At 40.7% G+C, this 280,051-nt stretch overlaps 2 protein-coding genes and 1 non-coding gene across 11 annotated transcripts; 1 reads left to right on the top strand and 2 right to left on the bottom strand.

Annotated features, from left to right (window-relative positions):
• Positions 1–320: 320 nt before the first annotated feature.
• GNE (glucosamine (UDP-N-acetyl)-2-epimerase/N-acetylmannosamine kinase) lies at positions 321–60,562 on the bottom strand. Of its 2 annotated transcripts, none has more exons than XM_027549652.1 (12): positions 60,460–60,562; positions 34,577–34,779; positions 26,884–27,335; positions 19,566–19,718; positions 18,945–19,157; positions 16,595–16,682; positions 15,652–15,862; positions 11,381–11,510; positions 10,826–11,047; positions 8,784–8,966; positions 6,071–6,187; positions 321–4,492 (listed from the first exon to the last, which is right to left on the bottom strand). In XM_027549652.1, exons 1-12 carry the CDS (start codon positions 60,508–60,510, stop codon positions 4,257–4,259), a joined length of 2,259 nt encoding a protein of 752 aa, XP_027405453.1. In that variant the 5' UTR covers positions 60,511–60,562; the 3' UTR covers positions 321–4,256. The 2 variants fall into 2 exon arrangements, with proteins under 2 accessions (XP_027405453.1, XP_027405454.1); XM_027549653.1 differs by lacking the exon at positions 60,460–60,562 and adding an exon at positions 43,140–43,357.
• LOC113897950 lies at positions 56,835–56,966 on the top strand. Its single transcript, XR_003512466.1, has one exon. It is a non-coding gene; the product is annotated as a small nucleolar RNA SNORA70 (small nucleolar RNA).
• Positions 60,563–98,841: 38,279 nt separating the features above from the next.
• RNF38 (ring finger protein 38) lies at positions 98,842–220,253 on the bottom strand. Of its 8 annotated transcripts, XM_027549661.1 has the most exons (13): positions 220,172–220,253; positions 167,554–167,624; positions 145,383–145,532; positions 133,527–133,720; positions 122,499–122,712; positions 117,782–117,949; positions 116,390–116,560; positions 114,010–114,171; positions 113,581–113,687; positions 112,192–112,276; positions 107,095–107,216; positions 103,556–103,655; positions 98,842–102,273 (listed from the first exon to the last, which is right to left on the bottom strand). In XM_027549661.1, the coding sequence occupies exons 4-13, from the start codon at positions 133,631–133,633 to the stop codon at positions 102,211–102,213; spliced, it is 1,299 nt and encodes a 432-aa protein (XP_027405462.1). In that variant the 5' UTR covers positions 133,634–133,720; positions 145,383–145,532; positions 167,554–167,624; positions 220,172–220,253; the 3' UTR covers positions 98,842–102,210. The 8 variants fall into 8 exon arrangements, with proteins under 8 accessions (XP_027405462.1, XP_027405463.1, XP_027405466.1 ...); XM_027549662.1 differs by lacking the exon at positions 145,383–145,532; XM_027549665.1 differs by lacking the exons at positions 167,554–167,624; positions 220,172–220,253 and adding an exon at positions 153,305–153,462.
• Between the last annotated feature and the right edge of the window lie 59,798 nt (positions 220,254–280,051).

Below are 280,051 nucleotides of genomic sequence, written 5' to 3' on the forward strand. Positions count from 1 at the left end.
CCCAGCCACTGCCTAACTGCAAGCACATCAGATGCCCTGAGTCAGAATTGCCAGGTAGAGCCTTTCCAAAATTCCTGACCCACAGAACCATGAGCGAAAATGATTACTGTTTAAGCCTCTTAAGCTTTGAGGTGGTTTGTTACACAGCAGTGGTAACTCTGAATTGTCTCCAATGCCTACATTACCCACGTGGGGCTTCATAAAAAGGAAGGGGTTGGTCCAAGAACTCAGTGAGTGCTCAGCATTTAGTGTCTGCACTTAAGCAAGAAAAAAAAAAAAAAAAAATGCCCACATTGGAAAGGAAGAAATAAAACTGTCACTATTTGCAGATGACATGACTTTATATACAAAAAACTCTAAAAACTGTTACCAATAACAACTAATAATTAAGTTGTAGGGTATAAAAACAATTATAGAAATTTGTTGCATTTCTGTATACTAATAACATTGTCAGGAAGAGAAATTAAAACAGTCCCATTTACAACTGCATCAAAAAATAAAATACCTAAGAATATAACCAACACTAAAAACTATCAGACACCAATGAAAGAAATTTAAACAGACTTCATGCTCATAGACTGGAAGAATTAATACTGTTAAAATGTCCGTACCACCAAAAGCAATCTACAGATTCAGTGTAGCCTATCAAAATTCCAATGGCATTTTGTTCACAAAAATGAAAGTCCTAAAATTTGTGTGGAAATAGAAAAGACCTCAGTAGCCAAAGCAATCTTGAGAAAGAACAAAGCTGATAGCATTACTCTCCCTGATTTCAAATTGTATTACACAGCTTTAGTAATCAAAACAATAATTGGCATAAAAACAGACACATGGGTCAACGGAACAGAGTAAAAAGTCCAGAAATAAACTCACGTATATGGTCAGTTAGCAGGACCACAGCAAACAAACAAGCTTCTGCAAAATGAAAGCTAGCAACAAAAAGACAACTTACGGAAAGGGTGAAAATATTTACAAATCATACATACAATAAGGGGTTCGTATCCAGAATATATGAACTCATACACTCAATAGCATAAAAACAATTTAAAAATGAGCAGACGATTTGAATAGACATTTATCCAAAGAAGAGATACAGCTGGCCACTGGGGAAATGAAAAAGGTGCTCAGTATCACTAATCATGAAAGTGAAAACCACAGTGAGATACCACCTCACATTTCTTAGGATGGCTGTTATCAAAAAGGCAAGAAATAACAAGTGCTGGAGAGGAGGAGGAGAAAGGGAACCCTTGTGCACTGTTGGCGAGACTGCAAACTGGTGCAGCCACCATGGAAAGCAGTATGGGGGGACCTCAAAAACTGAAAGTGGAACTCCCATATGATGCAGCAATTCCAATTCTGGGTATTTATCTAAAGAAAACAAAAGCACTCAACTCCAAGAGGTACATGCAGCCTTACACACACAGTCAAGATAACGGAAACAACCTAAGTGTCCATTGACAGATGAGTGGATAAAATGTGGTGTGAATATATATGACAGAATAGTATTCAGCCATTAAAAAAAATGAAATCCTCCCATTTGTGAACGATGGATAGACCTTGAGGGCATTATACTAAATAAGTAAATAGCAGACCAAGAAAGACAAATACCATTATGATCTAAGTGTTATGTGGAATCTTAACAAAACCCAGCTCACAGAGAACAGATTAGTGGTTGCCACAGACGGGGTTGGGAAGTGGGGAATGGGTGTAGAGGGTCAGGTACAAACTTTCAGTTACAAAAGTCACAGGGATGTAATATACAGCATGGCGACTATAGTTGATAACACCATAAGGCATATTTGAAAGTTGCTACTAAAATCAATCTTAAAAGTCCTCATCACAAGGAAAAAAACTTTTAACTATGGATTGTGATGATGTTAGGTAAACAGTGTGGTAATCATTTTGCAATATATGTATTTTTAAAGTTACATAACAATGCTTTCTATTAAGGTTTTTTTGGGGGGATTGTTAAGTCAATATTAAATACCTTAAAGACCTTCAAATAGTAAGCAGTATAACAAATCTCTTGGGGAGGGAAATGTTTTTAGCTAATGAGCTAATTAAGAACAAAACAAAATAGAAAAATGTCAGGATTTCCACAAGGAAATAATTTATTTTTTTCTTTAGAATTTGGCTCAGAACAGTAACATAAAAATATTTACATTAAAATAAGTTATGTGATTTTAGCTAGTTGTAATAATTATGTTGGAATATATTAGCCTTTCCATGAATTTAATAAAAACTGAGTTCTGATTTTATAGATTCAGTACCATTCTTCCAAATATTTGGTATGAAACTTGATAGCAATGCAACTGTCTGGTATATACAGTGGTTGCAGATTTCACCAAGGAACAATGGATGCCCCTTCACAGTACACTGACTGGCCCCAGACACTGATGGCCAAGCCAACAAGCTTCCTTCCCAGGAGTCAACATGGAATGTTTCAACCAGGACCTGGAGATTATTTCAGAGCTGACAGACTTCTAGGAATCAGCCAACCCACATTTGCTTAATGTGGGTTTCACATTAACCCACAAGGAAGGAAGGAATTCAAATACAATCTTGATTCTTTTACATGGGAACAAGTGAAATAATATGTTGTAGAAACCTTTAGGTTTCCCTAAAATAATAAATCTGAAAAACATATGCTAATTTTTAGATTGTCTAAAAGTACCCATAAAAACCTGTCACTAGATGAATACTATATTGGCAAAATTTCCATAGCATACAAGAATATTTTATTAAATTCACCACTGAGAGATAGTGTCAAGGATAAATCAATTCATTTGCTACTGAGATATTCTTGTGAAAGCTTTCGGTAGCCTGGAGTAAATCAGAATATATTTGCACTTTGGAAGATTTTGATATGACTAGAGGTTGTGTAGCTTAGCAGAAAAAGCACAGAGGGACCCGCCTCAAACCTTATCTTTAAGACTTATTAGCCATGTGGTTCTAGGCACACCACTTAAGACTTAGTTTGGGGTTCTATAAAATGGAAATTAAAACACCTACCTTACTGGTTGTGAGAATTTAGAATAATGTATATGAAGCACCAAGTTCAGAGCCTGGCACACAGTAGGCACTTAATAAGTGGTGGCTATTAGTATTTCTTCCAGGTTGAAATTGATAGCAAGAACCTTGGCCTCTGCATCTTGACACTAATACAAACATGGAATCTTACTTAGCCAGAATCCAGATTCACGGATGTGGGCTCTAGGCAAAAGTGAAGTCGCTGAGTCGTGTCTGACTCTTCACGACCCCATGGACCGTAGCCTCCCAGGCTCCTCCGTCCATGGGATTTTCTAGGCAAGAATACTGGAGTGGGTTGCCATTTCCTTCTCCAGGAGATCTCCCCGACCCAGGGATTGAATCTGGGTCTACTGCTTTGTAGGCAGACGCATTGTAGGCAGATGGTAAGTCTGAGCCACCAGGGCTCTAGGTATATAACACACAATAAACACTGCCTTTATCAGTACTCCAGTCATATTCAACACAATATGAAAAGCTACTGAAGAGAGACATGTCTGTTCTCAGTAGCAAAGATCCTTCTGGGACGGTTAATCTCCTTTCAGAGACTGTAAGTCCTAGTGGCTTCTCAGCGGTCCTTAAGAAGATAAGGACAAGGTCACTAAGGCCACTGTAACTCAGACCTCTGATCTACAGTTGCTCAAGATTCTGAGAGAGTAATAGCAAACGACGTCTTTCAGCAAGTAACGTACAGCAGTGAGAGATACACCTGATGTCTTGATTGTGGCCATGATTTCATATAGATGTCAAAACTTATCAAATTGTGCACTTAAAAAAATACCTCAATAAAACTGCTTTTTAAGAGTTTACTTAAGCCTTTCGTGGTGAGATTTCCTTCCATTCCCTGACTGGATCCCTTTCTGTGTTCTGAATTTAGGGTCAGAGGAGGAAGGATTAATAACCAAAACTCCAGTATCAAGGTCCCACCCCAAGCAAGGCCTGCAGGTCTGAGTGGTACATCTAGTAAACGGAGTCCTAAGGCGTCCTTGGCTACTGTTGTAGCTCCTTTTGGCACAGAAGAGTATGACAAGGTTTGAGCTGAAATAACCCCAGGAGGAACAGCATCTACAAAATCAGGTTGGGAAAACTGACTTTGGAAGAGGAGACTAAAAGCAAAAACTTCTCTGCCATAGTCACCTGCCAGATTGCCTAATAAATGCTCATCTAGAAGACAACCTGATTCCACCAAGGAGCTCTCGAGTCTCTGTCCTCGTGCATTCCTGGGAGGCCTAGTAGATCCTGCGAGTCGTGTAGTCCAGGACCATGCTGGCGGCGCCGAGCAGAGCAGGTTCCACCAAATCGGAAACCACCACGTCCACATCCTGAACCGAGGACAAGGCTTGCTGGCGGATGACGTCTTTGACAGTGTGGATGTAGTGACTGGCTAGGATTCCAGAGAGGATCACAAGGGAAGGATTCATAGTGTGGAGGATGTTCACAACCCCAAGACCTAAAGCTGTTCCAGCTACAGGAAAACAAAAATTAAAATAAGTTTTGGGGAGAGAGCTCTATCCAAAGTCAAAGAGGAATGTGAAAAAGGGCACTAGCCAGGAATAGTTCACCTATACGGCCTCATGGGAAGTAGTGCTTTTAAAGCTGTTTATGGACTTTCCCGGTGATCTGGTGGTTAAGAATCCGCCTGCCAGTGCAGGGGACACAAGTTCGATCCCTGATCTGGGAAAATTCCACATGCCACGGGGCAGCTAGGCCCATGCGCCCCAACTACTGAACCTGTGCTCTAGAGCCCATAAGCCGCAACTCCTAAGACATGCACTGTGACTACTGAAGCCTGTGTGCCCTAGAGCCCGCACTGTGCCCCAAGAGAAGCCACTGCAGCGAAAAGCCTGCAGCTATAGAGAGCCTGAGCAGCAATGGAGACCCGACACAGACAAAAGGAAGCGGGAGACGATACTACAAATGACCCAATCAGACAAAGGGCAGGAGACCTAGACAGACATTTCTCCAAAGAAAACATACATATGGACAATGAGCACACGAAAAAATGCTCAGCATCACTCATTATTACAGAATGCAAATCAAAACTACAATGAGGTATCACCTCACACCAGTCAGAATGGCCATCATCGAAAAGTCTACAAAAAATAAATGCTGGAGAGGGTGTGGAGAAAAGGAAATCTTCTTGCACTGTTGATGGGAATATAAATTGATACAACCATTACAGTACAGTACAATCAGGACAGTAAGGAAGGTCTTTAAAAAATTAAATATGGAGAACAGAGCAGTTCCTTAAAAAACTGAAAATAAAACTACCACATGACCCAGCAGTCCCACTACTGGGCACATACCCTGAGAAAACCATAATCGAAAAGACACATGCACCCCACTGTTCACTGCAGCACTGTTTACAACAGCCAGGACATGGAAGCAACCTAGATGTCCATCAGCGGATGAATGGATAGAGAAATTGTGGCACATAAATATAATGGAATATTACTCAGCCATAAAAAGGAACTAAATTGAGTCAGTTGTAGTGATGTGGATGAACCTAGAGTCTGTCATACAGAGTGAGGTCAGAAAGAGAAAAACATCATGTATTAACGCATACATATGGAATCTAGAAGAATGGTGGTGATGAACCTATTTGCAGGGCAAGAATAGAAGTGCAGACAGAGTATGGATCTGTGGCCACAAGGGGTGGGGGAGGGGAGAGGGTGGGACGAATTGACATGTATACACTACCACGTGTAAAATAGACAGCTGGTGGGACGCTCAGCTCGGTGCTCTGTGACGACCTAGAGGGGAAGCACAGGGGAAGTGGGAGGGAGGGGATACACTCACACACACACACTTAGAGCTGATTTACACTGGTGTACAGCAGGAAATAATGCAACACTGTAAAGCATTTATACTCCAATTAAAAAAAGGCAATGCTACCAAATACCTTGAATGCAATTCCTTGTCTCAGTGAGCAGAAAAACTACCTCTTCACAGACATGACAGAGCACTGATCCTGCGGCCAGCTGGGCGCCTGCGGGAGCTCCAGGCTCCCCCCAGGCAGAGCTGCCCAGAGCTGTGTGCTCACCTGTTCTCAAGATGCTCTGGGCCTTTGCGTTGCCAAGTTTTGCAGCCTGGATGAGATGGAGTGCGCCCACAGCTTCATCTTTTGGCACTGACATCCCTTCCACCAAGAGCTGGTCTTCTGTTTGGGCAGAGGCGAGAAGGAGCAGCAGTCATTCACAAGCTGCAGCAGCCCCGTGGGAAGGCCACACTTAGAACTGTATCTGTGGGCAGCAGGCCCCCAAGTGGGAAGTTGATCATCTTTTTTTGCACTTGAAAAGCTTTGCAATCATCATAAATATCCATATACTACATCTGCCAAAGAGGCCTTTGCAGCCTGGTTATACATCATCCAAAACTTCTCTAACTAGAAATCCTCCCTTGCTTCTCCATTCCGTATTAAACAGTCATGAAGTGTTTTTTCCTGCAAATTACCAGCACTTCTCTGCATTCATCTCCTTCCTTGTCTAGCTGAGATGCAAGGCTGCTGCCAGTGCCCCACAGCAGCAGGAAGGCCCAGCGCCTCCGAAGCTGACGGACCTGGGTTCAGCTGTCAGCTCCACTCCCACTGGCCGCACGCTACCCTGCCCACATGCGTCACCTCCACGCGTTTCTCTTCTAAGGCTAGGGTAACAGTACCTACCCTAGCAGGATTCCAGGTGCTGGCCAGAGGAAATGCTAAATGTATATATTTCTGTTGTTATCTACAGTCCCTGTCCTCTGCCCCGACGCTGCCAAGTCACCAACCTAGATCACTCTCCCTCCTCATCTGCTATTACTCCATCTCTGATGGGAGAAAATCCCAACCAAGAAGACGGTTATCTAGACAAAAGCTGGGGGCTTCCTGTCTTCAGGGGCCCTCACAGCTGCCCTGTCCACTCTGCCAGTCCCCTTCAGGGCCCTTCTCAGCCTTCATCTCCTCAGACTGTCTATCACTGCCCCCACTGTCAATATCTCTGGCCTCTTAGGGAGAGGACACCTCCAGGCAGGAACTCCCTTTACTCTTCTGCCCCTGCCTATAAACAGGGCTGTGTTCTCACGACCTGGCTCCTCTCCTTCTCGCACCCCCACCTGGGCTTCGCAGCCCACTCCTCCCTGCCTCCCCAGGGCCTGTATGGGCTCCTCCCCAGATCCTCTCCTGTGTTCTCAACCCCCACTTCCGCTCCCACTGTCTCCTTACACCCTCGCTGGCTCCTCTCCGCCCGTGTGGGCACCCAGATGGCTCGTGCTCAAGGCATTCTTCTTCCCTCCTACTCAGGGTAGTTAGTTTTCTGCTCTCACTACCTGAACAAACTTCTTTCTTTAAGATAAGCATTTATCCCCATGGGGGCAAAAACTGATTCTTAGGGGCAAAAAAATTTTCTTTTTATACAGAGAGTACATAAACAAACAACGTATCTGTGGTATTCAAGTTTCATGGGGTGGAATGACTAGGAAAAAGTGTCTAAGCATTTAGACTTCTTAGTGGGGGTGATGATAAAAATGAGGTAGAAAATCAACACTGTTTTCAGGGCTTCAGATGGTGTCCTTCCTCAGGGTCAAACCAATGAACTTTCCGGTTTCCTTCTGCTCAGCACTTGACACTACCCACCACTCTCTCCCTGAAACACTCCCTCTTTGGTTCCTGTGGCTTTACCCTTTCCTGGTTTTCCTCTCTGCCTACAAGTACTCGTGTTTCACAGGATTCCACCCTCAGTTCATCTCACTCCAAGTCTCATTCACAGGCGTAATACCCACCTCAGTGCCAGGGATTCCAAGTCCAGCCCCGTCACCTATCCTGAGCATCGGATCCCTGTGGCCAGCTGCCTTCTGCGCATTGCTCCTGCACATCCCACTGGTTCCCAACCATCATCATCTGCCAGACTCTATTCCTTCCCTACATTCCCAACCACAGTTACCCAACCAGAAAACTGCAAGTCATACAGAACACTGTCCCCCTTAAAGCCATCCTCCATTCAACTATCATTGTCTTCCTAGAAAACAAGTTTTGTGAACAACCTAAAATTCAGATCTGTCTTTTCCCTAAACTTTTTTAGTGGCTTCTCCATTAGCTGCTGGTCCTGGCAAACCTCTGGCTACACTATACCCTGCCTTGCCCTTATGCACCAACACCTCTGTTTCCTATGCTTGGAAGTGCTGCCTGGCTCATCCAAACTTGCCTCAGTAATTCTGTTTACCCTCTGACTCAACTAGACAGCCTAATGCTCCCTTCACTGTTTGGAGAGGGAAGGGAAGGGACACTGGTGTCCTTCCTATATGCGTCTATGTTCCTTGGCCATCATTCTCATTGCACTTGACACACCATATTATAATGATATTAAATGATTCCCTCTTATATTAGACTGGAAACCATCTTGATTTTTATAACATGTCCAGAAACAGCTGTAATTCAAATGACCGCTCAGACTTGAAAAATTGTGTGTTTATCCATTTACTTCTCCATTACATCTGTAATAAGATACCCAACCTGTGCTAGGGGTTGAGAAGACAAAAATGACAGAAATCTCCCCTGCTCTCCTGGAGCTCAAGACCCTAGTCCCTGTCCACTGCTGGAGAGGAAGAGTGTTAATAGGGGTCAGGACCAGGGGGGCTTTGCGCTTCAGTATGCGGAGTCCTGATTTTCCTCTAGAGAGTAAAAAGCTTGAAAGTTCTGGCTTCCAGCATTTAGCTCTTTCTGGAATATCTATTTTGAAAATACTACCACTTGGCTATTTATCCCTCAGATGAAAGAAACCCACCATCATGTAGCTTTTTTGCTTCCCTCTGCAAGGCCATTCCAGAGGCATATGCTTCAATGCACCCGTGGCTTCCACAGGAACAATCAGGCCCATCCAGGGACACCACAATGTGGCCAAGCTCTGCAGCACAGAAGGAGCTGCCGTGGATCAGTTCATGCTGGTGGACGATCCCCCCGCCGATCCCTATAGTGAGAGATGACAATCACTGAAGTGGCTCTGAAAACAGAAACCTGAGCTAATGGCGATGCCTCCTCTGTTAGCAGACTTCGGAATGTGAGGTCCTGTATGGTGCCTACTTCCTTAAATAGCTAAAACTTTACTAAGTATCAAAACTTCACCTGGAATCCTTTTGGATGGAAATGTTTAGCTGGTCCTCTGATGCCCTCTGTTGCATCTGCTTGGAATCACTGTGATTTCAACTTGGTTCTCACCAAGGTCTTCTCTAGCACTCAAGTAAGAGCCAGCAGCCATGGAAGCACATTGCCCAGAGGCAACCTTCAACAAGGAGCGACAGGAGCCAGCAGATGTAGTGGACAGCTCTGGGTGGATTCTACAGGCTTCCAAGGTAGCTTTGATAATGCATCTTCTAACGGTTCTCCTGCTCTGCTCTACTCTTTCCACCGCCTCATTCCTGTGTCTCAGAATCACCTCCAAAATAAAATACCCACACCAAACTCCTTGCCTCAGGCTCTGCTTTGGGGAAAATCCAAGATAAGATAATCTTTTTAAAAGGTTTCATACACCACCTGTTTTTTTTTTAAACACCTGCTTTCTTAAACAGAATATTAAATAGTTTTGGCTCTTCTTAATGCCACCTTGTCTAAAAATGTATGATTCAATAATTATGAATATCAGTGAATTTTGTCATGGAGCTAAGGAGTTAGAAAGGGCATTTTGCCTTAATAGGTGTTGCATTTTAGAACTGCCCTCTCTTACTTTCTGTGGCACCTACTCCTCAATCCGCACTCCTCTAATTTGCAGGTTATTACTGGAGAAGGGAATGGCAACCCACTCCAGTATTCTTGCCTGGAGAATCCCATGGACAGAGGAGCCTGGCAGGCCATGGCCCATAGGGTCGCAGAATTGGACATGACTGAAGTGACTTAAGCATGTACTCCTCTGAACTAGGAAATGATATCCAAGCTGTTAAAACTGTGTCCGAGACTAAGTGCATGCTCCATTTAGGGAGGGAGTCTGACGTGGAGCTGAAGAGCACACAGGGTTTGAAGGGAGAAACATGTGAGACCAAGTGTTGCCTCCAACACTGACTAGCTGAATCTGTTTCCTCGTGTAAAAAACGAATTGGAACATCAGCAGAAGTGAAGAAGTAGGAACTCCAAAAGTCCACCCCTCCACTAAAGCAATGATAAACTAGTAAAAACTGTCAGAATCAACTTTTTTTGGAACTCTGGAAACTAACCAAACGTTTACAGCAAACAGGGGAATTGAGAGAAAACAAGCTGAATCTTAGAGATTTCTGGCATTTTCTGGTCCCATCACCCCCACCCTTTACTTCCCAGCTTGGCGATGGCCATGAGTAACAGCCTATATTCCCAGTATGTAGTATTGCCCAGGATGGCAATACTGGAGGGAGGAGAATGAACTATTCTCAAGACACTGTGGTGCTTTGTTTAGACCTGCTTGGTGGCTCCTGGTGGACTAGCTCAAAGGGCTGGTCTTTATCTCACCCTCCTCAGAACTCTCCCAGGGCTGAGAGGCTACCCAGGGGGCACTTGTCAAAGACATGTAAAGGAAGACATACTTACTAGTTTCTACTGCTGAGGGCAATAGATGGTAGTTGTGACAAACAATACACTAACCAAAGAGTGGGAAGAAAGGCTGGGGAACTAGCAATGAGAAGCTCTGCGGAATAAGGGCTTAGAAGAGCTCTGACAGTTCCTGGCAATTTAGAAGGTCACATTCGTGCCCAGGGCCTGGCACATGCTCAGGAAAGACCTGGGTATTCTCAGCTCTCACCTTCAGGCTTTACAGGAAGGGAAGGTGAAAATTGCCTGAACCGAAGCAGCCTTCTCTACTCTTACCTGTGCCTGTGATAAGTGTCACAAAGTTTTCAAGGCCTTTTCCTTGGCCAAATTTCCTTTCTGCCAGGGCAGCACAGTTGCCATCATTGTCTACCCACACGGGGAGATGCAAAGTGTCAGACAGGGGGCTTCTGAGGTCCACGGAGTTCCATTCTTGAATCAGTTTGGTTGAATGCAGCACAATTCCTTCCCGAGGATTTACACGGCCACCTGTAGAAATGCCTGAGCTCCACAACAAACACAAGGAAAATAATTTTGTTGAGCAATCTCAGAAGACTATGCTGGCTTTCTGGGCTTAGAACACAAATTATTCACCCAAGATCTCCTAAAACAAACATTACCAAGGACTGCAAGGTAATGTAAGGCTAAACCTGTGCCTCCCCATAGACTGCGAGTTCCATCAGTGCTTTTCACAATGTTTGCTGAGGGCCCATAGACAGGACTGGAGCCATCTACACATACGACAGTGAGCTGATGCTCCGCGTCGTGCATCAGAACTTGGCAAAATTTGTATATGGGAGTGAACATGCTTGGATATGTAATTCACAATCTCACCTACTCCCAAAATTCTGCAGTTCAGTTTTACAGCTTCTGCTGCGGCTTCTACACACATCTGTAGGATTAAATTAATCCTCTCTTCATACGTTTTAGGATTGAACTGAGTATACTTCTTAACTATTTCACCCTGAAAGAGAAAAACCAGATCTGTCTCACTGGTCTTAGCCGAGGAGTATACAGTGAATCTCTGACCTTTCTCATGATAAATCAGACATTGCTTTAGCACAGTACTGCAGACTCAGATGACTGCCTGGGAAGAGAGCCCCTGCTGGCTTGGGCCAGCCCTTGGTTACACCCAACTAGTTTCCAGAAAGCCAACCTGGCATATGGCCACTGCAGCAATGACAACTCCACAGCCAACCAGAGGGGCCCTCACTTCTGGCTAATCTGCCTCTTCACTAAAAGGTCATATTTTACTCTTTCAGGTTGACAAAATTCCCTTGTTTAAATACTGAGGCAACTAAATAAAAATGCTAAGTAAACTTTAATCATCTTCTATAACTGAAGCCAATAATGGTATCAAACCGTGATGTTTATTAAATTACTGTGCTTGGTGACATGTTTCAGTACCAATCAGGCATAGTCCCTTGCCGGGAGCCGGTGAGGCATTCCACTTGTGACAAAGGTCATGAGGAAGGAGGCTCGGCATACGCAAAGGCGGGATCGAGCCTCAGGAGTCCCCCTGGATATTCTCGAGCATCTACCCCCAAAAAACCGGAGTCTGCCTACTTTATTGCTTTGTGCTCTTACCTCTGATTTTACTGGGGGCTGTCCCCCACCACCATCTCACTCTCTCTGTCAAAGAGTTAACTTACAGCTCCAATTAATAAAGTTCCTGGGCAATTAGGAGTGTTTAAATCCAAACCCCTCAGATAGCTCTCTAACTCGCCTGACAAGTTTACCCCGACTCCTACAGCTATGCATACGATTGTTTACAGTCTCCCAGCCTCGAGAGGCATGGGAAGCTTAAGATATTCAAATAGCTTAGAGCCTCTCAGAGAGTTAGAAACTGTCAGAATAAAACTAGTAAAAGATTTCATTGATGAGCCAATGCTTGCTGCCAAGTTTTCACATCCCCTGTATTGTATCCTTGAATGTGTATTAATTAATATAGTTGGTATGTAGAATAAATAAGTAGTGGCCTTAGTGTTAGCAACTTTAGACCCTTAAGGTAATAAATTCTTTCCTTTGTTGTAAACCCATTACACGTCCGCCCTATAGGAATGAAATTTTATCTAACACCTTCGGAAGATGGCGCCAAACCTTAAAATAATTACTCTTAGAGAAAATAAGTCTTTGTCAAGAGTCATAAAATGTTAATAGGCCTTCTGGCCAGAAGATGATGTAAATCACCTAAACCATTTGTATACAATAAATTTGCAGGAAAGAAACCCTGGTTTTTGATAAGGATCAAAGACTGCTGACTTTGCATCCCCTATTATCCTCTATGTGTAACTTAGGGTATAAAAGCCCCTGTTGAAAATAAAGCTACGGGCCTTGCTCACCAAAGCTTGGTCTCCCCATGTCATTTTTCTCCTTAACTTCCAGCTGAGTCTCCATCTGGAGCGCGGAAATCCTCTGCGACCATTTATTTGCCTGGACTTCTAAGACCCACTCGAGAAGGTATCTAAGGTGGGGCACCTTCCGCTATTCGAGAGGGCACCTGCGGCCTCCGTGGTCAGAGCTAACCTGGTGTCACAGGTTATATTGATTTTCTGCGTAAACCAAGCTACTCAGCCTCTTTCCTCCACTGAATTTTCCTACTGAGCTATCCTCATTCTATTACTCTTTATATCTTTGATAAATAAATAAATAAATAGGTCGCAGAAGCCGTCTCTCCTTCGAATACCCTGGATCAGCCGGGGCTGGACCTCAGCAGTCCCTCCTAATTATTCTTGTTTTTAATTTTTTTTTCTGTGCTCTTCCCACTTGTGTATTCTAAGGAAATTTCAGAATGATGTTGTTAAACTTTAAAAAGCCTCACTGAAATGTTGACTAAAATTATGTTAAACTCAATTTAATTTGGGAACTCCTGGCATTTAAAAAATACTCAGCACTCCCATCCAGGAGATTTTTAAGGCTTTCTATTTTATAGTTTTTAGATGTTCTTTATATAGGTCACATAGTTTTCTGGTTTAGATTTTTCTTAGAAGTTATGTTGTTCTAAATATGATCTCTTTTTCCATTCTTCTGTTACTAATGACTTAAAAAATTTCTTTTTTTTATTTTTAGCTGTGCTGGGTCTTCATTGCTGTGTGGGCTTTTTCTCTAGTTGTGATCTGAGCTACTCTCTAGTTGTGGGGCATGGGCTTCTCATTGCGGTGGCTCGTTGCGGAACACAGGCTCTAGGGCTTCGGTAGTTGCAGCTCCCGGGCTCTAGAGCACAGTCTCAATAGTTGTGGTGCACAGGCTTAGCTGGTCTGGCATATGGGATCTTCCCAGATCAGGGATCAAACCCATGTCTCCTGCATCGCCAGGTGGATTCTTATCCACTGAGCAACCAGGGAAGCCCATTAATGGCTTTTTATCCATTTACAAGGGTTAAAACTGTCACTAACGATTGTCATTAAAAGTAAACCTCATTGTGCTTCTTGACCTTCACTGTGCATCAGAATCACCTGGACAGCTTTGAACAAATATTGATGCCTGGTTCCTACCCCCAGAGACTGGCATCTGTCTAGTCTAGTGTGGGGGCCAGGCATCCATATAATTTTTTAAAGCTTCCATGTAACACTAATAATGTGCAATCAGGGTTGACAAATACTCACCTACAGAAAAACTCAAATCTTTATCTGCAATTTCATATAAGTTATTGATACTTACATATTTATCATAATATCTAACCATTTTACTCAATTGTGTTATTCTACAAGCTTGTTGGTTTATTCATATTATCTATAAGTAAATTTTTTTTTTTATCCTGTGCACAATTGCCATTTTTGCTGTTCATTCCTTGCTTTACTCCCTTCCTAACTCTGAGAATTATGTTAAATAACATTGCAGAAAATATCCTTCTTTTCCACTTGATTTTAATAAGTGTATCTTTGGACCTGCCACTATTGAGGGTGTTGGTCATTGATATGGAATATATGTTAAGAACCCTGGAGAAGGAAATGGCAACCCACTCCAGTACTCTTGCCTGGAAAATCCCACGGACGGAGGAACCTGGTAGGCTATAGTCCATGGGGTCACAAAGAGTCAGACACGACTGAGCGACTTCACATCATCATCATCATATGTTAAAGAAAACATTTTTCTAGTAATATTTTTAAAATTAGTTTATTTAGTTTTTGGCTGCTCTGGGTCTTTGTTGCTGTGGCACTTGGGCTCAGCAGTTGTGGTGCACAGGCTTAGCTGCTCCTAAGGCATGTGGAATTTTCCTCGAGCAGGGACTGAACCCATGTCCCCTGCATTGGCAGGCATATTCTTGGAAGGAATCACCAAGGAAGTTCCCTAATAATACTTTTATAGGGAGTTCCCTGGCAGTTCAGTGATTAGGATTCCACACTCTTACTGCCAAGGTCCTGGGTTCAATTCCTGGTCAGGGAACTGGGATCCCACAAGCCACGCAGTGTGGCCCCCCGCAAAAAATTTTATAAAGGAGGCCCTTTGGCTTCACTAGATAAAATCATGTTTTGTTTTGCTTTTTTTTTTAATTGATCTAAACAACTTTGTGTTTAAAGTCCTTTATATTTCTCATGGACTCCTGAAACGTCATACACCTATAATGTTTCAAAGATTTTTCTGGTAACTTTATTCTTCCTTGTTACATCATCAAAGATTATTTTATCATGGACGTTTTGGTGTTTTATAAAGGCACTGTCAACATTATGGTGCTGGTTTGCTTAAGAGATTGAAGGTATGCTGAACTCAACTAAAATCGTGATTCAGAGGAGAAGCAATTCCCCTCACCATCTGAAGATACCCTCCCCAGGGCAGTGAGAGTAATCAACATGCTTCATGCTCCAAGCTGTTACTGAATATAGAATTTCAGGTCTCCTGCATGGTAGGTGCCCTCTCTGGTGTCTAATGGGTCTCCCATTGTCAGCTCAAATCTACAAACTTGAATTCCTTGAGAATTTTACCTCTTTAAAATGTTAGTGATTAGTAAATAGTAAGACAAGCATTGTAATGGACCTATAAGTCAATACTATTGGCAAATGAGTCCAAGCTCTTATGTATGTTTATAGTCCTACCTTCCAACCATATTTTAAGAAAATCAACTACTCATGTGGGATGTAAAGTTATAACCTTAGGGGTTATTTTACCTTCATGCTGACTATTGCAACTCGGAGGTTCGTCCCGCCAAGATCAACAGCCAAGGCACTTAGAGTTTCAAGAATATGGTCAATATCTTGAGAGATGTTATCCTTCACAGGAGGAAAACAAAATTTCTTTTGTAGTGGCTCTTGAAGATCAATAGATTTGAGAAACTTCAAAATCCTTGGAACAGCATTTCCATCCCCATATATCTTTGAACTGCAATGTCCAAAAAGTCAACTAAATTAAGTGTTTCCTTGCACATATTAAATTATATGGAGGACACGGTATTATTGGAATCTGAAACTTCAGGTAATTAATAGTTTGGGCTTTTTCCCTTTAAACTATAAAACAACACCTGGATCTCTTCAGCAACACTTAATTAAGGACCTTCATATTATCAATGGAATATCTAAAACTGCTGTTGATTGAAATACAGCTACTTCCAGCCTGAGATATCATTAACAAAATCCCAGTAAGATCAAAGGAAAATTACCTCTTTTAAGCCAATATATCATAGTTTGGGATAATAAAAAAGTTTTTTTTTTGCTTTTTATCTTTACTTTTATGGGGAAAAAGTTATTTTCAGAAAAAAAGGTTCAAGTAAAGGAAAACATCTTTAATTTGAAACAGAAAGGATAGTCTAAATTAAAATGCTGAAGTGTATTATTTTTAAAGAAAATCAGTTACATTATTTTCTAATACTTACAGAAATTCAAAATAGGCTAAAGCAATATTTCCTGGTAGAAGTGCTACATTAATTAACTAAGACAAATAAATTATTCTCCACTGGAACCCTTGGTAGAGTCATAGCGGGTATTAACAAGCCCTATCTCACCAGCAGACAGGGACCCCTCAGAATGCAGAGTGAGAATGCTGTTAGGATAAACAGCTTGAACATGGTGCCCAAGGCAACTCCCCTTTTAAATCACTTTAAAAGTATACACTCACCAAGGGTACTGTTTACCAAACTGAAGGTGCAACGCTTGCAATATTTTGTCTTGGGTATCAGCATCCCGGACATGAAGGACATTCTCCCCTAGGTAAGTCCAGTGACGTCATGGTGATTCAGAAGTGGGAGAAACCAGAGAAGACAGAAATGAGCAGTGTGTCGTGCTCATAATTAGTCCTGAAACCCAGAAGGCTTCAAACAAGTCGTCTTCTATTAGAGAAATGCACTTTTCTACTTTATACCTTTGCAAGCACTCGCAGAAATATGTCCATATATCAAATACTTGAGGGCCATAGATTCCTTTATTCCCAAAGACAATAAATCAAACTTTGGTTTCTTTATTGAAATAAATAAAGTAATTAATCCAGTATCCACTTGTCATTCATAAAGTCATCCAGCACATCCACTCTCTTCATCTGCCCTGACTTCCATCTACTCAGCCAGTTGCTGGATCAGCTGGTCAGGCCAGGGTATCAGTCAGATAAGCCAGTCAGCTGTTGATACAGTCACATTCTCTCCATACATTTTCTGACCAATTTGAGGGAGTAAATACAGTGACAATGACATGTTTTTAACGGACTTGGCTATGAAGAAGAGCAGAGCAGAAGGGTGGTGGCTGGGGAGAGTTGTTGGGTGAGAGAAGGGGTTGTTTTATAGTTTTAACATACCAGAGGCCCAGGCATGTTTAAATGCTAAGGAAGCAACATGGAAGAAAAAGGATGACTGATAGTCCTTGAGAAGCAGGAGGGTGGGGATCTAGAACACAGAAGGCTGAGCAATGGACACGCAGGGGTGACCCCATACCCCACACCCTCCCATGTAAAGAAGGCAAGAAGGAAAGGATGGAGGGCATGTGTTTTTAAGTGTGGTAGCAGAAAGGACACACTGCTTTTGCTAGACAACCCTGGTGCCAAATCCAGTGTTCAATTCTCTGTTCATGTCTTACTTGAACTCTCAGCATCATTCAACACCATCTCCTTGAAACCCTTTCTTTTCTGGGCTTTAATATCACACTCCAGATTTTCTGGTAGTTCCTTTTCAGTCTTTCTTCCTGGCTCTTCCCTCCTCATCAGAAAGACTCCAGAGGTTGGTCTTGGGCTCCATTCTTTTCCCTATTTACATGATCCCCTCTGGGTAATCTCATTTCACCCTTGGTTTTAAATGTCAGTATCATTCCTGGCAGAGTGTGGCATTATCCTCAATATCCTTTGTATCAGTAGCAGAATTTTTAGTTTGACATCTGATCACCCAGTTAAAGATTATACATAAATTTCAGCTTCCCTTGGATGTGGCCACGTGACAACATTCTATAGGATGTAGGAAGAAATACTTGCAACTTCCAAGTTGTGCTTTTAGAGGGAAGGGTATCTTCCCCTCTCCTCCTTTCCCAATGGCTAAAATGTGCCAATGTGTCAAGTGACAGCAAGAGCTGGAGCAACCATCAAGAAGACAGAAAAAAAAAAAGATAGATGGAAGCTAAGTCTCTGATGACTTACCAGTGAGAAACAAAGAAAATCTATTTGAGGCACTATTTTCTTGTGTCTGTTACAGCAGCTGAACTGATATCCTAACTAACACCACCCATTTGCCAGTCACTCTCAAATTTTTATCTTCAATTTCAGCTCTTCCTGGAACAATAAAGGTGCTAACCCACCATCTCCACTCTAATATCTAAAAGGCATTTCAGACTTAACATGGCCATCAGAGAACTCTTGGGCTTGCCTGGTGGTTTAGCTGGTAAAGAATCCTCCTGTAATGCAGGAGACCCTGGTTCAATTCCTGGGTCAGGGAGTTGCCCTGGAGAAGGAAAAAGCAACCCACTCCAGTATTCTTGGAGAGTCCCCATGGACAGAGGAGCCTGGAGGGCTGCAGGCCATGGGGTCACAAAGAGTCGGACACAACTAAGCACAGCGCAGAGAACTCTTAATTCTACCCCCTCCCAAACTGTCCTTCCTCAGGGTCCTCCGTATCAGGAAAGAGAACCCCCCACTGCTCAAACCAGGAGTGTGAGGGTATTGTTGATTCCCTTCATTTTACTGGACCCAGGAAGATGAAAGGCTAGCATTCATATACTTAAACAATTCAATCACATTCTCAAACACAACTATTAAAGACCATAATTAACTAAGAAACTTTTAGCTCTGCTATTACAAAGACAATAAAAATACAAGAAGGGCCCTAAAAACGTTGGTAATATGTGTGCTATCTACAGGTTTCAGGCTACAGTTGGTCATTAACCTCATTTACTCATTTATTCATAAACACATATGACAGCACTGATACATGCATACCTGTAATAATGCAAACAAATGTAGTAAGCCTAGTCAGTTGAAAGATAAAGGTAAATACCTGTTTCTCTTCCAATCTGACGTGTTCCTAAGTTGATCACAGGTGTTCCAAAAGCTCCAACTTCTCGTACCCCACAGCTGCTGTTCCCAATCATACAACCAGCATGGGCAACCAGCTGTATAAACTGGTCAAATGGGACATGTTTAACTGCACGAAAATTGGGATGATGCTCAATGCCCTTCTTCCGCATCACTCGAACCATCTCTTTGCTTCCTATGGAAAGAACCAACTGTTAAATGGTTTACAAGATAAAGGAAAAATTTTCACAAGAAATACCTAATGGCTATTCTACTGTGGTCAACTCAACTTCTAAGGTTTATATCTCTTGGCTACTGCATTTTCTCATGAGTGGAAACTGGAGGGAAGAGACTAAACATGAAAATATAGAGTGGAGATTTAGAAGTATTTCTTTCCTACTAAGTTTCTACTAGATTTGACAATAATATTGCAAACTCTTCAACCTACTGAAAAATTGGTCATGACCCTTTGAAAATCAGAATACATTTCAGAATAGAATGGCCTTCAATGATAAGATGAGCAGGACAGGAATGTCAGTCAAAAGAAGACATGATAGAAGCAAAAAACTGGAAAGGTAGGTGGAATATTTTCAAGTTCAATTACCTGCATCAATATTTGGAAACAGAACTAGGGTCCGCTTGTTAAATGAGATAAGTGCATCCAATGTTAATTCAAACATTTTTATAGAATGCTTAATGTCAGTGGTCACAGGGTGCTGAAGTGCGACAATGTAATCTTTAGGTTTTACATCATCACCTGTTTAAAGAAAATCAAATCACATGGCTTCATTAATTAAGAATCTTACAGGAGGAAGAAGCAATTTCTGAAGAGCAAGACCCCCAGGTCTATGCTTTTAAAAATTCTAAGGAAAAAACAGTTTGTCACAATCTAAGCAGGGCATCCAAATTAGGATCTAACAATAAGAACTTTTAGCAACAAGTCCAAGGATTCTTCAGCAAACTTAACATTTTACAAAGGTGCTTGCTACCACAAACAAAATATAAAACTTTAAATAGCAGACACTAGACTTCATTGTTTTAAAATCCAAAATATTTCAAAGTGTTAGAAAAATGCGATTCTTTCCAGTTTCTAACTGGTGTTTCTAATGACTTATCGTCAATGAGTAATAATGTGTTGCAAATCAGAGGGTTCAGAGACTGACTGAACATTAAATAAATTTCATATAATGCACAGGAGCTTCCCCACTCTCACTCACCAGATTCAATAGAATGCCAGTGTTTCTAACTCTGTTCAAAAGACTAGAAAGGCTTCACTCATCCCCAGGGATCTCAAGGACAGTTCCTCAGCAAAAATGTGAACTGTAAAAATTTGGATGAAGAGTGCTATGTCAAATAATACAAACCATTTTGCAACAGTGCCTATATTATCCCATAGAACTGGAAATTAGTTCTACTTGCTAATTTTTAAAAATTATTTATTTTTGGCTGTGCTGGGCAGCAACTGCTATTGCTTCATGCAGGCTTTCTCTTGTTGCAGTGAGTGGGGACTACTCTTCATTGTGGTGCTCAGGCTTCTCCTGTTGCAGAGCACAGGCTCTAGGGCACCCGGGTTTCAATCGTTGCAGCTCCTGGGCTCTACAGCACAGGCTCAGTAGCTGCGGTGCAGAGGTGGTCCGTGGGATGTGGGCTCTTCCCAGACCTGGGATCAAACCTGTTTCTCCTGCATTGGCAGGCCGATTCTTTACCATTAAGCCGCCAGGGAAGTTCCTACTCACTAAGTTTTAATGAAAGAAAATATTTCTTTGTGATATTAATTTTAATGAACAACTTTATCATGAACTATGATTATCATTAATCCAAATTCAACCAGTAGCAGTTATTTTTTATGATGTAATAGTAACACAGAGTTGTTACTAAGAATCTTCAGTATTATTCAAAAGACTACAGGCTCCAAAATTTTATTTAAAAAAATTATTGGACCCATCATGTTCTAAACTGGGGGTGGCATGGGGATATCATCATTACATTTTGGTACAAAGCAGAAAAAAGGTCTAAAGGCCTAAGAGACTCTATCAAAAACATAAAGATGCCGTCAACACAAACTCAGGCCATCTGTTAGATATAGATCAGGGCCATTAGAAAGAAACTAGTGCAAAGAGAATTAAAAACTTGGGGAGAAGAAAACCAACTAAAGAGGTGTCTGCTGTAACAGATATGGAAACATCATGTGTATGCTGCAATCTGGCCGCAGGTACAAGTTAGTCCCACTATGATGTGTTGCTTCTACAATGTGAATTAGCTCATCTGTGACTGGCAAACAGAAGAATGATGTCAACCTTTAATGCAGTAGTTGAGTTATTCATTCATGATTCCCCAAGGCTGACTGCTAAGAACCTTAAAGGAAATGTATACAACAAGCTGTAGTGAAATAGTGTGTTTGTCACAAGCCCCCCTCAGCCCATGGTTTTTCTTGGAGTTCAGTCTGCCGATTTACTCTGTCTTGAGAACACTTACTGGATGAGTCTCTTTGATCTTTGTGCCTTTTTTGGTAGCAGTTGTTCTTTGAGAGTGGGGATGAATGGAGCTTTTGTGGTCCCACGCAGAGGATCATTCTACACAACTTACTGCTAAGGAGCAAGTGGAAGGTGAAGAGGAAGAAAAATTCCAGCAGTTTACCCCATGAGAGCTTTTCTTTATCTTCTACTTTAAGTGTGATTGAGAAATATTTGTAGTATACAGAAAATAACCCTATAATGCAGAATGAAGCAGGACTGCACTTTGTAACTTAAGGCTCTATATGGAAACATTTAAGCAGTTTCTTTATTAAAAAAGGAAAACAGAAGAGCAAAAACTAGACATCTTAAAAAAAAAAAGGAAAAAGGAAACACAGGACAATGAGCTGCGGCTACCCATCCCTAGCAATAACATATTCTGTGCAAATCCCACACTGGTTCCTTAATGTGATGTAGGACTTTGACATTATCTGCCTTTGTCTCCAGAACTCAGCAGCTTCAGTCCTTCCACACATTTAAAGCATTTATTTAAAGCCTTTCTATTATGGTACCATTACTTGGTTTTGTGTCAAAGTTCTACATTTACTATGGTATTTCTTTCATTATTAGAAATGTTAACATGTCTTTTTAACTTTTCTAATATTTTTATTAGGGCTGTTATTTATTAATATTCTGGTTACAAAGCTGCATGTTTGAGTGGCTTACCCAATGCTATTTTTCCTATAAGGAGAAGGATGACATCAGAAATTGTAGGTCAAGAAGCAGGTAAAAGCTTTGCAGAAAATGTCTTCTTTTCCCCCACTGGCTTAAAAAAAAAAAAAAAAAATCCGGTTTTGGCTATTTTGTCATTCTTCTTTTCACAGAGAAACTGCTTTAGTTCAGTCACTCAGTCGTGTCCGACTCTTTGTGACCCCATGAACTGCAGCATGCCAGGCCTCCCTGTCCATCACCAGCTCCTGGAGTCTACCCAAACTCATGTCCATTGAGTCGGTGATGCTATCCAACCATCTCATCCTCTGTCGTCCCCTTCTCCTCCTGCCCTCAATCCTTCCCAGCATCAGGGTCTTTTCAAAAGAGTCAGCTCTTCACATCAGGTAGCCAAAGTATTGGAGTTTCAGCTTCAACATCAGTTCTTCCAATGAACAGTCAGGACTGATCTCCTTGCACTCCAAAAGACTCTCAAGAGTCTTCTCCAACACCACAATTCAAAAGCATCAATTCTTCTACGCTCAGCTTTCTTTATACTCCAACTCTCACATCCAAACATGACTACTGGAAAAACCACAGGCGGACCTTTGTTGACAAAGTAATGTCTCTTCTTTTTAATATGCTGTCTAGGTTGGTCATAACTTTCCTTCCAAGGAGTAAGCCTCTTTTAATTTCATGGCTACAATCACTACCCACAGTTATTTTGGAGCTCCAAAAAATAAAGTCAGCCACTGTTTCCACTGTTTCCCCATCTATTTGCCAGGAAGTGATGAGACCAGATGCCATGATCTTAGTTTTCTGAATGTTGCACTTTAAGCCAACTTTTTCACTCTTCTCTTTCACTTTCATCAAGAAGCTCCTTAGTTCTTCTTCACTTTCTGCCATAAGGGTGGTGTCATCGGCATATCTGAGGTTATTGATATTTCTCCCAGCGATCTTGATTCCAGCTTGAGTTTCTTCCAGTCCAGCGTTTCTCATGATGTACTCTGCATATAAGTTAAATAAGCAGGGTGACAATATACAGCCTTGACACTCCTTTTCCTATTTGGAACCAATCTGTTGTTCCATGTCCAGTTCTAACTGTTGCTTCCTGACCTGCATACAGGTTTCTCAGGAAGCAGGTCAGGTACTCTGGTATTCCCATCTCTTTCAGAATTTTCCACAGTTTATTGTGATCCACACAGTCAAAGGCTTTGGGATAGTCAATAAAGCAGAAATAGATGTTTTTCTGGAACTCTCTTGCTTTTTCAATGATCCAGCAGATGTTGGCAATTTGATCTCTGTTCTTCTGCCTTTTCTAAAACTAGCTTGAACATCTGGAAGCTCATGGTTCACGTATTCCTGAAGCCTGGCTTGGAGAATTTTGAGCATTACTTTACTAGCGTGTGAGATGAGTGCAATTGTGCGGTAGTTTGAGCATTCTTTGGCACTGCCTTTCTTTGGCATTGGAATGAAAACTGACCTTTTCCAGTCCTGTGGCCACTGTGGAGTTTTCCAAATTTGCTGGCATATTGAGTGCAGCACTTTCACAGCATCATCTTTTAGGATTTGAAATAGCTCAACTGGAATTCCATCACCTCCATTAGCTTTGTTCGTAGTGATGTTTCCTAAGGCCCACTTGACTTCACATTCCAGGATGTCTGGCTCTACATGAGTGATCACACCCTCTGGGTGTGATTATCTGGGTCATGAAGATCTTTTTTGTACAGTTCTTCTGTGTTTTCTTGCCACCTCTTCTTAAAATCTTCTGCTTCTGTAGAAGAAACTGCTTAAATGGTTCCAAATAGAACCTGAAGCCCTGCAATTACAAATTTGTTGTATTCTGCTTTATAAGGGTTATTTTCTTTCATTAACAAGTTTTTCAGAAAACATAGAAAGCTAACAGAATAACCAGAACACAGTGCAAGAATGCTTACTTAGAAGCACGCAGAAAGGGGAGACTGATAATGAGTGATGTTGAACATCTTTTCATGTGTTTGTTAGCCATCTGTATTTCTTCTTTGGAGAAATGTCTGTTTAGGTCTTTGGCCCATTTTTTGATTGGGTCGTTTATTTTTCTGGAATTGAGCTGCAGGAGTTGTTTGTATATTCTTGAGATTAATTCTTTGTCAGTTGCTTCATTTGCTATCATTTTATCCCATTCTGAAGGCTGTCTTTTCACCTTGCTTATAGTTTCCTTTGTTGTGCAGAAGCTTTTAATTTTAACCAGGTCCCATTTGTTTATTTTTGCTTTTTTCCCCAATATTCTGGGAGGTGGGTCACAGAGGATCCTGCTATGATTTATGTCAGAGAGTGTTTTGCCTATGTTCTCCTCTAGGAGTTTTATAGTTTCTCATCTTATGTTTAGATCTTTAATCCATTTTGAGTTTATTTTTGTGTATGGTGTTAGAAAGTGTTCTAGTTTCATTCTTTTACAAGTGGTTGACCAGTTTTCCCAGCACCACTTGTTAAAGAGATTGTCTTTTCTCCATTGTATATTCTTGCCTCCTTTGTCAACGATAAGGTGTCCGTAGGTGCGTGGATTTATCTCTGGGCTTTATATTTTGTTCCATTGATCTATATTTCTGTCTTTGTGCCAGTACCATACTGTCTTGATGACTGTGGCTTTGTAGTAGAGCCTGAAGGCAGGCAAGTTAGTTCCTCCAGTTCCATTCTTCTTTCTCAAGATTGCTTTGGCTATTTGAGGTTTTTTGTATTTCCTTACAAATTGTGAAATTATTTGTTCTAGCTCTGTGAAAAATACCACTGGTAGCTTGATAGGGATTGGATTGAATCTATAGATTGCTTTGGGTAGTATACTCATTTTCACTATAGTGATTCTTCCGATCCATGAACTCATTATCAGAGAAATGCACATCAAAACCACAATGAGATACCATTTCACGCCAGTCAGAATGGCTGCGATCCAAAAGTCTACAAGCAATAAATGCTGGAGAGGGTGTAGAGAAAAGGGAACCCTCTTACACTCTTGGTGGGAATGCAAACTAGTACAGCTACTATGGAGAACAGTGTGGAGATTCCTTAAAAAACTGGAAATAGAACTACCATACGACCCAGCAATCCCACTGCTGGGCATACACACTGAGGAAACCAGAATTGAAAGAGACACATGTACCCCAATGTTCATTGCAGCACTGTATATAATAGCAAGGACCTAGATGTCCATCAGCAGACAAATGGATAAGAAAGCTGTGGTACATATACACAATGGAGTATTACTCAGCCATTAAAAAGAATACATTTGAATCAGTTCTAATGAGGTGGATGAAACTGGAGCCTATTATACAGAGTGAAGTAAGCCAGAAACAAAAACACCAATACAGTATACTAACGCATATATATGGAATTTAGAAAGATGGTAACGATAACCCTGTATGAGAGATAGCAAAAGAAACACAGATGTATAGAATAGTCTTTTGGACTCTGTGGGAGAGGGAGAGGGTGGGAAGATTTGGGAGAATGGCATTGAAACATGTATATTATCACATGTGAAACAAATCTCCAGTCCAGGCTCGATGCATGATACAGGATGCTCAGGGCTGGTGCACTGGGATGACCCAGAGGGATGGTATTGGGAGGGAGGTGGGAGGGGGGGTTCAGGATGGGAAACATGTGTACACTCGTGGCGGATTCATGTTGATACATGACAAAACCAATACAATACTGTAAAGTAATTAGCCTCCAATAAAATAAATAAATTTATATTTAAAAAATTAAAAAAGAAAGGGGAGACTGAGAGATGGAAGTCTGTTACATCAGCATTATCTCAACAGGTTCCCTTACAGCTATGAATCTGTCCAGGGGTAAGAAATACACAGAATGGGCTAAACTATAGAGTAAAAAAAAATCCAATTTCATTCCTGTTCTAATGTGATCTGGATTTAAAATCTTAAATTATACAACCACTAGATCAATTTATTATCATTATTCAACTGATCTACCTTTTCACAGAGTCCTAAATACCTAAACAGACAATTAGTTCTGATTTAGCCTCAAGATAGTACACTCATTATAAATTAACCAACTGACATTGTTTGCAAACCTTTTTTCTTTGCCTCTGATTAGCAAAAAGTAACTTCCAGGAATCTAGATCATTGATCTGAAGATAAATGAACAACCTTCCTTAAGGCTTATTTACAGGGCTAACAAACTCTAATCGTAGAACTATGACTTCTGCTTTTTAACAATAATCATAATCCCTTATAAGTACTTATGGCTTACTGCTTTCAACATTATCTGAGTATTTCAACAAGCCTGTAAGAAAGGCATTAAAATTAATTTTTTTCATTGTGCTAAAAAAACAAAGGAAAAAAGATACCCATAATTCTACTAACCAGAAGTAAATATTATAAATGATTTGGTGTACTTACCAACTTTTCTATTATGCTATTATTTTTTATAAAAATAGCATCACATTATACAATTTGTAGCTTCCTTTTTTTCCCTTTTTGATATGTCAGGATCTGTCCCTGCAACTAAATATTCACCTGTAATGTTGTATTTAACAGATGAAAAGCATTCTGTTATATAAAAATAGCATAGATTTCAAAAATTCAGTCCATTAAGCCTATCTTTTAGAAAAGATGAGTCTCAGAGAGGTGAAGTCATACTACAGGGCAAGATTTATGAATAAAATTTTAGCCTTCCGACTGCTAATGTACAACAGTTACCAAAAGGACTGAAACATAACCAAACTGTGGGACAAAAGCACCATTAGACTGAATACAGTCTGACACATACCTAACCACATCCGAATGATGCTCATGTAGTCTTTGTTCTTGGCGGAGAGCAGCTTGTCGTAGGAAGGGCAGCCTGCCAGCAGGATGCGGTCATGGTCCTCACACATGGATATCAGGTGTTGCTCTGCACTTCGGGTGCAGCACACGTGATAATGAGCCAGTTTTGTTATGGCGTGTCTGATAGAGTCATCAATGGTCCCACTGACTTCCCCGCCTTCAATGTGAAGGATTCGGATGTTCATCAAGGCAGCAGATGTAGCCAGAGCCAGGGCATCAAACCTGTCTCCATGAACAATCATGATATCAGGTTTCAGGCGATTAAGGACATCTGGTAGCTTCACAAGGGCCAGGCCTACTGACTCCACCATGGCTGCCTCATCTTCCCCTCTGACAATCGTGTGTAACCTGGTGTTAATGTCAAAGTCATCTTGTTCAATCATGCGATACGTGTTTCTAAAGCAGGGAGAAATAAAAATGTGAGAGCATGTTCTTAAATATAGGGCTATAAAAACATAGCCCTATTTTAACTATTTATTTTAATAAAACATTAACTCTGAAGGGAGAAATATTTCACGAAATTTCCTTGTTAAAATAAACTGAAGTATAACTTACACACAAAAATTAAAAGCATAGGCCATAAATATACAGATCACTTGATTACTTTTTCTACACAAACACCCCTATAGTCACCACCTAGACCAATACCTCCCACACCTTGCAGGTCTCACCTGTGCCCCGCTTCAGTGAGCACCTGGGGGGAGAATGTTTTTATTAGGAAAAAAGAGACTAAATTTTACAGTGATCACGACTTTTTCTTTCCTTTTAAAAATATTATATGCCAACAAAGGTCTGTCTAGTCAAGGCTATGGGTTCTTCCAGTAGTCATGTATGGATGTGAGTTGGACTGTAAAGAAAGCTGAGCACCCAAGAATTGATGCTTTTGAACTGTGGTGTTGGAGAAGACTCTTGAGAGTCCCTTGGACTGCAAGCAGATCAAACCAGTCAATCCTAAAGGAAATCAGTCCTGAATATTCATTGGAAGGACTGATGCTAAAGCTAAAGCTCCAATACTTTGGCCACCTGATGCGAAGAACAGACTCATTAGAAAAGACCCTGATGCTGGGAAAGATTGGGGGCAGGAGGAGAAGGGGACAACAGAGGACGAGATGGTTGGATGGCATCACCGACTCAATGGACATGAGTAAACTCATGAGTCTACTCATGAGACATGAGTTTACTCATTTGAGTAAACTCCAGGAGTTGGCGATGGACAGGGAGGCCTGGCATGCTGCAGTCCACGGTGTCGCAAAGAGTCGGACACGACTGAGCGACTGAACTGAACTGAAAAATATATATAAATTTTTTAAAAGAAATCATGCTACTTAATAGAAAAAAATGTTACTTATAAATGCTCCTAAAAAAGTAGTATGGAACTGGGATACCTGATACAGTACTATATTATAAATTTCTGAATGATGAAAATTATCTCCTGAATTCTTTTCATATGGTACCACTCATGCAGCATAATTCTGACTGGGGTGAAAATGTAGGCTTAAATTGGCTGTAAAATGCAGTTTCAAGTCTGTTTCATGCTTAACAGCAATAGCAATTCTCAATGCTTTAAAGTTTCCTGTTTGTTATGACTAGATTTTAAAAGATCTGATTTTTTCTGGAAATATATAAAACATTACTTAAAAATTAGAAAAATACAGCAAATTATCATGCATAAACCTACCACTCAGCACCATCAGTATTACCATGATGTCTTTTTTTTGTTGCCACACCATGTGGCATGTGGGATCTTGGTTCCCTAACCAGGAATCAAACTGCACCCTCTACATGGGAGCATGGAGTCTTAACCACTGCACCACCAGGGAAGTCCCTCTTTCTAACCACTTTATACATAATTTTTCCCATAATATTTTAAAATGATTGAGAATACATCATAGTACAATTTTGTAATCTATTTAACCCATATAATACTATGATATTTTCTCAGATTATGAAGGATTTTTTACATACATCATATAGATGGCTTAGCAGTCATTATAGATTTCTTTGATTTTCCTACAAAAGCTATGACATTGTAAATAAAGAAAATCCTGTGAGAATTCCCATAGGAATTTAATGGGATCTTAAATGTTTGATAGGATTCAAAAGTGAAGGTCTCTCTGTAGGAAGTTATTTTTATAGGGTTTGATAATGAACCAAATTTCTTTAATATAAAGCTATTGAGATTTTCTATCTTTTCTGTAGAAAAAAATACTGTAAGCTGTGTTTTTCAAAAGCTTGTCCATTTCGTCTAAATTGATTGTCAATTTACAGGCCTAATATCCTCCTTTTATTCTTTTAATGGCTGAGATCAGTAGTGACATCCTCTTTGTTATCCTATGTTGGTAATTTCTGTGTTACCCCTTCCTTGTTCTGCAGAAGCTTGTTGATTTTATTATTTTAAACAAATAACTTTTAGCTCAATTAACTTTCTTTATTGTTTAGTCTACTTTTACATTTCATTGATTTTGACTCTATTGGCCCTTGGTCCTCCCTTCTACTTACTTTGGGCTTCATTTTCTTTCTTGTTTATTAAAGTGGAAATGGATCCTTGACTCTTACCTCTTTTTTCACATAAGTATTAATATTTAAAATGATAAATTTCCCCATAAGCCCTGATTAACCTATACCCACAAATTTTGATACACTGTAATATTTATTTAGGTCAAAATATTTTCTAATTTCCCTTAGGATTTCTTGTTTGGCCCCTGAGCTTAAAACTCAACAATAAACAACCCAATTTAAAAATGGGTTAAACCAAAGATGATACAAAGATGGCAAATAAGCATATGAAAAGATGCTCCACATTATGTGTCATCAAGGAAATGCAAATTAAAAAGAGATACTGCTACACACCTATTAGAATGGACAAAATCCAGAACACTGACAACACTAAATTCTGGCAATGATATGGATCAACAGGAATTCTCATTTACTGTTGGGGGAATACAAAATGATACAGCCATTTTGGAAGATAGTTTGTCAGTTTCTTGCAAAACTAAACATACATTTTTACAAGGAGCAATCATGCTCCTTGATCTACCTAAAGGAGCTGAAAACTTACATTACACAAAAATCTACAAAAATATGCTTTATTCTTAATTGCCAATACTTGGAAGCAATCAAAATATCCTTCAGTAAGAAAATGCAGAAATAAACTATCATACATCCACACAATGCAATATTATTCAGCACTGAAAAGAAATGACTATCAAGCTATGAAAATACATAAAAGAAACTCAAAAGCATATTACTAAATGAAAGAAGAGGCTACATAATATAGGATATTCAAACAATATGACATTCTGGAAAAGGCAAAAAATCTATGGAAATGGTAAAAAGATCAGTTACTGCCAGGAAACAGGTTGGGGGAGAGGAAGGGATGAATGGGTAGAGGAGATGATTTGGGAGGCAGTGAACAGTGAAATGAGCACTGAAGAATTGATGCTTTTGAACTGTGGTGTTGGAGAAGACTCTTGAGAGTCCCTTGGACTGCAAGGAGATCCAACCAGTCCACCCTAAAGGAAATCAGTCCTGAATATTCACTGGAAGGACGGATGCTGAAGCTGAAACTCCAATACTTTGGCTAGGTGATGCAAAGAACTGACTCATTTGAAAAGACCCTGATGCTGGGAAAGATTGAAGGCGGGAGAAGGGGATGACAGAGGATGAGATGGTTGGATAGTATCACCGACTCAATGGATATGAGTTTGAGTAAACTCTGGAAACTGGTGATGGACAAGGAGGCCTGGCATGCTATAGTCCATGGGGTCACAAAGAGTTGGACACAACTGGTTGACTGAACTGAACAGTGAAATGACTCTGTGATACTATAACGGTAGATACATATCAATATACATTTGTCCAAACCCATAGAACTTACACCACCAAGTTGAACCAATTAAACTATGACTTTGAGTAATAATGATGTGTCAGTGGAGGTGCATCGTTTGAACAATATATACCAATGAGGTATGGTAGGGGATGCCAACAGTGGGGGGTGTTATGCATGTATAGAGGAAGACAGGTATATGGGTAACTTCTGTACCTCCTGCTCAGTTTTGCCGCAGGACTTAACTCTATTCTAAAAACTGAAATCTATTTTTTAAAGGCATTCTTTCTTTTATATATACGCATGTATTTTACCATTTGTAGTTACTCCTTCCTGTAGATCTAAGTTCCCAACAGGTATCATTTCTCTTCAGTTTCAAGCATCTGCCTTAGCATTTTTAGCAGCACATACCTGCTGGTGATAATTTGCTTAGCTTTTCTTGAAAATATCTTTACTTCAACTTTATTTTTAAAAGGTACTTTCACTGGATGAAAAAACTCTGTGTTAGCAGAGGTTTTTTCCCCTTTTCTGAGCACATTAAAGATGTTCCATTGTCTTCTGGCCTCCACTGTCAGTGAGTTAATTATTCTTATCATTAGTTCCCCTGTAAGAAATGTAATCTTTGGTCTTGTTGCTTTCAAGATTTTCTTGTCTTTGGCAAACTGACTAAGCTATGTCTACATGTAGTTTTCTTTGTATTTATCTGTTAAGGGTTGTTGACCTTTCTGTATATGTACATCAATGTTGGGTTTTTCTGGGGTTGTTTTTTTTACCAAATTTGGAAAGCTCTGGCAGGTATGTCTTCTAAGATTGCAACACAGCTTTAATTCTGAGACTGTCCTACCTACAGAATGTTCATACCTAACCATCTGAATCAGGAACCATAATCAAAATCCCTTTGAAATAAAGCACAAAACTAGAAATCAATTATAAGAAAAGAGGAGAAAAAATGATTTCATGGATACTAAACGACATGCTACTACAAAAAGGTGGGGGGGGTAAGTGAGAAAATCAAAACAATTAAAAAATACCTTGAGACAAATGACAATGAAAACACAACTATACAAAAATCTATGGGATGCAGCAAAAGTAGTTCTTAGAGGAAAGTTCATAGCAATACAGGTCTTCCTTAAAAAAACAAGAAAAAGCTCAAATAAACAACCTAACCTACCACCTAAAATAATTAGAAAAAGAACAAACAAAACCTAAAGTCAGCAGAATGAAGGAAATAAAATATAAATTTATCAGAGAGGAAATAAAATAGAGATTTAAAAAAACAATTGAAAAAAAAAATCAGTAAAACCAAGAGCTGATTCTTTGAAAGGGCAAACAAAACTGACAAATCTTTAGCCAGGCTCACCAAAAAGAAAGACAGAACTCAAATTTTTGAAAAATTAGAAATATAAAAGAGAAATCTCAACTAATACCACAAAATACAAAAACCCCTAAGAGAATACTATGAACAATTATACGCCAACAAATTTGACACTCAGAAGAAATGGGCAAATTTCTAGAAACATACAAAACATAGAGCCCACCAAAATTGAATCAAGAAGAAATAGGTAATTCAGGGAATTTCTGGGCAGTCCAGTGGTTAGAACTTGGTGCTTTCACTGCTGAGGGTCAGGATTCAATCCCTAGTCAGGGAACTAAGATCCCATAAGCCCACATGGTGTGGTCAAATTAATAAATGAAATGAAATATGGCACAGATGAACCTATCTACAAAAACCAGACTCACAGACAAACAGAATAGACTTGTGGTTGCCAGGGCGATCAGGGAAGGCAGAGGGATGGACTGGAAGGCTGGGGTTAGTAAATGCAAACTATTACATTTAGAATGGATAAACAACAAGATCCTACTGTATATATAGCACAGGGAACAATATCCAATTTCCTGGGATAATGGAAACGAATACAAAAAAGAATGTATATGTGCATATAACTGAGTCACTTTGCTATATAGCAGAAATTAGCACAACATTGTAATCAACTATACTTCAAAAAACAAAAAAAAACCTATAACACCAATCTGAAAAAAAAAATGTGCTGAATAAATGAACCAATGAATTCCTAAGGAGTCTGTTATTCATTTGAATTTTTTTGCCCAATTCTTAAGAGTATAAAAATGATGTTTTTTTAAAAAAATTCAACTAGCTGAGGTAGAAAGGTAGCTAACTGCTTCTGTTGATTTAAAGTCTTCTTTTTTCCCTATAGTTTTTATTTACGTATTATTTTTTGGTGTGCTGGGTCTTCGTTGCTGCGTGGGCTTTCCTCTAGCTGCAGCGCTCAGGCTTCTCTCACTGTGGTGGCTTCTCCTGTTGTGGAGCGTGGGCTCTAGGGCACTTGGGCTTCAGTAGTTGCAGTTCCCTGGCTCTAAGCACAGGCTCAAGAGTTGTGGCACGAAGGCTTAGCTGCTCCATGGCATGTGGGATCTTCCCTGACCAGGGATCAAACCCACATCTCCTGCAGTGGCAGGTGAATCCTTTACCACTTAGCCACCAGGGAAGCCCTAATGTCTTCTTAAATAGTATAATCACATGGTTTAAAACTCAGTATACAAAGGGTTATAAGTGAAAAGGCTACTTCTCACTTTTGTTTTCCAGTTATCCAGTGCTTCTCCCCATGAGCAACCAGTTTCTTGTGCGAGAATGCACTACAGACAAGTATTTCCAGTACCAGTCAAGTTTCCATTTTGACAGTCTCACCTGACAAACACTACCTTCCCCCTTAATTACTGTGGCAGGCAGGTAAGAGACCTACCGCCATCTCTTTGAAAGCTCCCCTACCAGTCTTCTGCCAAACTTTTCTCAAAGAAGTAAAAGAACACACTTAGATTTTTACCTCAGTTTGTAACTAAAATTTCTCTTCTACTTTGTCCAATTTCTGTTCAACAATGTAAGAACACTCAAGCGGATTTTCTTAGATAGCCAAAATTCATTTCACATTTTAAAAATCTATGAACTTTTAAGCTATCCATAAGTTTCTTCTCTAGTCTTTAAAAGTGTTTTCTTATAGAAAATTGCCAAATTTGTTTTTGGAAGCAGGTTTTTGTTTTTGCTGTCATTATCTTATTGTTAAAGGACAGTCTGAAAAAGACAATTTTACCTTAACACAAGCTTCTTTCATATTGTATTTTTTACCTTCTTCAGAGGCTGCATTAATGTTTTCATGCCACAAGGGTGCACTAAAGCCACTTTATTATTAACACATAACAAAATCAATGTTCATCTTTGGTATATACATTCTTTCTGCTCCCTGAAAGATTTCCCAAGTTTCATCTTTCATATTTAGACTGTGATCAATAACAAACCTAATGTCATCAAAATAAGTATCAATGGTAATGGTAATTCTACTTTATCTTATAGATTAGATTTTTAAAATCCTATTCAGTATCTACTACTTTATACAGTTTTTTCATGTAGGATTAGCATTAGAACTCACAAAACAGATTATATAAAATCACATTATAGTCACACAATATACATTTATAAATGGCATTTCTGAATGTAGTAGCAAATAATAGTAATAATAATGGCTATAATTTACTAGCATCTAATAGGCAGCATCCCTGTATAGACATTTTATGTCACTATCTCCATTCTTCACAGTAACCTGCAATACAAGTTCCTACTGTTTTATAACTGAGGAACCTGAAGCTCAGAAGTGCTAGGCAACTCCTCCAAGGCCACCTAAAAACTAAGTGGTAGAACTGGCGTTTGAAGCTGGGTCCACATGGCTCCAGGACCCAAGTTCTCAGTAGTACACCATGTTGCGATGAAGAATACCATAAGAAAATGCTTTCATCTTACCCATAGTCATCTATCAGGTGAGAGCCAAGTACCACCACGTCAAGTTCAAAGAACTCAGGTTCCATTTTAATGCCAAACATGATGGGGGCAAGTTTAGAATAATCAGCACGGTTGCAAGTAGCAACACAAACCCGAAGCTTCCGGTTATTCTCTTTCTTCTCCATGATTTGTTTTCTTTTTGAGAGGTTCTGAAAATAGAGTTCCTGAAGTTGCAAAAATAAAAATTAATATCCTGTGATAAACCATAATGGAAGAGAATATGAAAAGAACATATGTATGTATAACTGAATCACTTTGCTGTACAACAGTAATTAACATATTGTTCAACTGTACTTCAATAATAAGACATTACAGAGACAAAAAGTTTATTTATAATCAGAATGATAGATCCAAGATATAAACATAAAATTTTGCAGTCTTAAATCTTTAACCATCATTAAGTATAGTGATAAAGGGAGGGACTTTTAAACCTGAACCATTCCTTCAAAAGAATACCCAATGGCAGCCCCCAAAGTGTGTTTCATGACCAGAATCTATCATCCGAATGTAGAAAAGTTGGGAAGAATGTTTAGATATTTTGAAAGACAAGTAGTCCCCAGCATTGCAGATGTGCATAGTTCTGCTATCAATCCAGTCTTTGTTAAGTGCTCCCAGTCCAGATGATCCATTAACAAATGATGTAGCGGAGCAGTGGAAGACCAACGAAGCCCAAGCCATAGAAACAGCTGAAGCATGGACTAGGCTGTATGCCACAGATAATATTTAAATCCATTGATCATCAAGTATGCATCACTTCCACTGTTCTGCCAAGACTTCTTCCTTTTTTGTTTGCATTTAATGGACACAGTCTTAGAAATACTACAGAATAAAAGCCCAGACACTGCCAGTCCTTTGCTGATTTGCACATTAGCAAATCTATGTCTTGTCCTCATTCACTGTTGTAAATTAACATGAGCAGAGGCTAGAAGTATCATCTGGATTGTGGTGAAACGTTTAAAAGCAATAGCCTCTTTCTGCTTTTATTCATTTTCCCCATCATGGTTTAAGTATAAAGCTCCTGGAGAAGGAAATGGCAACCCACTCTAGCATTCCTGCCTGGAAGTCCCACGGACAGAGGAGCCTGGTGGACTACAGTCCACGGGGTAGGAAGAGTCAAACACAACTTGGTGACTGAACCACCACCACTGTGAATGAAGGTAGTTGTCAGGATTAGTTGCAGGGTGTGACTGTTTCTCTCTCTCTCTTTTTTTTTTTTGGTGAGGGAAAGATAGTTTTGTTTTAATTTTATGGGCTCCTTTCCCCCCTTTTATGGTAATCTAATTGCACTGGTTAAAAGCAACTAATCAGTTCTTTAGAATATGGTCTGTAATCAAGTCTAACTTTATTTAGATGCTATAGCTGGACAAGCTTGATTGAACCAAAATGGGAACATTAAACAAACTCACTAATAACACTGTGGCTTAGCTGTCAAGTGTAGAATTCTCCCTTTAAGCAAAAGCTTGTGACCATTTTGTATGGTTTGTCTGGAAAGAGTAACAAATCATCTCTCATTTAAAAGGCAAGCAAACATCAGCTCTTTATTATTAATTAAAAATCACTTGCCATTCCTCACAATCAATCCCAACATACCAGACTAAAGCAAAAGTTTGGTTGGGAGCCACTGATTTAGTTCAACTTCCCCACTTGCAGAAAGAGAAAGACAAGCCTTGGGGGAGGAAATTACTTCCCCAAGATTCAAGAGCACATCCTATAACAAATGAGTTACTCACTCTCATACTACACACAAAGCACTGTGATTAGTGCTGAGGAAAAGATGAGTAAGACGAAACAAAACCCCCTATCTTCAAGGCCTCATTCACATCCCTAGCCATTGCCTACAAAGTTGACAACTCCAAATGCCTACCAGCTATCTCCTTCCCCATAGGCACCTCAAAGTCACTGTCCCAGATGGAACTCCTTTTCTTTTCCAAACCTGTTCCTCCTTCCTTATTCTCTAACTCCGTTATGAAATCCCATTCATCCAAATGCCTTGACATGCTAGTCTTCTCTGTTCCTCACCCAGTACTTCCTCAGCCCTGTCAATTCTACCTTATGAATATCTTTCAAATCTATCTCCTCTCCATCCCCACCCACCAGGACATCTCCTAGTCCAATACCTGACCTCGGGTCAGAACAATTCTAATAGCTGTCAAAGTGGATTGTTGTTTAGTCTAAGTTGTGTCCGACTCTTTTGTGACCCCATGGACTGTAGTCTGCCAGGCTCCTCTGCCCCTGGGATTCTCCAGGCAAGAATACTGGAGTGGGTTGCCATGTCCTCCTTCAGGGCATCTTCCAGACCCAGGGAATCAAACCCGTGTCTCTCCTGTCTCCTGCATTGGCAGGCGAGTTCTTTACCACTAGGGCCATCTGGGAAGCCCCTCAAAGTGGATTACCTGTCTCTGGTCTTGCCCTGACTCCCACAAACTTTCAGGGTGATCTCTCCAAGTTTGTAAACCTGATTACATTGCTAAACATATATCACCTATGGATAAATTCCAAATTGCAGATCTGGACCTAGTCCACTCTTCCAACCATTATAATTACCCTTACTCTGAGCCAAAGCCATGCTGAAGTGCATGTAGTTCAACCAGTGGGTCTTCATATTTCTGTGCCTTTTTAGATGCACGTTCCTCTGCCTAAAACTTCCTTTCCCTCTTGCCTGGATTCTTCCGCAACCTTTAAAATCAGTCTGAGCATCACCTCTTCTGGAAAGCCTTCACATAAACCTCAATTCCTCCCTGCTCCACCCCTTTTCATCACTGCCTCCCTCTGAGCACTGTGGCCTACCATACACATATATTGTTGTTGTTTAGTTGCTAAGTCATGTGCAACTCTTTGTGACCACATGGACTATAGCCCTCCAGGCTCCTCTGTCCATGGGATTTCCCCTGCAAGAATATTGGAGTGGGCTGCCATTTCCTTTTCCAGGCAATCACCTCAACCCAGGGATCAAACCCGAGACTCCTGCTTGGCAGGTGGATTCTTTACCACTGAGCCACCTACTACTGCTCAACTCCTCTGCCCCCCTATCCCCCACCATCCTGTACTCTCAGTTCAAAAAGTAAAAACCAGGGACAAGGTGTAAGAGTTATGTTTCATGGAGTTTTTAAAACTTCCTTATATCAATGTAAAGTTTAACTTCATGGACTAATCTCAATGCTTAGGTCTCAGGAAGTGTATCAACATTTAGAATTTGTGATCAGGAATCCAGAGAAGCTTGAGTAAGGGTGCCAATAAAAGGGGAGCTGCCTTTTCAATCAAGGTAGACCCAAACTCAGTGGAAATACTGCCAGTAACCTTCTGCTGTTGATACCTCATCTCTCTTATGCTGGAACTTCTATAATCACACAAACTGCCCATCATTAGGCCCACTCAGAATTTATAATCTCCAGTAAGAACTAATTCCACCCAATGGAAAGCATTTATAAGATAGTGTAATGAACATTCTGTCAAGAGAGTTGTATTTGTAAGGTCTAAGCACTAGCTATGGCTCAGAAGGTAAAGAATCTGCCTACAATGAAGGAGACCAGGCTTCAATGCCTGAGCAGGGAAGATCCTCTGGAGAAGGGAATGGCTACCCACTCCAGTTTTCTTGCCTGAAGAATCCCATGGACAGAGGAGCCTGGTGGGCTACAGTTCATGGGGTCACAAAGAGTCAGACACAACTGAGCGACTAACACTTTCACATTTTCTTTTCCCACAAGCACTACCTAACCAAAGAGACAAAGATATTTTTCCAAAACCAGCTGGCCTAAGTGTTCTTGTACGTAAATCTTCTTCCACTCATTAAATTTGAGCTGAATAAATTGCTGATGATATTTAATTTGCTAGATGAGGCAAAGCAAATGGATTTTTTTACCAACCAAATGGTTGGTAAATCTGTATTTATTTTAGAATAGTAAACTTTCTATCTGGCAATTCTAAAATGCTTAGTGCTTATCAGATAATTCAAAGGTTATTCTACCAAAAGTGAAAGTAGCCATATTACACAAACTATGAAAAAAATACAATAATGTTACTAAGACCAAAAGTTTTTTAAAGAAAAAAGCTAAATCTTTTTTTTTTTTTGAAGTGTAATAATGGTAAAAATCCTTTTTTTAAGGGGAGAATTATTTTTAAAAAATAATTTTAATTTAACTAACTTTTGATTAGATAGTACATTCACACAGTTTAAAACTGAAAAGGCACAAGAGGCTCTAAAAGTCTTCTCATCTGTGTCCTCAGACGTAGAGTTCTCCCTGGGTGCTTAGAGTTGCTAGTTACTTATCCATCCTCCTACAGATAAACTATATATACAAAAAATACACATATATTTCTTCACATATATAAATACAAATATATTTTATAAATATACAGAGAGTGTATTAGGCAATTAGCAATATATTCTACAAATTGTTGTCACATACCTTGCTTTTTAATTGTTCTTAATTACATTTCTGAATCAAGTGGTAAAATGGGAAACTTTAAAGACATTGTTGTTGTAGTTTTTTAGTCACTAAGTCATGTCCAACTCTTTGGTGACTCCTATGGACTGTAGCCGCCAGGCTCCTCTGTCCACAGGATTTCCCAGGCAAGAACACTGGAGTGGGTTGCCATTTCCTTCTCCAAGGAATCTTCCTGACCCAGGGATCAAAGTCACATCTCCTGTATCGGCAAAGGGATTCTTTAACCACTGAGCCACCAGGGAAGCCCTTAAAGGCATTCAGTCCAGTTCAATTCAGTTGCTCAGTCGTGTCCAACTCTTTGCCACCCCATGAACCGCAGCACGCCAAGCCTCCCTGTCCACCACCAACTCCCGGAGTTCACCCAAACTCACGTCCATCGAGTCGGTGATGCCATCCAGCCATCTCATCCTCTGTCATCCCCTTCTCCTCCTGCCCCCAACCCCTCCCAGCATCAGAGTCTTTTCCAATGAGTCAACTCTTCACATCAGGTGGCCAAAGTATTGGAATTTCAGCTTTATCATCGGTCCTTCCAAAGAACACCCAGGACTGATCTCCTTTAGAATGGACTGGTTGAATCTCCTTGCAGTCCAAGGGACTCTCAACAGTCTTCTCCAACACCACAATTCAAAAGCATCAATTCTTCGGTGCTCAGCTTTCTTCACAGTCCAACTCTCACATCCATACATGACTACTGGAAAAACCATAGCCTTGACTAGACGGACCTTTGTTGGCAAAGCAATGTCTCTGCTTTTGAATATGCTATCTAGGTTGGTCATAACTTTCCTTCCAAGGAGTAAGCATCTTTTAATTTCATGGCTGCAATTACCATCTGCAGTGATTTTGGAGCCCCAAAAAATAAAGTCTGACACTGTTTCCACTGTTTCCTCATCTATTTCCCATGAAGTGATGGGACCAGATGCCATGATCTTAGTTTTCTGAATGTTGAGCTTTAAGCCTACTTTTTCAGTCTCTTCTTTCACTTTGATCAAGAGGCTATTTAGTTCCCCTTTACTTTCTGCCATAAAGGTGGTGTCATATGTATATCTGAGGTTATTGATATTTCTCCCATCAATCTTGATTCCAGCTTGTGCTTCTTCCAGCCCAGCGTTTCTCGTGATGTACTCTGCATAAGTTAAATAAGCAGGGTGACAATATACAGCCTTGACATACTCCTTTTCCTATTTGGACCCAGTCTGTTGTTCCATGTCCAATTCTAACTGTTGCTTCCTGACCTGCATATAGGTTTCTCAAGAGGCAGATCAGAGAGATAAAATCTAAAAGTGCAAGTCTGGGCTTCCCTGTGGCTCAATCATAAAGGATCTGCCTGATCATGCAGGAGATGAGTGTTTGATCCCTGGTCTGGGAAGATCCCACATGCTGCAGAGCAACTAAGCCTATGGACCACAACTGTGGAACCTGTGCTCTAGAACCTGGGAACTGCAACTACGGAGCCCACATGCCACAAACACTGAAGCCCACATCCCACAGGGCCAGTGCTCCACAAGAAGAGAAGCCACCACAATGAGAAGCCTGCACACCCCAAGTGGACAGTAGCCCCCACTCTCCACACCTAGAGAAAAGCCTGCACAGCAATGGAGATCCAGCACAGCCAAAATAAATAAATAAAATTATATTTTTTATAGTGAAATTTTGAAAATTGCTGGCCATCAACTTTTCAAATATATGTAGGGTTATGAGAGCCCTGAAAGTAAAAGTGTCACAAACGTTTATTGAGAACTGCCTCTGTGCAGAGCAACGGAAAGCTGAGATGTGGAGCTGAGGAAGATCTCACCTCTGGTTTTTAGGAACTTAGAATCTAGTACATGCCACCAAGCCACATTAATAGATCACCTTCCCAACAGAAGCACTAGGAACAAAAGTAACAAATTTTCTTTCACTGCCCAGTATAATTATTATTTGTTCTGGATAAAATGGAATGTCTAAGGATCCATTTTTACACCAAGAACTGTGATCAGAGTCTCCACGACCAGTATGAAATGAATAAATGTGACATAATGGACTTAAACTATACCAGGAGTTTTTAAGTTGCATAAAGTGCAATGTAAAACAAGATAAAACTTTTTATTTACACAGTGGACTCTCAGAGAGTAATGAAAACAAATGGACTACATTGAAATGTGTCAATATTAATAAACATCTAAAATATAATGTTAGATGACAACAGTATATTCTAAAAAGATACAATAGGGCACCATCTAAAAATATGTAAAACATTACTATATGTTGTTTACTGATCTATAGTAAAATTATACAGCAACTCAAGAAAGTAGTTACCTCTGAAGGAGGAGGGAAGGGAAAGGAAAAGAGGGCTTAGAGGGTTTCTGTTGTCTATGTAAACATTTTTTTAAAAATTGTTTAAGTAGAGATCTGAAACAAACATGGTAACATATTAATATGTATTAAATCTTGAGGATTGGTGCAGGGTGTCATGTTGTCTTCTGTCCTTTTCAGCATATATAAAATATTGTATGGAAAACGAGAAATCTTTTAAATGAACAATGAAGATGCACTGTCCACAGTCCTTAAAGCCTAAAGCTCAGAAAGCAGATAGACTGGATATTTACATTCATTTCACTCAATTCCATGAGAGTAACCAGAGCTACTAAAACATAGATACTGGTATGAAAATAAGACTTCACCTCAAACTCACTGGCAATCTGAGAAACCTACATTCTCTCAAGACTATTATAAATACTGACAAAAAGGTGAGCGACCCTTTCCAGGAAAATAAATACTGTGGTCCCGTTTAACTATCGAAAAAGACACTTGGCTCAAGCAGTTTCTGAGCAGAAGCGAAATGAAAGTTGCTCAGTTGAGTAACTTTGCAACTATAGTCCATGGAATTTTCCAGGCCAGTAATCCTGGAGTGGGTAGCCTTTCCCTTCTCCAGGGGATCTTCCCAACCCAGGGATCGAACCCAGATCTCCCATATTGCAGGCAGATTCTTTACCAGCTGAGCCACAAGGGAAGCCCTTCTGAGCAGAGGAAACCATCAAAGTAAACAATTGCCAAGCACATGTTAAGAACTTTACAAGCATTAACTCACTTCATCCTCACAGCCCTATCTTATTATGTCCTGTTTTACAAATGGACATACCTCAGTGAAAACCAATTTACCTGCCCCAAATCATAGCTAATAACTGCCAAAACCAAACACCAAATCAGCGCTCAAGATAGTCCTCATATCCAGTGTTTGCCTGTCCATTTCATAAGCACTCATGAGTGCGAACCTTCCTGCCAGGCACCGCGTGAGTCAAGGGCACATATGATGAGTCCCTCTCTTCGCTCAGTGCAGACCGGATGAGGCTCACAAGAATCAGGAGAGGTCTATCTTGAAGTGGTCTGAAATTCAGAACTATCTTGAGCTATGCTAGGGTGTGACTCCTTCCAGAGCTTCCACAGTCGACTCGAACAGTTATCTCTAAATGCCAAGCTGTACCCTACGCCTCTTCTCCATCAGGATTAAAAAAAAAAAAAAAACTTTCGTGCTCTAACAATTTTACAAGTGTGCTGGGGCGCGCGGTGGGGGGTGGGGGGGTGGGGATAGTGAAATAAATGCATATCAAGCTTCCAAGGAAGCTCAGACTCAGAGTACAGTCAGGGTTAGGCACAGACCTTCAAGATCATCTTTCGTCCGACACTTTACATCCCAGGGCCACTCATCTTTACGGAGCTCCCTGCCTTCTCCTGCACATCTCCGTGAGCAGCTGCTCGCTGTCTTTCAGGATAGCCGGAGGAACAGAGTGCAGCCGGCCTTCCTCTGAGACCCCGAGCCCCACTCCGGGGTTACTCACCCGGGGTCCGCACTCAAAACTGCTGCACCAGCCAACAGCTGAGCCCACAACTGGACTAAGGAGCGGACCTGGCGTGCAGGCCCACGGGAGATAGCGAGGCCCGGGCCTGGGGCGGACCTACGGCGTGATGAGGTGCGGAGCCGCCGGCCGGGGATCTGAGGCCTCCGGGTGGAGGCCGAAAGAGGAAGGCCCTGGGGCCCGACAGGTGGCGTTCCCCGAGCCCGCGACCCCTCCCCCGAGTCCCTGGCGGCACGCAGGTCTCACCAGTAGCGGGTCCGCTGTTTCTCCCGCGTCGCCGCCGCCAGACCTCGCGGGTGAGAACTGAGGGCCGAGCTGGAACGCAGGCCGGCGCGAGACAGCCCCTTCGGCTTCCGCCACTCTGCACCGAGAGCGATGACTCGCCTCTACCCGCTCCTGGCGCACCCCGCGCGCCCTGCACGCCCACCCGAGCGCCAAATCGGCCGACGCGCCCTACGTCAGCGGCGAGGAATTCTGCGATTGGCTGAGCGAGGAGGACGGGCCGGGGCGGCGCCTTCCGTGGACGTGGCGTAGCCCCCAGGCGACAGCTCTTGTTCTCAGTCGGTGTTCCCGCCCCTGGACAGCTTCTCCGCCTGTTAAGTGAAAGTTCGGAACCCGAGCGCCTCACGGGTAGTTGTTTTGGCCTTGAGCCCTAGAGGCAATGTCTCAGGCCTTCTCACGCAGTCATTTCACAGGCAGGACCAAAACAATACGGTCGTGTGGCGGTCCACCCAGAGCCGTCTCCCGAGTGAAGCTGTGCCCCTCCAGAACCGCGTCTACTAGAAGGATCTGTGGATGCTGATGACCAGGGCAAAGAGGAGACCTGCTGATCCTTATGATGCGCGGAACCCCCAGGCCGTCCTGCCCCAGAGACTTACAGAGAGGAACATAGAGGTGGCAGAGAAAGTGGCGGGAAAGGGCTCACACAGCTCCTGATGAACACTTTCTAATGATTGTTTCAAACTCCTTAGTCACCACTGACAAGCTTTGAGTTGGTGATACAGTATATTAAAATATTTTTACAGCTAGTAAATAATTTACCACAAGTGAAACTAAACAGCTTAATGATTCATTGTCAGTTCTTGCTAAAGTGAATTTCAAGCCCAATAAACTTTTGCACTTAATTTATTTCAGTTAATGATGCTCTAATTTACAGAATATATGTGAACCGTTAGTTCTCCTGCAGCTAGCTTGATGTCACCAAGAGGTCACATCAGCCACAAAAGGACAGATATTAGGGGATTTCCTTCCTGCAAGGAAGTACCAGCAGATTTCTTTTTTAAATATCACTTTTGCTATTCTGTGGAAAATGGACTGGTTGAAAGTTGAGAATTGTGGTAGTGAAAAAAAAAATCTCTGAAAGGATACACACACACACATATACACACAAAACCCATACCACTAATTGCATTTGGCAGAGCTGGGAAGAGATAAACTTTTCACTGAATTTATTTTTATAATATCTTTTGTATTGTGTAGTATATACACGCATTCCATATTAAAGAAAAGAAAATTGATGGTAAAAAAAAATGGTGGCAGTGAAACTCGATTGAAGTGGTTGGATATGATATTTAGTTTGGAAGTAGAATTGATGAAACTTAATTATGAATTAGGTATGAAAGGACGGGGCTTCCCAGGTGGCTCAGTGGTAAAGAACCCGCCTGCCAATGTAGGAGATGTAAGAGACATGGTTCGATCCCTGGGAAGATCCCCTGAAGAAGGGCGTGGCAACCCACTCCAGTATTCTTGCCTGAAAAATTCCATGGACAGAGGAGCCTGGCGAGCAACAGTCCATAGGGTCACAAAGAGTTGGACATGACTGAAGTGACTTAGTACACATGCAAGGATGACAGAGAAAACGAAGGTTGACTTCCAGATGTCTGGTATTGGTAATTGGGTGATTGGTGCCATTTACCAAGATGAAAAGCTGGGGGAGTAGTCAGGTTTAGGGATTTAAAAGTAAAGGTGTAATTTGTGATGTGTTAGATTTGAGATGCCTACGAGACAGCCACATGAAACTATTATAAAGGCAATAAGATATATGAATCTAGGGCTTCCCTGGTGGCTCAGTGGTAAAGAATCTGCCTGCCAATGCAGGATACACAAGTTCGATCCCTGGTCCAAGAAGATCTCACATGCCAAGGAGCAGCTAAGCCCAAGTACCACAATTATTGAGCTTGTGCTCTAGAGCCCGGGAGTTGCAAATACTGAAACTCATGTGCACCTAGATCCCATGCTCCACGAGAGAAACCACCACAATGAGAAGCTCCCACTCCCTGCAACTGGAGAAAAGCCTGCACAGCAACGAATACCTAGCACAGCCAAAAATAAATTACATATACAAAAGATATATGAATCTGAACACACAGATTCACTGGACTCTAGATGAACTCTACTGCTGCTATAACAAATTACACAAAACTTAGTAGCTTAAAAATATATTATCTTCCAATCTGGAGGTTAGAAGTCTGAAATGGGTTTTTGAGGGGCTAAAATAAAAGAAGCAGGATAGATATCATCATCACAAGAAAAAAATTTATAACTATGTGTCATGATCAGTGTTAACTAGATTTATCATGGTGATCATTTCACAAGATTCTTGTGTTTTACACCTGAACCTAATGTAAAGTTATATGTCAAATATACCTCAATTTAAAAAAAAGGGTATCAGTAGCTTTGTCTTCCTTAGGCTGCAGGGAAGAATCTGTATCTTTGCCTTTTCCAATTTCTAGAGGCTTCCTTCAGACTTCCCTGGTGGGGCTCAGTGGTAAAGAATTCGCCTGCCAATGCACAAGACATGGGTTCAATCCCTGGGTTGGGAAGATCCCCTGGAGAAGGAAAAGGCAACCCTCTCCATTATTCTTGCCTGGGAAATTCCATGGACAGAGGACCCTGGCGGGCTACAATCCATGGGGGTCGAAAAAGAGTTGAACAGAACTTAGCGACTAAACAACAACAGCCTAACAGAAGGCAAAGACCTAACAGAAGCAGAAGAGATTAAGAAGAGGTGGCAAAAATACACAGAAGAGCTGTACGAAAAGGTCTTAATGACCAGGATAACCATGATAGTGTGATCACTCACCTAGAGCCAGATATCCTGGAGTATGAAATCAAGTGGGCCTTGCTGCTGTTGCTGCTAAGTCACTTCAGTCGTGTCTGACTCTGTGCGACCCCATAGACGGCAGCCCACCAGGCTCCGCCTTAGGAGGCATTAATACGAACAAAGCTAGTGGAGGAGATGGAATTCCAGCTGAGCTATTTCAGATCCTAAAAGATGATGTTATTAAAGTGCTGCAGTCAATATGCCAGCAAATTTGGAAAACTCAGCAATGGGCACAGGATTGGAAAAGGTCAGTTTTTATTCCAGTCCCAAATAAGGGCAGTGCCAAAGAATGTTCAAACCACTGCACAACTGCGCTTATTTCACATGCTAGCAAGGTAATGCTTAAATCCTTCAAGCTAGGCTTTGACAGCACATGAACTGAGAACTTCCAGTTGTACAAGCTGGATTTAGAAAAGGCAGAGGAACCAGAGGTCAAATTGCCAACATTTGTTGGATCATTAAAGAAATAAAGGAATTCCAGAAAAACATCTACTTCTGCTTCATTGACTACGCTAAAGCCCTTGACTGTGTGGATCACAACAAACTGTGGAAAATTCTTCAAGAGATGGGAATACCAGACCACCTTATCTGTCTCCTGAGAAACCTGTATGCAGATCAAGAAGCAAGTTAGAACCAGACATGGAAAAACGGACTGGTTCAAAGTTGGGAAAGGAGTACATCAGGGTTGTATATTGTCACCCTGTTTATTTAACATATGCAGAGTACATCATGAGAAATGATGGGCTGGATGAAGCTCAAGCTGGAATTAAGATTGCTGGGAGAAATATCAAGAACCTCAGATATGCAGATAGTAGTAGATAATACGCAGGTAGTACCATCCTAATGGCAGAAAGCGGAAGAGGAACTGAAGGGCCTCTTGATGCTTAAAACTCAGCGTTCAAAAACTAAGATCATTGTTGCATCCAGTCCTATCACTTCATGGCAAAAAGATGGGGGAAAAATGGAAACAGTGACAGACCTGACTTTCCTGGGCTCCAAAATCACTGTGGATGGTGACTGCAGCCTTGAAAGTAAAAGATGCTTGCTCCTTGGAAAGAAAGATATGACAAACCTAGACAGCATATTAAAAAGCAGAGATATCACTTTGCCAAGAAAGGTCTGCATAGTCAAAGCTGTGTTTTTTCCAGTAGTCATGTATGGATATGAGAGTGGGACCATAAAGAAGGCTGAGCACTGAAGAACTGATGCTTTTGAATTGTGCTGGAGAAGACCCTATCCAGAACAGTTTTCTTTTCTTGAATAAAAAATAATATCAAAACAGTGTTAATGTTCAGTTTTTATCTGGCGGCTTATTACATGGATGTGTTTAGTTTGTAAAATTTCATATTGTACACTTAAAATATGTGCACTTTTTGTGTTTATATTGTAAGTACAATATGTTTCTGAAATAATGCTTAAGATGATAGCTGGGGAAAATGTAACTAGAAATATAAATACTTGTAGTAATAGGAAATATAATTTTGACAATTTATACACTTATTAAGCCACTCATAGATTTTGTGGTTTTTTGACCAATATTGAGAATTTTATAGTTTCATATATAGTTGAATAGTTCTGTGTTCATAGAATCATTTAACCCTAAATTATCCCTTTTTAGGATTTTCTTCTATGTTCTCTTGAGATGAAGTTGCAGCAAGAAGCTGTAGGAAGCATTTTCTCTTGGGTTTTTAAGATCACTTTTCTATGGGTAAAGATGACCATTCTGGATTTCTGGGTCTCTGCTATAGGGGAGCATTATCTTTTCTAATACTTAGTATTTTCATTTTCTGCGGATAAATACCCAGAAGTGGAATTTCTGGATGGTATGGTAGTTTTAATTTTTTGAGAAACCTCCTTACCGTTTTCTATAGTGGCTATGTCAGTTTATATTCTCACCAACAATACACAAAGTTTCTTTTTTCTCCAAGTCCTCACCAACAGCTGTTATTTGTTATCTTTTTGACAGCACATGCTAACCATTTTGACAGATGTGAGGTGATATTTTATTGTGGTTTTGATTTTAATTTCCTTGATGATTGGTGACATTCAGCATCTTTTCACATGCTTGTTGGCCATCTGTATGTCTTCTTTGGAAAAATGTCCATTTAGGATCTCTTGCCATTTAAAAATTGTCTTTTGATGTTGAGTTGTATGAGTTCGTTATGTGTTTGGGGCATTAATTGCTTATTGCATGTATCACTTGAAAATATGTTCTCCCTTTCAGGAGGCGGCCTTTTAATTTTGTTGATAGTTTCCTTCACTGTGCGAAACTTTATAGTTTGATGTAGTGCCACTTGTTTATTTTGGCTTTTGTTGCTCTTGCCTGAGGAGATCAGATCAGATCAGATCAGATCAGTCGCTCAGTCGTGTCCGACTCTTTGCGACCCCATGAATCGCAGCACGCCAGGCCTCCCTGTCCATCACCAACTCCCAGAGTTCACTGAGACTCACGTCCATCGAGTCAGTGATGCCATCCAGCCATCTCATCCTCTGTTGTGAGGAGATACATCCAAAAAAAAATCGCTAAAGTCAGTGTCAAAGAGTGTAGTGCCTATTTTCTTTCCAGAGTTTATGGTTTCAGGTCTTACGTTTAAGTCTTTAATCTACCCTGAAGTGGCGCTGGCCTGCTAACAGATGGGCCTGGTCTTGACATGGCTGGCAGTGGTCCGTGTGACCCCAGCGTGGGTCAGCCCATCGGTGTGTGGGGCTTGGGCCCAGGGCTCCCAGGGCTGGCGCCCATCCACTAGTGGATGAGGCCAGGTCCTGCTGCTCCTGGAGTTGGTGTTAGCCTGCTGGTCTGTGCACCAGGTCCTGACACAGCTGGCTGCGGGGTCTTGGTGTTCATGGAGCTGGTGTCTACCAGAGGTGGGTGAGGCCTCTTTCCAAGACTAGTGTCAACCCACAGGTGGAGCTGTGTCCTGGGATCCCTGACTGAGGGGCTGAAGGTTCTGTAGCTGATGTAGACACACTAGGTGGGTGGGGCTGCGTCCTGGGCCATCTGGTAGGTGAGGGTGTGTCCTGGCGCAAGGCTGGAGCCTCAAGGAGTCCTTTCTGCTAGGGGGTGAGGTCAAGACCCTGCCCATCTGGGGCACCTGGCCTCAGGCATCCCTGGACTGCTGCTGACTGGCTGGTGGGCAAGTAGTTTCCAGCACTAATAAGCTACAGGGAAGACTCTAAAGTGGTGCTTGCCAGCGCCAGTGCCCTCCTGGTAGGTTGACCTCCCTGAAATGGCTGCATCTATGTCCCTGGGGTGAGTTTCAGTTGCCTCCTGCCTCTACAAGAGGCTCTCCAAGATCAGCAAGTGGGTTTGCTCCAGGCTCTTTCCAATGACTGCTTCTGCCATGCATCTTGGAGTGTGTGAGATTTTGTGTGTGCCCTTTAAGAGTGGAGTCTCTATTTCCCATAACTCTCTGGGTCTCCCTAAAGAAAGTGCCACTGGCCTTCAAAGTAAAATGTTCTGGGGGCTGGTCTCCCCATTACAGGATCCCTGGGGTGGGAAGCCCAATGCAGGGCTTGGACCCCCTGATTTTGGGGGAGAACCTCTGCAACTGTAATTATCCTCCCAGTTGTGCATCACTTACCTGGGTGACATGAGTCTTGACTAACCGCATCTCCTCCCCTCCTCCCCTCCTCACTGTGGTTCCTTCTTTGTAACTTTAGCTTTTAGAAGACCTTTTTTGTTAGTCCTCAGGGTGCTCTTCGGAGAAGGCAATGGCACCCCACTCCAGTACTCTTACCTAGAAAATCCCATGGACGGAGGAGCCTGGAAGGCTGCAGTCCATGGGGTCGCTAAGAGTCGGACACGACTGAGCGACTTCCTTTTCACTTTTCACTTTCATGCATTGGAGAGGGAAATGGCAACCCACTCCAGTGTTCTTGCCTGGAGAATCCCAGGGATGGGGGAGCCTGGTGGGCTTCCGTCTATGGGGTCGCACAGAGTCGTACATGAATGAAGTGATTCAGCAGCAGCAGCAGGGTGCTCTTATGGATACTTTGTCTGTTCAGTTCAGTTCAGTCGCTCAGTCGTGTCCAACTCTTTGCGACCCCATGAATCACAGCACACCAGGCCTCCCTGTCCATCACCAACTCCCAGAGTTTACTCAGACTCAAGTCCATCGAGTCAGTGATGCCATCCAGCCATCTGATCCTCTGGCGTCCCCTTCTCCTCCTGCCCCCAATCCCTCCCAGCATCAGAGTCTTTTCCAATGAGTCAGCTCTTTACATCAGGTGGCCAAAATACTGGAGTTTCAGCTTCAGCATCATTCCTTCCAAAGAAATCCCAGGGCTGACCTCCTTCAGAATGGACGGGTTGGATCTCCCTGCAGTCCAAGGGACTCTCAAGAGTCTTCTCCAACACCACAGTTCAAAAGCATCAATTCTTCAGCACTCAGCCTTCTTCACAGTCCAACTCTCACATCCATACATGACCACAGGAAAAACCATAGCCTTGACTAGATGGACCTTTGTTGGCAAAGTAATGTCTCTGCTTTTGAATATGCTATCTAGGTTGGTCATAACCTTCCTTCCAAGGAGTAAGCGTCTTAATTTCATGGCTGCAGTCACCATCTGCAGTGATTTTGGAGCCCAAAAAATAAAGTCTGACACTGTTTCCACTGTTTCCCCATCTATTTCCCATGAAGTGATGGGACCGGATGCCATGATCTTCATTTTCTGTATGTTGAGCTTTAAGCCAACTTTTTCACTCTCCTCTTTCACTTTCATCAAGAGGCTTTTTAGTTCCTCTTCACTTTCTGCCATAAGGGTGGTGTCATCTGCATATCTGAGGTTATTGATATTTCTCCCGGCAATCTTGATTCCAGCTTGTGTTTCTTCCAGTCCAGCGTTTCTCATGATGAACTCTGCATATAAGTTAAACAAGCAGGGTGACAATATACAGCCTTGACGTACTCCTTTTCCTATTTGGAAACAGCCTGTTGTTCCATGTCCAGTTCTAACTGTTGCATCCTGACCTGCATACAGATTTCTCAAGAGGCAGGTCAGGTGGTCTGTTATTCCCATCTCTTTCAGAATTTTCCACAGTTTATTGTGATCCACACAGTCAAAGGCTTTGACATAGTCAATAAAGCAGAAATAGATGTTTTTCTGGAACTCTCTTGCTTTTTTGATGATCCAGCAGATGTTGGCAATTTGATCTCTGGTTCCTCTGCCTTTTCTAAAACCAGCTTGAACATCTGGAAGTTTACGGTTCACATATTGCTGAAGCCTGGCTTGGAGAATTTTGAGCATTACTTTGTCTGTAAATAATTGCAATTTTGGTGTGCCTCTGGGAGGAGGTGAACACCAGGTCTTCCTGCTCCATCTTCTTGGCCACTCCTCAAGTCATTATGTTTTGTTTGGTTTGATTTCCTTTGGTTTTAATCTGAGGGCTCTACAAACTGCAAAAAAAGTACTGATGGCTTTGTAATGTAATAAAATCAGAGTTTTAAAAATTTAGCAAACATTTCTTGCAAACAAAGCAAGGCAGTTACCTTGATACTCTTGGCAAATCACTGAAGGTGTATGTTTGTTCCTTTTGAGCCTAAAGTACATTCCAGATGATGGCTAAAGCCAGGTGGTCATTTTAAAGAAGAAATGAAGCAGACAAACCTCTCTGTTTCTTTCTTGATTCTTCAGTTTTACAGGTAGTTGTTTTTCACAAGCTTGGGGCTATTGAACTTTCTCATGTTTTCACCTAACGTTAGATGGATGAGCTACTGGTTCTCCGGGTTCTCAGATGTTTCCAAAGCACACCCATTTTGTTATGGGTGACTCCAGCCCTTCTTAGTGAGAAACTATAGAATTACTCCATAAACAGAATTTAGTATTCAGGGCACAATTAGATCACCAAAGAATCCTTGAGAGATCATCTAATTCAGCCTTCTCATTAACAGAAGAGATCTCTCTACAGCATCCCTGACAGATGTTCATCTGGCACTTTGGGCACATTTATCCTAACAGGGACTTGTATTGCTCTTTAACTTGGTGACTTAATGATACAGTGCTCTACCTCTACCCACCTCTACCTCTACTCTACCTTAATGATAAAGCCTCTCTGCCCACATGTTAGTAGCCTGCTATTCTGAACACTTTATGTTCACTCAGTACCCCTAACCATCTTAAGATGTAGACTCTATCACCTCTATTTCATAGATAGAAAGACTGAAGCACAGAAGGAAAAATTCCTTAAGGTCAAACAGCTATTAAGCAGAAAAGCCCAGCCCTTGATCCCACATACTCGACCTACATTTCCTCTCTGTACTGGAGAACCCACATACATCATGACAGAAAACTGTCTTCAGGGTGATCTTAATTGTCAATTTTTGGGTAAGTTGTTAAGAATTCACATAACTACTATACAGCCCATATCTCTCTGAATTACACATAATGGTCTTAGAAAATTTTTAAAGATATCTTTAAAATCAACATATATGCCTGGACATTCTTCTGATGTGCTTCAAAAAGGAGAATGAGATCAGTTTGGCATAATTAAAAAAATAAACTTATTAAAATACAACAAAGAAAGTTGCACATAACAAGCATGTGTTGAATTTTGGGTTTTCATGAACTGAACACACTTGGATAACTACCACTAAGATAAAGACAAAAAGTACCAGTATCCATGGGCTGCCTAACCAAGAGCTGCCTATCCATGACCCATGACAGAACCTGGAACCAAAGCTGTGCTTAGTAATAGATACAATGGTAATTAAGGAAGCATGTTAAACTGACTCTCTGAAGCATTTAGACTGTGGAATATAAAGAAGATTGGTCAGTCAAGGAATGGGAGCACAGATACATTACGAGAGGTTGAACAGGAGGGCCATAGGGCAAGAATACAGTCTCTGACTTGCCTTGGATCCTAAATAACTCTCTGACTTCAAACTATGTGTATCCTTAAAATAAATCCTCTTTTTCTTAAGGTTCCCTATTCCTTGGAGTCAGAAGATACTAACACCAAACTCCAAGACTTAGTCCAATGGAAAAAAAAACTGTGGTGTCTTCCACGTGGGTTTTTTGGGGGGAGGGGGGAGGGTGGGTGGGATGTGTGTGGAAAAGAGGTGGAAATGGTGACATGAACTTGCCATTCCTGCTCTTGGCCCGTATCATGAAGAAATCGACCTCAGATGGGAAAAGCTGAGCAATTAATCACCATATTATCTGGATGTTTCTGTTTAATAAATATCCTTGCCTTAGCTGTTCCCTCTACCCCACTCTGTATTTCAGCCATGACCTTTTAATTGTCAGAGTCTCCTGAGTATATAAAGAGATAAAGCACACCTTACAAAGAAGTATCACTGCATAAGCCAGATTGCTTACAGCCTAACCAAGTCAGGTGGGTACCTCCTCACAAGAGAGAATTACTTCTGTGACACTGATGAGGCTTCACTATATAGAGGAGAAAGCACTTCTTTTCCTCTTGGGAAAGTCATGTGAGGGTTGTTTATACTGGCTGAAAATAATTCAGTAACAATGTGAACGAACTGTATGGGTCAACTTCAGGTTTGTAAGAGCATGAGACTATAAGATATGCTTACAAACATCCTGATTAAAATATTTGTGACAAGAAGAGGAGCCTTTTTCAGGTTCATATTTGGGGATAATATCATCACTGTTCACATCCCCAGTTACTAATCATGTCAGCCAATTAGCTTTTTAGAGTGCCTGCCATGGTGAGCCATGCCTGTGCTAGTTTTCCCAATTATAGAAGAAAAGTACAAATAAATACAATGACCATGTGTGTGTTTTTGTGAAATATTGCCCTTCATTGGACAATTTCATAATGTATTTTTGTGGGCTATGAAAGTATCATATTTTGCACTAATAAATACTTTTGTTTCTTATCTGTCTTGCTAGGGCAATGAGCTAAGCCAGAGAGAGCTCAGTCATCCCTGACCAGCAGGATCCAGAAAGCTGAACTGGCACAGTTATTCCAGCTGAACTGGAAAAGTGTTAGAAACTAGTTGGTTTTTAACTTTGATCCTGTTATAAAAAGTTGGATTAACAAAATTACATTCCTAAATAACTGCTCATCAAAGAGTAATGTGGGAAGTATGTTCTTTTGGACTTTAAAGGATCTCCTAAGGAATAAACCTTCAGAAAAATCTCATGATTTCTTCACAACAGCTGAGGAACCAGCCCAGGTATATGTCCAGAACCTCTGGAGCTGACGAACAGCCCACAGTTAGTACTTGGCATCCAGCTAAGGATGAAGGTGCAGGCCCACATGGACGTTCCTTTGGATGCCACTGTGGGCTTCTTCATACCTGTGTGAATACTTAGAGGTGTGCATGCTCAGTCATGTCCAACTGTTTGTGACCCTCATAGACTGTAGCCCGCCATGCTCCTCTGTCCATGGAATTCTCCAGGCAGGAATACTGGAGTGGGTTGCCATTTCCTCCTCCAGGGGATCTTCCTGACCCAGGGATCGAACCAATGTCTCCTGCATCTCCTACATTGGCAGGCAGATTCTTTACCACTGTGTCACCAGGGAAGCCCAGACTGTGAATACTTAAGACACACTCAAATATACATGGTGAACGACAATAAATTCTAAGCGTGAAAAGAAGACCTCAATCTCTCCTCATGTTTTCCATGCTCCTACTCTGGATCTAAGTCAAACTTTCAAATGATTTCTGTTTTTTTTCTCCTACCCTCCTTTCTGTCCTGAAATGTGGGCACTCCCTTGCAATGACACCTTTTCTCACTGGTCTTCTACACACTTGGTCTTTCAGAATGTCATTCACTCTCAGCTTTCCATCCCAACTATGACTTGTATGTAGGTAATTCCTTGGATAATACTCTGGCCTGATCTTTCTTCCTAGTTCTAAGCCAATATCTTCAACTGTCTGCTAGATATTTCCTCACCTCCAACTCTACATAAAATTTAGTTTGGTTTTTTACTTCTTGACTTTGCCACTTCTTTTAATGGTAACAATTTGTCACTTTCATTCAGACTCAAAACAATGGAATCTTATTTTAACCTCCTCTGACTTTTAATATCCAAATTCTTCAAGATTTTTTCTTTTTTGCATCTACTCTTCTCATTCCTTTCATTATCACCTTAGTTCAGATCGTTATCTTATGTTCTTAATTCTGAGATGCCAGCATTTTTATAATTTTATATACCTAAAATTGTATAATCAGTGTAGACATTTAATGTAGAGCTTTTTATTACAAAAACCCATTATTCAATAGTGTCTTAGAATAAAAAACTATGACATCTCAGACCTAGATTACTGTGCTACTGCTCTTTCAGCCTGAATTCCCTTTCTTTTCTAATCTGTCCTGCACACTACTGCCTGATTAATCTGCTTAAAAGACTGCATTCACTATGTCCGGTGGTTAAGACTCTGTGCTTCCACTGCAGGCACAGATTCATCCATTGCCAGGGAATTAGGTGTGACCAAAAAAAAAACCAACAACTTCAGTGGTACCCATTCTCTGCTAGGTAAAGTATGTAGGTATGCCGAGGGGTCGAGTACACATTGAAGGGACCCCACAATCACACCCTGACCTCTTCCTGTCCTTATCAATATAATTCCCCTACCCAGATTCTTCTGCCCTGAACACATCCTCTTCTGCCTCTGTTTGTGTCATTTCCCATAATTAGAAGGTTATTCCTCCTGCTACGTATGCCCTACTCAGACTGCAAGTTCTATCTCTGTTGTAAATGTAACCTGAACACTCTATCCCCAAATACTCTTGTCTTCCTCCAAATTCTGTAGGACTTGTCTTGATCCCACAGCCATCCAGGATGATCCACTTTCCTGCCACCATGTTTCACATATATTATTATTATACTAATACTAATATTATGCTAATATTATATTAGCATTATACTAATTATAATTAGTTATACTAATTAATTAGTACATCGATCAGTTAATTATACTAATATTATACTAATATATTATTAGTTATCTAGTATCTTTGAATGTCTGTATATATGTATGTTGTTGCTGTTCAGTTGCTAAGTCATGTCCAACTCTTTGCAACCCCAAGCATGCCAGGCTTACTTGTCCTTCACTATCTCCTGGAGTTTGCTCAAACTCATGTCCATTGAGTCAGTGGTATATTTATGAGTGTAAAGCAATTAATTTGACATTTTATAATGAACCTAGGAAAAATCAGTCACATTAGTTGCCTCATTCTATGTCTTATTTCTCTCATCAAATTACAAATTCTTTGACATTATTTCTATTAGATATACTTGTTTCCCTTGAATTGTGATTTATTTAAGAAATACAGTCTAATAAGCACTGAGTTCAATGCAGGATCACATCTCTTAACGAAGGTCATGGCCACCTCTATTCTTTTCTCTATGGCTGGTCCTAATCACTTATATTCAACTTCTCCCATTCTGCCCTCTTCCAGCACCCAAGCTAATGATCTTAGTAGAACAATACTATTGCTCAGGCTTTAGTGTAAATCAAATGTAAAGGAACATGGTGAGTTAAAGAACAAGGAGAAACTTAGCAGTGTTAGAAGGTGGATGTGAGGAGGCAGAAAGTCTTGAGATGCAGCTAAGATGTGGGGCAAGGCTGAGTCAGCAGGTTAGGCTGGGTCAGCCAAGATGTAGGGCAGGGCTTGTTAGCATGATGTCATGCCAAGCAGGTCAGACCTTCTTTCTCATCAGTGGAACTGGGAGGTTTTTTTAATTAGCCAGCTATGTCACGGAGGGACCTGATCAGATTTACTTCATTAGAATTGTGGGAGATGGATAGGGAAGAGGAGGAAGAACTAGGAGAGGGTAGGCCAGTTAAGAACACTATTTTAGTACGGTAGTGGTGGTGGTGGGACTGAAAAGCAAGAGAATGGAGTCAAAAGAATGTAGAGATTTTCAGCCCATTGAGCCAACTGTTCTCTTTTCCCCATGGGGGCCTAGTGTGCAAGGGCTGCAAACAGCAGCCTCCTTAGTGTTGGAAGCCTGTAGCCTGTGCAGGTTGCCCTAAGGTATTTTGGAGACAGCCCTTTCCAGTAGACATTTATGATTGACATGCTGTCCCCAATCTAGGTTCCAGACACGTGTGTGTAGTGCCTTTGGAAAGCCCCAGGGCAGAGTGGCCAGGGTCCACATTGGCCAAATCATAATGTCCAAGTTGCAGAACAAGGTGTACATGATCAAGGCCCTGTGCTGTGCTTAGTCACATAGTCATGTCCAACTGGGAGAAGGCAATGGCAACCCACTCCAGTACTCTTGCCTGGAAAATCTCATGGACAGAGGGGCCTGGTAGGCTATAGTCCATGGGGTTGCGAAGAGCCATACACAACTGAGCACTTTAACTTTTCATTTTCATGCATTGGAGAAGGAAATGGCAACCCACTCCAGTATTCTTGCCTGGAGAATCCCAGGGACAGAGGAGCCTGGTGGGCTGCCGTCTATGGTATCACACAGAGTCAGACATGACTGACGTGACTTAGCAGCAGCATGTTCAACTCTTTGCAACCCCATGGACTGTAGCCCTCCAGGCTCCTCTGTCCATGGGGATTCTCCAGGCAAGAATACCGGAGGGGGTTGCTATGCCCTCCTCCAGGGGATCTTTCCAATCCAGGGATCAAACCCAGGTCTTCCACATTGCAGGTAGATTCTTTACTGTCTGATCCACCAGGGAAGCCCAACTGAGGCCCTACACAGGGCCAAATTCAAGTTCCTGGGCTGCCAGGAGACTTGCATCTCCAAGAAGTAGGGATTTACTTAGTTTAATGTGGATGAATTTGAAAACATGGTGGCAGAAAAGCGGCTCGTCTTGGATGACTGTGGGGTCAAATACATTCCTAATCGTGACCCTCTGGACAAATAGCGGGCCTGCACTCATGAGAACTTTGACACTATTCCCTCCTTACTCACGCCCACCAATAAATCATACTTTCCTGTCCAAAAAAAAGAATGTGAGGAAAAAATGAATGTAACTTGATGGCAGAGATGAGATGGAAAAGATGCCAATGGAAAAGAATGAATGACACAGGTTTCCACTTTTAGCAATGGGGTAGCTGGCAGTGCTTGTCCCTGAAGTAGAGAAGCAGGTTGGGGATGGACTGGAGTAAGTGAGAAGACAATGAGATCTGATCTGGATATGTTGAATTTGTGATTGAGGACCTGAAGCAAGAGATGGGTTGGAGAGACAGACCTGTGATAGGCATAACTCACCCAATAAAATGTGTATCTGTCTTGAAATACACTGTTCACTCTTAGCCTAATGCAGCCAACTACATTTCTTGCCCTACCTGTTTCACCAGATTTTTATTATGTTCCTGGCTCCCAGTTTGTTATACTTTTACTCTTGGCCAGTTCAGAACTCTTTCTGTAATATTTTATATAGAGTAGTTACATAAGTCTTAAATAGACTCTTCGACATTGTTTAATTGCATGAGGAGTAAAGTTCCGTGGAAACCCAGTTTATTGCACCTTATGTTACAATAAACGGTGGTGTTTCCTGGCCAGGTTCCCTCTTTTCCAGCTCACTTCATCCAACTGCCCATTGCACAAAATCTTCTCTGCCCTCCACCTTCTATTCTCTTAACCCCTTCTTTACACTTATGGTCACAGCTCTATCTTTTTTTGTTGTGGTTGTTAATCAGTTTATTTGACTGTGCTGAGCATTAGTTGCGGCACACGGGCTCTTCAGCCCTCGTTGCAGCATGCGGGATCTGTATTTGTGGGATGCGGGATCTACTTCCCTGACCAGAGATGGAACCCATGCCCCCTGCATTGGGAACTCAGAGTTTTAGCCATTGAAACACAAGGGAAGTCCCCACTGCTTTATTCTCAAAGCTTTCTTCTTCCTGAGCTTCATGATATCTCCTGATTTGCCACCCACCTCCAATTTCTCTGTCTGCTATATGTCACCAAACCCCTACTTAAAGGTTCCTAGGCTTCCCTATTTAGCCTTCCTTTCATCTCATTTTAGTGCACGATGTGATCTCATCTACTTGCGGGGCTTAAAAAACAACCATTAACATTATTTCTAAATCTGAACTTGTGGCCCAGCCTTCTCAGTCCAAATCCAAATATCCAACTCCTTTTAGGATACCTTTTTCCGCATGTGTTCCATGGGCATTTCAATTCAGTTTGCCGCAGTGAAGTTTTCCTCTTCCCCCACACCTGGCCTTTCTCCATTCTAATTTTCAGTGGTGGTAGTCACCCTCCCAGTAACCTGGGAGCTGCTCCTGACTTCTCTTTTCTTTCTCAAACTCAGTCTGCCATGAAATCCTACCCATTTTACAGTTTACATGAGCATTTTCCTAGATGAGAATACAGTGTGGTTGAAGATAATAAGGAGGGATTGAGACTAGCCCTGACAGGAGAAGTTCTGTTGAGAAGTATTGGAAAACATGGTTGGACTATCAAGTGGGAGAGTGACTTGAAAGCGGCCATACTCCATGTGAAATTTCACAGCTGATGTGGTGGTAGAACAACCAAACATTAGGCAGATAGATGAAATGGTCATTTCAAAGTGAATTTTAAAAAAGCAGTCACTTGAAAAATAGGAGTAACTTTGTAACCAGAGACAACCATTTCTCACATTTCATTGATGACATGAGGAAAAAAAAAAACCTACAAAGTTCCAACTAGAAGATCAGAAAATCTGACCCTGAATTTAAATGGAAGTGCTATTAAAAAATAATAAATTCTCATTGAAGAAGATAAATTGAAATTAGGCATTAGTGATATAACTAGTAGACTGTGTTGAAAATAATTGTAAGAATGACATAATTTGATTGAAAGGTGCTTATAAATCAATTCCTTAGCTATAAATGATCTTTAAATTGAATATATATAGACATATTTTTTAATAAATCACCAAACTGAATTGTGATGATGATTTTCTGAAACATCTGCATTTCCATATTTCTCAGTAAAAATTTGAGGCTAAATAAGCTATGTTATAATATAGCATATGATATGATATATATTATATATAGATAAACATAAGTAATTTCCATTTAATTTGGCTCAGATACTAATTAAATTAAAAAATGTACTTCCCTCACCAGTATAGTCAGTCAATAGGTAAATAGCTGGGAGAAAAAGTACTACAAGTCAGGCAGCTCTATATACCATGTTTCAAAAGCAAAGGAAAAAATAAAAGTAATTGCAGTAAACACTGCACTTATGGGAAAAAACTACATTTATGAAGCAGATGTTTCAAAAAGTAAAAGCTTACCCTCTTTATGTGAGGAAAGCATCAGGAATCTTATGGAAATATTTCATTTTCGGTTTTTTGTTTAGAATTGTTAAGAGGCTGTGAGTTTCAACACAGGAACTTAGAGACATCTAGCAACCAAAGAATTACTGCTACCAGGAGTCAGCAGTTAAAAAAAAAAAAAAATGACATTAGAAAAACTTCTAGGTGTGATAGATTTAAAACCAAAGCTTTTCCTCTTCCTCCTGACCATTTTCTCCTTTTTTTCCCTGATTGCATTTTCAATGATAAAATTCTATCAAATCGCTAAGTTACTTACATGGGGGCCTGGAAAGCCCAAGGCATGGTGAGGATACACGTTAATTTCCATCCCGGAGCTCTGTATCTGGTGTCTGAATCAGTGAGCAGAGCAGCCGTTTGTTCTCTTGGTTTAACTACCACAGAGCAGTCATAAATAGCCGTCTGAATTTCAAACTAAATCTTGAGCTCCGCCTCTCTGAAAAGGAAGAAAAAAAAAAAAAATGTGACTCTCAACTCTTCCTGTCTGCCTGGACAGTAGCTTAGAAGTAGGACAGTCAGTGTCTGAGTGTTAGTTTCCTGTTTTGGATGCACTATTCTATCTGATGATTTTATTTTCCACTAGAAAAATTTTCTTCCTCTGAGTTTCTTAAAGGTGGAAACAAAAATCTACGATCAAAATCTCAATAGTGTTCTTCATATTGGTTCACACACAGGCAAAACATTTACTGATGTATTGTTTAGAGCAAAGAAGGAAAATAAAGAGATTAAACAAGAGAATTTAAGGTTCCTTCACAGTCACAGGCCTCAAGATACTTAAAACCCTTAGTCTCCTGAGACTGAAGGAAAATCAGTACCACTGCACTTTATCTAAGCTGCATCAGGACTGAAAACTGTTGATACATTTTATAAGGGAGGAATCTTATATTTTGGGGGCTCAGGGACCCCCCCATAGCCAGATTGGTGGCAAGGGATATAAGCTGATGATTTATTTTGATTTCACTGGTGTATGTTCATTTGAACACATCACCGTCCTAGCCTTATCTACCACATAACTGTACATTCTACTTAAGGAAAGCTAAGATTAGAAGTAATCTATTTGGGGGAATTTCCTGGTGGTCTGGAGCTTTCACTGTGGGGGCTTGGGGTTCTATCCCTGGTTGAGAAGGTAAGATCCTGCAAGCTGCACAGCCAAAAAAAAATAATCAGTTTTTAAGAAGAGAACAGTCTATACTGCTGTTTTTAAAAATGAATGAATGGAGTGGGGGAGCATATGGCTGAGCACAGGCTAGCACATTTACTGAACTATCACAGGCGGGCACAAACTGAGAAGTGAAGTTGACTTAAAGAATAGTACATAAAATCTAACTATGTATGAAAAGAATGATACCAAACGACCAAATGTTGATCTCTGGACTGTGAGGGTGATCCAGCTTTAGAGGTCTTTTGATATGATCTGTTACATTAACAAAAGAGAAAAATTACAAAAATTAGATTTTGAAAAAGTGTTTGCTCCACCTGTTTCCAATTTAAAAAAATGGAAACCAAGAGAAAAGCTCTTTTTGTCATGTAGGATATCTGGAAACTTCCTTAACTCATTAAAGTACAACAACCAAAATCCAGAGCAAGCATCACATGTGACGGTGAAACACAAAACCTCTTATGCTCCTGCCACTTCCCAGTGAAGGTCCCACTTCCCAAGACATCATATTTGGGGGGAGTTCAACATGTCAGTTTGGGGGGCACAAATGTTTAGTTCATAACAATGCCTCTCACGATGGGGCCCCTTTACTCAGACCATCAAGATGACTGCAGGAGTGAAATAAACATTATGACAGGGTTAGGCTGAGGGAGGCTGGAGCTGAAATTCCCAGGTATTCTCCGTCTACCTCTGGGTGGCAATCATTCTCAAGGGAGGCAGTTCCATACCCCAAAGGGATGTATTACAAAATGTGTATGGGGGGGATAATCTTTATTTGTCACAATGAGCAACAGATGCTTTTAGTTTTACTGGATAATAACTTTTTTGCAATGTCAGAAATTGTCCTGCACGATAAAAATTTCTTCTGCCCCAAATGATGGGATTCCTTGATGGCTCAGCAGGTAAAGAATCTGCCTTCAATGCAGGAGATGCAAGAGTTGCAGGTTCGACTCCTGGGTCAGGAAGAACCCCTGGAGGAGAAAATGGCAACCCACTCCAGTATTCTTGCCTGGAAAATCCCATGGACAGAAGAGCCTGGCGGACTAGGGTTGCAAAGAGTCAGACGCGACTGAGCACAATAGCAAATGATGGGAATATTCCTACTAAGAAATTCCAGTGAAATATTTACATGTAGAAAGCTTATGGAATTTATAATTACATAAAAAATAATAGAATTGTCTCCTGCAATTTGGTTGGGAAGTTCAGGAGTGTTAGGCATCATGGATTCCCCTCCAGGCACAGAAATTCCTAGTTAATCATTACATATCAGTATTTATGGACTCTGAAGCAAACCATGGTCTGGTCCTGAAGCAGTGCTGCAACCGGAGAAACCAGCTGGACCACCAAAGAGTAATTCTAAAATAACTCAAAAATTTTCTTACATTTCCCAAATACGATGAAGGGTATTCATAACCCTCAGCAGCATTTTCTGATTAATGTCCACTCTTCATTCCCATTCATCTCTTCACATCCAGTTTGCTTTTTCTCACATAAAAACTCTGTTTTAAAAAGTCCTCTCCCTTCTTTTCTAGTCTCTATCAGTAAAGCCCAGCACTGAGAGCTGACCTGGGAAATAGTTTCATGGCTGGTTTTCAGGCTGTGGCTCTGGGGGCCCCATGGCTCAGCTGTGAGCAGTGTCCCTGGGCAGGCAATTCATGCAACAGCTGCCCTTCGGTTGCTCATATTTGTTAAGCACGCATCAGGCCAAAGATGGGCCTGGCTGGTTGAAGAGTAAATATACAACAAGTTACTTTTAGGGTGCCAACTCCCTTGGTCCCTGTACAGACACCAAAAATGACAACACAGAGACAAAAAGGGCCCGGAGACTGCAATGTGGGATGTGGGACATCTTACTGCTGAAGCCTGCTCTAGGCTGCAGCAAGGAGTTTCACACTCTGAAGACCTATTTTGAGGGGACTGGGGCAGAAGCCCCTTCCTCCTCAGAACCTGGAAGGCCTGAGAAATCATACCATGATAATCTCCCAGGGAAGGTAGGGAAGTAGATGGGAGATGTCCTCAAAGTTTCCCATTCTCTCGCAGTAAGTTGTCTTTTAAACAGAAACACACACCAAACAAGGTTATATATCAATCAGTTGACAAAAATGTTGTGACCAGAGGCTTGCAGGAACCTAATCTTTTGCTTCTCTTAGATGCAATAAACAGTTTGTTATTCACTACCTTGGCCTTCACAGCAACCGTATAGACCCTAAGTACTGCAAAAAAAAAATGAGAATAATCTGTATTATGATGAACACAGAAATACATTTGGGCTTCACACACAGCTGTTTTCAGGGACTCCTCCTCCCTTACCAAGGGTCCTGAGACCACTTTGAGAACTGCTGCCCCAGTACCCAGCAGTTCAACAGGCTGACACTGGGAGTAGACTCCATTAGGAGCACCACAGCTATTTTGTTCATCTTTGTATTTCCAGAATCTGCACAGTGCCAAGCACATGAAAGTGAAAGTGAAAATGAAGTCGCTCAGTCATGTCCAACTCTTTGCGACCCCATGGACTATATAGTCCATGGAATTCTCCAGGCCAGAATACTGGAGTGGGTAGCCTTTCCCTTCAGGGGATCTTCCCAGCCCAAGGATCAAACCCAGGTCTCTTGCACTGCAGGTGGATTCTTTATCAGCTGAGCCACAAGGGGAGCCCCAAGTACATAGTAGCACTCAATAAATATAGTAGCATTCAATGAATTGTGAATTAAATTAAAATGGGCTAGGATAAAGTATTCATGAGATGGCGAAAGAAAGCTGAGACAGACAGAATGGCCTTTTTGGAGCTGAAGTTCAGTTCAGTCTTTTTATTTGTTTTTGTGTTTTTGGCTGCACTGGGTGGCTTAGCTCTCTTAGATCAGGGATCTTAATTTAATTCCCTGATCAGGGGTTGAACCCAGGCACTTTGCAGTGAAAGCACCGTGTCCTAACTACTGGCCGCTAGGGAATTTCCCAGTTCAGTCTTAATCTTCATGATTTATGTCTAGGGTAGATTATTTGAACTATTAAAAGTGATTCAACATGTTTTAGACTACTGAAAGTGAAAACAACTATACCAAAGATATGAAAGAGGATTTTTTAAAAGAAATTCAGATGTAGAGAAAGCATACTCGTACTCAAAGAATATGATACATTGACAAATAAATACAAATCTATACTGATGAAATATCTTGATTATTAAAGTGGCTTTTGCAATGTGATTTGTTTTTTAAGATGTAAGATTTAAAATCAGGCCTCTCCTCCTGTTTTTCTGGTGACCCTGTTAACACTTATGTAAATTTTAACTACTCTAGGTTGGGAAACATTACATCATTGTTTCTTATCTTTTCTTATACAAACATAGCTAAGCATTGTGTTGATGAAATAACACACAGCTTTGATGAAATAACAATTTGTAACTCTTTGTGTTAAATTTAGCCCCTGCCTTACTTCCGTTTGGCCTATGGCTTCTTCCATAGGAAAGATCAACAAATAACACTTCAAAGAGGGCCCACGATTAGATGCTGGTCCTAATATTCTGCACAGTGGGACCCTTGCCCCCAAAAAGTCAGAGGAGGAGCAGGTACAAAGCAGATTGCTAGAAAGGGTGGCCAGAGGCCATGTGTTCCAGGAGAGGAGGAGATGGGAAATTACTGAGCAGAGGGTAAATTACAGACGGCAGAGACTTTTAGGTGCCTCTAGAAATTTGAAGGAGGTCTGATTCCTAGATTACACACGACAAATGCTGCTGACCTGAGTGACGGTACCAGCAGGTGGGGCCAAGGCTGAGTAGAAGGATAAAGTACTCCAGTGAGACAATCAGAACCATGTCCTTGGGGACAGGCAGTCTGGGAGGAAGCAGGCACAGGGGATTGGGGTGCTGAGTAGGTAAGAGATGCCAGCTAGCAGTGGGGAAGCAGAACTGAGCTGTTTTGGCATAGTGGGGCCTGGGCAGGAGATGGAGAAGAGAGGCTAAGGGTCCTGTTACAGGACTGGGGGCCTGGAGTTGAAGTACCCAAAAAGAACAAGGAGTAGGGGAAGACTGCCTCTCGCCTTCCTTCTGTGTGTGCAAGTTTGAGGCTGAGGAACCACAGCACACAAGCAAGGGAGAGGGGCACTCGCCACTGCCCTGCTGAATTTGTTTTCCGAGGCAGTTGTAAGGAATCACTGCAGACTGGGTGGTTTCCAACTACATAAGTGTACCCCTCAGTCTAGAGGCTGTAAGTCCAAAATCTGGGGGCTGGCAGGGTTGCACCCCCTCCGCAGGCTCCAGGGGAGTAAACATTTTTAGTCTCTTCTTACTTCTAGGGGCTGACTGGACTGTGGTTTTGTCACTCCCGTCTCCTGTCTCCGTGTGGCCTCTTTCCCTCCTGTGCATTTCTCCTCTGTGTGTCTCCTGTAAGGACCCTTGTCACTGGATTAAAGGCTTGCCTGGATGGTCCAGGATCAAATACCTAGTTCCCAAAACTTTTTTCAGATAGGGTAATACCCACTGGTTCCAAGGGTTTGACGTGGATATACCTTTTGGGGGATGTGATGGGGGTGAATTTTATGTGTCAGTTTCTCTGGTCCACGGTGCCTAGATATGTGCTCAAACATTATTCGGGGATTGTCCTCCATGCTCCATGATTGGGCCTCACGCAATCAGTTGAACGCCTGAATAAAACAAAGGCTGACCTCCCCAGAACAGGAGGGACACTTCTGCCAGCAGACAGCCTTTGGACTTCATCTGCAGTATTTGCTCTTCCTGAGTCTCCAGCCTAACTGCCTTTGGACTCGACTGCAATTCTTCCCTGAGTCTCTGCCTGGCACTTCCCCCATCAGATTCTAGACTTGCCAAGCCCCCACAATCACATTTTCCAATTCCTTAAAATAAACCTCTTTCTCTCTTTGTAAATCAATACATCCTATTGGCTCTGTTTCTCTGGAGAACCCTGACCAACACAGGGGACCACCATTCAACCTGCTATACGAGTACCTACTCCAGGAAAGGAGGGGACTTGTGAAAACTTGAGACTTCCCCCTGAATGTGGGGATAAGTGTAAAGGTATCTTGCAGAGAGCAAATCCACAAGTATTAGTTCCTGACATGGGATGCCATGGGTGTTCCACCCTTTCTAAGGCTCTTCCTTTCCCAGTTCTTTTATTTCTTTTCATTTTCTAGCAGTTAGGGTGTTTTCTTTTCAAATCCCCCACATGGCTCAGCAGATGGACCCATCACTGACTTCATGGAGAGAGAGAACCTTCCAAGGAAACTCCCTCCTTCTTCCTACCCTAGGCTGAACATTTGCTGTAGACTGACTCACTCTTCGTGCCTGGAAGATAGTGACAGGAGTGGGGCTGTGAAGTCAGCTGGAGCCAAGCTTGAATTCTGCCTCTGTCATTTACAGTTGACTGATCTTGGACAAGTTATTTAACTTTTCTAAGGCTGACAGTACCTCTGAAGAGGTAACATTCAGAAGGCTGGTACCAAGTGGAAGGAGACACCAACGCAAAATGTACACGCAGCCCCTGACGCTCAGTGAGTTTCCTTGCTCTCTCCAGACCCAGACAGAATGATGACAAGGCCCTCATGAGTGGTGACCACAGTGGTGGAGACAGTGTATGTTGTCTGATGACTGCCTGTCCGATCTGCTTGTAATTATGCTGTTTTGTTTCTCCTGAAATCCACTTTAAATCAATTCTTTGTGAAACCATAGGTTTAACTTGCTAATTATATATATTTTCCAGTGCACAGTAAATACACTTTGTCACTCATTCAACGGTGCCTTTTATGATCTTAATAGGATTAACATGCTAATTATAGATCTTTTTTCTAATATGCATCAAAATGAATACATTCAGGCACTCATTCATTCAGCAGGTATTAGAGTGTCTTTTTATTGGGTTGACCCAAAATTTCGTTCAGTTTTTCCATAACATCTAATGGAAAAACCTGAACAAACTTTTGGGCCAATCCAATATGTACAAACAGGCTGGCAGAGCTCTAAGCTCTGAGCACCAGGCAAGGCCGTGGATCCCAGACCCCACTCATTCCCAGGGCTGAGAGGATCAGTGGATGACCTGCTGCACTGGTTAGGAAGCTCTGTCGTGTGTTTACCAAGACACCTAGTCAGGGTGCACTAAAGTCCAGACTGGAGGCTTTCTTCTGCTCTGCCTTTGCCCCTGTGCAATGGGAGGCAGGTTAGAAAGGACAGGGGTCTATTTTAACCCTGGGTGTTTTCTTGCTTTCCATCTAATTCTTCTTTATAGGTGACTGAAAGAAAAATTCATGACTCATGCCTGCTCTGTGGGTTTGGCTGTCATGTGTGTGTGTGTGTCTGTGTGTGTGTGTCTGTGTGTGTGTGTGTGACTCACCCTCTTCCTTCCCCTGAAGGGCCCACATTCTTCTCACAAGGCTGCCCTGCGGTTCAGGCGAGGCCCTGTTAAAATGGCGAGACTCAACTTTGGGGGAGACTCAGCTTTGGGGAGAGCATAGGAGGTGCCACCTTGAGACTCTAAGCCAAGGGCCTTAGCGGGCCTTACCTGAGCCCGTCAGTCACACCTGTGCTTCCACAGGCTGCCTCCCTCCCACCTGCAGTGTGATCTGGGGACTGGGCTTTGTCAATATGTCCTTTGTAACACCTTTTCAGCCTGTCCCTTTCTCCAAGGGCTTCCTCTCTGAGTATCTGCTTGTGTCTCTAGGGCAAAAACAAACACAACCAGTGCAAACCAGTTCTCCCTGTTAATGTCCCCTGCATGTCAGCGCCCCGCCTCTCCCTCCTCGTGAAAGCATATTGGGAGAATGGGGTACACTTAGGGTCTCCGCCTGCCAACCGCCCACTCGTTCCTGACTTTCCCCTTCTGTCTTCAGGCCCTGCCACACTCCTGAAACGGCTCTCCTAAGAGCCATCAGTGATCTTCCCAGGCCCCTCGTTGACCCCGGTAGCCTAGGACGTGTGGATCCTCCCCAGCCACCAGCACCAGACGGCCGCAAGCTGCCCCATCTCAAGGTTTCCCGACCCATCTACCCCTGCCCGCAGGTCCAGGGCACCCAGAGTCCAGGGCCGTCTGGCCCTCCCGTTGCCCGCACTCATATTCTCCTGCAGCAGCCCCTCTGTGTCCCCCTTTCTGCCTGGCATTGGCCCTCAGCCTCAGTGAGAGAGAAAGGCTGCCCTCTCCTCCTTTCTCAGAGCCCAGAACTAAAAACAGAAATGCCCAAAGCCTCATGACCAGGCCTCTGGGAAGGCTGGCGGGAACAGCTCAGGGTTTCAGAAAATAAATGTGAGCCTGGGAGCAGGTGGCCCGAAGAATGAGGAGATTCATAAAGAACAGGGTGCGGCAGACCGGCCGCACTGCCTCTGTTGACAGGGAGCCAGCTGGGGAGCTGCCAGGGCCAAGTGCAGACTTGGGTGCCTAGGTCGGGACTGGGGGAGGTGACAGTCCCAGCTTATCATCATAGACTATGGACGGGAAGGCAACCTGGGTGCCAGGTGAGAGTGAAGTCAAGCCTTCAGCTTAAGCACCCATGGAGGGAACACAGGGAGAAGACAGGGCTCCTGAGGCACCAGACTGTGTCAGGACGACCTGAGTGAGGCTCCCCCAGTAACAGTGACAGGGAGACAGAGGCCCCGGAAAGTGTCCCAGGAACAGCCCGTGGGCAGGGCCTTCTCCCCGCCGCTGCTTCAGGCTCCCCCAACCACCCACACTGTACCAGCTTGGAGGCCTTTACACACATGCTCCTTTTATCAAACAGTGGCAATACCTGCTTTAAACAGCAGCGGGTTCTGAATGCAACCAGTAGAAGTTTCTCCACTCTTCAGGAAACAGGCATCTTGGGGAGGAACAAAGGGTGCTTTCCCAGAGCTGTGTCCCAGTGCCACTGGAACAGGAGGCCCAAATTCCTCAAACACCTGAGCAGACGCCCTAGAATGTAATGAGGGAGTAGGAACAGGTGGCTCCCATCTACCTGATTACGGTGGCAGCTTCCAGAGGCAGAGGAGGTGTGTCAGCGTCAGGCAAAATTCCCGCCCCAGGCTCTGTTTCTATCAAGAAATATATGTCAGTAAGTTGCAGAACCCCTAACACACTAGTCTGGGCTGTATGTATGTGTACGTGTCTTTGATGGGGGAATGTTCATGAGAATATAAAATAAAGCACGCAGGCACAGAGAGGAGGCATAGAAGACACGGACGGTAGGGTGGGTGACACCTGTAGGCAGGACTCGAGAGTCAGAGGAGGACATGAGGCCTGAAGAGACTCCTGGGGCCATCCCAGATCTTATGCTTGAAAGGTCTCCCGAAAGTTGTCCTGCGTTTTGAGGAGATGGTGTCCAAAAACAGGAGTGTTGATAAAGTAGAAGTAAAAAGCACTGTTGATCAGGAAGCCACGCGGATGAGAAGAGCCTGGGGTCTGGCAGCAGCAGGGCAGTGATATGGTTCAGCTAATTAGGCACACCTGGACCCGTCCCTGCTTTCCCTCTGCCTCTGTCTCTGCTCTTAAGGGGTGGCTCAAAATCAAAACTGGACTTTCCTGGTGGCTCAGCTGGTAAAGAATCCACCTGCAATGTGGGAGACCTGGGTTCGATCCTTTGGTTGGGAAGATCTCCTGGAGAAGGGAAAGGCTACCAACTCCAGTATTCTGGCCTGGAGAATTCCATGGACTGTATAGTCCATGGGGTCAAAAAGAGTCAGACACAACTGAGCAACTTTCACTTCAAAATCAAAACTAATAAATTAAACCTTTTTCCGTCCAGATTTTCCTTTTTTACTTAATGATAAACTTATTTTGTATGAGATATGAGGCAAGTATAGAAGAATGCAACAACCCAGGTTTACAATTTTAGCATTATGCCATTTTGCATCAGATCTTGCAGTTGAGAGAGGAAATATCGCAGATGCAGTGGATCTGTGGATCCAGTCTTTCTAAGAAGCTGCTTCATCTCCATCAGCCACATGGTCAGCGGGGCTGCCTTGCGGGAGTGGACCACACAATCCCTTTGAGAGTGATGTAGGAAGGCAGGCATTGACGTGGTCCTAAGTTCCCTCTCTCTTGCTCAGGAAGGCCAGCAGACAGCAGAGGGTGGATGTGTGGGCAGGTCTGTCGTGAGGTGAGGTCTAAAGAAACAGGATATCTAAAGAAGCTTTCAAGCCGTACCCATGTATTTAAGAGCTCCCGCCCAAGCACTGCCACCAGTCTTTCTTGTTCAGGACTTCAGTCTTGCTGGTTGTCCTTTCACTCACATCTTCATTGAATTTTATACCCTTATTTACCATGTACCCTTTTAACCACCGTGGTTTATGAACCATCACTGTAATTTTCCACTTACGTGATTTGATCTGCAGATAGGCGCTACAATACTTAATCAAATATTTCCTGTTTATTCACCTACAAAATTAGGACAATAATACCTAGTTCAAAGATTTCCCAAGGGTTACGATAATATATGTAAATCACCTAGTGCAGTAATTGGCAATATAATAGTAAATGTTTTTTCCTTTTTCTTTCTAAATTCTCATAAAGCATTTGTTTTAAAACTCCATTTAGAATTCTCAAAAAATTGCCAACAAGCATCTCAGAATTTCTGGAAACAACTTTTGGCTCACTAATGGAAACTGTGGCATTTCCTTTCTTCTGATTATCTTAGATGCTGGAAAACCTGCAGGAATTAGCAGTGTTAAAGCATGATTTTTAATCATTTTTTTAATGTAAAAATACAATGGTCCCACAGTAAAGATTAATTAGGGGGCATCTTACTGGTACCCAGAAATGAATGAAGGCACCAGAAAGATGTTAAGACTGTTTCAAAGGAGAATTTGAGGATGAGGCAATGAGGAAAGATAAAATGGTTCTGCTAATACATGTAAAACTGGTTAATATCTTCATGCAATAAAATGTAATGTGTGGGGTTACCTTTTCTACAGGAGAGAAATCAGTTGTATCTTCACCAGACAAAATTCACTTGCATTGCTATAAACAAGAAACTTTTGCATTATTATAATTTTTTCTACAAATTTACTTCAACTCCTCCAGAGACAGAAAAATAGCTTGGCCAATAAGAAATCAAATTGCATAAACCTATAGAATCAGAAAATCACAGCGATTACAGCAGGCAGTAATAAGCGTTCCACTGAAAGGAAACCTAGTAATCTCCCCTGTCCATTTCCAAATCTTGGACAGTTTTCCCCAGTGATATGTGGATCATTAGACTGCAGTCTGGAAGAGAGGCTTTGGAATTTTCTCACTCTGAATCAAGGGAATCAATAGGCTCCTATTTCCAGCCAGTGCTTTCCTCCTAGCCTCTGATTACAGGGAGCTCTCCTCTCCCTAGGCCATGATGTGGATTAGGAAGAAGGTGCTAGGGAGCCAGATCCAACATTAACCATTTTGTTCCTGTTTGGTAGCTCAAGGGCTAGCCGCTTATGTGGCACCATGAACTTCTCCAACTGGCTCCCCAGACTGCTCCCCTACTTTGCCCTTGCAAACCCTCAACCCAAGCCAGAGAGAGAACTAACAGACCCTGAAATTTGCCAAATTTCACAAAATGGTTTGTTGACCAATTCCTCATGTACTGCCTTGGAACACCTCCTGTCATATTTTTTAATGTGGTACAGTTTTTTGAAGTATTATTTCCTGCGCCTTCAATTAAGATGTACTTCTTTGATAGCAGAAACAATTCCCCTCTACCAGCACTCAATATTAGGTGTTAAATTAACTGTTCAAACAGGTGTTTAATTAGATGTTAGTATTGATTGAAGGGATACATAGAAAGTGTTAGAATGGAGCCCTTCCCTGCTCAGAAAAACTCTGACTTCCTAACACCTTCAGAATAATATGAAACTTAGATCTCACCCTCCCCACACACTCTGTCCGCCTAATCCTGCTAGCAACTGCTTACCCCCATTACAGTTTTTTTTTTGCATCTCTGTGTCTCCCCTCTCAACCTGGAATGCTCTTTCCCTTCACCTTCAGGGCTTAACCCAAATACCACCTCTTCCACAAAGCCGTCCCCAATTCCTCTGGTTAGAAGCGACCTCAACACTTGCCTCATCTTCCCAACAGCTGGAGTGAGATGATGAAAGATCTCATCCAGCTCCATAGCCCTGGAGCCAGACGGTCTAAACCCATTTATTAGTTCTGTGATCTTCGGTGAGTGATGAAACCATTCTGCGCCTGAATTTTCTAAGGTAAACGTAGGGAGAAGGCTACTGCTCTCCTCAAAGGTTTTGTGAAGATTAAATAAATGAATACGTGTAAAGCACTTAGAAAATGCCTGGAACCTAATGAGTGCCCAGGAAGATTATTTGTTATTATTCATTTTGGATACTCTCCCAATTCTTTACTGGGGCCTCTTCCAATTCATTCCATCTCAAATAGCTTTTATTTACTGGTTACTCCCCTGTCTCTATGGCTGACGTAAGCTCCTTAAGGGATGTTTATGGAACTCTGCTGAATGAATGAACAAATTAAAGAATAAATGAATGGGTAGAGGCTGTCCTGACTTTGAGTAAATAACTCTTACTCAAAAAGCAGACTTTCTGGTTATGGTATGTGGAACTTTTTTTTTAACCACCAGACCTTTTGAGCGTCTTTTGTAATTCCGGGCCTCTGTTTGCTCAGTTCGCTCAAGTGCGATGTTTGCATGGCCCTGACACCTTCTAGGGCACCAGGATCTTTCCGGCATAGACTATCTTGGGCATATTTGTTTTCTGGGTGTAATTGAGAGTAGTAACTTGATAGTTAATTTGTCTTGCCTTCTGCAGTTCACATATATAGTTAATTTTTTCCTAATGCAAGTCAGGTTGGAAGGAAGGAATATTACTGCTGGCAAGTTATGTGACCTTGAGCGATTCGCTTCCACAAGCTGACGTTCTAGTTCTTCAGTTTTAAAAGGGGGGTGATTTCACTGTTTTTGAGGAGTGAATTATTTGGACCACACATCTAGGCCCCCCTCTACAACTTTTTTTTACATGGAAATTGTATTTTCACCTTATTTGGAAAATTGAAGAATCTGATGATTCTGTCCCTCTATTCCCTCTAAGAAATACTGGCTGAGGCTGAACAGAAGCTGTGAGCCAGATGGGCCCTCTCCAGACTGCCATGGTGCCCCCTCCAAACTGTTTCCATGATGCCCCTTCACTTCTTTGTATCATTCTCCAATTGCTGCTGCAAGGAATTACCACCAATTTAGTAGCTTAAAATAACACAAACTTATCATCTCAGGGTTCTGGAGGCTGGAAGTCCAAAATGGGTCCCACTGGGTTAGAAACAAGGTATCCAGTCCCACAACTTTTAAGACTCCCACCTGAGGGACAGGCCCCCAGAACACCCAGATCTGAAAGCCAATGGGGCGAGTGTCCACAAGACTCCCAAGACTATGGCAAAGGAAAAAACTTATGGGTCCCTTGGCACTCAGTTTATTTAGGCACTTGATGCTAAATAAATGGTTATACTCAGGGAGGAAGAGAGAAGGTGTGAGCTACCTGAAAAACAGGTTCAGATGTAAGAAATATTACAAAGAAGCACCTTCAGAACTTGGAGAGAAGACCTAGGCATGGCTGAATTAAATAACTTAGCAATGTTAAATGCATGCAAGGCAAAAATATCATAAAACTCATGTGACCATCTTCAAATAAAATGCATAGGGGTTGGTGAGCCATCCAGAAAAAGGTCTAATGAACAGGTTTTTAAATTCCAGGCAAAGAGAACAGAAGCAGATGTGTGCCTTTGTGGTTCTGCCTTTGTTCAGCCTCAGAGTTCTGTGTGGGAGACAGAGACCTTTATTTCCTCTGTGTCCAGCCAAAGAGGCTTTCTGATGAATGCTTACAGGACACAGAGACGATAAACACAAGCAAGTCTGGCTTTGGGAGTGGGAGGTTTGGGGTTGGATCCTTTTTTTCAGTTTTGGTAGTGACCTTGAAGGGGAAGGCACTTTTAAATCTTTGCTAAGTGACATTTGGAAGCCCCCACTTGTTGGGGTGCGCCAGGCCAGAGCCCTTGAAAAGACAGGCAAGGCCAAGGGAGGGTCCTGCTGCCCGAAGTGCACTGGCAGCCTTGAAAATCCCACGATCGTAGGCCCAGCTCTTGGTTTAGATAAACACTTTCTAGAGCCAGAGGGAGGCAGGGACATCATTGCTCTCCTAGAGGAAAGAGCCCAGGCCTAGTGGGAAGAACATTATTTTGGACACTGACAAAATACTGTCCGACACTCACTACCTGTCCATGTTACAGGGGTCATCAGGTGAGTTATTATATATACAACTCCTGCCTCTTGCCAAGTAAATCTTAATCTGAAAATGTTAACCCTCAGCCCTGTGTGAATAGCACCCAAGAGAGGCCAAAGGAGGGGAGAGAGAGAGTGGGAAATAAGAACAAAGTGGGGGCCAGGCTGTGAGACCCAGGCCAGCACAGCCAGGCAAGGAACCGCTACAGGCAAAAGCCTTGACCTGGCTACTCACAGAGACCCACAGAGAGAACTGAGAGGGTCTGTTTTTCCTTGTTGTTCAGTCACTAAGTCATGTCTGACTCTTTGTGACCCCATGGACTGTGGCACACCAGGCCTCCCTGTCCCTCACTATCTCCCAGAGTTTGTCCAAGTTCTTGTTAATTGAGTCATTGATGCTATCCAACCATCTCATCCTCTGCCGTCCTCTTCTCCTTCTGCCTTCAATCTTTCCCAGCATCAGTGTCTTTTCCAATGAGTTGTCTCTTTGCATCAGGTGGCCAAAATATTGGAGTTTCAGCTTCAGCATCAGTTCTTCCAATGAGTATTGATTTTCCTTTAGGATTGACTGGTTTGATCTCCTTGCTGTTCAAGGGACTCTCAAGAGTCTTCTCCAACACCACAGTTCAAAATCATCAATTCTTCTGCACTCAACCTTCTTTATTGTCTAACACTCACATCTATACATGACTACTAGAAAGACCATCAGTTCAGTTCAGTCACTTTTTCGACCCCCATGGACTGCAGCATGCCAGGATTCCCTGTCCATCACCAACTCCCAGAGCTTTCTCAAACTCATGTCCATCGAGTCAGTGATGCCATCCAACCGTCTCATCCTCTGTCATCCCCTTCTCCTCTTGCCCTCAATCTTTCCCAGCATCAGGGTCTTTTCTAATGAGGCAGTTCTTCACATCAGGTGGCCAAAGTAATGGAGTTTTAGCTTGACCATCAGTCCTTCCAATGAATATTCAGGACTGATTACCTTTAGAATGGACTCTTTGGATCACCTTGCAGTCCAAGAGACTCTCAAGAGTCTTCTCCAACACCACAGTTCAAAAGCATCAATTCTTGGGTGCTCAGCTTTTTTTATAGTCCAACTCTCACATCCATACATGATTACTGGAAAAACCATAGCTTTGACTATACAGACCTTTGTCAGCAAAGTGATGTCTTTGCTTTTTAACATGCTGTCTAGGTTGGTCATAAATAGCATTCCTTCCAAGAAGCAAACGTCTTCTAATTTCATGGCTGCAGTCACCATCTGCAGTGATTTTGAAGCCCAAGAAGAGAAAATCTGTCACTGTTTCCACTTTTCTCTCTTCTATTTCCCATGAAATGATGGAACCGGATGCCATGATTTTAGTTTTTTGAATGTTGAGTTTTAAGCTAGATTTTTCATTCTCCTCTTTCACCCTTATTAAGAGGCTCTTTAGTCTTTAGTTCCTCTTCACTTTCTGCCATTAGAGTGGTATCATCTGCATATCTGAAGTTGTTGATATTTCTCCTGGCAATCTTGATACCAGCTTGTAACTCATCCAGCCTGGCATTTCGTATGATGTACTCTGCATATAAGTTAAATAAGCAGGGTGACAATATATAGCTTTGATGTACTCCTTCCCTGATTTGGAACCAGTATGTTGTTCCATGTCTGGTTCCAACTGTTGCTACTTGACTCATGTATGGGTTTCTCAGGAGACAGGTAAGATGGTCTGGTATTCCCATCTCTTTAAGAATTTTCCACACTTTGTTGTGATCCACATAGTCAAAGGCTTTGGCATAGTCAATAAAGCAGAAGTAGACGTTTTTCTAGAATTCCCTTGCTTTCTCTATAATCCAACAAATATTGGCAATTTGATTTCTGGTTCCTCTGCATTTTCTAAACTCAGCTTATACATCTGGAAATTCTCAATTCAAGTACAGCTAAAAGTCTATCTCAAAGGATTTTGAGCATAACCTTACTAGCATGGGAAATGAATGCAATTGTCTAGTAGTCTGAACATTCTTTAGCACTGCCCTTTCTTTGGGATTGGGATGAAAGCTGACCTTTTCCAGTCCTGTGGCCACTGCTGAGTTTTCCAAATTTGCTGGCATATTGAGTGCAGCACTTTAATAGCAGCATCTTTTAGGGTTTGAATTGGCTAACTGGAATTCCATCACCTCCACTAGCTTTGTTTGTAGTAATGCTTCCTAAGGTCCACTTGACTTCATACTCCAGGACGTCTGGCTCTAGGTGAGTGATCACACCTTTGTGGTTATCCGCATCATTAAGACCTTTTTTGTACAGTTCTGTATATTCTTGTCACCTCTTCTTAATATCTTCTGCTTCTGTTAGGTCCATACTGTTTCTGTCCTTTATCATGCCCATCCTTTCATGAAATATTCCCTTGATATCTCCAATTTTCTTGAAGAAATCTCTACTCTTTCCTATTCTATTATTTTCCTCTATTTATTTGGACTGTTTATTAAGAATCTTCTTTTCTCTACTTGCTATTCTCTGGAACTCTGCATTCATATCTTTCCCTTTTCTCCCTTGCTTTTTGCTTCTCTTCTTTTCTCAGCTACTTGTAAAGCCTCCCCAGACAACCGGTTTGCCTTCTTGCATTTCTTTGCTTTGGGATGGTTTTGGTCACTGCCTCCTGTACCATTTTATGAACCTCTGTCCATTATTCTTCAGGTACTCTGTCTACCAGATCTAATCTCTTGAATCTATGCGTTACCTCCACTGTATAATCAGTCATAAGGGACTTGATTTAGGTCATACTTGAATAGCCTAGTGGTTTTCCCTACTTTCTTCAATTTAAGCCTGAATTTTGCAATAAGGAGCTGATGATGTGAGCCACAGTCAGCTCCAGGTCTTTTTTTGCTCACTGTATAGAGCTTCTCCATCTTTGGCTGGGAAGAATATAATCAATCTGATTTCGGTATTGACCATTAAGGGAAAAAATTACACTCTGACTTTCATTAACCTCTAATTGCAGTTTACATTTCCCTTCAGTTGAGCATGTAGGCAACAAACCACATGCTTCAGAGAACCTATGACCTTGTCACAACTAACCATCACACTCTGGTCATCACAGAGACCCTCAAATATCACTTACATCCATCACTTCTTCAAAACCTCAGCCATAATTAGACTTATTGCTAGATCTTGTCATTTAATGCATTAGTAAACTAGCATTTTTTCCATATCACACATTTGTTTATATTTTAATAACTATATTCTAATATGCTTGGTTCCCCCTATTGTGCTTATTCTGCACTAGAATCAGCATTGTGAGACTCAGTCCATAGACTCACTGCTGCCAGAGGGGGTGAGTCAGGGCACACAGAAAGATTTAGAGCCGAGAACAGCAGGCAGAAAAGGGGAGGTTGTGAAAACACATGATATTTGGTTTGTTGAGTTCCGTATCAACATCCTTTTCAGAAAACATAAAGCCCTTTGTTGCTCATGTCTTTTGCCTCCAAAGTTGATCAAGGGCCAAATGAGAACAGGATGGAGATGGTGGGAGCAGAGTGGGTGGTAGGCCCAGGAGACACACAGAAAGCGAAGGTCACGGCTGACACTCCCCACCGCCACCCCCCAGCACACCGCACAGCCAAATCCAAGCTTGTAAGTCAGGGCTGAGGCAGCAGAGGCTCTGAGCCTACAGCCTTGGGCACCTCTCACCACACAGCAGCTGTCTGCTCAAAACTCCTGGGCTGCTCCTAACACCTGCCCTGCCTCCTGAAAACCCCCAGATCGCAACCATCTTTTCCTCAAGAAGGCTGAGATGTATTTACAGTCTTTGTTTGATGAGACTACTGCTGTTTGATCACTGAGTGTATGAGCCAGAGCTCAGTAGTAAACACCCACATGAACTTTACAGTTTCCCCATTTCGTTAAGAAGGCTGTTGTCTGGCCATGTGTCAGGGACACATTGACTCTGGGGCCACTGTATTTTTCTGAGTTGGTCCTCGAATGGGGGATGGAAGAGTGTGGCCACGAGGCAACAGGGAGGGATGTGGAGCAGAGGGGAGAGGCTCTGCTGGCAGTTAGTAGTCCTGGAGCTGGTGTGTACGGCTCTGGGGGTCAGGGGGCGACTCTTGGGGGATGCCAAGCTCTGGGTTGCAGAGCTCTTTCCTTGGGTTTACTGCACCAGGAATATTTCCCCAGTCACCCCAGCTAATGTGTGGATAAAGGAGGAGCAGGGGTGTAGGAAGATAATTGCTGTGTGACAGAGCTCTGGGCTTCTCGTCTGATGAAGCTGAGGTTTACACAGGGCAGGTTAAGTAAAGAGCGTTCTCCTCATTTCCCCCAGGAATCCAGTGTTTAAAATAAAACCAAAACCCCCAAACCCTGCCGAACCCATTTACTTGTTGAAGAAAAAATAAGTGTACTACTGGTTGAAGGAGAGGGAAGGAAGAAAAAGTTCCCTTGCTCCCACCACCTATGTGACAGCCACTCATGGAATGAACATGCTAGCAGCCACAAGGAGGCCTGGATCCTAGCCCCACCCTGCCTATCACCCCTTGCTTGACCCTGGGTGACTCCCTTGTCCCAGGGTTCCTCGGTTTCCCTGTCAGAAAGTTAACCAAAGTTGAAGATAAGTGCACAAGAAAGAGGGAAGATGGGCAAGCAGGCAGGTGGGTGGGGGTCTGGGGGGCCAGGCTCACACAAGGAGAACCGAGGGAGCATTGAGGTCTGGGCAGGTGGTAGAGTCCCAGCCAGAGACAGACGGGACTCTAAAGGTACTTGTGTCCCTATGGTGACTGGTCCTGAACACCTGTTCCCAGGGCTGGCTGGAAGTCCCCTCCTCCGTGTGGGCAGCCAGAGAAAAGAGGAGTTCTCTGCGGCTAGCAGCTCTCCCAAGGCAGAGACTGGACTGACCAGCGGCTGACTACCAAGTAGTCAGAGTCCTGCATTCAACGAGAGAGAAGAGGGATGCCAAGCTGTTCTTTCTGGTCCAAGCTTTCATTCATCCAATCATTCAATGCTGTCTCTGGATATGTTTTCTGCTTCTAAAAATAAAATGCACTTATTATAAAATAATTCAATATAACGAAAATCTGAAATCACTAGAAATAATGTTTCCCAGTACTACCCCCAAGAGCAAGCAATTTATTATTATGTGTTCATTGCATGTCCTTTTTTTAAAATTTCTTTATTTTCTCCTTTTAAAAAAATTTATTGTATTTTTATATTTTATTTTGGCAGCACCTCTTGGCATGCAGGATCTTAGTTCCTTGACCAGGGATCAAACCTGTGCCCCTCTGCAGTGGAAGTGTGGAGCACTAACCACTGGACTGTCAAGTAAGCCCTAATCGTCTCCTTTTTTTGGTAATATACTAACATGTGTATTTGGAACATTATAGAAGAATTTGAATTGAAACATCAGTTTCTTTCCATTCCTTGATCCTTAATTCCAGTCTTGACTACAGAGAGAGTCACTGCTGAAGTTCTGGTGTCTGTCCTTCTAGACCTTCAAATGTAGGGAGTCTGCTCCCAGGCTTGCTGTTCAGCACCATCAGTGGGAAGGCAGCTTTTCAGGTCTGCAGCCCTGCCCAGCCTCTTCAGTTCAGTTCAGTTCAGTTGCTCAGTCATGTCCCACTCTTTGCGAATGTGTGAACCACAACACGCCAGGCCTCCCTGTCCATCGCCAACTCCTGGAGTCCACTCAAACCCATATCCATTGTGTCAGTGATGCCATCCAACCATCTCACCCTCTGTCATCCCCTTCTCCTCCTGCCCTCAATCCTTCCCAGCATCAGAGTCTTTTCAAATGAGTCAGCTCTCAGCCTCTTCACGCAACCCCTACCCTTCCTCACATACCTTTAGGTGAGAAGGAAGCAGAAGGTGTGAGGGGGGTGCAGAGAGGAGAGGCCTCAGCACTCCAGTAACTCTCCAGCCCTTTGTCCCTTTGTGGGATGGATGGGGAGAGCATTAATGCCAGCAAGGATGGTTTTACGCTACCTTGGCATATCCTGTATGTGTGGTCTGGCTCCTCTCTTGGGATACAAGGAAATTAAGCCTCTATCATGTATTCTCAGCCTTTGGGGTCTCAGCTGAAACAAAGAAAGAATCTCCTGTTAATGTCCAGCCATATATACCATCATTTATTTAACCAGTTTTCACTGGTGGGCATTGGGTTGTTGCCAGGGTACGTGTATGTATGTGTATATATGCTTACGAGCTACTGCAGACAGGCTTTTAATTTAGCTGCTGACTCATCTAAATGATTGTCATTTTAGCCTCCCCAGGCCATCTTGCCAGTCCTGAAACAGGTCCCCCTGCCCTGCTTCTCACCCTGGGAGAAGCTTAGCACTGGACATTCCCCATGTATGCCATGGGGTTTTTGAGAGCACCTCATATACGTAAAAGTTTTGGTGGAAGAGGTGATATAACATAATTATTCAGGATTTAATACAAAAGGGATAAATCAGGAGACATCAAAAACATTCCTACTTTGCAGTGAGCTGCTTAGGACTTTGATGCCAGACCTGAGGGGATGCAGTTATCCTCCTGTGCCCCTAGAGGTGTTCTCCTGTGCCTCAAGGGACGTCTTGAAATGTGCCGCCTCCAAGCAGGCCCCCTCTAATCCCTGCCTCCCAGTATGCACACCTTTAAGTAGTCCTCTCCCACACCGTGCCAGGGCTGCTCTGTGTAACCAATAGCATATGGCAAAAGAGATGGCATGCTATTTCTATGATTAGGTTATGAGGTTACCAGGTCATGAACTGTTTGAACTCTCTTTCTTGCATCACTTGCTTTAGGGGAAGCAAGCTACCATGTTAAGTGGCCCTGTGGAGAGGCTCTAAGTGAGGAACTGAGGGCTTCCATCAACCACAAAAATGAGCTTGGAGGCAGACCCTCCTGTCTCAGTCAAGTCTCCAGAGACTGCAGACCTAGCCAACAGCTCGATCATGTCTTCATTAGAGACCTGGTTCCAGTCAGAGCAGAACCAGTTAAGCCACTCCAGGATTCCTGACCCTCTGAAACCCTGTGATATAATATTGGGTTCGCCCAAAAACTCGTTTGGGTTTTTCCGTAAGGAGGAGGTCTCCGTATGGAAAGAACTGAACAAACTTTTTGGTCAACCCAATACATGTACACTATTTTACGCTTCTAAGTTTTGGAATAATTTGTTATGCAGGGGGAAAATAATGGCCTGCCATATAACACAGTTTTTTTTTTTTTTATATATATATAAAAGAGCTTGACTATAGGTTGTCTCTCTTGATCTCTCCTACTTTATACTTAAGTAAATGTGGCAGCTGTGGGCCTCCATAATATCCAAATATTTCTATGTGGTTTCAACATAAGGTCAGAAATTCAGGATTCCTGTTGCTAACAACTACAACCTGAAAGGGTTAACTTCTGGAAGGATGACCTGATCAATAGCCCAGGCCTTTCAAAGGTATCAACTCTCCAGCCTATTAACACGTGAGCACCTCTTTTTTTCCTCAGAGTTGCCTGAGGGATATCCAGTCTGAGATTTAGGAGCGATGCAGATCTATTCATTATTGACATATGTTGTTGTTTTTTAGTCGCTAAGTCCTGTTTGTCTTTTGTGACTCGATGGACTGTAGCCTTCCAGACTCTTCTATCTGTAGGATTTCCCAGGCAAGAATACTGGAGTAGGTTGCCATTTACTTCTCCAGGGGATCTTCCTGACTCAGGGATCAAACCTGGGTCTCCTGCATTGCAGGCAGATTCTTTTACTGTTGAGCCACCAGCGATATTTGACACATGAGCAACAGCCAAATCTGTGTGATTAGAGGAATTGTCTTGGTGGAGAATTCCAGTGTTTGGGGAGAAATTTGAATAAACCATCTTTCATCTCAAATACTGTTGCTGCTTCTGTTTAAACACTGACTCTGTTCATAGCATCTTTTTGAAATCACGAACCCCAGATGTCTGCGTGGTTCTTTCAGTTAGTATCCTATTTTGCCAGTTACAGAAAAGCCAAATTGAATAGGCGCTTTGCTGGCTTATATGGCCAGAAGTCAGACCAACGTGAACTTTGGGCCCATTTCTTTCCAAATCTCCTTTGCCTTCATGGGGTCAGCTTCATCCTGCGGCTAATTCCTATAGGATGACTCTGGCTAGCTAGGAGGGACACATACATCCGTGTTTACATCCAGGGGACAGAGGGCATTTCTGAACCAACATTTCAAATAAGCTGGAAGTTCATCATAACTTGCCCCTCAAAGCCCTAACTGCCCAGGGAAATATATGTTCTCACTGGCTTTAACAACCCAGTGGTCACCCAGAGCCAGGACTCAAGTCCATTTCCTCCTGAGAATGTGTGGTGAGTGGGGAGGGTGGTGGGGACTTTAGGGAAGAAGAGGGAATGGTAGGAAATGACAAATATCTGTTAGACAAGCATCTAGATCTGCCACTGTAAGAACACAGCCAGAGAAGATGCTGCCTTTTCAGTTCAGAAGACACTCAGTGCTCTGGTCCTACTTTAGGGGGAGAAAGGATTGATCTTTTTATCCAATTCTGTGTTCCAACCAACCATCACCAGTATGTGCATGATCTGGAATCTTTTCTCCAGAACTTTACAGGGCCTGTGGTCTCTTAGAGAAGGAGTCAATGGGAAATCATCAGTCACGAACGAGCCTGCCATGTGGGTGGTACTGTCATGAGCACTTTCCCTTGAGCTACATTTTTAAATTTAGCTCCTTTCATTCTGTGAAGAATCTTATTATCCTCAGTTGAAAGATGAGAAAATGATGCCCGAAGAGGTTAAGCTAATTACCCATGGGCACAGAGCTCATTTGGCACATTCCCAGGACTATTTAGGATTCTCAGTGAGTTGGAGTGGACTTAGCAGAGTCAAATCCCTGAAAGTTTGTTGTAAAGATCCACAGGCATCTCAAGGAGAGGGCTGAGACACAGCTGGGACAATAACCAGGGGCTGAAGAGCCATCAGGAATCTCTTCTCCCATCTCTGCTCATTTCTGTGTTTCTGCTTCATTCTCCTCTCCTCTGGAAGACACGTCCTCTGCTTCTCCAGGCCTTGAGGTAGGAGAGGTGGCCATTAAGTTACTGTCCTTTCCTTCCTCTGTAAATCCTGGAGAAGGCACACCCCCTGACACAGGGAGTGAGTGACGTTATAAGAAAGGGCCGCTCCCCTGGCCTCCTTCTGGATGGATGTCCGCTAAGCAAGGTCATGGTGAGGCCAGTGGATAACCTGGAAGCAGAATTTTCTCTGCAGACCAGCGACTAGGAGCATAACTTTTGGCTAGTGAGTTGCTGAGAAAGGGGCTTGGAGCTCACAGCTTCTGCTGGTTCCCTCCTTTCTCTCTGAGGGCATTTGGTCCAAGCAGCCCTGCGGCTGTTCATTGTGCAGTTCACAAAGTGGACCGAGAGACTGTGAGCAGTCACTTGGGACCTCAGAGTTTCCTGCCACATTGCCTTGTGAAGAAATTCTGAGACCTTTCCTCCAGCATGGCCTCTGGTTCCAGGTTTATGTAGGCGGGCTCCTGGGAAGGATCATAACACTCCAGCCCCCAGGGCACAAGCCAGGCCCTCTCTGGAGAGTCAGCCTTGTTGGACCCTGCATGGTCAAAGAGCTGTGGCCTCTGTGTCTGGTGCCAGGACAGGGCGCGCTCCTGATCACAGTCTTCAAGCGAGTGAGGCGAGTACGAAGGTGTGGCTCCCCCTGCTGAGTTAATGGTGACCTGAGCCACTTCACTCCACACACAGATGCAGGAAGGGTAGCTCACTCTGAACTAGGAGAGTCTTGGGCAGCTGGAGCAGCCTTTCCCTGACACATTTCAGTAAAGGAGTGTTAGTGTGGGGGCCCCCCAGCCAGCCCCGAACAGACTCCCTCCTGAAGTCAGCCCCGTCTTCTTAGGGGACACAATTAAACACTTCCAACACCCAATGTCCCAGGCTTCTCCCGGGAGCTCCAGACCTGGTCATTGCATTGCCCACTGGACATTTCCCCCTGTGTGTGCACCTCACCAGGAATCTAAAGGCCAGGACCTTATCCTTCACACACACACTCTGCTCTCCATCCTCACTTGGCCAAAATCTGCTCCTTCTGCTGGTTCTTCCCTTGGGTGACTGTTCCCACCAGCCGCCCAGCTGTTCAAGCCAGGAGCCAGTCTCCATTCTTTCACCCAGGAAACATTCCTTGAACCTCTACTCTGTGCCATGTTCTGAGCAAGGTTCCAGAGGTAAAGACACACCTCAGTGCAGACTCCAGATACGACAGGCCAGTGGAAACCCCACATGGACAAGTGCTGACACACCCCGGGGGAGGGAAATGGTTCATCACAGGCTATTACAGAAGCAATTAGAGCATCTGATCTGACTCACAGGATAAGGAAAGATCTCCTGATGATACCTGATCTGAGTCATGAGAGGAGAGAGCAGGGGAGGAAGTGCCTTCCAGGCAGAGGAGTCTGCCTGAGAAAATGTAGAGAAAGGAAGCACACGGTGTGTCTGGGAAACCTTTGGCAGACTGATGCTGTTAGAGGGTAAAATACAAGGGAAAGAGATCTGGAGCATTGAGGCTGGAATCACAGTCGGCAGCAGACCAAATAGGGCTTTTCTTGGAGAGGGACTCATGCTGTAAGCTTGGACTTTGACCTGTAGTCAATGATAGCTGTTTAAGGGTCTGAGGCCATGGGTGGGGATGGGGGTGAAGGGTGTTAGACTGATATTTTGAATGAGTCATTTTGGAGGCTGTGGAGAGGTCTGAATATGAGTGGCGTGGGGTGCAAAGTTGGAAATGAGATCTTAAACAGGCTGGTGATGGAACCTGAACTAGGGTCTATGGAGGAAGGGGAGGAGACAAAGGGAAATTGATGAGATGTCATGGAGGCGGAAGACAGATGAGTCAGGGACAATGTCCCTGTTTCTGGCTGTGCCGTTTGGGTTGGTGGTGAGGTCAGCAGTGGAAATAAAGAGGATGCAGGAGGAGACACAAGTTTGAGGGAAATTGGATGAGATCATATTTGGATGTACTGAACTGGAGTGCCAATGGACTGTTTGGGGCAGGGGAGTTCAGGAGGAAGTGTCCAGCAGGCAGCTGGGAAAATGGTGTGTCTGGAAAACTGTAAGCAATTTTATTGCTGTTAGGGGTAAGCTACAAGGCAAGGGGGTCAAGCACTGAGGCCGGAACCAAGCGTAGGGGCAGAAGCTCTGGGGCGAAGTTGGGATCTGAAATGTGAGCCTCTGGATCAGGAGGACTGAGCAAACAGTTGGATCAGTAGGAGGATATGGTCACTCCAGAGAAAGGATGCAGAATGAGAAAACCAGAGAGTGAGGAACGCATTCTAGGGAGCCCCAATATTAAAGCAGCAGGCCAAAAAAAAACAGAGAGACAGGGGAGAGAGGAAACTCAGAGAGAAACAGGAGGATGGAGCCAGAAGAGGACAGTAATAGACAACAGCACTTTAAGAAGCGAGGATACACAAGTGGTGTCAGGAACCACAGGGAAGCCCAGTGAGACTGGAAAGTATTCATTCGACTGGAGGTTTAGGAAACACTGGTAAGCTTGTGACTGGTAAGGGCAGCTCTGGCAGATAGTATAGCCCCTATCTCACTGTACCTGCGTGGTTGTGGAAGCAGGACAGGAGTCAAGTTCACAGAAATCACACACAGAAATCAGTCTTGATCAACATCAAGAGCACTTAACTTGAAAGCTAAACAAAGCTACATTTTAGAATACAGCTTAAAAAAAAAGAAACAAAAACTAAAACAGCTTTAAGTTTAATATTAAAAAACCATTTAAACTTTCAGCTCTGTTTTTGCATGGAATAAACACAACACTGCTTAGGAAGAGAGGAGTATCTGGGATGTACTGATCCTGTATTATTCTGGGAAACAGGCTTTTTTTTTTTTTAAATTATGCTCTCTGTAAATAGAAGCAACTATTAAAGTACATTTGGATGCTTGTACGCACAGCAATGTTGACATGGCTTTTGTTTGGAACCTGGTTTTGTACAACAGTGCCCTCTGGTGTGGATGTTATGCTTCAACACTTTCCCATTATTAGCATGGAGGCAATATTCTGGAAATATCGTTGCTGCTGTCACACTTTAACTTGAAAACAAGTTTAAAATACAGAAGTTTTACATGGGGAAAGTGTTCAATCTGGAGAGCTTGTTTTATGTGATGCAGCATTGGGAGTATTGATGTAGCTAGTATGGCTCATTTAAGATGATAAAAATTGGGAGTTCCCTGGCAGTCCAGGTGTTAGCTAGGCCCAGATTCAATCTCTGGATGGGGAACTAAAATCTTACAAGCTGCGTGGCCAAAAAAAAAAAAAAACAAAACAAAACCCAATGATAAAAATTCATAGTGGGAAGATGCTGTATAGCACAGGGAGCTCAGCTCTGTGCTCTGAAGACAAAGATGGGTGGATGGTGGGTAGGAGCAGTGGGAGGGAGGCTCCAGAGGGAGGGGATTTATGTATATACGTATATATATGTATATACAGCTGATTCACTTTGTTGTACAGCAGAAGCACAACATTGTAAAGCAATTATACTCCCAATAAAGAATTCATTTGCCCATGTGCACTGGATAGCTGTGCTGCTCTCAAAGGGTGAGAATAGGACTTACATTTATTTTAAAAATAAAGTTCATAAAATTATATATACAGAAAATTGAGTTAAGTGTTGAAAATTGAAAATATGTTGATGTTTCGCAGAAACCAACACTATACTGTAAAGCAACTGTCCTTCAATTAAAAATAAATTAAAAAAAACTATTTCAAAAGGCAAAAGTCTAGAACAAAACACACACAAAAAAAATCCTAAGTGTAGATTACAATGAATTTATCAGATTGAACCACTGTGTAATGAAGCACATAGATTAACAAATAGAAAATTGCTCACAGCCCAGATGTCCCTCATACTCTCTGCTCCTTCTGGTTTCTACCAAGGCTGCCAAGAATAACCATGAAAATGACAGCTCACATTTTATTTTTGAACTTTCAATCATTGGAACAATCAGAAATATTCTCTTCTGTCTTATTCACTGTATTTGTTGAGATTCAGTCATGTTGCTCTGTGTATTTTCAGTTTATTCTCTCTGCTGTTTAAAATACCATTGTAAAAATCAACCATAATTTATCAATTCAGTAGCTGGTAAAAATTTGGGTTCTTTAGGTTTTGAGCTATTAAGACTCTGCTATGAACACCCCTTGTACATATATATTCTGTTGCGTATATACTTGGGAGAGAAATTCCTGGGTTACAGGGTATGCTTAGCTTTAGTAGATAGCTATCAGTTTCTAACTTGGTTGTCCCAATTATATTCTCATCAACAGTGTATGAGATTGTTTATTACAGTTTCGATTTCCATGCTTGTGATGGGTCTCTTAAGATTTTCTATTTCTTCCTGGTTCAGTTTTGAAAGGTTATACTTTTCTAAGAATTCATCCATTTCTTCCAAGTTGTCCGTTTTATTGGCATATAGTTGCTGATAGTAGTATCTTATGATCCTTTGTATTTCTGTATTGTCTGTTGTGATTTCTCCATATTCATTTCTAATTTTGTTGATTTGATTCTTCTCCCTTTTTTTTTTTGATGAGTCTGGCTAATGGTTTGTCTATTTTACTTATCTTCTCAAAGAACCAGCTTTTAGTCTTGTTGATTTTTGCTATAGTCGCCTTTGTTTCTTTTTCATTTATTGATGCTCTAATTTTAATGATTTCTTTCCTTCTACTCACCCTGGGGTTCTTCTTCTTTTTCTAGTTGCTTTTGGTGTAAAGTTAGGTTATTTATTTGATTTTTCTCTTGTTTCTTGAGGTAAGCTTGTACTGCTATGAACCTTCCCCTTGGCACTGCTTTTACTGAATCCCATAGGTTTGGGGTTGTCGTATTTTCATTTTTTTCTTTGTATATTTTGATTTCTTCTGGGATTTGGTTATTCAAAACTGTGTTGTTTAGCCTCCATATATTTGTATTTTTAATAGTTTTTTTTTTCCTGTAGTTGACATCTAATCTTACCACTTTGTGATCAGAAAAGATGCTTGAAATTATTATTATTTTTTAATTTACCAAGGCTAGATTTATGGCCCATGATGTGAACCATCCTGGAGAATTTTTGGTGTGCACTTGAGAAAAAGGTGAAATTAATTATTTTTGGGTGAAATGTCCTATAGATATCAATTAGGTCTAATTGGTCCATTGTATCATTTAAAGTTTGTGTTTCCTTGCTAATTTTCTGTTTGATTGATCTATCCATAGATGTGAGTGGGGTATATTAAAGTATCCCACTATTATTGTGTTACCATTAATTTCCCCTTTCATACTTGTTAGCATTTGCCTTATGTATTGAGGTGCTCCTATGTTGGGTGCATATATATTTATAATTGTTATATCCTCGAATAGCCAAAGCAATCTTGAGAAAGAAGAACGGAAATGGAGGAATCAATCTGCCTGACTTCAGGCTATACTACAAAGCTACAGTCATCAAGACAGTATGGTACGGGCACAAAGGCAGAAATATAAATCAATGGAACAAAATAGAAAGCCTAGAGATAAATCCACACACCTATGGACACCTTACCTTTGACAAAGGAGGCAAAAATATACAATGGTGAAAAGACAATCTCTTTAACAAGTGGTGCTGGGAAAACTGGTCAACCACTTGTAAAAGAATGAAACTAGAACACTTTCTAACACCATACACAAAAATAAACTCAAAATGAGTTAAAGATCTAAATGTAAGGCCAGAAACTATAAAACTCCTAGAGGAAAACATAGGCAAAACACTCTCTGATATAAATCATAGCAAGATCTTCTATGACCCACCTCCTAGACTAATGGAAATAAAAGCAAAAATAAACAAATGGGACCTAATTAAACTTAGAAGCTTTTTCATAATGAAGGAAACTATAAACAAGGTGAAAAGACAGCCTTCAGAATGGGAGAAAATAATAGGAAATTAAACAACTGACAAAAATTAATATCAAAAATATACAAGCAGCTCCTGCAGCTCAATACCAGAAAAATAAATGACCCAATCAAAAAATGGGCCAAAGAACTAAACAGATATTTCTCTAAAGAAGACATACAAATGGCTAACAAACATATGAAAAGATGCTCAACATCACTCATTATCAGAGAAATGCAAATCAAAACCACAATGAGGTACTGTCTCATGCTGGTCAGAATGGCTGCAATCAAAAGTCTACAAATAATAAATGCTGGAGAGGGTGTGGAGAAAAGGGAACCCTCTTACACTGTTGGTGGGAATGCAAACTAGTACAGCCACTATGGAGAACAGTGTGGAGATTACTTTAAAAACTGGAAATAGAACTGCCATACAACCCAGCAATCCCACTGCTGGGCATAGACACTGAGGAAACCAGAATTGAAAGAGACACGTGTACCCCAGTGTTCATCATAGCACTGTTTACAGTAGCTAGGACATGGAAGCAACCTAGATGTCCATTGGCAGACAAATGGATAAGAAAGCTGTGGTACATATACACAATGGAATATTACTCAGCTATTAAAAAGAATGCATTTGAATCCGTTTTAATGAGGTGGATGAAACTGCAGCCTATTATACACAGTGAAGTAAGTAAAAAAGAAAAACACCAATACAGTATATTAACATATATTTATGAAATTTAGAAAGATGATAACAACAACCCTATACACGAGACAGCAAAAGAGACACAGATATAAAGAACAGACTTTTGGACTCTGTGGGAGAAGGTGAGGGTGGGACGATTTGAAAGAATAGCACTGAAACATGTGTATTATCATATGTGAAACAGATGATCAGTCCAAGTTCGATGTATGAAATAGCGCACTCAAAGTCGGTGCACTGGGACAACCCAGAGGGATGGGATGGGGAGGGGGGTTCGGGATGGGGGACACATGTACACCCATGACTGATTCATGTCAATGTATGGCAAAAACTACCATAATATTGTGAAGTAATTAGCCTCCAATTAAAATCAATAAATTAAAAAAACCAAACAAGTATATGAGAATTGTTTGTTTCATGTCCTCACTAACACATGGTATTGTTAATCTTTTTAATGATAGACATTCTGACAGGTATTATGTTGTGTTTTTAAAAAAACAGCTTTATTGAGATGTAATTCACATACCATGGAAGTCACCCATGGAAACTGTACAATTCAATGGCTTCCAATACATACACAGCATCCATCACAATTTCAGAATACTTTTATTACCCCTAAAAGAAACCCACACTCCTTGGTGGTCACTCCCAACCCTAAGTCAGCTGTAGTCAACCACTAATCTGCTTCTCTTATCTACAGATTTGCCTTTCACATTTCACATAGATGGAATCATACGATCAATTCAGTTCAGTTCAGTTGCTCAGTCGTGTCCGACTCTTTGCAGCCCCATGGACCATGCCTGTCTATCACAAACTCCTGTAGTTTACCCGAACTCATGTCCATCGAGTGGATGATGCCATCCAACTATCTCATCCTCCTGCCTTCAACCTTTCCCAGCATCAGGTGGCCAAAGTACTGGAGTTTCAGCTTCAACATCAGTCTTTCCAATGAACACTCAGGACTGATCTCCTTTAGGATGCACTGGTTGGACCTCCTTGCCATCCAAGGGACTCTCAAGAGTCTTCTCCAACACCACAGTTCAAAAGCATCAATTCTTCAGCACTCAGCTTCTTTATAGTCCAACTCTCACATCCATACGACTCCTGGAAAAACCACAGCCTTGACTAGACAGACCTTTGTTGGCAAAGTAATGTCTCTGCTTTTGAATATGCTGTCTAGGTTGGTCATAACTTTGCTTCCAAGGAGTATGCATCTTTTAATTTCATGGCTGCAGTCACCATCTTCAGTGATTATGGAGCCAAAAAATAAAAAATAAAGTTAGCCACTGTTTCCCCATCTATTTGCCAGGAAGTGATGGGACTGGATGCCATGATCTTCGTTTTCTGAATGTTGAGCTTTAAGCCAACTTTTTCACTCTCCTCTCTCACTTTCATCAAGAGGCTCTTTAGTTCTTCACTTTCTGCCATAAGAGTGGTGTCATCTGCATATCTGAGGTTATTGATATTTCTCCTGGCAATTTTGTTTCCAGCTTGTGCTTCATCCAGCCCAGCGTTTCTCATGATGTACACTGCATAGAAGTTAAATAAGCAGGGTGACAATATACAGCCTCGACATACTCCTTTCCGATTTGGAATCAGTCTGTTGTTTTACATCCAGTTCTCACTGTTGCTTCCAGACCTGCATACTGATTTCTCAAGAGGCAGGTCAGGTGGTCTGGTATTCCCATCTCTTTCAGAATTTTCCACAGTTTGTGGTGATCCACACAGTCAAAGGCTTTGACATAGTCAATAGGCAGAAATAGATGTCTTTCTGGAACTCTCTTGCTTTTTTGAGGATCCAGCGGATGTTGGCAATTTGATCTCTGGTTCCTCTGCCTTTTCTAAAACCAACTTGAACATCTGGAAGTTCATGTATTGCTGAGGTCTGGCTTGGAGAATTTTGAGCATTACTTTGCTAACGTGTGAGATGAGTGCAATTGTGTGGTAGTTTGAGCATTCTTTGGCATTGCCTTTCTTTGGGATTGGAATGAAAACTGACCTTTTCCAGTCCTGTGGCCACTGCTGAGTTTTCCAAATTTGCTGGCGTATTGAATGCAGCATTTTCACAGCATCATCTTTTAGGATGTGAAATAGCTCAACTGGAATTCCATCACCTCCACTAGCTTTGTAGTGCTGCTTCCTAAGGCCCACTTGCACATTCCAGGATGTCTGGCTCTAGGTGAGTGATCACACCGTCGTGATTATCTGGGTCATGAAGATCTTTTTTGTATAGTTCTGTGTATTCTTGCCACCTCTTCTTAATATCTTCTGCTTCTGTTAGGTCCATACCATTTCTGTCCTTTACTGAGTCCATCTTTGCATGAAATGTTCCCTTGGTATCTCTAATTATCTTGAAGAGATGTCTAGTCTTTCCCATTCTATTATTTTCCTCTATTTCTTTGCACTGATGACTCAAAGTGGCTTTCTTCTCCTTCTTATTCTTTGGAACCCTGCATTCAAGTGGATGTATCTTTCCTTCTCTCCTTTGCTTTTTGCTTCTCTTCTTTTCACAGCTATTTGTAAGGCCTCCCCAGACAGCCATTTTGCTTTTTTGCATTTCTTTTCCATGGGATGGTCTTGATCCCTGTCTCCTGTACAATGTCACAAACCTCCATCCATAGTTCATCAGGCACTCTATCAGATCTAGTCCTTTAAATCTATTTGTCACTTCCACTGTATAATCATAAGGGATTTGATTTAGGTCATACCTGAATAGTCTAGTGGTCTTCCCCACTTTCTTCAATTTAAGTCTGAATCTGGCAATAAGGAGTTCATGATCTGAGCCACAGTCAACTCCCGGTCCTGTTTTTGCAGACTGTATAGCGTTTCTCCATCTTTGGCTACAAAGAATATAATCAATTTGATTTCAGTGTTAGCCATCTGGTGTAGGGTTTTCTCTTGTGTTGTTGGAAGAGGGTGTTTGCTATGACCAGTGTGTTCTCTTGGCAAAACTTTATTAGCCTTTTTGCCCTGCTTCATTCCGTATTCCAAGGCCAAATTTGCCTGTTACTCCAGGTGTCTCTTGACTTCCTACTTTTGCATTCCAGTCCCCTATAATGAAAAGGACATCTTTTTTGGGTGTAAGTTCTAAAAGGTCTTGTAGGTCTTCATACAGCCATTCAACTTCAACTTCTTCAGCGTTACTGGTCAGGGCATAGACTTGGATTACCGTGATATTGAATGTTTGCCTTGGAAACAAACAGAGATCATTCTGTCGTTTTTGAGATTGCATCCAAGTACTGCATTTCGGACTCTTTTGTTGACTATGATGGCTACTCCATTTCTTCTAAGGGATTCTTGCCCACAGTAGTAGATATAATGGTCATCTGACTTAAAGTCACCCACTCCAGTCCATTTTAGCTCACTGATTCCTAGAATGTTGACATTAACTCTTGCCATCTCCTCTTCAACCACTTCCAATTTGCCTTGATTCATGGACCTAACATTCCAGATTCTTGTGCAATATTGCTTTTTACAGCATTGGACCTTGCTTTTATCACCAGTCCCATCAACAACTGGGTTTTGTTTTCACTTTGGCTCCATCCCTTCATTCTTTCGGGAGTTATTTCTCCACTGATCTCCAGTAGCATATTGGGCACGTACCGAGCCGGGGAGTTCATCTTTGTGTCCTTTTTGCCTTTTCATACTGTTCATGGGATTCTCAAGGCAAGAATATTGAAGTGGTTTCCCATTCCCTTCTCCAGTGGACCACATTGTGTCAGACCTCTCTACCATGACCTGACCATCTTGCTGCTGCTGCTGCTAAGTTGCTTCAGTTGTGGACTCTGTGCGACCCCATGGACTGCAGCCCACCAGGCTTCTCTATCCATGGGATTCTCCAGGCAAGAACAATGGAGTGGGTTGCCATTTCCTTCTCCAATGCATGAAAGTGGAAAGTGAAAGTGAAGTCGCTCAGTCGTGTCCAACTCTTTGCGACCCCATGAATCGCAGCACGCCAGGCCTCCCTGTCCATCACCAACTCCCAGAGTTCACTCAGACTCACGTCAGGTCATTACAGAGCACCAAATAGAGTTCTCTGTGCTATACAGTAGGTTCTTATTAGTTATTCTTATATAAAAGTAGTGTGTGTGCATATGTCTGGCAATTCATATATACCACTGAAAAGCAGTAAAGTGCTTCCTTTAAGAGAAATGGTTGAAAGTTCTTGATTTTTAAAAGGCAGGAGGGATAGTTAAGAGTTTGGGATGGGCATATATACACTTCTATATTTAAAATGGATAATCAACAAGGACCTACTGTACAGCACATGGAGCTCTGCTCAATGTTCTGTGACAGCCTGGATGGAAGGGGAGTTTGGAGGAGAATGGATACTTGTATATGTATGGCTGAGTCCCTTCACTGTTTTATCACCTGAAACTATCACAACAGTGTTAATTGGCTATACTCTAATACAGAAGAAAAAGTTTTTTAAAAAGTAAATTTAAAATAAGGAAAGAAAAAATGATACACTGAGGTGGCTAAGATCTATAGTTAGGATGAATCTTCTAACCATGAAATTGGTAAGAAGGAAAAAGAAATTCACGCTAGTTTTGCTGTCACACCTCAAACTGCAAAAGTTGTGGTCATAGTGTGTGATAAATGCTTAGTAAAATTAGAAAAAGCACTAGGTTTTTACAGTTTTAGAGAGAGCAAGAGAGACCACATTCACATAAATTTTATTACAGTATACAGTTGACCTTTGAACAATACGGATTTGAACTGCATGGGTCGATTTATATGTGGGTTTTTAAAAACACTATGCTGCTGCTGCTGCTAAGTCAGTTCAGTCGTGTCTGACTCTGTGCAACTCCATAGACGGCAGCCCACCAGGCTCCCTTGTCCCTGGTATTCTCCAGACAAGAACACGAGTGGGTTGCCATTTCCTTCTCCAATGCATGAAAGTGAAAAGTGAAAGTGAAGTTGCTCAGTCGTGTCCTACTCTTTGTGACCCCATGGACTGCAGCCTACCAGGCTCCTCCGTCCATGGAATTTTCCAGGCAAGAGTACGGGAATGGGGTGACGGTATGGCTCACTTTCATTGAGTCTGTCAAGGCTGTGGTCCAGGTGATTAGATTGGCTAGTTTTCTGTGATTGTGGTTTCAGTGTCTGCCCTCTGATGCCTTCTCAGTGCCTACTGTCTTACTTGGGTTTCTCTTACCTTGGATGTGGGGTATCTCTTCACGGCTGCTCCAGCAAAGCACAGCCGCTGCTCCTTACCTCGGACATGGGGTATCTCCTCACTGCCACCACTCCTGACCTTGGACATGGGTTATCTCCTCACGGCCACCACTCCTGACCTTGGACATGGAGTATCTTGATATGTGGCCTTTTATCCAGCTTCTTTCATTTACCAGGTTTTCAAGATTCATCAGATTTTGATTCAACAAAGGAGCCATCTTGGATCAAACCACACACCTGGGATGCAGGTTGCCAGGCTTGTTCCTATTACCCTTAAAAAAACAATTGCTAATTTGCTCACTTACCTGATGGTACATTTCACAGTTTACTTGTTTTTGTCATTTTGATAAGAAATTCTGGAATCTTGAGTTCATTCATTTAAACATTCAAACAATTTACTGAGACTGGACAAACCTGGCTTTCCTTAAAGCACCTCCATAGCTGGCTTTTATGCAGAGGAATGGGGACTTCCGTTCAGTTGAAGACACATAAGAGATGCAAGGGAGATGTGAAGACTCATGTGTAGAAGTTCTGTGTCTGCTGCTGCTGCTAAGTCGCTTCAGTCGTGTCCAGCTCTGTGCGACCCCATAGACGGCAGCCCACCAGGCTCCGCCGTCCCTGGGATTCTCCAGGCAAGAACACTGGAGTGGGTTGCCATTTCCTTCTCCAATGTAGTAAAGTGAAAAGTGAAAGTGAAGTCGATCAGTCGTGTCCCGACTCTTCGTGACCCCATGGACTGAAGCCTACCAGGCTCCTCTGTCCATGGGATTTTCCAGGCAAGAGTACTGGAGTGGGGTGCCATTGCCTTCTCTGAGCCAAAGAACTCCAAAGAGACAGAGGCATGGACGGTTCTCACCCAGAGTCTCCAACGAAAAGCAACAATGATTTTGAAATTCTGTTTCAGAAGTTGAGAGATTAAAATTGCTCTCAATCACTGAATTTGTGGTAATCTGTTGAGGCACTCAGAGGAAACAAATACATATAGTACTTGAACTCCTGATTCTGAAGGCTCCCTGGCCTACACATTTGTGCTGTGAACATTCCTTAGGAAGGACTTGGATCTCTCCTTATTTCATGGGAAACAAATTTACTGAACTTGAATTCAATTTTCCATTCTGATTTGCTTCCCTGACTAAAATTTAGCAACTTGGATTAGACAGAGGATCCAAGTTTCCTTTATATATTCTGGAATTAGAGTAAACGCAATCTATGCTCTTCCTTACTGAAATTAAAACATTCTAAGCCTGAATAGCCATAGACAGTGATCCATTTTCTCTTGGCAAGACTGGCCTTGTTTTGGTAATGAAGTTAAGGTTATAGTCTTCTAATTTAGCTGAAGTTCAGTATGAACATATATAAAAGGGGAGAAAAAGAACCAACTAAAACATGTGGATACCACATTGCTTACACTGACTACAGAAATGTCTATTATTACTACCAAAATGGATGGATAACTTTTCTTCTCGAGGGGATCGTCCCAACCCAGGGATCAAACCCAGGTCTCCCGCACAACAGACGCTTTATCGTCTGAGCCACCAGGGAAGTCCAATATAAAACTTACTCTCATCTAAACCTGAAGGTGCTAGGGTAGTGGGAAGAGGGAGCCTGCCTTAGGATCTCTTAAGTTTACTATCACAGAAGAGTTGTGGGAAGGGGATTCTAACACTGAAAGGGAGGCAGCTGGTGACATTGTCGACTGTATACAATGCAGGGTGCTGGGTGTAGGCTGTAGGTCCTTTTGTTGACCAGCCACTAAACTTTGTTTCCACGTGTAGACCAAGAAATAGAGGTTTGAAGGGAACGTGGGTTCCTTCATCCCGAGTTAATTCTCCTCATCTTTGTAGTGAGGAAACATCTATACTGACCCTACAGCCCATTTCCAAACTGCAAGGTGACATTCAGTATCCCTGGCTGTCACTATGTTCTTTTTTTCCCCTTCAATCTTTCTCATTCCTATAGTTCCTGCCAGTTTGGGAGGCAGAAGAACCACATGAAAAAGGTTAAGAGCATGTGCACTTTAGAGCAATCTTTGTAGGAGTCTACCCCACACACTCTGTATGGGTTCAAAGTTTGTTGCTCTTTTAGAATGCCCAATTCTCTGACTGGAAAGTTAATCTTTTAAATAGGTACAAATCTGGAAGGTGCTATAAACAAATGTTTAATTTGGGAATTAAACTGACAAACAGGAAATTCTGTTCTTAAATGTTAGCCAGGGAAGCTATATATGATATTCACAGAAACTAAGTCTGCTTTTTACATATTTATGTATTGATATAGAAATAAATTACATTCAACTATACAAACAGTAAAATATTTCTAATCATACTGTAGTATATTAAGGCATGCAATGAAAACATTGAGAAGTCTAGGGATATCAAAGGTAATGTTTCATTATCATTAGCCTGAAGCACACAGAGACCTGAGATACTTGGTAATGACCTGAACAATTTTATCATGTGGTGCAAATCTGACCTTGCAAGTTAACTGTAGTCAGTCGTGTTTAACTGGTACACTTGAGGATTAGTATTAGCAAAGTGTAGTAAGAATAAGACTAAACAGACTTAAGTCTTTTGAAAGGGGGGAATAAATGGGCAAAGACAAAGTCCTGACAAAGAGTAGTCTAAGGACCTCAGTTTACTGTTAACACAAAACCCGTGGAATCCAGTGGCTCTTCAGGCAGTGACTCAGGATCCAGGGCTGCCATCACCACGGCAGAAGAGAGCGCTGCATGGCCTACCCTTATGGTCCCTTGGTCAGAACCAGCCGCATGGGACTCGCTGCCTACAGTAGTAAGTAGGGAGGTGGGAGAGAATGCACAGGTACTGACTGAGCAGCAAATGCCTCGGTAATATAAGACAACAAGTTTTGAGACATTCACAGTTCAAATGCAAACATTCTTTCAAGTATGTTGGAAAACTGAGGGACACAATCAGTGACCCTGATTGGTCACTTTTCTGAATGCTTCTGTCAAGAAGTACTGGAGCCAAAGGACTGCTTCCTGAAAGAGGGAGAATTGGGTTCTATTACTTAGCCTCATTTTTTTCATCCTATTTCCACTTTCAGCATGTAATAATATATAAGTAGATGGCTTTACTCTCTTCCTTTTTTAGTCAAAAGAAAGCAATTCAACAAACATGTATGGAAAATGAGCTCCTCTTTCCGTATTATGTGGACAAGTTAGACATAACATACTATATCTAACGTGAACCAATCTGCCCAACTATCTTTTGTATCTTATGGTTGACACAAATAGAAAGAACTCCAGGCACCCACTTAATGTAACTTTACTGTTCAATGAGCTCATACCATGTACATGTGCCTACACTCGAGCTATCTTCTTGGCCTTTTTGAAGATATAAGTATCTGCCACACGAGTTATAAAGCAAGTTGGTTTTATGTTTCTAAGTTGTTTACACAAACACAGAAACAAAATCTGAATTACTGCCTCAAAGTTAAGTTTGGCTGCTCGGAGCTCAAGAGCTCTATTTTCCTGCTGGAAGTCCCCTACATCCCTCCCTCCAAACACACATGACCCCTACCCTTCCCTACCTAACACAGTAACACCAAACACAACCCAATGTTTTAAGTGTACATCATACATTTATTACCAACAACCCTCTCAACTCCAAAATTGGGCACAGGGATTAAAAATAAAAATTCATTGCACTACTTAGTAAAGCATTACTAGTAACTTTCATAAAAAATGTACAAACTTTGTTAAAAATTTATCAAGCCTTCAAATGATTTGGTTACAGATATTTATAATACGTACATTTAAAACTATATGTTAACTGATACAATGGAGTATGATTTGAGGAAATGACTCAGCAAATGATTCCAAAATACACCCCTGTGAGCTTTCCATAATCTGAAACAAACAGCAAAATGAGGTAACCAAATGTACCAACAGGGGGAAAATAGCTTTCTAATAAAGGCCTAAAGATATCTGTGAAAAATATTCTCGTAAGTGAGTTGGTAGATCTCATTTAAAATATTATAAGAGGCCCAAATATAAGAATCTTAACAAATCACATTTCAGAGAGTGTATAAAATCTAAATAGGCTTTCACATTTTCTAGATTTTGCTTGAAAAAATTCAGGACAGAAAATCCTAATGAGATCTTGATACCTGGAGGCCTTGTTTTTTGTTTTTGTTTTTCTTTTTGGGGAAGAGGGGGTGCTAAAAACCAACAAAGGTGGTATTTCATGCAAAGGAAAACAAAAAAACACAGCAGAGTTAAGGTGGTAAAGCCAATATTGTTTTAGGAGGAAAGGGGAAGAAGGCAAGAAACCAACATCTGCCTGCTATCTGGTGCATCACCTAAGGAGTCAACAGCTGGGTACAAATCAACTGTTCTTTCTCTTCTGCTAGCCACACGGTTGCTAAATGTGGCTAGGTTGAGCTGGTTTGGAACACATGCATGTACGCTCCTAACACACACTAACTACTTAATAAGCAAATCTGCACACATCTCTAAGAGCCCCATGCGAAGAAAAGACATTCCCAAAGAGAGATCAGCCACAAGAGTGCAACAATTCTGGATTTTACCAAAATAGACCCTGCTGCCTCCTAAATTGCCAACGGCCTCTCAAAAATTTAATGGAAAAGGGGTAGTATGACAAGAATTCATCATCCCAGAGAGGGAAGAAAGAGCTACTTTTCCTAGTCATTAGTACAGTGTGCCTTGTTAATTATCTATATAAATTAGAAAAAGTGCTTTACTTGCATGCTTCAATAAAATGAATACTGAGTGTAGTAATGTTATGTTAGATCTGTACAGATATAAATTTTTTGCAGCTATATAAAAGAGTCTATGTATAAGATGGGCTTTTGCCATTTTAAACATGATTTTTTTAATTAAAAAAAATAAAGATTAAACTATACGTGATTTGTAATGTAGTTGATTATTACGCCAGTAATTTTGGTCTTTAACACACTTTATTCATTAGGAACAGGTAGGGAATACTCTAATGATTTAAAAGTAACATGTGCATTTCACCACTGTTTAGATGTATTTCTGATGCACTGACAAATACAGGGGCAAACAAAGTATGCAAAATCCTACTTGTAGGACTAGATAGAGGCAACAGTGTCTGGAAAAGGGCAAAATTGTGCTTCTGTGTGAATTGACTTTACTGAACTCTAAGCTGTGATAAGCTTATAGTCTTCAAGGGAAGGCAAGTAGCATGGCAGTAACAAGTAGTTAACACTGTCTGAGTAGAAAACAGACACAGCCAAACGAAAGCTGAGGTTGGCAGCAAGTCATCACAGTCCTGACTGGAGAACTGCAGCTTGTGCCACTGCAACCAGAAGAAGGACAGCAACTGCACGAAGAGGCAGACAATGGTGAAGACACTAGAAGAATGAGAGGGGAATTCAAACACTGCTAGAAAAATGACTTGAAACGATCTGAATTATGCTCAAGGAACCTATTAAAAAAACAAAGAAATCCACACAGCTATGTATTCTTTTCAGAGCAACTAAATGCAGGTCAATTCCTGTTTTACAGCATTATTTTTTATACAAAAATCAAATCTTCATTTATACTGCAAGTATTCTGGACACCTGTTAATTTTTTTCTCATTCAACAAAAAAGAAAAGTGATAAAACATCAAAGCACACCAGGTCTAAGGAACTCGAGCTGTCACAGCACTTGATCCACCCTGGAAATGAGGATTTCAATGAGAAGCACGTTTACTGAGGGGAGAAGAACTAGACAACTTTCAAAATTGGAGCTTGGCAGAACAGAAACATAGTCTTCTTAAAACAATTTTGTTGCCTGTGGGAGCTTGAACAAATAACATATCAGAAGTCAAGCTGAGTTAACAGATTTTTTTCTGGTGGAATTAGAAGAGGTGAGACTTCATGGGACCAGTGGTATTCTTAGAAATATATTACTCAAATATCTTCAGAATAGACTACAAACCTAAACATTAAAAGAAAAAAAAAATCACAAGCACGTCTGGCTAAGAAGCTTACTGAAAATGTAAAGGAAAACCAAGAGAGTATCAACATTCAAATCACTGATTGAAATGCTAATATTGCTAACTGATGATGTATGATATTGCACCTTCTTTTTGGAAACAGCAAGTTGGAGATTTAAAAATTTCTTTTTCACGACAAAAATCAAAATTTCAGGTTCATGGAGTGAGAATCTATTACACTTTTTCCTTAAGTGACCCAGTTGGGACCACCAACGAAGAGAAGGTGACAGCTGCCTGAAGCAAAGGAAGAAGGCTTTTCTCATTCCATTCACTGGGAGGGAAGGGGATGGAGTATTCAATGCTTATCGTTGATGCACCCTTAGCAATCAGTGTGCAACAGCAAACACAAGGGGGAAACCAGTGTACAGTACTAGTGCTGTTTAAATAACACACCAGATTATACATTGCAGCATAATTAAAACTACACACACATTCTTGGTACATGCTGGTATATAGGATCTCATACACACGTTAGCTACCATGCCCTCACACAAGTAGTTTCACACATTCTCTCTCTCACACACACAGATACATTTACCATCAACAGTCATACGCTGCACTCATTGCCACTCACAGTTTCTGAAGGCTCTATATAAGGTAGATTGCTATATCATCTGGAGCTACCACTTTTAATGAAAGCACATGCTAAAAGATCACGTCCACTGTAATCTTGCAGCAACACTCGGAATGATCACACAAAAACCAGGGAATGTTAGTGCACACACAAAATTAAGCTAAAGAAAAAGTCTTTGGAGTTCCAATCACACGGTTAGTATAACAATCCCATAATTGTGAAGACTAATTGTAAGCTTTTATAGTTGATTAAGTCACACAGTGCAAAGAAAGGTCCATTGACCCTTTTGGTAAAGGGAGGGCTGGAAGCCACACAGATTAAGTTCAATGGATAGTCCGTATATACATGTGATGAGGAACACCCAAACTAAATTTGTGCTCTTAGGTTGGTCATTCTGAATCCCGATGCACTTCTGAAGCATCAGCTCGGCAGATTGGGCAAGTACGATTTGCCTAAAAACAAAAGAGAGAGCACTTGTCTGAATTTTGACTTACACTGTGAAACATATTAAAAGAAACAGAACTATTTTTACTTTCTACATAGTTTTTACATTCTCTGTTCCTTTAAGAAAGTACAATCATTTAATCTCTTAAAAATACTCCACAAACCTCTAAAACAATAGCCTATGAATAATTCTTTATTTGGTTTGTTTTAACATAGACAAGACTATCCATCACCACTTCAGCCAAATGTAATAACTGGCTTAAAATTAAAACTCCATCTCAACAAATGGCATTACCATTCGTTGTGCTGCTAAAATCAGAAACATAAGCAACACCTGCTCTCTTATGTTCTACAAAGCATTTTTTATCAAATGCTCTCATTTCTATATTATGATAGCTCTCGAGTCAAGTACTCTTTTCATCCAGCTTCTACTATTTGTTCTTCATCTTGCCCAGTACATCCTTATTTCATCAACCTCCTCTATTACCTTCTTCAAGGAGTGGCCGTGATCTTTCTAAAACATGCTTTCAGGATCCAGTCCAAACTCTCGCACACTTCACAGTGACTTCACAAAAAGCTGACTCCTGGTTTTACCTCTGAATCCCCTTCTCGCTACTCTCCCTCACACTCTAGCCATCAGCCACACAGAACACATGCTTTTCTGGTCATCCTGTTCTCACATGTCAGGGCTATGCATATATAATAAGTTCCGTTTTCTAAAAAGCTTAGATTCTTTACCTTTAGGATTCAGTTTGGACAAAACTGGGTACCCTTAATCTGTGCTCACATGGAAGACTGATTCTATTTTAACTTATCTGTCTTCCTCTCCAATTTTCAAGTTATCTAAGCCAGTATTATCATCCCCTACTCAGAATAATCTAAAACAAACCAACCCTAAAGTTAACTTAAATTATTTTACTGTATCACATTTTCATCCTACTATTAAAAAAAATTTGGGGGGCTACACCCCACAGCATGTGTTTAGCTCTCCAACCAGGGATTGATCCTGTGACCCCTGCACTGGAAGGCAGTCCTTAACCCTGGACTGCCAGTGAAGTCCCTTTATCCTACTATTAAAAAGAAGAAGAAAATAAGAAGTCCCTGAAATAATTTCACCCTGGCATACTATCAGAATTTGTGTCTTTGGAATTTTCCCTCCCATATACACAAAGGAGAAAATGGTCAGAATTATGAAAGCTGTGTTTCAATTTAATCAACCTCCACCAAACCATGGACTATGGTCAGTAATAGAAAATTCAATGTCATTCTCTTCAGATGCCATCACTTTACCTTAAGCCATTTGTCGACACACTTGGCATGGAACTCATGGTTACAGGGTAAAACTCTAAGTAGCTGCCTTGACTCAAAATCACACATGCATACTACACACCTGAAATAAACCAGAAAGATTGTTTAACCATAAAACCAAGTAGTTTCTATTTTGTTACAACTATCGAAACCATAAAGCCATTTACTATCTCACTTATCAAAATACCATGTAAATTTTAAAACTAAAATAATCTATCAAATACCCTTAAAAAAGCATGATGTTAAGACATTTAGTAAGAGTGCTTTGTTTTGCTTAGTGAGAGATCAACAAGAAAATTTCTGGTTTAACATCCAAGCCAGCCTTAATACTGAAGATGCTATTATATTCAACAGTGTTGAAACAGCTGGACATTCATAAGCAAAAGAATGTAGTTGGACTCCTACCTCACACAGTATATGAAATTAACTAAAAAATGAAAAACCTAAATATAAGAGCAAAAAACTATTAAACTCTTAAAGAAAATACAAGTGTAGATCTTCATGACCTTGGAATAGGCAGTTCAGTTCAGTTCAGTCAGTCGTGTCCAACTCTTTGTGACCTCATGGACTGCAGCACACCAGGTCTCCCTGTCCATCACCAACTCCCAGAGTTTACTCAAACTCATGCCCATTGAGTCGGTGATGCCATCCAACCATCTTATCTTCTGTCGACCCCTTCTCCTCCTGCCTTCAATCTTTCGCAGATCAGGGTCTTTTCAAATGAGTCAGTTCTTCACATCAGCTGGCTAAAGTATTAGAGTTTCAGCTTCAGCATCAGTTCTTCCAATGAATATTCAGGACTGATTTCCTTTAGGATGGACTAGCTGGATCTCCTTGCTGTCCAAGGGACTCTAAAGAGTCTTCTCCAACACCACAGTTCAAAAGCATCACTTCTTCGGTGCTCAGCCTTCTTTATGGTCAACTTTGACATCCATACATGACTCCTGGAAAAACCATAGCCTTGACTAGACGGACCTTTGTTGGCAAAGTAATGTCTCTGCTTTTTAATAAGCTTTCTAGGTTGGTCATAACTTTTCTTTTAATTTCATGGCTGCAGTCACCATCTGCAGTGATTTTGGAGGCCCCCAAATAAAGTCCCTTACTGTTTCCACTGTTTCCCCATCTATTTGCCATGAAATGATGGGACCAGATACCATGGTCTTCATTTTCTGAATGTTGAGCTTTAAGCCAACTTTTTCACTCTCCTCTTTCACTTTCATCAAGAGGCTTTTTAAGTTCTTCTTCACTTTCTGCCGTAAGGGTGGTGTCATCAGCATATCTGGGGTTATTGATATTTCTCCTGGCAATCTTGATTCCAGCTTGTGCTTCATCCAGCCCAGCGTTTCTCAAGATGTACTCTGCATAGAAGTTAAATAAGCAGGGTGACAATATACAGCTTTGACATACTCCTTTCCTGATTTGGAATCAGTCTGTTGTTCCATGTCCAGTTCTAACTGCTGCTTCCTGACCTGCATACAGACTTATCAAGAGACAGGTCAGGTGGTCTGGTAGTCTCATCTCTTGAAGAATTTTACACAGTTTGTTGTGATCCACACAGTCAAAGGCTTTCGTGTAGTCAATAAAGCAGAAGTAAATGGTTTTCTGGAACTCTCTTGCTTTTTCAATGATCCAACGGATGTTGGCGATTTGATCTCTCGTTCCTCTGCCTTTTTTAAATCCAGCTTGAACATCTGGAAGTTCACGGTTCATGTACTGTTTAAGCCTGGCTTGGAGAATTTTGAGCATTACTTTACTAGCACGTGAGATGAATGCAATTGTGCGGTAGTTTGAGCATTCTTTGGCATTGCCTTTCTTTGGGATTGGAATGAAAACTGACCTTTTCCAGTCCTGTGGCCACTACTGAGTTTTCCAAATTTGTTGGCATATTGAGTGCAGCACTTTCACACCATCTTCTTTTAAGATTTGAAATAGCTCAATTGGAATTCCATCACCTCCACTAGCTTTGTTCGTAGCGATGCTTCCTAAGGCCCACTTGACTTCACATTCCAGGATGTCTGGCTCTAGGTCAGGGATCACACCACTGTGATTATCTGGGTCGTGAAGATCGTTTTTGTACAGCTCTTCTGTGTATTCTTGCCACCTCTTCTTAATATCTTCTGCTTCTGTTAGGTCCCTACCATTTCTGTCCTTTATTGAGCCCATCTTTGCATGAAATTTTCCCTTGGTATCTCTAATTTTCTTGACGCGATCTCTAGTCTTCCCCATTCTGTTGTTTTCCTCTATTTCTTTGCATTGGTCACTGAGGAAGGCTTTCTTATCTCTCCTTGCTATTCTTTGGAACTCTGCATTCAAATAGGCAATGGTTTCTTAAGCATGATATCAAAAGCGTAAGAAACAACAACCAAAAAAGGCAGATAAATTGAACTTTATCCTTTAAAATAAAGGGGGATACTAAAGATGCTTTATAAATCTAAAGTGAAAAGACAACTAACTCATAGAATTAAAGATATTTTTGAAAATCATGTGTCTTACAAGGACCTATATATATAAAATATAAATAACTCCTACAACTCAATAAAAGCAACCCAATTAAAAAACAAAGAATGTGAATACACATTTCTCCAAAGAAGATACATAAATGGCCAGTAAGCATAGTAAGAGCTCAACATCACTAGCCCAGCTGGAAAATGAAATCCAAAACCTCAAGAGATAACACTTCATTCCCACTAGGGCTGCTAGAATCAAAAGACAGACAATAACAAGCACTGGTGAGGATGGGGAGAAAAGGAAACTTCTGTACACTGCTGGTGAGAATGTAAAATGGTGTGGCCCATTAGGAATGAAATGATACAAGCTACAATATGGTGGTCCTTGAGAACATTATGCTAAATCAAGGAAGCCAGACCCAAAAGACCCCATGTTATATTGGTTCCATTTACATGAAATGTCCAGAACAGGCCAATCTATGGAGATAAAAGTAAATTAGTGGGGGCCTGAGTCAGGGCTTTGGAGGGTTGGGGAGCAATGGGGAGTGGCTATTAATTGATAAGGTATTTCTACTGGGGGTGATGAAAATGATATTAATTTGACTGTGATGATGGTTGCAAAACTCTTATTAATATACTTAAAAACCACTGGATTGTACACTTTAAATGTGAACTATATCTCAGTAGAGTTGCTATTAAGAAAGATGCTATAATAAGCAGAATCTTTAGGTAAACCCCTCAAATTTTACAGGTATGAGACTTTTCGATTTAATATAAAACATTCCAGAGTTAAAAACCGTAAGATTTCTAGGCTCATAAAAATCCAGAACAGCACTGTCTAGAACCTTCTTAGGTGACAGAAATGCCATATACCTCTATCTTTTGATACAGCATCACTGGCTAGTGCAACTAAAAATTTTAACTTTAACAGCTATCTTATTGGACAGAACAAGCCTAGACTATGAAAACGGTCATTACTTACCTTCATCAAGTTATCTTTGACTTTCAAGCTTTTATTTCATGAAGGTGGAAAAGTAAATTTAATACAGAAAGATGTCAGAAAAATGTACTTACAAAGTCTGTTCTGACTGGTGGTTGTTAGGATTGAACCGGTAAGAAGGAAGTTGTTCAATATCTGCTTTAGTCAGTCCTCGAGGCTTGGCCTCTCCCAGTCGCTCTGCTAGGTTTAACAGGGCCTATAGAGGGAAAGAAAGATGTATCTGCATATCCTTCTCTGAATTTTATATTCCAACATATATATTTTTTAAAATTAGCTTTATTATGGAAAAATTTTAAATATATACTAAAGTAGAAAAATAGTATAAAGAAATTACTTCCATATGCCCATTACCCATGCTCAACAGTTCATGGCTAATTTTATTTCATTTTTCACTGTCCACTCCTACATCCACATTATTTTGAAAGAAACCTAAAACATGGTATTTCACTGGTAAGATAGTTCTGCTTTTCTGTTTAAGGCAGTCCGTCAGCCTCAGCATTTTGGACACTTGAGGCTTGGGTAAAGTTTTGTTGTAGGGGGTTGTCCTATGCACTGCACAATGTTTAGCAGTAACCCTGGTCTCTACAACATCTGCAATGGCTCAGCACTGAAGAATCTGCCTGCAATGCAGGAGCCGCAGATTCAAATCCCTGGATGTGGAAGATCCCCTGGAGAAGGGAATGGCAATCCACTCCAGTATTCTTGCCTGGAGAATCCCACGGACTGAGGAGCCTGGCGAGGAGGATCGAAAAGAGTCAGATATGACTGAAGCAACTTAGCCCATGTGCGTTGGTCTATACAAAAGTTATCTCCAGACTTTGCTAAATACCTTTTAAGGGATAAAACTATCCCCAGGTTGAGAACCACCAGCACTTTAAAAACTAAAAGATTATTTAAAATGTAACAACAGAACATTACACTCTCCAAACTAGTAATTCCTTAATGTTAAATATCTTTGATTGTTTCAATTATTTTCAATACTCTTTGAAATAGTTCGTTCAAATTAGGATCCAAATAAACCATGTTACCACTGCCTGATGTCTCAAGTATGTATTTTTACTCTTCTATTTGTTAAAGAAACCAAGTCAACCACCTGTAGAAGTTCCCAGTCTGAATTTTGCTGACTGAACCTCCCCACACCGATTCCTGTGGTTTAATACATTCCCTGTCCCCTCTCAGTTCAGTTCAGTTCAGTCGCTCAGTCGTGTCCGACTCTTTGCGACCCCATGAATCACAGCATGCCAGGCCTCCCTGTCCATCACCAACTCCCGGAGTTCACTCAGACTCACGTCCATCGAGTCAGTGATGCCATCCAGCCATCTCATCCTCTGTCATCCCCTTCTTCTCCTGCCCCCAATCCCTCCCAGCATCAGAGTCTTTTCCAGTGAGTCAACTCTTCGCATGAGGTGGCCAAAGTACTGGAGTTTCAGCTTTAGCATCATTCCTTCCAAAGAAATCCCAGGGCTGATCTCCCCCTTCAGAATGGACTGGTTGGATCTCCTTGCAGTCCAAGGGACTCTCAAGAGTTTCTCTAGCACCACAGTTCAAAAGCATCAATTCTTCGGCGCTCAGCCTTCTTCACAGTCCAACTCTCACATCCATACATGACCACAGGAAAAACCACAGCTTTGACTAGATGAACCTTTGTTGGCAAAGTAATGTCTCTGCTTTTGAATATGCTATCTAGGTTGGTCATAACCTTCCTTCCAAGGAGTAAGCATCTTTTAATTTCATGGCTGCAGTCATCATCTGCAGTGATTTTGGAGTCCAGAAAAATAAAGTCTGACACTTTTCCACTGTTTCCCCATCTATTTCCCATGAAGTGATGGGACCGGATGCCATGATCTTCGTTTTCTGAATGTTGAGCTTTAAGCCAACTTTTTCACTCTCCACTTTCACTTTCATCAAGAGGCTTTTTAGTTCCTCTTCACTTTCTGCCATAAGGGTGGTGTCATCTGCATATCTGAGGTTATTGATATTTCTCCCTGCAATCTTGATTCTAGCTTGTGTTTCTTCCAGTCCAGTGTTTCTCATGATGTACTCTGCATAGAAGTTAAATAAGCAGGGTGACAATATACAGCTTTGACGTACTCCTTTTCCTATTTGGAACCAGTCTGTTGTTCCATGTCCAGTTCTAACTGTTGCTTCCTGTCCTGCATATAGGTTTCTCAAGAGGCAGATCAAGTAGTCTCTACTTCCTGTAATTTGGAAGGTTTTACTATTTCCATCATACTGCTCAGCATGCCTTGTTTTTATGTTAGCACTGATGGAACACTGCCTAGGATCCATTAATTCATTAAAAATTATAATATTCTATTATTCTTTATTTATTAGATAAAATGCTTTTTATATTGATCAACTGCCTCATATCAAACTATACTTAGTTGCATAATTTATATGAAATTGGAAGGATAAGACCAACAAATTTATTTTCTATTGTTTTTTTTTTGAAGTATCACTCATGAACTCATGGATTTTAACTCAGGTGGTAAGTTTCAACACATTGTAGCTATTATATTTATTGATTTTACCCTGCTGCTGCTGCTGCTAAGTCGCTTCAGTCGTGTCCGACTCTGTGTGACCCCACAGACGGCAGCCCACCAGGCTCCACCATCCCTGGGATTCTCCAGGCAGGAACACTGGAGCAGGTTGCCACCAATGCATGAAGGTGAAAAGTGAAAGTGAAGTCGCTCAGTCCTGTCCGACTCTTCTCGACCCCATGGACTGCAGCCTACCAGGCTCCTCCGTCCATGGGATTTTCCAGGCAAGAGTACTGGAGTGGGGTGCCATTGCCTTCTCCGTGATTTTACCCCAGTCCCTCCATTTTCCTGGTTTTCCATAGTTCTAACTGTTCGTTTGCTTTCTACAATCAGGCAGCCATGTACAGGTCGCTTGCCCCCCACCCCCTTTTTTAAGGCTACCACTGGTTAAGAGAATAGGTAACAAAGAAACATTGATGGACAACGAGAGGAATAAGTTTAACTTTCCATAGACTCAATAATCAATGCTGTGGTAACTGTTGCTACTTCTGGTACAGCCTTACTTGGAGAAATGGGTCACCTAAAAGACTCTTTCCCCATTCCCCATGCATGCCCCCCAGTGTCTCTAAATGCTAAATAGATGGTAACTTGTTAAATTTTATCAATGCTGACTATAATTAGCTATAAAATTTATGATACAGGTGATATATCTTTTATACCTCTATTTTATATTCTATAGGATACTTAGGTCAACTAATACAATTTATTGACTACTATGTTAAGGCCTTATTGGATGGAGAGTAAAATGATATTGAGCCCTTAACAAATCTACATGATCAGAAGGCAAGACAACTGAAGGCAGGACATAATAATTATGCATAGTTGTATAACACCTATGAGGGCAAAAAGGAGAAAGACTCATACAGACCTGGGAATAGACCAGAACTGCCTTTCACAGAGGCAGCATTAGTTGGGTCTTGAAAGACAGCCATGTGTAAGAAGTGGGCAAAGTTCTTAAGAAGAACCAAGGGAAGTAAAGGCACTGAAGCAAGGATGTACAGGAGAGACTCAAAAAATGATGAGTACTCTGGAATAGGGAGTACTGGAGGCATGCACACTATGATAAAACCACAAATAGCAAATACTTTCTTGACTGGATTAAAGTACAATTTTGCAGAAGATTAAACATGTCAACCCCAAATATAATTTAGAAAGAGACTCTAACGCCAAACACAAAATATTTTTCTTTTACTGGGATGGTATCACTGTTTTTACCACTGATATGTATATGATCTGTTTAACAGAGAGCTGTCTTGCTTTCAGCAATATGACTTATGATAATTTTAGTACAAAATGCCTAAAGGATAACCAACTCCTTTTCTTACTACTCTGTTCAAAACTAGCATAAACAGTGTAGAAACATAAAATTATTATAGCCCATTTCTCAAGAGATCTGAGACTGGAATCCAAAGGACACTGCAATATGACTGTACATGCAGAAAGTAACATAACAGCATTTTAAAAATGACAAAAGAATACAGCATTTGGCCTGATTTCTTCCACATGCATTAAAAAGGGGGGAGGGATGCTGTAAGACTATGTGTGTCTTTCCTCTCTGTACCCAGATTCCATTTACCTAAAAACAAATAACAAAAAACCTGTTCCAATATTTATGTTGTATAGAGACTAAGTGAGGCTGGGGTAAGCAGCAGCCAGCCAGCAGTACCAAAACAAAGTCAGTCACTCACATTCAACATTTCCAAATCCAAATATGTCTCCCAACCCTTTAACTGTCCACTCTACTCCAAACCTCAAATAATACAGCAATGTCAACATCATCTAAATTAAGTGGTATTATCTATTTGCCCTGACATCTTGGAGGCAGCCCTCCTCACAAGCTATTGCAGTCCTTTTGCAGAGCATCTTCTCTTGGAACCCTCCCACTCACAACCCTGACACTACCATAAACCATTCAATGATCAAATCCTGTTGATTCTAGTGTTAAAATGTTTGTCAAAGTGTATTCTTTTCTACTTCAAGTTTTCATAGTTCAGAACTTGCATGGTTTTATAATTTACTGTCTGGTAAAAATTGGTTACCCTGCCACCAACTCTGAACCACTTCATCTATTTCTTCATGCTACTAATTCTGACTCTTTAAGATAGCAATCTGATCGATAAACACCAAAATATTTAGTGGTTCGTTCCTCCCACAATATTCAAAATTATGTTCATTCTGTACCAGGGCAAGCACAGGGCACTCAAATACAACCAGTTGAGTTTTTCAATCAAATCTCCAGGTTCTCCTCTCACTTTAGCTAGATATTATGTTCTTCCTCAAGAATATCCAGCATTTCCCTGCCTCAATCTTAGGCATGAAAAAGCTTTCCCATCCCTCAGGAACTGACTCTTCACACTTCTGCGGCCGCAAAATGTTTTCAGAATATCCGATCTTAATTCATCATTTTCTCATTTACATTCTCTCACAGGAAGTGTATGTAATTCTAATAGAGAACACCAGTCTATCTTGTTATCATAACTATGTGGCACATGTTGAAATAATTTTTGATATATCTGTATCTTGAAATATACAATGGATTTACCTAGTGTTTAATTAGATGAATGAGTTGAGTAGTACAGTATTTTTATGCATACAAAGTTCCCCAAATCAACTCACAGTTCATCTACTAACCTCGTAATTTTCTACTTCTCCATCTTCCACATCCAATTCAAAGCTGAAAGTTGGGCCCACTGCAGGTGGCACTGGAAGCATTGATCTGCAGTGAAAATAACCAACACAAGGATTGATACATTAATGCATTGTATCAGTGAACAGGATGAGAAGAACATGGCCAGTGCTACAGGGATAAAGAATGAATGTTGATCAGTGACAACCCTTTAAAGAAACTGATTTTACTAGCAATAAACAATTAAAAACTGACATTAAAAGAATATCATTTGCAACAGCATAAAAAAACATGAAATATTACAGATGAATTTAACAAAACATGTGCAAGACCTGTAAAATAAAAACTGTAAAAATACTGCTAGGATAAATTTGAAAAGGTAATAGACAGAGAAATATACCATATAAGTAGGTCAGAAGATTCAATATTGTTAAAGATGTCAATTCTCTTCCAAAACTCATCTATGGATTTCACATAATCCCTACCTCACGTAATCCCTACCAAATTCCAGCTTTTTTAAAGTAGAAACTGATTTGCTGATTTTAAAATTTATATGGACATGCAAAAGACTTTAAATAAAATCAGTTTAAGAACAAAATTAGGAGATTTATAGTATCTGATTTTAAGATAATAAAGCTACAATTTTCAAAATAGTATGATATAGGCACATAGCCGTCTGGTATAAAAACAACATTCCCTAGCCTTTCTAGAAGTACTTACAGACATGGGTCTAGATTCTAACCAACAGGAGTTATACATGTCGGCAGGAATCATACATGCAACTTCTAGTAATTATCCTTGAGAGGAAGCAGGTAGGCAGAGAGATTCAGTTTCATTTTTGCTAGCTAGAATGTGGATGTGACGGCCAGAGTCCTGAGAAGTCATCTTATATCATGCAGAGGAAACCATAAAATTTTGAGGATGGTAGACCCATTCTTCAGAGTTATGGAGTTAACAGACCATGTCTGAATCACCTAATTCTAGGCTTCACTGCACGAGAAAGATAAAAAGAACTATGATGTTTAACCTATGGGTGTTTCTGTTACAAATCTAATCCTAGCAGAGTATTTCTAAGGCACAGATATAACTTTTCTCTCTCGCTTCCCTTGAGAGAAGTGGCAGCATTAAATGCTAGATAACCATGGAAGGTGGCGAGTGACGCCTGCTGTGAAAGAGGCAACCCATTTAAGCTTCTCTACCTAACTTCTGGTGTACCCCTGCCCCACTTCTCCCCTGTCCTTGCTCTTCTCTTTCAGCCTTAAATGGTCCCCCACCCCAACCTCTTAACATCAAATAAAAACAAGTATCTAAGACATATAAAATTGTTCATAAAGGGAAGAGTATCTCAAGGGTGTCAAAATTCAGAACTCAATAAAGAATAAGACAGAACTTACAACACATATGGTAGTAAGCTGGGATGGTAAGGGGGTGGTGGTATGGGCTGCTGGGATCGGTATCTACTGCGTCCTGTGAGCCTCCGAGGCATAAATGGAGGATAAGGCTGTAGAGAAAAAATGTTAAGACAATTTAACATCATTCCACATCCACAACTTTTTAAGGTGTTAAATAAAGTCTCTTCTTTTTTAAAAACCTAGAAAGTTATTTATTGTTCAAGGGTATTTAGTATTTCTTAAATGTTAACAAAGGTGCAGCAACTAGTTTAAAACAAGAATACTCTTAGGTGTGCTTCTAAACACAATTTTCCAACTGACTGCAAGAATACATTTAAAATTCGAAACATGTAGAATTATACTGAAGCAGAACTCAAAACAAGTTAGTTACCAAAGCGAGCAATAAATTAATAACAACGAATGAAAACTTACTACTCCATACGAAACCTCCTGATGCAAAGGATCATGTGTTAGGAACTGCAAAGGAGCTGATGGAGGTAATGTCGGGGGATGGGCAGATGGAGGGTAAGTAAAACCTCCCACAGGAAGATGTTCTCCTAAGAGTTCCACTTCGTTTTCTATCCTTTGCAGAGGCTGAGGGGGGGAAAAAGCAAACTAATATACTTCCAGTGTTTAGATAGATAGACTGTGCTTTATAACAAAATTCAAAAAACCCAAAGATATCTTTTGGGTCATGCATTTCCTGATGTTCACATCAATCTAAATTCATACATGTGGACATACAGCCTACAGTAATACTGCCTTTAACTGAATTTCAATAAGAAGATCTCTCAAGCATGTTATTACACATTTCCACTATTCACTAAATGAAACATATCTTTCACTATTTGAACTTTCCCTTAAAAATGATATAAAGAAAGACAAAAAGTCATGTAGTAAGCCAGTTACACGAAAGTTGAAGTTACTTAAGTCATGGCACACTGAACTACATCAATTTCAGACACAACCTTTTAACAGACGAAATCAAAGATGGTGTATACTGTAAATGAGAACTAGGGCTAAATAGTATAGAACACAGCAGGCAGTTATTTTATAGTAGAAAGCTTACGGGCTTTGGCATTAGACAAACTCTTGGTGCTGTAAATAATGAGCCCTGTGGCTCTTATAGAAATTACTTAATCTGAACCTTAATACTGTCATCTGTAGAACTGACATGTTCATAGCCTACTTCCGAAGTGTGATTTGAACACCAAGACAATGTTCAGAAAGCACACAGTGCTTTGCAAAGCACATAGCCTATGTTGCCCCCTCCCCCCAATCTTTTATAAAAAAATAGCTTGAGATAAAATTCACATACTATAAAATTCACCCTGCTAAGGGGTACAATTCAGTGGATTTTAGTATATTCACAAGAGTTGTACAATCATCACCACTGTCTAATTTCCCTCAGACATTCCCAAGTTCTAGACAACTGCTAATGTACTTTATATTTCTATACACTTATTTTGGACATCTCATATATATGGAATCACACAGGATGTGGCCCTTGTATCTGGCTTCTTTCACTTAGCATGGTTTCAAGGTTCATCCATCTTGTAGTCTGTATATTAGTACTTTGTTCTTTTTGGAGTTGAATAATCATCTACTGGATACATATACCATGCCTTGTTTATCCACTCATCAGTTAATGGACATCTGGAATGTTTCCACTTATGGCTATTAGGAATAATGTTGCTATGAACATCTGTGTACACATTCTGGGGCTGATGCTTTCAATCTGATCTCTTGGGAACAAATGTTAGTCTAACTTCTTCCCACAGTTAAGAGAACAGCAACACATTATTCAAATACAAGTAACTGCTAACAGTTACTGTGAAAAGTTATGTATGCTTGTATGATGGCTAAATTTAGTTTTAACCTTGAATTCCCAGGTACTGGAAGCTTCCTAAGGAACATCCTGGCATGAATCCTGTTCTGATTCTAATAAAAGATTTTCTTGTGGGAGTAGTTTCAACTTTTCAGATTAGCCAAACTTCTGTCATAATTGGCTTCTAATTTTCAGGAAAGCAGCCAGGTAAGCTCGTATCTCACCTCTTCCTGAGACTAAGCATGGTGTATAAATCCTAAGTAAAGCATGGTCAGGCTCTGTTAGGGTAAACCATCAAGCTCCATTCACAAGACCATTTCCACTCAAAGCATTTCCATATGTTCTTTCCCTTATTCTCCTTTAATCATGGTTCAGATGTTCAACTTGGCCTGTCTAGAAAACAATGGGGCCTTCTTCCTGTGTGTTTTCCCGCACTGATCCCTCCAGCCCCTGGAAATATTATGCCTCTCAGCTATATTCCAGCTCCAGGACAGAGTGAACTATGCTAACAGAGTATCTCATCTACTTTTCATCAGAACACAGCATAAAACCACCCTTTGGAAAAAAACAATTGAGGTTCAAAGGATTACTTACTTGCCTAAATGAATATAAATATTATTCTAACAAGTATAAACATTTTTATAATATTTTCATTTTCCCATTTTAGAAACGTATGAAAGGAAAAACTAGAACTGTGTTTTTTTTTTTCCAGATTCAATTTCCAAAGGATTGCAGATACAAAAGAATAAATTTGATTAGACAAGTTTCATATAAAATAACTAGAAAAACTTAATAAACCAAGTAACTGTAGGTACAATTATTGCTTATATATATTTCTATGTGTGGGGGTTCTTAGTTCTTTTAAGAACCAGCAAAGTGTCATAGTTACAATTTTTAAATGATAACAACTTAAACATCTACTAAATTAATCTGTCTTTTACGTCTAAACATTCTGTAAAAGTTAAAGACAGAAGAGATACCTACCGATCGTGACTGCTGTGTTTGGAAAGGGACAAACTGGCTTGGAGGTGGCAAATGAGGAGGATGATGGGGAGAAAGATGGGGAGGATGTAAAATAAACGGATCACTGGAAATAAGGGGTGGAAATGCAGCATACGGTACTGGTAAGTGCTGAACAGAACATGCTTGAAGCATCTGTAAGAGAAATCATTTTTTGTTGAGAGTATCAGAATATATTAATTAAAAAAAAAACTATACAATCAGATTGAAATGTTACTCCCAGAATCATAAAAATGTCTTAATAACCTATAGTAACAATAAGATACTTATGCATTTTTGCATTTATTAGTACAATAAATTGTAACTAGTAATTATTCTGGATTTTACATAGCTCTTATAAATCAGTCAAAACACCTATCTTTTACTTAAGCTTTTGTAATACCTATGAAAATGAAGGGAAAGTGCCACAGAGAAGGAATCTCTTCCCACTTGGCTTAAAATGTAGCAGACATTACTGCTTTCCAAGAAGCTGTCCTTTTCAATCTTGTAATTTTTTTTATTTCTAAGAGCCCAATTCACAACTAAATGCTTTATGATCTCTCAATATTTTAGTTTGCTAATTTAGCACATTGGTTCTATAATCTATTAATGAGAAACCATGCATGGGTAAATTAATCTGTTAAATTGGTGTTAGTACTTGTATGTATGTGTTTGTTTTAATCTCAAATTCAGACAGGATTATTAGGATTTTAATAAGATTTAGCAAAGTGCTTTACTTTGAAGACTTTATTGACCTTAGACAAGTCATTTAAATTCTCTGGTTTTCAGCAACCTATTTTTCAAATAAGGGGGCTGAACTAGGGGCTGGTAAAGGACAAAGTATAAGAGGCAAAGGAGTATGAACTCCTGTTTTCGCATGCTAATTGCTTCTATGATATTAAGCACACCATTTTCAATTTCATCATTTAGAAAATGAGGGTACTATTTTCATCACAGGCTTCCTATAGTATGGAATAAGTAAGTCTAAGCAACTCAAAGTGCCTATTAAAAACCCAGCAAGTGTTGAGACTATTAATGTTGATCACCAAATTCTGAGACTTAATTACTAATCAGTTCAATATCCTAAGTTAAAACCTGAAGGACAATCTTTATTAAGGTTTAATTATAAACAGTGCAGACATGTGAAGGAACATGCTTTGACCTTCAAAGAATGTTAAAATATGTGTAATTTAATTAACGTAAAAACATATGAAGTTTTAAAGCTAATTCTACTTTACTGTTACTGTATAGGTGCAACTGAGATTTCTGTTGCAATAAAACTGCATTTTTTTACTTGAAAGTGAAAAGCTCCAAGTCTCTTGTGTTTTGTTTATATAACATATTTCGCCACTCTATAGAAGTACTGCACAGACTTACTGGAGGAGGCACACTACAGACAGGGAGGTGCTGTCCACTGAAAACCACAGAGCATCCTGGGACCTGTTGTGTACTGCAAGCAGGGATGTGCTGGCCTGTGCAGAGGGGAATCCCATGTGGTGCCACTGTTGTTACTGTGTAAGAAACAGGGACGGTGCCCTGATGGAGCTATTAGAAAAGAAACAGAACAGAAAGATGTGAGTGTGAGTTTGGATAAACTTTTAACAGTTTGGATAAAACATCAATTATTAAAAATTAAAATCTGGGCATTTATTGATTCTATTCTTAGCTGCAAAGATTGTTCACAATGTACTTCTGCAACAGTTTCAACCAAAATATTCTTGTTACTGTAGAGAAAAGCTGTTTCAAGAGCAGTATATGATATCCATTGAACTGGGCCTGACTCTTCACTCAAAAAAACTTGTAAAGTCCAGGAGATAATGAACTGCTATATTAACTCTTCAAGCCTGCTCTACAGAGCAGAAAACTTTTCTAAGGAGGAAATCTGAAAAAAAGAAACATGTCTGCTAATAACCTGCTCACATTCAACAGGAGGGAAAAAACCATTTGTTTAATCCAACTAGTGAAACGGAGAAGGCAATGGCACCCCACTCCAGTACTCTTGCCTGGAAAATCTCATGGATGGAGGAGCCCAGTAGGCTGCAGTCCATGGGGTCGCTAAGAGTTGGACACGACTGAGCGACTTCACTTTCACGCATTGGAGAAGGAAATGGCAACCCACTCCAGTGTTCTTGCCTGGAGCATCCCAAGGACGGGGGAGTTTGTTGGGCTGCCGGTCTACGGGGTCGCACAGAGTCAGACACGACTGAAGCGACTTAGCAGTAGCAGCAGCAGTGAAACGTTAAGTAGCATTTTTAAAAAAATAAATAATTCCCTTCTCCCCTGGTCAGTTTTATTCCCATCCTATCTATCTGGAAGCAAATGACATTTAAAAATATGTCCTCCTGTATCATTCTCCATGAGCATGTAAACATATGCATGAACTATTGTCATGCTTGTTTTTGTTCTTAACAGAAATATTACCCTGCAACTTACTTTTTCCAATTAATATTGTAGATATCTCTTTAAAGAAATTAAAGCCATCTCATTCTTTTTGACACTAACAAGATATTTCAAATACAGTCATCACTTTAACACAATCCTATCATTCATATACTAAAGGACTTTAAGTTGTATCACCTTTTACCAATACAAATAACAGCCATAAAAAACATCACTGAACATATATCCTTACACATTAGTTTCATTTATTTCACAGGGATTACTGGGTAAAGGGGTGAATGTATTTTAAACTTTAGCAAAAGTCTGGATGGATTAAATCACAATCCCAATGGTAGTAACAAGACTCTCAGCACCTCCACTCAAGGCAGATGTACAATATTTGCATAATAAGCATGCTTGCTTGTTATATACAAATACTACAATGGGGGAAGGGGGAAAAACCAGTATCTACCGGATTTACTTTAAATTTATATTTCTCAGATTAGAGAGGTTGAACATCTTTTAATATGCTTATTAATCATCTAGATTTCCTTTTATGTAAATAATCTATATCCTGTGTTCACTGCCCACTTTCTATAAGGCTGTCCATTCATATTAACTTATAGTTTGGCTTTTTACTTAGAGATACATGTAATATTTTCTCAGTCTATGATTTCTCTTTTGATAAATCTTTTATTTAATGGTAAATCAACATTCCCCTTTCCTCTAAACTGAATTACCTCTTTCTATTCAGTAACTTCCCAAACATACCTAGATCTATTTTGTGCCAAATTTGTGTTGTCTCAATTATAGTCTCTTACTAGAAAAGTCAGTATCTAGTAAGACAAGTTCTTCTCATTATCATACTTTCTTCTCATTTTATTTTTGGGCCATTTTTTATACATTTATTCTTATGTAAATAACCTCAAATAATTTTATTCAGTTTCAGAATCCACTGGAATCCTAATTTATATTAACTGTACTAAATGTTATTTTACAAAGAACAATTTTATATTCAGTCTTTTTGTCATGTCACTACATGATCACTACTATAGTACTATACCTCCAAGAAATTAGGTTTCTTCATAAATACTACTTACTGAATTTATTACTCAAAATTCTTTTGTAAGTTTGGAGGCTTTGTTATATTGCTGATAGGTTATTTTTGTCTATTTCCATACCAAATTTCTTAATTATTCTGGCAAAAATGCCTTCATACAGCTTTATAATTAGTCCTAATAATTAGAAGAGCTACTCTGCCCAACTTGCTCTACTTCAGAATTATACACCAAAAGTTCTCTTAATTGGCTTAAAACACATTGTTGGGTCCCACACCTGATAAATCTAGTGTATAGTTTTGAGAATCTGCATTTTTAATAAATGTCCAGGTGCTGCTGCTGCTGATTAGCTAATTCAAGACATACTTTGAGAACCACTTGGCCTCAGAGACCCGAGACCAAAGTGTCAGTTGGCCAGCTATTTCACTGAGGGCCAGAAAATTAAGTATTTTAAGTTTGTGGGCCATCCTGGTCCCTGCACAAAGCACCCACAAATGACAGATGAGCAAACAAGCTTAGCTGTATTCCAACAGAACTCTACGAAAAACAGCCAGCAGTAGTTTGCTTTTCCCTGCTCTAGATAATCCCTGGTCCTTTAAAATGCTGTAGAAATCGCAGAATCAGTTTCTCAAGTTACACCAAAAACTTACTGGAAATTTACTTGGAATACACTAATTCTATGTATGTGAGTTCTGAAAGCAGACAGTTTTTACAGGTTTGGATCTTTCAAGCCAAGTATCTATTTAGACAGTTTTGTAATCAAAAAGGACTTGAACATCTTTTGTTAAGACCCTTAACTTCCTTCATGTTATTCTGATTTCAGTTGTACTTTCTTCTTTGCATATTCAATATGGAGAATTTTAAACATGCTCAATGTATGTTTTTTTTTTTTTAATTATGCTGACTAGTATAAAGAAACACAACTGATTTGCTGTATTGTTGCTTTAATAATCTGGGATTTTCTACCTGTATGATTATCTCATCTGCAATTACTTATGACGCTATTTGCTCTTTTCTTATTCTTACCCTCTATCATCAGTCCTGGCCTGTTGTTGTTTAGTCAGGTCTGACTCTTTCACAACCCCATGGACTGTAGCCTGCCAGGCTCCTCTGTCCATGGGATTTCCCAGGCAAGAATACTGGAATGGGTTGCCATTCCCTTTCTCTAGGGCATCTTCCTGACGCAGGGATCGAACCCACGTCTTCTGCATTGCAGGTGGATTCTTTACCACCTGGGAAGCCCCCAGTTCTGGCTTAGATTCCAGGATACTGAATAGATGCAGTGATAGTCATCACCCTGGCTTAGTCCAGCTATCAGCAAGAAAGCACTCTTAAGTTTTACCATTAATTATGTTGCTTGAAATGTTATGTGAACTCAGTGTGGATCTATTTCTATTGGTTTTCATTTACAGTCTTTCTTTCCTCATGTATTTGGTTAACTTTGTTTCCTGCTTACTGTCCTTGAAAATTTAGTTGAGGAAATTCTCTGAAAACTAGAATGAAGATTTCATCCTCCAAAGAGAATATGCATGTTTTCTAGGCCCCTGCAGTCCCAAATACTTTGAGTAACTTCACAGTTGATGTGAATTTGACTGCAAATTACATTTGGTGCCAGTTACTTTTATTCTGCTGAAGCTGAAGCTCCAACACTTTGGCCACCTGATGTGAAGACCCGACCCACTGGAAAAGACTGAAGGCAGGAGGAGAAGGAGAAGGAGGTAACAGAGGATGAGATGGTTGGATGGCATCATCAATTCAATGGACATGAAACTGAGCAAACTCTGGGAGTGGTTATCCTCAATCAGGGGGAATGCTCTCAATAACCCTCACTGACAGCTCCAGAAAATAAAACTCCCCTTTTCCATTTTAAGATATTTTATTGGATATGATGGCAAAATTTTATATCTTTGCATCTATCAACAAAATAAAACATTTTCCCTTTATACTGAAGATTTCCTAGTGTTGAATTTATCCTGCACCATCAGGATAGACTATTTTACTATAACACTATTGTTTATTATTTAAACATCTGCATCTGTACTCAAGAGGGAAAGTAGTTGAAAGGTTTTGTTTGCTGTACTGTCTATGAGGTTTGATTATTAAGGAGCTTCACATAATATACTTGGAAAATTTCTATCTGTGGCTATGATTTTTGGTCTGGCAAACCCTCTTCTCAGCTAGTTCCTCAGTTCCTGGCAGGAACAAAGGGAAAGAAAGCTCGGTACTTGTCGTCTCAGTGGAGACCTAGGAAAACTTGAAAGCAAAGCTGCACCCAACTGTCTTGCCTACTGAATTACTCTAGAAGAAACTGGAAGGAAGCAGAAAACAGGAGTATATCCTCAAACCACCAGCTGACTGACTGGCGTTGTTATTAAATTCTCTATCAGTCATTTGAAATCAACTATTACAATGAAGTCATTCTGAGCTTTTATAACCCTGATCTAAATTTTTTAAAAGTTCAACTTTCTTTTAAGGAAGCTGTGTAGAATTTAAATTTTAATCTTCAATGAAGAACGATGAACTTATCTCCAATAGATTCATTTTAGGTAAAACTATTTCCTTTTAGGTAAAAGTAATCTACAACAAAAAACAATCAAACTAAATACACTGCTACCAACTTTAAGCATCTGTATTTCCTGGATATTCTGTTACTATACCTGATCATGTATGTCAACCATTACTGCATTCTGCTGGGGTGGATGAGCAGCAGGGTGTAACAGACGGGGAGATACATTCGGAGGGTGGAAGGCTCGAGGTTCTTCTATTGCTTGCTGCTGTGCATAAGGGAGATGGTGATAATTTTCATCTTGACTAATGGAATTAAGTCGAGACTGACGATCCCTTCTTCCTCTCTGACGCCTGACAGGAGGACTGTAATATAGTAAAAATGTCCGAGGTCGTTATAATGTTTACTGCTGTGATCCATCAGGATTGTGTACTGTCTCTCTTTGTAATCCATTAGCAGTATAAGCTAAATAGGCTTGAGTATTAAAGAACTGCTGTGGTTCATCATCAGCTCTAAACACAAAATAGAATGCATGTTTTTTAAGAAAATAACAAGAAAACAAAATTGATAATTGATTCTGAGAGTATTTAGAAATCAATAGCCAATCATTGTCATTTTGGGGGTGGGGGTTTAATTGTATAAAATTGCCCTTTTTATAGACAAATATCTATAAGTTCGTATGATTTAACCTACTATTTTGTCCCTTTTATTTTATAAACATTAACAACAAATTTTAATCTGCATATATCCTGGCAGTAATCCTATTATGCCTAACGGGCATTTTATATTTGTTTACTGGCTAAGGCATATAGAATAGACATAGTTCCCACATGCCCAAAATGACAATTTTAAAAAATGAGTAATAACTAAAAAACATTTAATCTATTTACAATTGCAAATAACTGAGTAACAATAAATACTGAGAATGAAAATGACTGTGAGATAGTGTCAGCATAAATACTCTAGCGATACACAGAATTTTTAGGTAGAATTTGGCTACAGTGTCAGACTTTATTTTTTTGGGCTCCAAAATCACTGTAGATAGTGACTGCAGCCATGAAATTAAAAGATGCTTACTCCTTGGAAGGAAAGTTATGACCAACCTAGACAGCATATTCGAAAGCAGAGACATTACTTTGCCAACAAAGGTCAGTCTAGTCAAGGCTATGGTTTTTCCAGTGGTTTTTCTGTGAAGAAGCTGAGCTCCGAAGAATTGATACTTTTGAACTGTGGTGTTGGAGAAGACTCTTTAGAGTCCTTTGGACTGCAAGGAGATCCAACCAGTCCATCCTAAAGGAGATCAGTCCTGGGTGTTCACTGGAAGGACTGATGCTGAAGCTGAAACTCCAATACTTTGGCCACCTCATGTGAAGAGCTGACTCACTGGAAAAGACCCCGATGCTGGGAGGGATTAGTGGCAGGAGAAGGGGACGACAGAGGATGAGATGGCTGGATGGCATCACAGACTCGATGGACATGAGTTTGTGTGAACTCTGGGAGTTGGTGATGGACAGCGAGGCCTGGCGTGCTGCAATTCATGGGGTCACAGAGAGTCGGACACGGCTGAGCGACAGAACTGGCTACTGAAAGAAACCACTTTTACTCTCTATGCACTTGTCATCTACATAGTTAAACACAAATAACAGTTGTTATCATAAGTAGACTTCTATTTTCCACATCCCTTAATTCCACAATTCAGCTCCACTGCTTTTTACAAGGGCTCAGCATGGGTAACAATTCGAACAGCAGGCCTCAATAAAAATGTACTCCATTTCAGGCACAAGAGGCAAAACAGCCCCTTTCTAGACACAGCTGCACATAGCCATCTCAGCAGTCTTTACTGAGGACAGGTCACCTTTCCCTTAATTGTTGCATTCTGCACCTCTAAATCTGTTTCTTCTTTCTCTCAATTGCCCAATCTTAAAAAGAACAAGGGACTTTCTTTTGTAATATTAATTTCTCCACAGTGCTCTTAATACTAACCCTCAAGGTTAATGCTCCATTCATTGCTTCCTCTATGTTCAGCATAACTTTTTGCATTTCTGCTTCAAAATCGACAAACTATATTTCATTGATTTTCAGGTGCCATCTACCTTAGAACTTACTTTAATGTTTTGAGATACTTTTCATATAGTCTTTGCATAACCCTTACCCAGCTTTCCCTCATGTTAATATCTTCCATTAGAAAAAAAAATTATCAAAATTAAGAAATGAACCTTGGTATCATACTATTAATTAAACAACAGAATGTATTTAGATTTCACCCAGTTTTTCTAACAATGTTCCCTCACTGTTTCAGAATCCAATACAGGATCCCATTATTGCAGAGTGGTCATGCTTCTTTAGTCTTCTCCAATCCATGAAAGCTCAGTCTTCCATGACCTTGATAGCTCTGAAGACATACTCTGCAGAATGTCCTTTTAACCCAGGTTTGTCTGATGTTTTTTCATGACTTGCATGGCATTACGTATTACTGGAAAGGATATCACAGGGTTGATAGGCCCTTTTCAGTGCACTGTATAAAGGGCCCCACGACACTGATATGCATCACTCATGCTTACGTATGTATTACCAATCACTTGGCTAAACAGGTTTCTGCCAAGACCCTATTTTCTTACTGTCCATGGGGTTCTCCAGGAAAGAATACTGGAGTTGGTTGCTAGAAGAAATATCAACAACCTTAGATATGCAGATGATACCACTCTAATAGCAAAAAGTGAAAAGGAACTGAAAAGCCTCTTGATGAAGGTAAAAGAGGAGAGTGAAATGGCTGGCTTGAAACTCAACAATAAAAAAACTAAGATCATTGCATTCAGTCCCATCACTTCATGGCAAACAAACAGAAGGGGAAAATGGAAGCAGTGATAGATTTTATTTTCTTGGGGAGATACTCTGAATCATGCAAATATTCTGCTTTTGCTAAAAGTTTGCCAATAACTTTAGATTGCATGAATGGATCTTCAGCAATCACTCTATTCTGATATTCTAATGGTGATTTTCTACTCCCTTCATTTCTTCCATATATATCAACTGCAATTCTATAAAGAAGAGTTGCTCCTTCTCTCTCACTTAGTTATATATGAGTAGGGGCTAACAGATATTTATTTTATTCTTTAGGTGATAATCCACAGTCATTTTATTTTGTTGTTCAAATTATTTTAACTCTGTTCAATGGGAGCATTTTGGCTCCTGTGACCTTCTCCTGTTGTCTTTATCATTTTGAGCACTTCCTTAATATATGGACCACAATATGCCCTAGGCTCATCTAGTATTTTCCCTACACCGACTCTGGAATTAACCAGTTCTCCAAAAGAGACTCCAAAGAGTCCTGGTTCCTTAAACTGTAGAATGGTATTTAAAAGCTAAGTGTGCTGACTGCTACACAGTTTCTAGCCTAAGAGAAAAGAACAAGAAAATTTATCTATGTATATGCACATATCTGTATCTGTACAACTATTTTAAAGGACCGTTTAATATATCACTAAAAAGGAGAAAGCTGCCAATTAGACTATGCTACAGGCTTCCCTGGTGGCTCAGGTGGTAAAGAATTTCCCTGCAATGTGGGAGACGGGTTCAGTCCTTGAGTCAAGAAGATCCCCTGGAGAAGGGAATGGCAACCCACTCCAGTATTCTTGCCTGGAGAATTCCACGGACAGAGGAGCCTGGCAGGCCACCATCCATGGGGTTGAAAAGAGTCGGACACGACTGAGCGACTAACACTTCACTTCATACCATCAATATAGATATTATGATGTGAAAAAATGTGCACTTTAAAATCAAAACACACGCCCAGATCATCTCCCGAAAAACTCTCATTCTATTCAAAAACTTTAAGGGCCCCTTTTATTATCCCTTTTATTATTTGATTCCATTGTTGCTTCTTGCTCTTACTTCCCTACTCAAACATAATTTCAGAAACTCAAAACTCACACAAATTAAGACACAAGTCCTCGTGCTGAAATGTAAATTCCTCGACAATTTTGGTCCCTATCTTTCCTGAATTTCCTCTTATTAAACGTTATGTATATGACTTTGTGGTAGAACATTTAGAAACCATAATTATTTGAAAATTTAGAAATAAGAAACAGTGATAAAAGATGGACAAATATTTCTCAGTTGACTTTTATATCAGTGATAGATACTACTTTATCACTTTGTTTTAGACATATCATTTGTAAACAGCACAAGGCTATTCCCTCCTGGCTCACTTACGTACCCTTGCTGGATTGAGTTTTCTAGACTACATGCTGTTTATCTGTTTCATTGTGTGGAAGCTATATATACCAGTTTTATTCTTCCAGTGACTACACTTATATTTTTAAATACATACTTACATTTTTAAAAAAATATCTGGATTGCACATTTTTACTTCTCTCTGCTCCGTCCCTATTTTATGTTCAGATTTTTTTTTTTTAATTTCAATCTTTTTTTAAAGAGACTTTTATTCAGACTTAGCAAACCAAATCATATTAAATCGTCCTTTCTGCATTTATTCTTCTACTTCCTAGACAGAATAGTTTTTAATAATTCTTTCAAAAAGGTTTTCTGTTTTAATCAGAAGTATAGTTGCCCTACAATATTATATGTTAGAAATATACAACATAGTGACTCACAATTTTAAAAGGCTACATTCCCTTCACTATCATTATAAAATATTGGCTATGTTGCCCACGTTGTACAATATATTCTTGTAGCTTATTTTATACTGAATAGTTTGTACCTCTTAATCCCCTACTCCTGCACTGGAATTCCTGCATTCTTCACTTTTTTTCCCCTCTCCCTATTGGTTAACCATTAGCTTGTTTTATCTGTGAGTCTGTATTTTTGCTATACTCACTAGTTTGTTGTACTTTTTAGATTTCACATATAAGTGATACCATACAGTATTTGTCTTTCTCTTGACTTATTTCACTTAGCATAATGCCAAGTCCATCCATTCTGCTGCAAATGGTAGAACTTCAGTCTTTTTATGGCTGAGTAGTATTCTACTACGTATTCTTTATCCATCATCTGTTGTTAGACACTTAGGCTGTTTCCATACCTCGGCAATTGTAAACAGTGCTACTATGAACATCAAGGTGCATATCTTTCTGAATTATTTTTCTTTTTTAAAAATACGTACCCAGGAATGGAACTAGTGGATCATATGGTAGTTCTATTTTTAGTTTCATTGAGAAACATCTATACTATTTTCCACAGTGGGTGCACAAATTTACATTCCCAACAACAGTGTGCAAGTGTTCTCTTTCTTCCACAGCCTTGCTCACATTTGCTTTTCATGTTCTTTTTGATAATAGCTGTTCTAACAGGGGTGAGGTGATATCTCACTGTGGTTTTAATTTGCATTAACCTGATGATTAGTGACACTGAGTATCTTTCCAGGTGCCTGTTGGCCATCACATTTCCTCTCTGGAAAAACATCTATTCAGGTCTTCTGCCTATTTTTAAAATCAAATTGTTTTTCTGTTATGAGCTGTTTACATATGTATGACAGTTAACTCCTTATCAGTTCTATTATTTGCATATACCTTTTCCCATTCAGTATGTTGTCTTTTCATTTTGTTGTTGATTTCCTCTGCTGTGCAAAAACTTTTAAAGTTCGATTAAGTCTCAATTCGGAGAAGGCAATGGCACCCCACTCCAGTACTCCTGCCTGGAAAATCCCATGGATGGAGGAGCCTGGTAGGCTCCAATCCACGGGGTTGCGAAGAGTCGGACACAACTGAGCGACTTCACTTTCACTTTTCACTTTCCTGCATTGGAGAAGGAAATGGCAACCCACTCCAGTACTCTTGCCTGGAAAATCCCATGGACGGAGGAGCCTGGTGGGCTGCAGTCCATGGGGTTGCGAAGAGTCGGACATGACTGAGCGGCTTCACTTTCACTTTTCACTTTCATGCACTGGAGAAGGAAATGGCAACCCACTCCAGTGTTCTTGCCTGGAGAATCCCAGGGACAGGGGAGCCTGGTGGGCTGCTGTCTATGGCGTCACACAGAGTCGGACACGACTGAAGCGACTTAGCAGCAGCAGCAGCAGCAAGTCTCGATTGCTTATTTTTGCTTTTATTTTCTTTGCTTTAGCAACCAGGTCCAAAAAAGTACTGTTGCAATTTATGTCAAAGAGTTTGCCATGTTTTCCTCTAGGAGTTTTATAGTTATCTGGTCTTACTTTTAAGTCTTTAATCCATATTGAGTTTATTTCTTTATATGGTGTTTGGGAATGTTCTAATTTCATTTTTTCCCATGTACCTGTCCAATTTTTTCAATATCACTGAAGAGGCTTTTTCCTCCACTGTATATTCTTGTCTTTGTCATAGATTGAACATTGTAGGTGGGTTTATTTCTGGGTTTTCTATCCTGTTCCAGTTATCTGTGTTTCTCTTTTTATGCCAGTACCATGCTTTTTTGATGCTTATAGCTTTGCAATATAGTCTGAAAGTTAGGGAGCAATTGATTCTTCCAGCTCTGTTGTTTCTTCTCAAGATTTTTTTTGGCTATTTAGGTATTTTGTGTTTGCATAGAAATTTTAAAATTATTTGTTCTAGTTCTATGAAAAATGTCATTAGTATTTCGATAGAGATTGCACTGAATCTGTGGAGAAGGCAATGGCAACCCACTCCAGTACTCTTGCCTGGAAAATCCCATGGACGGAGGGGCCTAGTGGCCTGCCGTCACACAGTCAGACACAACTGAAGCGACTTAGCAGCAGCAGCAGCATAGTGTTTATTTTTAAAAATCCACGTATAAATGGATCCATGCAGTTCAAATCCGTATTGTTCAAAGGTCAACTGTATACTGTAATAAAATTTATGTGAATGTGGTCTCTCTTGCTACCTTTCTATAAGGTTTTCTACCTCCTTAGGTAGGTTCATTCTTAGATATTTTATTGTTTTTGATGCAATGGTAAGTTAGATTATTTCCTTAATTTCTCTTTCTGATAGTTTGTTGCTCATGTGTAGAAATGCAACAGATTTCAGTATATTAATTCTGTATCCTGCAAGTTTACTGAATTCATTGATGAGCTGTAGCAGTTTTCTGGTGGCATCTTTAGGATTTTCTATGTATAGTATTATATCATCTGCAAACAGTGGTAAGTTTTATTTCTTCCTTTCCAATTTAGATTTTCATTTCTTTTTTCCATCTAACTGCTTTGGGTAGGATGTCCAAAATCATACTAAATAAAAGTGGCAAGAGTGGACATTTTTGTCTTATGCCTGATCTTGGAGGGAAGGCTTTCGGCTTTTCATTGTTGAGTATGACATTAGCTGTGGATTTGTCACATATGACCTTTATTATGTTGAGGTATGTTCCCTCTATGCCTACCTTCTGAAAAGTTTTAAAATCATAAATGGTGTCAAATTTTATCAAAAGCTGTCTCTATATCTACTGAGGTGATTATATGGTTTTTATTCTTCCATTTGCTAATGTAGTATATCAGACTAAATTGCAAATATTGAAAAATCCTTGCAACCCTGGGATAAATCCCTCTTGATCAAGGTGTAAGATTCAGGGAAGATCTCTTATTGCTCAACTTTCTTTCTCTCTGAATGTTTATGCACATTCTTGAATTTCACCAAGATCTTGCTCAACACCCATTCTTTAATTCTTGAAAATGATTTTTATACTATTTCTATAAAAACTGTTCCCTTCTATTGTTTCCGTCTGGAAATATGATTAGATGTATTTAGAACTGATGACTGTCGATATATTTAAATTTCTTTCCCACACTTTCCATTTTTCCCTTTTCACATTACATTCTGGGAAAGCTCTTTACTTGATCTTCCAGGGACCAAGATGCTTTTTCTGCCTGTTCATTAATTTTACCAACTAAGATTTCCAGTTGATTTTTAGGGATACAATCTCTTGTACTTCTCTCATGTTACACTTTTTCGAAAATTATTCTTGTTTCTTAACTGTTTTATTAGTTATTTTATTAACTGTTACTTCAAGCTCTTTCTTTGAGTTTCAGAGACTTTCTTTCACTTTGTTGGCTTTCTTCAAATGTTTGGTAACTTCCCAGTGTGCTCATCTTTGTATCTGAAATTGTATCAGATTGTTGCTGAATACTGCATCTGCTTATAAACCCTACTTCTGGCAGAAAAACTGGCAGTTAAACTTATAGCTAGCCTGTAAGTACTAAGGAGAAGGAAAGGGCAACCCACTCCGATATTCTTGCCTGGAGAATCCTATGGACGGAGGAGCCTGGTGGCCTGCTGTCCATAGGGTTGCACAGAGTCGGACACGACTGAAGCGACTTAGCATGCATGCATATATTGGAGAAGGAAATGGTAACCCACTCCAGTGTTCTTGCCTGGAGAACCCCAGGGACGGAGGAGCCTGGTGGGCTGCCAGCTATGGGGTCATACAGAGTCAGACACGACTGATGCAACTTAGCAGCAGCAGCGTAAGTATAGTACTAAAGTGAGAAGGAAGTAACAAATAACACACAACGCTGGGGATAACAAATTTGTAGCTTGTTTTCTAGGTAAGTGCTCCCTATCTCTCCTTTGTGTTTGATGAACAGGGAGATTGATGCTTCTTTTCAACCTGAAAACTAGTTCCTGCCATCCAGCAACAGACACTGTCATGCTCTTTCTGGTCCAGAACACATTTTATGACCTACAGTTGTACTCCTGGGCTTTTATCTTAATGAAATGCTTGCACATGCACACTAGGAGTTGTCTACACAAAGGGTCCTAATAGAACTCTTTTTATTACCCAAACTGGGCATAACTATTATCCAACAGTAGGTGGGTACATAAATTATGGTACATTAATTCAATGGAAGATTATATCACAATAAATGAACTACTGCTACCCACATTAAAAAAGACTGACTGCGTAATAAACAAAAAATACACTTACGTGAATTAAACAAAATGCAAAATTGTGTTTTTAGAATGTATTTACAGGTATTAAAAACATGTACCAAGGGAGTTAGAACAAATCACAGGAAAGGGTTGAACAAATCACAGGAAAGGATTTTGATGTTATATTTTAACCTAAATGTAGGGCACACTTGTGTGTTATCCTTTTTAAATGTACACTTGTTTTACAAGTTCTCCTGAATGTATGGCATAGTTCACCATAAAACAATAGGAAATATCACAGCAGGTACTCAGACGTTATTTCCTTATGTAGTTATATTTAATAGCTATGAAATATTTTACCTGGTTGGCATAACATTATTTTACTTAAACATTCCCATATAATTGGGTAATAATGCACCAGATAATGTGAAAGTTTAATGGTCTCAACAGAATATACCTCAGGAACAGGTTTATCTTGTCTGATTTGGAACAACGAATGATGGGTTTTAACATACCTTCAGTATTAAGTTACCTGTCTGTTAATCACTCAGTTGTGTCCGACTCTTTCAACCCCACTGACTATAGCCCATCAGACTCCTCTGTCCATGGAATTCTCCAAGCAAGAATACTGAAACGGGTAGCTATTCTCTACCCTAAGAGATCTTCACAATTCAGGGATCAAACTCCGGTCTCCTACATTACAGGCATATTCTTTACCATCTGAGCCAAAATTAAGTGCCCTAAGGCTGCCCTAACAACATATCACAGACTGGCTTAAACAACAGAAATTTATTTTCTCAAGTTCGAGAGACTTAATGTCCAAGATCAAGGTGCCAGCATGCTCGATTTCTGGTGAAAGCTCTCTCCCTGGAGTCTTGTAAGGACACTAATCCTCTTGGATCAGGGACCTGTCCTGATGATTTCATTTAGCCTTAATTACTTCCTTAGAAGCCCCATCTCCAAATTCATCCACACTGTGGGTTAAGGCATCAGCCTATAGATACTCAGGAAACATATTCAGTTCGTTAACACCTTACTACTTCGAGATCATCAGTACTTCTTAGATTATCAACATCCTGGAAAGATAAACAGTTGTCTCACTTCAAGGATGTTCTATTTCCTTGGAAGAGGAAAGGTATGACCTCAGGCCACTACTAAACAGGAAGCAGCTCAGGAAACATATTCCCTGGAGAAGAAAAAACAAGAGCCAAGTCCCAAATAGAAGAGAGGACTGAAAGCTGAACTAAACTTCAGTCACTCCTCATATCACAGGGTCCTCAATTTGAAAAGAAACTTAATGAAACTACAGCTGCCTTAGAGAATACAGAAGGAGTATTTGTGGAGAGAGGTTATTCATTTGTAAGAATGGAATGGATAATAATGGAGTGAAGAAGAGACTGATCATTTCTAAGACTTCCATATTTCCACTGTTGTTGCTGTTCAGTTGCTCAAGTCGTGTCTGACTTTTTGCAACCCCATGGACTGCAGCACACCAGGCTTCCCTATCCTTCAACATCTCCTGGAACTTGCTCAAACTGTTGTCTATTGAGTCTGTGATAGCATCCAACCATCTTATTCTCTGTTGTCCCCTTCTCCTCCTGCCTTCAATCTTTCCCAGCATCAGCGTCTTTTCCAATGAGTTGGCTCTTTGCATCATGTGGTCAAAGTATCAGAGCTTCAGCTTCAGCATCAGTCCTTCCAATGAATATTCAGGACTCTTCTCCTTTAGGATTGACTGGTTTGATCTCCTTGTTGTCCAAGGGCCTCTCCTTAGTATTCTCCAGCACCACAGTTCAAAAGCATCAATTCTTCGGTGCTCATCCTTCTTTATGGTCCAACTCTCACATCCATACATGACTACTGGAAAAACCATAGCTTTGACTATACAGACTTGTTGCCAAAATATTAATAATGTCTCTGCTTTTTAATACACTGTCTAGGTTTGTCATAGCTTTTCTTGCAAGGAGCAAGCATCTTTTAATTTCATGGCTGCAGTCATCATCTACAGGGATTTTGGAGTACCGTTGTAAATTATAAAATGCATTTTTCGGTAATATGGATTGAAGGTCAGCCCACAAAAAGTCTTAAACCTTGAGGTAGCTGAATTCATATATAAAGGTATGGATTGATTTTAAGTAAATCACTTTAGCCTCTTATTATACAATTTATACATCTGTCAATCCCAAGCTAAATGAATTCTCATGATGTTGTTTGGTAGTCCAAACAACTTGTAATGTTGTTTGTGTGTGAGTGTACAGAGACAAAAGGTGTTGATATATTTATAAAATGCTTACAGAAAAAATGCTTTTGGATGTTTAAAAATACTCTACCAATGACCAAAAATTTAATAAGCAATAGAACCAACTAACCTTCTTCTGTTGCGTGCAGGTGTGTTGCATCGTTCCCCTGAGAAGTGATGTTGGCTTGGTCGAACTGAAGGGGGCTGCCTATTTGATGTCATCTCCCATGGTCGCATTGGTGGTGAGGGAGCTGGTGATGCTGATGTATAATCGAAGACTGAATGAGAGAGGCGCTGTCTCTTGGGACTTGGACTATCTTCACTCTGCCAATGCAACAAAATCAATCAACAGAATAAGAGTTTTAAAGGATTTTTGCATTACTATTTACATGCATAGATGTTTAAGTACGTTTACCTCCAAGTGTAAAGGGGGGAAAAGATACACTATTAACTTGAATTAAATATCCGTTTAAAAGATGTGAGGGGTGGGGTAGGAAAGAAAGATCAAATGAAAAATTAACTCTTTATTTGAATTCATCATGAAACTAATCAGGTAACAACATACATACATGATAGGGTAATAAGCAATTTGGAAGGAAATGGCAACCCACTCCAGTATTCTTGCCTGGAGAATCCCATGGATGGAGGAGCCTGGTGGGCTACAGTCCACGGGGTCGCAAAGAGTCTGACACGACTGAGAGACTTCACTCACTATTGTACTTGACTGAGCATCCCAGGTGGCTCAGTGGTAAAGAAGCCACCTGCCAATGCAGGAGATGCAGGTTCGTTTCCTGGGTTGAGAAGATCCCCTGGGTCTAGAAGATCCTCTGGAGAAGGAGATGGCAACTCACCCCAGTATTCTTGCCTGGGAAATCTCATGGACAGAGGAACCTGGTGAGCTACAGTCCATGGGGTCGCAAAAGAGTTGGACAGAACCTAGTAACTAAACAACAACAAATGGTACCTGACCACCGCTATGAAACTCCAATTTTAACTGAAATTCTACTATGCCTTCCCATCAGTTACTAGTTACTCTTTTAGGCATTAGTTTGCAGCTGAGAGATCCATTTGAGAGGGTATAATTTAAGTACGCCTGTGATTTGATTCTAAATCACACTTGTCTACCTCCTTATTCCCATTGTTTAAGGTGATTACATTTACTCTTTAAAGCGATTATGTGGACAAAGTAAGATTTACTTAAAACATTAAAAAACAGTCAATTTATTTCATCAGTTCTTAACTAAAATATCATAAAAGGACATCTTGGGGAAAGACATTTCAGGTAGATCATGGGAGTGATGGATAATTCAAAACTTATACCTGTCAATGTTGAAACAGTCTCAAGCTTTCTTGCTTACTAGCTACAAAATTGGTATGGATAACTTAATTGAATTATTAACTCTCCAGGATTCCTCACACAACTCAATCTTCCAATTGAGTCTCACCAAAACTGTCAAAATTGTAAGTTAACAAAGTCTGATGAGGGCCATGTGTTTTCTAATAAGAGCCTCTCCTGTCTCCAGTCTACTCCTGAAAATTCTATTTGGGTATCAGAGCACTTTGGGGCAGGGAACTGTGTGCCCTGAGGATGTGGGATCTTAGTTCCCTGACCAGGGATCAAAACCACACCCCCTGCATTGGAGGTGAAGGGGTTTAACCACTGGATCACCAGAGAAGTCCCTACAGCACTTCTGATTGGCACCTGCTGCTAGAACAAAAACCATGTTAATATTAGCTAAAGAATACACGAGGCTACATACTACAACATTAGATTTTAAGATATAAAGCATATAAAACAATTCATTAAACTGACAGGAATGAAGCAAACTACTTTGGATCATTCTAAATTATTTAGCTGAGGTATTCACAAAATCATGCCATGTCCAATCTATATTAGGGAATACTATAATTCAAATTTGTCATTATAACAAAAATAGGAAGTAGTTTTCAGAACCATATACAAGTTTCTTATAATTTTCCTCACCACACTAACCTTATTTCTTCCTATAGTTAAGTGAAAGTCGCTCAGTCGTGTCCGACTCTTTGCGACCCCATGGCCTATATGGAATTCTCCAGGCCAAATACTGGGTCGGTAGCCTTTCCCTTCTCCAGAGGATCTTCCCAACTCAGGGATAGAACCCAGGTCTCCCGCATTGCAGGCAGACTCTTTACCAGCCGAGACACAAGGGAGCCCAAGAATACTGGAGTGGGTAGCCTATCCCTTCTCCAGAGGATCTTCCCAACTCAGGGATAGAACCGGGGTCTCCTGCATTGCAGGTGGATTCTTTACCAACTGAGCCATCAGGGAAACCCTATACTTAATGGTGCTATTAAAAATATACTTGTTTTAACCCCTGATTTTAATATCAGTTATGTTTTGATAATCCTAAAAAAAAGTGAAAAATAACCGTTGAAATTTAGATATTCTGATTAAAACAAAACGACAGAGCAACTAAGACTTCACAAACTCAAACATGAACTGCACAGGTTAGAAGTGATCGCCAAATTTCGTAAAACAGACTTCATTAACGTTGACTTTTTAAGGTACACAATACTAGTGATGTATCATCACTGGCTTTCATATGTATAAAAGGTGAAAGTCTCAGTTGTTCAGTTGTATTCAACTCTTTGCAACCCCATGGACTGTAGCCCCTGGGCTCCTCTATCCATGGACTTCTCCAGGCAAGAATACTGGAGTAGGTGGCCATTCCCTTCTCAAGGGGATCTTCCCAACCCAGGGATTGAACCTGGGTCTTCTGCACTGCAGGCAGATTCTTTACTATCTGATCCCTCCTATGTATAGCCTGTACCTCAAAGCTTAGCGTGAACTAAGACATGGAACTCTGAATTCTAAAAATCCACTGCCCAAATGGAGGAGAATGTTGTTGTTTGGTTGTGTTCGACTCTTTGTGACCTATGGACTGTTGCGTGTCAGGCTTCCCTATCCTTCACCATATCCCAGAACTTGCTCAAATTCATGTCCATTGAGTCGGTGATGCCATCTAACATCTCATCTTCTGTTATCCCCTTCTGCTCCTGCCTTCAATCTTTCCCAGCATCAGGGTTTTTCTAACGAGTTGGCTCTTTGCATCAGGTGGCCAAAGTACTGGAGTTTTAGCTTCCGCCAGCAGTCCTTCCAATGAATATTCAGGATTGATTTCCTTTACGATTGATTGGTTTGATCTCCTTGTTCTCCAAGGGACTCCCAAGAGCCTTCTTCAACACCACAGTTCAGTTCAGTTGTTCAGTCGTGTCCAACTCTTTGCGACCCCATGGACTACAGCACACCAGGCCTCCCTGCCCATCACCAACTCCCGGAGTCCACCCAAACTCATGTCCATTGCGTCAGTGATGCCATCCAACCATCTCATCCTCTGTGGTTCCCTTCTCCCGCCTTCAATCTTTCCCAGGATCAGGGTCTTTTCAAATGATTCAGCTCTTCCCATCAGGTGGCCAAAGTATTGGAGTTTCAGCTTCAGCATCAGTCCTTCCAATGAATATTCAGGACTGATATCCTTTAGGATGGACTGGTTGGATCTCCTTGCAGTCCAAGGAACTTCTCCAAAACCACAGTTCAAAAGCATCAATTCTTCAGCGCTCAGCTTTCTTTATAGTCCAACTCTCACATCCATATGTGACCACTGGAAAAACCATAGCTTTGACTAGACGGACCTTTGTTGGCAAAGTAATACCTCTGCTTTTTGATATGCTGTCTAGTTAGCATATCAGCAGTCGAGGTTAGTCATAGCTTTGCTTCCAAGGAGCAAAGCGTCTTTTAATTTCATGGCTGCAGTCACCATCTACGGTGATTTTGGAGCTCATGACAACAAAGTCTCTCACTGTTTTCATTGTTTCCCTATGTATTTACCATGAAGCGATGGGACTGGATGCCATGATCTTAGTTTTTTGAATGTTGAGTTTTAAGCCAGCCTTTTCACTCTCCTCTTTCACCTCCATCAAGAAGCTCTCTAGTTCCTCTTTGCTTTCTGCCCTAAGGGTGGTGTCATCTGCTTATCTGAGGTTATTGATACTGAGGAGAATACTACAGATTCACAAAAATAACCTTAAAAAACTTAGGCTATCATATTTTCAGTGATGTTCAAGTTGTGCGTTAGCATATTCTTATTTTACAACAAAGCTATTACTTTTACGAATGGAAATGACTGAGAAAATTTCCCATCCCTTCTCTTTCTGTTGTAAAAGGTTCTCAGTGTGAAAGAGACAAAGACTAGGAAATAACGTGGAAGTGAGCTCATTCACTATGGCAATAAGCCTTACTTTTTCAGTCAAAGTAACAGGAAACCACAAATTGATATCTAGGGACAGGGATTAAAGAGTTTATTACATGCAATGTTGTTTCATATTCCTTATCAATTTGAGTACTCTTTCAAACTCTAACTCAGTATTTAGCATCTAATAAAATGCGTAAAGGATTACATCTATCTAACCTCAAATCTCTATAACCAAACATTCTTATTAGAAGTGAAAAAACCCCATAAGAAAGTATTGCAGGGTTTTAAAAAAAAGCAAATCAGAAATTGTTAAATGCTGAATGCCATGGGGGAAAAAAATACACAAAAACACATGTGCATATGTATATATATAAACACACATAAAATATAAATATTTATATATCTCAATCAGGAAGTTTTGGAAGATAATGGAAACCTTCAGCAAAGCAGAACCAGGTTCCAAGTTCCAGATTTAAAATGGTGATTGAAATGTGCCTCTGACTTCAGCAACCACTAGTGAGCCCTGAGGACTTCCTTCTCAAAGGAACAAGGGGGCAACTAGAATCAAGAGGTAAAATCTCCAGAAACCTGGTCCTCTCTCCATCTGGTCCTTAATCAGGACCACCATTCATCTCAGACTCACAAGTAAGTAAGTACAGCGTGATTTATGAGTTTCCAACCCTCTTTTAAACTTCCAGACTTTCTCTATTTGCCTTACATCTTGGACAAAAGACTAAATTTCTCATTCCACATGTGGTGCTAGTGGTAAAGAACCCACCTGCCAATGCTTGAAGCCTCAAGAGATGCGGGTTAGATCCCTGGGTAGGGAAGATCCCTGGGAGAAGGGGCATGGCAACCCATTCCAGTATTCTTGCCTAGAGAATCCCATGGACAGATGAGACTGGTGGACTACTGTCCACAGGGTCACAAAAAGTCAGACAAAACTGAAGCGACTTAGCATGCAAGCATGCAGAAAAAACACTCACTGAATTCTATTAATTAAAAATAAAAGACATGACAAGAACCATCATTTAAAAGTCTATAAACAATAAATGCTAAAGAGGTTGTGGAGAAAGGGGAACCCTCTTGCACCATGGGTGGGAATGTAAGTTGATACACCCACTATGGAGTACATAGTATGGAGGTTCCTTAAAAAACTAAGAGACGTGAAAGCAATTAGAAAACTGAAACACTCACTCTACATAAAGCAACTAATAAAGAATAAACACAAAGACAATTGCCTTTTTGTAAATAATAAGCAGGGGGAAAGCTGGAAATTAATAACTTTATATTTGAACCACACAATATAATTTACAAAATGATCTCTACATATTCTCTCACTTAATTCTCCACAAACCCAAGTCTTGACTTAAACTATATTCAAATTTATGTAAAATGTGTTTCTATTAGTGAAGATGTACCACAGACAGTTCCGTGAAATACTGCCTTTGAACTACACAAGGTATACAAAGTCCTGTCTGACATAATTCACACAGGACTTTAGAATTTTCTAAGTAGTACAGCTTTGATAGTTCTCAGCTCAAAATGTTTCAGAACAAAATCCAATTTCATAACCACTCTAAAAGTACATCGTCCTGGAATGTTATTTTACTTAAAGATATGGGGGAGGGGGAGGCTTTCACTGTTCTGTTTTCAAAAGTTACTGCAGCAGACATTAAAAAAAAAAAAAAAAAATCAGGACTTTGCTTTTGATATGGCCCAGGTTTGTGTTTTTTTTAAATAAAAGGCCAAAGAACAGAATGACTGTAAGTGCAATGAGTGCTTACAAAGGGACTCTAGTGGTATAACTAATGCAGTCCCACCATAATGAAGAGGATAAAATACTGTGTGAAAATATTAAATTACTGCATCATTGGCCATAACTACTAGGCCAGCAGTGGCTTCCTGAGTTTAGGGAGGCCTGTGTGGCTAACTTCTGAATAATTATTAACAACCTAAGTCCTAGATTTTTCTTAATTTTTAATTACACAAAACACCACTGGTTCACAAACTGATTTATCTTGATGCTGTACATGTACTGTGTTCAAATGCTGTATTTACTTCCATAGAAGCTAAAAACAAGGATAAATAAAATAATCTGAAGCATAAATATGAAACCAACAAAAACAGAAAAGCTATTAAGAACAACCTGAAATCAAGGGATCTCTCTGAATTATCCACATGGAGTTGTGCAGACAACTGAAGCTCAAATAAAAATGTTAATTCAGCAGTTTCTGGTATACAGATAGCCGATATGTCAAAGAAGTTGCAGGCAGTGACAAAATTGCTCAAAATATCAATGATTTATACAGTGAAAAAGAGGTCCAATGCTAAACCCTAAGAAGCTCCAACATTTGATGTTGAGTAGCTGATGAAAGGAGCTACTTTAAGCCAGTGGAATGGAGTTTCAAGGAGTCAACTATTAGGTTGATGCAAAAGTAATTGCAGTTTTACAATGTTGCACTTATCTGTTTGATATTGAGACACATTGTTAAATACATGTGGTTATGTTATACATCTTTTTAATGTATATTTCTAAATATTTTGCTAATAACTTTTAACTTACTGTTTATATTTATTTCAGACTAGAGAAATGATGTTAGACAAAAAGCAAATTGGAGCGATTCTCTTATTCAAGTTCAAAATGGGTCTCAAAGCAGCAGAGACAATGCACAACATCAACACATTTGGCCCAGGAACTGCTAACGAACATACAGTGCAGTGGTGGTTCTTGTTCTGCAAAGGAGATGAGAGCCTTGACGATAATGAGCATAATGGAAGTTGGAAGTTGACAACGACCAATTCAGAGGATCATTGAAGCTGATTCTCTTTGGCAACATGAGAAGTTGCCAAAGAACTCGACATCAACCATTCTACAGGTTTTGCAATTTGAAGCAAACTGGAAAGGTGAAAAGGCTTGGTAAGTGGGTGGTGCCTCATGAGCTGATTGAAAAATCAAAAATATCGTTCTGAAGAGTCGTCTTCTCTTATTCTACACAACAACAACAAATCATTTCTCATCAGACTGTGATGTGTGACAGAAAGTGGATTTTATACGACCAAGAAGCTCCAAAGCACTTCCCAAAGCCAAACTTGCACCAAAAAAAGATCATGGTCAACGTTTGGTGGTCTGCTGCTGCTCTGATCCACATCTTTCTGAATCCTAGTGAAACTGTTACATTTGAGAAGTATGCTCAGCAAATCAGTGAGATGCACTGAAACTGCAATGCCCACAGCCAACACTGGTCAACAGAACGGGCCCAACTCTTCTCTACGACAACATCTGATCGCACATCTTACAAGTGATGCTTCAAAAGTTGAATGAATTGGGACTACGAAGCTTTGCCTCATCCACCATATTCACCTGACTTCTCGTCAACTGACTGCCACGTTCTTCAAGCATCTCAACATCTTTTTGCAGGGAAAATGCTCCCACAACCAGGAGGAGGCAGAAAATGCTTTCCAAGAGTCAGTCGAATCCCAAGGCACATATTTTTATGCTATGGGAATAAACAAACATTTTTTGTTGGCAAAAATCTGTTGATTTAATGATTCCTATTTTCATCAATAAAGATGTGTTTGAGCCTAGTTACAATGATTTAAACTGACGGTCCGAAACCTCAAATACTTTTTCACCAACCTAATTAAGAGGTCATGTAGAATGAGGGTTGAAAAACAGCCACTGTATTTAAACAACATGGAACTCAATAACATGGAACTATTTTTGTACAATATGATTTAGTATCATTATGGCATATTTCCCTTTATGACAATTTTGGGAAAAGTTCCTGTGTTTCCTTTGTTAATTTTCCTTATGAATTTAAGGGTAACTGTAAAGTTCTAAAATAAAAATTTTCTTTTATTATTTTGGCTGAAATTTTTATTATGTCTATGAACTTGTTAAGAGAATAGACATTTTTACAATAATTAGTCTTCTCTTTCATAAACAATGTATTTATTTGTATAAATCAACAGATTTCAATCACCTAACTTCAGTAAATTTACAGATTAAAGTTGTTATCTAGTTGTATTAAAATGCACACCTGAGGAGAAAAGGGAACCTCTTACAGTATTGGTGGGACTCTAACTTGGTATAGCCACTATAGAAAACAGTATTGAGTTTCCTCAGAAAACTAAAATTACCATACAATCCAGCAACTCTACTCTGAGGCATATATCCAGACAAAATTCTTAATTCAAAATGATACATTCACCCCTATGTTCATAGGAACACTGCAGACAATAGCCAAGATATGGAAACAACTTAAATGTCCACTGACAGATGAATGAATCAGGAAGATTTTATTTATTTATATATAAAATATTTAAATAAAATGGAATACTACTCAGATTAGTAATAATAATGCCATATGCAGTAACATGGGTGCTACTAGAGATTACCATAATAAGTCAAGTCAGAGAAAGACAAATACCATATGATACCACTTATACGTGGAATCTAAAGTACGACACAAATGAACCTATCTACAAAACAGAAATAGATCCACAGACACAGAGAACAGACTTGTGGTTGCCAAGGGGGAGAGGGCTGGAGGATGAAATGGGAGGCTGGGGTGAGCTGGTGTAAGTTTTTATATACAGAACGGATAAACAAGCTCCTACTATATAGCACAAAGGACTATATTCACTATCCTATGATAAACCATAATGGAAAAGGATATTAAAAATAACATATATATGTTAAATACACACACATACACACACACATTTCTGAAATCAAGGGCTGTGCCACATCTGAAATTCAAGTTCTCCACAATGCACCTGACTTTTTAATAAAAGCATACAATCTTCACTCCCTCACTGAATTGGTTGGTAGTACAGTAACTGCTCATTTTACTTTTGTTGGATTTACTATGCCACTATGTTATTACTGCTTTACTATGTTAATTTCTGCTGTACAACAAAGTGAATCAGCTATATGTATACATATATCCCCTCCTTCTTGAACCTTCCTCCCACCCCGCCTCATCCCACCTCACAGAGCACAGAGTCGAGCTCCCTGTGCTATATGAAACTGCTAATTTTAAAACTGTAGGGGGTTGATGGCAAACAGATGTGATGGAATTGGGGGGGGGGGTGGTACTGAAACTATCGTATCTTTATTGTATCAGTTCCACATCTGTATGCTTTTGTCAAAACTCACAGAGCTGTACGCAAAAAAGGTGAATTCCACTGTAATTATGCCTTAATTTTAATTTAAAAAATTACAAGAAACACCTTGATGCTAATTTTAAATATAGGCTTATTTTTATAGACATGTAAATGTGCTTCTTAAACCATTTTTGAAAAAAAAAAATTTCAAAGCAAGAAAAACAAAACCATCATTTTTATAGAAATGTTCCAAAATATTGGTAATAGTTGATTTCTTAAGCTGGATGGTAGATTTTTAAAAATTATACATACATCTTCATGCTTTACAACATGCATATGTGAAATATTTCATAATTTTAAAAATTAAAAAGCACGCAAAACTTGAAATATTCTGACTAGAAAAATGAGCAAAAAAAGAGCAGAGTGAAAAGTAATAAACAAGGATAGTGATACAAACTCGGTTAAGTAGTGAAGATAAAGGACAAAAAAGATCAAAAATAGGATGAACTTTTTGTTCAAAGACTGATGGTTAAAAGCAAGGATCCAGGAGAGTGTCAACACTTGCCTTCACCTCTGTGACCATCCTACTTACTCGTCACATATCCAATTCCACGCTTGAAGCAAGAAAAGCCAATCATTTCTTTACTCCTAGAGAAGGCTATAGGAGAAATGAGTCCTCACAAAAGAGACTAGTTTCAGCTAAAATATGAAGTAGAGGGGGTGTTTTAGGGAAAAAAATGGAAAAGGTAAGGTGATTGTTTGGAATGGATGGAGTAAAAAGGGAAAGGAAAAGTAGAAAGAGTTGGGAGGGAAACAACTTGGAGCAAAGCTGCGAGCAAACAATGCATTAAGGCAGTGACTTTGAGGACAGGATACGGCTGCACAGGTTCTCCTTTTCATATGGCTACTAGGTTTTATAATGATGAGAACCATAACCGGAACTAGGAAATCACACTCAATTTTGGTGTCAGAATTAGTTGAAAGTACCTGACAGTATCTCAAAGGGGATGTGAGAAGGATTTACTTTACTTCATGTGGAACAGTGGTAGGGATAATAACTGGACAAAGAAAATCTCTAGTCTCTCGTGGGAGCAAAGTACATTGAAGGCCTGATTTTTAAGTTAGAGCAAAGTAAAGTTTAAGTTAAATTAGGACTATAAATAAAAAAAAAAATACCTTTCACTTTTCTCCTAACACTCAAGTGGAACTGGCTAACTTTTTGGTTTTATTTTCAAAACACGGGTTTTAATCTACTGCATTTGGCAGCTATTCTTTGAGTTAATGTTACCTTAATGCTTAAAGACTCAGAGTAAGTACAGAGAACACAGAAAGTGTCAAATAACTGTTTACTGGTGGCAGTAGTGAAGGTATGAAGTCAATTTCCTCATTAGTTACTACTAAAGATCAAGTTCTTGCCGCTAATGCTGTATTCAAAACAGCAGTCAATATGCCACGCAATTCAATAAACGATGTCTTTTAACATACAGTGAACTGTGTTTACAGAAATACCCATAAGGTGGTATGATAGAGATAAGAAATAGCTGAAGTTGGGTTTGAGTCTCTATTCTGTCAATAAGTAGGTATGTAAATTGGGCAACTCAATGAGATTCTCTGAGGCTATTTCTTCATCTAGAAAACCATCCAGATGAACTTTATTACGATGGCTAAAAACAAAAGGAGACCACACATGCAAAGCAGAGAACTTGACACACAGTGTCAACAAGGAATAAAAGACTCAAGAGCCCCAGGTCACCTATACACCTTTCCTCACCTACATCAGCTTCTAAATCCTACCTCTCCAGTGTGTCATAAACACCTCTCTTTCGGAAGTAGTCTCCAGTCCCAACCTACCACTCCCACATGAACAGAAAATAAGCTGGCTCTATCCAGAAGTCCTAGCTTTGATTAGCAATTCTCACTACCTCAACATGGACAATTACATGTCTTGGCCCACAACCCTAGTATCCAGAAGCAATTCTGTAACTTAGTTTCCTTTCTGGTAATGATGACTTCTGTTACTGAATCTCGGAGAGTAATGGATTTTATATACAGTAGTCAATGATTTCTGTGAGTACATCCTAGTAATCTTGTTAATAACTTAATGATAGTTTAAATCCATTTATACCTTAATTTGTTTTCATTTCATATGTAATGAAATTTTAAACACATTTACCCACAAATACCAAAAGTCACAGAAGGCAAGTTACCATATTTTCTCTCTGAAATGTGCATTACTACCAAAGTCTGTAGTGTGCATTACTATCAAAGCAGTGATGGCTTTAAAAAACATCTTACATGCTTCTATTTTTCTTTCTCTATACAATTTCACATATTCTGTAATGTCTTCTACTTTCCTACAGAACTTGACCTATTAGGACACATGATTAAGACCAAAAGATTAAAAAACAAGAATATTAAGTGGTCAAATAGTAACAGCAGCTCAAGAGAAGACAAACATTCTTCAGAAAAGCTGGCTGAGTAAGTTAAAGATGTCCTCTAAGAAGAATACTTATTTCCACAAACAACAGAAAATGAGAAATAGGAAGATACTAAGAATGTTGGTTCAAGCCTTCCTAGAGACAACCTAGTACGTATCTTGTGACTTTCAGCCCTACGAAGGCAAAGGGTAAATATATAAGAACCTGGAAGAAAGCTTTGAAGTGAGCATCCTCTTGAACGGTAGTGTTCTGATCACTTGGGAGGAGAGGGAACAGGCTCTGAAGTCTCACCCTTTCACAAATCACCTTGTTAGGATGGCCAGGTAGAGGTGCTGAATTGGCCCCGGGAGATATCTGGGAAAAAGAGGGAGAAGAAAAGGATAGTTCATGGCTAGCTGCACCAATGTGGAGAATCATGCCTATGAAGGACAGTCTGGATTTTCTAGGTATTTGATGATTTTGTTAGCAGAGCACAAGAAATAAAAAATTAATCTTAAACATCGAAACAAACATAAGGAAGACAAAGACTGCCTCTGGCAATGGATCTCTCATAAAAACTTTCTTTAAAGGCAAAACAGCACTGCTCAAGAATGCAAAGTCCTTCCAATGTTTCCCATGTAGTACCTATCTATATCTTTCTTGCTGGCATTAATTCTGAAATCTTAAATGAGAGATAAGATTTCATGTCAAGAAAACTGGAAGTAAAAATCACTTAAGTACAGAAAGATTAGTCTCCACCTGGCTATGATTAATTTTTCATTCTGTTTTTCAGTTCACCTTCCAAATTATCAGGCAAGGGAAGAGAGATTTTAGAACATCTATGGCCAAATTTCTATAGCGATCACAGGTATAAAAAACAAGATTTATATTGTGGAGACCTCAGCTCTATTCAACACAAACCTAGGAACCTACTTAATGAATAAAGGACAAGATCATAAGACTCAAAGTAAATGCCTGCATGTTTTAAATGCTTGACTAGACTGTGAGTTAATGCCCTAAACTCATATGTAAATATACTTGATCTGTAGCATTTTTGATCAGACATGAGTATCACCATTCCACGGTGCTGTGAATTGCCCTTTGGGATTAAGGTCTGTGGACCTGCTTGCCCCTAAAGGACCAGGTGCTTTAAGGCTGTCTTGTTTTTTCGTTTCATTGCTGCAGTCATTCCCTTACACATAAGTGTCTATCCTGTAACAGGCACTAAACAAAAACACAGTCATGATTTTCTACCTTCAAAAGTATATGCAATAAAAAGAAAAGCAAATCACCATACAGTATAAAAAAGTACCTTTCTGTAGTAATGGTCCATACTGGTGCTATGGAGAGGTAATTGGTAAGAAACAATGTTGTCAAGAAACTACAAAATGATCAGCATAACTGGTCAGTAAGGAAGTAGCCAGAGAGGAAGGAATAGACAGACCATAAAGTGGCAGGCTAATTATATGAATAATGCTGCTATAATAAACTTTGTTAGCCCCTTTAGAAATTTTTCTTTCTGGCTTGATATGAGCCTGATCAACAGATAACTAGGCCTGTTAAGAAAATAACTACTTCCAAAGACCTTCCTAGAACTGAAGGCAATAATTTTAGAATTTATTAGTACTGCTCCACCAAATGCTCTGGACATGAACTAAAGCTCACCTCTGTACTATAAACATGCATGTGTTAATGTCCTTTACCATTGTGATGAAGCAGGAATGACTGAATCAAGGAATATCTACTGACTGCCTCCTATAAGCAAAGATTTATGTTAGAAAAGAAAACAAGAATTCCACCCTCAAGGAGCTTATTCTTGTTTAAAAAAAAAAAAAAATAGAGGTAGGAGCCATGGGTATATCTGAGGGCAGGAGTAAGAAAATATTTCACAGGAACAAGTATTTTTCACATTCCTGACTCCATTTAATCTAAGGAGTGCTTTTACCACTTTAAAGTAATTCTCTCTCAAAATGGCCTGTTCCTTTATGCAGGCTTCATGTTCTTTCTACAAGTTTATAATGTGCACAATAAGTACATCTGAAGAGTGTTTTAATAAGGTGACATAAAATCAACTATCACACTTAAGCAGTCTTACAAACTTAAAAAGTGTGAGCAGCACGCTTACAAACTGCTAGTACAAAAGCTGGCTGGGAAAACAAATTTCAGTAATACATAAAAAGCTGACAAACCCTGGTCCTTGCAGACACAGGGGAGAGGGGTAAGGGGAGAGAAAAGGAGAGAGAAGGGAAGAGGGAATTCTAAGATGGCCTCCAAGATTCCCACCTCTGGTGCGTACCTCCAACCCTGCGTGGTATGTGGGGAGGACTGTAAACATAGTGAATTTCATTCCCCTGTATAATATATACAGGGGAACGCGTATAATTGCGTTCAATTATATGACCTAAATTATACAAACCCCTTCACAGAGGTGAAAGGATTTTCGGATGTAATTAAGATTTCTTATGAATTTTAAGTTAATCAAAGGGGAGGTTATCCTGGGTAGGCCTGAGTTAATCAGAGAAAGCTCTCAAAAGAGAAGTTGAGCACTTCCTAAAGAGATTCTCCTGCAAACCCTACAGACGAAGTTGCTATGTTCTGAGAAGGCATGTGAATGGTAGAGACCTGAGGGCAGCTAGAATCTAAAAGTGGTCATCAGTTGATAGCTAAGATCAAGATCCCCTCAAATAAAACAGGGGACCTCAGTCCTATAATCACAAGAACCACATTATAACAACAATGAGCTTGGAAGAGGACATTAAGTCCCTAATAAAATCAGAGCCCAGCCAAAAAAGACCCTGACAGAGGCTCTAGAGCTAACCCATACCAGGACTTTGATCCACAGAAACTGTAAGGTAACAAGATTTGCTTTATGCTACTAAACTTGTGGCAATTTGTTACACACAATAGAAAACTAGCACAACAAACATGTACATAACTGACTGAAAACTCAGTACCATACTCAAGCAAAGTTTCTTCTCCAGAATTCTAGAGAAAAATTCTGTATTAATTTGACTATGAAAGACATAAACTAAAACTTAAAAAAAAAAAAAAAAAAAAACCTAAGCAATACAGCAGTTTTTAAAACCTCAATTCGGTAATAGTAAACTTCATGCCAGGAATCAAACTTGGCTTTCTCATATTTACATGGTACAAGTTAGGGTTAACCAACTTGCTTGCTTAAAGTCAAACATAAATACCAAAGCCATAATTTGAAGCCAAGTGTATCCGGTTCTAAGACTCAGACTCAACCCACTAAACCACCCACTAAATAGAATTTTTAAAGTAACATTCTTCTTTGTAATCTATCTAGTTGGATTAATAACTAGCAACTATTCCACAATGCCTATTTACTTAAAGCTATTTTAAGTACTTAAAAATTAATGTTTCCTTGGAAATTGTTTCTGACTTCTACTACTTCCCTAACTCTCCCTCAGTTAAAATTAGTCAGGTTACACAGTATCTGAAAATCAATACAGTTCTATTTTCCCCTAACATACCAACTAACTGCCAAGCATTACAAAGACATGGTAACTTCAGCCTTCTCTCAGGATGCAACTGTATTTTAGAAGTCTTGCCATGAAACATCCCTGAGATGGGACTGAGCCTGTAACTCCACACACTTTGCATTTTTAATGTTACATATAACAATATGACTAGTTCATCCAGCATAACTGTTTCCTGTTTTAAAAGACTGAAATTTCAAAAAACACTTTAACCTTTTAAGCAACAACACATTACTATTTTAAGGTCATCTTCTATTTAATGTGGCCTTTCCCCGGTCTGGTAGCCATACTACCAACAACTTAACCTCAGTGTTAAGAGAGTGTACTATTATTATCATCACTGTGGTAAATTGCAGTAGTTATTGTATTAAAAATAACACAGGACTTAGGTCTACATAATCCCAGAATCAGCTTCCTCCAAAATCACTTACAAAAAAAAAAAGCTACCATGGATGTTTATGTTGGTTGATTACTGTGCTAGAAGCTTACTAAGTATGACTCCTTTAAAACTAACAAAATCCCGTATGGTATTTTTTTTTTTAATTGGAAGATAACTGCTTTACAATATTGTGTTGGCTTCTGCCCATACAACAATGTGAATCAGCCATAGGCAAAAATCACTTCTGGTGACAACTTCCTTCTTCATTTACATCTTTCTCATAAAAGTAGAGAACATACAAGTGTATGATGACCTCTAGGCCAGTATAAAATAATGTGTACTTTCCACAAAATAAATTGCTCAAAAGGCCAAACCTTCTCCAAAATGGTAACAATACGCTCCAGAAAAAAAAAAAAAAAAACACTGTTCACTGTTACAAATTGCATACCAACTGCTCAAAGGCAGTAAAATCATAGGCTAACAGGAAAAAGGAAAGAACAAAACATGATGAGTTAGGTGCTTGGTTGTTGACTCCAACAAGTCCCTTACTCCTTTTGGTCAAAGTCTAGGTACCTAAAAAATGAAGAGGTCAAATCCAAATTATATAAAAATCCAAATATTCTCACTGCTTCCACGATGGCAAATGTTAATCTCCTGGAAAGTAATCAGGGAGATTTTGTTAACAGTTCAAATCATTGATCTTTCATCTGATAAATTCTCAGGTTATATTCCAAATACGAGAAAAGTCATATGCATAAATATGTTCATCACATCAAAGCAACAATTTCAAAGGGAACTAGAAGTAACCTAAACATTTAACAAGTAAGTATTTGTTAAGTCAGTTTATGGTATGTGTTATTATACAGTTGTCAAACCATTTAAGAATTGGTACTACTTACCTGAGAAGGATCATTACTTTCCAGCACAGGGATACTTTCAAAATAAAAAATAAATTATTATTTCCATTCTTGAGTTAGGGCAATGACAAATTGGATCCATGTCTTTGGGGGAGCAGAGCAAAATCAGGGTTGGTGAAATAGCTGAAAGGCTCCACCCTTCTTTCTCACCCCTCAGTCACACAAATCAATGGGGAGGGGTGAAGAAGGTGCAGCTAAGGCAGTCTCTAACCACTGCATGTACTGAACCCGTGAACATGAACGCTAGGAAGAGTAAGAGTTATGCATTCTACTATTAAGTATTTCTTTCGTTCACTTTCACAATCCAGGATTTGCCAGCACAAGGATTATTCTCCCCTTAAGCAAGTGTTTCTAAACCATTTTACTTAAGCTGGTAACCTCAAAGTTGTTGTTGATTTGTAAATTGTTCTAAACCATCTCTTCAAGATTTATTTCTAAGAATTATATGGATTTGGAAAATACCTAAACCAGGAACAGTCCAAATCAGTAAAAACTTACACACATAAACATTTGAAAAGATGAAGTGTGACTGAGCTCTTCATAAATCTTACTAAATAAAAGTAATAATTCAAATATTTATTGCATATCTATCATATGCTAGGTACTATAAAAACAAAAAGATTCTTGCCCTCAAAGAGATTCAGTCTAGTGAGGGGCAAATTCAACAGACATAAATGAGGGTAACAGGGTCCCCTAACTTGGAAGAAGGAAAAGTGTTCAGATACTTTAAAAAGGAACATGAAATGACATTAGAGCTGGGGGAAAGACAAGGCTGTGTATAGGGCCCCTCTTTGTCTACTTGCTCCAATTTCTTACTTGATTATTATTATAGAGTTCAAGCATTTGCCTGATCTCCAGATAGACAATGTGATGGTAAGAATTTCACATTTGTTGAACAAATGAACTAGACTACAACTACAGAGTTCAAATGTGTGTTTACAATCTATATACTCTGTCCAGAGAATAAGCAAGCTATGATTTAACCAAGACAACATGAAAATGGATGTCTGATATATGTGGTTAGTAGAAAAACAATTAGAAACTAGTCAGTAGACCTAGACACTACACAACAATCACAGGCCTAATTAAGAGCTATCTTACCAGCAAAATGAATTACAAAATGGTGGTGGCTTAAACAAAACTAGGGCAGCATAGAGAGAAGGAGATGGAATAGACTGGAAGTAGAAGGCAAAGATCAATCATCTTCCCATACTGATCAATTATTTCAGAGACTTTTATCTGAAGATTTCTCACTCATACTTCTCACTCTCAGCCTTGCAAGGAAACATAAAAAAATGAGCACAAATAAAAACAGGCTAGTGATGTAACTAAGCCTCATCCAAAGCAGTTGACAGAGACACAATAGGCCTACACTTCACATTATGATGCTAACATATTCAAGTATACCTAACTGTGTCACCCTCTGTCCATCCACTCTTCCTCAAAAATCAGGTTACTTTAGAAAATCCTCAATTTTTATTCAAATTAATAACTTCCAACTTAGTTTAACTATAAAAATAGAATGAGTATATGAAATTCAACAAGTATAGGAACACTACCTTTCAGAGTCACAGAAGGTATCAGAAGTGGAAGGACCACAGAGATCATTTAAATCCAACTCATATTTTACAGATAAGAACCTGAGGCCCACACGGCTAATTTGCGGCAAAATATATTCAACTACAGCTTCTAAAGGCCACCAAGTCTTTTAAAAACAAGCCTTAAAAGAAAATTATAGATATCAACTTAAAACTGAACCCCTATAATTAACAGATTCAAGGCTCAATAGGTCTTCAAAAAGTCAAATATATTACACGAATACTTTTATGAGCGAGCAAGAGCTGGATACAATTTCTACTTAAAAATCCACTTAATCTTTTTATTACAAGTACATGCCTGCTGCAATGCCAATGATCTGATCCCTATATTTGGTCTTGTATTGTTACTTCTGTAGGAAGCCCCAGATTTCTTCCTAATGGAAGACAGAAACAATTTTAATTTGATCCCAACTGTCTCTGCTGCTGCTGCTAAGTCTCTTTGATTTCTTAAAAATTGAGAGAATGGATTAAAAAAAAAATTTAAGCCCAGTTACCAAGGCTGGGAGCTATTTAAAGGAAATCTGAGATAATTGTGTTAACAGTACCTGCAATCAAGGCCAAACAGGATCCAAAAAGTCTTGCAATTTTAAGGTAATAAACCATTGTGAATGAGCTGCATACACTTAAATCTTCGTGTGTTAAGTGCGCCTCGTAAGAAATCAGAAAAGGCAATTAAAGATTACATTTTGTTTCTATTTACGGTGGAAGATTAACACACCCAACTTAATACATCATTTTTGCAGCACAAATAAAAAGCAAGGTCTTACAAGTCCTACACACGCAAATGAAAACTTTATTCTCTTTATCCCTCAATAATTTCAAAAACTCTAGGCTCAAAACCAACCTCTTTCATTCCTCAGCCCTGAAAGGAGAACTTCCATCCCCTAGAACAAAACGCAGCCTGTTCAGAAACCCGCGGCTGCAGAAGGACGCGAGAGAGGACCCTTCGGACCGGGTTCTGCGTTCTCCTAAGTGACATCATTTCACCTGCGCCTGGGCAAACAGGGAGGGAGTAAAAGAGCCAGGCCATCACCAGACAGCGGTGGGCTGGCGCTCCCTCGGGCTGTGCCCGCACCTCCTCGTCGCTGCCCGGGGAACAAAGAGCGCCGGGCGGCCCGGCCGCGCCCCGCTGAACACCAAGCAACCACATCTCTAGCACGGCCCCGCAGGCTTCTAACCGCCCGAGGCTCGGTCAGTCCCGCCCTCGTGCGGGAATCAACGGCTGCGGCAGCCAGTACCTGCGAGGGGAGGCTCCGCCCTGCGGGGCTACTCCCGCGGCTCCTCGCTGGGCCGCCGCCTCCTATTGTGACCGCTCGCCCAGCCAGCGGCCAGCTCGCCAGATCTTCCGTTCCCGGGCCTTCTCAACCCCGGAACCCGAACTCCGACCCAGGCGCTATCACGGCGCTTCCTTCCTCCCGGCACCATCACACGGGCCGCGCCAGAAAACTACGGCTGCACGCCAGAGCTGACAGAGTCGGCTAACGCCTCGGGGGCTCCATCCTCTCCGCCCCCGCGCCCTAACCGCCCGGGCCGCCGCACGGCCCCGCACCGCTGCACGAGGGGCCCCGCCCCACCGCGCCCCGCCCCGGTGCTCGAAGACAGGACTCGCCACGCGCCGGCGCAATACGCTCCGCTGCGCGCGCAGGCGACGCCCCCCGACTCCAGGCCGCAAGATGCGCGAGCACGCGGCCCTCCTACTCTCGGCTCTCGATCGCCCACCTGCCCACTCCGACCCCTCCCAGGAACGAACCTAGCGAGCCCAGGGTGCGAGACCGCCAGACGCTCCGCCCCTCTCCCCCTCGGCTGGTCTCTGCGCGCGGAGACTCTTTTGTTTCCACCCTCGGGGAGGGGGCGGGGCGGGCTGCGCGCGTCCCGGCGCGCGACTCGGACTAGTTCCGGCAACAGAGCCGACGCGCAGCGCCCCTGCGCAGCCCCGCCCCGTCCCGCCCCCCGCGCACAGAAAGGCCGCCGCTACGCTGGGCAGCCGGCGGGCCGAGCCTCCCAATTCGTGCACATCTCTCCCAGAATGTTGTTGCAAGTGCGTGCCTAGCGCCTCCAAAACTTAGCCATCAAATAGTACCTGACTTCATTCAGATTCCAAATACAGTGTATGTATCCATGTGGCCTAAATGTTAGGAATTTTTATTGATGTAGAGGCAGGTGATCTGTCAGGGTGTCTTTGTCCAATGTATCTCTGGAGAGGCAGTCAACCCTAATTTGTCCTACTGTAAGGCTCAATTAAACCTGACATTGTGCTGAGAACAGGAAATGAGACAGGTACGGAGACAGAAGCTGGCATGGTGCCTGTCCTGATAATCACATTCAAGATCTAAAAGAGGATGTAATATCTTCTATAAAGCGCAGTAAATACAAGGACAAAATAGTTTAAGTGATATCGAAGTAAAGAGGAAGGTCAAGGGGACATCATCAAAGAAGCGGGTTTTAAGTAGATAGGAATTATATGTCTTCAAGGATGGAGACCATATTTCAGGCCAATCATCAAAAAAAAAACCCCAAGTTCTAGTTCTTTTGGCATTACTCAAACCAGTCTCCAGCCTGCTCTGGGCCAAAGCTGCTTCCGATAGAAAATTAGGGAACCAGACTAAAATGATGTTCCAGGATCCTCTGAACCTCTATGTATGAATAACACAAAATGGTAATTATTTGAATACATTTGTCTCCCGTGTCAGACTCAGCGATCAGACTGTTCTGACTATAACCCTGAAGTCCAAACCTACAGCATGAAACACAGCAGCAGGTGCTTAGCAACTGCTGAACTCAAAGTTCCAGCAATCACATCACAGGCTTTTACAACTCCTAACAAAGCGAAGCTAGAAGGAGATAATAGGCCCCCATGAACACGTCCCCTCCCGTAGCCCCACACCCCTATTATGTAGCCCTGTTATCTAGCCACTCTTCCCCCTCAAAGCCCTCTCTGCCAGTCTTCCAAAGCAAGCAACTTTGGAGATGTTTACATCAAAACTTTTAAGGTCCCCGCCTCTCATTTCATAATACAGACGCATAAATTCCAACCACACCTTTAGGTGCATCCAATGTAATCCACTTCTAACCTCTGTCTCCTGCTGTGGATTCACCTGGCATTACAGATCTTCCAATAGAATCTGTCATACAAGCTTCCTTACATAATACAGACCACCCCGAAACAGCTTTTCTTGTTTAACTGTATACAGGTATGCAAGGAGAGGGGGAAGTACAGGAAGAAAAAAAAAAGGAGGGGGGGAACAGGGAGGGAAATTACCATCTGGAAGTTGCCCAATTGTAAGGTAAGACTCAGGTTCCTCAAGTGTTGAATCTCGGTGGCAAAAACCTATTACAGTCCTCCAGGGTTCCTAATCCTTAAATTTATATGCATTTCCCCTGGCCTTCAGCCAATCCTTTGTCAGGCAAACTCTTGAAAACCCTTCTTAAATGGTTGAGATCTTACTTAACTGGGGTGTGAGGACTTGATCTAAGAAGTCTGTCCACTGGTAAACAATGCTCCCACACCTCAAGGTTGAATAGTTTGAAATTTATACTGCAATTTTTTTTCTAACTCATTTTCTAAACCAGAAAACACCCAATGAGTGGGTTAAGTTTTAAGGTGGGCCACTGACCACCTAGTGTGGTGGGGAGTAAATTATACTGGAGCAGTTGCTCATCCCTAGTCCACCTAAAATTTTTCTTGGAGTCTGCACAAAAAGGTCGGGAACCTTGTTGGAGAGGTGTCCAATGGATTTTTCTGCAATGATAGAAATGTTCAACATCTGCAGCAGCATCCAAAAGGTAGCCATTATCTACATATACATGGCTACTGAATGAAGACTTGAAATGGGGCTAGTGCAACTAATGAATTAATTCTCATTCTAGCTTCCCAGGATTGTATAAACAGCCGCATGTTGCTGGGGAACAGTAGAGCACTTGCAGGAAAAGTAGTTGCTTGTAGTAATTAAGCGCTTTTTGAGAATTCTGACTCCAAGACTGCCCTTTAAAATTGGTTTTTAAAAAAACTGGTTTTCATGACAGAAGTGAAAACCGTAAATAACTACTAAAAACTTCTTCCTGGGTTATCTAGGTCATTTAAATCCCCTCAACTTCTAAAACAAAAAATATACCAATATATGTTGCTTACCAAAGAGGAAAATATTGCAGTTACTTCAAATGTGTGTGGTCATTGGTCTACCCTGGTGTCCTACCATTCTAGTACATGGAAATAACTGCTGAGAATTTTTTATTGGGCTTTCCCTTGTGGCTCAGCTGGTAAAGAATCCACCTGCCATGCAGAGATCGCTCTGGGTTGGGAAGATCCCCTGGAAAAGAGAAAGGCTACCCACTCCAATATTCTGGCCTGGAGAATTCCATGGATTGTATAGTCCATGGGGTCACAAAGAGTAGGACACGACTGAGCAATTTTCACTTTCACATTGATCTCGAGATGAATTAGGTGGTATTGACATCTTTATAATATTAAATCTTCAAACTGTAAGTAAGATGCATCATTTATTTACCTGCTGCCGCTAAGTCACTTCAGTCGTGTCTGACTCTGTGCAACCCCATAGACGGCAGCCCACCAGGCTCCCCCATCCCTGGGATTCTCCAGGCAAGAACACTGGAGTGGGTTGCCATTTCCTTCTCCAGAGTTGTTAATTTTTTCAATAATGCTTCACAGTTTTCTGGAAAGATCTTGCACATTTGTTCTTGGGTTTATTCTAAGTTTTATACATAATTAATTCTAATAGTTTTCTTAATTTTTTTGTGTTTCCTACACATATAATCCCATTGGCACAAAATAACCATTCAATTTCTATCTTTCCAACGCGTTTTCCTCTTATCCTGTCTCACTGCACTGGCTAGGACTCCCAGTACAATGCTAAATAGATACAGTGAGAGCATGCATTGTTGTCTTATTCCAAAACTGGAAAGCTTCCAACATTTCACCTTTAGGTATGATGTTGGCAGTAGGTTTTTGGTAGATCCCTTTAGCAAATCAAGGGAGGTTTATTTTATTTTAAATTTGTTAAAAGTTTACCATAAAATGGATATTTAATTTTATGAAAATTTTCTGTATCTATTAGATAATCACAGAATTTCTGTTGCTGGGTGAATTACATTGCTTTTTGGAGGTTAAACCAATTTTACATTCCTATGAATATTGTGCTACTCTTTTTCTACACTGTTGGATTTGGTTTGCTAATATTTTGCTTACAATCTTTACATCTGTTTTCTTAAGTGAGATTAGCTGTTACTTTTCGTCTTTGTAACATCTTTATCAAGTCTTGTCACAGATATTATGCTGGCCTCGGAAAATGAATCCTGGAGTATTCTTTTTCTGTTCTCTACAAGAGTTTCTGTAAGATTGGTGATGTGCCTTCTTTAAATGTTTGGTAGAATATGCTTGTTAGCCAATTGAACTTGGAAATTATATTTCTTTAGTTATTATGAATTTCTCATCAGATTTTCTGCCTTTTCCTTAATTCTTTTGTTGTTTGTTTTTTAGCCACCCTGCAGCATTCAGGATCTTAGTTCTTCAACCAGGGATCCAATCCATGATTCCTGGATTGGAAATGTGGAATCTTAACCACTGGACGACCAGAAGTCCCTTTTCCTTATTCCAACAAAAGAAAACCACTATAATCTTAGAATATATATAAGGAAGATCTCATTCTGAAACTCATAGGCAACAAGAGAAAAAAACATAAATTTGGATTACTTCAAAATAAAAACATCAGTGCAACAAGAGTGAAAAGGGAACCTATGGAATAGGAGAAAATATTTTCAAGTCATATCTGATAAGAGATTAATATCCAGAATATATAAAGAACTATAGGTAGCGCTAGTGGTAAAGAACCTGCTGCCAGTGCAGGAGACATAACAGAGGTAGGTTTGATCCCTGGGTTGGGAAGATCCCGTGGAGGAGGGCATGGCAACCCACTCCAGAGTTCTCGCCTGGAGAATCCCATGGACAGAGGAGCCTGGCAGGCTACAGTCCATAGGGTTGCAGAGTTGGACAAGACTGAAGCGATTTAACACACAAGCATACACACATAAAGAACTACAACCAAGCAAAAACCAAAACCTGATTATAAAATTGGCAAAGGATTGAAATAGACGTTTTTTAAAAGATGTTCAAATGTCCAATAAGCACTAGAAAATATGTTCAACATCACTAGTCAGGAGAAAAATGCAAATCAAAACCACAATGAGATACTACCTCACACTCATTAGGAGGCTACCATTAAACAAAACAACAAAAATAGAAAAAAAAAGTGTTGACAAGGATGTCGACAAACTGGAATCCTTGTACACTCTTGGGGGGAACGTAAAATGGCGCAGTCCCTTCAGGAAACAGAATAGTGGTTCGCCAAAACATTAAAAATGGGAGAAAAGATCCAACAATTCCACTCTAGGCATATACCCCAAAGAGCTGAAAACAGAGTCTAAAAGAGGTTTCTGAAAACCTAGGGTCCTAGCAGCATTATTCACAATAGCCAAAACGTGGAAGTAACCCAAGAAACCATCCATGGATGAATAAAAAAAATGTGCTATACACATACAGTGGAATATTATTCAGCCTTTAAAAGGAAGGAAGTTCTGAAGCTACAGCATGGATGAACGTTGGCAACATTATGCTAAGTCAGTCACAAAAAGACTCCTACTATATGACTTCACCTGTATTAGGTACATAGAGCACTCAGATTAAGAGACAAAGTAGAAGAGTGATTGCCAGAGCTTGGGAGAAGAGTAAGTTATTGTGTAATGAATAGAGTTTTCATTTTGCAATGTAAAAGAGTTCTAGGGATTGGCTGCACAACGTGAATGTACTTAACACTGCTGAGCTGTACACCTAAATGAATGGTTAAGAAGGTAAATTTTGTGTTGCAGATTTTACAATTTTTAAAAATTCTTATCACAGCAGCAAAAGGGATACTGTAAAAGAATATATAATGTCACTCCTTCACTTAAAACCTTCCAAAGGCTTCCCATATAGGCAGAATAAAATCTAAACTTCTTTCCCTGGCTTACCAAGATCCACTCAATTTCGTCTATACCTACCCCTTCAACCTCATCTCAACCACTTGTACCCTCATGCACCTTGCTGGAGCACATCAGCTCTCCTTCTGTTTGTTTCTATCAGGGCTTTTACACTAGCTGTTTCCTCTCCTTAGAATGTTCTATGGCCAAGTTTTTCTCAATTTGTTCTTTTCCATCTGTCAGATCTTAGCCTAAGTGTCACCTTCTTAAAGGCCTTCCCTAATTAAAAGACGCTTACTCCTTGGAAGGAAAGTTATGACCAACCTAGACAGCATATTCAAAAGCAGAGAAACATGCCATATGCCATTCAAAAGCTTTTGAATGGCATATGGCATGTCAACATATGCCAACAAAGGTCCGTCTAGTCAAGGCTATGGTTTTTCCTGTGGTCATGTATGGATGTGAGAGTTGGATTGTGAAGAAGGCTGAGCACCAAAGAATTGATGCTTTTAAACTGTGGTGTTGGAGAAGACTCTTGAGAGTCCCTTGGACTGCAAGGAGATCCAACCAGTCCATTCTGAAGGAGATCAGCCCTGGGATTTCTTTGGAGGGAATGATGCTGAAGCTGAAACTCCAGTATTTTGGCCACCTCATGCGAAGAGTTGACTCATTGGAAAAGACTCTAATGCTGGGAGAGATTGGGGGCAGGAGGAGAAGGGGATGACAGAGGATGACATGGCTGGATGGCATCACTGACTCGATGGATGTGAGTCTGAGTGAACTCCGGGAGTTGGTGATGGACAGGGAGGCCTGGCGTGCTGCGATTCACGGGGTCGCAAAGAGTCGGACATGACTGAGCGACTGAACTGAACTGAATACCTAACTAAGAGTAGCAAACTGCTCAACTAATTGCACAGTACTTTAGAGTATCTGATTATTTACTTGTTTACATATACGGTTCATTTTCTGCTCCTTCCACAAAGAGCACCCTATGAAGAAGGACCTTCTTTGTCAGTCTTTTCACCATGATACTCTGTTGATGCAGGTATGCCTGGCATAGAGTAGGCACTTATAAATGTTTGCTAAATGAATAAACAGAGTTCTCCCAAAAGAACGCACTGGTCATAGCAAACACCTTCTTCCAACAACACAAGGGAAGACTCTACACATGGACATCACCAGATAGTCAACACCGAAATCAGACTGATTATATTCTTTGTAGCCAAAGATGGAGAAGCTCTATACAGTCAGCAAATACAAGACTGGGAGCTGACTGTGGCTCAGATCATCAACTCCTTATTGCCAAATTCAGACTTAAATTGAAGAAAGTGGGGAAAACCACTAGACCATTCAGGTATGACCTAAATCAAATCCCTTATGACTATACAGTGGAAATGAAAAATAGATTTAAGGGACTAGATCTGATAGAGTGCCTGATGAACCATGGACAGAGGTTCATGACATTGTACAGGAGACAGGGAATAAGACCATCCCCAAGAAAAAGAAATGCAAAAAGGCAAAATGGCTGTCTGAGGAGCCCTTACAAATAGCTGTGAAAAGGAGAGAGGCGAAAGGCAAAGGAGAAAAGGAAAGATAGACCCATTTGAATGCAGAGTTCCAAAGAATAGCAAAGAGAGATAAGAAAGCCTTCCTCAGCAATCAATGCAAAGAAATAGAGGAAAACAATAGAATGGGAAAGACTACAGATCTCTTCAAAAAAATTAGAGATACCAAGGGAACATTTCATGCAAAGATGGGCCCAATAAAGGACAGAAATGGTATGGACCTAACAAGCAGAAGATATTAAGAAGATGTGGCGAGAATACACAGAAGAACTGTACAAAAAAGATCTTCACGACCCAGATAATCACGAACGTGTGATCACTCACACTCACCTAGAGCTGGACATCCTGGAATGTGAAGTCAGGTGGGCCTTAGGAAGCATCACTATAAACAAAACTAGTGGAGGTGATGGAATTCCAATTGAGCTGCTTCAAATCCTGAAAGATGATGCTGTGAAAGTGCTGCACTCAATATGCCAGCAAACTTGGAAAACTCAGCAGTGGCCACAGGACTGGAAAAGGTCAGTTTTCATTCCAATCCCAAAGAAAGGCAATGCCAAAGAATGCTCAAACTACCGCACAATTGCACTCATCTCACATGCTAGTAAAGTAATGCTCAAAATTCTCCAAGCCAGGCTTCAGCAATACGTGAACTTCCAGATGTTCAAGCTGGTTTTAGAAAAGGCAGAGGAACCAGAGAACAAATTGCCAAAATCTGCTGGATCATCGAAAAAACAAGAGAGTTCCAGAAAAATATCTATTTCTGCTTTATTGACTATGCCAAAGCCTTTGACTGTGTGGATCACAATAAACTGGAAAATTCTGAAAGAGATGGGAATACCAGACCACCTGACCTGCCTCTTGAGAAACCTGTATGCAGGTCAGGAAGCAACAGTTAGAACTGGACGTGGAACAACACATTGGTTCCAAATAGGAAAAGGAGTACGTCAAGGCTGTATATTGTCACCCTGTTTATTTAACTTATATGCAGAGTACATCATGAGAAATGCTGGGCTGGAGGAAGCACAAGCTGGAATCAAGATTGATGGGAGAAATATCAATAACCTCAGATATGCAGATGATACCACCCTTATGGCAGAAAGTGAAGAAGAACTAAAGAGAGTCTCTTGATGAAAGTCAAAGAGAAGAGTGAAAAAGTTGGCTTAAAACTCAACATTCAGAAAACTAAGATCATGGCATCTAGTCCCATCACTTCATGGGAAATAGATGGGGAAACAGTGGAAACAGTGTCAGACTTTATCTTTCTGGGCTCCAAAATCACTGCGGATGGTGATTTTAGCCATGAAATTAAAAGACGCTTGCTCCTTGGAAGGAAAGTTATGACCAACCTAGACAGCATATTAAAAAGCAGAGATATTACTTTGCCAACAAAGGTCCGTCTAGTCAAGACTATGGTTTTTCCAGCAGTCAGGTATGGATGTGAGAGTTGGACTGTAAAGAAAGCTGAGCATCAAAGAAGTGATGCTTTTGAACTGTGGTGTTGGAGAAGACTCTTGAGAGTCCCTTGGACTGCAAGGAGATCCAACCAGTACATCCTAAAGGAGATCAGTCCTGGATGTTCATTGGAGGGACTGATGTTGAAGCTGAAACTCCGATACTTTGGCCACCTGATGCAGAGAGCTGACTCATTTGAAAAGACCCTGATGCTGGGAAAGATTGAGGGCTGGAGGAGAAGGGGATGACAGAGGATGAGATGGTTGGATGGCATCACCGACACAATGGACATGGGTTTGGGCAGACTCCGGGAGTTGGTGATGGACAGGGAGGCCTGGCGTGCTGTGGTTCATAGGGTCGCAAGGAGTCGGACACAACTCAGCGACTGAACTAAACTGAATAAATGCACAATTTTAAAAAAATGACCTAAAGCTCCACAGTTAAAGACAAGTTAAATAAATTACCATGTATCCTTATAGTGCAACATTATGCAGCTAACTGATGTTTCATGTGTATATAATGTGCAGATTATACTTTTCAAGAGGACCATAAGTTCTCCCATCCTTCATTCTCTCATTATGTAGACATTCTTCCCCAGTGGTGGGATTGATGCTCCCTCCTTTTAAATTTGGGCAGGCCTGTGACTATGGTGGAAGCAAAGCTTTATGACTTCTGAAGTTAGGCATAAGGGGCCATATAGCACCTGCCTGTTTCTATTGGTCACTCTTAGAATCAAGCTGCCATACTGTGAGGAAGCCCATGCTACCTACAGGTGCTCATGCTGAGGACCCCAGCTGAAGTCCCACCTAACAATCAGCATCAACCATCAGACATGTGAGTGAAGACACTGAGATGACTCCAGCCTTAGCCACCATCTGACAGCAAATGCATGAGAAATTCCAAGCAAGAGCCACCTAGCTGAGCACAGAAAACCCAAGAACCATGGAAGAAACTAAGAGATATGCTTTGCACCACTAAGTTTTCGGGTAATTAATTACACAACCATAGATAATCAGTGCAATTTAGTTTTACTGTAACTGTGCAAAGAATGCAAAGAAAAATTTAAAGGAAAAAAAAGCATGTTAAGAGTGTTATCTACTGAAAGATGGTGTATCTACTTATAACAATCTATTTCTATTTCCCTAATAAACACGTGTAACTATATAATACGGGGCACAGGGAGATTTGGTTTTGTTTTTCTCTCTTTTGTTTTAAAGCACAAGGGGCAAGAACAATAAAAAGACTTTTAACTGACGTTTTTTAACTGACCAGAGAAGATTTAAGAATGGCCAATAAACATATAAAAAGATGCTCAGCATACTTAGTCACTAGAGAAATGAAAATTAAAACCACAATGAGATGGTACTTCATACTCACTACAGTGGCTGTAGTTTAAAAGACAATCAGGAAAAAGAAGTATCGGCAAGTATGTGGAGAAACTGGAACCCTCAGGCATTTGTTGGAATGCAAAATGGTACAGCTACTTTGGAAGAGTTTGACAGCTCCTCAAAATGTTAAAATCATGTAAAAACAAAAACATACTTACAGGCAAATGTTCATAAAAGTGGTATTCATAATAACCAAAACATAGAAACAAATATCCACTAACTAGGGAACTGACAGACAAAATGTGCTAGCTCCACACAACGGAATATTACTTACCCATAAAAAGGAATGAAGTACTGATTCATGCTACAACACAGACAAACCATGAAATCATCATGCTAAGTAAAAGAAGCCAGACACGAAAGGCCACATTTTTTTGTAATTCTATTGATATGGAATGTGCAGAACAGGCAAATCCAGAGACAGAAAGATTAGTGGTTGCCAGGAGCTGAGGGGAAGGAATAATGGGGAGTGACTGCTAAAGGGTATGGGTTTCTTGGGGGGTGATGATGATAAGTGTTCTAAAATTAGATGGTGGAGATAGAGGAACAACTCTTTGAATATACTAAAAAACCACTGTTTGCAAAGATGAAAAATACTCTATACAAATATTACTTTTAAAAATCCTGTTAATACTAAAATTCCAATTGCTGTAAACTTCTGGGGAGAGGGATTGAACGTAGTGCTGCGTATATTTTTTTTAATCACTATGTAGTTAAAAAAAAAACTGAATATTTAAAAGATAAAAGGAAGTGTACAGTCATGGAAGAAAAACCAACAGCACATCTCCCACCTTTCTGAAAGCGGTGTGTGTAGGATGACCATACACAAATCGGATTGGTGCCTTCTTCTGTGACCAAAGGACTGAAGGCCAGCACAAGGAAGCTTTGTCCAGAAAGGACTTCTGCTCTGACCAACCATTTACATACATGCAGTTTTGAAAGAACTCTCCCATTTCCTTCTCTCAAATGGCCAGCTTTCCCAGACATATTGCCAGGCCACTCAGGAAGAGTATACCATTGAGGCTACAAATTAATTCCTCTCACCTGAAGTCTCCTCTTATCAGACTATTCAATGTTTTACCTCATCCTCAGGACAGACCTATTCCCCCATGCCGGTCTTGTTCTCACTGTGAAGATGACTACTTAATTCCAAGTATCTCAAGTACATTAGCTGAGTTAGGTTAATTTCAATACCTAAGTGAAACATAAATATGCTATCTCAATCACATATTTCCCCTATTCTTTATACTTTTAAAGTACTTTGTCATAACTATCACATTTGACCAGTGCAATACAGCAACACACAATGTGAGGTTTCTTACAAAGAAGCACAGGTTTCTGAGTATGAAGCAGGGCTGTCAGGTTAGAGAGGCCTGGAGTAACAAACAGTCGTGAATCCTTTTGGATGTCAAAAGAGCTGGACAAGAAAAAACCGACAGGCCAAAACTGCCTGCCGACTGACTTAGTGCACTGTGGTTCTCCAGGGCCTTCACTAGAAGATACGTTTTTCTCTGAGCCTGTCAGAGTTGAGTATGTAAAGCAACATTAGGAATAGATTTCTTCAGTTGGTCAAATACAGACTCTGGAATTAAGGAGCTTGGGTTTGAATCCCTGTTTACTACTTACTAACTGGGTAATCTTGGGCAAATTAGTTAATCCGTCTCACATTCCTCACCTACAAATGGGAATAAAACAATCCCTATTTCAAAGAGTGTTTGGAAGGCAATCTTCTCCCAATACACACCTATATCCCTTATCTGATTTATTATTCTTCATAACACAAATGAACTAACAGTACCTTTAATTATGTTTTGCCATCTTCCTAACCATTTACAAAGAAAGTAAGCTCCTTAAAAGTAAGGATTCCTGTCTGTTTTGTTCACTATACTTGTCTCCAATGCCTAAAACAATGCTTAAATTTATAGTAGGTACTCAAATATATAATTGATGTTTGCTACTTGGAAATTATGGGATATGACATTATAAATGAATATAAAAATATTCCTAAAGGGCTTTGTGTGAATTGCTATGCCCAATATAAACTGAACATGAAAGTATGTAACTCACAGTATTCAACAGTAAACCTCAGAGCTGCAATCAGCTCCTGCCAGCACTGCCAAGCTGATGTACAGCAGCAGAGAAACTTAAGCTGGAAAACAAGCTCAATCATGGAATTCAAGGGCTTGCCACTTGCGAGGCTATAGAAGGGATATACAACAAATGGCCCTTTTACTCCTTGGTTTCACCTCCATCACACATCTGTTAGTTAAAATTCAGACAACTTTTAAAAACATCAACTTTTGTTCCCAAATCTGAGAAATGAACCATGCCTGAAAGTTAAGTGAGAATAGTAAGCATCAGTGTGTTTTGAAAATGTGTTCAGAAATAACCAATTATTTTACATGGCTTGTATCAGGGATAGAAGAACTGATCTAGCCCCAACACTCCAGGGTAACTCCCTGGAATGGAGTCTTTTCTCCACTGGAATCACAGCTTCCAAGTTTATTTTAAAAACAGGGTTGAGTTAGCTGTGCTCTATAATCCTGTCAATTTTCAGAGAGAGAGAGAAAAGAACGTATAATCCAGGTGGCATGTATCAGGGAGCAGGTTTCACTGCTGCTTTACAAAACCAATACCCATTTATTATAGAAAGAAAGAAGTCAGAAACTGCTACAAACATAGTGATCTGATTCTTATCCTATCTACCACTCTCCTTCCCAGAATGATGTCTAATGATCCTATTCAAAGCTGCAATCCGTACCATCCAATTCTGGGTGGTCCTCATCCCACTTATTCTGCTGTACGTTTTCTTCAATCCACTGTGCTTACTGTAACATACTGTACAACATATTACGTTTATTTTGTCTGCCCCTCCCCACTCAGACTGCACATTCACGAAAAAACAGCAATCTTTATTTGTTTTGTATCCTGATGTATTCCCTAAGTGCCTAGAAACATAGCTGCCAATCAACAAATATTATTTGCTGACTAAATCAGTTGAATAAATTATAAATATATTCAAGAGACCCTAATCCATTCTCTCCATTTCCCTCTGGGAGACAACCATAAATATACACGTGGTAGGCAGGAAAGAGAGGAGAGCAAAGCAGTTTCTGACAGTTCTTTGATAGGCTGATCAAGTGACAAAATCCCTCAAATTTCTCTTCCCTTTCCCCATGTATTTCAGGAGAGACCTCTCATCCTAAAAGCACAAAATCAGTCATACAAAGGTTCAGAAATTAGGAAGAAAATCATTTTAAAGTAGATAAAAAATATGTGGCAGAGGTGGACAGAAATCTCATCTCTAGACTCTAAAGCTGGCTTCTCCACTATAAGGGAAAATGGATAGAGGCATATTATACTGAGTAGGCGAAAGAAAATTTAACCCCCACACATCTTTACAATTATGTAACACAACAGCTCGTAGTATTACTGACCTAAAGTGATTTTGCCTTTTGTCTCTATCATTGGTCTTATTTCCAGATGCTTATTTCTAAAATCTGCAGTATACTACATTTTAGGGAGCTAACTATATAGTCTAGAAGTCTCTTTCAGTGGCTTGCTTCTGAAAGAAGTTAAAAGTTAAGCCCATGCCTCTGGATTACTATCATAAGAGAGAATCTGGAATACTAAAAGTGTACCTACTCTCTCCATAAACAGACCAAAATCTGACTGAGCAAAGCTCATAGAGAGATCAACACACAGAACAAAGGCCATTTGGAAAATCCCAATGTTCAACCAACTTCTTGATCAAGCTCCAACAGGATGAGGGAGGAGGATCTTGATTAAAACAGCAGAGAAAAACATCACTTGGATTGGTCTGCCTGGGAAACTACCAAGGGAGCGATACATTCCTGTACACAAGACACAGGAAATGGGAGGGAAACCACTGGAAACTGATGATGGAAAAGACTGAATTTAAGCCCTTCCAATATCAGCAGCCAGAGGTTCCAAACACCAAGCCCACATTAGTATTCACTTCAAGGCCTGGGCCGTCACGGGTGCTCGTGAGTACTGAAAAGCGCCCAAAGATCAGTTTCTTTAGAGATAAAAGAACAGAAGCAAAATACCAAAAGACTGGACCTGATTTAAAAAACAAAACAAGCCTAAAGAAGGTTTTTTTGGCATGAATCAGACAGGTTCCATTCTCAATCCTCAACATTTAAATTGGGCTTTGGAAATGGAGTGAAAAAAAAAAAAGTAAGTATAAGAAGAAGCCATAATATAGTCAACTACAAAACAGACCAAACTGGAATGTCGAAGATATTTCAAAGTGGAAACACACACAAATTGCTGAGATAGTTATCAGTTTTGGAAACACCTGTTCGGATATTAAGATAATCCATCCAGGCTGTTCAGGAAAAGAGGAAGTGCAGTGACAGAGACAGGAATGGGGGTAAGGAAATGGAAGGGTTATCAGGAGTCCAGCCCCACTCCTGGAATTACCTGCAAGTTTTCTGGAGCAGTCTAACAACCCAGCAACAAACCAGAAAGGCCCTCTGTATCTCAACACTGTGCCTCCCAAGTCACACTCTCCTGCCGCTACATCCCGAGTTATGCAAGTGAGTTCAGTGATACAGGGCAGCATGCATTTTCACCATTGTAGACATCAACACGGACCTCACCTTGTCACTGTCATCATGACAAATGTGGTCGTGATGGATGGACTGGCACTGAAAAGAAGCACCAACACTACCTACAAGAGAAAGGGAGGAAAAGTTAAGATGCAATAATTCCTTACATTTAACCTGCTTTACCAATTACATGTGCCTTTATATCCATCATCCCATCTAATTCTCAACAATACTCGGAAATAGGCAGGATAGGGATTGTTATTCATGCAGTTTGAGCAAAACAAAACACAGACAGGCTGACTTGCACAAAGGAGCAGTCAGTGAAATAGCAGGTCTGAAACCAGAACCCCATTATTCAAACTCTTAATTCACTACTTTCCACTACATTGAGTGGTTAGTTTTCTGAGTAAGGCCACCTAAATAAGCACAACAGCCTTCAATAAAGCAAACTTCTGTTTAGAAAAAAGAATACTGCTTTTTAGACTACATATACTTGCTTTAAGGAAAAAACCAACACTATAAATTCTCAGCATACAAGTAACACAATCTAATACACAATCACGTGATTATAAGTAGGTTTTTATTACTTTAAAATATATATATTTTTAATATACCCAACCATTTGTTAATTTGAAGAACTATCTCCTAGTAACTACTCTATGACAACAGTGACATTTCTAACCGATAGGAAAACAAATGACCATGCAATAAATGACTGGAACAACTGATAAGCCATCTGAAAAAAGTTTTAGTTTCTACCTCACCATACAGAAAATGATGGCTCAAGATCTATGTAAAACCAATTTTAAAAGAAAATGCCGATTTAAAAAATAATCTTGGAGTAAGAAAAGCCTTCTGAAAGATGATACTGTATAAAATAAGAAGGCATTAAGTGAAACAATCAGCAAGCATGACTGTGGACCAAAATGAGCAAAACCCCTTCTCCTTATATGTAAGAATTTAACCTTGGGTTAATCCTTGTGAACCTGATTCAGACAGCACGCCACCTGTGTTATCTGGCAACACAGAAACTACCAAATTAGTAAACTGCATCTGGAGTGGAAGCAGACAGAGTGTAGGAAGCCACGTTCTTGAATTTCTGAGCGTGGTGATATGTAATTAATCAGGCATGTATGTCCCTGGCAAAAGACCCTAGAAACCATGCCCACGGAGTTCCCTGCACCACCCAACGTGGATCTTATCTCTTGGAGCCTTAGCTGTGAGAAGAGCACTTCAGAAAGAATGAACTGCTGCAAGGACTCCCACTGCCTTACAGTTTATCTAACAGACAAGTTACAGTTTCTGTCCTATATCCTTCTGAATAGTGTTGCCAAGTGAGACCTATGGTGGCTTTTCTGAATGTGCAAGTGTTTAGTTGAACCTAAGAAGATATCCCACCACCATTCCTGTGGACGTTACATGATAGGTACCATATTTTATAAAATTGACAATGTCATCATTTCAGATGTCCTAGTATTCCACATCCTTGAGAAAGAATGCTACCAACTAAACTCTGACACATTTTCTTAATACTAAAAATTTTTATTTTACACTTACTGAAATAACTCTTTAGACTTTAAAGATATCATAAAAGAAAATGAGAATGTAATTGGCAATAACAGAGAAAATTATTAAAACCTACAAAGGATAAAAAGTCTTAAGGGAATTCCCTCATGGCACAGTGGTTAGGACTCAGCACTTTCACTGCCAGGGGCCCAGGCTCAATCCCTTGTGGGGATCTAAGATCCCACAAGCCCAGTATGGCCAAAAAAGTCCTCACTAGATAAATGGAACATAATTTCTTCAAATGTACAGATTCAATAATCCCAGTAATAGTGACATTCCTAACTTCCTAATATAAACCATTGCCTCCCATTTTATATGATACTGATTATAAAATACAAAGAGGATTAAAATAAGAAAACAAATTAACCTCAAACACAAGAATTAAAATTCTAAACATAGTTAAGCATATATATTAGAGCACACTGACTGCATATGTGATATAGTATGTCACCATGATCTACTCGCTTGTCTTAAGAAAAGCCTAATTCCTTAACTAATTTAACAAAATTTATCAACAAAGTATTAGCATAAGAACCAATCTTTAAAAGTTTGACCACATCAAAAGATGCTGAAAAAGCATTTGCAAATATTTATTATCAATTTCTGTTTTTCAGAAATAAACTTATTGGGGGTACGAGGGAGTCTCAAGAGGGAGGGGATATATAGAGAGAGAGTTATGACTGATTTGCAATGTTGTACAGCAGACACCAACACAACATTGTAAAGAAATTATTCTCCAATTTAAAAAAAAAGAAAGAAACATTAATAAGCTTAACAAGTTTTTGCCACTGGATGACAATTCTGGGAAGGATAAGGTGGAGAAGGTGCAGTTGCCAAAAAGGTACAATTATGGATAAGAATAATATAAACCATAGAGTTCCCACGGATACTAATAATAACAGTTAACATATTTAACATAGTCAACAACCATGATTTGGAAGGAAGAATATATATACACACAACAATATCCCCAAATACTAAAATCTCCTGGGAGAATGCTGCTCCTGCTGCTAAGTCACGTCAGTCGTGTCCGACTCTGTGTGACCCCATAGACGGTACCCAACAGGCTCCTCTGTCCCTGGGATTCTCCAGGCAAGAATACTAGAGTGGGTTGCCATTCCCTTCTCCAATGCATGAAAGTGAAGTTGCTCAGTCATGTCCGACTCTTAGCGACCCCATGGACTGCAGCCTACCATGCTCCTCCATCCATGAGATTCTCCAGGCAAGAGTACTGGAGTGGGTTGCCATTGCCTTCTCTGGGGAGAATACAGAATGACAAATTTAGTCATAACAAACTATTCTGTCAAAGACTTGGTAAATGTGTCTCCACAAGTTGGTAAAAATTATACTTTCTGTCTCCTATTATTCTAATACCATGTAATACTAAAATTAGACTGGTGAAAAGAATCCTAAGAACTGATGAAATATAAGCATACATTAGATACCTTTCAATGAGGTACCAAAACAGACATTTATCTTATCCTTATGCAAAACCCTTGTATTTAAGGTATAATGTTATGTGTGTTTCTGCTGGACACAATCTAAGAAGAATTAAACTGTGCTGAAAATAGTTCACATAATACCATCTAACAACTGTTGGGGAGACCACCATTTGGGACCATTGTCAAAAAGTTGGACTCCACGAACCTGGAAAAATGAAGGTTGAGATACCTAATTTAGCAACTTAAAAACCTCCTCGAAAAGAGAGCATTAAAAGTAAATGAACAGACATCCACATACCAAAGGGAAAAAAAAAGAACCTAGACACTGACCATATTTTTCACAAAATGGATCACAGACCTAAATGTAAAACACAAAAGTCTAAGACTTCTAGAAGGTTAACAGCTGACCCTACTCTTTCGTGAAACCCTTTCTTCACTTGGCCTCAGGAAAGCTTCCTACATCACTGACTGTGTTCCCTTTGCTCAATTCTCATCTCCCCAATTTATAAAGGTTGGAATGTCCCAAGGGTAAATCCTCAGACTTCTCTTTTCTATCTATATTCACTCCTTTAGTGATCCCAACTAGTCCCATGGCTGATGACACCAAAATTTTAATTTCCAAGCCCCAGCTCTCCCACCTCCCACCCCAAGGAAATCCAGATTTCTATATCCTGCTACCTACTTGATATCACTTAGATATCTAAGCATCATCTCAAACATAACATGTCCAAAATTGAGCTCTTGATCTTGTCCTCTAAACCTACCTCCAGTTTCAGTACACAGCATAACTATTCACCAGCATCTCTGGTCAAAACCCCGGGCATCTTCCTCAACTCCTCTCTTTAATTCACATCCCACATTTGATGATCTGGCAAATCCTGTTGGTCCCATTTCAAAAATATGCCTGAAATATAACTACTCGGCATCATTCACTGCTGCTACCTAAGCCAATACCTGGACTAATGTGATAGTTTCCTAACTAGTCTCCTTAGTTCTACTTTTCCCCATGAACTTTCCCTACTGCCTCCCAAGTCTGTTCTCCATGTTGCAGCATGAATGATGCTTTTCAAGGTTCAGATGGATTATGTCACTCCTCCTCTGAAACCCTTGGTTACTTCTCCCACTTAAAATAAAATCCAAAGTCCTTACTCCTTGGTCTACAAGGTCTCACATGACCTGGGTACCCTAGACCTTTCTGATCATATCTCCTACTGCTTTTTCTTTCCTAAAAGGGAGCTAAAAACACAATAAACACCTGCAGCAAATTATCATGGTAGTATGCTATATACTTGAAACACTGTCAATCAACACCACTATATACTTAAAACATTGTCAAACAAGACTATTAACAGTTCTTTATATGCAGTAATATTGTCTCCTAATGCCAGGCTCATCTAGAACTCACATCTCCTTTGCTGTCATGTAGCATGGTTTTCCAAATGTCATCTTCTCTCAAGGATAGTTGGAATGTAACTGAAACTCTTCAGCACATTGCTTTGAAGAGAAAAGTGTTGTATTAAGTTTGTGAAACAAACATATAATCTTCTTAAATAAACATCAGCAGAAAAAACATTGAGATACATGCAAATTCCTTGAAATCTGAGTATAAAAAAAGAAGAGGCATTAAACCACAAAACTGAACTGCAGAGGCCTGGGCAAAATGTGCACAACTCTTTAAAAATGTTTAGGAATCTTTAAGCTGTCATGAGAATGCTGCATTTTGAACACTGTTAGAATTATTCCTCAATGCACTGTAGTGGTAGTGTGTTAATCTAGCAGTATGAAGTGGGCCTCTCTTAAGCATTTCCTGGACTCAATAGCTAGCAGTTGTCACCTTATAAACAAAGATTTCTGTGTTTTTGTTTGTTTGTTTCCCACACTGCACAGCTTGCAGGATCCTGGTTCCCTGACCAGGGATTAAACCTGGGCCGTTGGCGGTAAGAGCGCAGAATCCTAACCACTGGATCGCCAAGGAATTTCCAAAGATTTAGGGGTTTAAAAGTGCAGCTTTTGAGCTACAAAGTGGACAATGGCAAGGGCAACAGCACCAACCAAAGCACCACCTGGTTTCTGAGTCCTGTCCTACAGGACCAAAAGCAGCAGCCCCCACTGGCCCAAAGTTTTATCAGTTTAAGTATTGGAAAAACCCACAAAAATAGAAGACTGTAACTAACCCAAACACTTCATATTCATGAAAATCTAGGAGTTCCTGAATAGTAACTTTTTAAAAAGCATGCATTTATCCCACCTTTTAGAGTAAATGAACAGCCCTAGTTCTATATTATAGAAGAGTGCCAGCACATAAAGAAGGAATTTCAGAATTAGAAAACATCATTTTGCACAAAACGGTTGATTCAGGCAAGGGTCACCAAGGGCTAAAATCGTTATGTGAATGGCTGATGGGAGTCTGTAAACTGCCAAGAAACACTATCTGTCATTGCAGGGAGAACCTAAGGACATCATAAAGAGATAAAACCCTATCATCTTAATCCAACTGCCCATCTTAGCATCATTAACAGTGGGCCAACCAGATGTGACTTCTGATGTGATACACTGTGAAATTCAGACATCACCTCTGCTTGGTAATCAAGCAAAAAATACTTTCCTTGGCTCCATCAAACTATTGGATGTGATTGCCAGTTTACAGGAAACACAGGGGACAGACATCACAGGAAGCAATCAGCTCATCCAAAAGTTGGTTCTGCAGGAGTTCTCAGTAAGTCAGTGTTATTATTATTCTAAAAGGAAAAAGAAAAGATAGGAACTGTGCTAGATTAAAAGAAATGAAAGGAAATAATCAGATACACTATGCATACCAGACTGCATATTAGTTTAAATAAACCAGTTAAAAACGTATTTTGGAGATAATTTGAAAAATCTGAATATAGTAAAATTAGATGAGATGAAAATTTACTGAAATAAAAATGTTTAAAACAAGCAGAGTAAAGAAGAATATGAATAGTATGATTTCATGGTGGTTAAACAAATACATGCATACACAGATATGTGAAGGAAACATTCAGAAGAATATACACTATGATATAACAGTGATAATCCTTGGGTGACAGGAGGAAATTTTTCTTATCTTTGTTCATCCATATATTCTGATTTTCCATGATATGTTAAAAAGGGGGGCCTAGCATCAAGTATCCCTAAGAATATTAGGCCAAATAGAACAAGCAAACTCAAAAAAAAAAAAAAAAGATGGAATTCTCTGGCGGTCAGTGGTTAGGACTCTGCACTTCCACTTCAGGAGACACAGGTTGGATCCCTGGTTGGGAAGCTAAGCTCCCACAAGCCACACAGTGCAGCCACACGGTATAGGGGGCTCCAACAGCACCCCATGACTATAAGCAGGATTCTTGAGTTGAACTATCCTTTACCTTCTCTCTCCTTTGAGACCCTGTCTACAAAATGATCTTGGTGGCAACTGGTGCATCTCTCCTAAGATGCAACTGTTAGTCTACGTGTAGGCAGGGATATTTTTACTCTACTCATTTTGTTATTAAGCTCTAGTCCAAATCCATAATGACTTCTGACAAAAGTACCTTTGAGAAAGCAGCTGAGACCAACCTACAAGCACCTGCCTGCCTCATTCATAAAACTCCTCAAAGGTGATGTCTCTCTAACATACCAAAAACTAGGAGTACAGACATAGAATCAATGACCTGGCCTGGCTTGAGGCCAACAATGGGCAGGTAAGGACTGAACCTCATGTTTCAGTGATCTAACCGGGGCTTTTTATACAACATTTAAGTACACAAAGGCTTCCCTGGTGGCTCAGCTGGTAAAGAATCCGCCCGCAATGCGGGAGACCTGGGTTCAACCCCTGGAGAAGGAAAAGGCTACCCACTCCAGTATTCTGACCTGGAGAACTCCATGGACTATACAGTCCATGGGGTCACAAAAAGTCGGACACGACTAACTTTCACTTCATTTAAGTACACAAGGTGATGATCAAGGCTTGGAACAGTTATTTCCTATACATCCCAAGGATGTCAAGTGATTAACTTAGGTCAGAAGTGGGCTATGATGGAAGTCATGTCCTGACACAATCTCCTTGATAATTCTTAGACAGGATAGCAAGGCAGAATTCATTCTTTGATTGTGGCAGATGGATTTGTAAGTTCTCACAAGGAGACAGTAAAATTTAGATAAAAGATGAAAGGTCTTACATAGCTTCTAGATTCTTTAGGACACTGGTACAGGCCCTTCACATAGTTGGTATTCTGTACAAGTTAATTATTCTGAAATTTGGTCCTGTTTTCTGAGGTATTAACAACCCTTCCAAATCAGTCTTTTGAAAACTTAATTAGCCTACCAACCACCACAATCCAAATAATGGGCATAGATTACTAAAAAGCATTTGAACTCAATAAAAACAAAAAACAACACCTTAAGCTACGTCTTGTTCACTCTATATACTGAGAGAGACAGGTAGACTTTATACAAGCCAGCCCCAGCACCTTGCCTGTACTTACTGTCACTGTAATTACTGTCTAAAAGATACTCTCAGCACTTGAGTCTGATTTTTTGGGTCTGCTCCCATACACTGTCTTTTTAGGGCTCTTTTCCTTTGACTCTGGCAGAACAGTAAAACTGACTGATTTTATAGTAGGACAGGAAAACATATTGAGCCGTATCCAGTCCTTGGCCTGGAGACTGCTACACTCTAGAGCATGGTCTTGCTGGGTTTTAGTCATATCACTTGCAGTAGCCTTCACAACTGGTACTGGGAAACCAGAGTCTATAGCACAGCTGCAAAGAAAAGTGTCACAAAGGTTCCAGGTTTTAACAACCAACTAATAACTTTCAAAAGATATCTGCTCCAAAGATTTAGTATCACCCAGTTGTTAAAATCCAACTTTACTTACTCATCTATCCTTAATGTTTCAAGTTTTCTCCAAATGAACTTGGAGAACAGACTGCACTATTTTTAGGAAACTTATTTAAAACTTACTAGACAGGGCTTCTCTGGTGACTCAGTGGTAAAGAATTCACTTGCCAACGCAGGAGATATGGGTTCAATCCCTGATCCAGGAAGATCCCACATGCCACACAGAGCAGCTAAGCCCCGGCACCACAACTATCAAGCCTGTGCTCTAGCACCCAGGAACCGCAACTACTGAAGCCTGCGTGCCCTACAGCCTGTGCTCTACAGCAAGAGAAGCCACTGCAATGAGAAGCCCATGCACTGAAACCAGAGAACAGCCCTCACTCACTGAACTAGAGAATAAGCCTGAGCAGCAACGAAGACTCAGCACAGTCAAAAAGAAATACAAAAATAAAAAAGAACAAAAGACCACCAAAACAGAAAAAAAAACTTATTAGGCAAACTCTATTAATTAATACACTTTTAAGACATTATTAATGTAAATTGTGTGCTTGCTAAGTGGCTTCAGTCATGTCTGATTCTGCCCGCCAGGCTCCTCTGTCCATGGGACTCTCCAGGCAAGAAAACTGGAGTGGGTTGCCATGCCTTCCTCCAGGGAATCTTCCCTACCTAGGGATGGGACCCACATCTCTTACGTCTCCTGCACTGGCAGGCAGGCTCTTTACCACTCGTGTCATCTGGGAAGCCCAGGTAATGTAAGGTAAATTTTGATAAATAACATGTGAGGAAAAAGCCAGTTTTACTCTTTAAGTGACTCACTCAGTTGCTTAATTACTTTTACAATAAGATCTTAATGATACTTCTAGCTACCAAGAGCAGAAAACTCAATTTCAGAGTTCCAGGATATTTTGTTTTGAACAATTTTGTTGAGATATAATTCACATACCATACAATTAATCTATTTAAAGTGTAAAGTTGGTTGTGTTTTTTTTTTTGGCTGTACCACATGACATGCAGGATCTTTTTTATAAAAATACTTATTTGACTGTGTCAGATTTTAGTTGCAGCATGCAGGTCTTTTGTTGTAGTGCCTGGATTCTCTAGTTGTGGCCGGAGGGTTCATTTGCTCCACTGCATGTGGGATCTTAGTTCTTTGACCAGGGTTCGAACCCACTTACCCTGCATTTCAAGGCAACTTCTTAACCACTGAACCCATCTTAGTTTCCAACCAGGGATCGAACCGCAGGCCCCTACAGTGGAAGTCCCAAAGGTTGTGTTTTTTTTAAGTATATTCACAAAGTTGTACAACCATCATCACAATCAATTTTAGAACATTTTCATTACTGTAAAAAGAAACCTAAGGCCATTACACCTCATTTTTCCCTTCCATGAGCCCCTGACAATCACCAGTCTAACTTGTGTATGTGCCTATTCTGGATACTTCATATAAATGAAATCATAAAATGTGGCTTTTGTACAATAACTGACTTCTTTCACTTAGCTTACTGTTCCTTTGCAAGGTTCACCCATGTTATAACATGTATCAATTCATTTCCTTTTTATGACAAAATAATACTCCAGTGTGTGGATAACCATTCATCAACTGATGGACATTTGGGTTGTTTGCACTTCAGTACCTTTGTCAATAGTGCTGTTATGACATTCCTTTTTGCATTGGCGTTTGTTTTACTTCTCTTGAGTGGAACTGTTGGGTCACACGGACCTCTTCTCAGCCTTTTAAGGAACTGTTTTCCAAAGTGGCTACATCATTATACGTTTCTATTGAATAGAATGAACTTTGGGGTCAGACCTAGATAGTTTAGTCATCTACTGAATACGTGATCTAAGGCAAGTCATTCAACATTTTACATGCCTTCCTCAGCTCTAAAGTGGGAATAGTTATATCTACTTACATCTACTTCCGAGTTGTTCTGAGGATTATTATTAAGCTTAAATATATGAAAATGCTCACAGCACAGTGCCTGGCACATAGTAATTCAAGAAACGGTGCTATGAATAACACTTCTCTTCAAACCAAGGCTGCTGATGTGCCTGTCAAACACTGCCTAACTCCTTAATTTTTCACTAGAACTCTTCGATTGCACTGATCATACTGTCATTTTTTGGTTACATGTCTCTCCAACCAGACCATAAGATCCTCAATTTATCTTTTCGTATTCTAGCATGGAGCACAATTCCTGGCTCATGGCAAGCACTAAGTAAACCCAGAAACAAAGTTAGGTAGAAATGAAATAAAAGAGTGAAAGACAGGGTGGTAAGAATAGACGGGGAGAGAAAGGAAAGGAAGCCTTCCTGAATCATCATCCTTTCTCCCACACAAGCTGCTCAGGCCTCATAATACATTTTGTATGTAACAGTTAAATGCATAGAAATTCAATTTCTCTTCTGGATTATATTTTCTTTGGAGTCAAGAGACTGAGACTTATTCATCTTTATAACCTCTGTAGAACCTAATGCCAAGTTTTGGTCATAGAAAGCCCTACTATAAAAGTTTACTGAATACAAAGACTTTGCACAATTGATTAGCTCTGATTTTATCCCTAACAAAGGATCCATCAAGTGAGGGAAGGAGTATGCTTCAATTGAATAGATGCAACAAGATACAAGCTGAAGGAAGTACCCTTACTTCTAGCCCTCAAAGGCTGTAATTCTTGAATAATCCATTTTAAAGCGAGCCCTGAGCATCTGCTGAGTGCCTACTCGGTAGCAGACATCCATGTGTTAAGACAGCAAAAAACTCCCTTGCTCTATGGAGTTTACAGCTCAGCAGACAGCATTTGCCTTCTATCCTGAAGGTTCTAATCTCATTCATACTCCAGAAGTTTCATTTCTGCAATTGCTTTATTCATTCAATAAATATTTATCAAACCCCACTGTGTCAGGTCTATTCTAGGTACTAGTGACATGTCCCTGGTGGCTCAGACGGTAAAGCGTCTGTCTACAATCTGGGAGACCCGGGTTCGATCCTTGGGTAGAGAAGATCCCCTGGAGAAGGAAATGGCAATCCACTCCAGTAGTACTGTCTGGAAAATCCCATGGACAGAGGAGCCTGGTAGGCTACAGTCCATGGGGTCGCAAAGAGTTGGACACAACTGAGCCACTTCACTTCACTTCACTTTACTTCAGTGACATGGTATATATAAAAAAAGGTCTCTCTCTGCCTTTCATTTATCTTATATTTTAACGAATTCTATAAAGGCACATTTCCCAGTCAATTCTGTGAAATGTCATCTTGTAAATGTAAGCTTAGTCATGTATTTAAGTTTAAAAAATAAAAAAAGAATGAAGTGGTTTATGATGAAAATAGAACTCTACTACCAACCCCACCCAGTCTCTAGTCTCCCTTCCCAGAGGCAAGCGTGATCAAATCTCTTAGGCATTCCTTCCAGTACTGACCTCAATTTTCCTACATAATATGCATATATGACTATTGCTTAGCTATCAAATTTTATGTTATTTATAGGGCTTCCTTGTCGGACACGACTGAGCAATTGAACTGAACTGGTGGCTCAGACAGTAAAGAATATGCCTGCAGTGTAGGAGACCTGGGTTCAATCATAGGGTCAGGAAGATGCCCTGTGGAAGGAAACGGCAATCCACTCCAGTATACTTGTCTGGACAGTTCCATGGACAGGGGAGCCGAGAGGACTACAGTCCATGGGGTCATAAAGAGCTGGACACAACTGAGCAACTAACACTTTCACTATTCAATTTCGGTCATACTACTATCAGACAACTAAACTCTTCCATTCCTCCTGTTCCACTTCCTATCTCATCCAGTCCTCCAACACAATTATGTCACATTTTGTGTTTGGATCAAAATGATAAGTCATAGAAATTTCAGAAATAAGTAAGCTCTCCTAAGGAGAGTAGAGTTTTCTAGGCAACAAATATAACCTAGTTTCTTGCTAGGTTTCTGTTTTCTCTTATATACTGGGGCTTATAGGTTTTTAGTTCTTAAAAAATATCACCTGTTTCAGAAATAGACTCACAGACACAGAGAACAGACCTGCCAAGGTGGAAAGGGGTGGGAAAGGGATGGGCTAGGAGTTTGGGGTTAGTAGATGCGAACTTTAATACAGAGAATGGACAAACAACAAAGGCCTACTGTTAAGCACAGAGAACTATATCCAATCTCCCGGGACAAACCATAATGGAAAAGAATATACAAAAGAATGTATATATGTGTATAAGTGAGTCACTTTGCTATACAGTAGAAATTAGCCCAACATTGTAAATCAACTAAAATTTTAAAAACTTCTCTGAATTGCCTTTAAAAAAAAAAAAACTGTTTCAAATCACAAAACAACTCATTTAAATATTAAGCTTCCCATATAATGCTGTCAGCTCCTAATGCTAAAGACAGCCTTCTGTGTGTATATTCATAATTGTATAATAACATTTTACAGATGAATCTTTCACTAAAATTAGTCTCCCTTTTATTGCTCCCGAGTGAGTGGTAGCAGGGTGTTCTGTTTTTATGAGGAAGGTACCAAAATGTTAAGAGTGAGTAGAAAAGTAAAAACCTGGGTTAAGTTCATTGTAAAGTATCTGGGGATGCACCAAACGATCTCCATGGGAAAGCTGACATTAAACTGGTAATTCAAATGAAAAGAGTGCTCAATTCAGTTTGGAAAGAGTTAAACCACTCAGCTCCTTTTCTAAAAGATGACTGCCCATTATTAAAATAGTAATGATAGATAAAAAATCATCTTAGATTCATTTACATCCATTTTTTTTCTCTATAATGTGTGGGAAATATTCTAATTTACAGAAGCATAATCAATAGCAGGAAAAGACACAGTAAGATTAGCACTAAAGAATGGGAACATAAGAATAAATATTATAAAAATGAATAGCCATCCATCTTTCAGCCTTGCCATGGCAACCTGGGTCACTAATCTTTAAAGTCTGTTTCCTGACTTGCTAGTTCTGAGAGAAAGCAGTTTCTACCACCAGAGGAGCAAAAAGTCAGGCTCTTCCTCTTCCCTTTTTGCTGCCCCTACACAGATGAACATTGAAGGAGCAAACAGGATAGGAGTGGCTACTTCAAAGGCCACTCAGGCTGCAGTGGCACGTGCGCAGCCCTTCCCTCCCTCTCCTGGCATTTCAGCTGAGTAAGGCAAGAAGAAGGGGAGAACTCACCTGTCAATCCTACTATCCAAGATGCCATTTCTCACCCAGTATCAGATGGGTCATATATGTTACTGAGACCAAATATAAATGCCAGTACATAAAACCAACTCAGAGGAAAATCGACCTAAACTTGGGTCAGTTACTGTTGTTATCACTCCTAAAATTATTCACACATCCTTGGTTATAAAATGTTTATCTTCCATCTGGGTAACTAAACTTTTCCACTCGAATTCAAAGCTTTCTAAGGGCAACAACCTAAAAAATAGTGTCCACTTTTTAATTAATGCTGTCAGACTGAGCTTGGTGCTGGAAGGAGGGTAAAAGCAGCAAAAACATGGGTCCTATCTTCAGTCAACTTTCAACCTACGAAGGGAAAACAAAGCCTAAAATAGCTTGACAAGATGGTTAACTTCAGACCTTAAGTGCAAAGGCAATCCAGTGAGTGTTTTTTTTAAAAACAGATGTTCAAAGTAGTCCAGGATTCTCAATTAGATTCACTGCTCTAAACCAAGTATTCAAGATTCCTCTCGCCATACTTCACCCCAACACACTTACAAGCAGGAAGAGTTTCAAGACAGTCAATACAGTACAGTACAGTCCAGAGCTTTCATTCGGCTAGGGCAAAGACCTAGGGAAAGCACGATCATTCCCGGATACATTTACTTCCACAAAGTCAGAGGTAGGGAGGTGGGGAAACTGTCAATGCCATTCCTAACTGGAAGGAAAAAAGTTCTCTCTATTCAACTGGCTAGGTATGAGGCCTGACATCTTCCCCTGCTTGGGGAGAGATGCCCTCTCTTGCTCTCTTAGTATGATAATTATTAGAGCAACAGTAATTAGCAATGTTGAGCATCTCTGGGGAAGGGCAAAGCAATACACAAGGTAAAAGGTTTCATAATGCAGAAATCAGAAGCTTAAGAATTATTATTAGGTGCATGGGTCTTTTAGAATTTTTAAATTATAGTTTTGTCTGGATATATGCTCAGGAGTGGAACTGCTGGATCACATGGTAATTCTATTTTTAGTTTTCTGAGGAACCTCCATACTGTTTTCCTGAGTGGCTGCACCAACTTACATTCCCACTAACAGGAGGGGGAACTGTGGGGTCCCCTTTTCTCCACACCCTCTCCAGCATTTGTTATTTATAGACTTTAATGATGGCCATTCTGACTGGTGTGAGGTGGCACCTCATTCTGACCATATAGTTGTTATTTACTTATTTATTATTGAAGGATAACTGCTTTACAGAATTTTGCTGTTTCTGTCAAACCTCAACATGAATCAGCCATAGGTATAGTAAGGACCCTGATGCTGGGAGAGATTGACGGCAGGAGGAGAAGGGGGGCGACAGAGGATGAGATGGTTGGATGGCATCATTAACTCATGATGGACATGAGTTTGAGCAAACTCCAGGAGATAGTGAAGGACACGGAAGCAAGGCGTGCTACAATCCATGGGGTCGCAAAGAGTCAGACATGACTGAGCGAATGAACAATAATTAGTGATGCTGAGCATCTTTTCATGTGCCTATCGGCCATGTGTCTTTCCTGTTTGGAGAAATGTCTACTTACATCTTCTGCTCATCCCTTCATTCACAGCAGCACTATTCACAATAGCCAAGACATGGAAACAACTTAAATGTCCATCAACAGATGAATGGATACAGAAGATACGGTATATCTATACAATGAAATACTACTCAGCCATAATAAAAGAACAAAATAATGCCATTTGCAGCAACATGGATGCAACTACAGTTTATCAGACTAATAAGAAATATCTTATTTCTGAAATAAGTCAGAAAGAGAAAGACAAATACCATATGATATCTTACATGTGGAATCTAAGCTATGACACAAATGAACCTATCTATGAAACAGAAATGGAATCACAGACATGAAGACTCGTAGTTGCCAAGGGGGAGGGACTTGGGGAAGGGATGGAGTGGGAGGTTGAGGTTAGCAGATGTGAGCTTTTATGTCTAGAAAGAATCAACAATAAAGTCCTACTGTATAGCACAGAGAACTATATTCAATATTCTATCATAAACCATAATGGAAGAGAATTTCAAAAACAGAATGTATATATAACTGAATCACTTTGCTGTACAGTAGTAATTAACACAGCATTGTAAATCAACTATACTTGAATTTAAAAAAAATGATTACTACACATTTCTCTCAGTCTTGAATACTGCTACACAGTACACTGTTATTCTCTAACCCACAAAGTGAAAGAAACAGATATAATGAGTCACAAGGGTCACTTCATATTGCCATATTTCAAATCTATGCAGAATAGAGCCATGCATGAAAAGCAACAGAGACGAAAACTACAAATAAACAAGAAATGAATTTTAAATTAGAACACAAAAATTACATTCAAGCTAATTCTAACATCAGCACTGGTGGAAAAAAATTTTTTTACTTGCTAATATAGTCTTAGAAATGAAAAGTGGAAAAGAAGCAAAGTTTTGTGATAGGACAGGCTTGGGTTTTAACCCCTGTTCTTCCATTCATGGACCATGAGACTTTGGCCAAGTGAGCTTTAATTTTTTTCCTTATCTGGAAATGGGTGTAACACCTATGATATAGGTTATTGCAAAGTTTATATGATGTATGTAGAAAACTTCACATTGTCTGGCACTAAATAGTTAGTAAGTGGTTATTCTTAAAACATGTCAAAGAAAACCTCCAGAAACTGGCATAGCCTGTAATTGGGAAAATCTTGCCAGCATTCATCAATATGAAAGTGGTTAAATAAATCATTGCTATTCTTTCCTATGATCTACTTATTATACAGACCTCATGAAAGTTACTGACACAGAAAGACCACAAATATACATAAAGTGAAAAAAAGCAAGGTGCAAAATAATAAATATAAAAAGGTCCCATTTATCCAGGAATATATACTAACTGTTAACAGTAATTATTCATGAAAAGGATAATGGGACTGGGGGTATTTACATATTTTATATTGTCTGCATCTTCAAGCACTACTCGCATAACTGAAAACCAATAACAAAAGAGAAAAAAGTATTACCTGTATAATTAAAATAAAAAATTACTCACACAAAGCACCCCAGATACTGATTTAACCTTTCTATCCAAAACACTGTCTTCCTAAAGTAGCTCATGGTCTGACAGTCCTGAAAATCCCACAGACAGACTTATTTTAGGTTTCATCTGCCAGCCAATCTAATACAGCCAAGGCAAAGCTGGGCATGGCCCCTGTAACCACAACAGTGGCTAGGAAGTAGGGGAATGGGGTGCTGGAGTGGGTAGAGGAGAATGAGGTAGAAGAAATAATGAGAAACAAAAAGCTCAGTGGAAAAGGAGCACCCTTCTCTATTTCATACTGTACTGCTGAGGTTACAAAATGGTCTTTGCCCACACTGGTAGGCACCTATTGTGACCTCAGCCATCTATATATGCCATACAGCCAACCTCTCCGTGAATGTTAGCTGCTAAGTAAGGATGTAATTTATGTAATTTCATTTAGCAGGCTTTTTACCTGTTCAGGGTTACTCTGCCAAATCTTTCTTAATATTGAATTATATCACCTTGGACAGATTCCAAAACTATTTTTCTCATCTCATTTTATTTGCCAGACACTACAAACAGTCCAACACACATTAATAAAAACATCCCTCAGTAAAAAAAAAAAAGTACACCTACTTCAAAAAGGCTTGCTTTGGGAAGTTAATTCTAACACTAAAAGATGACTCCAAATCCATCTAAATCAGCTTGTGAAGCAGCCTTCTGTTCAAAGAAATCACAGCTACTTAAGGAATGACTATCTTCAAGAAAGATTATTTCCCAGTATATTAAATCATTTGTGCTTCCAAAATGATTACAGTGAACATTACGTGTTACCATTGAATGTTAGCCAGCTCTTAGATACTAATGATAATATATTCTTTTATGTATTATATTATATTGAAACATCAATTCAAAAAATTCTTTCCTAATGTGTCACTTTAACATTATCATTCCCCTACACAGGATCCATCAACTGCTTTCTGCTACTTATAAGATTAAAAAGTCAAATTTCTCAATCAGGCATTCAAAGTCCTATACAATCTGTCCTGGCCAATCATCATTACCAACATCTTCCAAAGCCTTTTGCTCTAGCCAGCTATCAACTTCCTGTTCTTTGAACTCACCTTTATCTCCCTGCATTTTCCCAAGTCAACACACTTCCAAAATCCTACCTGAGGGCTTCCCTAGTAGCTCAGTAGTAAAGAATGTGCCTGCCAATACAGGAGACATGGGTTTGATCCCTGATACAGGAAGATCCCACATGCTGCGGGACAACTAAGCCCGTGCACCGCAACTATTGAGCCTGTGCTCTAGAGCCCAGGAACCGCAACTACGGAAGGCCCTGTGCTCTAGAGCCCATGCTCCACAAGAGAAGCCACCTACTGAGAAGCCCGCACACCACCACTAGAGAGTAGCCCTCGCTCACTGCAACTCGAGAAGAGCCTGCACAGCCAAAAATAAATAAATAAAATGATAAAACAAAAACAACAAAACCCTACCTGAATTCTGCTATCTCCCAATACTCAACTCAAACCTCAAAAAAGCTAGAATCATGTTCCCTAAGAATATTTTAGCAATTGTTACCACAGTGGTTTAGGGGATCATTAAATAAAATCCCTTCCTCCCAGCTACCTATGCTACCCACTTCTGGAATAATTAAGAAATAAGACAGAAAAGCCAAACAGATGGAGATCAAACTGTCAGTTTTATTACAGGTAAAGCCCATGTTTTAAAATGTAACTTAAAGGCATAGCAACAATGTCTTCCTAAAACTTCACTACAGAATTGAACTAATTTACTGGCTCCATCACAGTCATAGTCAGAAAACCACAGGTTTCCCCACAGGGAGGTCTGTTTATGGAAAAGTTAGAGGAACAGGCTACTGGTGGCTGGCTATTCAGCAAAGGGAAGAAGAGAGAGAATGAGAGGTAGGCCTGACTAGTTCCTTGCCCACATTCTCTAATAAGATCAGCTACTCCTCCCCAGAAAAAGACACACCAAGGGAATTACATGGAGTGGTATACCTCTGCAGAGAAACATGAGTCTAGGCTGAAAGAGACTTCAACCCTTCAAAAAACTGCCTATATAACTTTATCAGCAATTTATCAAACAAAGACCTATGCCACTTCTTCTGTAGATGCCTTAAAATGTTATTTTTATGTAAGACTTTTACTGTGTTTACATACTATGTTTATCATCTCCAAGTAGATTTTAAGCTCCTAGGGGGCAGCATGTTAAATGGATTGTCCACAGGCATAGAGGCAGTAAGATTCAGAGTGAGGAGAGCAACACTGTGAGCCAGATGACAAAATCCCTCGTGAACTGAGGGGAGTGGGATGAGAGGAATGTCGGTGCCAGGAGTTTTAGTGGATTATCACAAAGAGGAGTAAAGGACAGTGTGGTATAAACCTCAAAGACAGGTTTTTACATGAAGGTGTTAGAGCAAAGGTATGAAAGTTACAAGAGTAAGAAAACGACAATGCTACTATATACATACATTAAAAAAGTAAAAGCAAAGCAGCTCAATTTTTGTATCATTTTTATGCATAGTAAAACATCCACCCAGTTGTTGGGACACAGAACTCTTGAATGGCAATTAGGAATCACTACAAGCAGATAAAAGGTTTCAATTAATATATAGAACTGGAAAATTATTTCAAGCTATCAAACCTTATAGACCTGAAAACAACAAAATTAACGTGATTAAAACGCAAAGAAGAAATGAACTCAAACACTGAAAAGCAGGCACAAACTGAATTGAACTGAAAAACCACAGACACATGTACCCCAATGTTCATCGCAGCACTGTTTATAATAGCCAGGACATGGAAGCAACCTAGATGTGCATCAGCAGATGAATGGATAAGAAAGCTGTGGTACATATACACAATGGAGTATTACTCAGCCATTAAAAAGAATACATTTGAATCAGTTCTAATGAGGTGGATGAAACTGGAGCCTATTATACAGAGTGAAGTAAGCCAGAAGGAAAAACATAAATACAGTATACTAACGCATATATATGGAATTTAGAAAGATGGTAACAATAACCTGGTGTACAAGACAGCAAAAGAGACACTGATGTATAGAACAGTCTTATGGACTCTGTGGGAGAGGGTGGGAAGATTTGGGAGAGTGACATTGAAACATGTAGAATATCATGTAAGAAACGAGTTGCCAGTCCAGGTTCGATGCGCGATACTGGATGCTTGGGGCTGGTGCACTGGGACGACCCAGAGGGATGGTGTGGGGAGGGAGGAGGGAGGAGGGTTCAGGATGGGGAACACATGTATGCCTGTGGCGGATTCATTTTGATATTTGGCAAAACTAATACAATTATGTAAAGTTTAAAAATAAAATAAAATTAAAAAAAAAAAATGAAAAACCATTTCTTAAGATGGCAAACAGACTCGTCCACCTGGCTTTTGCGGACGATGGAGGCAGAGGTGCCCAGGAGAGCACACGGAGAGAAGACAGGAGATTTCAGATGCCGTGGAAGACGAGTTGCAAATGCAAATGTACAGAGACTAGGCAAGGAGCAAATGAGTGAAGTGCACTGCATGGAGCCACAGGCCCGGAGCAAACACACGCCCCTCCCAGTGAGCTGAGAACACTGCCCCAAGGGAACGGCCACCCAGTGCAGCCAGCTCATTCCCCTGAAAAAAGCTACATTCAGATTCTTAATATAGAATATTACCCTTTTATTATTGGCAACGACTATAAACATTTTCAAAACACTTTAAGGACTAAATAAAACATGTCAGCAAACCAGATTTGAACCACAGATTGCCAGTTTGCCATTGCTGATTTGAGGAATGAACAAAGAAAAAGCCACCAAAGCACCTAAAAAGAGAGACTGAATGATCAGGACAGAACAGTTCACTGAAGCAAAGGCAGAAGGATTTCAATAGTGATAAACAGGAATTTCAACTAAAAATCAAGGCTGAAAAGTATCCAAAGAATTCAATTCACTAGAAAGTTACTGATGAAATAAAGGCCTGGAAGAGACAATAAATGGCAGCTAGCTACTTTGCAGCAAAATACTTCAGTAAAATGTCATTTTTGAGAACCCACAGAATGGATAGTTCAGAAAATCTTGCTAATCTAACAAAATTTTCCACATATCCCTGATTAAAAATAAAATAGACCTTGGCTTTACAAATACTAAAACTAAATAGTTAAGCTTTTCTGAAGAAAAGAAAAGAATAAAATCTGAATAAACAAAGGAACACTCCCCTTCCTTCTCGCAAAATGCGGTCACTGCCCCTTATTAATCTGAAAACAGCATGATTTCATACTGTAGCATGAAGAACTATCCTCCTTTTTTCTCACAGCCACCTCTGGAGATCACTTACCAATATGTTCTGCTTAATGCAGTATCCCTTAGGCCTCAGCAGACTCTGCAGAGACCACAAAGCTCAAATCTCCTAAAGTGCACTGGTTGACTCAGCACACACGGGGCCTCACCAGGGTTCAGCACCTGACACAAGGGCGGACCATCTCACTCCTCCTTACCATGGGGCAGCACACTCTGATGACGCTCCAACCCTAGAATGACAGAGACCCACAAACGATGTGACTTAGGGACACTCAAAGACAACCTGACAACAAGAATCATTAAATAGAAGCAAAGAACAACAACGATAAATTCCAGGTGGGAAGAAATTAATCGTGAGATGCTCTCTGAGAAAATCTGAAAGTGGCAGAGAAATTGAACATGGTCAGCGAAAAAGACAATGGACATATTAAGACAAAGTTGATTTCATGGCCATGTCTCCAATTTCAAGAGAATATGATTTCATATAATTTTTGCTTTCTAATACCTGGTAACTTGTTAATTGTATAACTAAATGAACTTAATCATCATTTGTTCCATTCTCTTTCATATTAATGGTTTTATAAATTGAGAAATCCTTTGTCAGCCACGTACACAATTTGAGATTGGATAACTGGCTACCGTATGTATCAAAGCAATGGAGGCTATAACACTGGTATAGAGACACTTACAAATAAATTATGGAGTTGGGATGAGAGAAGGTGTAAGCAAACAGTACATGCTAAGGCAGGAAGTCAAACCATAGACCAGAAACACCTGGGGAGGGTGAGAGAGACAGAACCAGGTGAGTGAAAGAGTATCCTAAAGCACGGAGGCACGTGGCTGTCTGAAAGCCCAGCTACAACTCCTTAATCCAGGTTTTCAACTCAGTACTTCTGAGCATCAGCTGAACTCGAGGACTGTCACAAAACAACGAACACCAGCAGTGAACATGTTCCTCTACAAAAACAACTCACAGCTCTAACATGTCTCCTGAAGTGACAGCCTAGGAAAGGATGCATTGAAATCTTCCCTTTCAACTCTCATCTGGGCTCGAAACACATCACCTTGAAGTGGCACATGAGAGCCTGTCCTACATAGTGCATGGTTTACGACTTGCTGTGTCTAGTTCTCCTACACTCACTCTGCCTCTAATCTAGCCCTTGTTTTTCTTCTTCCCCTCTCCACAAAGTTTTGGCTCTTGCATAGGAAAGTCTACGATGCACTAAATACTCACACGCTGTACTGTGTGGTCCACATGCACAACTGGACCTCACTCATGTCGGGGAGTTTCTCAGTAAGCCAGCCCTGCAGAGCCCTAATTACACTAACAGCCTCCAGGCAGGACCTCTGGCCCTTCAAGCACAGGCTCTGGCAATGTTATGCTGATTTTTATCACATGAAGTGTTATTTTCTTTTCCTGGAGTTTGAGGGCAAGGAGTTAATATAAAGGGCTCATAAACACAGTGAGATTTTCCCAGCAATTTCTCAAGAGTTGAGAACAATGCCAGTCCAATATAACAGTTTATATGAAATACTTTTTTTTCCTTATGCTTCTTGTTAAGAAAATTTGGAACAAGGACATGGTTTGGAAACAACTGTATTTCTTTGCATTAAAATTAAAATGCAATCTAAAAATGATTAAGTTTAAATACATGGACATTAAACTGATTAAGCTCTCGTGACCATGTGTGGTTAAAAATTTTGACTCTAGAGTCTCATCATGGTGCCTGAACAGCATGATCTAGATACTCTTGTGCTGCACACACCCCTGCATAACATGTCAAAACACATTACAACGTTTGCTTCTCCTTCTAGACCAAGAACTGCTTAAGAACAGAAGCCAACACTTAATGTTCTGCTACACTAAGCCCAACACAATGCTGGGCACATATTAAATATTAAAGAAACACTTCTGAATGGAAAGACATGATACTCAATCTGAATTCAGAAGACAAATTCTGCTATCTCTGTGCTCAGTCACTCAGTCATAGGCAACTCTGCGACCCCATGGACTATAGCCCACCAGGCTCCTCTATCCATGAAATTTTCCAGGCAAGAATACTGGACTGGGTTGCCATTTCCTTCTCCAGGGGATCTTCCTGACCCAGGGATTAAACCCATGTCTCCTGTGTTTCTTGCATTGGCAGGGGGGTTCTTTACCACTGTGCCACCTGGGACACCAAGGAGAGATGTAAATCTCCCTCCCTTTGGCTACTCTCCGAAGGATTCCAAATTAGTAATAACTACTAAGTAAGTTCTTATTGTGATCAGTTGCTCAGTCATGTCCAACTTTATTACCCCACAGACTGTAGCCCACCAGGCTACTCTGTCCTTGGAATTCTCCAGGCAAGAATACTGGAAGTGGGTAGCCACTCCCTTCTCCAGTGGATCTTCCCAACCCAGGGATCAAACCCGAGTGTTCTGCACTGGAGGCAGATCCTTTACTATCCGAGCCACAGGCAATCATTATTAAGTAGTAATAACTACTAGTAATTAGCCCTAGATGTATGGGCATTTGGTAATGTGATAGAAGGCTGAGTAACCAATGACCTGTTAAAATAGATAACCGAGGAAAGGAATAAGCCCCTAGAGAAGCAAAGAAAATACAAGTACTTTATAGACTCTGAATTTTTGAGCCCTCTTAACATGCTTGAGACTTAAAACAACTATTGTATAAGGAACAGAAATGTCAACCCAGAAAGGAAATGGTCTTGCCAACTACCTTTTTTACTTTCTTTCAAACCCAATAACCTTAGGACCTCCGCCAAGAAGAAGCCTGAGATTTCAACATTCAAAAAATTTAATAACTGTATTGAGCCCTAAACAAAAATTTATTCATGTTAACTTCAAAACTGGGTTTGTTTTCACTATGTGCATAATTACTGTCATGAGCAACCTAAAGTAGCTGCTTCTACCCTGTGAACTCTTTTTAACTAAAAGCGTGGAAGAGAGTGATTCTTCATTGCAATACTGAAGCCCACATTCAGCTTAACAGCTCTGAATGGCACTGCTGAAAGGAGCCTTTAAAGCTCATCAAATCTAGGAAATTCCCTGGTGGTCCAGTGGCTAAGAATCTGCGCTTCCACTGCAAGGATCATGGGTTTAATCCCTGGTTGGGGAACTAAGATCCTCCAAGCTGCATGATGTAACCAAAAAAAAAAAAAAATCCTCCTCTACCAGTTCCACTGAGCATCACTTGGCTTGAGGCATAGAGAGAGCTAACGCCAGAGCGAGGCCAGAACAGGTCTTAAAGCCAACTGAGGTCAATGATTCACTACCCCAAACCTTCTCTCTGCAGCTACCAAATGTGTGTTTATTGTGATAAATTGTATCAAAGTATCATGCAAATGCAAACTGAAATGATCAAATATAGTAAAACCTCCCCAAGCAGACTTCTCAGAAAAACTGCATATTCTAGTTGACTTAATTTTCTGGTTACCAAAAATTGGCTTTGATAACCAAACCTCTCAATTATTAGGAAAAAGAACACAAGAAAAGGGGAAAAGCAGAATGAACACTATCTTGCTCTTGACGTGCTATAAAGTAGTGATGGTAAACCACAAACAGCCCAGCCCTACCACTGACTGACTGGCTGTGAGGCAGTGTTCCAGCCAATCTCTCTGGAATTCATTTGCACATCTTTAAAAAGAGCATCTAGAACACTAAACATGTTTTCTTATCATCTGCAATGTTCTCCAGAAAGCGCCTACATCCATACCTTCCTCCCATAAAAATTTTTAGTATATGATTATCCCAGGTTGAACTAGACCTAAACAGTAAACCGCTTAAAACATCGAATACCTGATCTCCTCTACAAATACTTTTAACTCTAATGAATAATGGTTTGGGTTCATAAAGGAACTATTCAGAGATCTGCCATGGTTTAAAACATTTTAGGCCATACAATGGGGTGGGAGTGGGGGAAGTTGTTCAACTAGATGGAAGAAGCTTTCCAGACCCCTCACTATATCCAAGGAGTTCGAATTTTGTGTGTTACTTATCATGGTTTTGCTGTTCAAATCTGGAAGCTCACTAGGTCTTTCTCCTCAAAAAGAAGACAGCATAACGAACACATATTAGTTCTTTTCACAAGAACCATACTACTGAATCCCTTTATGTATTTGCTATGTTGCTAAGTCACTTCAGTCGTGTCCGACTCTGTGTGACCCCATAGACCGCAGCCCACCAGGCTCCCCTGTCCCTGGGATTCTCCAGGCAAGAACACTGGAGTGGGCTGCCATTTCCTTCTCCAGTGCATGAAAGTGAAAAGGCAAAGTGAAGTCGCTCAGTCGTGTCCGACTCTTCGCAACCCCTTGGACTGCAGCCTACCAGGCTCCTCCGTCCGTGGGATTTTCCAGGCAAGAGTACTGGAGTGGGGTGCCATCGCCTTCTCCGTTTATGTATTTATATGCTACCAAATACAGTCATGAGGTTATCTCCCCCTTTTTTGTTTTTTCTGTATTATAGTGAAATATACATGATATAAAATTTACCATTTTAACCATTTTTTAGTGTAGAATTCAGTGGGAGAAGTTATATTCATACTGTGCAACCATCACCACTATCTACTTCCAAAACTTTTTCACTACCACAAACAGAAATCCTATAACCATTAAGCAATAGTTCCTCATTCTCCTATCCTTTGTTTTTTATAATTATAACCTCAAAAGCCTTAATAACTTTCAAACTATGGTATGCTGCCACCAGGTGGCAAGAGAGTATCATGGCTGCTCAAGATGGGGAATTGTTTCAAAATAATCCAAGTCAGGTTACAGAGGGAGTAAGCAGAAGTGTAGATGAAATAAAATTGTCAGTCTGGTAACTGTTGAAACCAGGTGATGGTTATACAGGGATTTGTTATACTAGTCTCCAAATCTATACACATTTTAAATTTACTATAATAAATATAAAAAGTGTGCCTATAATATTACAAATATAAAGATTTCACACCTTTTTTAACCCTTGAAAACAAAATATACCTGTTACGTATATTTTTATACATATATATTTCCCAGGTATTTTTAAAACCTGGGAAAATATTTTATACCTAAGTATTGATTATGCATTAATATTAAATCTTATAGTTAGACAGATTTCCAAGGTTACATCTTTATACTAGTTAACAAAAACTTTGTGTTATACCCAACTAAGCCTCATTGCTACAAATGTGAAAAATCAAATGTATTAGTATTCAACTTCTACATATATGCAGAAATAAATTCATGAGAAACTACAAATGCAATACTGGACTTTAATCTCAATTAAGAAGGTTTTGTTTCTTTAATAATAAGCACAAATTAAAAGGAGGCTCTTAATCATCTCCAGAGAAATGAAGCTAGGAGGCAAATAAGTCAATTTAAACTTGTACTCATTTTCCTTAATTCTTGCTTTCTTTCCAAAATTGCCAGTTGACCAGATCACAGAAAAGTCAACCCAGTAATTTTTAATTTTTCTAGCATCAGTATAGAGTAGAAGCTACACCTGGTTAAATTTTTTTGATATTTGGCTGATTTAAAATAATTTTTTCAACCATATTTACTGATATTTCAAAATATAATATGCATTCTTCTGCTTTGCAAAACATTAAAACTAATTTAAAAGTTTTCAGGATACACAAGCATCATTAACATCAATTTTCAACTTCTGACGTCTGCTGCTGTAGAATCAAAGAAGAATTAGACATTTCCTTTCCTGAATGCCAGGCTCTTGGGTTTTCCCTTCAATGACCATCCTAAGCTCTGACTTGCAAGGGAAACTGTCTTCCCTTCTGAGCTGAGAGTTTCTCTTGGCCTCTTCCAGTAATTCAGCTCCCCGCCTACTGAACTCGGTGAATCTAACAAATGCCCATTGCTTCTGCTCCTGGCTAGCTCAAATGCCCCACACCTCCATGGGTCCAGAACAGCTATATCCACATTGTGCCAGGTATGAAGACCAACAGACTGGGCTGTTTTGACCATTGTGTTGATCTATTTAATGATGGATGTATTTGAGTATTCTAAGATAAGGGAATCTTAGCAATAAGAGTTCAATCTTCCTGTTTTACAGACGAGTAAAGCCCAGGAAGATGGAGTGACCTAGCCAAGGTCACAGGATTATTTAGAGGCATAAAGACAGTCCAAGTGCTTTCTGCACTACTTACATGAATATTCACATTCTCCAAGATTATCATATGATAAGGTACAAGCTGACAAAACCATTGAGAGGGACAAATTTTACCCAAATTCTTTAAATTCCTTCTAGGAATAAGATAACAAAATCCTAAAACCTGACTTCTGCTGGGGGAACTTGTATTAAGATAAGACCAGCTTGATTACAGGTATTTGCTTTCTCCCAGAACATGGAGGCAATGTACAAACCAAAGAGGAAACTCCTCAGTGGTCTAGTGCTTAGGATTTGGCATTTTCACTGTCATGGCCCAAAAATAAAACCTCTTTGTCAAACATCGGGAATGGAATACTGTCCTCATTTGGTATTTTGAATACTTAGTATTATGAGAATAAATCTATTATCATGGTTTTATTAAGTTGTGATCACAAACCCTCTTAAGAGTTTCCCAAGAATAAAGAATTATTTTATATTTAACACCTTGGATGCATATGAGAGAGGGATATGTGTGTGTATTAGAGAGTATGTATACATACTCCATCACATACAGATCACATAAAACATTAACTCTAAATACTCCATGCTGCTTACACAGAAACCCTTTCCTTCCACTACCACTAAGTAAAAATTGTTCACTTGAGAGGTTTGTGAATTTTCGAAATTTTTATTTTCATATTCATCTTCAACTACCATGTAAAATGCAAAGAATGAGTTTTAACTGATTTCAAAGTTCTTTCAAAAGGAAACAGAGAATTATTCAGTCAGGAAATCTGTAAACACAAGATTCTCCAGTGATTGGTAATGTCAGCACAAGTACTCTTTTACACCTGTGTGTTTTAGGCTACTACTATCCAACACTTTAGAGGAAAAATTTTTATCTTCATGCAAAAAAATTTTTTTAAACTTACAAGGAAGAGAAATTCCATTCATTCACTGAAATTGTGTCTCTTAATACATGAAAACTATATTCAAGGCCAAAACCAATGCTTTCAATTAAAGATCACACATGTAATTAAAAAACCATTTTTCTTGTGGTTTCTTAAGATCATGATCAACTGCCTACAAAATGACATTGAAAATTAAACATTGTAATGATGAATAAATACATTAGAAATATCAATTATCCTACATAAAGGCATAGCATAAATCTTTGATATAAGCACACACCATTAATTATCTGTACACCTTCTCCACAACTCCATACAGGTGTCTGACAAGCAGAGAAGGGAGTGGAGAGTATTAAACACAGTTTGTTCTTGGCGATTAGCAGAGGGGAAGGAGTGGGATGAAGGGTGAAATGGACAAAGGGTATCCAACTGTATGATGATGGATGGAAACTAAATTTTGGTGGTGAGTATGCTGTAGTATATACATTAGTAGAAATATAATGCTATACACATGAAACTCACATGACATTACAAACCAAAATAAATAAGAGATGACACCTTTAAATAAATAAATAAGGAGGGAAGAAAGGAAGAACAGGTTGTATTAGTTGTAAACCTCATAGTTTACTTCTCCAGCATAAGTGACCACAAGTAGGAAGAAACTAACTTAACTCAAAGCTTAAGGAACCAAACAGAAAATTCAGAGGCAGGAATAAAAAGAACTTTCTTCCATCTCTACTGGTTTAGTCAAATTATCAAGTACAGACACATACTGGAGTACAATTAAATAGAGTAGCAAAAAAGTATGGGGGACCAAGTGCCTGTCCCACACTACCCACGACGACAAGAACTGGGTTGATTCAGACAGTGAAGTAAATTAAAATGCAGTGGTGGGTGGGTGTGTGTGGGTGTGTGTTAGTTGCTTAGTCGTGTCCGACTCTTTGCAACCCCATAGACTGTAGCCCACCAGGTCCCTCGGTCCATGGGATTCTCCAGGCAAGAACATTGGAGTGGGTTGCCATTTCCTTCTCCAAAATGAACTATAGAAAGAAAGAAAGTGAAGTCGCTCAATTGTGTCCAACTCGTTGCGACCCCACGGACTGTAGCCTACCTACCAGGCTTCTCCATCCATGGAATTTTCCAGGCAAGAGTACTGGAGTGGGTTGCCATTTCCTTCTCCAAAATGCAGTGGTAAGAAATAGGTTTTTCCTAGGCCCAGAACACTTAATGGACTGGGAGAGGAACTAACTTAATCAGTGACACGAGCACATATAAAGAAACAAAAGGCCAGCTGAAAGTGGCAATCAGCAATGAGAAACAGATTCTAAAACCACTCTTGTCATGTCCAGCTCTGCCCAGGAGAGACACAGGGAGGAGAGGACACGGACAAATATTCTGGATACCAGAGGCATTTACTGATAAAAGGAAGATTTTCCATCAAGCCTCCTATTACTTAGATGAAATTCTCACAAAAGGAGCTACCTGTTTTTGCTCTACTTCCATTCTGTGCATATTCTATACAGAGAATATGTGCCAATATGTGCTACTAAGTGCCAAGCACTACCTAAGCGCTGGGTACATCATGATGGTGAAAACAGGAGAGAGTAACTCCTCATGCTGCTTACAGCCTCGTAGGGAAAACAATTTCTAAAGGGGCTGGGGGGCAGGATAAGGGGACCTGATACCCTTCATTCCTTCCATTGTTCCCAATGCCAAACTGGTGATCAGCAGGAAGTACTCTGGGATAATATACCAAAGTTAAATCAGTAGAGATAGCCAAATAAGAGGGAGGTCTTGGTCTGTCCTATAAATGTTCATTTTTGAAGAACCTGATGATCAAAACTGCCTTATTGGATGGATCCAGGAACAAGACAACCCAGGCTTGAACACCAGCTGTCAAAGCTCTCCCCACTCTTGGGGATAGGGGAGAAGGTTATAGAAAGGAAGATCAGAGAATGGGCTTCTGGGAACTCACCTAAGACAAAGTGAAAAATTATTTGCAGCTTCTTCTGAATGCAACTACAATCAAGACCAAACTCTTCTGCTAAAGGACAAACTCACCTCTCCCACCAGACTTAGAGGGACAAGTATCTGGGCCACATAGGTAAACCCATGAACGAGTAATTATAAACTGTGGTTAAGTGCTATAAAATAAAAAACAGTGTAATGAGAGAGCAGAGAAGCAGAACCTCCTTTGAACAGGGTAGCCAAGGAAGGCTTCAGAGGAAAGCTGAGTGCTAACAGATGAGGAGGAACCAAGCAAAGGGCAGAATGAGAAGTCTATGCAGAGAAAACAGCTTGTGAGAGGGAAAGGAAAAACTGGGTAAGTTCAAGTGCAACAGGAAGCCAATGAACTGTTTTAAGTAACCGTGCGGCCTATTCTTTTAAAAGCTCTCTGGCTGCTGTGCAGAGAAAACGGGAGGAAAGCCAGAGAAGTGTGAAGACCAAATGAAAGGAAAAAGGCGAGATGGACTCAATGGAGAGAAATAGAAAGGTACAAAAAACATTTTGGAGGTGAGTTGAAAAGGACTCAGTGAAGGATGGGGGTGGGGCGGGGGGAAACAAAGGTGCCTGAAATGACTCCTAGGTGCCCAGGTTAAGCAATTGGGTGTCATTATCTGAGAAGGAAAATGGGGGGTCAGGGGAAGATCAGTTCCTCTTCAGTTTTGGCTGGATAATAAGTTTAGATTTTGACATGTAAAATATGAGTTCCTTGTAAAATATAAATTTGGAAATTCTCAGCATATAAATGATATATAAAATCTTTGGGAACAAATGATATCATCAAGAGAGAACAGAAGAGATGAGGGTACAAAACCAAGCCTTAAGCAACTCAAACCTGCAGCGACTGAGGGGAAGGGGCTAACAAAAAATACACACAAAAGTGAGAGGAAAACCATGGCTATCCAAGAAGTCAAGAGATAATGATTCAAGAAAGAGGGAGAATTCTATGGAGAATTCTGATAAGACACACAGTGAGATATGACCTGAATGTCCACTGGTTTATCAACTCACTATCACTGATCTTGGCAAGAGCAGTTTCAGAAAGTAGGAAAAATAGTTACATAGACAAGGGATGACTTCCTAGCTATAACCAAGAAGCAGGCAAACCACCTCACCTCCTGCTCAACCAAAATAGTCTCTTAACTGCTTTTCCTCCTTCAATACTTACCCTCCCTACACTCCTCAACACAGCAGCCAGAAACACAGCTAAAACGAAGGTCAGATCATTCATCATTCCTCTGCTCAGTGATCTCATCTCACTCAGAACAAAAGTCAAAAAGAAAGTCTTTATAATGGCCTAGAAGATCACCATCCTACTTCCTGTCACCCTCCTTCTCTAGCCCCTCAGAATTCCCTTCTGCCCCTTGACAGCAAGCACTCCTCTGGCCTTCATTTGCCAATGCATTTAAACAGCACTCAATCCTTTCCTTCTTTAATCATCTTTCCTTATCCTACTCTATCTTCTTAGAACTTACCATTTCTATGACATATTATGTGTTTACTAATGTCTGTCTCACATTGTCAGAATGCAAGCTTCATTGTAAGAGCAGAGGTTTTAACTGTTTCTGTTCACTACTGTATACCCAGTAAGCAGGCCTGGTACACAGTAGAAACTCATATTTATCTGCTGCATTGTAGCTCAGTCAGTAAAGAATCTGCCTGCAATGCAGGAAACCTGGGTTCGATTCTTGGGTCGGGAAGATCCCCTGGAGAAGGAAATGACAAGCCACTCGGGTATTCTTGCCTGAGAATCCCATGGACAAAGGAGGCTGACAGGCCATACTCCATGAGGTTGCAAGCAGTCAGACACAATTTAGCGACTAAACCGTCACCACCTAGATGTTAAAAAGGCCCTTTCACTTTACAAAGTAATAAACTTGTGCTTTCAGTTTGGATATAAGCCTTTTGTTACTTGGACAGTGTAAGTCTGATCACCTGGAGACATGCCGGAAAAAGCCTCGTTTTTGAGCCCATAAAATTGAATACTAGTCCCTATGCCTTGGGAAACTCACTGTAATATCATCCTGTGGGCCATCCCGGATAGACTCTTCAAGGAGTATTTCCATTTAGATTTGAATATGAACTGTTCTCAATACAAACTTCTGGATAAGGCAAAATAACTGGATATAAACTATTTGTAATAACTCAGAAAAGGGGCCATAGAGGGAAGAGTGGTACTGATGAATGACACAAATATGGAGATACATACATATTATATTTGAACAAAGCCAAGCAGGTATGACGCTCTGGGATTAACTGATTCTTCCAAATAATGGAACCATGCTCTCCAGTCTGTCCATCTGGTTTCTCTATTCATCTCACTGATAACGAAGAAATAGACTATATCATTTTTCTCTGCAAACCTCTTATCTTAGGCTGTTCTCCTTGGAAGGGTAACTGACTAAAATATTACCTTGAAACTCCTGATGAATTAAGAACAAACAAAAAGCTCTGAGTTACAACAAGGAAATGCAAACCTTAAAGCAGAGACATTTCTTTGCCAACAAAGGTCCGTCTAGTCAAGGCTATGGTTTTTCCAGTAGTCATGTATGGATGTGAGAGTTGGACTATAAAGAAAGCTGAGTGCTGAAGAATTGATGCTTTTGAATTGTGGTGTTGGAGAAGACTCTTGAGAGTCCCTTACACTGCAAGGAGATCCAACCAGTCCATCCTAAAGGAAATCAGTCCTGAATATTCATTGGAAGGACCGATGCTGAAGCTGAAACTCCAATACTCTGGCCATCTGATGGGAAGAGCTGACTCATTTGAAAAGACCCTGATGCTGGGAAAGATTGAAGGCGGGAGGAAAAGGGGATGACAGAGAATAAGATGGTTGGATGGCATCGCCGACTCAATGGGCATGAGTTTGGGTACACTCCAGGAGTTGTTGATGGACAAAGAGGCCTGGCATGCTGCAGTCCATGGGGGTCACAAAGAGTAGGACACAACTGAGCGACTGAACTGAACTGAACCATACCTTTAAAATGTTTAAATCAGTCATTAAGATCATCACTGCTTCACAGATCACATTCCTGTCATGGCGAAGGGGCTTGTGTAACTCACTGAAGCTATAAGTCATGCCATGCAGGGCCACCCAAGATGGACAGGTCTCAGTGGGGAGTTCTGACAAAACGTGATCCACCAAAGGAGGGAAAGGCAAACCACTCCAGTCTTCTTGTCATGAGAACCCCATAAAAACCATGATAAGGCAAAAAGATACGACAGTGGAAGATGAGCCACCCCCAGATCAGAAGGTGTCCAATATGTTACTGGGGATGAGCAGAAGGCAATTACTAACAGCTCCAGAAAGAATGAAGCAGCTGGGCCAAAGTGGAAACAATGCTCAGCTGTGGATGTGTCTGGTGGTAAAAGTAAAGTCCGATGCTGTAAAGAACAATATCACATAGGAACCTGGAATGTTAGGTCCATGAATGAAGGTAAATTCGATGTGGTCAAGTAGGAGATGGCTAGAGTGAACATCGACATCTTCGGAATCAGACAAAAATGGACCGGAATGGGGCAAATTTAATTCACATGACCCCTTATAGCTACTACTTTGGCAAGAATCCCTTAGAAGAAATGGAATAGCCCTTATAGTCAACAAAAGAGTTCAAAATGCAGTACTTGGATGCATTCTCAAAAATGACTGAATTATCTGGTTGTTTCCAAGGCAAACCATTCAACATCACAGTAATCGAAGTCTATGCCCCAATCACTGATGCCAAAGAAGCTGAAGTTGAACAGTTCTTTGAAGACCTATAAGACCTTCTAGAACTAACACCAAAAAAAGATGTCCTTTCCATCACAAGGGATTGGAATGCAAAATAGGAATTCAAGAGATACCTTGAACAGGCAAGTAACAGGCAAGTTTGGCCCTGGAGTACAAAATGAAGCAGGGCAAAGGTTAACAAAGTTTTGCCAAGAGAACACACTGGTCATAGCAAACATCCTTTTCCATCAACACAAGAAATAACTCTACACACAGACATCACCAAATGGTCAATACCAAAATCAGACTGATTATATTTTTTGCAGCAGAAGATGGAGAAGCTCTATATAGTCAGCAAAAACAAGACCTGGAGTTGACTGTGGCTCAGATCATCAGCTCCTTATTGCAAAATTCAGGCTTAAATCAAAGAAAGTAGAGAAAACCACTAGGCCATTCAGGTATAACCTAAATCAAATCCCTTATAATTGTACAGTGGAGATAACAAATAAATTCAAGGGATTAGAACTGGTAGACAGAATGCCTGAAGAACTATGGACACAGGTCTGTAACATTCTACAGGAGGCAGTGACCAAAACCATCACAAAGCAAAAGAAATCCAAGAAGGCAAAGTGGTCGCCTGAGGAGGCTTTACACACAGCTGATGAAAGAAGAGGGCAAAAAGCAAGGGAGAAAGAGAAAGATATATCCAACTGAATGCAGAGTTCCACAGAATAGCAAGGCGAGATAAAGGCCTTCTTCAGTGAACAATGCAAAGAAGTAGAGGAAAACAATAGAATGGAGAGGACTAGCGATATCTTCAAGAAAATTGGAGATATCAAGGGAACATTTCATGCCCGGATGGGCACAATAAAGGACAGAAACAGCAAGGATCTAACAGAATCAGAAGAGATTAAAAAGGGGTGGCAAGAATACACAGAAGAACTACACACACAAAAAAATCTTAATGACCCAGATAACCACGATGGTGTGGTCACTCACCTAGAGCTTAACATTCTGGAGTCTGAAGTCAAGTGGGCATTAGGAAGCATTACCACAAACAATACTAGTGGAGGTGATGGAATTCCAGCTGAGCCATTTCAAATACTAAAAGATGATGCAGTTAAAGTGCTACACTTCGTATGTCAGCAAATTTGGAAAACTTAGCAGTGGCCGCAGGTCTGGAAAAGTTCAGTTTTTATTCTAGTCCCAAAGAAGGGCAGTGCCAAAGTATGTTCAAACCACCACACAACTATACTCATTTCACATGCTAATAAGGTTATGCTCAAAATCCTTCAAGCTAGGCTTCAGCAGTATGTGAATCGAGAACTTCCAGATGTACAAGCTGGGTTTTAGAAAAGGCAGAGGAACCAGAGGTCAAATTGCCCACATTCGTTGGATCTTAGAGAAAGAAAGGGAATTACAGAAAAACATCTTCTTCTGCTTCATTGACTACGCCAAGCCTTTGTCTGTGTGGGTCACAACAAACTATGAAAAATTCTTAAAGAGATGGGTTTACCAGACCATCTTACCTGTCTCCTGAGAAACCTGTATGCAGGTTAAGAAGCAACAGTTACAACCTTACAAGGAACAACAGACTAGCTCAAAATTGGGAAAGGAGTATGACAAGGCTGTATATTGCAACCCTGTTTAATTAACTTATATGTCGAGTACATCATGTGAAATGCCAGGCTGGATGAATCACAAGGTGGAATCAAGACTGCCAGGAGAAATATCAACAACCTCAGATATGCAGATGATACCACTCTAATGGCAGAAAAGTGAAGAAGAACTAAAGAGCCTCTTGATGAAAGTTAAAGAGGAGAGTGAAAAAGCTGGCTTAAAACTCAACATTCAGAAAACTAAGATCATAGCATCTGGTCCCATCACTTCATGGCAAACAGATGGGGAAAAAATGGAAGTAGTGACAGATTTTATTTTCTTGGGCTCCAAAATCCCTGTGGACAGTGACTACAGCCACGAAATTACAAGACCTTTGCTTCTTGGAAGGAAAGCTATGACAAACCTAGACAGCATATTAAAAAGCAAAGATTAGTTTGCCAATAAGATAGTATAGTCAAAGCTATGGTTTTTCCAGTAGCCATGTACGGATGTTGAGAGTTGGACTATAAAGAAGACTAAGCGCCGAAGAATTGAATGCCTTTGAATTGTGGTGCTGAAGAAGACTCTTGAGAGAACTTTGAACTGCAAGGAGATCAAACCACTCAATCCTAAAGGAAATCAGTCCTGAATATTCATTGGAAGGACTGATGCTGAAGCTGAAGCTCCAATACTTTGGCCACCTGATGCGAAGAACTGACTCATTGGAAAAGACCCTGATGCTGGGAAAGACTGAAGGCAGGAGAAGGGGATGACATAGGATGAGATGGTTGGATGGCATCACTGACTCGATGGACGTGAGTTTGAGCAAACTCCAGGAGATGGTGAAGGACAGGGAAGCCTGGAGTGCTGTAGTCCATGGGGTCACAAAGAGTCAGACACAACTTAAGAGACTGAACAACAACAAAGGTCATCAATTCATGTAATCCTATACATAATCTATGAAAACATGGATCCTGGAAACTACAGTATTCATCCATCAACTGATTTACAGTTATTGTATAGCTAAGAAGGAAAGCAACAGGAAAACAATTTAAAATTCTATTCTAAATCTGGCTATAATTACACTGAAACATTTAAAAAATCATTCTCAAAAGAAAATATGCAATATATACAAATAAATAAAACTATAGATTATAAAGAAACAGTAAAAGAGTAGAGAAATAAAGATGTACTGAAATGCTTGTATAAAAATTATGAGGACACTAAAGATACTACTAAGCTCTGCCTCTGACAGTTAGAAAAAGTTTAAAAGCTTTTTCTAAAATCTACATGGATCAACAATGCATGAAAAGATGCTCAATATTATTAACCACTAGGGAAATGCAAACCAAAACCATAATGAACTACCAATGCACCCCCAGTAGGATGATTATAATAAAAAAGACATAACAGATTTTGATGAGAGTATGAAGTAGTCAGGACTCTTATACATTGCTGGTAAATGAAATGGTACAACCACCTTGGAAAATAGTTGGCAATTCCTCAAAATGTTAAACATAGTTACAGTATGACCCAGTAATTTCACTCCTAGGGTGTGTGTATGTGTGTGTGTGTGTCTGTGTGTCTGTGTACCTAAAAGAAATGTAAACCATTACCTAGTAATGTAAACACAAAATCTAGTATGCAAATGTTCACAGCAGCATTACTCATAACAGTCCAAAAATGAATGCAACCCAAATGTCCATTAACTGACAAATGGATAAATAACATGTAGTACATACATACAGTGAATATCATTTGGTCATGAAAAGGAATGAAGCATTGATTTATGTTACAATATGGATGAACCTGGAAACACTATGCTAAGTGAAAGGAGCCAGTCATAAAAGACTATATATTGTACGATTCCACTATAAAAGGTCCAGAATAGGCAAATCTATAGAAAAAGAAGATAGCTGTTTCCTAGGCTTAAGGTGGGAGAAAATAAAGAGCAACTGCCAGTGGGTACATGGTTTCTTTTTCAGGGAATGAGAAGATTCTAGAATCAGACAATGGTGATGGCTGCACAATTATGAATATACCAAAATATTAGAAGCCATTGAATTGTACAATTAGTATGGGTGAACTGCATGATATATGAGTTATATTTCAACAAGCCTGTTAAATTTTATGAACAATGAGATAGGGAGCCCAATGGAAGGTGCCTGGGGGGTCCCTGTAATAACATTATTTCATGATCTGACTATTGGTTACACAAGTGTATTCACACTGTGATGACTCACTAAGTGGTGAACTTACAAAATGTGCATGATTTATGCATATTATCACATGTCAAATAAAGCTTTTCACAAAGAATAACTAGACCTATAAATACTGACTTGGAAGGAGATCCAAGATATAAAGCAGAAACAAGTTTCAGAACAATATATATATAGAATGGCCCCATTTTTAAATACATTTACACACATACACATATATGTATGTGCATAGTAAAAACACACACAACGATTATATACAACAAGCCATTCTCATTAATCCCTGAAGAATTCAAGTAAAGGGACTTTATTTTCTCTAATACATATTTCTGTAACATTTGAATTTTTTGCAATCTGCATCTTTATTATTAGAAGACAATACATGTATGGTGGTGGTTTAGTCTCTAAGTTGTATCCGACTCCGAGACCCCATGGATTATAGCCTGCCAGGTTCCTCTATCCATGGGATTTTCCAGGCTAAAATACTGAAGTGGTTGCTATTTCCTTCTCCAGGGGATCCTCCCCATCCTGGGATTGGACCCAGGTCTCCTGCACTGCAGGCAGATTCTTTACTGATTCAGCCACCAAGGAAGCCCATACATTTAAAAAAATATTTTAAGGTATACAAAAAGAATTTAATAAAGAACAGAAATTCCTCAATCAGTATACAAAAATATAGAATAGATCCAAGACTAAAAGTTAATCATTTTTAAAAAAATAACAGCAACCGTTATTTGATTGCTTAGTATATAGTTGGCACATACATCGGCCCATTTTCATTATACCTATATTACACCTATTTTACAGATGAGGAAATACGTCAGGAAATTTTAATCTAATCAAAATAGAACAAAATACAGCTCACAAAATCATTTACAGAGAAAATTTTAAAAAGTAAAAGAAAACAATGAATTCATTCATTTATACTTTTTTAAAGCTTGAAAAGAATTTTTCTTAAAAAACTTTTTATCAAAATTGACTGCCTTCCCACCACACACAGAATAAAACAAAACCCGAAAACTAAATGGAATAAGCTAAAAAAACAAGATAAAAATGGTTACTGCCTCTCCTCCTAAAAGGCTGGTTGTCCATGCTTCTAAACTCTTGATATCAAGGATGGTACAAGGAAGGAAAATTTACAAGCCTTTTCTTCCTTGAATATATACCAAAGCCTTAAATATGAACAAGTCAATTGAGTGCTATGAGATCCATTACAGAAATTTACAGATAATGCCATACTAAAAATGGATTACAGAAAAACGAAAATAAAATAAAAATAAAAACGGATTAATGTAATTCAGTACATAAATAAATAAAAAGAAGACATAACCTCTAAAGGTAGATAACAGGTTTGGCAGGCATTTGACAAACTTATAATAAATAAAAATACTATTTCTTTAACTTGCTAGGTTTCAGACCCACAGTCAACCCCACAATGAACAGTGAAACACATCTGAGGCAGCCTCATTAGATAACAATCAAGTACATGACATTTTCTGGATGTTACAGTCTAGCCAGTTGAAATGACAAAGAAAAATAACAGAGGGAAGTATTGAAGAGGAGTCTAAATTAGCAAATTTGCCAATAACAGAGTTGTCCAACTGGAATGCCCAAGAAAAACCTACGAAAAATTATTAAAATGGCTAAAAGAGCTCAAGAAATTGGCAGGTTTTTAAATAAATACACAAAAGTTAACAGCTTTCCCTAATATCAGTAAATCTCAAAAAACATGATGAAAAACACCCCATTGTCAAAAGCAGGAAGAATGTACTATGGAAATGACATGTGAATTAAACTACAAAACTCCACTAAGCAACATACTATGGCATTTGACAAACTTAAAAATACTTTTTTTTTAATTGTTGGAAACTTCCTTTCCAACCCCTCCCACAAAAAAGGGCAGGTCAGCATCACCGAGGTGGTGACCAGATAACACACTATCAACATTTGCAGGCGCATCCCTGGAGTAGGTTTGAAGAAGCATGCCCCTCAGGCACTCAAAAGAAATCCAGCAATTTTCCATGAAGGAGATGGGAACCCCAAATGCGTGCATGGATACTAGGCTCAACAAAGCTGTTTAGGTCAAAGGAAGAAAGAACGTCCCATACCCGATCCACGTGCAGTTGTCCAGAAAACGTAATGAAGATTCACCAAACAAGTCTACATGTCCGTACCTATGTGCCTGTTACCACTTTCAAAAATCTACAGACAATGTGGATGAGAACTAACTGCTGGTAGTTCAGTAAAGCTACAGAACCATCAGAAAAAAAGCGGGGGTGGAAAATCACATTAATGGATGAAAAGGCACAACAGTGTGACAAGATCAATTATTTCCAACTTAATAAATTTAATGCTTTTCCAATGTGTACACCAGTGGAAATTTTGTAGTAACTCTGACAAAAACTTTTAAAAAATATACCTGGATGAGGGAAAAGCATGTAATGAAAGGCAAAGGTCTTTTTCCAAAATAAGAATACTACAAGGAGTTGCCCTACAAAGCCAATACCCATATAAAACCACAATAAGTAAAACATGCAATACTGGTGCCAGAATACTGACAGATCAATAGAAGAGAGTGAGAAACAGATTTAAGTATTAATGAAAATACAGTATACAATTTAAAATGTCACGTTAAATATATAAGGAACTGATTACATTGTGGTACGTCCATTATCAAGTACAACGGAGTACTGCACAGTTATTAAAAATGAGGTAGATGTAGAAAGATAATCACACTATAGTATGATGTTAAAAAAAAAAACCCACCAATGTAAAGAACAGGAAGTATAATATGATCCCTTGTGTTTTATTTACTCATTTGTTTGAGAGCCACGCTGTGTATAGCAAATATCTGGAAAGAAACACACATCAAAATCGCACTGATACTACCTCTGGGATTATAGTAAGGAGAGGAATAACAAGGGAGAGTCCATCAGTAATTACCCCAACAGTGAAGAGATGGCAAACTCAAATTAGAATAATCTGAAGGGGGTTTGTTTATAAAAGGAATAATTATGAAGTTGGAAGGTCAGGCCTATAGAAAGCACAGGGAAGGAACAGGAACCTGAACTAGCAATAGCAGAACGATTATTGCTCCGGCCCCAAAACAGACAGGACACAGAGAGCACCAGAACCCAGGTAATACAAGACCAACTATTCTGAGAGGAGAGAGAATAAACATTCTGACCTCATTCTTCTCCTCCTTTTCAATCTCCTCTTAAGGCTGAACCCAACCAGAAACCAGAAGATCTGGGAACTCTCTCCGTGGCAAAGAGCCAGGTGGAAATGGGTGAAGGACAGGCCTGGAGAAGTAAATGCAAGGTATCTGACCCAGATTTATTTTACCTTTCTGTAAAATTAACTACATAAATAGAAGTACAATATCATCATTAACAAATGAAAACCTTACACAGAAAGTTAAAATCCCACCCTCTATTAATCTTGGATCCTTCTCCGAAAGTAATCATCTTTACTCTCATTTTGATGGGGTCTGTCACTGACTTTTTTCTAGACAGAGAGACACACACTCACACAACAAAACATGTAGAATTGTTTTATGAAGCGTTATTTGCTTAACATGAACAGTATTAATTACTCTATTACTTTCTGCAACCTTTTTTCCTTCACCATTTTCAGTTCAGTATAAAATAATACTCAAGAAACCAAGAGGAACAGTTTGAGTCTCCTCAGGGTTATTTATACTCATCCTCAATGGCTCTCAAAATAACCACAAACCCGCTCCAACAGCTGCATTAGCATCACCTAGGAATTTGTTTAAAAGACCCTCCCTAGTTTCTGATTCCAGTGAATCAGGAAGTGGGGTCCAGTAATCTTCCTTTTAACCAGCCATATGACTCCATATGACTACTACGCAGGCTAAAGTTTGAGTTCCACTACTCCACCACCTGTGCCCTTGCTAGGAACTGCTTTTTAACTAGATCCCAGCATGATGCATGGGAGAAGGCAATGGCACCCCACTCTAGTACTCTTGCCTGGAAAACCCCTTGGATGGAGGAGCCTGGTGGGCTGCAGTCATGGGGTTGCTAGGAGTCGGACACGACTGAGCGACTTCACTTTCCCTTTTCACTTTCATGCACTGGAGAAGGAAATGGCAACCCACTCCAGTGTTCTTGCCTGGAGAATCCCGGGGACGGGGGAGCCTGGTGGGCTGCCGTCTATGGGGTCGCACAGAGTCGGACACGACTAACGCGACTTAGCAGCAGCAGCGTGATGCATAAGTAAATTAAAGTGTCCTGAGCCATAAACCTAACCCTCATCCATATTACCTGCACCTATCCACCCACAAGGTATCTATGAGTGGTTTCTGGGGATGGGAAGCAGGGAGGTGAGCAGAAAGAGCAGTGGTTTTTAACCTCTGTGAATTTAAATCTACCACTCCTGTGGGAAAAACATCAGCACAGCATGCTCTAGTTAGGTAGAGTATGTTAATGTTAGCAGTGTCATCTCTGGTGCGTGATGGATAGCACATAAGTACCATTAAACCACCCTGGAAATGTATTGCTCTTAAGAATCAATATTATATTGTTAAGTTCTCATTTTTCTTTTAAAATAAGTGACTGTTAATGTTAATAACATTGTTAATAACATATTAATAATGTTAATAAGTTAATGTTAACCCATAATAAAATTATACGACTAGCTAACCTTTGTTTGTATCACTAATACTATAGTGGGAATCCATCCTTTTAAAACAAAGCACAGGGTGGGGTGATATACCTTTTCTGCTTTAACAAGGATAACATCATCAACATTTACAAGTTTATCTACCCTCCATTCCATGCTGCAGCCTCCACCTCCACAGAGCTTGTAGGGAAGGAAAATGTCCCCAGAATTCCACCTTAAATTTCCTGCTGCCACCCTCAAACGTTCAGAAATTTTCTTGCAAAACCTGCACCCTAAAGCCCCTACTTCACTCAGCTTCTTCTTTGCTCTTCTCTCATTTTCCTCCATTGAGTCTCAGGTCTGTCCTGAGTCACAGGCAAACATGTTGACTCTCTCAGGAAATCTGCCAAAGTTACTACATATACATTTGTGTTTGAGAATCATTCTGTCTCACTGTTTATGGCAGCCAAACTCGGGCTAACACAACGATCTGCTTTTTTTAAGGCACTTCCAGTTTCACTTCTAGTTCCTACCAGGCTTACGCCCCGCCCCAACGTAGCTCAGTCCCCACCTCGCCAGACCTAGGAAGTCAATTCTGCGGGCTGAAACCCAATTTGACTGGCCTCTCCCTTCTTAAAGAAATCTCAGAATCAAAATTTCTAAAGCCCCTTTTCAATTTGATAACTCTTCGTCCATAGAAAGGAAGTTTCTTGAATTGAATTTGGGCCTTGGGTTTTTAATTACACAGGATCAGGAAAAATAATATAACTATTCCATCAAACAATTCTATTTTGAAAGGAAACATGCTTACATCTCAAAAGTGGTATAAAAAGGTTTTGGTAGGTAAAACTAGTTTGATTTCTACCCCCACCTCACACAGATGTTTGTTGATACCATTTATATCAACTGAGAGAGCTAGACTCAAAGTATATACAATATTCTAGAGTCAAATTCTTACTTTAGTTTTAATTTCACGGACATTAATAACTTCATGAATTCCACACAGATTCACTTTAAGAAGGCATATCTTTTGACTTGTTGTCTTTGCTAGTTTTGGGTTTATTTGTTGGTGTTAGTTGCTGTTAAGCACACAATGGTAGCTTTTATTTAAAGTTAAAACTTAAAAATATCATGGAACAGTAATTTCTGTTTTCAACAATATATGCAGTTTTTAAAAGAAACATGGGATGATCAGATCTCAAGATTTCATGACTCATACTCTTCATATATAACAAAGACAGTCAACAATGTCTTTCATTAGAACCCCAAACATACTGTAACTATGTTCTGACATGTTCTGATAAGTTCTGATGCTAAGTTTCTTAAAGAAACGCAAACCAGAAACAGGGTGGAAATTCCTCAATTATCTGGATTTAATCAGCTTTTATTCTGCCTTAAAATGGCAACCCACTCCAGTATTCTTGCCTAGAGAATTCCATGGCCAGAGGAGCCTGGTGGGCTACAGTCCATGGGGTCACAAAGAGTCAGTCAGACATGACTAAGTGACTTTCAACAACAGGAACACTATCTTACTCCTATGAATTTTCATACTGCTTAGTAATTTGAAAGGAGAATTCATTTTCCTTTCCAGGTATCCATAAATGAAGTAGAAGAAAAAGACTGAGTTGGCAGGGCTCAACTCAAAAACATGCCATGTTCCAAAAGTCTGTAACTATCCTACCTGGTTGTGACCTCAGAATCCCACCTTCCCACAGAACATTTTCTAAATGGATGGCCCACCAGTGCCTATTAAGCCCACAATACAGATGAAATAATATTAAACACACTGTAACTGCTTGAAAAAATTTAATCTCAGATTCCAAGTGTAGGCCACCTAAAGACAATTTTTAACAAGCATACCAACTAAGTTAAGTAGTTCATTTGGGAACCACTATCCTACATTAGGGCTTCCCTCATAGCTCAGTAGGTAAAATGCAGGAAACCAAGTTTCTATTCCTGGGTCCTGTTCCTGGGTCAGGAAGATCCTGTGGGGGAAAAAAAAAAAAGGAAGATCCTGTGGAGAAGGAAATGGCGACCCACTCCAATATTCTTGCCTGGAGAATCCCATGGACAGAGGAGCCTGGCAGGCTACAGTCCCTGGGGTTTCAAGAATTGGACAGGACTTAATCACACCGCACCATCCTACATTATCTTCCCCAAATAATCTATTATGTCAGACAGCATCAACACAGCACCAGGCTCTCCAGCTGACGCCTGAAATATTCATATTTTATACCACTGAATAAAGGGACATGTTTATGCTTTAGCTTGTGACAAATCAAAGTTTATTATGGAAATTAAGAAGGCTAAAAAGAAGTCTAACATCCATTCTTGTACTAATTTCAGAGAGGGAAAATCCCACAAAAAGGTGGGATTCTGAGTAGGGCCAAATTTCTCCATGAGAAGTTTTGTATCTGCTTAAGGGACCAAACAAGCACCAAGTTAAAACCAGTGTTCAGCATCACAGAACACGGGAGATTTTCTAAGAGCAATTTAAACATGCCTGATCTGAAGTAAACCCACTTCAATGCAGGTACTCCTACTCCATGTTATGTGGGAAAAGAAATTAATTATAATAAATAATCCCAACACAAAAATTTAGAACTTAAAAAGGGGGGAGGGGCACATTTCTCAGGAGGCGCAAAGGTAAAACTGGACGGCAAATTCCCTTTAGTGGCCAAGACAGTAATCACCTTTGCTTATATTCAATCTTGTTTCTTCATCTGCACAATAAGGATAATAAAAGCATCAATCTTAGAGGACTGTAGTGAAAATTAAATGAATTAATCCAGGTAAACCACTTAGAACAGAGCCTTGCACATAATAAGCACACAGTAAATGACCACTAGATATTAAAAAACTAGTATGATTTGGAAAAACTGGAGGAAGACAGGCATTCCAAGCTGAGGCAACAAAGGAATACAGGTGAAAAAGTGATACACAAATATATGGACAACAGGGTATTATACTTCCCTGTAGAATATCCATGAAGAACAGTAGCAACTGGAATAATGAAGACCCAACTATGCTGGCCTCAAATGCCAAACCAAAAAATATTTCTTTTTCTTATAAGGCAGTCACTTAAGTTTGTGATCTGATTAGATCTGTGCTTTAGCAATATTATCATGATTATATCATATCACTATTATTTATGCAAATTTGATGTTCTCTGCCCTTTTATTAGGAGTTAGCAGATCCAAAAAATTTGTTTGGTCAGCTAACACACAGTCAGAGTCTATTGCTAAACTGTTTCATATATGAATCAAATCTGAAATTCTCACTGTTGTCTGGTATATAGTAGGCATTCAATAAATGTTTTATCATTACTTTTACTGGCCACCAGAGAGCAGTGAAGTAAACCATCAGAGACTATTTGTATATATACTGTAAGAAATATGTATTATCAATGAAGCAAATGAAGTAACTGAGTAACAGTGGTAAAATATAAGTCACTGCTGAGTAATATATGTACCTAAGACAGGCGGGGGGTGGGGGTCGGAGGAAATCAACCTTACATTTCATTAAAAGCAGATAAAATGGAATCCTGTATATTTTCAAATCTCACAAAATTTAGCTGTTAAATGGGTACAGTGTTTTTAAGGATTATTTGGGCAATATCTTTGTATGGACTACCCAGTATTCTTAAGTGATGATAAATTTAAGGCAGAGTTCCTCAAGATGCCTGTACTGCCACGTTCATTGCAGCATTATTCACAATAGCTAAGATAAAGACCCCAAGTGTCTGATGAATGAATGAACAGATGAAGAAGTTGGGTAAATGGATACTATGGAATATTATTCGGCCATGAAGAAAGAAGGAAATCCTTCCATTTGCAAAAACATAGATATAACTGGAGGAAATAATGTAAAGTGAAATAAGCCAAACAGAGAAAGACAAATACTGTAAGATTTCACTTATATGCAGAATAAAAAAAAATTTTGTTTTTAAATTTAAAAAGTTGAACTGATAGAAACAAAGAGTAGAATGGTGGTTACCAGGGCCTCAGGAGTGGAGGAAATGAGATGCTGGCTGAAAGGCACAAGCTTTTAGTTATTAAGATAGGTAAGTTCAAAATAAAATAAGATAGGTAAGTTCTGAGGCTCTAATGTACGGCACGGTGACTACAGTTAATAGTACTATACTGTATGCCTGAAATTTGCTAAGAGAATAGATCTTAAGCATTCTCACCAAAAAAAAAAGGTAGCTATGTGAGGTAATTAATGTGTTAATTAACCTGATCATTGTAATCATTTCACCGGGTAGACAAATATCAAACCATCATGTTGAACAGTTTAAATATGCACAATTTTATTTGTCAATAAAAATGGGGAAGGAGAAGAGAAAGAGAGGAATGGAAGAGGAGAAAGAAAAAGTGTAAGAAACTAGTTAAAGTAATACACTAATAGCTAACATAGTAGAACAGGGTTCTCTAGAAGACTGATTGCCAACAGAGCTCAGAAGCATATCATGACAGGATGGTTGATGTAAGAGGTTACTAAGCACATTTTGTTGTTTAGTCACTTAAGTTGTGTCAGACTCTTTCGACCCCATGGACTGTAGCCCACCAGGCCCTCTGTCTGTGAAATTTCCAAGGCAAGAATACTGGAGTGGGTTGCCATCTCCTCCTCCAGGGGATCTTCCCAACAGAAATCGGACCCACATCTCCTGCACTGGCAGGCAATTCTTTACCACTAAGCCACAAAGGAAGACCTACTAAGCACATATCCCTATATTAATTGATTTTTTTTCTGGTGGTGGTAGGGGAAAATCAGCTTCCCAAAATGTCAGTCAGTGCTAACTTTTAGAACTTAAAAGCAAACAGATTAGCAAGAGTCCCCCTGGATAGTAACTAAGTTATCTATTAGGCTTTCCTGGGCAATCAATCATTCTGGCAACACAAACATAAAGCAAAGTAGGCCTGGATTTCTACATACCTTCTTCTAAAGTACTTTTCAGTTACAATTTTAAACTAAAGGGAAAAAAAGTTCTGGCTATCTTGTGCTTTTTAAAGCTTCAAGTATCTTGCAAGTATTAGAATTTAAAACCCTGAAAAGTATTCACTTAAACACATTCCCATCAGCATTACCAACAACGCTCCATTATCCATCATTTGGTACTGTCTCCAGATGATTTTTAACCCCCTCCTGACGTCTCCTTACCAACAAGTACTTGGACACCATCTTTACCCTGCATGTCCCCATTATTTGGTTGTGCTTAGGGAATTGTAATTACAGTGATCCTTCCTTTAAAACATCCTCCAAGCACAAAGCCTTTTTGTATGATTAGGGATGAGGGGGGCACCTTCCAGGCTCCACAACAAAGGGTGGGTGGTGGCAACATAAGAAGCAAGGAAAGAAGAGGAGCTGGGGCCATTCTGGTAGCCCTCGGGTCTGGTTCAATATTGTTTGAGGGATTTTACTCATGGGTGTCCAGCCCAAAGGTTCTGCAAAGCCTCTATACCCCTCCCATGAGGAGAGTAAAGGACAGGGCCTGTCCTGACAGACAGATCACCACCAAGCCCAGAAGGAAGCATGAAAAGCAGGAGAAAAGAAAGCTGTGGCTGAAATATCCTCTTCTGTGCTGTTCTCCGTACTTCAGGTAATGAAGTCTCTGACAGTGACACCATCATCCCATTAATCACTGGTGACCACCGAATAAGTGCTCATTCAAACATGTATTCAGGCATCAACAGAAATCTACACAAGAAGACAAATCTATTAAAATGAAAAAAAAAAAAAAAAGGTAGCCCAAAAGCCAAACAATAATATTTTTGTTAATCATGAGTCCTATCTCCTAATTGCAAAAGTGATTATGAAATGATGCCCACCCTACTACTTCAGTCTAAGTCTTCAAAACCACTCACTTTCCAGCTCTGTAACAATAACACAGACTTTAACTGAAGATCAGTGAGCACCATCTGCAAACACTGAAATCAAAGGTGCTGAGGCAGAACAGATACTGACAGGTAACTTTCGACTCAAGGAACATCCCAGAAGCACTACAAAATATTCTATTACTTGACTGCTTGTAGCTCTCTCTTCCATGTATGTATTTCTTCCTCTTTATCACTTCTTTCTTTCTATCAACAGGGTCAAATGGTCATATCAAAACTTATACACTCTCCCTCATTTGTATGCGTATTTTATCACAAAAGCAGACAATGCAGTGATAGCTTTCCATGACTGGAAGGAGCTGCTGTTAAAGGCTAACACAATAATCCCACCATTCTCCTCCATCTGCCCAACATCACTCTGGTTAACTGCCAAAGCAGTCCCTAGAATAGCACTAATATCCATTTAAAATAAAAACAGGGAAAAAAAAACCTGAAACTGCTTCGGGTAAGAATTGTTTATTCTCCTTGTATGGACAGAAGACTACTTTTGTTGAACATTTTCGGTTTTATTTGCATACATTTTTAAAAAATTTTTTAAGACAGCAGCAAAAGCACAATGGTACCCTCTATCCATTACCCTCAATCACGTTTAAAAATAATAATAAAAACAGCAACAGAAACCATTTCAAATTGTACCTCTCGAGCCCGCAGAACAGCACTCTTCCATGACAACTGCTCTGAAAAACACACTGCCATTATTTGCAGAAGCAGTAGGAAGTCCAGTCTGGTCCTTGGTTCAGCACTCCCCCTTCCTCTCCAAGAAAAAATGAAACAGCAGGAAACGTAAACAACCACTTAATGGAAAATACAAATGGGTAAATATTTTCCAAACTGGCTAAAAAGCCTCAGGTCCTAAGAAATTCAGGAATGCTAGTGTAGAGAGAAATAGGAAGAGAAAAAAATAGCACTGAATTTCCCCCTCAAAATGAGCACTATATGAATGCAAGAGCAAATGTGGCACACAGCTACTTTCTCTCCTTCGCTTACCAGATGCTTCTGTCTTTTCAATGACTTCTCATTGTCTTTCCATAAATAGTGGTATTTTTCAAATTGTTCATTCTGTACACATTTCTCTACACCCATAACAAATTTTACAATTTTGAGCTGAACTCTTTGGTTCAACTGAGCTTGGTAATGAAAAGGCAGGGGTAAGTCCCTTCCCATGAGAAGTTCACAAGAAGAAAACTCGTGCGGAGCGCCAGGACCAACAGTGACCAGCCCTATCCGCAGAGCCTGTGATGAGTATAGACAGGTAACAGCTTGAACAACAGTCCAAAGCCGCAGGGCCATGCTAGTTCAAAGAGCACCTTTATGAGGATTAGAAAAGGGTATCCAACTAAGGGGACATGGTTCCACACATGTGCATCTTGTAAGTGGAGCACAAAATGGGTTTGCACTCCCACTTGAGAAACAAAACAAGTGTCCTGAGCTGAGCATAAGTTATACAACCCTGTATCAGCAGCCCTACAAAAGTGCACCTGGGGCAAAACTGCACCTCTAAAATAGGTTTCCAGAAAGAACTTCACCAATGGCAAACAGGCATTTCACATATTTCATCACCAGAAATCCTTACATGTTAATATAAATTCATTCACAAACATATTAGGACTAGAGGAAAAGGGTCTAGAAAGAAGAAAAAGTAGCAAATTTGGGAGAAAGGAAACTCTTCTGTCTAGAGCAATAATGAGTTGTTCCTAAAGCCCCTAATCTTTGACTACAGGTTCAAATAACTGAACTTCAAAATGCATGTGCTAAGTTAAAACACTCAATCACTATCATCTACAGAGAAAGGCAAGATCACATACATTTACCTCTAGGGGCTTACTTTCTCCAATTTGCTAGTTTTCCTTCTCAGTTAGACACTATTTTGCCTCTACACTAACTATAAAACTATATATAGTGATACGTGTGGTTAAAGTTTGTAAAACCCAATAAAGAGCCCTAGTAGGTAGTGGACCTCTTGGATACCTGCATGAAAGTAAGAGGAATAGACAACCCAGATTATGAAGGGTTTAACATCCAATGGCTTCCAACCCTATCATTCTTTTATGCCCTGCAAAAGAGCTAAATATCTCATAGGTCCAAATTAGTCCCAGTCATGCAGGAGCAGCAACAGAAGGCAGTCCAGGGGACAGGCTGGGCAAAGCTGAGAACCACAGCCCAGAGTCAGAAGAAACCTAAGGCAGTGGTCTCAAACTCCAGTGTGCATCAGAATCTACAAGGGAACATGTTCAGAATCAGATTTCTGGGTCCCTCCCTACATCTGATGGATGAAAATGTCCTGGCACACTCATATTTTGACAAAGCTCAAACTGCTGACCTAGGTCTACCAGAAAGTTTAGAAAGACTGGGAAATCCTCCACGTGCCTTATCAGCTGTTACGAAATAAAAGTCATCCATCACAAAACTAGGCTTTGCAGGTCAAAAAGGGGTGAGAAAAAGATCACCAGCCAGCATGTCTAACCGGCTGTGCAGGGCTGGAGCCTGCAGCCAGACTTTCATTATTATGGCACAAAACCCCTGTGCTATGTAAACAAGAAATTGTTTTGCATGTGAGAAATATTTCAAACATCTGAAAAAAATTTTAAATAACATAATGAATTTCCTTGTATCCTACATTAAAGATAAGCAAATCTTAATTTGCAATTGTCTGATTCAAATTTAATAACAGAGTACTAGATATAATTAAAGCCCTCTGTGTGTCCCTGTGTGTACTGACCAATTCCATTCCTCATCCATTCTTACGAGATAACCACTTCTCTGAATTTCGTGTTGCTACCATGAATGTTTTTATACTATTACTACATATGTACACACATACAGGGGACTTCCCAGATGGCTCAGTGATAAAGAATCTGCTTGCCAATGCAAAAGACACGGGTTCAATTCTTGGTTCGGGAAGATCCCCTGTAGGAGGACATGGCCACTCACTCCAGTATTCCTCCCATGGACAGAGCAGCCCGGCAGGCTGCAGTCCATGGGGTCGCAGAGTTGGACACGACTGAGCACACACAGACACAGAAAATATTACTGTGTATGTTTTCAGATTTTATGCAAGTGGAAACATTCTCTAATAACTCTTCTGTTACTTGCTGACCCACCCCATATTATGTTAAGATTCAACCATTTTAATGCATGCAGCTACAGTTTATTTTTCACAGTGCTATAATACTCAATTGTGTGGGACTATCTAATAATTTATGTATTTCCCTGTTGGTGGACATTTAAGCAGCAATGAACATTCTTGTACTTATTTTCTTGGACAAGTGTGCAAAGATTTCTTAAAGTATATACCCAGAAATGGGCATTTTAGGTAAATAAGTTTGTCTGCCCTCCTTCAACCAGACATCATGTTACTCTCCATGATGGCTGTATTTATTTACATTCCCACTAGCAGTATATAGATGATTCCCTCACAATCTCACTAATACTTGATTATCATAGCATTTAATTTTTGCCAATCTGATAAGTGTGAAATGGCATCTCAATGATGTTTCAATTTACATTTCCCTGATTTTAAGTTTTTGACAAGTAAATTTTCATGCTTTTATGTGTATCTGTCAAATAGGTTTTTCTCAGTTTTCTAAAAAAAATGTAACCATCTTTTCTGAACCAGGGGAGCTGTTCCCAAAGAACCTTGCCAACAGCCACCACAACTGGAAAGCTGAGGTGCAGGAGGGCAGCAAGAAAACAGCTGACTTAAACAAGGAATCATCCTGGACAAAGGGCCCTAATTAATGCATTTGCTAATTAGTCTTTCCCTTCTCTCTTTTGTCAAGCCTTACTTCCAAGACAATACTATAGGCCTGCCTTAGAAGCCGACAGAGAATGGGGGTGGGGAGCAGAACAGCTAAAACATTTATGTAAAAGTACTTACAACAGTCTTTATTCAAAGAAAATGAAGAGATTGCCTACCAATACCTATTACTCAACCCTGTAAGACACCATCCTCCTCTAACAGACTCCTTTCAAGCTCTATACCTTTGGCTCCCTCTCTGAAACAGTCCAATCTTTTTCTCGACACTAGACACTGCCTCCCTCCCTTCAGCAACCCTTTTATCTCCCTTCCCCCACAATGACAAAATACCCTCTCCTTTCCCCCATTCCACAGCTTCTATTTTCTCGCTCCACGGGACCCTCCTCTATCTTTGTCACCTCTAGAACCCCAAGTTCCTTTCCAGGATGTATCTCCAATAAAAACAACCCACTCGAAAGAGAAATGGGAATCCCAAGGGGTACACGGCCCTGTTCCATACCAGGCAGGCGGGTGTGACTAGTCCCGACCCTCTCACTTCCTTCCCCCTTTCATGCCCAGGACAGCTGTTCTTTCTCTGAGGGTTACCCAAGTGTGACAGGTCCAGACCACCAGGGAAAACCTCACTTGGTTCTTCTGTAGCAGAAACGCCTTTACGAGGGTCATATATACACTTGTTTGGGGCATGAACGAAACTCGGGCCGTTTCATGGAAAAGACACCTTACGAGCCTCTCCACAAAAGCAAGCAGGCCTCCCTCCTATTAACTCCAGCTGGACTGGTTTACTCTGTGCAGTGGTGGGGAAGGTGGCCTGGCAGAGACCAAATGGTCCCCGCGATTAGAAGTTTCCGAAGCTCTGACCCACTCACTCAAGAAAGCCCTCTTCCCCGAGAGCACCACCTCACAGGAGTCTCTCCTCCTGCGGATCCCCAAATCGACTCCCCAGCACAACACCAAGCCCCCAAATCCGCCGCCGCTCCGCCGTCCCAGCCCGCAACAGATGCTTCCTCCTAAACTAGCCCCAAAACGCCGGGTGGGCGTGCCTGGGGACGGGCCTAGCGCCCCCTCCTCCGCGATCAATCTCAGTTCTTCAGAGCTGGGGGCTCTTCCTCCTTCCAGCGCCCCCTACTCGGGGCCCGGGCCAGCCCAGAGTGGCCCTGGGTCCCAGCCAGGCTACGACTCTCGCCGGCTATGTGACCTTGGGCAAGTCACTTCCCCCAGTAAGCCTCAGTTTCCTCCTCCGCCCAGCGGAGACCTGGAGAGGTCCTGCCCTGCCCACTCTTGGGGGGGGCGGGGGGAGGAAGGGGGCGGTTAGCAACTGGGTGGGAAAACGCTTTGTGAGCCGCTCGGCACAGCGAGGACGCAAGACTCCCAGGGGCTCCGGGGCCGGACAAACCTGACCCGGACAACGCTCCACCCCCTCCGTGGGGCCGGGCGGCTGGACCGCACGCCTCTGCCCACCCCCATCCCCGGGATCAACCCACGCCCCTCCCCGCCTGGCCCGCTCCTGGACCCCGTACCTGCTCCCGGGGATCGGCCGCAGGCGCCGCCACCCTGGGCGCCCGGCCGGAGAGGCCCGTGGCCCGGAGGGCTGAGGCGGCCGGCGGCAGGGGGCTCGAGCCGGGGCGGCGGGGCGCGCAGGCGGCGCGGGGGCCCGAGCTCGGCGGGGCCCGGCCTGGGAGACGACGACTGAGGCTGGAAGTGCGCGGCGGCCGCGGCTGCTGAGGCGGCGGCGGCGGCGACCGCGGCGGCGGCGCTTCCGCTCATGGCGGGGCCGCGGGCAGCGGCTCCGGCTGCGACTCGACTCCGGCGCGGCAGGCACTGGCTGGGCCCCGGCCGGCAGCGGCAGTGGCGGTGGCGGCGACAGAGGCGGCTCCCGGAGGGGGAGGAGGAGGAGCCGGGAAGCGGCAGCGGCGGCGGAGGGGGCGGGGACGCGGAGGGGGGCGGGGACGCAGCGCCGCAGCAGCCAATGGGCGGCGGGCTCCTCCGCAGACCGAGGCTCCGGGGCTGGGCGGGCGGCGCCGTGGGGCATCCTCTGCCGCTGCCGCTCGCTGAGGCGGGGAGGCTGAGGGCCGCCTGCCGGGAGAGCCCAGCTTCGGGGTCTGCTCCGCCCCCGGTCCGCCTCCGAGGCGCGGCTGCGGGCCTCCGGGGCCTGGCCTCTAGCGACCCAGGCCCGGGTGCACCTGGGTTCCGTCGCGGCTGCCTCTGGCGCCGGCATTGGCTCCTGCGAGTTTGCCCGGGGCTTGGCCCGGGTGGCTGCTGCCCGCCAGCGCTCCCGCCCGCGGGCTCCCATTCCATGGGTTGTGCCGCCTTGGCCTCCTTCCTCCACCTCTTCCCACACTAGAGCACAGCCTCTTCTCCTCTCCCTCTCTTGGCTGTTTTCTCCAAGTTTTTCCTTTTCAGACACTTAGGACAGAAACTCTCCCTTCTCTTCTTGGGCTGTATCTCAGTGATGAATCAATCCCTGCGGACCCAGAGAGGGTAACAGACGCAGAAACGAAACGGCTGGAGGTGTGCTGCCTTCTTTGAATCTAGAGACCCATCTTGAATTATGAGCAGAAGCCAAAAATCTGGCTCAGCCCTGGCCCCTCGCCCCTTTTCTGACTTTCTCTTCCTCTTTCCTACTTTAAACGCCCTTGTTGTTAAAAGACTTGCAGGAAGCTATCCAACTCGGCTGGGCCTAGTCTCAAAAGAAGGAGAGGCTGTGCGGTGCAGAAAGGCTTTTGAGTTGTGCTGAGAGCTTTTTTTATTAGAGAAGAATTCCGCAGATTCATGCCCCTTTGCTCCCTCCTCTTCTTGGATGTGATGTTAGTTACTGAACCCATTTTCCTTTCATGTTTCTCTGACTCTCATATCAAAGCCATAGGGGAGCAAAATAATCTCAGTCATGTACTAGGAGTGCCTCTAAGTACAGCCATGTGGGTGAGGGTGCAACTAAACTGCTGAATAGATCATTTCTGTATTGTCCTCGGCCTTTCCTCACATGCAGCCACCAACTGGGGACTGAGCAGGGGGAGAGAGAGCTGCAAGTTGACAAGGCACAGTGCTACAGTGGCGGCTGGCTGGGTTAAAGAAGTGCAGATGAATCTTTGGCAACAGGCATTTCGAATTCCACCCTAACACTTAATGAAGTGTGTGATCTTTTCATTTATACAATCATGACCAATGCTAAACTCTAAAGACCTAACGATAAAAATACAGTCCAGGCCTTTAAAGAGTCTACAGTCTCCTTGGAGGTTGATGAGACGCATTCTTAGAAGTAAAGAATGTAAGGATGAGTAGGAGTTTACCAGGTGGAGCAGATTGGAGGAAAGTGGACTGGGAAGATGTTAAAGTTACAATTAGCTAAAGGACCTAGTATTATCTGAATCCCACCCTTAACTTTCTGGTCATAGAGGAGGCAGGTAACATATTACTAGCTGGGTTTGGTCCCAATGTCTACTGTAGAATGCCCGTAAGCTATTGCATTCTTATCTTTTTTTTTTTTTTTAATGTACTTACTTGGCTGCATCAGGTCTTAGTTATTGCACGTGGGATCTTTGGATCTTTCGTTGTGCCACATGGACTCTCTAGTTGTGAAGTGGGGGCTCAGTGATTGTGGCACCTGGGCTTAGTAGTTGCAAGACACGTGGGATCTTAGTTACCCAGTCGGGGAACTGATTCTTAGCCAATGGACCTCCAGGGAAGGCCTTCTTATCACCTTTGATAGATCTCAAAGCCTTGCATGAAATTAGGCCTATTTCCACTACAAAGTCCAAGCTCCAGTTGCAACTCTTACAACTTCAGTTGGTCAAATGTTTTGTACACTACCCTAGAAGAGAAAAGGCAGGAAAGCAGTTTAACCCAGTAATCAAAGGCGCCAATTGAGGCTTCATTGCAGGCCAGGAAGAAACAAGGGAGAGGGCCAGGCTAGGTCCTGGGCCTCCTCATCTTGCCAGTTAAGGGATGCAAAAGAGAGAATGGATGACATCCATGTGTTCTGTGACCTTTATCTCTGAAAATTTCTGTCCTCCAGCAATGACCGGGAAAGGAGATGAGTATGATGTATTCAGGAAACCACAAGTTTAATAGGGCTGGAACACAGCCTGGGTGGAGAGTTGAGAGAGAGATCAGACAAGAGAATTAACAGGAGACCAGAAGACCATAAAAAATCTTGAGTGCATCTGAACTTAACCCAAGTAACTAAAGAGCACTATTGAAGGGTTTAATGAGAGTGACATGGTCAGATTCAATTTTGGAAAGACTCTGGCTGCTGTGTAGAAAATAGGTTGGAAGGGAATAAGAAGAGAGGTGATAAAACCAACTAAAAAGTTATTGTATCAGACAAAAGATGAAAGTGACCCAAACTGAGGCAGAGATGATAGGAATAGAGAGATATTAAGGTGGTAACGGAGAAGGCAATGGCAACCCACTTCAGTACTCTTGCCTGGAAAATTCCATGGGCGAAGGAGCCTGGTAGGCTGCTGTCCATGGGGTCGCTAAGAGTCGGACATGACTGAGCGACTTCACTTTCACTTTTCACTTTCATGCATTGGAGAAGGCAATGGCAACCCACTCCAGTGTTCTTGCCTGGAGAATCCCAGGGACGGGGGAGCCTGCTGGGCTGCCGTCTATCGGGTCGCACAGAGTCGGACACGACTGAAGCAACTTAGCTGCAGCAGCAAAGGTGGTAAATTCACCAAGACATAGATAGCTGTTGAAAAAGGTGAAAGACAATCAAAGATGACAGAGATTTTTGGCTTGGGCAATTGGGTGAGAGTGGTGCCATTCCTGAAGGTGGGGAATCCTGAATTGGGAACAGAGAACTATATCTTGGTTAAATCAGTTTATTTTTCTAACCCTTACTCTCCTATTCATATAAGGCAGAAGAGCTGAGGAAATTATCTAAACTCACTACTATTACTAAAGTCCTTCTAAGATTGGTACCCAGAGACTTACAAAGAGAGGCAAGATAGCAGAATTGCCCTTTTCACTTTTTATTTCCATTTTGGTTTATTATGGTAAAATATATATATATATGTAACTTTATCATTTTAATAATTTTCAGGTGTATAATTCAGTAGCATTAGCTACTATTAATATCTTAGTTTGAGCTGCCATTACAAAATACCACAGGCTCAGGGCTTCCGTGGTGATCCAGTGGTTAAGAATCCACTTGGAATATGAGGGACACCAGTTCGGTCCCTGGTCCAGGATCCCACATGCCTCAGAGCAACTAAGTCCATGAGCCAAAAGTACTGGAGTCCGTGCACCTAGATCTCATGCTCTGCAACAAGAGAAGCCACCACAATGAGAAGCCCAAGCACCGCAACGAAGAGTAGCCCTACTGCCCGCAACTGGAGAAAGCCCAAATGCAGCAACGAAGATCCATCATGGCCAAGAACTAACTAAATAAATCCTCTTTAAAAATCCTTTAAAAATACCATAGACTGGTGGTTTAAACACAAGAAACTTATTTTCTCACAATTCTGAAGGCTAAACATCCATGATCAACATGCCATCATGGTCAGTTTCTGGTGAGAGCTCCCTTCCTAGCTTGTAGATGGCTGACTTCCCACTGTGTCTTTACATAGGGGGGAGAGAAAGAGAGCAAACTCCCTGTTGTCCCTTGTTGTTGTTGTTATTGGTCAGTCGCTCAGTCATGTCCAACTCTTTGCAACCCCATGGACTGTAGCCCACCAGGTCCCTCTGTCCGTGGGATTTCCCAGGCAAGAATACTGGAGTGGGTTGCCATTTCCTCCTCCAGGGGATCTTCCCAACCTAGGGATTGAACCTGCACCTCCTGCATTGGCAGGCGGATTCTTTTATTATTATTATTTTAATTGAAGGATAATTGCTTTACAGAATTTTGTTGTTTTCTGTCAAACATCAAGATGAATCAGCCAAAGGTGTACATATGTCTCCTCCTTCTTGAACCTCCCTCCCATCTCCCTCCCCATCCCACCCCTCTAGGTTGATACAAAGCCCCTGTTTGAGTTCCCTGAGTCACAAAGCAAAGTCCCATTGGCTATTTCTTTTACATGTGGTAATATAAGTTTCCATGTTACTGTCTCCATACATCTCACCCTCTCCTCCACGCACCACCCCCTCCCAACCGCCCGACCCTGTGTCCATGAGTCTGTTCTCTGTGTCTATTTCTCCATTGCTGACAGGCAGACTCTTTACTGCTGAGCCACCAGGGAAGCCCCTGTATCCCTTTTTATAAGGGCATTAATCTCATCTTGAGGGTCCTACCTTCAAGACCTCAAAACCTAAAATCTCCCCAAGGCCCCATCTACAAATGCTATAACATTGGGAGGTTAAGACTTCAATATATGAATGGGGGAATGCATAATTCAGTTCATAGCAACTACATTCACAATATTTTTCAAACATCACCACCATCCATTTCCAGAACTTTTCCATCATCCCAAACAGGATCTCTGCATCTATTAAACAGTAACTCTCCAATTCTCCCTTCCCCCAGTCCCTGCTACCTCTATTCTACTTTCTGTCTCTATGAATTTATCTATTCTAAATACCTCATACAATATTTGTCCTTTGGGGTCTGGTTTATTTCACTTAGTGTAATGTTTCACAGTTAAACCCTGCTATAGGATGTATCAGAATTTCATTTCTTTTTAAAGCTTAATAATACTATATTGTATGTATACATCACATTTTCTTTATCCATTCATCCATTAGTGGATATTTATGTTGCTTTCACCTTTGGCTATTGTGAATAATATTGCTATGAACATTGATGTACAAGTATTTGCTTGAGTCCCTACTTTCCATTCTGTTGAATTCCACATTAGAGTGGAATTGCTGCATCATACGGTAATTCTATATTTAACTCTTTGAGGAACCACCAAACTGTTTTCTACAGTGGCTACAACATTTTACATTCCCATCAGCCATGCACAAAGTTTCCAATTTCTCTACATCCTCATCGACACTTGTTATTTTCCATTTTTTCTTTCTTATATTAGCCTAGCCATCCTAATGGATGTGAAGTGGTATCTCATTGTGGTTTTGATTTGAATTTCCCATTTCACTTTCAAGGCCACCATGTCTATTACTTGTATTTGTTTTCCAACTTGGTTTGCAAAAGTTTGGGGTGGGGATATCAACAGAGGAGGGAGATGGTAAGAAAATAATGAAAGAGTTATTTCCTGGAAATTATAGACTTCTAATAGCACGTAAAACAAAGAGAAGAGCAAGACAGCCTTGGCTACAATGCAGAATAACACCCTGCAGCCTTAGCAGCTGAAGGATTCCAGATGAATGACAGTGACAGTCATAACCACAGCCAGTAAAGGCAGTGGAAATAGCAATACCAAGTGGAAAGGGCTGGAGCATGAGATGATGAATTTAAACACGAATACCACATGACTATACATGTTCACAGACACATGACAAACACCTGCGAAACACCTCTGAGGTTGCCCTGAAGCACTGGGGATGTGTATTGCAAGGTATGGGCGAGGGCAAAAGAATACATGTCGAGTATTTTTCTCACTGTTATAACACTAATATGCGTTAGTTTCTATTTCCTTAGGCTAGATTTCTAAAAGTAGAATTGCTAGGTCAATGTTTTTAAAATTTTACTTTCCAGAATGATTGTAGTGGCAATTTGTCTATATAGTCTTTTATTTATTTTTACTTAAATGGAGGGGGTTGACTCAATCCTCTTCCTCACTTGCAAAGCCTCTCACATTGCTTTATTTAGTTATTATTCTCTTTTTTCCATATTTTCCAATCTCATCCCCCTTTCTCACCATAGGAAATCGTTCCAGTCTGTCTAGTGTACATCCTTTTGTCTGAAGATGTCTATTTGTAGTGTGTATCATTGTTTTAGACACATATGTTTTTTCCTTATATAAGTAATAGTGTAATTTTTTTCTTTTTTTTTTTCTTCCTTGCAGTAACATGTTTTTATGATCTAGTCTACTGCTTATAATTACTGCATTATACTCCATCCACCACATTTTGCCCATAATTTCAGTTATGGGCATGCAAATTATCTCCCAACTCCCCACAACCAAAAACAATACTGCTATGAATATCTTCATATTTTCCTTCCATGCGTGCTCAGTCATGTCTGACTGTTTGTGACCCCATGGACTGTAGTCCACCAGGCTCCTCTGTCCATGGGATTCTCCAGGCAAGAATAATGGACTGGGTTGCCATTTCCTCCTCCAGGGGATCTTCCCGACCCAGGATTTGAACCCACGTCTCCTGCGTCTCCTGCATCTCCTGTGTCCACTGCACTGGCAGACTGATTCTTTACCACTGAGCCACCTGATACCTATATGAATATCGTTACGTGCCATTATTGGGACCTGTGAGAATTTGAGAGGTATTACATATTCAGTAGCAGAATTGAATATTTTATAGTTTTTTTCTCCTTTATATACCTTTGATTTTCATTTTTTGATTATTGATAAATTGTGCATGTGTGTGTGTGTTTTTAACCACTGTGTACTTCCAGGAGTTTTCTTACCACATCCTTAGCCCTACCCTCCATTGCTTCTTTGAAGGCTAATTTACTTTGTAATTGATTGTAACACATTGAATAAATGTGATACGTGAGTCCACACATGAATTCATAATGATACTCAAAGAGAGAAGGAGAGAAAAGAGAAAAACATTCATTTGCCACCAATGGAAATACTATAACACCAACTCCTTTGTCAGGAAATTGATAATTAAAGAGAAAGAATGAAGCATTTAATCTGCCTTTTTTTGGAAGAAATTAGGCTCAGTCCCAATTGATGAGGGAAAACTTCTTTATAGAACAATGTCAACTAATAAATGTAGGACTGATAAAATTAGAAAATCACCATTTTGCAATTTCCAATAAGATAATTGATTCGGGCAAGGATCATCAGTGAATGTGAAACTATTAGAAAAAGGAAAAAAGAAAAAAAACCAATCTACCTTTGCATCAATTTCCTTCCACTCACTTGCCCTAGAACACTTCCAATTTGCCTGCTGCTCCCACCATTCTGTTGAAACTGAAATGCTTGAAGGACAATGGTGACTTCTCAATTGCTAACCACAATGGTCTTTTCTCATCCTCCATGATCTCTTTATGGTATTTGACATTAGAAGCCACCTTTTTCTTGTAACTTTCTCCTTTCATCCACAAAAGCCTGGTTATCTGTTGCTATATAACAAACCCACTTTGTATTAAATGGTTTAAAATAGTAAATTATTATTTCTCATGGTTTTGTGGGTGGACTGGGTTCAGTTGGGTGTTTCTCCCTCGGGATCTCTTTTAAGGTTGCAGTCAGATTCTAGCTAGGGCTAGAATCATCTGAAAGTTCAACTAGGGTAGATATCCAAGATGGCTTCCTTACTCATCTGGTCCCTAATCTAGATGGCTGAAACAGCTGGGGGTTACCACGGTGTCTCTCTTTCTCGGTGTGGCTCGTCTGGGCTTCCTATTAGCTAGATGGTCTCATGATAGATAGGCTTCTTACATAGTGCCTGACGCCCCCTAGAGTTAAAGTTCCAAGTGTCCCAGGTCAAAACTGCAAGGCTTCTTATGAGACAATTAATGGTTTCTTTCTCATCCGGTATGTATCATCCATTATGTCCAGCACTGGGCTCTTTAGAGGGAAAAGAACTAAAGGGCCTTCCAAAGTGGAGTGTAAAACTCATCCTTATTTTTATTGTTTCGTTTTTAACTATGTGTGTATCCATATCTAACCGCAAAGCAATTTTGAAATACTCACTTTATATCAAGTCTTTCCAAAGCATTTTATGAATTTGTTTTCATAGAACCAAGAAGTCTTTTCTTTAGCATTGTGCTTCTGCAGTTACTTAATAGTTAATTAAATAGCATAATTTCAGTAATAAATATAGTGAACATAAACAGTTTGGGGAACAAAGTACCAGAACAGTCTATTGGCTCTGAGTGTTCAATATACAAGGGCACAAATCAGTGTATTTTATGTAGGGAATGAGAAACATTGGTTAGTCTGGTCAATCAGTTAAAAGGGTTCCTAATTTATCTTTTATTGAACTTTTTGAATTGGAAGTAACAGACACCACTTTTAAGAAACATGTAGAATTTATTGGCTTGAGCTGGGGGCTCAGATGGTGTCACCAGCTCCCAGTATTTCTCCATCTCTCAGCTGTGCTTGCCGCCATGTTCAGTTCAGTCAGTTCAGTCCCACAGTCATGTCTGACTATTTGCGACACCATGGACTGCAGCACGCCAGGCTTCCCTGTCCATCACCAACTTCTGGAGCTTGCTCAAACTCATGTCCTTCGAGTTGCTGATGCCGTCCAACCATCACATCCTCTGTCGAGAGCCACCAGTTGGCTTCATGCAAGATTCCATGTGGGGGCAAGATGGTAATGGTGGCTCCTAGTACAGAAGAGAAAACGTGTTTCTCTCAGCAATCCCACCAACACTCACTACTCGTCACTGGCTAAGATTGGGTATGTGCCCACCCCTGAACCAATTTGTGGCCAGGGCAATGTATTAAGGTGATTGCTTAGGTTCTCTAGAAACCCGACCTAACCCCGTGGAATAAGAAAAATTGCCTTCAGACGTTCCAGCATGCAACTATAGAAATCCATCCCTGCAGGAATGATTGAAGGAAGGACGATGTGTTGCTTGAGGGCAAGTATAGCTTCTTGTTCCTCCCTGTATTCCCTCCCAACTAACCAACACCTTGCCTGTTCTCCTGAATACAGCAGTCATTACTTATGGTGAACTAAAAATTGCGTTCATCTTTCTCTTCATTTACTGTTCATCTTAAGGCAATTTACAGAAGACTTGCCCTTGGTGTGCAAAATGCCAATCCCCATTTGCCTGAATTTTGTTATCTTTTGATCTCTTATGCTGTCAAAAGGTCTCAAGCATAGGTTTGAACGGAGTTTGGATTGAAAGACCCACAGAACTGAGCTCCTTATAGAATGCTCTGAGTAAAGTCTTTCCTCTCCAGCTCAGGTCTTGCCTGTTGCTTTATAATGCTGGTGAGGCAGTTTTAATTTTACCTTCTGGATTTATACTAGAGCCACTTTTAGGGACTCTCCTTGGGTCTTTCCAGTAGTCCTCCTCTCTCCCTTCCCCCTTCCCTTGGTCCCTCCCTTCCCTGCAGCCACAGCTGCCTGGCTCCAGGGCACTCAGAAGGCACTGTTGCCTAGGCAACGCAGGAGGGGGCTTCAATCTCCTGTCTCCCCAGAGGGGCTGGGCTGGCCCTGAGCCAGAAAGAAGCAGGGGGCAGGGGACCCAACTGGCCCTGCACAGAGTGTGTTGGGAAGTAAACAGACCATTGGTGTGCTGCTACCAGAAGAGATGGGGAATGTCATGGGTGTGATTGTATTATACAAGCAAACCGCCGATGATGCTATGGCTGACTGAGAGAACAGGAATGCGACAGGAAAAAAGAAGGCCTGACACATCTTGGCCTGATGCAGTATCAGGGGGTAAAATGGCTGAGGCTTGCAATAGTTTACTGGAGCTGTGGTAAAATGTATTACAAACAGAAAAGTATTGTCTCACTGTTCTGGAGGCTAGAAGTCCCAAATCAAGGTATTAGATGGACCACTCTCCCTGCAAAACCTGTAAGGGCACCCTTTCTTGTATTTTCCTAGTTCCTGATGTATGAGTGCATGCTAAGTTGCTTCAGTTTTGTCTGATTCTTTTCAACCCTACGGACTGTAACCTGCCAGGCTCCTCTGACCATGGGATTCTCCAGGCAAGAGTACTGGAGTGGGTTGCCATGCCTTCCTCCAGGGGATTTTCCCAACCTAGGTATCGAACCTGAATCTCTTGTGTCTCCTGCATTGGCAGGCAGGTTCTTTACATCTAGCGCCACCTTTCCTGGCAGTCTTTGGCATTCCTTGGCTTGCAGCTCAATAACTCCAATGTCTGCCTTCGTGGTCATATGGCATTCTCCCTGACTGTCTCTTCATGTGGCCATCTTCTCACAGGGACATCAGTTATATTGAGCTAGGAGTCCACTCTACTTCTCTATGACTTCATCGCAACGAATTACATCTGCAACAATGCTATTCCCAAACAAAGTCACATTCTGAGGTTTGGGGGGTTACGATTACATACATTTTCTTAGGGGACACAATTTAACCTCTCATGACTTCCCCAGACAGGTATAAATGATGGGCTTAGAAGTTCCTGTCTTATAAAACAAAGGCCTAGAAAGGTTATTTGACTGAGCTAAGGAAGAGGTGGAACATCAGGCTGAGGAACTTGGCTTTTATTTGGCAGAGAGGAATCACGAAGGGTTTCAGAGCAAGTAGCAGTGTAAGCACCTGTGTGACTACCTATGAGACTCGAGATTTTGAGTCCTTAGTTCCTTTTTTTTTAGTACCAGTGGAATGAGCCCCTTCTTTCTTCAGTGCATAGTCATATTCCCTGTCTAAGTCTCAACCTAATTACGTAGTTGAAGCATGGGTAAGCCTCGAAAGTGAATAGCACAGAGTTTGACATGTGCACTTTTGGTCTTCTTCCCTGGTGGCTCAGCCTGCAATGCAGGAGATTGGGGTTCGATCCCTGGGTTGGGAAGATCCCCTGGAGAAGGGTAAGGCTAAGCTACCCACTCCAGTATTCTGGCCTGAAGAATTCCATGGGCTTCCCTGGTGGCTCAGAGGTTAAAGCGTCTGCCTGCAATGCAGGAGACCTAAGTTCGATCCCTGGGTCGGGAAGATCCCCTGGAGAAGGAAATGGCAACCCACTCCAGTATTCTTGCCTGGAGAATCCCATGGACGGAGGAGCCTGGTGGGCTATAGTCCATGGGGTCGCAAAGGGTCGGACACGACTGAGCGACTTCACTTTCACTTTCACTATGCAGTACATGGGGTTACAGAGAGTCGGACATGACTGAGTGACTTTCACTTGGCACAATTCAGAAATAAGAGTGCCATTTGCCAACCATGCCAGCCTTGATTGTCTGATAGTCAAATGAAGATAATAAGAGTATCTATTTCATAACATATATCATGCGTGCGTGCATGCTGAGTTGCTTCATTCATGTCTAACTCTATTCGACCCTATGGACTGTAGCCTGCTAAGATGCTCTGTCCATGGGATTTTCCAGGCAAGAGTACTGGAGTGGGTTGCCGTGCCCTGCTACAAGGGATTTCCCGGCCCAGGGATCAAATCTGAGTCTTCTGTGTCTCTTGCATTGTAGGTGGATTCTTTACCCAGTGAGCCACCTGCGAAGCCCAATATAGATATTTACATATATTTGTAATCATATCTTAGAAGAATGCCTGGCAAAGTAAGAACTCAATAAATGTTCACAATTATGCAAAAATGGACAGTTCATTTGGTGAAGAAAGGCAGGAAAACAGTTTTTAGTAGTGCTGGTTGTAGACTTTAGACCCTGCAACTACCATTCCTTCTCTCTTCTAGGAATAACAGTCTCCCATGTCTACACAGCACTTTTCAGTTCTCAAAGTACTCTGCATTCATTCTCCTCCTGTGTAATCTTTGTGACAATCTTGTGAGACAATCAGGGCTTTTGTTGTTGTCTCCATTTTGCAGATGAGAAACTGAGACCAAGATGGAATAAATCAACTGCTTTTAACTTTTTTTCTTCTGGGACATTTTGAGAGATGCTGCTTTCAGGTGCACACTTTCCACTGTAATTCTTGCCATATCTTTATCCCTTTCTTGCCTATTGTTACACAGCCTTAAAAGAAGGGTAATAAGAACTATATGCAATTCATGTGGAACTATATCTTTGATACATTATTGATGAAAAAATCAGATTGCAAATATGGTACTTACTGTAATAGTCTATGTATGTTTACACATGTATCAAGTTATCAGTGAGTCCATATAGGAGAGAGTTCACGGTGGTTAATTCTGTAATTGAGGAGTAAAATATGGGCAGAGTGGATGGAGGGAGCATTCACTTTTACTTTATATAATTTTTAAATAATTTTGTATTATTTTTATAATGAAAACATAATTTCATTTTGAAAATATTCAGTATGCAAAGCAACATTATTACACGGATACCTTGAAACTGCTCTAATTTTCTTCAAGGAAATCATTCATGAATATGCATAGGCTATCTCTGGAAGGGTATTTAAAAAACTGATGACAGTAGTTGTCTCTCAAGAGGAGGAATGAGGGACCAGTGTTTGGACTCAGGGATGAGAGGAAAATGGACTTTTTACTGTATACTCTTCTATAAAATTTAATTTGTTTTTTAACCAAATGCATGTATTATGAATTCAAATGAATTAAGAGAAAATTACTAAAAGCTTCAGTGATTTATAATTACCAATGAATAATTTGTAACTCACCTCAGGACCAATTACCACACACCAGTGCTTCCTCCTGGGTTAGATACTGAGCAGAGTGTTAAGATCCAAACTCAGGGCTCCTGATACCAAGTCTGTGACTGTCTATATACCAGGAGGAGAAGGGGACAACAGAGGATGAGATGGTTGGATGACATCACCGACTCAATGGACATGAGTTTGAGCAGTCTCCAGGAGCTGGTGATGGACAGGGAAGCCTGGTGTGCTACAGTCCATGGGTCGCAAAGACTCGGACACGACTGAGCGACTAAACTGAACTGGTTGCTTTAAGGCCTGCACCCTGTCATTCCTCAAACCCCTAAGGCCCAACCCCAGGCTCCAGAAACCATGGCAGTAACATCACAATTATCATGCAGAAGAGTCAGGACTGTGAAGTTAACTCCCCAACTAGTCTTTAACCAATCACAATTCTATATTGTTTCTTTTTTTCCCGATGAGAAATAACTCACATGGGATAAAATGTGCACGTATTAAATGTTCGTCTCAGTGAATTTTTAAATACGTTCAACTGTGTACCATCCCAGTTCAAAATAAACACCATACCACCTTTCTAGAAGGTGCCTCCTGCTCATACCACCCCCTAAATGTAACCCCTATTCTGGCTCCTAGCCACCATAGATTAATTTTGTCTGTTTTTGAACTTCACACAAATGGACTCATAAAATTTCTACTCTTTGGTGTCTAGCTTCTTTTGCTTAACACTGTTTTGTGAGACCTGTCCACATGGTGGGTAGCAGCTGTTTGTTCATTCCAGGAATGAAAGTCTGAACCACAGGATATACACACACCTAACTTTATATATACTGACAAACAGCTGTTTGGTGTTGTTGTACAGTTTATACTCCTACCAGTAATATGAGAATGTTTTAGGTGTTCCACATCCTCCCCAACACTTGATATCATCAGTTCTTTAAATATAAGCTATTTTGAAGGGGGTCACTGACTCTATCTTGATCTCGCTTCACCCTCCCAGCCTCAGTTCTCTGGTTCCCTTTCTGCTCAGTCACCTGGTCTAACCACCCCTCAGTGGACTTTTCTGACTCCTGATCAATGCGTCCAGGCCTTCTTTCCTGGAGAGAGCCCTCTCCTGCTATAACCCCTGCTATGGGTTGAATCACAGTGGTTACCACAAACAAATCTGATCTCTGCTAAAGGCTGAGACCTAATTCTGGTACAGACTGAGCCCTAAAGTTGATCACAGACAGGTCTCTTCCCTAATCACTGACTATACACATAGCCCAGCACAGACTGAGCCCTAATCACAACTACATGGTGAATCCTGATACCAATCACAGTCTGAGCCATGACCCCAGTAGCAGACCAACATCTAATGTCAGATGTAGCCTGAGCCCTGAACCTACTCAGACTAACCTGATCCAAACTCAGACTGATAAATAAAAATAGATCAAGTACAGCATTAGAACTTACAGTTGACATTTGAACAACACAGGTTTGAGCTGCACAGATCTAACAGCATATTTTTTCTCAAATACTGTAGAATCCACTGTTTGTTGAATGCATGATTAGTTGAATCAGATTCACTGTTTGTTGAATGAGTGGTTAGTTGAATCAGTTGTGGAACCACAGATATGAAGTAATTGGGAGTATGAAGGAGCCCCTGGTATGAAGGAACCCCAGGTAAGAAGCACTGACTATAAATTATAGAGGGATTTTCAATTGTGGTGGGTGGGCACTCCTAACTCCTGTGTTGTTCCCGGGTCAACTGTATTAGAGAAAGTGAAATTACAAGAAAAAAATGCATTGTGAAATGGGTTACAATTTCTATGGTCTCTTCTTGGTTCACCTCAAATTTTAACTGTAACTAAATTCTGCTAAGTTAGGGAAAAAGACTATAACCAACCTCACCCTGATGTGTTGTAACGAACAGGCTGGAGGCGGGGGAGTGTGGCTCAAGGAAGCCTAAAGCTGAGCTAGCCCTGCAGATGGTGGTGGAAAGACCGGCAACCTTCTTCCTGTCCTCACAAGATGGCAGGTTTATTTTAAGGCTGTTTTTAACAGCTTAAAAAAACGGATTCAAAGAACACTGGGGGAAGCCTCTGATTTTTGGGCTTCTGCCATGGTACCGTTTTTTTTTTTTTTTTTAAACAATGGTATTTGACTCCTAGTGAGATTTGTTCCTTCATTGCATTCTGATCATATTGCTTTTCACATTCCCCTCCCTGCAGTGGCTGTTGGAAAGGAAAAAGGAACAGAACTTTCAAGAATGAATGCTTAGAGGTTCTGTTTGCTGTTTGTCTGCTAAAAACAAGAAGCTAGGAACATAAGCAGCAGGCTAAGAACATAATTTTCACTTCTCATGCCCTTGAGAAAAATTTTGATTTCACCCTTAACACTAGGCGAAGTACCCTTAACGGACTGTGTTCTGTAAAGGATGGGTGATAAGTCTGCAAAGTGGACTTTCACAAATGTTTTTTCTCCTGGACAAAAATCCTAATTGGTTTGAGATTTATGATTTTTTACACATAAACTGGATAAGGAGTCTTGTGGTACTACAGACAGGCACTGGACTGGGAGTCAGGAAACCTAAGCGGTTCCGCCACCATTGGTGATGTGGTGCAAATCCCTTTCTCTCCCTAAGCTTCCTCTTGCCATCAATAATAATAAAGTTTAAATGAAGCTGTTTGTAATATCTTTTATATACCTCGTCGATTTAATCCTTACGACAGTCTTATAGAGATGAGAACTCTCTACAGTTCCTCTCTATGTAAAATTATTCTCATTTTACAAATGAGGTAGCAGGGGTTTAACGGGAATTAAGACTTGCCCAATATAACACAGAAGTCAAGTAGTTTTATTATTTAGTCAGGCAGTTTGTTGTTATTTATCATTAATTTGCTCATTGACAAACATCTATTAAGCACCTTTATGTGCCAGATACTGTTTTAAACTCAAGGAAAGGGGGCATTTTCAGACCTAATATGAACTTGTTGGGTTTTCTATAAGGGTTAATATGTTAGCTAAAGGTGGGTATGAATAGAGAATTTACTTTCTCCTTCTCTTAGGACCAATTTGGGCTAACTTTATAGCTCTATCCCCCTGGAAATGTAATAAAGGTGAAATGTCAGCTATAGTATTAGGCAGCATTGATTATGGTAAAAATAACCCCTGGTTGGTAAAATGCATCTGGGCCAGCATATGTAAGTACCTGATGCGAAGCCAAGGCTTTGGGCCTCCCTAAGCACAGTGACTCCTGTAACTAGGTTCATCTCCTACAGAGAACCTGAAGGTTATGCCTGTGGGACACAAGATATTGATTCCTATTTGGGACAGGGTATTTCTTTTTAAAAAAAAATAGATTATCTATTTATTTATTATTTTTGGCTGCACTGGGTCTTTTTGCTGCGCCTAGGCTTTCTCTAGTTGCAGCGAGCAGGGGCTACTCTTTACTTGTGTGTGTGTTTCTCATTGCAGTGGCTCCTCTTGTTGCAGAGCACGGGCTCTGGGGCATGTGGGCATCAGTAGTTGAGTCACGTGAGCTCGGCAGTTACATCTCTTGGGCTCCAGAGCACAGGTGCAGTAGTTGTGATGCATAGGCTTAGTTGCCTGCAGAATGTGGAATCTTCCCAGAGCCCTGCAATGGCAGGCAGACTCTTAACCACTGGATTACCAGGGAAGTCCAGGGGCAAGGGCATTTCTAAGCTAAAGTTGTCACAACATTCACTGATGTGATTTTTATCTCCTTTGGCCTGGGGAGCTGGATTACTGGACAACTACAGCAACTCCTGAGGAAGAGAAGTACCAGGTGCTGCCTTATCAGCATGCTGTTTCTTATCCAGGCCCATTGTAAATTAATCTGATGCCAAGTGAGTGTAACTGAGTGAAGCTAAATTTCCAGTCGAGCCCAAAGAGCATCTGATGATGGGACATTTCAGGAACAAAACCAGGTCATGGAGATAGGAGTCCAGTCTTGTTTTTTTTCTGACTCTAGAGCCATGGTTCTCAATCTTGACCACATTCTAGACTCAGAAAAAATTATTTATTTATTTATTTTTGGCTGCGCTGGATCTTTGTTGCTGTGTGGGCTTTTTTCTCGTTGTGGTGAGTGGGGGCTACTCTCTAGTATGGGCTTCTCATTGTGGTGGCTTCTCTTGTTGCACAGCATGGGCTCTAGGGCAAGCAGACTTTAGTAATTGTGGCACGTGGGCTCACTAGTTGTGGCTCCTGGGCTCTAGAGCACAGGCTCAGCAGTTGTGGCACACAGGCTTAGTTGCTCTGCAGCATGTGGGATCTTCCCAGATCAGGGATCAAACCCATGTCTCCCGAATTGACAGGTGGATTCTTTACTACTGAGCCACCAGAGAAGCCTTAGATTCAAATTGAAATCTTTGAATCACTTGCCACAGTGGACACAGCAATGGAAAAGAGCAAAACAGTTACACACACAACACAGATGAATCTCTCTGACATAATGGTGAAGCAGAAAAGCACCTACAGGCTAATTCCACTGATCTGAAGTTCAAAAGCTGGCAAAACTACCCAGAATAGTGCCAATTGTTGAGGAGTGGGTATTGATTAGAAGAGAGTACAAAGGAGCCTATTTGTGCTCATGCTCAGCTGTGTCCAATTCTTTGTGTCCCTATGGACTGTAGCCTGCTAGTCTCCTCTGTCTGTGGGATTTCCCAGCAAGAATCCTGGAATGGGTTTCCATTTCCTCTTCCAGGGGATATTCCCCACCCAAGGGTCAAACCCTCATCTCCTATGTCTCCTGCATTGCAGGTGGATTCTTTACTGCTGAGCCACCAGGGAAGCCCACAGAGGAAACTTCTAGGGAGCAATAAATATTCTATGTCTTGGTCTGTGGTGGTTACATGAGTGAGTGTATATATTCATAAAATATGTGAAGCAAAGTTAATCCAGGAATTATGAAGCAGAATGGTAAGCTGGACTCAAAGCTGGGTGGGATGTTTAATGGGAGATCAGGCAAATTTGAGGCCTTGAGGCTGTATCTTCTAGAAAAGCTCCCACTGATTCTGCAGGGTAGAGAATGCAAGCCCCATGATACAGTGTGTGAATAGTATTTTGATCAGAGAGACCCAAGGCTTTGAAGAGAGGAGAAATAGGGGTACATGACCTGGATGACCAACTCCCAGGGAAACAGGAAAGCAGCATCTGGGTCTGGAACCAAAAGGCAAACCTCCACCATGCCAGGCACTATTTGTAGAAAACACAGGGAGATAATAGCTTATGAATATCAAGTAACAGCTTTTGGGATGGTGTTTTACTTTTCATGTGTCTCTCTTTTTCCCCCATCTATTTTGTAAGAGTTTTAATTGCAAGGAAATTTAATAGCATAATTTATAAGGCCTCATGTCAGTCTGTTTGGAGCCCAGACAGTACCTGAAATTAAGTTCTGGCCATTGTTGTAATGGATTCATTCATTCCTGGCTTCAGGCTGGGACAAAACTGCCATAAAACCAAACTGAGGGACTTGCATAGTGGCCCATTTGTTGAGACTCTGAGCTCCCAATGCAGGGACCCAGATTCAATCCCTGATTAAGCCACAACTAAAGATCCCTCATGCTGCAACAAAGAAACCACATACCACACGCAAGGAAGACCTAGAGCAGCCAAAAACAAACAAATAAAAATTCAAACAAAACAAAAAAGGTAAAGAATTGCTAAAAATTATATTTAAAAAAAATTAAAAGGGAGAATCCAGGAGTCATGTCTTATGAGAAATGGTCCTGGCAAAGTAAAGATATAGGGGAAGAGGACAGGACATGAGAAGTGTCTCCAGATATCTAAATGCTTGCCATGAAAGGAAAGGTCAACCTGCTCAGGATGACTCAGAGAGGAACCAGGACGAGTGAGTGGAAATTCTGAGAAATAGAGTGCAGTGAGAAGAACCTTCTGTGAAGAATTAGAGGCCTCACAATTTTCCCCAAGTGAAATTTATTCATGCACATTTTCATTTACTGTGCTAGGCTCTGGGATACAGGGAACATGACCCCCAAGGTCCCTTATCGAGTTTACTAAATGTGTCAGAGACTGAAGATTGCCTATCTAATATTTCCTCTCCTCTTCTCCCTTACTGACAAAATTCTAATTTTGTTATGGACTTTAATATGTCCACCCAAAATATTACATTGTCCAATCTCTCTTGTAGCTAGGGATGACCAGTGAGATGTGAATGGAAGTTGCAGGTGAACGTCTAGGATATCACCTTAAAAGAGGCTCAATTAGATAACAGGGCAATAACATCATCACCCTCTTCTTTTTTTTCTGCCTAGAAAATGGCTAAAGTTTGAACAGCCATATTGGGTCCTGAGTTCCCCTTCAGAATTGAATCCAGTAAGGACAGTTGAAGAGAAAGACATAAAGATCTTGGGTTTCTAATGACTGTGAAGTCTCCATATCAGCTCTGTATAGACTGTCTCTCTACTTCTCTTACAAACTTCTACCTTGTTTTTAAGTTATTTATTTAGGTTTTCTGTTGTATGCAGCCAGTTCTACTGATACACTAAGAAAAACTTTTTTAAAAACCAAAATTGTATAAAAGGATAACTGAGATCCCTTTTAGTTCAAACAGCTGTATATTATGACTTTTATTCTCTGAGGTCCCAATATGGTGTCACCTTTCTATATGAAACTTTTCCAGATTCTTTAAGAAGGTTAAATCTCTCCCTCTTTGGTTCTCCTGCAGCACTTTGTTTATTCTGCTAGGATAACACTTACCTAACTGAGTCTTATAGCAGGCCCCTGACACACACCTTTATGATTCCTGCTCGTTATTAACTGTATAAGGCAGAGTATGAGGAGAATGTTTAAATGGGGAGGGCATTTGTGTTGCTGTCCAAGGTCCTGAACCTTCGAGCACACTAGGACACGGTTGTTTTTTCCAGTCTCTGAGACACTAATTCTATCTGACCAACTCACTAAACAATTCTGATGAAGCAAGAAAGAAGCAACAGCAAGAAATGAAACAGGGCAAAAAGAGAAAGAAAGAAATGGACAGAGAACAGAGGTTGCTCAGAACATTGCTAATGAAAGAAAGCCAGAGAGCAAACAGAAAATTTTTTTTTCCTTTTGACAATTTCAAATAATGTTATCAGAGTTTACAAATATTGATAGTTAAGAAGAGTTATAAATATGTGTTCTAAGTGATGCAAAGTTGTGCAAGTATTGATATGAAGAACTATATTTATGCAGACAGGGAAGCAGAACTTCACCTAGGTGGAGATGGCAGGAGGAATGATCTTCACTATATTTACACCATGTGTTCATGCTTCTTCTTTTCAACCTTGATAAATACTTTGTGGTTTTTAAAGATAGTGCCACACAGGAAGTTGGACCATGACTTATGTTTTACAGTTCCTATGATTGATTAATATTTTTTTCATGGTCTACCATATTTTTATTGGTTATTAGCAATGTTATCTCTCACCCAAACTTGGAGAATGGGATATTCTGCCCAGATTCCCTCCTCCTTGCAACTCATCCCAGTTACTTACCCTCTGTTTGGCTTGGCTAGCCAACTGAGTCCCTCTTATACAATATTTTTACAGTGCTCTTGATTTAAATTCATCCTAGGTGTTTAAAAATGCATTATCTCAGATAATCCTTTCAACAGCCCATAATATCAGAATAATTATTCTCAATACTATTAAATTCATGTCATGGATCTTTGAGGCTGTTTGTGAATTGAATAGCTGAAACAAAGAATAGTAAATCACAAGTGTCAAGGGTCTGTTCTAATTTACCTGTCTCCCAAAATAGCCTATGAAACCTTTAAAGTTGTGAACCATTTCTTATTCATCATCATATTTTCAACAATATCTAGCATGGTTTCTGACACATAGTAGGGGTTCAAAAATATTTCTGTAATAGATGAAAGAATTAGTGGAAATATATAAGCATTAGCATTGCATTTAAATCATTTAAATAGGGTGCATTTATGAATAATAGCAGAGAAGGCAATGGAACCCCACTCCAGTACTCTTGCCTGGAAAATTCCATTGACAGAGGAGCCTGGTAGACTGCAGTCCATGGGGTCGCTAGGAGTCAGACACGACTGAGCGGCTTCACTTTCACGCACTGGAGAAGGAAATGGCAACCCATAAATAATAGGTCAAAGATATATTAGGGAAAAGAAAGATACATAAGGTAAATCTCAAAATAGCCTTAACTATGGTGAAGTATTGGGAGAAGGCAATGGCATCCCACTCCAGTACTCTTGCCTGGAAAATCCCATGGATGGAGGAGCCTGGAAGGCTGCAGTCCAGGGGGTCGCTAAAAGTCGGACATGGCTGAGAGACTTCACTTTTACTTTTCACTTTCATGCATTGGAGAAGGAGATGGCAACCCACTCCAGTGTTCTTGCCTGGAGAATCCCAGGGACGGGGGAGCCTGGTGGGCTGCTGTCTATGGGGTCGCACAGAGTCAGACACAACTGAAGTGACTTAGCAGCAGCAGCAGCATGGTGAAGTATTAGAAAAACATCCTACATGGTATTTCCACTGTATGAAACAATGCATCATTGAAAATTAAGACAGGAAACAGGAATAGTGAAAAAATTCCCTTCCCATCTAGGTGTCACTTCCCTATTGAACCAAAATGATTTAGAGAAATAAATCTGAGAAATAAAAGGGTATTCTGAGACTACTTTTTCTCAGAATATTCTGAGTAAGGGTATTTCTCTTATTCTGAGAAATAAAAGGGTAAGCCCTTCATCCCCATCTCCTTGCTTTCCCTCAAATTTCTCCCCTCTCTCCTTTCCCTTCTGTTCCCATATTCAAACATTTACTGAGATCCTGTCACATTAATGTACTGTGAGGATTCCAACCCTTGCCTTCAAAGAGTTTACTCTAGTCAAGAGGGGGAAAAGTTCACAACCATAGTGATAGTATCTGATTCTGAACAATAATGTCAAATCCACAGTTTTGCCTGGAGCTGCCCTCTTGCCCAACATGAACCCTATCTTGGAAGATTTACCTGATCTTACCTCCAGAGCAAAGGACAAAGAAAATTCTTTTCCTCAGTATCTATTAATAAGTACTCATTTGTATCTGAATGGATTACAATAATAGCAAGACTTTCCTTTGGGATTAAAAGCCACAGAATGATATCCAAAATGACTAGAACTACTCAAAAAAGGATCATAGTGACTAAAAGAGGATTTTATAGCTCTTCCAATTCAACCGTCTTATTTTTTATATCTGGAAGCTGTAGTCTGGAGAGGTGGGAGGATTGCCCACAGTCACACAGCAAATCAGTGGCAGTGTACAGCTGGAGCACAGGTTTACAGGCTCCCACCAAATACTCGCTTTATTTTCCACTATTTTTAAAGTTCCCATCATTTCATGGGAAATAGATGGGGAAACAGTGGAAACAGTGTCAGACTTTATTTTTCTGGGCTCCAAAATCACTATAGATGGTGACTGCAGCCATGAAATTAAAAGACGTTTACTCCTTGGAAGGAAAGTTATGACCAACCTAGATAGCATATTCAAAAGCAGAGACATTACTTTGCCAACAAAGGTACGTCTAGTCAAGGCTATGGTTTTTCCTGTGGTCATGTATGGATGTGAAAGTTGGACTGTGAAGAAAGCTGAGCACCAAAGAATTGATGCTTTTGAACTGTGGTGTTAGAGAAGACTCTTGAGAGTCCCTTGGGCTGCAAAGAGATCCAACCAGTCCATTCTAAAGGAGACCAGTCCTGGGTGTTCATTGGAAGGACTGATGCTGAGGCTGAAACTCCAATACTTTGGCCACGTCATTCGAAGAGTTGACTCATTGGAAAAGACACTGATGCTGGGAGGGATTGAGGGCAGGAGGAGAAGGGGATGCCAGAGGATGAGATGGCTGGATGGCATCACCGACTCAATGCACATGAGTTTGGGTGGACTCCAGGTGTTGGTGATGGACAGGGAGGCTTGGTGTGCTGCGATTCATGGGGTTACAAAGAGTTGGACACGACTGAGTGACTGAACTGAACTGAACTGAAGGTTTACTCAGGGTTAATGTGTACAGCCACAGGCTGTGCCCTGAACAGCTCTGACATGACCATGATGCAAATGGCAACAGCCCTGTTTTCACCAATGTGCTCCTGAGATTATTTGAAGTAGTTCAAGACAAATATTTAAAGATACTAATAGTTATGGCTTTATTTTAATGTTTAGGAAACATAAAACGCACTTTGATTTTATGGATGGGGATATTATGTAGTAATCTAAAGCTTCCTTTAAAATTTAAGTTGAGGAATTTCCCTGGTGTTTCAGTGTCTAAGACTCTGGCTCCCAATGCAGGGGGCTCAGGTTTGATCCCTGGTCAGGGACCTAGACTCCATCAGTTCAGTTCAGTTCATTTCAGTTCAGTTGCTCAGTCGTGTCCGACTCTTTGTGATCCCGTGAATCGCAGCACACCAGGCCTCCCTGTCCATCACCCTCTCCCAGAGTTCACTGAGACTCACGTCCATCGAGTCAGTGATGCCATCCAGCCATCTCATCCTCTGGCGTCCCCTTCTCCTCCTGCCCTCAATCCCTCCCAGCATCAGAGTCTTTTCCAATGAGTCAACTCTTTGCATGAGGTGGCCAAAATATTGGAGTTTCAGCTTTAGCATCATTCCTTCCAAAGAATACCGAGGACTGATCTCCTTTAGAATGGACTGGTTGGATCTCCTTGCAGTCCAAGGGACTCTCAAAAGTCTTCTCTAACACCCCATATGCCACAACTAAGAATTCTCATGCCACAATGAAGATTGAAGATCTCACATGCTGCAACTAAGAACTGGCACATTCAAATAAATAAAATAAATAAATATTAACAAACAAATATTAACAAAAAATTTAAGTTTAAAGGTGAACGAATTAAAATATTTTTTAAAAGATGTGCGACTGGTATAAGAATGTGATAAAAATCATGAAAGAAGTATACAAATTACCAACGTTTAGGAAACACTGTGTTTATTTTATCATGCTACATCCCTCCAAGATAAAATAAAGTACTTTTACAAATCTACCTCCTCAGGACATGGTGAGAAGTTGAGTTTTTGATGTGAAAGTGATGATGGAACGTTTGGACATATGTACCTTTAGTAGAAACAGGTTAAAAGCAGTTGGGAGAAGATATTCTATTCAAGAAGGTTAGAGGGCAACTAGAAAGGAGAGTTCAGTCTGAGTTTTGGTGTGTTTTGGAAACGATTATATTTTCAAATATAATGGATTAGCAAAGGGTTAGGTAGAAACCTTGTGACTTATTTCCTATAACTGAATATGAATATTTATCAGAGGAGATAGGTTCAAATCCTACTTCTGTGACTTCCGAGCTTGTTCCCCTTGCTTAACCCCTTTGAGTTTATTAAAAAAAAATAGGGGGAAGGGGGGCTGTGTTGTGAGGAAGAACCATGAGAATATAAAAATGCCTTGAAAGGGAGATTGAGAGAAAGACGGAAAGAGACAGGAAGAAAAAGTAAATGATGAAAGAGAAGAAGCCAGGTTGGATGGACTGTCGGAAGAATGGGAGCTGGTGAAATTATCTCAGACTTTATGTGCTGAAATAGTCATTCTTGTCACAAGCTGCTAAATTTTTTTCTTATGAAAACATTTCTAAGGTGGCAGATGAATATATTTTTAAATTTTTTTCTTGAAACATAACACTCCAACAGGATGTGTTAGAGAAATGCCAAGAAAAGAAGACAGAAGGAGGTAAAGTCCTTGGATGAGAGGAAGATAAAATGATTTATGCATGGACCTATGGAGGCAGAAGTCTTACCTCCTCCTCGAGCCTTCCTGATCTCCTGGGCAGAACTATTTCCTCTTGGACTCCCACTAGACTTGCACACTTTCTACTAGGGTTGGTACAATGGTTTAGGAGGTTCTCTGTTTGTCTGTCATTCCCATTAGGTAATACAGGCATGGCTTATTTTATTGCACTTCACTTTATTGTGATTTGCAGATACTGAGGTTTTCTTTTTCTTTTTTTCTTTTTTTTTCTTACAAATTGAAGGCTTGTGGCAACTGTACATTGAGCAAATCTATTGGGGCCATTTTTCGAACAGCTAAGTTAGTATCTGTTTTGGTAATTCTTATAATACTTCAAAATTTTTCATTATTATTATACTTATTATGCCGACTTGTGATCAGTGATCTTTGATGTTACTGATGTAAATTTTCAGGGATGCTGCGAACTGGGTCCATATTTAAGCCACTTGAGTACTGGGACTACATCTTATTTACCTTCTGTATTCTAAGTTACTCTCACTCTTCTGTATTCTAAGTTACATTTCCATGGTGGCTCAGAAGTAAAGAATCCACCTGTCAATGCAAGAGGTACTAGATTGGTCCCTGGGTTGTGAAGATCCCCTGGAGAAGGAAATGGCAACCCACTCCAGTATTCTTGACTGGGAAATCCCATGGATATAGATACTGGTGGGCTATTAGTCCATGCAGTCGCAAAGAGTCTGGACATGACTTAGTGACTCAGAAACAGCAACAACCCACAGAATCTGGCACATGTGTATTGCTTGATTAATGTTTGTTGAATGAATAAGCCTAGGTCAAGGGACTTGACACCATGTGTGTTGAAAGACGAATGGCAGCCCAGAGGATATTTAACCTGGAGAAGAGATAACTCAGGGGATATACTCATTATTTTCCAATATTTGTAGCACTAACTTGGGGAAGAGTATTTGAAATAGGCTGTGTGGCCCTGATGGCACAGCTAGGACTAAGAAAGCAACCTCGACTCATTATAAGGAATTCTAGCCTTCAGAACTGACCAAAAATGCCATGGCTTATCTCACTGGAGCAAGGGCTCATTGCTACAGACTAGATATCTCTTTTCAATGTTTTAGATACTGGATTAGATATTCTCTGTAGTCTACCTGTCTTCTACTCTTTTTTTTCTTTTTTTTGCTTGTTAGCTTTCTTGCTGATTTAAAAACATCTTCCCACTGGGCACTTCTATCTAGCCTTGGAAATATAGACCTTAGAGTTTGAAGGAACCTCATAATTCATTTGATCTAATCCTTTCTTTGTACCATTCTACATATGAGAAAACCAAGACCAAGTCAAATGACTGGATTATGGTGGAAGATAGCCTTAGAACCCAATTCTGTTGGGTTTTCTTCATTCCTTACCAAAATATGGTGCCACTGTGTCTGAGCAGCAGGACTCTTTTCCCTTTCCTTGTAGTTTGTCAGTGGGTTGCTGTTGTTCAGTTGCTCAGTTGTGTCTGACTCTGTGACTCCATGGGCTGCAGCACGCTAGGTACTTATTTCCCATTCTCCCACTTCAGAATAAAAATTGGAAGATTGCATAATTAATGCACACTTATCCTGAAATAAGACAAAGACAAATGCTATATATGCACTTATATATGGAATTTTAAAAATACAGCAAACAAGTGAATATAACAAAAAAAGAAGAAGACTCACAGACATGGAGAACAAACTAGTGGTTAGCGTGGGGAGGGATGCGTGCTAAGTTGGTTTAGATGTGTCCAACTCTTTGCGACCCTATGGACCATATCCTGCCAGGCACCTCTGTCCATGGGATTTTCCAGGCGAGAATACTGGAGTGCGTTGCCATGCCCTCCTCCAGGGGATCTTCCCGACCCAGGGATGGAACTGAATCTCTTGCATTTCCTGTATTGGCAGATGGGTTCTTTACTACTAGCGCCACCTGGGAAGCCCATGGAGATGGGTAGAAAGGGGCAATGTAGGGGTAAGGGAGTGGGAGGTACAAAGTACTGAATGTAAAATAGGCTCAAGGATGTAACGTACAACACAGGGAATATAGCCAATATTTTGTAGTAGTTGTAAATAGAAAGTAAGCTTGCAAAGTTGTAAAAAAAACAAAAAAAGAAAAAAGAAAAAATACAGCCATCATAACGAAAATATCATCATTCTTTTCATAAACTATTATTGCATAGAGGTTAAGTGGACATGGGATTGAAACTTGAGGGTCAGAGAGACCTGGGTTCTATTGATAGTTACTCTACATTTCTAGTACTGTGACACTGGATAAGTTAATTAGCCCTCTGACCCCCAATTTCCTTATTTCTAATATGAGAATAACTATACCCCTCCCCAGGGGAGTGGTAATACTTAAGTAAAATGGCAATATAGAACTCTGAGCACAGAATCATAGTAAGTCTGGAAGATCCCCTGGAGGAGGGCGTGGCAACTCACTCTAGTATTCTTGCCTGGAGAACCGTGTGGAGAGAGGAGCCTGGTGGGCTATAGTCCATAGTGTTACCAAGAGTTGGACACAACTGAAGTGACTGAGCCTGAGCACACATATAAACTTAAACACAGTCCTTGTCCTTTTCTTTCCAGTCTCTTACCAGACATAAAAAGAGATAATTGAATGAAACTTCCCAACATTCCAGCCTCTTTCCTTTCTACTGGTAATAATCTGGTTCAATCCCAACGTCTGTCTCTGTGAAAGCTGTCCCTGCACTTCACTGACATTGCATGGTCGCTTTATGAGCTTGTTCTTTCATCTATAAATGAAGGCAGAAGAGAATATCTTAATTTCACAATATAAAAAAAAAAGGATTTTTGAAAATTGGACTGGCCTGCTATCTAAGGTTCCTCCCTGCTCTGACAACATTTGAGCCTGAAAATCTACACCTCCCTCCCTTTCTCCCACTCCCATTCTTTTTCTCCATTCTTACTCTCTTCTCTAGCCTGAGGACACAGAACTCAGCTAGAGTGCACCATGCTGGTGGAAGGATTAAGAAATGGATTTCACCTCTGGACTACCAATAGGATCCAGTCCCAGAAATCACTGTAGTTGGAAGTGGAGAGAAGCCTAGAACAGATCTGATTGTCTCCCTTAGCTGGAGTACAGCCTATCTTTTAAATTTGAGTGCTCTGCTTCATGATTTCACTATATTATTCTTATCTAGAATCACAGTTCCTTTAGGGAAATCCAGGGTTCAGTTAGAAAAGTACAGACTTAAAGTACACAAACTGGGTAATAAAGAAACCAAGTTTCTACAGAAACTTTGCAACAAACCCTGTCCTCATTCTGGTCTCCATTTTTTCTCAAGAGCCAAGTGGCTTTAGCTTTTCTTATCAATGACACTAACTTTATTTTGTTCTTTGGCCTATTTTAATAGGGGACATAAGGTAGTTACCCTAAAGATTTATATTCAAATGTTTCAAAGAACACAAAATTTAAAAATCAGGAATATATAAAAGGCATTTCTAGCTTCTCTGGGAAAAATTACACAAAGTTCAGTAACAATGAGACCACATTTTCTCAGGATAAAATTGACTAAGACTAATCAGAAGTTCCCTCCTAGGGGCATAAAATCTCCATCTGATCAGTCTCTGTTCCTCCTTTAGATCATTTGACTCCCATGGTCAATGTCAATTTTATACTGTTAACCATGGCCCACTTCACTAGCACCTGATCCCCATAGACATGTGAGTTTATGACTCCAGGAACAGATTATAATGGCAATTCTCTATGTATGAATCAATAATCATATGAAATTATTTGAAGTCAATTAGAAAAAATTTAAATGCAGTGAATGAGTGATTCTCTGTGATCATTCTGCAGTGATTACAGAATGTCTGGACCTGGCATATTATAGGCATTCAATAAAGAGTAGTTGCGATTAGTATAATAATATCAAAAGTGTTATGAGACATCCCTGGTAGTTCAGAGGTTAGGACTTGGTGTTCACAGTGCTGTGACCTGGATTTAATCCCTCGTCAAGGAACTAAGATCCTGCAAGCAGTGTGGTGTCACCAAAAAAAGGAAAAAAAAAAGTATTATTACTTATAATAATTACTTATAATAATAATACTTACTTATAATAATTATAATTATACTTACTTATAATAATAATACTTATAATAATTATAATTACTTATTATTACTTATAATGTATCTTAAGTTTTGAGGACAAAATTAGGTTAGTGATGCATTAAAGAAATGCAACTTCTGAAAAGCATTGAAAAGTAGTATAAATCTCTGCAGAATATCCTTGAAAACAGAGAGGAGCTATATCACAAAACATACAGCTATTTTCTGAAAATCCTTCTTACAAAGCTCTGCTCCTACAGTTCCACTCTTTAGGGTGACAGTTCATTTGACAGTCTCCATCTCTTCACATCCTCAGCCTCTACTGATTTCCCTCCTCCTCCTTCCCTGCTCCCATTCTTTCTCCTGAAAAGCAGTCTAGTCTACCCTCAGCTTCTGTTACTCTCCTGGTGAGAGGGTAAAGAGAGAAGGCAGAAGCATTTGTAAATACTGACATTCAATATTCTCTTCTTTCATCCTCATCTCAATTATTAATGTTTATCAGATGGCTCCTGAGAAACTGCAGAAATCATTCATTCTTTATCAAATATCCCAGAAAAGAGTTCTTAAGATTTAGACAGAGGTGGGTTGTTAAGACGCATGATAGAAGCCTGTATAAAGTGCGTCACGAGTATAGAGAAGAGGGCATAAGTGATGTCAATTGGTGAAATCCAGACAATGCCCTCCTCCCTCCCACAACTCTGCTCCCCCAACACATCACTTCCCAACATTCATAATGAGCTCAGCAAAAAGGAGCGGGAATTTCAGGCTCAGAACATCATCCCAAGATGGCTTCCAAGAGGAGGGAGGGGCTCTAATGAACTACAGCTGAATTCTGCCATCCAGAAACTTCTTCAATACTTTCCCTTCCATTTCACAAGTCTTGCATCCCTCTCCCTTCACACTTGGTTTGTTGGGATTTCTTTGCAAATAGGCTGAAAGTGTTCTCAGCAAGAAAGAAACTACTTTTTACTTTATCTCTGCCTAGGAGTCTTTGGGGAGTGCAGGCTTGGGCTGAGTCTCAGGAGACAAGAGTCTTTTGAGAAGGACACTGGAGAGTCTTGTAACAATTCTCTGTTTGAAATACAAGGATTACTTCCTTTCCATGTGAATTTGTGCTCATTGCTCTCTTTCTCTGATTCTCAGCTTTCTCTTCAACAAAATGAAACTACAGTCCTATCTCTGAATGCCTCAGAAAACTGTTGGAAAAGTAAGCTATGAAGTGAGGCGTTAATAGGGTAGTTATTGTCTCCTTGCTCTAATCCTGCTTTGCCACGCACAGTTACCGAAAGTGACATTTCTTCTTGCAGTGATACTTGAAGACTCCTCCCCTCTGTCCATTATTTGGGGTGGAGGTTGGTGGAGGTGGGCGGGGGCGGTGTTGGCAATCTTTCCAAGTGAAAGTAGTCTCTCCCTCGGATGTTGCTATTATGAGACCTAGGTCTGGTTTTTCAGAAAGACCCTTAGATGAAGTCTCTGCTTTTTGACTTAAGAACCCTGGGAATCTCCAGCATTCATTCATTTGGCTAGAAGGCAGTCATCATTCATCCAGCGCACTCTCTTTGAGCCTTTCATCTGTCTGCTGTGTTGGGACAGAGTTAAATGACCAAGTTCAAGGCTCAGGATTCTAGGAGCTCACAGCCCATCAGAGAGGCAGCTGAGTAACCAGACAGCCAGCAAAGCATGAGATAAGGTCAATGGTAATAGATTTTTTGTGAAATGGCAGTCAAGATGTTGGCCTGGAGGCTGGAGGCCTCATTTTTTAAAAATGTCTGACTAATTCCATGGCCAGATATTAACAAAGTCATTTGACCTCAAATATAAACTATATTCTCCAAGCTAGACTTTATTAATAATAAAAATGACATTTTAATCTCAATCAGCCAGTCCCTCTGTCTACATCTCAAATAGTTCTGAACTGTGCAGGGAAAAGGGGAGAGTCACTATTGACCTCCCAATAGTAGTGACATTTTCCTTGATTTTTGAAGACTGAATAGAAGATTGCCAAGTAAAGATGTGGGAGAGGGCATTACAGGTATTAATAGAAGAAGAAGCATAACCAAAATTATGGAAGCATTAAAGAACCTGGTGCACCAGGGAAGTGCATGGCAGGAAATTTAGGCTGAAATTTATGGCTGAAAAGTGTCAGGAAATGAGGCTGTTGAGCCATAGTATTGGGTCTAGATCAATGCTAAACATCTGTGTCTTGAAAGCAGGCCATCATCATATTCTCCATTGACTGTCTGCTGCCTAGAGCAGTGTCTGCTCGGGGGAAGGAATACAGATTGTTTTCTCCTATGTTTAATGAATTTGCATATTTCCATAAGAGGTGGTGGGAAACATTCCCTGTGGATGATGTGCTGTGTGCTGTGCTAAGTAGTTTCAGTTGTGTCCTACTCTGTGACCCTATGGGCTACAGCCCAGCCAGGGTCCTCTGTCCATGGGATTCTCTAGGCAAGAATACTGGAGTGGGTAGCCATTCCCTTCTCCAGGAGATCTTCCCGAACCAGGGATCAAACCTCTGTCTCCTGCATTAGCAAATGGTTCTTTACCACTTAGCGCCACCTGGCCTGTGGATGATGGGTGCATTCGGTTCTTCAGCCTTTCCTTTTCTGCTGTGAGCTAGCCCATATAATTTTTTCTTAAGTTATCCAGAACTGATTTCTGTTGTTGGCAACCAGAAAATCCTGCCTGGTTCAGCTCCCTCAACATCTCTTCCATGAAGTACATCAAGGATGTCCAAAGTGCTTTCAATAGTGGGCCATAAGTTCAGAAATCCCTGGGCCTGTGCCAGTGGCATTTGAATTAATCAACATAGAGGATAAAGAGGGTCCATATGTGTGCTAGATGAAAGTTAAGTGTGTGTGTTTAAGTCAAGTGTGTGCAACATATGAATGAGCAGAAACATTAAACATAACCTTTAGGAAAAGACAACAGGCAAGTGCAAACAAAAAAGAAAGCAGAATATGCATAATTCATATTACAAAATAAATTCAAGGAAAGCAAAATCTATTTAGATATTTACCAAAGGGAGAGCACTACATAACAAAGCTTATGGGAATGGGCCCAATCTCTACTTACAGGAAGATTAACAATCTTAAATTTCCTTATTATAGGAGTAAGAAGGAGATAGCTGAACTGAGCAATCAAGTTAAGAAACTCGACGAAGAGAAGGGAATAGACAGAATAAGAAAGGTGTTTGACTGCAGTCAGGTCCATGGTAAGGGGCAGGATAAGGAAGAAGGGCCTCTCAAATGCATAAATCATATAGCCAGAGGGGTTCAAGACAACCAAAAGAGCAGTGTCACAGAAGCAAGGGAAACGTAGTTTTAGTGAAGAAGCAATGAGTTGCAAGAAGGAGAGAAACCAGCAGCATCAAACGTGAAAAAGAGATCCAATAATAAAATTACTTAAACTTCTACAGAATTTGGCAATTACCAGTAAGAGTTTGTGAGAGTTTCTTCTAGCTTCTCACAGAAATAAAAGACTTGAGGAATTTAAAAAGACATGAAGTTAGTGGTCATTCTTCACACTTGCCATCCAGCATTTTATTAGCCTTCTTACAATAAGTGGACTCCAATTTTGTTACAGATGACACAGCCCTTCTTATTGGAGCCATGTGATTCAGATGAAGGTGGCATGTCTAGGACTGAAGTGGGTTGGATAAGCTAATATCACTCCCATCCCTCTTCTCCCTTACCTACCCCCTACCCTATACTCACTTTCCTGATTACTTTTACAGCAAGTAGTGGCAATGTGGTGTGAGACACAAAGGAGTCATAATGTCTAGTCAGACATGATGACTAGAGCTGGGGCATCTATCTTTTGAGAAAAAGTAGAAAGATCAAGAGTGTCACAGCTCTACCAGCCCTGAATCATTACCCACTGGATGGACACAAGTAGCTGTATGACTCTAGGCTTTTTATTTTTAATCTTTGGGTCACGCCACATGGCTTACGGGATCTTAGTTCCCCAACCAAATATCGAACCCATGCCCCCTGCACTGGCAGTACAGAGTCTTAGCCACTGGAGCACCAGGCAAGTCATGACTCTAGGGTTTTTATGATGTGAGAAATATAAACTCCTGATGTCTGAGAAGTAAAACCTCACTTTTCAGTGGGTGGTGTATCAGTGACATTGCAAGAGGAGAGTGTGCAATGAGATAAATAGATGGACGCAGCCCTCTTTGGAAAAAACAGTCTGCTGCAGACTCTATCAGTTTCATGTTACAAAAAACCCAAGATTAACTGGCTTAAACAAAGAAGAGATGTATTGACTCACATATGTGAAAACTCCAGGGGTAAGGATGATTTAATCTCTGTTGCAGAAGACGTGTGACTTTGGGTGATGCTGACCTTGCCCCTAGCTCCAGAGGTGGATGTGTGATTCAAGTCTGAGCTGGTTCATACAGAACATTTCCTTGACAACGGTAAATTGTTGAGGGATGGGCACAAGCCAAGTCCTTAGGACAATTAGAGCTAAAGAAACTCAATTTCCTGGGTATTTGTGTGAAATATCAGAAAAGCAGACTTTTCTTTTCCTGAAGTAGTTGAGCAAGAGAGGATATGTGGATGGAGGATATGTGGCAACATCTTGTCATTATGAGGGGGAGCTTCTGAGACAAAAGCTAGTACAGAAGATGCTGAGCCCAGAGATGAAGAAAGAGAAACCAGGTTCCGATGACAGCTTAAGATTTAGTCAAGCCTTATCTGGAGTCAGGCCCACCCCTGGAGTTTTCACATATGTGACTCAATAAATTTCTACATTGCTTAAGCCAGTTAGTCTTGGATTTTCTACAACACAAAAGCTAAAGAGTGTAGCAGATTGTTTTTCTCAAAGATGGCTGCATCAGTGTATTTATATCCTATTGTACATTCTCTGCATGCAATGTGACTGTGTCTGTGTTCCTGTTCCTTGAGTCTGGGTGGGGCTTCTGACTGCCCTAACCAGTGGAGTTTGGCATGGTGATGCTGTGTGAAATCCTATGTTAAGGTATAAAAAGGAAATTCCCCTTCTCTTTCTCTGCCTCTGCAACTCACCCAACTATATTGTAAGAGAACCTAAGCCACTTGGAGAGGCCATGTGTAGATATTCTTGCCAACAATCCCAGCTAAGGTCTCAGCTGACAGTCAGATTGAATCACTAGACATGAGTGAATGCGCCTTCAACTGATTCCAGCCTCTAGTCTTCAAGTCTTCTAGCTGCAACTCAAGACATCAAAGGGCACAGACAAGCCACTCTGGTGGTGCCCTGTCTGATATCCTGACCCACAAAAAACATGAAAGATAATAAATGATTATCATGGTTTTAATGAAACTGAGTTTGGGGTAATTTGTTCTACTGTGCTAGATAAACTATTACAGACTCCTAATTAATAGGGTTAGCATTCTATGAGAGTGGTTTAAGAATAGTGGAAAGAGAAATAAGATTGCTGAGTGTGAGGAATGAATTGGAGATGAGGAAAATGGAGTCAGAGTATAAGCTTCTCGGGAAAATTTCCATGAAAGCATCTCCCTGGTACTAAGAAAGGATTAGACAAGTCTGAATCCAAAGCAAACAGCAGCCTTCATGCTTTTGCTCATCATCAGGAGACTAAGGTTATGAGTTTGATAGAATCCAGGAGGAGGAACTTCAGCTAATAAGTTTCATGAATTCCTCTGAATTCAAAAAGGCATTAAGAAGAAATGAAAGGTGAATCAGTGAAAACTTCAAGAAGAAGACACTTATTTGAGAAGCTCTCTGCTCAAAATCTCCAGCAGATTCCATCATCTATGGTTAAGATCAAGTTCTTCAGCCTGGCATTCAATGGCCATTTCTGTTTCTCAGCCTCTCCTTTACACACCCCAACCTCCAGCAGAACTGCACAATGGCACTACTTGATATTCTCTGATTGCCCCTTCACTTTGCCACCTCTGGGTTCTTGCCCTTATGCTGAGGAAGATTTGGGACCCCAGCCTTGGCCAGAGTGTTGTTCAGAGCCTGTGCCCATCCTCACCTCAGCTAAGGTCTAGAAGCCTCCTGAAGAGAGGAATCAATGATATGTGGTCTTAGGGACTCCAGCCTTCTTCTTACATGATTTTTCACTTGAGGTACAATGAATATACAATAAAATGCATGTATCTCAAGTGTACAGCTCTATGAGTTTTAACAATTGTATTCACATGGTAACCACTAGTCCAATGAAGCTTTAGAATTTTTCTATCACTCCAAAAATTTCCCTCATTCTCCTGCCCCTTTCCAGTCAATCCTGTGCACCTCCCATCTCCCAGAAAACAACTGCTTTGGTTTCTATTACCACAGATTAGTTTTTCCTCTCTTTGAACCTCATGTAAATAGAATCACACAGTACATATTCTGTGTCATGCTTCTTTCACTCAACATAATGTTTCTGAGTTTCACCTGTGTTTTTTCGTGCATTAATTTTTCATTCTTTCCTATTGCTGTGTAGTATTCCATTGTACAAATATAGCACAATTTGTTTATCCATTTTCCTGTTGGTGGATATCGGAGTTGCTTGCAGTTATGGACTATCATGAATAAAATTACCATGAACATTCTTGAATATTTCTAGTGAATATTTATTCTGGTTTCTTAGGAGTGAAATTGCTGGGTCATGGGATAAGTGAGGGTTTAAGTTTATAAGGAACTGCTAAGCAGTTTATCTAAGTAGTCGTGACATTTTATGCTCTCGTCACCATTGTATGAGAGTTCCAGTTGCTCTGTCTTTGCCAATAAGTAGCACTGTTAGTCTTTTGGTATTGTTAGTAGTTGTGAAATTATATCTCATTTTGGCTTTAAAATGTATTTCCCTGATGACTAAAAATGTTGGGAAACTTCTTACGTACTTATTCACATACCCTCTTTTGTGAAGTGTCTGTTCAAGTCTTCTGCTATTTTTTAAATTGATTTGTACATGCAGAATTCTTTGTTGCCAAGGTTACGCATAATCCAGAAGCCTGCCTGGAGTTCACCTGGAGCTGGCACACAGGTTCAAGGCCAGAAAGGTAAGTGTTTATAATCAAAGAATCTGAGTCTACTTAGGAGTTAGACTACACAGGATCATGTAAGCATTGTAACTTGTGTCTTTTGATATCAGACATGACACAGTGCATCTGGTAAAAGAGAAGAAATTCTGAATATCATGCTACAGTAATGGTTCCCAACATTGGATACAAATTCTCCAAAATTTGGAAGAGTCTTCATCCCAAGATTCTGGTTCAATGACGGTGGTGTAGCCATAGAATTTGGAGCTGTAAAAGTTTTCTAGGTGACTAAAATGCAGCTAAGGTTGAGAATCGCTTCTCTAAAAGGAATGACATTCATTCACTATGGGACATCTTATATGTTACTTTGCTAAACCATCAAGCTCATTTAAACAGACTATTAGGTGTGTTTTTCACATAGGTAAGTTATTCAGAGAAGCTGGAGATGTCTATTCATTTATCAATGTCAAGTATCAAACTGCAGATCATGGTCAGTTACTTTTCTTTCCTTGCTTCGTAATTCTCTCAAAAATGCATCTCATCTATAATAATCATGCTTGGAATAAAGTGAGGATTTAGCCCTCAGTTCTAGATGCATTCTCCACCCAACAGTTAAAGTGAAATGAAAGAGTCAGCTTTATTTCCTGTCCTAAACTGGTGAAAGACAGGGAAACCTGGCATGCTGCAGTCCACGGGGTCGCAAAGAGTTGGATAAGACTGAGCAACTGACCAACAATAAAGCTGAAGTTGACACATCCTGTTCCTGAGTCCAAGCTCACTCTGCTCGTCGCACAACAGGCCGATGAATCCAGGAGATGAGTGTTGAGGCAAGGAATATGACTTTATTTGGAAAACTGGCGGACCAAGTAGATAGCAGACTAATGTCTCAGAGTAACTAACCATCTTGTCAGGGGCTGGATGCCAGGTTCTTTTATACAGTCAGAGAGAGAAAAGCAATGAAGAACTAAAGTCAAAAGGTAGAATAGAGAGGAAGGGGCAGTGGGGAAGTAAAGTGAAAGGGTCTTCAGTCTTCCAAAATTTCTCTGGGAATGGCCAGTCTTTGGAAGGGGGGTGTTAATCTCTTCTTTCTGTTGTAGCTGTTCACAGGTGGGCAGGGTCAGATTATCTCTCTGTGAGCTGAACCAAAACACTTTACAGTCAGGCAGAGGGGCAGGGTCCTCTGAAGCAGGCTATTATATATGATTATAATAACAAAAACAATGAAAAGCAAGTCAAAGAAACAATTTTGGACATGAAGTCAGAACTGGCCTCTTCTCTGCAACAATCCCATGTATTTGTAACTTACTATCAAGTTCAAGTTCCATCCCTAAAAAAACCAGATTTCAAATTTGGGAAACGTTGTACAGAAGTTATGATCTAAGGTTAGTGGTCAGCAAATTATGGCCAGTAGGCCAAGTTCTTCCCATGGCCTAAATCCAATCCAATGCCTGTTTTTATAAAGTCTGTGAGCTAAGAATGATTTTTACAATTTTAAATTATAAAAATAACTCAAAATGAGACTACTAAGGAGACATGACTTTGATTTCTGATCCAGGAAGATCCCACATGCTGCAGAGCAACTAAGCCTGTGCACCACAAGTACTGAGCTTGTGCTCCAGAGCCCAGGAGCTGCAACTACTGAGCCCACGTGGTGCAGCAACTACCGAAGCTCGAGTATCCTAGAGCCCGTGCTCTGCAACAAGAGGCCAGTGCAATGAGAAACCTGGGTAGTACAGCTAGAGCGTAGCCCCTGGTCTCGAAACTAGAGAAAAGCCTGTGCAGCAACGAAGACCCAGTGCAGCCAAAAATAAATAAAATTATATTTAAAAAGAATTAATCAAGTTCCATGGAGTTTTTTGAAATGTAAAATCACAACTGTTCATCTATGTAGTGTTAATGGCTGCTTTTGCACTCCAATAGCAGAGTTGAGTAATTACAACAGAAATTGTGTAGCCCACAGAGCCTAAATATTTATTATCTGGCCTTTTACAGAAGAAATCTACTGATTCTTGGTCTAGATAAAGATTCTCTGGATGGGAGAGGAGGACAGCTGGAGAAGTGAGAAAAGTATAGACTTTTTGGGTCTTTCACAAAGAGTGACCCCAGTCTCCCTACCTCCCCGCTAGACCAAACCCGGGGAGGTAAGGAGTAAAGAGTAGCAAATAACAGACCTTTCAGTTTGGGTAATCTGAATGCAGAGGGTTGATCCCATTACTGGTTAGAGCCCCAGAAAGGGGTAAAACTAGAAAATAAGTCACCGCATAGTAAGTCCAGGCCCCTGGTTCTCAAAGCCTTATCTTCATACGGGTAGCATCAACATCCCCTGGAAGCTTGTTCAAATTGTAAATTCTTCAGCCTTACTCTAGACCCACTGACTCAGAAGCCCTTCTGGTGGTGCTAAAGCACCAAAGAATTTGAGAAGCTAGGTAGGCAGGGCTTCAGCCAGCAGCTCAAAGTCCCTGTGACTCTGCATGGCTTTGAGATGCTGACTGATCCCCATTGACCTGAGAGGGGCACAGAGGTAGCTGAAGGAGAGCTGAGTTTAAAGTCACATGCTTGGGGTCAAAGGAAGATGTGATAACAAACATGGGACAAGGACTGAAGCTCAGCTGGGGAGAAACACATATCAGTGATGGCAACATTTAGAAAAGGAAAGATGCAGGATTCCCAGGTGACAGAGTGGCTTTTGCCAAACAACAGAAAAAAACAGAACTTAGGTCCAGAAAAAATAAATTCCTTTTTTTCTCTAAGCCTTATGGAGGTATAACTGACAAATAAAAATTATATATATTTAAGGTGTATAATGTGATAATTTGATTTATGTATTCATTGTTAAACAATTACCACAGTTAAGCTAATTAACCCATTCATCACCTCACATAGTTACCTTTTTTTGTTCTGGTAAGAACACTTAAGAGCTACTCAACAAACTTCAAATATATAATATAGTATTATAGTGCACGTGTGCGAGTGACTGCACTTTCACTTTTCACTTTCATGCATTGGAGAAGACAATGGCAACCCACTCCTGTATTCTTGCCTGGAGAATCCCAGGGACAGGGGAGCCTAGTGGGCTGCCGTCTATGGGGTCGCACAGAGTCAGACACGACTGAACCGATTTAGCAGCAGCAGCGTGCTAAGTTGCTTCAGTTGTGTCCAACTTTTCGTAACTCTATGAACTGTAGCCCACCAGGATTCTCCAGGCAAGAATAGTGGAGTTGGTTGCCAAGCCCTCCTCATAGTATTATAGTATTATTAGCTATAGTCACCATGTTATACAGTAGACTGCCATAACTTACTCATCTTACTCATCAGTTATGAAGGTTTGTACCCTTTGACCAATATCTTCCCTTTTTCTCTACCCCCAGCCCCTGGCAGCAGCCATTCAACTCTCTGCTTCTCTGAGTTGAACTTTTTAGATTTCAGTAGAAATGAGGTCATACAGTACTTGTCTTTCTGTGTCTGGCTTTTTTCACTAGGCATATGTCTTCCAGGTTCATCCATGTTGTCGCAAATGGCAGGATTTCTTTCTTTTTATGGATGAATAATACTTCCTTTTATAGAGCTGACTTGAACAATGCAGATGTTAAGGACACCAACCCTCTTGTTGTTGAGAACATGCATATAGCTTTATAGTCAGCCCTCCTTGTGAGAGTCCATTCGGATTCAACCAACCACATATCAGGTAGTACTGTGATTGTAGTTGCTTAGTTGCTCAGTTGTGTCCAACTCCTTAGCAACCTCTTTAGTGACCCCATTGACCGTAGCCCACCAGGCTCCTCTGTCCTTGGAATTTCCCAGGCAAGAATAATAGAGTGTGTTGCCATTTCCTTCCCAACCCAGGGATTGAACCCATCTCTCCTGAATTGGCAGGTGGATTCTTTACCACTGAGCCACCAGGAAAGTCCAGTACTATGGAACATATTTATTAAAAAAAAAGAATCTAAGTTTAAGGGTTAACTTATATGTATAAATAAACATATATGTATATGTATATATCTCACATTTTATTTATTCATTTGTCTGTTGACCTGTTTCTTTTTAAAAATCACCAAAGAAAAAGAATAAGAAAAATCCTAAATATTAAAACTGGTTCCATATCTTGCTTATTGTGAATAATGCTACAATGAACACAGGACTGTAGAAACCACTTTTAGATCCTGATTTCAATTTTTTGACTATATACTCAGAAGTGGGATTACTGGATCATATGGTAAAATTAATTAATTTTTTTGGCCATCACATACAGCTTGAAGGATGTTAGTTCCCGCTATTGATTGAACCTGGGCCCCTGCAGTGAAAGTGCGGAGTCCCAACCACTGGACTGCCAGAGAATTCTCAATTTTTAATGCTTTAAGAAACTTCCTAATGACTGTGCTAATTTACATTCCCACCAACGGTATACAAGTTTTCTCTTTTTTCCACACCCTCACTTCACTTTCAGTTCAGTTGCTCAGTCGTGTCTGACTCTTTGTGACCCCATGGACTGCAGCACGCCAGGCCTCCCTGTTGCCATCCTAACAGGGGTGAGGTGGTATCTCACTGAGGTTTTGATTTGCGTTTCCCTGACGATTAGTGAGATTGAGTACCTTTTCATTGACCTATTAGCCCTTTGTATGTCTTTGGAATAAAGTTTCATTTCTTGAAACGTAAATTTGAGAACTGAGGTTTCTACTTGCCATATCCTTAATAAACGTTGTTTGGTTGTTTAGGGGAAATGTGGGGATATGAGGACTACTCTGGGGGAAAGTTCAAGATCCTATGCAGTCAGCTGGTAGTGAACTGTTTTGGAACTTGGATCCCAGACTCTGAATTGAAAACAAGACCTTGCTATTTGTAGCACCTATACTGCGAGAAGGGAGGGAAGAAGGGAATGCTTACCAGACAGAGGTTAGGACTATGAAGTTTTAATTCCCTAACCCACTAAAATAGAGACTCCTCTTTTATCCAGCAGTAAAACCTCAGATTCTCTTCCAAAAAGCACCTTGTGATTGTAGTATCAAACTGCAGGAGGACCCTTGTGACATAAGCAGGGCATATGAGGCATTATGACTCTCTGTGGTGGACATATAGCCAAAAGTCAGCCAATTTCAAAAATTGTCATGTTAGCCATTTTCAAAAAGATGATTTGATTACAAACACTATAGATACTTGGTCCTATTTCTTATTAAAAATCACAAGAGAAAAATAATAAGAAAGATCCTATATATTAAAAGAGATTTAAGAACTTGCCACCAATTACAAAGCATAGATCTTTATACTTTGAATTCTGATTTGAACAAACTGGTAAAAATGAGACAATTGAGGGAATGCACACTCTGAATATTTGATTATATTAAGTAAGTTTTATAAACATTTTTACATGTGAGAATAGCATTGTGGTTATGGTTTAAAAATAATTCTCATTTTTAGAGAAATCTAAAATATTTATATGAAAAGATATAATATCCGGGCAAGGGTACTAGGCAGGCGTACAGATGAAACCAGACTGACCGTGAGGTGATAAGTGTTGTAGCTTGTTGATGAGTGTATGGGTTCATTATACTATTCTGGTCCATTGTTGCATATATTTCAAATTTTCCAATATAAATAGTCTAGCTTTGTTTTTTAAAAAGCATTTTTGAAAGAGTAGCAATAACATTAACTTGAAAGAAGTCACAGTCATTTGCCCCCCCCCAAAAAAATATTTAGAATTTCTATAAAAGCATTACAGTATTTGTGCAGGTGAGTAAAACATTAGAGATATTTTTGACACTGGAGTTTTGCCAGCCTGATATTTTCCAATGTTTCATTAGGGAGGGGCTGCTTTCCCATCATTTTCTCCTCTCTTGGGACAGATCAATCCACAGATTCATATCTGTGCGTTCACTGGGCCGTGGGTGTGTCTTTCTAGGGATGACTGCTGTTCACCATCACTGTAAGATGGGGAAGGTGAGTGAGGGGGAAGGAAGACCTTCCACGTAGGCAGCAGCAAACTAACATCACAAGTGAGGTAAAGACTGCAAGGAATCCTGTAGGCAGGATTCTCTCTGAGGTTTCCCAGTTCACACAGCTAGTCCTCGCATTATTTATCTGCATATCCACACAATTCTCCAAGAACACTTCACAGTGGCTATTTCTTAGTTAGTTATGGATGTCACTTCTCTTTCCAGGTGAAAGCTACTACAGAGCAGTGAAAACTGAGGAATTCCCTTTCTGGCTATCATAGTCCCGGACGGTACTGTGAGACTGGAGACTCCTGGAGAGGACTCAGGAGTACTTAGTTCTCAGAGCTTTTTGATGTGGCTTTGGCTTCTCAGCTCTTAGTACTTTTGATATGGCTGTGGCTTGTCTCCTCTCCAGGCAGGCTTGCAAAGAGATGTGCATATCCACATGGGTGGTCTGGTACAAAGGACAGTCATGGGAGTGGCCAAAAGAATTTCATAAGGTGGAACAAATCCCCTTGGCAGGTCTTTCTCAAGAATTCCAGTTGTGTACCTGGTTTCCCACTCTGGAATGAATCTATTGATATGGAGTCCAATCTTGACCTGGAAACCTCCCAATATATTATATGCCTCCTAATAATATGTATATATTTTATTTTATAACATATAATATATTGTATGTTGGAAAATTTTTACCCGTACCTTTTTATTAAAGTAATAGTATTTGCTTTTCAGCAGGGGAGGCCTCAAGCCATTGAGAATAGCTATTTCTTGCTGCCTAACACCCCAAAACTCAATGATTAAAACAATATTATTCTGAGGTCTGAGAACACAGTCCACCAGAGGATTAGCAATGACACTTTCCCACTCCTTTCCTCACCTTTACACTTTTAAATCTTCTCATCCCCACCTTGCTTTGTCCAGACTCCCTTTTCTAGCCTCAGCTGCTTTGAGCAGATGACTCTCAAAGACTGTTTTATTTGTCTACAAAATGGACACATTAATCCCTACCCATTTCATAGCGAAGGTCCAGGAGGATGAGGACATGCTCTGAATATCACCAAGGGCTGGGCGAGGTGGCGTCGAGGTAGTGGAAGACACTATAGGGACCTGCTCAAGGCCACCTCAAGGTGGCGAGTGATCAGGTCTCCACCTCCCATCCCTGGGTTCTGGCCAGGAACTGTGAGTGAGTCAGTGTGAGTGTGTGAGGGTATGAGTGAGTGTAAGTGGAGATCTCCCTCCAAGGGACTCTTGGAGGGGAAGAAAACCCTCCTCTGCTTCCAATTGTAAGACTTCCAGTTTATTAAATTAAAAAGTAAAAAAAAAAAAAAATTATTCTCATGAGTCTATGGGTCGGGAATTAAGTCCAGGCTTGGCTGGGTGGTGCTTCTGTTCTTCATGACAATAGCTGGGTCACTCAGGCACATTCAGCTGGCAGTTGGGCAGCTGAAGCAGCTTCAGTGTTCCTCCACACAGTCTTTCTCCAGGTTTCCTTGGGTTTCCTGTGAGAAAAGGTTTCTTCACAGGATGGTGGTCTCAGGTGAATCTCATTCTTACATGGTGGCTGGCTTATAAGAGGGCATCAAGCCAGTTCTGTTAAAGTATTGGCCCAGTGACACACTTCTTTTGCTGCCATATTCTTTTGGCCAAAGCAAGTCTGAAGACCAGCCTAGATTCAAGGGGTGAGGAAGCAGAATTTACCTCTTGATAGAGGAATGGCATGCATGGACAGGGAGGAAAGGAATGAATGAAAGCCATGTTCAGAGAGGATCTACCAGTCACTCCTCTGACCACAACAATTCATATCTCTCCCACATGTAAAACAGACTTACACCCTCCCCGCAAAGTCTCATTCCATTAAGGCCTTGGTTTGAAGTCTAGGAGCTTATCCTTTAAATTAGGTCTAGCTGTGAGATGTGAAACACAGAGTGGTGAGGTGGGGATAAGAGGGATAAGATAACATTAGACCCCATCCTTCATAGAGCCAGGGATCACTACATAGCAGTTGCTGGTTCCCATCAGTCCTGAAATCCAGCCAGGACACACATCTCCAGATTCCCCAGAACACAATCTCTCTCATTCTCTCTCTATATACATACAGATAGAGAGATACAGCGGAGAAGGCAATGGCACCCCACTCCAGTGGGAAATCCCATGGACGGAGGAGCCTGGTAGGCTTCGGTCAGTGGGGTCGCTAAGAGTCGGACACGACTGAGCAACTTCACTTTCACTTTTCACTTCCATGCACTGGAGAAGGAAATGGCAACCCACTCCAGTGTTCTTGCCTGGAGAATCCCAGGGACGGGGGAGCCTGGTGGGCTGCCATCTATGCGGTCACACAGAGTCGGACACGGCTGAAGTGACTTAGCAGCAGAGAGATACAGAAAGAAAAAAAAACATTATATATATATATACATATATGTATATATATATAATATGGAAAGAGAGTGATTTATTCTGAGGAATTGGCTCATGCAATTATGGTGGCTGAGAAGGCACATAATCTGCACTCTGCAAACTGGAGACCCAGGAAAGCCAGGGTTATAATTTAGTCAGAGTCCCAAAGCCTGAGAAGTGAGCTGATGGTGTAAATCCTAGTCCAGGGGTAGAAGATGAGATGAGACATCTCAGCAGTTCAAGCAGTGATGCAGGAAATAATGGGCAAATTCGTTTTCCCGCGGCCTTTGTTCTGTCTAGGCTTTCAGAGGATTGGATGGTGCCCACGCAAATCAGGGGAGTTGGGGGGGAGGGCTAATCTGCTTTGAGTCCACCAATTCAAATGCTAACTCATCCAGACACATCCAGAAATAACATTTAATCTGGGCACCCTGTGGCTCATCAAGTTGACACATAAAATTAGCCATCCCACATGGTATGGATGTACCACAGATTATTTAACCATTCATCTGTTGAAAGACACTTGGGCAGTTTCCAATTTAGGACTATTGTGAATAAAGCTGCTATGAACATTTGAACATTCATGGACATGATTTTGTGTGAAAATAAATAATCGTTTCTCTGAGATAAATGCCTAAGAGTGAAATTGCTGGGTCACATGTTAAGTCCATTTTTTATTTTAAAAGACACTGTCCAACTATTTTTCAAAGCAGCTGCATCATTTTACATTCTCACCAGCAATGTATGAGTGAGTGATCCATTTTCTCTGTATCCTCACCATCACTTATTTTAAATTTTAGCCATTTTTAATATTTTGGCAGTCAAAATTTCTCCACAAATTTCTGAAATGTTTCTTAGGTAGCACTGCTTCCAATGAGAATAGCTAGGTCACTGGTTCTCAAACTAGACTGCCCACTGGGATTGTCTGGGGAACTTATGCTTGGGTCCTTCCCTCAGAGACTAATTCCATCTGGAATTTTTAAAGTTCCCCAGGGGATTTCAACACACAGAGAAATTCATGAAACATTGATGTTATTCTCATAACTTAGTCATTTTAATCCTAAAATTTCAAGATCCTGTGAATGAGATAAATTTAAGGATTGAGGTAATTGTCTCTTGAATAAAGAAAGATTGAAAAGCCGGAGCTGCATTATATTCCCAGCAGAGTGTCAGGAGAAAGCAAGCATAGGGGGAGTAAAAATAACTGTGGTCCAACAAGCCCTATTATAAGAAAAAAACTTCAAAAACAGACATATAAAAGACCAAAACCCAAATCAAATTATATAAAAACAAACTACAAAAGCCCGGGAAACATTTCAATTCCTAGAATTATGGTGTAGTGGTAGAAAGAGAAAGGGTTTTGGAGTTAGAAGTCCTGGTTTTTCCCACTTAGAACCTGTGAGATCTTGGATGAATCACTTGCTCTCTCTAAATTTTATTTTAACTCACCGCTGAAATCTATAGCAAAAAGGTTACTTTAGAGGTTTTTTGCAAAGGTTAAATATACTGATATGTGCTGTATTTTTAACCATAACACACTGAAATTGTGACATATTTATTTTTTATAAGAAAATTAGAAACATTTGTTATCTGAGCAGCATCTGGCTCACCCCAACAAATATTTAATGAGCATCTTTGATGTAATACTTGCTATACAGTACACATTTTCTTTTTATAATTTCTTAGTTGTTATATTTTTACCTGGAAATCTCAAACACATACAAGTAGAAAGAAGAATGTAATTTGATGCTTCTTAAGCATTAAGTGTCCCTATGGTTCACCTGGAGAGCTTGTTAAACTGCAATTCTGACTCAGCGATCTGGAGTGGGGCCTGAGACTCTGCATTTTACAAAGCTTCCCTGTTGACTGACATGTTGCTGACCGCAACTACCGTATGTTTGCACTGCCCTAATGAAACACCATAGACTGGGTGGCGTAAACAACAGACACTTATTTCTCATAGTTTTGGAGGCTAGTCTGTCAGATCAGGGCACCAGCATCGTCAGGCTCTGGTGAGGGCCCTCTTCCTGGTTTGCAGACGGCTGCCTTCTTTCTGTACCCTCACTAGAGGGAGATCTGGTGTTTCTTCCTGTTCTTGTAAGAGCACTAATGCCATCATAGGAGCTCCATCCTCATGATCCGCTAATACTTCATCATATTATTACATCATAAAGCTTAGGGCTTCAACATAAGAATATTGGGGAGACACAGATATACAGCCCATAACACAAGGATATAATGAACCCCCAGGTATTCTGCTTAACTTCAATAGCAATTAACTCATGGCCAATTTTGTTTTCACTTCCTCATCCATCTCTTCTTCCCCTTGCCCTCTACAGATTATTCTGAAGTATATACAGACATTCTATCATTACACCTATATTTCATTATGTATCTTCTAAAAAGAGATACTAAAATACTCCCTTTGAAAAAATATAACTACCAAATCAATACTCTCCCCCCAAAAAAAATTAACAGTGATTACTTAATATCACCCGAAATCCACTCAGCATTCATATCTCCCTTAGTGCTTCTTTACTGTGACATGTTAAGTTTGTCTCTTCAGTCTCTTTTAATTGGAAGATTCCTCTTCCAGTCTTGCTCTTTCCTCACTTTTTTTTTCCTTTAAAGAAACCAAGGTGTTTGTCCCATAGATATTTACATACTCCGGTTTTGCTGCTCTGCATCCTCATGAGGTTGATTAACATGGCTCTTTCTTTCCTGTATTTTCTGTGAATTGGGAGTTGGATCTAGAGCCTGATTTGGACTCAGGTTTGCTTTTTTGGCAAGGCTGCTTCAGAGGTGGCGCTGTGAGCTTCATCAGGAGATCCATAATGTCTGGCTGTCCTTCTGTTCCAAACCTTTCAAAAGGAGTCGGCTCTTCAAATAATGAAACCATGATTGGGGCATGCTGCCACCAGGCGGTAGCAGCACGCATAGCCGCAGAACAAGAGACACTTTTAGGCAGAGATCCCAGAGGCAGGACATGATTTCCTCCTTTTGAACCTACATTAAATCACTGGGATTTTTAAACATGACACTTTTAAACATGATATTAATGCTTTATCTTTGTAGCATGTTTATAGCATGTCATAATAGCTACACTTCATTGAACCCAAGAACCTTACATCTACGATCTCATTTAATTTTCACAACGGCCAGGAAAGTCCATCATTGTGTCAGTAGCAAAACAGTGGTGAGGCTGGGATTTGATGTCTACACTGTTCTCTTTAACATTTATGTACCTTGCCACATTCTCTTTTGGTTTGTGCTGAAGTCACCTGTACTTGCTGTCCTCTCCCTTCCCCAACTTACAGCTCTGCTAATTCTTTTCCAGCTCCCCTCCCAACCTCTCCTCCATTCTCTCTCCTCCCATCCCTGCCCCAGGAAGCTGGTTTCTGTGGATTTTATCCCCAGGCTGCCTTTCCTGCTGGCTTCCAATTGAATTCACCCCAATTTATACTTTGTGCTTCTCCCCCACCTCACGGTTTCCAAGGGCTGATCCCCTCAACTACAACTTCTGCACCACGTGGCCCCTCTTCCACGGCTTTTCACCCAACTTCAGCTAATACAATCTTCTTCTCCTGCTCTTAGGCTTCAGCTTCTCACTATTCTATTTGCTGGGTCTCAGCTTCCCCTTTAATATGCTTACTCCACCTACCTCAGTAAAGAGCATCTTCATTACAACCCCCCAGCTGGCAGGCCTGTGCTTCCTGCTGGGACTCTCTCATACTCATTGACATCCTCACCTTTCATTTTCTTCTCGGTTCCTTCAGTGAGGCAAGCTCCCTAGCGCTTCTCTGAAAGGTTACCACCATTTCCACCTTCCCTAAGGAAGGTTAACTCTCCATTCCCATCTTATTTTTATCTCCCAGCAGCTTTTGATGCACTCCTTGAAGCACTTCCTCCCCAGGCTTCCCAGTCACCATATGCTTGTCCTCGTACCTTCTCAGCCACTTCTTGTCTTTCTGACCACATCGTGGTGGCATGTCCTGGTGTACAATCCACAAGCCTCTTCTCCATCTCCACTGTCTTCCTACTCATCTCATCTAGCTCTGGAGCTTAAATACCACCTCTGCACAATGACTCTCCAGCCTGTGTGTAGTCTCAACCTATCTCCCGAGCTCCAGAATCACATATCTAGCTGCCTACTTGTCGTTCTAAAATTAACAAGCCTCAGATAGAATTCTTGATTCCAGACCTCCTCCCACCCCGCCCCTATATATAACCATCTCAGTTGATGGTATCACGATTCACCCAGTTGCTCAGCTCAAAAACCTTGGAGTTATCCTTGATTCTTCTTGTTTCCTCATTCTTCAAAAAGTTTCCTCTTTCAAAATATAGAAAGTGAAAGTGAAGTCACTCAGTCGTGTCAGACTCTTTTCGATCCCATGGACTATAGCCTACCAGGGTCCTCTGTCCATAGGATTTTCCAGGAATACTGGAGTGGGTTGCCATTTCCTTCTCCAGGAGATCTTCCCAACCCAGGGACTGAACCCGGGTCTCCCGAATTGTAGGCAGACACTTTATTGTCTGAGCCACCAGGGAAGTCCTTCAAAATATAGCCAGCGTCCCAAAATCAGAAGGCAGCTGTGCAGGCGATCAACTGGAAGGGGTAAGAGTTTAAGCAGTAAGACCTATCAAGAAAGACCACTACTGCTGTCCAAGTGGATGATAGTGGCTTGGATCTGAGCAACAGTAATGGATGGTGAAAAGCTTTTGGGACACTGGATATATTCAAAATATATCCAGTTGATTGCCTGCACAGCTGCCTTCTGATTTTTAAAAATTGTAAATCAGGTCATATCACTCTCCAAGCATGACTTTACATCACACTTGCAGTGAAGTCTGAAGTACTTCACTGGACTTCAGGGCCTTATGCAATCTGGTGGCCCCACCTCACTACCTAACTGCCAGCCTCTCTGCTCTTGTTCTCTCTAGCCACACGGGCCTTTGAACATGCTGAGCGTGGTCCTGCTCGGAGCCTGTCTCTGTTGTTCCCCCTGTGTGGAATGTTCTTTCCCATCTTCATATGGCTCTATTTCTTCCCCTTCTCACCTCCACTCTCTTGTCATCTCCTTAGAGGGGACTTTCTGGATGGCCTTATCAAAAGCAGCAGCTCTCTGTTTTGCTACACACATTTGTCTCTTTTATTTTTTAGATTCCACATGTGATACCACACAGTGTTTCTCTGACTTATTTCACTAAGTATAATATTCTCTAGGTCTATCCACACTGCTGCAAATGGCAGAATTTCATTATTACTTTACAGCTAATATTCAATTGTATATGCATATAGCACATCTTTTTTTTTCGGCCACACTGTGAGGCATGTAGGATCTTAGTTTCCTGACCACGGATCACACCTGCACCCCTAGTACTGGAAGCTAGGAATCTTAACCACTAGACCACCAGGTAAGTCCCCACCATATCTTCTTTATCCATTTGTCTGTTGATGGACGCTTGGGTTGCTTCCATTCCTTGGCTATAGCAAACAGTGCTGCTGTATATGGCAAAACAGAAACAGGCTCAAGATATAGAAAATAAACCAGTGACTACCAGTGGAGAGCAGGAAGGAGGGAGGGGCAAGATAGGGATGTGAGATGAAGAGACACAAACTACTATGTACAAAACAGATGAGCAACAAGGATATTCTGTATAGCACAGGGAATTATAGCCGTTATCTTATAATAACTTTTAATGGAGTATAATCTGTGAAAATACTAAATCACTATGTTGAACACCTGAAACTAACATTGTAAATCAACTATATCTCAATAAAAACAAAAGAGCAATTCTCTCTTTGCATCACTTTCTATTCCCTCTCCCTACTTAGTCTTCTTAGTCAGCAAATGTCACAATCTGAAATGAAATCATTTATGTGTTCTCTGCAGTATTTGTTGAGTGTGTTAATGAGTGAGCAGTTTCACTTTCACCCCCGTCTCTGTACACAGCAAGCACTCGGCACATGCCTGGCCTACTGCAGAATCTTAGAGTCCAGGCCCTGATTCGGAAGGCTCCAGGCCTGGTGCAGCCCCTTCTGGACTTGGAGGTTGATGGTATGCGAGCTCACTAGGATCCCCTGACGGCTCTGCATGGCCTTCTCAAAGGCAGGGTGAGTATCATGACTACGGGATTGGAGGTTTAGAAAGACTGTCAATGAGCCTTCTTACTGCAGCCATGGACGTTTCTTAGTCACAGCCCTTCTCTCTGTCCTTCAGTTCAGATCTACATACATCCCAGAGGAGGCAGAGTGAAGGAAGCTCTGCTGTGATGAGCTCATGACAAGGAGGGGTCCACAATGACTGTTGCAGAGGACTGAGTGCACAATAGAGGCCAAGAAGACAGGCCAAAGTGCCTCAGCTGCAGCCCATCTGGTCCCAGTGTACTGACCCGAATCTTTCTGCCCTTGGATCTGCTGCCTCACCTGAACCTGGAAATATTCCTCAGAATGAACAGGTTGGGCTTTCCATACTACAGCCCAGTTTCAGGGATTCTGGGAATCTTGGCTGGCATGAATAGATTCTGAGTGGAGAGTTAAAGCTATTTTGAGAAGGCTGCTCTGTGGGCTCTGGTTACTGAAGATGACCCTCCGGATGATCTGTTCTTCTGATGGCCAGGATCGCAGGCACACATAGTGCTGCAGCTGAACTGGAGTTGGGAGACAATGCAAGATCACTCTTTCCTTGGTAGGTGTAGATGTTCATTCATTTACATGTCATTTAAAATGCACTGAGGTTTTTCAAAAAATTATTTTAAAAATTGAAGTACAGTTGTTTTACAATGTTAATTTCTATTGTACAGCAAAGTGACTTCAGGTATACACATGTATATATATTCTTTTTATATTCTCTTCCATTATGATTTATGTATTGAATTGTTACGAGCCAACTCTGCAGATGGTGACTACAGCCATGAAATTAAAAGATTCTTGCTCCTTGGAAGAAAAGCTATGGCCAACCTAGACAGCATATTAAAAAGCAGAGACATTACTTTACCAATAAAGGTCCATCTGGTCAAACCTATGGTTTTTCCAGTAGTCATGTGTGGATGTGAGAGTTGTAGCGCCGAAGAATTGATGCTTTTGAACTGTGGTGTTGGAGAAGACTCTTGAGAGTTCCTTGGACAGCAAGGAGATCCAACCAGTCAATCCTACAGGAAATCAGTCCTGAATATTCACTGGAAGGACTGATGCTGAAGCTGAAACTCCAATACTTTGGCTACCTGATGCAAAGAACCTACTCATTGAAAAGACCCTGATGCTGGGAAAGATCAGAGGTGGGAAGAGAAGGGGGTGACAGAGGATGAGATGGTTGGATGGCATCACCGATGCGATGGACGTGAGTTTGAGTAAGCTCTGGGAGCTGGTGATAGACAGGGAAGCCTGGAATGCTGAAGTCCATGGGGTTGCAAAGAGTCGGACACAACTGAGCAACTGAACTGAACATTTTTGTGATGTTTAACAATATTCCTTTCTCCATGCGGTTTACTATTCTCCCCTCAACTCATCCCCCCAACACCCTCCTTCACTCAAAGTGCTGCCCTTTTTTGTTGTTTATGTCTCTAGGGAAGGAATGTGATAGATATGAAAGAAAAATCAAAGGAGTCTCTTGCTTTTGTGTCCAAAAATGTGTGCCTTTCCATAAAGACTTCAAGAATTGATAAAACCTCTGCAGGAGACAGCAAGGCTTTGCAAACCTCTCCCTCAAACAGAGAAGAGGTTTCCCTAAGGCTGGAAGAAAGAAAAGACAAAGGGGAAGTCCTGATGACTCAGATCTTGGTGGCATTCCAAGAGACAAGACCTGCCTTCTGGACAGAGCCCCAAGAGGCAAAGCTGAAGCCTGGGAGGAGGGAGCAGCCTGATTCCCGTACTGTTAGATGGCACAAAAGGGAAAAGAGCTTCTGGGGTGAAGGTCCTGGCTCTCAGGAAGGAGAACAGTAGTGAAAGTCACTTGGTATGGCTGTCACTATGATGACCAAGGCTGTCATGGCTGTCATAGTGACCAAAGGTCAAATGCTCACCTCCATCATCTTGATGGGATGGGGAGAAACTGAAGGGTGGATTCTAAAAGACTATGTTTCTGCTACTTTGGCAGAATGGAGATTTAAATTCAAAACTTAAAGTTATTAGAAAATATTAGCTATATTCCATGTTGCTATACAATATACCCTTGTAGCCAATACCTCTTAATCCCCTACCCCTATCTTCCATCTCCTCACTGGTAACCACTAGTTTGCTCTTTTTATCTGTGAGTTTGCTTCTTGTTATATTCACTGATTTTATTTTTTAGATTCCATATACAAGCGATGTCATACAGTATTTGCCCTTCTCTGTCTGACTTATTTCACTAAGTATAATACTCTCTAGGTCCATTATGTTGTTGCAAATGGCAACTTTTCATTCTTTTTTATGGCTCAGTAATATTCTACCATATATATATTATATATATCACATCTTTATCCATTCATCTGTTGATGGACATCTAGGTTGCTTCCATATATTGGCTATGGTAAATAATGCTGCTATGAACACTGGGGTTCATGTATCTTTTTGAAGTAATGTTTTAATTTTCTTTGGATATATACCCAGGAGTGGAAATGCTAGATCATATGTAGTTCTACTTTGAGTTTTTGAGGAGTCTCCATACTGTTTTCCACAATGGCTGCACCAAGTTACATTCCCACCAACAGTATACAAGGGTTTCCTTTTCTCTGCATCCTCACCAACATTTGCTATTTGTGGGTTTTTTGGCAGATAGCCATTCCGACAGGTGTGAGGTGATATCTCACTGTGGTTTTGATTTGCATTTCTCTGATGATTACCAATGTTGAACATTTTTTCACGTGCTTATTGACCATCTGTATGTCTTCTTTGAAAAAAATGTCTATTCAAGTGTTCTGCCTATGTTTTTAATCAGGTTGTTTTTTTGATACTGAGTTGTATGAGTAATTTATATATTTTGGATCTTAACCCTTTATTGATCATATCATTTACAAATATTTTCCCCCATTCAGTAAGCTGTCTTTTTGCTTTGTTGATAGATTTTTTTTTTTTTTTTTGCTGTGCAAAGATTTTAATTAAGTCTCATTCATTTATTTTTACTTTTGTTTCTCCTCTCCCACTTTTGTCACTGACTACTTACATTTCCTGGATTAGTGTTTCTCTGATCATTGTGACCGTCTTAGTTGGCTGGTTTCTGTTCTCCTGGTAAAGATTTGAGGAAATTATCTTTATTTTGTTGGCAACACACACAATTTAATGCCTTGAGTGGGCAAGATTTCTAAATTTTGGTGATTTTCATAAATCCTATTCATTCCAATCAGAGCAAGAGTTCCTGCCCAGGTTCCCAGGTTCTGGGAGTGCAGACTATTCAGAGAGGATAATCTAGCTCTGAAACCACTGTTCACATACAGGGATTTTTCTGTTATTTCATACAGAAGATTATTCATAAACATTAAAAAAATTTTTTTTTAAACATGTACTAAGTCGCTTCAGTCATGACCCTATGGACTGTAGCCCACCAGGCTCCTCTGTCCGTGGGATTCTCTAGGCAAGAATACTGGAGTGCGTTGCCATGCCCTCCTCCAAGGGATCTTCCTGACCTAGGGACTGAACCATGTCTCTTACATCTCCTGCCCTGGCATACAGGTTCTTTATCATTAGCACCACCTGGGAAGCCCCTATAATTTTTTTTTTAATAAAATTATTTTAAAAATAATTTTATTTTTGGCTGTGCTGGGTCTTGTTGCTTCTCAGGCTTTTCTCTAGTTGTGGTCATCGGGGGTTACTGTGCAGTGCACAGACTTCTCATTGCAGTGGCTTCTCTTGTTGCAGATCATGGGCTCTAGGTGCACAGGCTTCAACAGTTGTGGTGCATGGGCTTAGTTGTACTGTGGCATGTGGGATCTTCCTGGACCAAGGATCAAACCTGTATCTCCTACACTGGTAGGCAGATTCTTTACCACTGAGCTACCAGGGAGCTAGTCTTTACCACTGAGCCACCAGGGAGCTACTCTTTACCACCGAGCCACCAGGGAGCTAATAGCCCCAAACTGTGATCATCCCAGATGTCCTTCAACAGGTGAATGGTTAAATAGATTGTGGCACATCCAATCATGGAATGCTACCTGGCAATAAAAAGGAATGTACCACTGATACATGTGACAGCTTGGATGAATTTGTTTTGCAAAATGTTACCACTGTGTGTGACATACCACTGTGCGTTACCAGTGTGTGTGGCAATGTGTGTGACATAATAAGAAATATATATTCGGTGTCTGCTTTCCTCACTTCCTCTTTTCCTGGCACACAGCTCTTAATAGCCTTGTAATCTCTGAAGTGGTAAGTGTATTTTTGTATGTTAATGAGATGACTTGTGGCTGGAGGCACCTAAAAAGCTCTTAAGGATGGGGGACTGGTTTCCTCTTGGAAAATCAACCATGTGATAAGAGGGTTGGGTTTGAACCCCACTCTCCTAACACCCAGGGAAGGGACAAGAAGCTGGAGGTTGGGCTAATCATTAGTGGTCAATAATTTAATCAATCATATCTACATAGAAAAGCCTCTATCAAAAACCCTAGCTGAAGCATTCACAGAAGCTGCTGAACACATCAAGGTGCCAGGAGGCTGATGGTCCTGGAGGGGCCATGGAAGCTCCGTGTCTCTTCCCACAGATTGTGCTCCATGTATCTCTTCTGTCTGGCTGTTCCTGAGTTGTATCCTTTAATAATAAGTCAGTAATGTAGTAGATAAAGTATTTTCTGAGTTCTGCGAGCTGCTTTATCAGATTATCCAACTCAAGAAGGGGGTCATGGGAACCCCTCCTTTACAACTGTTTGGTCAGAAATACAGAAGGCCTCAACTCCGGACTGGCATCTGAAGTGGGACCAGTTTTATGGGACTAAGCTCTTATGCTAATTCTAATTTCACGTAGAGAGTGTCAGAATGGAATTGAATTGTAGATAATCAATAGGTGTCAAGTGTTCAGAATAAGTAGCAGTCTAGAAAAAAAGAGGGATTTTTTTTCCAATTTAGAGAGAAATGGAGCAAAGCATACAAGAGAACTCTGCATTATTTCTTACTACTGCGTAGGAATCTACAGTTATCTCAATAAAGATTTCAATTAAAATACATGCAATACAGCAAGCCTCAATAGAGTAGTATGGAAAGTAAAATCTAAGTCTGTTTTCCATACCTTACCCTAATTCCATTTTTTGGAGAGAACATTAACACTATAACGTATAACTTTCCAGACATTTTTCTATACTTACACATTTCTCTAAATACAAATGGCACTGTACAATTTGTTTAAGTAAGCAGCTTATTTTGTTTACTTAAAAAACAGACATCATTTCATGGCACTTAGGGTTGCCAGATAGAGCAAATAAAAATACAAAATGCTCAGTTAAATTTGAATTCTGGATAAATAATGGATTTTTTAAAGTGTAAATATGTCTCCAGTATGTTGCAATTTTATCTAGTGACCCTAATGGCAATATACTTAACGAATTCTTTTGAAAAACTGGTTACGTAGTATCCCACCAATACTTTGCCTATTGACGAAGGTGCTCTTTAGGTCAGAGTGTTCATTATCATTCTCAGTAATTCATAAAGTCTCTTGTATTTGTATGGCACCTGACGTTCAAACTTCTCTCAAATTTCATTCAGCAAAAATTAACTGAGAATTATAGCCGAAAAATCCTGGGCTTTGGATTCCTGACTCTTTCCTATCAGATATCTAAACTTCTTGAACCTTAGTGTCCTCATTTGTAAAATGGGAATAAGAATACCTATTCTGTAGGATTGGGCTTCCCTGGTGGCTCAGAGGGTAAAGCACCTGCCTATAATGCGGGACACCCAGGTTCGATCCCTAGGTCAGGAAGATCCCCTGGAGAAGGAAATGGCAACCCACTCTGGTACTCTTGCCTGGAAAATCCCATGGTCTGAGAAGCCTGGTAGCCTACAGTCCATGGGGTTGCAAAGAGTCGGACACAACTGAGCAACTTCACTTCGTAACTTCACTTCATTCTGCAGGATTAGAAATAATGTATATACAACCTATAGTACACTGTCTAGCAGAGAATGGAATTCAAGAGCTAAAAAAATTGTAGGGACTTCCTTGGTAGTCCAGTGGTTAAGAATTCGCCTGCCAATGCAGGGGACACAAGTTCGATCCCCGGTCCAGGAAGATCCCACATGCCACAAAGCAACTAAGCCCATGCACCACAGCTACTAAAGCCTGTGCTCTAGAGCTCGGGTTCTACAAGAGAAGCCACCCCATTGAGAAGCTGGAGCACCACAAAGAAGAGTAACTCCCACTTGCCGCAACTAGAGAAAGCCTATGTGCAGCAATGGAGACCCAATGCAGCCAAATCAATCAATAAGTATGTACATTAAATCTTTTTTTAATATTAAAAGAAAGTGATAAAACATTTTTAATTACAGTAATTTTAAGACCCTGTGGTAAGTGCTAAGGGATAAACAGAATTAAGAAACATATTCCTGGGATTTCCCTGGTGGTCCAGTGGCTAAGACCCTGTGCTGCCAATGCAGGGGGGGCCCAGGTTTGATCCTTGGTCAGGAAACTAGATCCTATACGCTGCAACTAAGAGTTTGCATGCTGTGACTAAAGATCCTGCATGCCAACTAAAAGATCCTGCATGAAAAAAAAAATCCTGCATGTTGCAGATGAAGATTGAAGATCTGGAGTGCTGCAACTAGGACCTGGTGCAGCCAAATAAATAAATATATAATAAGAAAAAAAAGAAGCACTGTTGACATTTTGGGGTCACTTATAATTTTGAAATAATTTCAAAGTTATTAGAAAGTTGCAAGAATAGAACAGAGCAAGGAATTCCCATATACCCTTTCCCCAGATTCACTAATTCTACATTTTGTCCTGTCACCACCATCATCTTCCCACCATGCTTTCCTATGAACAAAGACATTCTCATATACACCCACAATTTATCAAAATTAGGAAATTTAACAAAATCCCAAAGTAGTTTTCACATTTAAATTCCTGAAGTATTTTTAATAGGTTTTTTGGAGCTATCTCCTCTTCCAGCAGAATGATGGCCCCAAACTGAATTTTGTGTGGTTTTCCATTTTCTCTTGGATTGGATATAAGAATCAAGGCATGATTTGTAGCCTGAGGTGTGCTAACCTCAACCACTTCAGAAGAGAAACAGCACTGTAATGAATGGACCTTGCTTCCATTGAAGTCCCCACTGATGACTCAGCCACAAATGGTGCTGAGAATCAGGCATTCATTCCACCACCAGGGAAGCACAGCTCTTGCCGTGCCTCCAGGCACGGATACTCTAATGTGGGCAGAGTGGCTGCCTGGGCTTTCTCTGAAATGTACAACTGCTCATCTCTCTTTCCTGGTTAGCACCCCTCCAGACTCAAGCATGGCACACAAGGCCGGCCCTTCACCAAGAGTTCCCTGATTACTGGCTCTTCCTCTCCTGCCACACCCGTTTCCTGAACTCCATCCAACATAACTTTCTTATAGGAGACTTGTGTTTTCTTGCCTCTGTGCTTCTGCACACAGAATTCCCCACCTGGGGAATACTCTTCCCTCCTCAAAGTTTTCTATTTTTTCCCCCAAGGCCTAACTCCAGTACAAAATATTTCAGTCCCTTGGTTAGAAATAATTGCTCCCCATTTTGAGTTTGAACCAGCATGAATGAGTGCACTTGTATTAATAGTTAGTGTTTCTGTCTGGTCTTTTGTTAGAGGTGGTTGCTCTATGAATCTGGCAATTCTGTGTTTGAGCTTCCTTGTGCAGAAGCCATCTGTCTTTTCTTCTTTCCTCAGGCATTGCCCTGAACAGGGTGAGGCATAGGGCAGACTCTGGTGACTGATTATAGAATGAACAGCATGAATTACCCCATGTGGGAGGGACAGGCATTTGGTTATAGAGATAATGCATATACATGCATATTAATCATTCAAAAAATTGTAGAGGGTTTTATTATTGCTGCTAATGGTATTATTATTGGTAGAGATGTTATACTCCAAATAGCCTGACCCACCCGTTTAGTGGCTCAAGAAACAGGGAGCAGCAAAATCATATCCAATCTCCTTACTGTCCATTTGAGGAAACAGGTTGACAGAGGGGCAGACACTTCTTTCAGGCCAGGTCCCACAGCTCAGGCCCTGCCTCCCTGCACCGAACCCTTTCCTCTTGCAGCATAATTACTCTCCTTAATTCAGCAACACTCAAATGCTTTTGAATATGCACACTCAATATGATTTTGAAAAACTTTTAAGTAGATATCTAATTTTTCACACCATACTTTTAATTATAACCTCCTTTACTTATGTAGAAATTTAAGTTAAAAATGGTTATTTTCCTTAGTACTCGTAACCATATGACGCAGACAGGTTAGACTATATTAACCCCATTTTACAGTTAAGAATGGGAACATTCTCATATTTAGTATAAGATCCAGGATATAAACCCTGGACTTTCACGCTTGCAACTGCTCTTTTCCCATGACTTTTTGATACATCATTTTTAAAGTAATCTGATTTCACAATGCTTCACAGTATAAGAGTAACATCTATAACATGTAATCCTGGCAGGTTAACTCTTGGGCAACCAACATAATTACCTTATAATTGGACACATTTTAAGGCACTGTTAATACCTCCAACCTTTGTTTGCTGACCAGGCCCACCTGTGAACAACTAACACAGCCCCTCTGGAGGCTGATGGGAACCCAGAAATACTTGACTTTACTGCCTTGCCTATCAGTATAAAAGAAACCTGAATTCTAACTCAGGCAAGACAATTTTTGGGGGGTACAAGCTCACCATCTTCTTGGTTTATTGGCTTTCTGAATAAAGTCCCCATTCCTTGTCCCAGCAACTCATCTCTCCATTTATTGACCTGTCAGGTAGCTAGCAGTATGACTTTGTACTAAAACGTTTGAGGGCTCCATGAACCCAAACTGCAGCAGAGCTAATCTTAAAGGACCAGGGGACACAGTAGTTAAGCATGTTTTCAGCTCTTAAGCTTGGCCTGGTACACCCTTGCCACCTACTTAGATGGCAAGTTGAAGCAACTGAGTGACAGGAACAGAGGCAAGGCCTGTTTAGGGATGGACACCAATGACAAACACAAGCACGATCAGACCCCCTTTTTAGGTCTAACATCTCCACGAGTGTTGGTCGACCTGCAGGGTAGAGGGCAATACTTCTGGATTCTAGAATATACAAGAAAAGGGTCCAGTTGTGCTGCTTGTCTGGGGCCTGAAAGACCAACTGGTGCTAATTTCATCCATGCCAAACCAAGAAAATGACTCACTCTTTCCTGACTTGGGTTTTAAGAAACCATCAGGAAAACCAGAAAATTCCATCTTGAAGCCCAGCAGAACGAAATGGTGGGCATTTTCCTGAGTCATAGATGGCACAGGGACTCAGTAATCTACCATGGCATTCTTATAGGTTCAAGTACGCCCCCTGGGGTTGGCCCACTGCTGTCTTGTATCCATGCTTAGGTATTCATTCATTAACCCCAGGACAGAAGATGTGACAAAGCATCCCTCCTCCATGGCATGAGTCTTTGGCTGGTCTCAGAGGTGGAAAGTGACCAACTCAGAAAACACACAGGAATTTTTCCTTGGAACTGTGGTGCCAATATCACCATCTTTTCCCTGAACTTTCCCCTTCCAGATTCTGAAGATAGAGGAGAAAATAAACTCTGAAGATACTGGGTAACAATTTCAGAAAACAAAAACACATGCTTCCAAATGCACTGTGCTTTCAGATATTCTGGGTTTAGTTCAGCTGCTGGTTCAGCTGACTGATGTGTTCACTTCCATAGATGAGTTTCCGAACAGACTTCAGATTTAGAAATCCCCAGGCCACATGAAGTTCCACAATAGGAAGTGTTTTTATGGTTTTATACTTTCACAAAGACATCACTGAAAATCTTACTCAGGCTGTCTTTCAATGGTCCACCGCACCAGTAAGCTCACCCCATTAATCCTCTAGATGACTACAACAAAGGCCA

This window comes from Bos indicus x Bos taurus, chromosome 8, assembly GCF_003369695.1.
Source record: "Bos indicus x Bos taurus breed Angus x Brahman F1 hybrid chromosome 8, Bos_hybrid_MaternalHap_v2.0, whole genome shotgun sequence".
Classification (NCBI taxonomy): domain Eukaryota; kingdom Metazoa; phylum Chordata; class Mammalia; order Artiodactyla; family Bovidae; genus Bos; species Bos indicus x Bos taurus.

Coding starts and splice junctions, on each gene's coding strand:
- GNE (XM_027549652.1), bottom strand. CDS start 60,510: ATGGAAATTAACGTGTATCCTCACCATGCCTTGGGCTTTCCAGGCCCC. Junction 34,780..60,459: donor TGGGCTTTCCAGGCCCCCAT/GTAAGTAACTTA, acceptor TTGCAACTTCAG/GAACTCTATTTTCAGAACCT. Junction 4,493..6,070: donor CCAGAGCATCTTGAGAACAG/GTGAGCACACAG, acceptor GTTTTCCTGTAG/CTGGAACAGCTTTAGGTCTT.
- RNF38 (XM_027549662.1), bottom strand. CDS start 133,633: ATGCGACCATGGGAGATGACATCAAATAGGCAGCCCCCTTCAGTTCGA. Junction 112,277..113,580: donor AGCTTACTACCATATGTGTT/GTAAGTTCTGTC, acceptor TTTTCACTGCAG/ATCAATGCTTCCAGTGCCAC. Junction 103,656..107,094: donor CACCAGTCAGAACAGACTTT/GTAAGTACATTT, acceptor GGTTTATTTCAG/GTGTGTAGTATGCATGTGTG.